General features: G+C 35.5%; 6 protein-coding genes across 6 annotated transcripts; 2 read left to right on the top strand and 4 right to left on the bottom strand.

Annotated features, from left to right (window-relative positions):
* Window positions 1-18,522: 18,522 nt before the first annotated feature.
* On the bottom strand, window positions 18,523-45,017 carry LOC123563742 (protein Tob1-like). Its single transcript, XM_053535309.1, has 2 exons — window positions 44,851-45,017; window positions 18,523-24,133 (listed from the first exon to the last, which is right to left on the bottom strand). The coding sequence occupies exon 2, from the start codon at window positions 23,777-23,779 to the stop codon at window positions 22,406-22,408; it is 1,374 nt and encodes a 457-aa protein (XP_053391284.1). The 5' UTR covers window positions 23,780-24,133; window positions 44,851-45,017; the 3' UTR covers window positions 18,523-22,405.
* A 19,988-nt stretch (window positions 45,018-65,005) lies between these two features.
* On the bottom strand, window positions 65,006-69,983 carry LOC123562672 (beta-1,3-galactosyltransferase 1-like). The gene is made up of 2 exons (XM_045355289.2): window positions 69,849-69,983; window positions 65,006-66,802 (listed from the first exon to the last, which is right to left on the bottom strand). The coding sequence occupies exon 2, from the start codon at window positions 66,750-66,752 to the stop codon at window positions 65,688-65,690; it is 1,065 nt and encodes a 354-aa protein (XP_045211224.2). The 5' UTR covers window positions 66,753-66,802; window positions 69,849-69,983; the 3' UTR covers window positions 65,006-65,687.
* Window positions 69,984-97,337: 27,354 nt separating this feature from the next.
* Window positions 97,338-156,370, bottom strand: LOC123563741 (TPR and ankyrin repeat-containing protein 1-like). The gene is made up of 31 exons (XM_053525258.1): window positions 156,070-156,370; window positions 155,236-155,432; window positions 154,701-154,821; window positions 141,101-141,239; window positions 140,787-140,920; window positions 138,381-138,656; window positions 137,993-138,136; window positions 137,618-137,734; window positions 136,883-137,035; window positions 134,389-135,374; window positions 132,936-133,137; window positions 131,585-131,759; window positions 129,269-129,440; window positions 128,896-129,100; window positions 128,614-128,742; window positions 127,134-127,540; window positions 126,672-126,818; window positions 124,125-124,256; window positions 123,363-123,687; window positions 123,030-123,175; window positions 122,443-122,689; window positions 119,029-119,156; window positions 118,422-118,527; window positions 117,325-117,546; window positions 116,989-117,155; window positions 109,490-109,657; window positions 109,142-109,306; window positions 106,414-106,502; window positions 105,866-106,008; window positions 101,626-104,615; window positions 97,338-99,996 (listed from the first exon to the last, which is right to left on the bottom strand). Exons 1-31 carry the CDS (start codon window positions 156,224-156,226, stop codon window positions 99,793-99,795), a joined length of 9,093 nt encoding a protein of 3,030 aa, XP_053381233.1. The 5' UTR covers window positions 156,227-156,370; the 3' UTR covers window positions 97,338-99,792.
* Window positions 156,371-169,720: 13,350 nt separating this feature from the next.
* On the top strand, window positions 169,721-188,324 carry LOC128548444 (uncharacterized). The gene is made up of 8 exons (XM_053523264.1): window positions 169,721-169,961; window positions 170,249-170,399; window positions 171,714-171,875; window positions 172,592-172,828; window positions 175,139-175,301; window positions 182,107-182,207; window positions 186,258-186,499; window positions 188,118-188,324. Exons 1-8 carry the CDS (start codon window positions 169,758-169,760, stop codon window positions 188,295-188,297), a joined length of 1,440 nt encoding a protein of 479 aa, XP_053379239.1. The 5' UTR covers window positions 169,721-169,757; the 3' UTR covers window positions 188,298-188,324.
* Window positions 188,325-189,509: 1,185 nt separating this feature from the next.
* LOC123563740 (TPR and ankyrin repeat-containing protein 1-like) lies at window positions 189,510-236,359 on the top strand. Its single transcript, XM_053525254.1, has 30 exons — window positions 189,510-189,581; window positions 189,705-189,963; window positions 191,114-191,295; window positions 194,916-195,036; window positions 198,733-199,023; window positions 199,225-199,365; window positions 200,229-200,348; window positions 200,621-200,773; window positions 201,294-202,333; window positions 202,597-202,798; window positions 203,013-203,187; window positions 203,866-204,037; window positions 206,343-206,547; window positions 206,641-206,748; window positions 207,447-207,805; window positions 208,761-208,901; window positions 210,119-210,250; window positions 210,653-210,977; window positions 211,320-211,465; window positions 211,954-212,200; window positions 215,115-215,242; window positions 220,890-220,995; window positions 221,729-221,950; window positions 222,155-222,321; window positions 223,485-223,652; window positions 223,837-224,001; window positions 224,711-224,799; window positions 225,524-225,666; window positions 226,093-229,133; window positions 230,967-236,359. The coding sequence occupies exons 1-30, from the start codon at window positions 189,510-189,512 to the stop codon at window positions 231,141-231,143; spliced, it is 8,997 nt and encodes a 2,998-aa protein (XP_053381229.1). The 3' UTR covers window positions 231,144-236,359.
* A 21,563-nt stretch (window positions 236,360-257,922) lies between these two features.
* LOC123562116 (neuronal acetylcholine receptor subunit alpha-6-like) lies at window positions 257,923-259,420 on the bottom strand. The gene is made up of 2 exons (XM_053525251.1): window positions 258,919-259,420; window positions 257,923-258,671 (listed from the first exon to the last, which is right to left on the bottom strand). Exons 1-2 carry the CDS (start codon window positions 259,418-259,420, stop codon window positions 257,923-257,925), a joined length of 1,251 nt encoding a protein of 416 aa, XP_053381226.1.
* Between the last annotated feature and the right edge of the window lie 21,224 nt (window positions 259,421-280,644).

Below are 280,644 nucleotides of genomic sequence, written 5' to 3'. Positions count from 1 at the left end.
AACCCATTTTTTACATTATAAGTAGCTTGTAGCATATACTACTGAAAGAAATCATAAAATATGATAAACATGCTTTTTCTGAGATACTTAGTAAAAAAATGGACATGGTGATGTTATTTGCTAAATGCATAAAAAGGTATGCTTTTCGCGGATTTAATAATGTGGCTCCTAAAGTCGCGCTATACACATTTCCTTTGCAGAATGCACGCATATTTCTCTTTACAAATGTAAAAACATATAATTATCTTGTCTTAAAGCATTTCTAGTCAGGGAATTTACACGATAGGACGAAATCCACAATAATTTACTAGCCTTTTTTGTCGTAAATAATTCGATCACACACGAATTCTACGAGCGAGGCGATCTTATTAACTATTATCATTATTATTATTATTATTATTATTATTATTATTATTATTAAAGCTGGAATACGGGTTCTTGTGTTAATAACGGACACTCGGGCGCCTGTAGTTTGTGACCGGCAAATAGCTTCAGTAAACTAAAATGTGCAGATCAATAAGCATGAATTCATGGCCATAGGCTTTAAGACATAAGCCATGCATAAATGAAATACAGAAGAGTGAGATTGTGTTAATTCCGATCAGTTATTTGACTTGATACGAAGATTAATGTACATCTTCCTTGTAAACACGGCAGTATCGGCGTCACGTCGACACATTTGGCGTCATACATGCGCTATCATATTTAATCTTTTACGAGGGGTGATCGCGAAGCTCGTATAAATTTCTCATAACTTAATTATTTTTATTCCAATACACCTGAAACTGCATTATCATAAAAAATCAATTTAATTGCAGTTAAAATATGGAGCGAAATAATATCGGCCAACCGTTATAGCATCAATTAACGGTATCCTTGGCAATGCAACAAGCCCTAGTCTGCGCACGCCAAAATGTGTATATTTTTTATCATCCATTCACCATAAATAATGCTATTTTTACACTTTTATTAACGGCGAAAATCCGCGCAAATCTTAAACGTCAACGTCATGACGTCATTTCCGTAAAATTCAACGTTGTTTACTACATCCGGTTTGAAAATAGGAACTTTTTTATTTGAACAGTCAAGGAAACCGTACAAGCGTCATGACGTCAACTGGAGACATTGAATTAAAAAGCGTCATTAAATTTTGTGTCGGAATAGGAAAGACACCAGCTGAAACGATTGACATGATGAAAATGTGCGATAATTTGAAGGAGTTTGGCCTGGCAGTCGTCTACAAATGGCACAAAATATTCAAGAACGGCAGGAAATCAGTTCGATAGTGGTTCCAAGTGTTCGAGAAAAAGTGAGGGGTATCATCCGGGAAGACAGACGAAAAACTTTGAGACATGTCACGTTAGGGGCAGAAGATGTGCCAGGCAGCCGGTTAGCTCAGTTGGTAGAGCACTCGCCCTGTAAGCGAGGGGTTCCCGGTTCGAGTCCCAGACTGACTGGACATTTTTCTTACCCTGTGACATATGGCGCCCAACGTGGGGCCGTGACATGCTTGCTTGGTCAGTCTTACGATGCATGCAATATTATGTTCCTCCGGAACTCGAGGACGAATAGAGCTCTGAATTCGGCTTCCCCTATCAAACGGCAGCATGTCAATACATGCGATCAGCTGTTTAGACGGCACAGAATCTATGACTAGAGGACGAGTTTTCAAATTGTGGGGGTGTATGTCACGGTACGGACTTGGTCACGTTAGGAGAGAAGTAGTCATAGCCTCTATGCCGTCTAAACAGCTGATCGCATGTATTGACATGCTGCCGTTTGATAGGGGTAGCCGAATTCAGAGCTCTATGTATAGATCTAGGAGAGAAGATGTGTCAGGCAGCACGGCTAGCTCAGTCGGTAGTGCATAGGAACGGTATTCCGAGGCCCCGGGTTCGGGTCCCTGTCTGGCTGCACATTTTTCTCATCGTGTCACATTTGGCGCCCAACGTGGGGCCGTGACGGAATTACACTGGTTAGTCTCCGACGCATGTAATTGCTTATATATAAAGTACCCGCTGAAATTCGCCCTAATTCGAGGATTATTCGAGGAAGGAATTATTTTATCTACCGACAATAAATAAATATTGACTTGACTTGACGAATTTCAAAATGGTGGGGAAATATGTCACGGTATAGGACTTTATAATCAAAACTGGGAAAAAGTGTGCATGCGGCCCGGCTAGCTCAGTCGGTACAGCATAGGAACGATACTCAAAAGCCCCGGATTCTTCAGAAGCCCCGGGTTCGAAACTCAGTCTGGCTGCGCATTTTTTTTTCAACGTGTGACAGACAGATTGCCAGTGCACTCGACATATCTCCTTCAACTGTGCACGAAATCCTTACGAAAGAGCTAGGTATGCAGAAAGCCAGTGTGCGCTGGGTCCCGAAGTTGCTATCAGACGAAGAAAAGCAGGCACTTGCAAGGTGTTCAGCTACATTCTTGGAACGGTACGGCGCAGAAGGTGGGGAATTCCTTGATAGAATAGTGACTACAGACGAAACTTGGCTTCATCACTATGATCCGTAGACAAAGGCCCAATCGTCGGTGTGGAAAACTCCAAGAACACCGCCACCAAAGAAAGCTCGGGTACAAAGAAGCTGCGGAAAAGAGATGTTCATCTTCTTTGTGGTTCGCTTCGGGATAATCCTTCAGCACAGAGTCAAAGACGGAAGAACGGTGAATGCTGACTATTACGCAACGGTAAATATCTATGCAACCCACGTATGCAACTAATAAATTTATTAATAAAATATAAAGATCATGAAGATATAAAATTAAAATGTTTATATACAGAAATATAGCATTTACTTAATTTTATATCAAAATACTTCCTTGTATTTGAAAATCCCTGCCAGAATTGCTGACTGAAACACTTTGATTTTAAGGTATTAAAAAGGGATCGCGTCAATGCTCTGAAGAGGAAACAGCCGGCTTTGGACCTGGATCGGGTAATCCAGCACCAGGATAGAGTTCCTGACCATAGGGCCAACTCTACACAGTAAGAGATTACTTTGCTGGAATTTGAACTCTTGGAACACCCTCCCTACAGTCCTGACTTAGCGCCCATAGATTTCAGAACGTTTCCCGAGATTAAGACTTCAAAGACGTTGCTGATTTGACATTGGCAACCCGTCGAAAAGTTTCACAACTTGACACAGACTGGTACCGGGAGACATTTACCAAGAGGATTGCGAGACATCAGAAATGTGTAGCCTTGCGCGGTGACTGCGTAGAGAAAGTGCGCCGTTCATTGGACCTGGATGACGTGTGACGTTATTTGACGTCGTTTACGTTTTTGGTGTGCGCCGAATGACACGTAGAAACTGTTTTAGGATCGATGTAACTATCAAAGTTTTTAATGTATAATACATGTATAATGTATATTTGTTTTTAATGTATAATATATGTATAATATTTATTAGGGAGTATCGTAATTCATTAAACATTATTGTTGTATATTTTTCAATTCCTTATTAGCAATAAAACACAAATCACAGTATATTTATACGAACTTCGCGATCACCTCTCGTATTTTATATAAAAGGCCTTTCAGAGTCGAAATGATATAGCTAAACAGCGTTAGATTTAATTCACACACTCTGATTATAACAGATTATTAGGTGCATATAATAACTTACTAAAGACGTTTACGCACGCCGTTGGCTATTTTTTTGTTGTTGTAAATTTTGGAGCATAGAAGAAAAAAATCGTTTTGGTGGCAGGGGAGCGGTTTCGTAGTTTGGCCCCTGTCGATTTTCTGTATAAACAGGACAGGGTAGATATAAAGGCATATCTATCTTACTGGATATTTATCATTATTAATTCTTTAATATATCTGGGGAATGAGGAACGGTTAATGATTCTACATGGCGGGTGTTTTAAAATTCCTAGCTCCGTACTTCCGGTTGAGGCTAAAACATTCACATCAGAACAAAAAGTCGGCCAGACGCTCGGCTGTTATCCATCCACTTTTTTTCAAGTGAAAATTAGGGAAATAAAGTGGTGGTTGGGAGACACATTCCACACCACCTGGGTGTGCATCTATGTTCGCACTATACATAAATGCTACGAAATTGGATTTAAAAATACAAAATGGATGAATGGCAGAGTTCAAAGTGAGGCCCGGTTAGGCTAATTTTGGTCTATAAAATTTGGGTGATTTGGCCAATTTTCACCACATCTGGCATGGAAAGCGACAGGTGCATAGGACCGGAGAGTTGTCTTTATGTAGTCTATAGTATCTGCAATAGTCCATAGTAGTTTCAAAGAGAAATAAGCAAAAACGAGATTTCTATGGATATTTCAACACTGGTACCCACACGTCAATGTGGAATTCGCAAATCTGCACTCCCCTGCCACCTTAATTTGTTTCGTGTAAACAACATTGGTGCAATAGTATTAAGGGCGATTGCAAGTGTGATCTAATGTCGTTCACAAGAAAAAAGAAAAGAAGCAAAAACCGACGTGAATCGACGCCTTAAAAACATCTAGTTTTAGCCAATTTGAGGCTGGCAAAATCGATCTTGTGTAAGTGAACTTTATTTTCTGTGAAATCTAGACGCTCTGTCAATTTGGTTTAACTTTCTTGTCATTTTTTAACCTTTTATAATTATCACACTAATTTGCAACAAGTCTACAATATCAATTCAATTTGCTTCATTAGGTTGTCTCGACAGGAAGCTTCCGCGATAGGGCAGAATGCTTTCGTTAGCAAGTCTGAATATCCTAACTCTGTCGTATTAAAGTCATCTTGTGGCAAAACATCTGCAATTTAGCTATCTTTTAAATGTATTATAACAATAAATATGTAAATTCTGCAGATTCATCAAAAAACAAAATAGTACATGATTATTTGAGAAATTGTAGGACTTTGTATATATGAGGCACTGAAGGGTCGCTTGCAAGTAAGTAAAACTGAAATGAGCCGCGCCATGAGAAAACCAACATAGTGCATTTGCGACCAGCATGGATCCAGACCAGCATGCGCATCCGCGCAGTCTGGTCAGGATTCATGCTGTTCGCTAAGTTTCTCTAATTGCAATAGGTTTTAAAAGCGAACAGCATGGATCCTGACCAGACTGCGTGGATGCTGGTCGCAAATGTACTATGTTTGTTTTCTCATGGTGCGGCTCAATCAACTCCCGTAACAGTCAAATTTATTTATGGAAAAATACTGTTCCAAAATTTGTATGTATCACCATCAGTAAAGGGAAATACCACAACTATACAAGGCAGTTATCGACTCATACTTATTAAATGCTTGTGTTCTAGACAATTAACAGAATTCAGTTCATACTGTGACATTTAGAATTGTCTTCATTATCTTGTCTGAAAGGAAACAACTCTAGTTAGGAAGTTTATACGTCAGTTCGATCGAATTTGATCCAAGCTTTATAGTATAGCATTTATTTACACAGTAATCATCATATACAGTTTGTTGCGAGACGACAGCTGATTCTTGTTAACTTCTTAATGAATCTCGAGTACGCGGGGGTCTCCAAGCTGTTTAGCAGTTTCATTAAGTTTAAATTATGAGTCAATAAACCTTACTTATATATAATACATGCACTCTAATACCCTATAATATGAATTAATGAACATCGAATGAGCATAATACTTATTTACGGTGTTCCGTTTGGACAATCGTGATTTATTTAATACTAAACCGCGATGCACGTTGGTACGATGACGAAAACGCGATGGCGCGATGGCACGATGATGAAAATACGATGGCACGATGATGAAATCGCGATGGTGCGATGGTACAATGGTGAAATGTCGATGTAATATCGCGTTTTCATCATCGTACCATCGCATTTTCACCATCGTACCATCGGTGCCATCGCGTTTTCATCATCGTACCATCGTGCCATTGCGTTTTCACCATCGTACCGTCGCGTTTTCACCATTGTGCCATTGCGTTTTCACCATCGTACCATCGCGTTTTTCACCATCGTACCATCGCGTTATCACCATCGTACCATCGCGTTTTCATCATCGTGCCATCGCCTTCCGGTTAGAAATGCGTAGTTCCGTGCACTTGTATTTATATAAACAATAGATATAGAGAATAATAGGTTAGTGCCGTAGATGAGAAAGTTTATCTGGCGAGGTGGAGGAGGTTATCGGGTGAGCCGAAGGCGAACCTGATAACGTCCGGAGCCGAGCCAGATAAACTTTCTCCATCTTAGGCACTAACCTATTATTCTATTTATCTTGTCATTACTTCATTTTCCGATATTTGGCAATTTATTTTACAAAAATAAGTGTGCGACAACCGCTTTAATGACGTCATATTCGTAATGACGTCACTATATAATGACGTGATTACCGGCAAAATCGCAATAACTTCTTCGTTTTTGAATAAAAACTCATTATTTGACCACTCATTTTCTTAGTTCTGACATTTCCAACACAAAGATGATGGTTTCGTTGCAAAAGGGGGGGGGGGGGGTCCTAGTTAGGTGTCTGCGCAAAATGTTTTTTTATTTTATTAATATTTTGTGGTAATATACCTACATGTATTAAGTTTCATTAACAAGTGTTATTGTTACCAGTTTTTACTTACTTCTATAGATATTCACATTTAAAGTGGGCGGGGTAATCTGACATGTGACCAGCCAGGAACACAATTTCTGTTATTCTTTTAAAAATAGTTCTAACTTTTTACCTGAAACTTTCATGATAAAATAACTATGCAATGGACATTCACACAACATGTTGCATTTTAAATTGTACTGAATACTTTTTTAATCACAGAGCCACAAAGTGGTCTAATGAAATTTACTGATTTTCAATGGACGAACTTCACCTAAATGCTAAAACATTTTTCATTAGTTGAGATATTAAGGTGTTATTTACAGCAGATATTGTTAACTAAATAAACATTAAAATGACAGTATATAAGTGTATTCTGATTAATATTGGAAGAGTGGTACACTCTCAAACTGGGAAAAAGTGGGTGGGGTAAATAAATATTCGAAGCAACTCTACAAAAATTGTGCAGTTGTTACGAAATGGCCTCAGATTATCTATTACTATCTTAATTGTGCCACCATGAGTGGTGGGGGCATATAGATTTGCATTTGTCCGTGCGTCCGTCCGTCAATCCGTCTGTGCATCCGTCCAAAGTTCGTGACGCGCTTAGATCAAAAAGTGTTTGATATAAATTGATGAAACCTTGCAAGAGTCTTTATCATGATATGAACTTGCACACCTTCTATTTTTTGTCTGGCCCCGCGACTATTTCTAGAGTTATGGCCCCTGAAATAGTAAAAATTGCACATTTTCACCTAGTGACACGCCTAGCTCAAAAAGTATTTGATATAGATTCATGAAACCTTGCATTAGTCTTAATCATGATATGAACTTGCGCACCTCCTATTTTTAATCTGGGTCCGCGCCCTATTTCTAGAGTTATGGTCCCTGAAATAGTCAAAAATGCACATTTTCACCTTGTGACATGCCTAGCTCAAAAAGTATTTGATATAAATTGATGAGTGTTTATCATGATATGAACTTGCGCATATACTAGTTTTATCTGGGTTTGCCCCCTATTTCCAGAGTTATGGCCCCTGAAATAGTAACTGATAAATGCAAATTTTTACCTAATTATGTGCCTTAGTCAGAAGTATTCTCGGTGCCTTACTCAGAAGTATTTAAATGTAAATTCATGAAACCTTGCTTGAGTCTTTATCATAATGTGACCTTTGCACACATGGCACTTCTTGAGAATTTTAGCATTTATTACAGAGTTATGGTCCTTGAAATAGCTAAAATAGTGGATTTTTTGTTTGTGATGCTCATAAAGTATATGGTATAGAATAATGAATTCTTTTCAAAGTTTTTTGAGGCTATACCCAATTAAGACTGCAAACATTTGAATTATTTCCCCTTATTTGTGACAAATGTACCATGCGAGGGGTAGGGGGGTGGGGAGGGGGAGGGGGAGGGGGACACACCCTGTGTCCTACAGACACATTCTAGTTTTATTAAATACAGACTTGTTTGATAAATTTTAACAATTTTTTTTTCACTTTAATAAGACTTTATACATGTGTGCCATGGAAAAATCAATGCAGAAAATTTAATGTTAATTTAAACAATAGCTTTCCTCAAAATATACTGCCTCAGGCAAAACATTTTGTTAAATACTTTGAGCTTTCAGGGTTAATTTGGTTTGTCTACATGTCATGTTCAAGGTCCATGCTTTTTCCATGACACACATGTATAAAATGGGAATTTTTTGTTAAAATTTATCAATCAATGCTGTATTTAATAAAATTAAGATAGTAATAGACAATCTGAGGCCATTTCTTAACAACTGCACAATTTTTGTAGTGTTGCTTCGAATATTTATTTACCCCACCCACTTTTTCCCAGTTTGAGAGTGTACCACTCTTCCAATATTAATCAGAATACACTGATATACTGTCATTTTAATGTTTATTTAGTTTACAATATCTGCTGAAAATAACACCTTAATATCTCAACAAATGAAAAATGTTTTAGCATTTTGGTGAAGTTCGTCCATTGAAAATCAGTAAATTTGATTAGACCACTTTGTGGCTCTGTAATGAAAAAAGTATTCAGTACAATTTAAAATGCAACATGTTGTGTGAATGTCCATTGCATAGTTATTTTATCATGAAAGTTTCAGGTAAAAAGTTAGAACCATTTTTAAAAAAATAACAAAAATTGTGTTCCTGGCTGGTCACATGTCAGATTACCCCACCCACTTTAAATGTGAATATCTATAAAAGTAAGTCAAAACTAGTAACAACAGTACTTGTTAATGAAACTTAATACATGTAGGTATATTACCACAAAGTATAAATAAAATCAAAAAACATTTTGCGCAGACACCTAACTAGGACCCCCCCTTTCTTATGACAACAATATCGACCATAAGGTCACATGATCAACTGACCGTATATCACTGGTCAAATGATCAACTGACGGTATATCAAGAAAGATATACGGCACCCTGATATCGGGTCGAAAATACTGCAAGTGACAGGATAAGAATGTATCTCAATGTATTTTGTGAGAAGAAATTGACCATTTAGATTCTGCTGTTTTGCAAAATGTTTTATAAAATGGTCAGTGCTCAGTTCATTAAAACTGTGTAAAATCTTCAAGGCCACGTCCTTTGTATTTTATGCATGCATGAAAGTAAATAAAAAGCTGGATGTAATAGTCACATGATATTATTCAAACTCAGCTTATTCTTGTTAGGATGTAGAAGGTACATATAGTGAAATGTGAAAATGAGATTGTATCAAGCCTGTATTTTACTGACACATATACTGTACCACTGCGCATGACCACCGGAAGGCGATGGTACAATGGTGAAAATGCGATGGTACGATGGTGATAACGCGATAGTACGATGGTGAAAACGCGATTACACGATGGTGAAAACGCGATGGTACGATGGTGAAAACGTGATGGTACGATGGTGATAATGCGATGGTACGATGATGAAAACGCGATGGCACGATGGTGAAAACGCGATGGTACGATGGTGAAAACGCGATAGTACGATGATACGATGGTGAAAACGCGATGGTACGATGATGAAAACGTGATATTACATCGACATTTCACCATCGTACCATCGCATCACTGCGATTTCATCATCGTGCCATCACGTTTTCACCATCGTACCATCCTTGTTTCATCATCGTGCCATCGCACCATCGCGTTTTCGTCATCGTACCATCGTACATCGCCGTTTAGGATTCAATAAAATGTCACGAATGTCCAAACGGAACACCGTTCTTATTTACATAGTTTATAGTTTGCTACTTTATTGTGGCCAATAATGAAGAGTTCATATGTTTTTCTTTATAAGCTGTATAACTTTTTAGAAATCGTGCCAGTTAATCGATTGCAATAAATACAAAACAAGACTTGTCAAAATAATTTTGTTTAATTTTCTTACGCTAAATGCACACTTGTTGTTTTAGAAGATAAAACATGTTTAGTCAGATTGGCACCGGCATCCAGACTTTAAATATCTATATAAAGCAAACTCTAGTGAAGAGAAGGGTGCAGAATTATCAGTTTGGTAGCACTGATAATAGGAATCCGTATTATAAACACTAATAATTCAGCTCACCATTTGCATCTGATATCGTATACTTTGTAGACGTCCTAAATCGTTTCGTACCACTAAACTGTCGGTCCTTATTCCTGGATCAAGCAACATTCTCGAAGTAAGTCCAGTAGGTCCTATATCTCTCAACAAGTCTCTTCATCTCCTTGAACTTTGATTAAGGGGATAGTGCTAGGACTGGTCAGCCCGGTGTCAGTATAATGTGACTGGGTGGGGTATCATGCCACGTGTCTACGGTGTGATATTCCAGTGAGGCAGCACTATAAAGTCTCTTCATCTCCTTGAACTTTGAGATATGTATCGGGTCTGCAGAATTTCTTTTGTTGATAGTATCTATAATGTTTATGATTTAATTTCTTCAGTTCAGTCGAGATCCATGGTAAACTTGGTCCTTCACTTAAGCCACTTTATAATGGATCTACTTAGTATTACAGTGGAACTTCGTTCATTCAAACGTGATGGAACCAACAAAATTTGTTCGAGTTATCGGTAGTTCGAGCCATCGAACAAAATAAATTATATAGGGATTTTGTTCGAACCCGAAGATAAGTTCGAGCGAAGAGTGTTCTAAATTTCGGTGTTCTAGCAAATGAAGTTTAACTGTATTATGCTGACGATTTAACTGAAACTTTTCCTAAACATCATTTACTGTCACAATCATGTTATACAGCTCTGTAACCTGTCTCAAGAGTTGAATCTATGTCCTCTTTCATGGAACTCCACTTAGTCTTTTATAAAATGTTACGTTTCTGTGTGGTTTCTACTTACATCTGACCAGGTTTTCGAAACACGATGAAAGTCAGTCGTTTGAAAAGTAACCGGGTTATTAGTAATAATTAAGTCCAGCACTTTTGAATTCCTTGCTGACTCAACTAGACCATTAATGTCAAGAATTCCACTAAATCTGTAATGCAAGTGGACAGACAAGGCATTCAACTTTGAAGTTTTATTTCTGCAGTCCCATCCTGGTAGATTAAATTTACCACCTACTATAACAAGCGTCTTTGAATTGGAATATAAGCAGACCAACAAGTGAGTTCAATTTTCGCCCACATTATTTCTTTCCTTCAGATTGCACTTCTGGAACTGATGAACTCAGAATGTTTGTACTAATTACAGTAAGATCTCCACCTCCTGGAGTTTCACAATCCTTACAGTAGACATTATAATCACCCGGAATATCTGAGAGTCAGTGACTGACGAGTTCATCCAGGTCTCTGTGCGTAGAACGTTGTCCGACTGCGTACTTTCAATATTGTCCTAAAGACGACACTGCTTGTTTTAATTGACTGAAAGTTCAAACTTGAGATTTTCAATGGAACCAGTTTCTTAACCTTACGTGGAGAAGTCCTATTTCTCTCTGGCGTACATGAATATATTGGTTAAAGGTTACTGTTTGAGAGAATGACGTATGGCTACACCAAAGTAATTTCTTAGTCATCGGATCCGCCCCCAACGTCCCCACGCACCCTCCCCCGCCGAAAAAGAAGCGAGCGAAATGAAAATAAAAATATTTTCCTTTAGATTTCATCTATTTTTGGAGCGGGCGAGGAGCGAATTGAAGAAAAAAATATATAAAAAACCTTGTCACAGGAATCAACAAGTACTGCCAAAACAGCAAAAAAGGCTTAAAATACGTTAAAGAACCAAAGATCCTTAAATATTGAAGGTTTAAGGTAGTTCTGCACGTTTGAAAAACCGGAAGTGATGGCGTAACGTCATTTATCCGGAAAACGTAGAATAATGCCTGGATTCGGCGTACGGAAATGAAAATCAGTGTATGAATAAATCGAAACCTGTGCGTAAATTTATTACAATGACATTGTTGCTATATTTCTAAAGTCAAAATATGATCTCAAATCATATGGTACATTAAAATATTACAAACAATGTCTTAAAATCAACGTGAAATGTCCGGTTCCCTTTAATCATGGTCAAATATCTCAAAAGTAAGCACACGGACCTATACATTTTATTTCATCAAATTATAGACCATGTGTTTTTTTACAACTGTGAGAAGTTTCATCCAAATCTACATTGTATAGAAAAAATTCTATTCGCGAAAATGTTATGAAACTTATGATTTTCCCATAGACTCCCATTATGAAATATTGCGTGAGGTCCATATTTTTCAAATCAGTGTAGCAAAAAATCAAGTACACGACCCTATCTTTTTTATTTGCTGAATTTTCTAGATATATTCTGAAGTTTTGAAAAATTGGAGTTTAATCAAATTCTACATTGTAGAAAAAGTTTCGATCCAAACGTGCAGAACTACCTTAATGACAAATTGTCCCAAAAATACATGGCAACCACTCAACACCTGACTCCAGTAGGCCTATATCTTTATGTTTACCAGGACGCGTTACATTGTAATATTTACAAGCATTGGCGGAAGGGACAGCAGGCGGATACAAGTAAATCTGGCAATTTAACCATATTTCTAGCGAATAGAGTCCCGGGTTCTTTATAATGCTTAGTGTATAGAATTTATGTGCTGGCTAAGTTTGTATCCAAGGCAAACCAGTGCCCTAGCCACACAAACAAAGGGTTTCTCCTGGGATTTTATCAGCTGTTACTCTCATGATGAAAAAGAATTCAATTTCCTCACCAGTACATTAGGTGCCCATGATATATATCATAGTGTCTGTCAACCATTAAAGCAATTTCGCCAGATGCCAAGAAATCCATCATCAATTGATGACACAGTTCACTTGGAAATTAAATGACCAATTTTGCAGTTTTTGTTGTTCTCTGATTTAGCTTTGGCAGATAAGGAAATATATACTTTTGATGCTGCAAGTCATAACAATAAATGCATTACCATGTTCAGGGTCTGTTTTGTGTCCTGTCCAGAAATCTGTCATCCAGCAAGGTATTGAAAAATTATTTGGCATATATGTTTTTTATAATCAGACAATGTGTCATGCACAAAACCCAGAAGCTTAGCTCAAAGGTCAAGGTCGCACTTAGTGTTCAAAAGTCATTAGGGTTTTTGTCCTGTCCGGTCCATAACCTGGTCATGCAAAAAAGGTTTAAATATCAATTTGCACAAATATTCCCCTTGATAAAACAAGATGTCCTGGCCAAAACCCGGACCATTAGCTCAAAGGTCAAGGTCACACATTGAGGTTAAAGGCCAATAAGGTTTTTTCCTGTCCGGTCTGTAACTCAACAATCCTCAAAGGGATTTTAATATTACTTGGCACAAATGTATCCCATATTAAGACGATATGTCATGCACAACACCCAGATCGCTAGCTCAAGGTTCAAGGTCACACTTTGAGGTCAAAGATCAATATAGATTTTTCTTGCATGGTCAATAACTCTGTCATCTATTACGGGATTTTAATATAAATTGGCACAAATGTACCCCATAATAAAACAACATCTCTTACGCAACACTATTATCTCTAACTTAAAGGTTAAGGTCATATTCGAAAGTCAAAAGTCAGTAGTTTACTTTCTTTTCTAGTCCATAACTCTGTCATCAATTTAGGGGTTTTGATATTACTTGACACAAATGTTCCCCATAATGAGACAATGTGTCTTGTGCAATACACAGACCCCTAATTTAAAGGTCATTGTCACACCTGAAGGTCAAATGTCAAAATTGATCATTTCCTGTCCAGTCTTTAAAATATCTTTATATAAGCTCATGTGTCAAATGGACCAAATTTAAAAACAATGGTGTATTTTCTTCAGAACTAATTCCCTTTAATATGATTTTTTTTACATTTTTTTCATATTGTCTCACAGACTTCAAAATGAAATGTTATCAAAGAATTAGATAATTTGTTATATTTATAGATGTAATAAGCAATCAACAACTGTAGATTTTTTGTACATGCAACTTTTAATTTAAATAGTGTGTTATAACATATTGTATATATACTACAATATTGTTTATACATCACAGACAGACAGACCAGATCATTATGTTATACTGCAGTAGGGACAGCTGAGTGCTTTCCAGTAGAGGACTTTGTATTGCATAGCAATACTTCATTCACTTGGTGCATATGGACGTTTGACGTATATGGAACATTTTCAACGTTTCCTTTTATACAGGGACTAAGGGACCTCCATGTCCGAGTGGTTAAGGTCGTTGACTTCAAATCACATGCCCGTCATCGATGTAGGTTCGAGCCCCACTCGGTGTGTTGAATTCTTCATGTGAGGAAGCTATCTAGCTGGCTTACGGAAGGTCGGTGGTTCTAACCAAGTGCCCGCTCGTGATGAAACAATGCACGGAGGGGCACCTGGGGTCTTCCTCCACCATCAAAGCTGGAAAATCGCCATATGACATATAATTGTGTTGGTGCGACGTTAAATCCAACAAAATAAATACAGGACCTACTTAACATGGAATTCTCGCTTTGTCGATTTCTTGAAATAGCAAAAATTGATTAATCAAACCTGTACTTGACACAAATTTTCCCAGAACATTTTCTCATTTGTTCATCTCTGGCGTTGATAATTACATACACTGGTAACTCAATAAGTGTGCATTATAATGGTTTCATTTCATATCATACATAAACAGCGTCATTAGCTTTTCTATTTTTTAAGCTATGACAATATTAAATAGCATAATTTTAGTCAGGGAGAATCTGGTAAATTCATCTCCCGTCAGTAAATTTTATTTTCTAAGGAAATACTGATCTCCCGTCAGTAAATTTTATTTTCTGAGGAAATACTGATCTCCCGTCAGTAAATTTTATTCTGTCAACTTGGTTGATATTTCTTGTCATTTCTTACCTATTATAATTACTATACTAAGTCGCGCTTCATCAAGTTGTCTCGACAAAAAGCTTGTATCCTTTCATTAGCAAGTCTGTATATCCTAACTTGGTCTTAAGCAATCTTGTGATCAAAATTTGCAAAACTATCTTCTTTTTTTTTATAAATATACTATAACTATAAATTTTATCGACTCCTGCAAAGAAATGTTTCGTGAAATTTGGAATTTGGAATTCTATAAAAGCATTGCAGATCATGTTTATATGAGACACGGAAAGGGTCACATTGGAGTTATTTTTACTTTCATGTATCTTACAGATTAGCAAAATTTCACTGGGGATATTTTCAAGTTTGAACATAATAAAACTGCTGTTCTTGTTACTTTTCGGGGTGTTTTAACAGGAGACATTCTAGCGTTCACGTGCTCTTAAAACACCGTTTTTTACAATGCACGTCCCATGGCAAAGCGTAATGGTATTATGGCCCCAGAATGGATAATTCAAAAGGAAATCAACGTCAATGCAGACATTCCCGCTCATTTTAAGGTCCGCCAGTTCAAAAAAGTACAGGGAACTTACTAGGAATAAGGTACGCGTAAACTAGGGTATGCGTATACTAGCCACTAGGGTATAAGGTAATGTTTATCCGTTTTGATTGGTCAGTCATGTAAACAAACCAAAGAAGCGATATTTTTTCAAAATTGAAATTTTTACAGCCTATTTTTATCTCTGTAATGTCGATGGAATGAACCATATTTCAGATTCCAAGCAAAACCCAATGCAGATAACTTAAACTTTAGCGAAAAAAGGCAATACAATGATGACAGGGTCTGAACCTGGGTATGTAAATCGACAGGGGGTGACCTTAGTAAAACTTTCCATATCTTTCTTAAACCTGAACATTTCTTGATGAAACTTTGTAAAACATTTGGTATTGGATCGTGTTTGACAATATCACTGAATGGGAAAATATGACACGAAACATTCATCTATAGGTCTGAGATCACCAATTAAAAAAGGTACAAGGAACTTACTGGGAATAAGGCATGCGTAGACCTGGGTATAAGGTAATGTTTGTCCGTTTTGATGTAAACAAGCCTAAAAAGTGATTATTTGTTTCAAAATTATTTTTTACTGCATTTACAGTATTTCAAACGGCGATACAGAGGTGACATGCACTACTCTTTTTTTTCAATTGCACTTCGCTTTTTTATGTCGTTCCCACGAGATACTAACTCGAGGGAACGACTTAGTATGTCGTGGTAACGAGTTACTAAGTCGTGGGAACGACATAAAAAAGAGAAGTGCAATTTAAAAAATGTATTGCATTGAAAAAAAAGGAGTAGCGCAATAAAAAAAAGCAGTGTAATAAAAAAAAGGAATAGTGCAATAAATAAGGAGTAGTGCATGCTAGCTATGTCGAGAGAACGACTTACTAACTCGTAGGAACGATTTAGCTATGTCGTGGGAACGACTTACTACCTCGTTCCCACGACATAGTAAATCGTTCCCACGACATAGCTAACTCGTTACCACGACATAGCTATCTCGTTCCCACGAGTTAGTCAGCCAATCAAATTGTTTGTTATATTGATTATACCTGTGATCGTTATGGACGACCGAGGAACAAACTTGGACACTGTCTGTGGTCCCAGATATGTGACCTTTAGAGTCAGTCAACCTGAACCCGACATAGTAGGGGTTGGAGTGGATTAAACCCAAGTCGGGTGGTATAAACTGTTCCGTCGGGAATGCTCTGGCATACCGACAGCAGAGGTCCAAAAGGCCCCTGACAATATATGTGAACTCGTGTGCGGCTGTTTTGTCACTTTCAGTCAATCTGCGGTTGGAGAGGGTCTGACCATTCGTCGGCCGGTGTTAGTCATTCCATCGGAAACACTCGTGATTGCCGACGGCGGAGGACAGAACGTGACCCAGACACTGTCTGTGGGTCAATTACTGGCTGCGTTTTGCCGAGTCAATCCCTCCGGACTCGAACTGGTGAGCGTTGGAGAATGTCGGATCCCTCGTCGAATGGAGTCGTTCCCTCGGGGATACTCAGGTATAGCGACGGCGGATATCCAAAAATGGACCTGGACAATATAATATAAGGTGACAACAATCAGCCGGAGATGGGCGTACATATAGGTGACATTTCAGGCCTCTTCCGTCGCCTTACCGACGGAACGACTCATACCAACTGACTGGGGGCCCAACCCACTCCAATTCACATTAGGTCTAGTACGGGTGGATTAACACCAAAGGCGACACAAACCAGCCGGAGATTGGCCTACATTTAGTGTCAGAGGGTATATGGGGCCTCTACCGTTGGCATACCAAAGCAAGCTCTTACAGAACGGCTCATACCAACCGACTATGGGTCGAACCCCCACCAGGTCAAGTTCGGGCAAATTGAATCTGAAGCCGACAAAAACCAGCCGGATATTCGCCGACATACAGTGTCCCTGGCATACCAAAAGGGCTTCTACCACTCAATAGGGAGTCCAACCCATTAGAGTTAATGCGGATTGACTCAGAAAGCGAAACTTAGCAGCCATATCTGGGACCACAGACAGTGTCCAAGTTTGTTCCTCGGTCGTCCATGATGATCACAGGTATAATAAATATAACAAACAATTTGATTGGCTGACTAACTCGTGGAAACGAGTTAGCTATGTCGTGGGAACGACTTACTATGTCGTGGGAAAGAGATAGTAAGACGTTCCCACGACATAGCTAGTAAGTCGTTCCCACGACATAGCTAACTCGTTCCCACGAGTTAGTCAGTCGTTCTGTCGACATAGCTGGCATACACTACCTTTTTTTATTGCACTATTCTTTTTTTTATTACAGTACTTTTTTATTGCGCTACTCCTTTTTTTCAATGCAATTACTTTTTTTTTTAAAATTGCACTTCTGTTTTTTATGTCGTTCCTATAACTTAGTAACGCGTTACCACGACATACTAAGTCGTTCCCTCGAGCTAGTATCTCGTGGGAACGACATCATAAAAGGTAAGTGCAATTGAAAAAAAGAGTAGTGTATGTCACCTCTGTGCCGCCGTAATTTCATTATAAATTATGACATAAATTGCTTCATTTTATGTATATTATTTTTTTTTTCAAACGAGTTTCTTCCCGCCATGCCAACGATGTAAACAGTGGGGTCATCTCATTCTCACGAAAATTACTTAAATAAAGTACTAGTAGATAAAAACAAGCAAGATCCGTTAACAATATACTTTTTATTACAAACTTAGAAATATCTCATAGTATAAACAAAAACAATTGTGTTTTATAATATGAGCCGTGCCATGGGAAAACCAACATAGTGGCTTTGCGACCAGCATGGATCCAGACCAGCCTGCGCATCCGCGCAGTCTGGTCAGGATCCATGCTGTTCGCTAACAGTTTCTCTAATTCCAATAGGCTTTAAAAGCGAACAGCATGGATCCTGACCAGACTGCGCGGATGCGCAGGCTGGTCTGGATCCATGCTGGTCGCAAACCCACTATGTTGGTTTTCTCATGGCACGGCTCATATATAGCTCTGTTAAACAACAAACCCCTCTAATGACTAATCTTACTTTAATAACTTATAATCATATTGACGCCAATACAGAGATAGCTGCAGTTATTACCATGGTATCCATTCGTGAATAATGCCTCAATTTTCACTGTAAAAGGTCAATACTATTATCACCTAACAGAACTTGTAGCTTCACTAAAACAAACCAAATCTTTCCCACTTCTACAAATATATTAATTATGCCCCAAAAATATGACCCCAAGAGATTTGAACCCACGAACTAGATGGAATGTTGACATTGTTATATTCTAATCTAAAACAGATGAAATTATTAAGGAGAAGTTTCAGTGCTTTTACTGCGGCGAGATATAAAACACATACTATCTACTGCGGAAACAACTTAAAATTCGTGTTTTTAATACAAATGTTCAAATTTGTTATTAAAAATAGTACCTACCCCCGTAATAAGATCTATATATTTGAAAAAGTAAGTAATTCTATTTTTAGCAGAAAAAAACCCAAACTTGATACTTCGTAAAATCGGGCTGAATATAAAATTAGCAAAACTGAATATGCGACAAAAGTATTTTCAACTCTTAACAAATAATCATATTTTTACAACTGTTCTTATTAAATATGTGTACTATGTTTCTTATACCTACTACATGACAGTACAAACATTATAAAATATTGAAAAATAACAAAAATAAGACAGGCTGTTTCCCCAACTCAGGCGAAGACCACTTTTTCTAGTAAGTGCCAGTTACCTCAATTAACTATTACAGACCGCTCAGTGTCAAAAAGTGGCAAATTGTGAGAGAAAATTCCGCTGTGTTCATAAGCCCTTGATGCCAAATCTTAGTTTAGACAGCTGTGAGTTTTGAGCCAGATATACATGCATGTTAAAACATCTTTATACCAAAGTCTCTAAGGATATATGGCCGACATTTAAGGCCTACACATTACAGTGACATTTCAAATGTATATTTAAGGTGGAATATTTAACATATCACGCCTACACGCGCACCTGCAATATACGTGGTAACATTACCAATGTGCCATACTATCTAAATTAATAAAGTGTGAAATGTCAAATATATTAATATTTTTTACGATCTTTTTTCATTAAATGTTTTTTTTTTTCGAATAAAGCTCTCGCGCAGTTTTACAAGCTGCTGTTGTGTCGCTGATCAATATTTCCAATTATTTGTAATTTGGGACGTAGGCGATAGAAGATGCTTAGCTAGCGAGATTTATCCCGCTAACGATTTCACATATACGTTAAATCTCGACCTGTTGCTTTCCAACAAGCACCATATGGTGTCTTTTGTTAGATGCGAAAGTCATATATCTCCTTGTAAATATATACCATGATGTTAATTGACTTCCTTTGTACAAGCACCTATCTAACCTTGGGAAGAACACCCGTTTTAAAATGCCTGCAACGGTTTTTAAAACTTTCTGACTAAATTTTTCATTTAAACACAAAATTGAAGCAATGCAAGACTATTTTTTTGTTTCGGTCTGACAGCTAAAACTCACGAAAATGCTGTCAGAAAATATGATACGTTCGACGCCTTCTACGGTGAAATAATATACGTTTGAATGGTGGTGGCAAAGGTATAGTATCAGATACGCAATGAATTAAGGTTAGCCTGTATTAAGGTGTGAAACTGTGTAGTGTAAAATTTAATTTGAAAAGTTCTACCCCTTTATTAAATATGTATTACCCAGCAAGTACCGTATGATCATATTATTTCTACACAAACCAGGCAAGTAAAGTTAAACAAACAAATATGTATATATTATCTAAATTTACTTCTGTCAAACTGGAAAGACTGAAAATCTATTGGAAAGACAAGATTAACACCACCCCAGTTGGGACACCCACACCAAAGTCCAGTTCGAGGTAGGACAACTTCGGTTAGGGCATCTACAAACTTAAAACCATGAATACCGCTCTAAATCCAATAATGCCCCCGGAAAAAGTACACAAAAGCCTGAAAACCAGATGTTTGCAACCCTGATAAGGGCAGGTCAGTCTTAAAACTAGAGCAAAAGTGTATTCTTATAAATAACTGGAAAAACAAACAGAACAGATTTTAACAATATGAAAATAAATTATCATATATACATTTAGTCGCATCATAAATAACCAATATATAAATACATGACTATTATATCTTATATAAGTACAAATATATATATAGCCTTCACCAAACATCTACACTATATAATAAAACGACTATATACACTTTATGTAAAATTCTGTTATAGCTATCTGGCAATACATGCATGTATGAAATTTAAAAATACTCCACATATGTTACACAAGCGTACAAAATGTGACATTAATGAAAAACGTTTTGGCTGATTGATACGAATTCAGAGATGACTTTAATAAAAATACATAGCCTTTTAATGAATATATATACATGACGATGTATTCTATGTTCTGATACGTAAACCACGCTCATGTGTAATAATGTAATACATGTATATGAAAATAACGTTAAAAAGGTGAAAAATAACTCGGTCCTAATTGCACGAATATATCCACGTATCTTTAATAAACAAAAGTTACGTTAATGTAAATGGTGTATGGAAAACACGATACTGGGAAGCTGACTGATAAAAAATACGCTGCACGTGATTCACGCGGTTATATTCAACGACAGATGGTAAAATATGCCTACAAAACAAGTATAATGCTGAAAACGTCACAACCTTTTAATCATTTATATAATTAGCATAACGAAATGCAAAAACATTGTACCCAAATGCAAACGAAGTACAACATGCACGAGTAACTTGTTTTACTTATTTCTTTTCTACATGCTTCGTTCTGAAAATGTAATTATTAAAATTTGTGATATATATTTTCATTATTTACTTATTTTATTGAATATTAAATGTTATCTGATTTCTCTGCCCTATAGCAAAAAAAAGTCAAGTGCGCTAACTGAAAGTATAGTTAACCTTTAGCCTGATAGCGGCAAGTAATTCTGCCTATACGACCAGTGCAGACCAAGATAAGCCTGCACATCCGTGATTGATCATGGTCTGCATTGTTGGCTGTTCAGTCAGTAAAATTTCAGTGAACACCTCTTCGAATAATAAGTGGTAATGCCCAAACTGAATGATAGACCAGTCCATTTTAGAAATTGAGCAGGCTAAAGGTTAAGTGCCAGTGACAGTGCACTGTCGTGATAACATCGACCATATTGGATCGATTTTGATATCTTACTATTGTACAGACGTACAGAATGTTAAATGTTGCACATTTTTCTCATCAAGGTGCACAGCCAAATTGTTATATATAGATACAGTTTCTGTTATATTCATCTGATATTGCGCAGTACCTATATAACTCAAGTAATTTCTATTATTATGACCCAGCCAGTATCTCTTTGGAAACCGTCCAAGGATATAATAAATGCAAATGTATTTTATAATTTATCTGACCAAAAGTAGTAATTCCATAGATTATTTACAATTAAATCTATTTAAATACAATAAATAACGTTTCTGTTAATAGTATAAAAGCTACATAATGTAATGAAAAACTTCTAACAATGTCTACATGTACTGAGCTGTTAACCCAGCAAGTTTATAAATCAAAAGGCAACAACTTAAAAAGAAATAACAAAATGATATGAATTGTAACAGAAATATATATATAAAAAACTCAATAAAAACCTAGATATATGAGAATCTACACTAATGATCTAATTCCATAATAAATATATATTGTATGATTAACAAATGTACAAATTCCACAGAAAATGTCTACAATCATTAACGTCACCACCAGGTGGCGTAGCAGGATAACGCATTCCACAATATTGTATCGAAGAGTACATAGCCACCAGTTATTGTCCAAGAAAATGTTTTTCTAACAAAAATAAAATTGGACGCAAGTTTCATGGAAAAACAAACTTTTCTTAGGCTCCCACAAACAACCAAGACAACACATACCATAGAGATCTGTCTCAAGTTCCATCTAGTCTAATTAACTGGCAAGTAAGAGATGGTGATATTGACTCGATGACGAGTAAGGTCCATTATTTAGACCCAACCCGTCAAATAATGCTTTCTGATTTTCCGGCGAAATCTGGAGGGAATTCACGGATGACTGACTTGTTACATTCATAGGTGACTGACTGGGAGACTGCTGACCATTCATACCTTGAAATAGCTGAGATTGGATGGATGGAAGCACTGACTGACTGCTAGGGGACATCTGAGACTGAACAGGGGACTGGAGTGGCGAGGGGCCAGAGAACATTTCGTGAAGCGACCCAGACACATGCTGAGTAGAACTGCCCATGTAATGGTGCTCAGATGGAATGCCCAGACGATTTTGTTGTTGCTGCTGAAACTGCTGTTGCTGCTGTTGTTGCTGCAGTTGGTAGTTGAGTTGTTGTTGATGCAACATTTGTTGTTGCTGTTGAAACTGTTGCTGAAGTTGCTGCTGATGCTGATTCTGTAAGAAACGTTGCTGCTGGTCAATGAGAAATTCTACTCTAGGGTCACGTGGTGACAAAGACCGAGAACGAGGCGGGGTCGTTAATCCGGGATACTGCAAGTTATTTGGAACGACCTTTTGCCGGAAAAAGTTCCCGAATTCTGTTGGCGAAAGCCGAGTTGGACGCTTGGCATTCGACTTCAGCTTTGTAGATCCGAATTTTGTTTGTGCAAATGTTGCCGTGGTGAACATTTGGGCACCTTGGCGCTTCGGTGTATATGCCACAGGTGGTGGAGAAGTTGCCCTACTTAACGACGGAAATGGCGCGCCACCGGAAGGAGATGTTGACTGGCTGCCACCCCACGAGGATGACGATATAGGTGAGATATCTGAAGGTGACAATCCACCCGAGTGTTGAGACAGATTAAGAGTCCCAAGGGATGCGGAAAGTCTATCAATTGGCTCAAACGACTCAGCGTCTGGATTAAATGCTTGAGCCTCGGGATTGAATCCGCGATTAGTGGCCTGCACTTCACGGTCTTCGTTCTCGTTATTCTCCTCGAATGTTTTATCACTGTACAAAATCTTTACCTGTCCTTTCTCACCTATCCTGTATGATACCTCATTTGGATCAATCCAAAGTGTCAATTCTTTTGGTAAGTAATCCTGCATTTCGTCCAGATTCAGTCCCACTGAACTGGCTGCCTGTATAATCACTGGGTCTATTTTCTCTCCATTTACTCGTACACACCGGAAACCAGATCCTTTCACTGGCTGATCCGGGTACCAGTGTCCTTCAAACTTCTTTTTAAGTCCTTTTTCAAGTTCTGTACCAAATAAATCCACTCTTCTCCTAGGTAGTTTATTGTACAAATAAGATATAACAAAATTTAATGCCACATTCACTTCCACGTGCATTTTGCTGTATTTATTTAACACTGTTTCACACACAAATCCTTTCCGACTGTCTCTGAAGCTCCCTAGCTGATATAAACCGTTTGTGAACTGTTCGTCTCTATTAAAGTAGCACAATTGAATAACACTGTTTAATGTTTTCTCGCCTACGTCTGATACTGTGTTATTCCTATTTCCTACGTACAGCACGTACTGTTGTTGTTTTCATCTCTCATATCAAGAGAAGATCAATCGATTGCCTGTCAGATACTAGAGCGATTATGCCCCTCCTCTTGCTACAGATTTATAGCTATATTTAGACCTTATGACGTATGAGCATGCCCTTCCAGTTTATAGTGTCATCTCACGGTCGTCTGCCTGGAGAATACAAGAGAATCGATCAAAGAAAAGGACAATAAAATATATAACAAAGCGAGAAAGCTTTCCTAAAACATTTCTGAAATGTCTCTCTTCTCCAAATAGATTACTTTTGTTTATTTCTCCTTTAAATACAGCTGTTACCAGGAAAGTCGATAAACCCTCGAGTTTTAATTTGAAAAAATAGAGATTTATTGTGACATGCTGTGAATATTGATATTTATGTAGTTTTCCATCAAAATTTCTTTGAAACAAAATGACTTTTAGCTTGCTCATTGGCGATGCATCCCCCGATGTTGAAGGTTGCGGACTTAAACTATTATCAGTGGTGACTTTTACGTTTACTTTGGGTCAATATTCTCCTTCTCCTTCGATGCTTCATCTTGCTTTTCATTCTCAGTCTGTTTCTCTTTATTAACCATCTGACGGGTTTCATTCTGTTTTGCAACTGTTTGTTCTACTTGTCTCATCTGAGTGTCTGGTCTGCTTTCCTCATCTTGGGCTGTTTCTGTCTGTTCAGTTGTTCTATTATCTTCTGTTTCATTTGATTTACTTTCTTTTTGTCTGAACAGAATGCTTGTGTGAAACTTGTCAGTCTTTAATACTTTGTCTTTATCTAATGGAAAAAGGCCTGCGTCTCTGAATCCATTCACAGCATTCTCAACCTTTGATGCATTTACCCATGCCTTTTTGAATATCGCAGCAAATTCAAACTTTGTCACATACTGACCTACATGATCTATCTGCCATTCACGTAAAGAAGATTTCCATGTTTCCTTTAGGGACGAAACAGTCTTAGATCACATGGCTGCATTAGATGACTAGCATGTTCCAGTAGGCAATATAATATGATCCCATTATCTTTACATACATCAGATGCTTCAATAGTCATATGTGTTTTATTTCCATCAACAAACAAAATTACTGACTTTTTCACCTGCCTTTCTTCTATATCTGGGATGAAAACGGTTTTCAGCCACATGACAAACAATTCACTATCCATCCATCCGTTTTCTGACCTCCCCAATACTGCATCATCAAACCTCTCTCACATATTTCTGGTAAATCTCTGCCCAGCAAACACTATCATCGGGCGCAGATAATGAGCAGCGGCGCTCATTCCAGCCATAACTGTTACCTGTGATCTATCTGACGCAGTTATATTATAAACCGATTTTGCACCTCTTAGACCCAGAACATGTCCCGTTTTTGGACACATACTGAACCCTGTCTCATCGGCGTTGTACAGCCGCGTTGGGTCTAGAAGTATGACTGGATCAGGGACAGTATCCTTAATGAAAGACTCGAAATCTGTGAACCACTTTTCAACATGTTCAGGTTTAATGACTGCCCTTTCTTTATCTAACTGTCTCGGCGATCTTAACGAAATTTCAAAATGCCTGTTCATAAAAATGTAGTACCAATCTTTACCTGGTCTGTCATCTTTACAACGATTTGGTCTACCATCTGCCCGGATTATTTTTTGCACAACGTCCAGTAGCTCTTGTTTACTACGTCCTTACCCTATTTTTGACATGTCTGTCAACCACTTAACGATCCGGGATTCCTCTTCCGAAGATAAAAGAGTTGGAGATCCCTGAAAGCTCTCAACGGATGATTTACCAACAACCTTATCATAGTTGTTCTTGGGACACCGTACAATTTTGATGCCTTTAAATAGCCCATCGATTTTGACTTAACAGCATGCACTGCATTTTGCAGAGCTACTTTGTCGTATTGTTTCCCTTTCAATTGCCTACTCATCCTGTCGAAATAAAAAAGATAAATGTTAGCTAGAGAATCTAGCCGTATCTTACTTTAAATTACACATGTCTATATCTACTAGATCAAAATTATAGTACGTATCTAATGTGTGCAAAAAATCACTTTTTATTATTATTATTTGTTTTGCAACAGTCAGGATGAAGATTTAATATCATTTTCAGTTTTGAAAAACAGGTATCCGGCAATATCCGAAACATATTACATTGTGTCGGGTCTCCGGATACCTACACTATTGTGCTTAAATGACCTTCAAACATTCCAGAATCTGGTGGAATCACGTGTTTACAAATAATCAATACACACTTTAAACTCTGATACACTGTAATCGTAGAAGTTGAATCAAACTGAAAAAATCAATACATGCAGTACGCTTAGCGGACGGTTTAAATTCGATGTAAAATACTACTGTAGCTGTAACACTGGACCTTTCCGTTCCTTGTTTTTAAAAACTCCCGCTCGTAAAACTTTTAAACCGGAAAAGGGAAGCTATATTCTCTGCTCATGCGCACTGCAGGTTTCAAGTATGATTAAAATTAACGGAAACGCCGATTGGTTAAAACTATCCGAGTTAAAACTATATCCGAGATTACCCGACGGCGCTCTATCTGTTTGAAAAGGCAATAACTTGAATAAAACATATCATCTCCTAAAATGTAAAATTAAACTGTACTGTCGCAAACAGTTTTATTTGCAGACAACAAATATTTACGACACAAAAATAATGGTAACAGGCAAAAATCATGAGAAAAGAGGGAACAGATATCTGTATGAATGTGATACTGATGCTATTTCATTACTAATATCGTATTTTCTATGTTATTTTACCAATCACATTTTGCCTGAATTTGTTACTAATAACAGTTTGATTGACACTCTGTAACTCTTAAATTATAAATCATTTTAAATACGAGAAAACACATTAGAACGTTTTTTTGTTTTTTTTTTCTTTTATATTTTCAATGCATACAGAATTGAGTTTAAAAGTGTTATAATATGTATAACTTGTTATTATGTTTGAAACGTATGAAACTGTATAATTATAATTTTATTCAGAGTTGCTCTATTTTCTAGCCCTTTCAATATCTCTGTTACAGTAATAGAATTCCGTTTAAGCTGGTGCTGAGAGGGGGTGGGGGGAGGGCGAGGAATGTTGCACATTACCTCTCGTAAACAATTTCAGTCCAACCGAGTCTTCTACTATTTTGCTGGGTTGCATTTAATGCTTCCAGAGGATCTTCTTACAGATTTATCAACACTCTTAACAGCAATAGTGAAGTGCCATGTGCCGGGCGTAAAAATCTCCTCGTATTTGAATTGTGTTGTTTATGGAGTCCATTGAATATCTTTGTAATAGAATTCCACTTTATTCAGTGCTAGGGGGTGGGGTGGGGGTGGGGGTGGGCGTAAGAGGTTTTGCGCAGTAGCCACTTCCCATTACTTCTCATGAACAGATTTAAACAAACCGAGTCAGCTATTATTTTGTGTGGCATCCTATGCTTCCAAAGGAGATCTTCATACAGATTTTTTTTTTCAATTTGGCTGGACATATGATATGGTTTTCAAGTCTGAAAAGGGGCCCGGGGATTATGATCCAGAAGTATGGATTTTTACCGTTTTACTCGGTTAATTGACATCATGTACTAAAGTTTATATGTTTGTCTCTGTATTGCCCCAAGTCCTTAATAGTACCTTTAGACACACACATTTTCAGTTAAATGTGCTTGTTACTGTGCTCTGAATGATCAGTATGCCGTTTCTGGAATCACAACTATGCCGAAGTTCACGTCAGCGTAAATCCGTATGCAATGTAAAATTCTTTTGGTATTTGCCGTCTTAATTCTTTCTTTCATCGTCATTGGCGCTGTACCTAAAATATTCAAACAATTTGTTTGCATCATAATTTTTCAAAAAAAGAAACAACAAAAAAAAACCCCAATATATTATGGTCAGTAAAATGGTAAAACAATATGTATTATCACTGCGCTTGGTTTTGAGATATTTGCCTATGATTAAAGAGATCGCATATTTCAAACCATTTAGACTTGTTTATTGTATGTTTCGATATCATACTTTATCTTTTAGGCTAATCAGGCTAGCCTGAAAAAGGGCCTAACCTTGAAGTACATGCAAAAGAAATGTTTCAAGTAGTTTTGACATGGGAAATATCTCTTTTTTCACCAACTAAAAGTTGCATGTCATGGCAAGTGCCCAAGTCTTGTAAAATGGTCCCCGAACACACATACCAAAATTCAAACATAAAATGCCTTGCTATACTGAATTTTATTAAATCTACAATTGTTAGCCCTGTTAACGTCATTTTTCCATATTCAAGAGCAAATGAACACTAGGATTAGCAGTAAACAACATTTCCTTCTTTGATAACCCTAATTTATTACAATATTTATATTGTTTTATTTTTAAAACAGGGGTTGAATTACCCCACCCACTTTGTTATAATGCACAGTACAGATATAAAACTCAGAGTATCAATTGCTTCTTTATTATCTAGACATCTATATATATATTTAAAACAAGAACAACTTTGAAAGACTGGAAAACAGTTTAATTCGACATATTTCATTATTTCTGTCATACACAGTTATGCAGATAGTTTTGTACAAAGTATGTACAAAGTAGTGAGTTTTTCATGTAAAATAATGTTTTATCTTGTCTAAAACAGATTTACATTCATTCAAAAGATGTAATACTTATCAGTCACAGTACAATGGATCTGAACATTATCACAGTATGTCAAGATGATGTATACTACGTCTATAAACGTTTAAAGGATAGCTAAACTGAAAGCATTGACTAGATTTAAATTCACTTAAGCCTACTAGTTAAACTTAAATAAAGTGCAAATACATGTATGAAAATAATCTCAGATTTAACATTACAAAACATTAGCACATCAATTTTAACAAACATTAAACAATATCTGCAGCATTGTCCAAATTAAGCTGATACTGCTATTCCTTTACTGTTAAACAATTTAATTTTATCAAGGGGTCTATATTGTACCCCACCCACTTAAAATACTTATGAAACAATGTCATATTTTCTCATCTAAAGAGTAAATAATACTAACTTACCATTAACATTTATTTAATCATAGCTGCATTCCATCAGCAATAATTTTAATTAAATACAAAGTGCACAACACATCAAATATTGTATATATATGTTATTTAGAAGATGATGAAAACATTTTCAGCATACTATTTGATAAATTTTAAATAAATATTTCATACTGATTCCCTCGTTTGTTTTTTACTTTAAAAAAAAGAAAAGCCTATTCATAGTCGTCTATATCAATGTCTGCTGTCAGTGCTGTTGTTTGAGAGTTAGTGCAGTTTGAACTTCCCAGTAAGAAGAGCTAAATCCCAAACTACTTCATGTATCAATCAAGAATTTAGATCCAAAATGGTGATAGAGTTGTATTCCTAGACCGACCTGCAGAGGAGCTATAATTTCTTTGGGTCTGCATGCTTGTACAATTGCTTGACCAATCGAGCGGTTTTATACGGTTAGCGTTACCACCAACTATTTTCTCCATGAAGTATTGTAAACTAACAGGAAGAAAATTAAATGACGTTTACAAATTACTTCCGGTTTATCAAACGAGCAGAACTACCTTAAATAAGTTATGTTAGCGCCTCGTATAAGCATCTGGGACCGGAGATAAGCAATTATATTTTACCTGTCGCACCATAAACTTAAGCTGTTGTGTTTTTGCCACTGACCGTTCCAAGGCGGTGCCCCACTGTGTTTCTTTGTTTGTTCGTTTTGTCCTCGTGTGTTTGCTTTGAATGTGAGTGTGTGTTGGCATTGTGCACGTCTGCGTGCTGTGAGTTTCGTTTTGGGGAGGCTGCGTTAGTGGAACGTGGCATTCCCTTTTTGATATTTATCCTTGTTTTTTACTATCCTTTTTATATATCTATGTTCGTCAATAATGTATTCAGGGTTCGTATATATAATATAAATGATTGAATCTCAAAGAACGACTACCGTTTTGTGGTCTTCATTTCTGATATTTTTTCACGGACATATCCACAAACAGCAGGTTTTTTTTTTCTTTCATTGTTACGTTTTTTACCACAATTGGTACACATGTGTTAGTTATTCCTGAGGAATACATATTATATGCAGCTTAAGTTCACCTATCCACAGATATATCACACTTGTCTACATAATGCTGACCCTCGAGTGTTTGTCTATTTTGTTGCCTGATCTGATGAACAGATGCGGAATATATCGGGTGTTTCCATTGTGATTTAAAAAACGAAGAGTAATTGTCACATAAACATAACACTTGCAAAGTAAATGAAATCCAACCCTGGATATTACTGACACAAATCTTCGCTGCTAAATACTAGATTTTGTATGGCAACTGAAGTACCATTTGTCAAATTAAAGGTTAATTAAAAGTAAATATATACCAAAACCAAACGTTGTTCGAAGAGCCGGGGAGTGCATCACAGGGAAGGCGAAATTTTAGTTTACAGATTTCTTGAAACGTTTACATCCCGTTACTAGTATCTAATCAAAGTATCACAGACCTTTGTTTGCCATAACAGAATACCCGTCAAGGTTTTGATTATTTAGAAATCCATAAAAAAGCTTTTCATGCGATATAATATGGTGTGGTTGATGGGGAAGTGTTTACTTTAAGTGCATTGTGCACGAATGTTCTCTTAAACGAAGTTTTCTTAAAAAATGCAAAGATCAGTGATAAACTAGGGGCACATGCGTGTACTTCAAGACTGTATGTCATTTTCAAATCTACGCGTTATCAATGAAATAATCGCAAGTTTACTTACCGAATCGAGATGTTCTGACACAAAAAACGCCGCCACGGGAAGTGCTGTGCGCACCTGTTGATGACATACTATACCACCCCTGGTATTTAGTGAACAGTTTTGATACCATACTTTAAAAAATATGTTTATTCTAAACCAAAAACATGCAGACCAGAGAAATAAACTTAAAGATTACAGCGTTTAGAATGAAATTTGCATATAGATGTTTGATATGTCTAGAAGAACATTTTGACAGGATCAAATATAGGCTATGTGAGGTATCTGAAGCCAAATAATGTGAAGTTTGAACACATTCGGTCTCGCTGAGAAGCCTGCCTACAGTATGTGTCTTGCTAATGGGACCGTCACCCAATGACGTTCTGGTCAGCGTTCTCTGAACATTTCAATCGTTCAATTTTTGAGCGTTCTAGAATGAGGATGACACATCTGGCGTGTGATTAACGTGTGCCTAACGCATGACTAGCGTGTGTCTAACGCACGAGAAGCGTGTAACAGCGACCAAGTAAGATACCCCTGAAAACCATTAGCGTGTGCTAACGTGCCACTGGCGCGCGACGAACGATTTGTCAACGTTAGACGAGCGTGTTGAGCGTGTGACTAACGTGTGAATAACGACAGAATAACGTTTTACTGGCGTGTGTTTTTTACGGTCGAACGGGTACAAAACGCTGGAAATTTCTTAGTGAATTCAGTTGCGGGAGCACAGTTCATAGTGGTGAGGAGAACCATGAACCTATTGGCAAGGATGCCAAAGGCATTCTCGACCACACGACATGCCCTTGACAGCCTGTAGTTGAAGATCCTCTCGTCGTCGCTCATACCACGGTGCGAATACGGCTTCATCATGTTAGACCTCAAGGCGAACGCGTCGTCACCGATTAGGTAGTACGGCACATCCTCGTTGTCGTTGGGCAGGGGTTCAGCTGGTGGGAAGCCAATGGAGCCATCATCGATGCATTCTTTCAGCTCAGACCCGTTATAGATTTGTGCGTCGGATGCTGCTCCTTTCCCTGAAAATCACAAATTACATCAACGTAAACGTACAGTACAAATAGTAACACAAACATCTGGCGTTTACCCTGATAATAATGTTCATACATGCTCCTAGTTGATAGAGCAATGGCACGAATCGGACGCATTTAGAAATACGCCAAGTTCAAGATCATGTCGTAAAAGTTTACAGGGATTGAACCATATCTGGCCTTCTCAGGTCCGTGTAGCCTACATGACGTAAATAAGATCTGCGAGGAAGTTTGAAAGTACTGAAATCAAGTACAAGAGTTGACATGGGTAATGTACACTACGAACCATATCTTGTGCTACTAGTCTGTTTCGGAATAATGCAAACTTGTACCCCGTCTGTCATATCATTTCAGTACATATTCTATTTGTGGCGTACTTACTTCGCGACGAGCGGGTCTGGATGTATTTGCTATGCTCTACGTTTCTTCGAAATCTGCCCTTAGATTTGAAATTTTGTACCAAAGCTATAAAGACTTTACTTAGATCTTGTATGTTCCACTTAATAAGGTTGAGGCTGGGAATTCATACAACAGGCCGTTCACAGGTCAAATGTAGCAGGATGTTTATTACCTTATTCGACTTTCATTCTGATTTTTCATGAAAACTCGAGCCTGTTATAACGCATTTATGATAACTGATGTTTCACAATGCTTGGCGTGAAATGAAACCAAAAATGACAGCAGAAGTAACAGAACGTTTTGGACTGTCTACAGAATTTTTGTCTAAGAATCAGAAAATCATTATGTCTATCGTATTATCTGTTAAATACTCATCCTGGCATTTTCATTAGATGTCATTATAGCATGTTTAGAATATCACTTGTTGCACGGAAAGTTCGTATTTATCTCATTATGCATTGTTTGCCGACATGGAACTACTTTTTCCAGCCATAAAAGAATGGTCAAGGGCAATGGAACAAAACAAGTCAAAAAGATTAAACATGACTTAAATTTCAATTGAACATAATAATATGTACTCTAGCTGTAGTACTGTACATTTTCCGTTTCTAGAACGCAATGGTTAACTGTGTAATAGAACAGGTATAGTAACATAATCAGGGGTTAAATAACTGTACTTTATAGGCCAAGGTTTAAAAAATCATCATTTTTCCACCTTTTACCTAATATATGAAGTGTTATTATTCAAGCCCAGTGACAATACCAAAAATAGTTTATCATTAAAATTACATTAGAAACAAAAACATAAACACTTGTTTTTATTTCAGTATACACAAGACTTTCTAACAATTTACGTTTATGGACATAAGGCTGTCGGGCATACAGGAATGTAAGTCGGCCGGACGTAAACTGCATAACTTATTTTTATATGTTCAATTCAGGTAGAATTCATCGTTCATCCTCATATTTCATCAAAATAACAATAAGATAATTAATACACAGGTATCACTGATCTACAAGCATCATATAGACAGTAAGTTGTCATTAACAGTAATAATCTAAGTTACAGTGGGACATGAAACGTTAATATTATTCCATATTGCGTTCAGATTTCATTTCGGATCAAGGGTCAGTGTTAGGTCCTCTTTTATTTTTGATATACGTTAATGATATAGCTGAAAACCTTGAAAGTTTAACGCGTCTTTTTGCTGATGACAGTTCCTTATCTGTAACTAGTTGTGACTCAAACTATATAGAATTAACTCTCAATGAAGACCTCAAACGGATATCAGAATGGGCAAAACAGTGGTTAGTTACATTTAACCCAAATAAGACAGAAGTTCTTTACTGCTCTTTTACTAATAATCCTAAACCTATTTTGTATTTCGATAATGTTCAGTTAGATTTTACTCAACACCATAAAGATCTTGGTCTTACATTAAGTGATGACGGTACTTGGCATGAACATATTTCAAATATAACTAAATCTGCCTCAAAAATATTGGGATCAATGCGATTGTTAAAATTTAAATTAAACAGGAAAACTTTAAATCAAATTTACATTTCGTATATGCGGCCTATATTAGAGTATGCCAGTGTAATTTGGGATAGTTGTACCGAATACGAAAAGGAAAATATTGAAAAATTACAGTACGAAGCTGCAAGGTTAGTTACAGGTTTAACAAAGTCCGTTTCGATCGAAAGGTTACTACAAGAAATAGGATGGGTATCATTATCAGACCGTCGGTTGATTCAAAAACTTACTATAATGTTTAAAGCAAAACACGGCGATTTACCACACTATCTTTATACTCTCTTTCCACATGAAGTTTCAGAAACTACTCCTTATAACTTAAGAAACGATAATAATTATGTTACAGTTGCAAGAAGAACAGAAATATTTCCCAATCATTTATACCATCTGCTATTTCTGCTTGGAACAATCTAGAAATTAATATTCGAGAATCGTCCACTTTAAACGCTTTTAAAACAAGTCTCAAAGAAAAATTTAAACCTCCACAAGTTCCTTTGTTTTACTTATTTGGTGTAAGGACATTGTCTGTTTATCACGCCAGAATTAGAAACAGGTGTAGTAGTTTAAATGGTGATCTTTTTAAAAATCATTTAAGAGATTCAGCTCAGTGTGAATGTGGCTATGGCATTGAAGATGCTGAGCATTTCTTTTTTAAATGCAATCGTTTCCGAGATCAAAGACACCACTTATTTACATCCACACGCCCTTCACAGATATTCAACGAAGTGCAAAAGTTTATAAAACATACAGAAAGGTTTAAATAATACATAATATTAACAACAGACCAAACAACATCTTACTAATATCTGACTAGATTAATCCACCATTGTTCAAATTATATAAACGTTTAACATCTCGTGACAGTCGCAGACAGACAGAGAGACTCATGCCATCACATCGAAAGTTTGTTTTTTTCTTTGTATTATTCTTCTGTGTTCTTTTTTCTTTTTTTTCTTTTTTCATCAGGATTAAGTGCTCTCATCTTCATTACTTTTTTCTCTTATAAACACTTGTACATCCGCCATCTGTAGTATATTATTGCTCGAGTGTAGGCTATATGTTGTTATTTTTTGTGTTCGTTTTTTTCTAACTAAAGCTTAAGGGAAGGACAGTCTCTAATGTTGTCAGAACTTGTTGTCCGACCCTTTTGCCCTTTGATTATGTATGTTTGAATTGTAATTGTAATAATATATCAAAGAGCAATAAAAATATGATTAAATCAAAAATCGGATGCGTGACGTCATTTGTGACGTCAGTTAAATGTGCGTTTTTGCGTTTAAAGATTTTTAGACACGATAGTTTCAATTTTACTCACGTTGAAGAACAAATTTGTATATTTCAATAATAATTATAAGTAGATACTCTACGCATGTAATAAAAAAAGGTAATTAGATTAGATATCGAGAAGTATGCATTCGTTCTTTTGCGGAATAATAGAAAATCTAGGGCGTAGGCCTATACTGCGCTCATAAACCTATAGATTTACATATTAGAAATTTTAATGGGCTGTATATAAACTGTCATTCATTATAATTATTTCAATTCCTTGTTATTATGCTGTTCGCCTATATAAGCAATAAAATGTAACACAAAAATTAATAACCATGGCATTTCCGCAAGCATTTACTTCCGTATAATTCTCTTCTTGTATTCTCATACAAAAGTTTATTCATGTACCGTTTCATAAAGTGCGTATTGTGCGCAAAAAACGTGCATACAATACAAATTGTAGATATAGATCTATATGAAACACGGAACTCTTTCCCAAATGAAGAAATGAGTGAGTGAGTAAGTGAGTTGGGTTTTACGGCGAACCGACACAAAATGGTCATATATCGCCGAGATGAAGAAATGAGGACATAACAAACAGTTTATACGATCAGCTTCAAAGGGAGTATGTTCTCTCGATGACCAACAACCGACGCTGTTACACGGTTGAACACGATATGATGAAATGAAACATTAAATATCTTGCATGAAGGTTAGAGGTTATAGACTTTCAGTATAAGAGATTCAGTTTATTTTCTAAAATTTAGACTGTTTGTATCAATCGTTACCTAGCACCTTATCTTGCAATGTCACTCAGTAGGCTAATGTCATCTAGCAACGTCACCCAGAAACGTCCTTATAGTACACAATATCGAAATACAGTAGTTTCCGGGTTGATATCAGATTCGTTATTGTTGGTACTAAGATTTCAGCTACATTTACACGCAAAATATACAGCTGTGAATGGCATCGTAAGGACAGCAGTGCTCGAATGAATAAATATCAGTATGACATTTCCATATAAATTAAGGTACTCTTTGACACAAAGACAGTATTATTTTAAATTCCAGGATCGACATTTCGTCCAGAAAACATTAATGATTAGAAGAGCAATAGTGTCAGAGTCAGGGAATTCAAAATTCACAGAAGGGCACATTCACGAAATCTGATCACTTGGAACCCACTAAAATCTTTCAATTACTGACGTTTCGTGTGCTGCAGAAAATGTAACCTAATGGAAAGGGGCATGATTTTGGCAGTCCATATTCCTGTCAAATACTAAATTTATTCTGTAGTTATTGCCTATTTCACGAAAATTAAGGAAGCTAAATCGTTTGCATAAGAAATAATTGCATATTATCTTTGGGCATATAAAGAATAATAAATAATATTTCATTCATAATTTTAAATAGAGTAGAAATCACACTGATTTTTTTTAACTTATTGATTAAGAAATTTGTCTTCATCATTTCTATCCTTTTATCTCATCTGTGGTGAGTTCATCAGAGAACAGGCAATAAACCGAATAGATAAAACTACGCTATTAAAGCTTTGGCAGATTTGTTAATATATGCAACACCAAGAACGCATTTGAATGAATAAAACACTGGCACTTCTCCCTTTGTGTTGATAATAACAAATACTTCATTAACGGACAATGGAAGTTTTGCAAACGTTACGGAGGGTATAGAAGTTGACTCATTGGCTCATAACTTACAGTTATAAATTAAACTACTTCATTAATGTTGGTACTGCAGTGAAGATTTGACCAAACTTCTATAAATGACAATCGATATGTCAAGTGAAGGATAATTGTTGTTAAAATCATCCATTGTGTAGGCATGTATTAATTGAGACAAGTACAGATAAAGGAGTGATAAATGTTCAAATAACCTTTACACACCGAGACCTGTACGAGACGACCTGAGAGCGAAGATATATAGTACACAATGATATAAATTCATCATTTAGCTGTAAATATAAAAACAGTAAATTACATTAAAACAGCAGTAAATAGCTGATGTGAATACCTTGTGAATTAACTGTGTACGATTATCTATTGAAATTATTTTCAAAATTTTCTCAAGAAAAGTTCAATCTTTATTGTACATAAGTTGAAGGTTATGGCAAAACAAGGCTCCCAATTATCAAAAAAAAAAAAAAAAAAAAAAAAATCATTTGAAAATTTTGTAAATTTGATTCTACATCCTCCCTCAGTATAACTTTTAATTAACGTTAATTTGTACATTAAATGTTCCAACTACCTAAGAGAGTCTGATCTAGAAAAAAAGCGCAGTCGCTGTAAGTGTTCAGTATGTTAAAACAGTATTTCGTAACTTATTGTGACTGACAAGACACATAAATTGTCATAATAAATCCAAACACTGCAACAATACCATACAGAAAATTTGCATAAAAATTCAAACACTACATTTTCGACCGAGATACTTACAAAAACAAATCTATAAAATAGCATAGTATATAGTCTTTATTTGGAAACAAGCAAGATACGTTGTTAAATGTCAGTGCACGATGAATGTCAAAAATGCAAGACATACTAGAAGACATCTGGAACAAAAATATATCGGTGAAATTTCAGTCATAGTTGTGTATTTCATTTACCCATATTTTTTGTATGTTCATGTTAGGGACCGCGTTTACACCATTGATTATTGTTCTAGTCTGGGAGGACAGACTTTTTCTTTCTGTCAGTTTATTCATGTTACATTAATTTTATTTAACGATGTTTCGTCAATTATCTCTTTTGCTTTTTATTATTTAAAATCAATGGATTTAGACTAGCGTTTAAATGTAAGCAAATGATATTCCTTACCGTAAAACATTTCATTTTCAACATGCAGTAACCTTAGAACCTGATAAGTTTCCTATACAATTGTGCATATGTCCTATACAATTGTGCATATGATAATTCGATCTCTGGAGTATATTTGTTCTGTATAGACACTGACATCAGTAATAACAAGGTACCATAAGCAAACTTAGCCCCATTATCAACTCCGTTGTTGTACGGGCACCCACTACAATTATTACGGCGTTTAGATACAGAATGTCAATACTCTATATAAACGGCCAGGTTGGACCATCATTTTAATAACTGTGTATCGAAAGAAAGCCACTGAAATCACCCTTTACCCAGTTGTAGTGTGATGTACCTGGGCCTCCATGCTTTAAATACATTTAAATATGAGGATCTTGCAATATTTCAAAGATAGGCCTACTTATTCATTTTTGTGATAGTTTCCCTGTAAACATGAAGTCATTGGGCCAACGACGGAAAACCGTCAAAGGATAATCGTTGTTGGGCCACTGTGCCCACAATGATTTAATAAGTATTGTAATCAACGTTGGGCCAACGTTGAACCAACTTAAATTTCAGTCAGATATCTTGCATTGGCCCGATATTGATTTTCAGGAAAGACTTATACGAGAAAACATCGTTGGGCCAACGTTGGGCCAAACGTTGGTCCATTAGAAGTAATAATATAATAATTGTATATTTTACAGGTCACTGTTTTATCACAAGCCCCCACAGGTATACACAGGTTGTGTAGCTGTAACATGCAATATTTAATTAATATTTAACACTTTTCTGCACCAATTCATAATCAGTTAAATTTGGGCTAATTGAACTAAAAACTTATCTGCAGCCGTAATGAATTTTGAACTATTTCAAATCAACTACCTTGAAAAAACTGTGAAAAAAGTATTGAAAAAACCCTTACTAACTCTATAACAAATATCTAATTTTAATACAATCATAAAATGTTTCAATTTAATTGTTGAATTTCCAGAGCATGAACTCTTGTTAACCCGAGTTATGTAAGAAATCCAGAAAATGTGTAATTTTACTCTCTAGGCCAGATTTCTAGCTTTTTAGACATGTGAAGTAAAGGAAACTATTATACATGTGATAGGTCTAGGTTTAACAAAAACCGGTCTTCAGTATAAACTGTAAGTAGAAGTTTTTTTTAAAAATATTTTTTGATAAAGTTATGGAATCTTATACAGAATTTCTTTTTATGTCCTGTATGCATGTTATAATCCATATGACTTGAACATATGTTAAATATAATATCTAAAGCTGGCGGATGGTATTTGTGTTGAGTATTAAATTCTGTAAATAAATAACTCATTTACTTGTTAATTCTAAACATATTTTTCTCGGTTAAATACAACAAAATAATTTCATACATTAGTTATTGTTATCAATGACGTAGATGGTTTAATCAACATTATGATTTTTGTTTTTTACAGGTTGCTGTTCAAGGGAGTAATAATGGAGTGCCTAGCACTGTGGTGCACAGGAAAGAGTAAAAATATAAAAAGCTGCAACTTCAGTGAGAAAAGAAAACAAACAAACAGAACTTGGATATATAATGAGTTAATATACAGACAGTAATTCACTTAGTAGGATTTAATTAGTGACTGCAATAAGAAAAATATTTAGATTTATAAAAGATGGAAACAATATTTACATGTTGTAGTGTTGAAATATTCTGTTTATTTCTTCAGAGAAATTTCAAACAAACTTTAAATAATGTTAGATTTCTTTTTGTTAAATGTTAACAAAATCACAACTATTTGAAATAAAACATGTATTAAACAATGCTAGTTTAGTTTTTTTTCAATTTCGTAATCGTTGGGATAGCGTGCATCCATCTTTGGCCAACAAAAGAAACAGAGTTGGCCCAACGTTTGGACCAACCGTGATAGACGAAAAAATGCTGTTGGCCAATGGAGGGCCAACGATGAGTGTAGGATATCAGTTGTTGCCCAATGAGGGCCAACGATGAGTGTAGGAATCATTGTTGGCCCAATGGGGGGCCAACGATGAGTGTAGGATACCAGTCGTTGGGCCAACGGTGTACCAACCGTTGGCCAACGTTGCGCCAATTAGCAAAATGGCGTTGGGCCAACGTCCGGAAATCTTCGTTGGCCAACGAAGAGTCTGCCGTTGGCCCAACGTTGGGCCAACGCATGTCTGCTATCTGGGTTAACCACACCATTTATCAAGTCCGTAACAGTTTCACTACTCCAGCTGCTGTATACGTGCACTACTGTCGTATGGTAACAACTAACATTTCAGGGTGTAAACGCGCAATCCAATTCCGCTGGGAATACGCTTAAATATGGTTGCGCAAACGTCCGGTGCTGGTGTTGCGCGTAAAAAAAGACGAAATTGGGTATGTGAAGTTATGATTTGCTTAGTATGAGACAAGAATAAAATTTCTCGATAAAGCAAAATGCTATTCGACACAAATATGATAATACATCATATGTGTAAAATATCTGGTTTGTTAATTTATGGTTCGGCTCTAATATCACAAAAACTCAGGCGACAAGAAGCTTGTAAAAAGTATGAAATCAACAAAAATGGAAGTTTCTGACCTCTATGCCTAATCTGAGACATCTAATGCTTTTTATGATAACTTAAGTTATAAAGTAACGAATCAAAATATTTGCTTCAAATCCTGCTTATGTGGACATAATTGACAAAAAATCATCGGGAATGGGGTTGAGCACGGGAATGGAGTTGCTTGTATACATCATAATGTATATAATGTATACGCGCAACTCCATTCCCGGGGCGCATCCCCATTCCTGATTATTTTTTGCCAATCTTTTTCCCAAAAGCAACATTTCGTTCAAGTGTATGTAATATTCATGACTGTTTTACACATGTTTGATCATTAGCAACGTCACATTTCCAGAAATATGGCACAAGAGTTAGAAAATTTGCATTTTTCATGATTCCATGCTCTTTTGACAGTTCTAGCCAGCAGAGTTTTCGTGATAACAGAGCTGATTCTTAAATTAATAAGTTGGTATTTCACATATATGATCTTTATTCATTTTTGTGTCGAATAGCATTTTGCTTTTTTTTTGAAAACACGCGTAAATGTGTCATTATTTACAAAAACAAAAACCCACCTACCTCTATTTTGTATATATTGATGCGCAACACCAGCACCGGAAGTCGCGCAACCCATTTTTAGCGTATTCCCAGTGGGAATTGGATTGCGCGTTTACCACCCGTGTATTTCATGAATTGGATAGTACCATTTTTATAGAACACTAAAACTTTACTTTCACATGAAGTAACTCACACCCACATAGCAACTTTCTGACCAAGTTTACCATATATAATGCAACTAAAGCGGTCGTACTACAATTTATGTAAAAGAATCATCAGACTTTGTCCGCTGGTATGTTTGGATCCAATCAGACAACCTACGCATTACTAATGACATTTCCGGCTTTCAGAACAAGACTTACAAATCTTACATCTTATTAATGTAGAACGGCATCTGTAATAGGCATGTTGGAAATGTCAGCAGAGATTTTCGCAATGACACAGACACTAATTACAGCTGACAAAGGGAAATTACAGAGAACTTATTACTGAAAAAATAAATACATTGAACTCACGAAGAAAATGATTTAGACAAGTGGACTAACTGCCATTGTCAACTGTCGTTTTCTGCGACGTGATAATTAAAACCAAACTTAATTATATCTTCTTTGACCAGGCCTGTCATGTCAGGGAGATATGACCGAACCTTAACATCAAGTGCGTTTCACTGACACTTGATAATGTTTAAGCCAACGGTAACTATGTTAACTATCAATTGTGTATGACTGTATTAATCAAAACAATTGAACAGTTAATGTTCAAATAATCTTATCACTGTAACTTGATGGGAGAAAGATACATCTATTGTTACCAAATAACACATATAGGTAAATAATTACATTATTAAACCACGAAAATGTCGTTTTATAGACATCATAGAAATAATAGTAGTCTTTAGTTTTAGCGAATACCTAACCCTGTCTCTCAGACCAGTGAATGTGGTAATGATAATAATAATAATATTTTTTTTCAAGTTTCAACAAAGAATTTCTAAGACTAGAGACTAGTAGCCAGTCCAGTATATCGGACCCTACACGAACAACATGTTTCTAAGTCGATCCGGTTTTTATAATTTGCAATAAGTGGTCTCTCAACCTTCAGTTCAATTAAGTGCACGTGTTAAATGATTATACCAGAATACCAGTATGGATACTTCTAATTTATCAACCCATTATTTACATTTTAACTACATTAAGCTTATGGAATCTGCATAAAAATGTAAACTATAAAGTTCTGGCTGGCTGGATACGACCGAATTGTTTCGTAACACAATTGTAAACACTGAAACATTTATCAGATAAAATTATCTCTAGGTCAGTTTTCTTCAGGTCGTCACGAAATGTTCTTAAATCAGCGGAAACTCTGGAAACCCGGAAGGTTGAAAGAGGAATGGCATGAACATAACATATTTAGAATATCAGTAAAGGGTAGGGCTAGACCGTGCCTATATATATTGTATATGAAGCCTATTATGATTTTGTGTTATGTTGTCTAGTCCTTTGGGGTCATGGAGGGGTGTTGCACTTTCCACTACCTATCATGAACAGACTCTATATTTAACCGAGTCTGCTATTATTTTGCTTGGTTGCATTCTATTCTACCAAAGGGTCTTTTTACAGATTTCATTAACTATCACAACAGCAATCTTTAAGTGCCGTGTGGTGGCCGTAAAAAGTCTCCCCGTATTTGGATTCGGTGTTGTTATATTTTCTGGTCCTTTGGGATCATGGAGTCCGCTCAATGGGTAATAGAATTCCGCTTAAGCCGGTGCTAGAGGCGTGAGGGGTGTTGCACTTTCCACTACCTATCATGAACAGATTCAATCAAACCGAGTCTGCTATTATTTTGTTTGGTTGCATTCTATGCTTCCAAAAGATCTTTTTACAGGTGCGTGTCAACAGCTTTCCAGTTATAATGGTGAAGGTCACAGGCGCCTGTTAGGTGTTTTGTTTCAGATATGGTCAGGCCCCTGGGTTTAAATCTGTAAATTTCTGGATTTCGGAAAAGGCAAAACTACGTTCTTTAAAAAGTAAACATGTATTCATTCAGTCATATCAGGGAATAATTTTCCCTGTATTGCCGAAGCCATACGATGATAATGTTGACAATAGGCCAATATCAGATTCCTTTGATAGGTTAATCAGCTTGGCAGAAAGTGCACTATCACTATTAGTTTTTGTCAATAAAACAGCTTCCATCCTGTTTTTAAGTTTGTCATCTGATTACGAATACAGATGGTAGATAATTTTGTGCGCTGTGACCAAAAGCTACGGGAACAGTGTATTAAATGTAGTAAAACTTTTTTGGCCTGGATTACATACTTCTTAAATAAAATAATAAAAACATTTGAAGATTACGCGAATAACGTTTCATTAAACTTTATATGCCACCTGGAAAGGAAATAAGGAAGTACAGCCGTTACATTCACATATGATTAAATAAACGGGTATTTCATTTACTGAATCAAGAAGAGCTTTGATCTGAAAAATTACCAGTCCCTGTGCTAATTTGGTTGCGGACGAATGCCCGATTTCATCTTTCAGATCACATATACAGGACAAGTTAATTTGTCAGGCGCATTTTGCCACTGACCAAGAATGGATCCAAGAGTGGGGGGTTGGCAACTGACGCCAATTCAACCAAACCCCTTAAAATCAAGTATACAGTTTTAATGTCCTAAAATTGAGAATCAGTCATTTCAGTCACATTTTTCGGCTTGCTTCGCTCGTAAAAATTATTGATGATGATTTTTGATAATATTTATTGCTGAGGTTGTTGGAACTGACGATAGTCAAAATAAAATAAAAGGTATGAAGTTGGGGCCTAATGGTTCTTTTTACAAATATAAAATTTAAAAGATATGTTGAGCCAAAGATTCATGGTCAGACTATAGCAAAATATACGCAAGAGGGTGTATTTCCCAAAACATTTCAGAAAGGAGGCATGGTCCTGGACCCCTCACGTCTTCCTACACTCTCATATAATCCTAGATACGCCAATGATGATTTTAAAGGTGAAATCGCCCAGTTTTAGGGTATAGGCTAGAGTTCGCTTTCAAAATGTAGTTTTTATTATAGTTATATTAGATTGTAAATAACCTATATATGAGATAGAGCTCTTCATATTGTTTTAAGGAGTGCTCCACATAAATTATCAACATCAACGTAACAAATATCTTATCTCACATTCAAAAATTGTACCTTAAATGAGGCAGTTGTTGCAAAGTTGCATTAATAAAGATAAACCATCACGTCATATATTTTATATCCTCATAATACATACACCAGCTGGTGAAATCACAATCGCAATAAACACATATGTTGCACCATAATATTTCTGTTAATGGGACGTTGACCTGTGTTCATTAATTAAAAAAAAAACTTTCTGCTTTGGCAACAAAGTGGGTTTCATTGCGAACGTTTTATTAAATATAACGTAATCTATACATTTCTATTTTAGACATATCGTTTACGACCACAGTCGCAGGAGAAAATAGTAAACATATCCTTCTCACAACATAAGATACATGTATCACTTCGCAAACTTTTACATATTACATGTGAATTATTTACTAGATCTACTTTTCAGTTTTCAAACAGGAGAAAGTTAAGGCATAGTAATTGTGTGCATGTATAGAATTTATTTTCATTTAACAGTGCAAATCTATCTCGAAATGAAATGCATAAATGAAATATATATAAATATATATGATCGACAGTTGTTCATTGAAAATAAATGCATGAAGTCCCACCCTCCCTTCCCGATAGCATGAAAAAAGAGAAATCCTCTCCATGGACGGGGATGATTCGTCTATCTTTTCGTTATTAAGAGAATAGTTTTTACTCGATCTTAATTGACATCATTAATAAATTTCAGTAATTAAAAGTACTGCAATATTGTTATTTTTTTCAAACTTATAATTCATCGATATTTAAATAATAAATTCAACTCACCAGAGTTTTATATCCGCTTAGGAAGGTACCACAGTCTAAAATAAATAAACTGATTAATTAAGACCTGATGTCACTTTGTACATCTGTTTGTAAATGTCCCTATTATTGTATGTAATCTTGGTACCGAAGTCACGGTAAGACACGACTTATCACCGAGTTAAACTGTATCATGATAAACTTCTATATGTGAATGAACAAGACTGTTTCATTTAAATTTACCTGTGAGAATTTTAACATACGACAAAACGAGGAACAGTTGTAAAGGCCACAGGGGCATATGTCATTAAATGTCATTGAAAGATATATGAAAGTTTCATATCATTGTTTGATCTTTTAAAATGCACAATACAACTACATGTATGTGTTAAATTTAGACCAAGAATTTTTGAATATTAATTCAATACTACATAACTGTAGATGTACAGTATACTGTAATAACCACGCAGTTTATACAAAAAAAAGTTCGAAAAAGTGAAAAGGGTCACGTTTTTGTCCTCAAGTGAATTGATTTTTTCGTTACTAATGAAAAACATCGGCAGGATCCTTATGCAATTCCTTATCAAGATTTTTTCTTTTCCAAATGCGTCTTTCAATATATGGATCTTGTGTACCAACAATCTCCGCCCGTGACTTCAGCTTCTTGTATTATTAACATCTAAGTAGTAAGTAATCATTATCATCCGTAAGAAAGTATTTTAATATGAGTTTTTTTTTTATAATGATGATATTTGCCAAGAGATTCGGATCAAAATTCAGCGTACACATGAAATCATTAGCCGATTCTGAAACGAAAAACAGCATTTGTTCGGTTCCGGTTCCGGTTCATTGTTTATTTGTAATGGCATTTATTCAGCTCTTCACAAAAGTTTAATCGTAGTTAAATTAAAATTTCCCTTAACATAATAATAAGATCAGAGATTCAGTAATAGTAAACATTTTCTATCAAACCCTCGTTTTCCTCCGTACAAAAGCTACTTGTAAGTTAATGTACAAACAAAAAATATATAATTAAATTACTCTCTTTAAATGATCAAAATGGAGAGTTAATTTAAATGAAAAATTGCAGTCTAGAAATATCAATGCATTTTTTTAATTATCCCTTTCTAGTGCATAAAATGCTTGGTTTAAACAATATTTATATTCAACAAATATCATGTAATTATAATAAATACACATGTCACAAAGGCAAGGGATCAAGCAGTAAGCTAATAAGCCTTTTAGAAACTCTTTCCCCATAAAATGCTTACACTTTTAAACAGAATGCAGACTGATGTTTTGGCCTCGCATACTTACTCTGCAATAAGATTGATATCAAGAGAAACAATCTAGAGGAGAGAGTGGTCCCTATATGTTCTATAGTAAAAGATATTTTTTTATCTTAAAAAAAATTGAAATACGTTCGGAAGTGTTACATGCCCCTGTGCAAATGGGAACTTCCGGTTAACACTCCCAGTACACCTTGTTTTACACCTAAACTTACCAAAAATGATATTTATTTGACGTCTACTCAGTCAATGATCGATTACTAAACACACGAACACTTTTCGACGGTGTCAAGCACTGCCTACGGCCAAATGTCTGTGTATGCCGTAAACTAATAATAGATTTGTTACATGTTTGTCATCTAATAATTGCTTTTAATTACCACGAAACAATGATATAACAGTTCATAAAGTCATCCGTCTGGATAATTAGGCATGTTCAGACTGCTAATGAAAGTCTGTTTCATGTCCGGGGACTTGTAACAAGGAAAAAGGACATACCAGTCTTAAACAAAAGTCAAGTTTTCAAAGGATGTTCATGACAAAAAAAAGTAAAATGTCTAATCCCCGACAGAAATTAGCATTCATCCAATCAAATTCAACCACTCATAACTGGCTAGATTTTCTAAAACGCTGCTTAGTCAATTAAATATGTTTGTCTAACTTTGTCATACATTGGGAAAATACTTTATACCTGCTTCAGTGAGATGGATTGTCGCGAGCAAACCCCAGATCCCTATTTGAAAGGTCAATGCCACTCTTTGCTGAGGGGGTTGGGCAAGGCTTAGGTCTGATCTTATTGAGCAGTTACTTTCGTAGAGTGCTCTCGTACAGAATTATTTTTTATCTCCTATTGTGGCTGATTTGTGCCAGTGTCCTCTATCTATCTATAAGTCATGAAAAAAGTATTGTAATTTAAAAGTTACACATCGTGTCACTGATCGACTCACTCATGGATTAAAGACGGTTTGGGGAGGGGGAGAAGAGGGGGCGGGGCAAGAGTGAGCAGTTTCCTCTGACAACACTTAATTAAGCATTAACAAATATATTATCATAACTATTAAAAATCTCACTACCTTTTATCATAATTTTTGTTAATACTATCATGTCATGTCGGAAGGCGAAAACACGACGTTCGTCTGGACAACGCTTGTCGGGGCGATGTTTGTCGAGGAGCCACAACGACGTTCGGCAGGGCGATTTCCGCCGGGGTGCCGTAACGAAATGGCACAATTCAGCCAAGATATCCCTGGCTATGTATTTAAGATATTGTGTTGGCCATTTAGATTGTCCGTTCTCATTTTTCACCCACAGAGCATTGGCCATTTTGAATATTCGACACGTGCGAATGCCCATCTCCTGACAGGAAAAACATCCTGAACGAATCAACAGCACGTCTAGTTAGTACTTGGGGCATTTGCTTATTCACGCTAGAAGAAAAGACTCTTTTATAAGCGCTAGGAAATTAAAACATCTTATCAACCGATGTTAACATGAATGTCACAACAGCAGCAATTAAGTAGAAAATAACACGTAAGTTATGTGTTGCAGTCCGGACATGAAAGTAGATACAGTTACACTTGTTACAGAAATACTTTCTTCTGTTTTATTCTGTACTTGTGTCATTTGTGTTAAATAGGAGGAAATGAATTCACACATTTTAAAAGAACCGTGAAATGCTCCACAGATAGCATTTTTCTATAGTAGATTATTTAGAAGGGTCATCATTTCAAGCCCCAAAGATAGTTTTGGGGTTTAAGTTATTTTCATTCAGATACATTTGTTCATACTATATACGGTCATTAGTTTTATGGATACACGATTGTGTATATATTTGATTTCCATTTGAGCCGTGCCATGAAAAACCAACATAGTGGGTTTGCGACCAGCATGGATCCAGACCAGCCTGCGCATCCGCGCAGTCTGGTCAGGCTCCATGCTATTCGCTTTTAAAGCCTATTGGAATTGGAGAAACTGTTAGCGAACAGCATGGATCCTGACCAGACTGCGCGGATGCGCAGGCTGGTCTGGATCCATGCTGGTCGCAAACCCACTATGTTGGTTTTCTGATGGCACGGCTCATTTAATGACGATGCGGCATAGAAATGACTTGATAAAAGCGTTTGTTTTGTTTTACGTTAACGTTTCGTTTAATGGTTTTATCAACAGATAGAAAATCCTCATCAAATCTATTTCACTTGGCTAAGTATATTACCGTTTAACGATGATGCAACATAGCAATGACTTGAACTTTCAATACCATTATGCTTCCACTAAAGTTATTTTTACATCTGGCCGAAGCTCTACTGCTGTGTATCAGCCATATTAAAGTTCCATAAGGCCTTTAATTTTTATGTTTAAATTAGACGAAACAGCTGTTTAGATGGATGTTATGCATAATTATATTGATAGAATAACATTACTTTCATTACTGCACTTGGACTTATTCTATTAGAACCATAAAGGGAGGTAATAAAAAATGAGTTCAGTAAACTTCCTTTTTTGTTAATGAAAATTCAAACCTTTAACAATTATTTGAGAAACCAATTATCGAAAACAGGATTTAACAAGAAGTCAATATATTTTATGTTCATAACATAAGATGTGGCTACCACATTATAAACAAAGGCACTATGGGCCTTTAAACATTCTACAAAATCCTGTTGCATTGAGTCCTAAACGTTTATCTATCATTGGTTTCCGACTTATATAAGTTGTTACAACTATTTCAAAAGGACTTCATTTTCGCAAAAAAACAACAAAAACATTATGAATGTGACCCTTTAAGATAACAATTACCCCCCCCCCCCCCCCCCCCCGTTAAAACTTAAATTGCTTAGTTTGCTTAAATTCGAAAGAAAACTTATTCGATCTAAAAGGACTTTTTTCATTTATAACTAAATAAGATATGTTAAAAAGACACCATGCTTTGTGCATGGTCTGAGAAAATATAGCTGTTAATAAAGAATGATTTATAGCATAAAGTCAGCCAAATACAGCAAACACACGTCTTATAATACAAATATGGAAATCTATTAATCCATTAACGTTCACTATTGAAGTTTATCAATATTTGAGATACAGAAAAGGAAAAGATAGCATTTTAACGTCACGAAGGAGATCTTCACGCAGTTTTATTGTAGCATGTGTCTCCTTTTAGAAACAAATAGACAAAGAGCCGTCTGAGAGAGACTTAATCCGCTGTTGTCACGATTAAGTGAATAGTCCATCAGACTTCAGCATTCAATGTAACACACATATCCCAGGCAAAATCTTCCAGGCGGATTCTGAAAAAAACCCTTGGCATAACTGACCATTATAGAGAGACGACATGTCGGATTTAAGGTTCATACCCTTATCTTAAAGGTCAAGGTCACACACAGAGGTAAAATAATAAAGGTATTATCCCCACGTCCGCTCTATTACCTTTTATTAATTATGGATATTCGATATAACTTGGTACAAAAATTCAACCCAATTAAAGACGACGCGTCGCATTTCAGACCCTTTAAAGTCAAGGTCACGCTGAGAGGTCCTGTCCGCTCTTATGTCTTATTATGCATGCATGGGTATACTAATAACTCTGCACAAATATCTACAATAACAAGACAAGCTGTCGCGTTCAAGGTTACAACACACTAAATAGCTGTTTCTTTATTCTATATAAAATTGACATATTTCCAATGGCTGCAGCACACATCAGGAATATTGTCAGTGCTGAATAAAAATCAAAAGAAAAGTGGGGATCATGTTGGATCAGTCGAACACATAAACTGCAAAATCAGCTAAAATATGAGACTCCACATTGTAGTCACGGGTGTTATATCATCTAAGTTTCCATGAGATATTCTGTCATGTTATTATTTCATTATGAAAATGCTACCTACATGTCAAGCATAGCTCTGTCATGTGATTTCAGTAAGATAAATGTAAAGGAAGTAAGGAAAATAGCTCTACAGAGCAAAACAACTGAGGACTATTTGAATCCGCCATTATTTTTTTCGCGCCATTTTCCTTTGTAGTGTCCGTATGCCTCAAGACCCTTACCCATACCTTTAAGTCAAGGTCACATTTAAAGGTCAACAATTTAAGGTCAATTTGATAAATGTTCACCGTAACAAGACGATATGATGTGTTGCGGTCAAGTCTCATACCATTACCTTTAATGTCGGGTTCATACTTTGGGATCAATGATTTTTGGTACGAATGGAGAGATATCCAAACACCCGTTTGGCACACACACGTTTATCATTACTATAGACAATTTGTTGCATGCAAAACCTGCAGCCCTAGTTTAAATGTGCATTTCACACTAATAGGTCATTGCTTCAATTTCATTTTTTTATGCCCCCGAAGGGAGGCATATCAGTTTTCAACTGTCCGTCGGTTCGTTCGTTCGTTCGTTAGTTCGTTAGTCACAACGTTAACTTTTTTCGCGAACCACTGCACCCAGGACATTCAAACTTCACAAGCTGATAGTACTTATTGAGTATACCACTCCTCCTGACATTGGGGTTACCAGGTCAAAGGTCAAGGTCACAGGGGCCAACGTTATCTTTTTGCATGAAGGCCTTTTACTTGCGAACCACTGCACCTAGGACCTTCAATCTTCACGAGCTGATAGTACTTATTGAGTACACCACCCCTACTGACTTTGGGGTCACCAGATCAAAGGTCAAGGTCACAGGGGCCAACGTTATCATTTTGCATGAAGGCACTTTACTCGCGAATCACTGCACCCAGGACCTTCAAACTTCACGTGCTTATAGTACTTATTGAGTACACCACTCCTACTGACTATGGGATTACCAGGTCAAAGGTCAAGGTCACAGGGGCCAACGTTAACATTTTGCACGAAGGCACTTTACTCGCGAACCACTGCACCCAGGACATTCAAACTTCACAAGCTGATAGTACTTATTGAGCATACCACTTCTCCTGACATTGGGGTTACCAGGTCAAAGGTCAAGGCCACAGGGGCCAACGTTAACTTTTTGCATGAAGGCACTTTACTCGCGAACCACTTCACCCAGGACCTTCAAACTTCACATGCTGATAGTACTTATTGAGTACACCAACCCTATTGACTTTGGGGTCACCAGGTCAAAGGTCAAGGTCACAGGGGCCAACGTTAACTGTTTGCATGAAGGCACTTTACTCGCGAACCACCTCACCCAGGACCTTCAAACTTTACATGCTGATAGTACTTTATGAGTACACCACCCCTACTGACTTTGGGGTCAACAGGTCAAAGGTCAAGGTGCTGCGGGGGCATTTGTAACCATTAGTGACAGCTCTTGTTTTTGTAATATTTTTTACAAAGGTGGATTTTCAAATAACTTGGCACAAGCATTCACCACGATACGACAGTGTGTCAAGTGTAACGCTCAAATGTCAATATCACATTTATGGTCACAAATTTTTTTTCACCTTTTTTGGCATGCCGTATTAAGCACGATTTTATGACCTCGTATGACCTTATGCCGCCTGAATAATGTACCAATCGGATTGCTTGGTAATGTATTCTTGGTATTTTCAGCCATAATGAGAGATTTTGTAAGAGTGGCGCTGATTCATCTGCTCATCCTGACATATTTCTGTTTTGTTAAGTTTTCTTGTTAAGTTATTTCTGTTTTGTTAAGTTTCCTTTCAACAATTTCTAAGCAGTGCAAATCATTACTAACCTGCAACAACATGTCCGATATTGTTAAATTTTAGACTCTAAATTTAAATTAATCTTTCCGGTGAAAACAGTACTGTACATATTCTGAATGATAATAAGCTGAAGTAGGGTAAGAGTTCATGTTGCTTCCAACAATTCTAGAAATAAAGCATAGAACGTATTTCAATATTGTTTGCTTACTGTTACCATCTTTTAAGCACCAAAGGCTCAGTGAGCTCTAGTGATTGTTTGGTGTCCGTCGTGTGTCTCTCCACAATTTCTAAACACAGTCTTCTTCTTTTGTTTTGTTTTATTCATTTTTAATTGTTTACGCTGCGCTGCGTAGTTATGACACAGTCTTCTTCAGAACAACTGTCCTCATTTATACAGAACTTCACAGAGGCCCCTTTCAACATTGCCAAAAAATTTAAAATACAGGTTTCTGCCCATATATAACTTGTGCTTCAGCTACATCACGCCGACCATCTTTTTTAAAGATATTTCTTGTTTCGTCTAACCCATACCCTTAATATACACTATAAGATTCTTTCACTGGTTATAGGTGCAGATGGGAATTTCCGGCCTCGAGGGTAACTGTTTAGGCGGTAACGAGGTTCCTACCAAGTTACCGCCTAAACAGTTACCCGAGAGCCGGATATTCCCATCTGCACCTACAACCAGTGACAGAATCTTTTTCTTGCATACCGATATCAAGATATAATGATAAAAATAAAATCAGTCGAACGGCTTTCTTTTTAGAACTATTTCTTGTAGCAGCGTATTTAAACAAAGCGCGGGAAATCAACGTCCGTAAACAGGAAAGACGTCATGACGTTTCAAAGACAAATAACAATGTTTAGTTCCGGTTTTGTTTTATCAGTTCCAGCGTAACGTTATGAATTTTTGATAAAATAACGTGTTTTGAATCGAGAAATATACTATCAAGAAGAAAGAGGAACTGTCAAGGTATTGGATTTTTATTCCGTTTTTCGAAATAAAATATAAATAACTACATTATTCTTCTACATATATGTAGTTCGTAATACGTCATTTAAAGAACGAGAGTCATCTTACACCCCGGGGTGTAAGATGGATTTTTCCAGCACCGGTAAAAATACCGGAAATCCCCGTCTGGTATGCAAGAAAGAAGGATATGATTTACACGCTGATAACGTTTTGTGTGAAACAACGTTTATTTTTAAATTATCTCGTGAATGTCTGTTTTCATGCGAAAAAAAGTTCATCGGAACTTTAAATGGTCACGAAATAATTAGTTAGTAAACTTGTAAGAATCAAGTCGCAGTTTCAGTCGACGTGTGATGTTTTATACAAGTTAAGCGACTTAAAGACGTTCCTTAATCCTGGTATAATCTTATCCTATACAATATAATGTGTTATATCACAATATGGAGAAATCTTCTTCAGCTATCAGTTTAATAAAAAAAGGGATGCCGTATTTTGGTGTGTATAGGTCGCGGTAATGTATAGTCCGCATCTAATTTTTGCTCTGGAAATGGTCGGAAAATTTAAGTTCTAGCGTATTAGCCGCAGTTAAATTTCGGATTTTTTCCCCAGCAATATTTAATATTTACCGGCAAAAAAGTTATAGCGGCGGCCATATTGATGCCGCGGACTGAATTACTATCAGAACCTGATTGGTGGAAATCGGACAGTGTTATTTTCGATCCCAACCGTTTCGTACCAACAGTAGTATCAGTAACAGACTACATCAAAGAAAAGCGGCTTTTTGACACTAATTGGCAGCAGACGATTTGCGTTTACATTCTGTAATTAGGCAAGTTTAAGTGTGAATTGTTTGCACAGCAATTATAACACCTTTCAGCATCATGTAATTAACCGCGTTCTTTTGATTCTGAGTAAAAAGATTAACAAAATATCTCTTTTTGGATTTTTTTCTTTTATTTAAAAATCAAAAGTAAAAAAGTATCTTTCAAGTTTTTTTAATACGCTAAGAATTAGTATAAACAATGTTTGGAATGGAGGACGGATCTGTCCGGATTTTATTCAACCCGGAGTACATGGCGTCCATTAAAATGAAAGTAGAAACAAACGGTAGGTTCAACATAGTACAAGAGTAAAAAGATTATATACTGGCTATAGTTAACCGTCGCACACTTATTGCAAAAGAGAACAGACTTACTGCACAGGAGTCTGTTTTGGTTTGTTTGGTATAACATCAAAACCGACTCAATCATATGTCATATGGCGGATTTCCAGCTTTTCATGGTGGTGGAAGACCCCAGGTGCCTCTCTGGATATCATTTCATCACGAGCGGGCACCTGAGTAGAACCCAGCTGGATAGCTTCCGCGCAAGAAGAGTTCTACGCCGGGAGTGAGGCTCAAACCCACAGCGGAGAGGGGCAAGTGATTTCAAGTCGACGACCTTAACCACTCGGCCATGGAGGCTCCAAGTCTGTTGGTAAAATCTCATGAAAATGTAACTGATACAAACCAGTCATTCGTTTAAACAAAATTTAAAACTTTGCGACCATTAACACGTTAAGCTAATATATATATATATATTTGTTTCGATTATATCAGGGATACAGGCTGATATAGAAAATGAATGCTTAGTCTAGATAGCACAGCTAAAACAGGTCGTGATACTTTTGTTAGGGAAGAGAGTCCCCCAAAAGAAAATGCCGGATTTATCAACTTGACACATATAGAGAACCCTGGCCTGGCATCGTATTGATTGGAACTACATTTGTAGAAGATCACCCAAGGAACGTTTGTGTGCAATCATTAAAAAACAAAAAAACCCAAAAACAACAAACAACCACCTATTTAAGCCGATGTTATTATAAAAATACACGCATAACTAAAGGTTATTTACCAAGAATGCTGGTTTTAAACCAATTAAATGAAATTATATATAACAAGAAATATCTTTAAAAATGATGGTCGGCGAATTGTAATAAAGAAAGAAGTTTATGAATTTTTCATCTAACATTCATCTTTCATCTAACATTTTTCAAATTGCAAAACTAAACACCGCACTTTAACAATTTAAATGGTTCTCTTTTAATTTTTCGCAAAGGTTTCGTAGGGTTGCAATTTTGTTTCGTTTATCCTTTGACGAATAATTACAGCAGTAGTTTGATGAAGATTCATGAAGCGGTTCATGAGAAGAGGTCATTAAACATGTTTATATTTTAGCTAAATTGGTCTCTATCCCCATTTGTAACAAAATAGCAGGAGACCTTACGATATTGTTACACATCGAGTTTGATAAAAATCCATTACATTTTAGTGGTTAATGCGAAGAAAGGCATATCTACGTTTAGCTATAGTGGTCCCTAATAGGGCCCAAGTTCCTATATAAATAAATTTGGAAGAGGACCTTATAATGATGCTCCAGACCAAGTATGTCAAAGATCCACCAAGCTGTTCATGAGACGCTGTATAAAGGCATTTCTAGTTTTAGCTCTAGCAGCCCCTAAAAGGGGTCAAATGTTCAAGCTGAACAAAGTTGGCTGCGGGCCTATTAAAGATGCTACAAATCAAGTTTAAATAGAATACATGAGAAAAAATCAATTAAAGGATTTTTTTTATTTATTATTTTTATTTATTTCTAAAATAGGCCAACTGATCCAGCTTTAACAAATGCATATTCGCTATTCATGAATCTTTGGACAATGACGTTACACCTATAAAAAAGTGAAGGTCAAGCAAAACATACAATTGTAATTATTTCAATATTTCTGTTTCATAAGCAAAGTTTGACCGTAGTCATATCACATAGATAAACTGTATGCAGCGTACCTTCATTTCAGTGTAATGAGATTCAGTCATTACATAGCATATATATAATAAAACAGATTTCAACTGAGTTCAATATTTGCATACCATACTAAAGAAAAATATTCATATATAATAAATCAGTTAAATAATTTATAACAAATATATCAAAGCAAACAAGTACTCATTTTAATATGCAATCTGAATAAGTCACAAAAGCAAGAAACCTTTTCATATACAGACGACAGTTGTAACAAGGAAAATCTTTTAAAAAGCACTTCTCTACATAAAAGACTCTTATCACACTCTTATTCATGTGATACGCAGACCGTAATCAGCTCTTTCTTTAATTTGATATATGTTGGTATTTGAACAGGTTTTTATCATATTTATTAAACTTACTTATCATTTTGAGATATATCAATATTCTTGCTAAATATACTGAGCCAAAGTTAGCTTTAAAACTGTGAACAGCGTCGTTTAGTATAAACGCTTTGTCTTCATTTCACTCAGCGTAGCACAATCAACAGAGTGAAAGAAATTGACACTCTCGTCCAATCAGGCAGAGTGTTGGATAAATCTTCCATTTTGATAAATTATCTATAATGCGTTATCAAGTAGTTTGATTTGCAAACTGAAGTCACGTGGCATAGGTAACGAAAACGAATTTAGACGGCGTTCGCCGAAAAATAGCAACCTTTAATATCATGTGAAATATAATGACAGTTAAGCTACTCAATAAGCTTAAGGTATTAGCCCTAATAGTAACGTTTAAAAAATAGTATTTGCTTGGTACATTCTTAAGCTTGAAACTTGAAACTTGAGAATTTTCTTAAACGCCTATTTCAACACACAAAGCATCTTCAATGGCGTTGTACACTCATGCATTAAAAACAGTAAAAGCAATTCATCAGTATCAAGACAAAGTCTTGATTTGCTTCAATGTAATTGCTGTAGTATGAATTTTAGAACAATGAATAGTAGTCTTTGAAGAAGTGAGTTTTCAACTGCTTTTTGAAGATTTTAACTGATTCACTTTGTCTGAGATTTAATAGCAGTTCGTTCCAAAGTTTCTGTCACTGAATGTTTTTTTCTTGTTATAAGGGACAACGTAGCATCCTACTGATGATTCTGACGAACGTAGTGTACGTTTTGTAATTTTACTAGATAAAAGTTCTATTAGATATTGAGGAGCATTACCAATAAAGCAGTTGTACATATAATTAAGGATCTTAAAATTGATTCTTGCCTTCACAGGTAGCCAGTGCAAGTCATATAATGCCTGTTTTGAACTATCACGCATCTTACGGTTGAGAACAAGTTTGGCGCACATATTCTGAATACGTTGTAATTTACCTACTTCACAATTAGCAACACCATAAAGAATAACATTACAGTAATCCAAGTGAGAAATTACTAATGACAATACCAATATTTCAGTGGCTTCTTTGGTTAGGTATTTACGGATACTTTTGATCTTGAAATAATTCAACATTGCAGTTTTACATTTCCTTTTTATATGCTCCTTGAAATTAAGTGTGTCATCTAGAAAAGCGCCTAAGTATCTAATACAACCCTGCACTTTGATTTTATCACTGCATATTTCAATGTCTGTGGTGGAACACTTATTCAACTGTTGGCGACAACCAAACATTATAAATTCTGTTTTAGATGTGTTCATTTTTAGTTTGTTACTGTTCATCCAATCATTAATAACAGTAGCACAATTTTGAAGGTCTTGAATTGCAGTCTTTTCTGCGATGATTGTTGGCTGAAAACGAACGTTTGCAGTATGGTCATCTGCAAATCCAAACACGGAAATAGATGGGGGTACAATGTCAAAGAGCGTCCCGGCATAGGTCAAATAGAACCAGGGGCCCAAACAACTTCCTTGCGGAACACTACATGTTAGATCACGCTGTGATGATGATGTTTTATCAACCCTCACACTACAGCTACGAGGTCATAGGTACGAATCCACCCATTCCAGTGCTGAACCACAAACACTATATTGATTTTTCAGTACGTCGACCAGGATGTCATGATCAACGGTATCAAATGCCGCACTAAGGTCTATAGCTATTAAAGCTGTTACCTCCTGATGTTCCATCCCATCGAGCAAATCGTTCACAACAGCACACGGTCTTACAGCTGACCGTGCTTCGCACTTTGTTGCAAACTTTTAAAAACTTTTACCGTACCGTTTTTTTATAAATTTTGTGTAATTTATGGTATTTCCTCAAGCTCAAGTAGAGACAAATTTCAAAGTGGCGGCCTTTATCTAAAACGTTTACAGAGAATTCATTATACCATTATTTTTTATGAAAGAATCATTAAACTATTGGTAAACAATTATAAAACTAAACGATAGAAGTGTCAGTATCATTTTTTCTAGGGTGCCTCAGGTAAACGGATTTAATGAGACAGATTTCTATCTCCAACATTGAAAAATTAAGGTCGAATCCTGCGGGTCTGTTTTGAATTTTGTTCACTTCATTCAAAAATAACTGTGGGGCAGAAGTAAAACCTACCTACATTTCTTCCACAATATGTTATCTAAAGAATGCAGGCAAAACAGAGAACTTTTACCGCATGTAACTCAGTATTTTTAAAAATGTCTAACTCTACCCCTTCTATTTCAGAGGTAAATTCACTTTGAACAGCAAGAAATCGCTTATAAAATGAATATTTTCCACTTCTGTACAATAAATCAATAACAAGTCTTGAAAGAAGTAAAAACTTACTAGAAAAAAAGAAAAATAAGGGAAAAAAAAATTTGGTCCCATTGGGGCTTGAACCTACGCCCCCTTGAAAATTGCAGTCAAAGTAGGTTAATGGTAGATATTGATTACTCTTTAAAAGGACATACTCTATTATGGGCCTGATACCTTAATGTGACACGAAACTTTCTTCAGTCAAGGTTATGAATGTCAATTCTTCGAAGTTATTTTCTGAATGCCAAGGTTAGTTTTTTACAGAACTGACATGTTAATTACGGTTAAAACGAGAATGATTGACATAAAGCAAGACTGCTGGCTTCTAGATTTGTTAGAGTTAAAGTAGGGATTTCACTGGAGATTGAATTCAAACAAGATAAGATGCGTTTTAAAGTTTATGTTTCTCAACAAATCTGTATTTGTTTCAGGTCATTTCCGTATTTCCGTTCTTTTGTGGTAACGGGAAAACATTAGCTCCTTTGAACTACATACAGTAACGACCGAAGAGTGCCGAATTTGAATGTGAGAATACGTATGGCATCGAGTGTCAATGGGGGGGGGGGGGGGGGGGGTGGAGGTTATATAACATAAAATTAAAAAAATATAATTTTCTTCAGTTGCATTGTCGTGAATTGGAAGAATTATTTTCAATTGATGGAACAGTGCATCCGATAGGTGGTGTTTGTGCACGAAGTATTCGTGCACGTGGTACTGTATTTAAGTGGCCATTCAGCTTTGAGCAATCGGCGGGACCTTATTAATATCTAAACCCGATGTGTGTATTTACTCTGAGAGGCAAGGTGGCAATACTTTGTGGCAATCTTTAAATTTAGGGGATTTATCAATTACCGATCAGCTGAAACTTGTTTTCGACGAACTTAGAAGTCTGACTTATGGAAACTCCAGGTATAGAGACAAGAACTGAAAGCTGTTCAACGAAAATATAAAATAATGCGTCCAAGGACTGGTCTTCACAAAAGTGCCATCGTTCAAGTTTCTGAGAGATAAAAAAAGTGCTACAATTCAATCATACCTTTTATTCACCAGATCTAAGTCCTTGTGACTTTTACCTCTTTAAGGTTTCGATGGAGGCCTTGAGAAACAAAAATCAAACAACACCAAATCATAGAAAGAAAGAGTTGTTTGACATGAAAATTGAACAGCATGTAAAACATGTATATTACTTTACGAAACAAGTGTCAGTATACTGATATAAACATTGAATTACGGAAAAGAGCTGCCTAAAGGGGCTCCACTTCCGGACAGTTAAACGCCTTTAAAAACTCACCATTTTCAAAGAACTGTTACACATGTTCGTTTTGATGCATTTGCAATAGCGTGCGAGTGGTGAAATTTCGCATAACAAGGTGGAACACAGTTTTCAGCAATTGTTTATCATTATTTCTTTACATATGGCATTCATTTTCAAAGGGAGACAACTGTTCCCGATTATTTTAAGTACAAATGGCATTCATTTTCAAAGGGAAACAACTTTTTCCGATTATTTTAAGTAATCTTTGAGAAAAAGTTGTCTCCCTTTGAAAATGAATACCATTTGTGAAGAAAAAAAGATCAACAATTGCTGAAAACTATGTTCCACCTTGTTACGTGAAATTTCACCACTCGCACTCTATTGCAAATGCATCAAACAAACATGTGTAATAGTTCTTTGAAAATGGTGAGTTTTTAAAGGCGTTTAACTGTCCGGAAGTGGAGCCCCTTTAGGCAGCCCTTTTCCGGAATTCAATATTTATATCAGTATACTGACACTTGTTTCGTAAAGTAATATACATGTTTTACATGATGTTCAATTTTCATGTCAAACAAATCTTTCTTTCTATGATTTGGTGTTGTTTGATTTTTGTTTCTCAAGGAATCCATCGAAACCTTAAAAGGCTGAAAAGATTCCATGCTGGCTGGTCGCAAATATTTATCGAAAAAAAAAAAAAAAAAACAAAACAAAAAAAAACACACACACACTTGGGAATGGTATTTTTTTCAGTTACTTTAGACGATATTTGTACTATTTAATTGAGCTGTCAAGACATGTTCCCTGCTTTCATGTTAATCTTATATAGGCTCGAACAGAATATAATGAAAACCGGGTCCATGTTTTGACAGGTCAAATAAATTGTACAATGGGAGACAGCGTTTGAAGAGATAAACTAAATTTGAAGTGCACACATACTTACACTATAATTATTGTCGTTATTTTTAAAATGACCATCTTAGTAGTGGGAAAAATGAGTTTAGATAGAACAGAAGTCATTTCAGTCATTCTTCTCTGGAAATCAGCCCCATTTTGCCAATAATGTTTCAAACTTTTATTTCGAATCGATAAGTTATAAGGGACAATAATATGTCATAGCTTTAGCCTGCTTTTTGTTATGTGTTACCTCCCTTGTAATCCGTTTAACGGGTATTTTAAAAGACGGCTTTTACTTTGTAAAAATCATGTTTCTTTATTATGAATACATAATTGCTTTTATGTAGTTACAGTAAGTAAAGAGGTAACAAGCTTAGCTTTTTTATGCTTAACATTACCGAGGACTGAAAGATCTGTAAAGTACATAATTATTATACTGGTATGCCAACATGCAACTTGCTGATCCTCAGCTTGTCAATGCAATTGCAATTAAGGCGATTTTATAGTTTAATTAAAATCGGTTAATTTTCAAAAAGTGTCGAGAACAAAACTGTTTTCTCCCTTTAAAATTAAGTAGATCTCGTTTTGTTTCGCCTTCTCTCTGATTGGCCAACAATTTTATTTAGTTTAAACCTACTGGAGATCTAGAAGTGGATATAATTTGTAGCTACTTTTGACGAAACTGAGACACAGGTGCCCCCACCCCTCCTTACTCCTGTCACTGTACATGGTTTTATGACTCAAGGGTAAATATTCATTAAGATGTTTGTAATACAAACTTTTATGTGTATTTTTCACTAAGTGAAGGACCACAACTCTAGCCTGGCCTAGCTGAGTAAAATACCAAAAAGAACACGAGGTGCAAAACTTCATAAGCTGTAATACAATCGTCCAACTGATGTTTTATGACTCTAGGTTAAGTACATTTTGACATACATGCAGCCCAAAATTTAATTTCCTGACTTAGTCAAGGGCCATAACTCTGGTATTGCAAAGTGAAAAAAACCTGATGCTGGATAATGTTCCTACATGATTTCAGGATTCTAGGAGATTGTTTAGCTGTATGCAACACAAGCGCTTTATGTGTATGTTTCACTAAGTCAAGGACAATAGCTCCAATCTGCCTGAGCGAAGTACCAAACAGAACATCAGGTGTGCAACCTCAAATGTTATATAACACTCCCCTAATTTTTATGACTCTAAGTCAAATATTTTTTGAGGTACATGCGACATAAACTTTATCCCATTTATGCATATTTTTAGGGCCATAACTCTGGTCTGACTGACAAAAGTCGGGAAAAAATCCCATGTGCACATGCTGAATAATATTCCTATGATGATTCGTGAAAATATGACATAAACTTTTTCAGATATGTGCGACACAACTTTTATGCCTTTTTACATGACTGTGGTCTGACTGAGTGATATCTCTTACAAAACCCCAGATGCACAACTTCACATGCTGAATAATATTCCTGTAATGTTTCATAATACTGGGTCAAATACTTTTTTAGATACATGCGAAAAAATTAGGCACTTTTTATGCCTAGTTTTGACTAAGTCAAGGACCATAACTCTGGTCTGTCTGTCTGAAATCCAAATTTAAAGCCCTGGTGAACTGCTTCCTACGCTGAATAACAATCCTGTGAGGTTTGATGACTCTGGGTCGAATGCTTTTTCAGATATACATATTGGGACGGACGGACGGACAAGGGTAAGTCCCCCCATTTTTTTCGAGTGGGGGCGGGGGGCGGGGGGAGGTGGTGAGCGTGCACAAAAATGTGTAACATAGTCTTTGGACGTTCATAAATAATGGCTATATTTGTAAACTGGTAAACTGTAATGAATTGCAGAAATATTAAAATATTTTCTTATAAATTTGTTCTTTCAGATCCGTCGTGATTCCACTGCCACCAGTTTCGGCTGACCAGACGGACCTACTCCCAGATACACCGAGGAAATCAGAAGTAGAAAACAGTTATAAGAAATATGAGCAAGCTTTTAAACATTGAAAAAAAAATGGGGTTTGTGCAATTCTTTGGGGAGCGGGGAGTCCCATCTTATCCGCTAAAAGCTTATCAGTGGCAATTTATCTGTCATTTTTGACCAGTCTGCTCATATACCACTGCACGCACATAACTGCTTTTTATGATATTAATTAAATTGTTTCAAGAAATTCATGGGTTAATTTCTCCAAAAGTGCCAATTTAAGAATACACGTATTGAACTTTGTTTCTAAACGATAAAGAGTTCAAGCTGATTTTGCATTGCCCGGTACATTCACCATGTCATTGACATATGTCGTGAACGTTGCAATGCCTAATTATATGCTAATTAGGTCTTTAAAACTGGACACACAGACTATTGGCGGAACAGGCTGAGTGTGTTTTTGGAAGGTATCTTTATAATGGTTGCATTCAGCAGGTTTAAAGGTATTCCTATATTAAGCTCTAAAACGGTGCCCTGATTTGAACAAGTTTGGAAGTGAACCTTACAATGATGCTTCAGACCAAGTTCGGTGAAGAAGAAGTCGTTTAAAAGTATTTCTATTTTTAAAGGGGTCAATCGCCCCCATCTGAACAAACAAGGAGCGATATTACAGACCAAGTTTAATATAAACCGTCAGTCAATTAATGAGAAGAAGTTGTTTAAATTAATTTCTGTTTTTAGCTCTATAGTAGCCTCTAAATGGGGCAAAACGATCTCATTTGAAGAGGACCGTTTAATGATGCTACAGACCAAGTTTGATGAATATCTATTGAGCTTTTCGGGAGAAGCTGTTTAAGGCATTTCTTTTTTTAGCTCTATTGGCCAATAAACGACGCCAAGAGCCTGCACTTGAACAAAGTTGATAGAAGACCTGATAATGATTCTGCAAATGAAGATTGATGAAAATCTATCAAGCGATTCAGGAAAAACTAACTTTTAACACATTTGGGAGATGAACTTACACTGATACTACAGATCAAGTTCGACGAAGATCTATCAAGCAGTTCATTTAAAAAGAATTCATTTAAATGTTTTTCTTTTTTATCTAGAAGAGGCCCAGCTGAAACAGTTGAGCAAACTTGATGAAGGACTATGTCAGGATGCTGCTGACCATGTTTGTTGCTATTCTAACCAGTAGGTTCAGAGCAGAAGTCACCTGAAGAAAAATGTGGACGGACGTACGATGAGCGATTACAGTTGCTCACCCCAAGCATTTCGTGCTCAAGTGGGCGAAAAAATAGTGAAACGGCAAATAACAAGTTAGAGATTTTAGCTATATGTATTCTCTGAGCTACAGAAATAATGAAATCAACTCATCTAATACAAGAGAGCCATTAAGGTCCAGTATCGCTCAACTGATCAATTCGTTTTCCCCAAATCAGAGTTTTTATAAGTTTTGGGGGAAAGGTGGCGGGGCCCGTAAGGAGGAAAAAATTGCGCCGTAACCACTAAAATAAGGAAAAATTGCGTCGCGATAAAAAATATTTTTTTCATAAATAAATTACAATAAAACGAAAATGATTTAAAAACACATTGTCTCATGTTTCAAACGTAACAGTTTAGATTATTATGTACATCTAGAAATGATTTTGTTTGTTGGGATATGTAAAAAAGAACTGAGGTGATTTCTTTTTCAGAAATAGGGGAAACAACATACTTTTTGGACAGGGAAATGAGGCTTAATTTCGGCCCGAAAACCGGCTAAAATAGCTGCAAAGTTATCTTAAGTTTTAAAAGACAAACATTCCAACCAAGTCTTAAATTCATGTAGAAAATGTGGCTGTTTGGGTGTTAACAAAGTTTTTTCTATGATGTGACCTACTGGATTATAATTGTCCTAAATAATTAATTAAATATAACTTGACCTAAATTTCGTAGACAAAAATTCTGATAAGGTTTTAAGAAGACCTAGCAGTTAATGTGGCCACTAGAGTGTTTACAAGATAATTTGACCTACTTATTGACAAAGTAACCAAATGTTGACTTTGGTTATATCTCATAAAGACAAATATTCAAACAAAGTGTCATGATGATCAAATATAAAATGCGGCCTAAGAGTGTTTATAAGGTCTGACCTCACGTTACCTTAACAAACAGAAGATAAGGCCTCCAGAGTGTTAACAAGTTTATTTCCTATAATTTGACCTTATGACCTAGTTTTTGATATCATGTAATTCAGTTTTGAACCTGAACTAGATTTTATAAAGACAAACATTCTGGCAAAGATTTAGAAGATCAAACAGAAAATGCAGCATCTAGAGTATTAACAATGTTTTTTTTCTATGATTTAACCTAGTAACCAAGCTGTTGACCTCTTGTCACGGTCCATTTTTGAATTTGACCTAGATTTTATAGTTACAAACACTATGACAAAGTTTTAAGATCAAGCAGAAAATGCGGCCTCTAGGGTGTCAACAAGGCTTTCTTATGATTTGACTTAGTGACTCAGTTTTGACCCGAGGTAAACCAATTTTAAACCTGTTCTAATTTTCTTTAAGAAAAACATTCGGACAAAGTTTCATAAAGATGAGGCTAATGTGCGGCTTCTAGAGTGTTAACGAGGTTTTCCTATTATTTGACATAGTTTTGGACACCAGAAGACCGATTGACGAACTCGTCTGAGATTTTATTGAAAGTAATGTTCTGATCAAGTTTCAGTTAACAGTTGAGGGTGTTTATATAATAGTTAAATTTTTGACGAGGGACGCCACACGACGACGATGCACGACAGACACGGTGTGATCATTATAGCTCACCTTAAGCAGTTGGTGCTCAGGTGAGCAAAACATATATTTTATCATGCTCTAATTGCTCTTTATATTAAATATATGTTAGTTTAGACTCTTTTACTCACATCGATTGCAGAATGCAGAAAATAAAACATTTCACAACTTATGTCAACTAAACTTGATGACTGCGCCCAGCAGACAATCGATAACACAATAATATCTAAGTACAAAAGGGGCATAATTTCATCAAAATGTCAGAAAGAGCATTGGAACCTATGCTATTCATGATGAGGTAAAGGTACGCGCAGCAATACAGGTGTGAAATTGACAACATTTGTTAACAATCATTTGTCTGAATCCGACTCCGGCAATGGCAGTATATCTTTCATTACGGCAAGGTAAAAAGATTGGTATACTGTCGAAAACAACAACAAATAAAACACACAAGCTTTCCTGAAACAATCTCAAAAATTCACAATTAATGTAAATTATTCATTGATGACTAGTCAACAGACTTAATACATTTAAAAACGAATCGATTACCGGTATTCCTAATATTGAAATACTAATTACTTGAAATGTTTCAAAATTGTAGACCATATATCTGCCATGTCAACTACACTACCCACTTGAATGACAAAGTAAGGACACTTTTCTCGTTTAATATTCAAACATTGCTTAGCTTCTAAACTGTTGTCTTGCATGTCTTCTTCTGCAAGTGTTTGATAATGGAGGCCAGGTACTTTGTGCATCACATATCCAAACAGTAGAACATCGTCAAGGTGGAAAAATGGTGTCTTGGATGCAGACAAATATAACGACGGCATTATGTCATTTGTCATACTCACAAATTTACCCTTACAAAAACTTAGGTAACTTTTTACTCCTCTAAAATGATTTTCACCGGCATACCATTTATATTTACTATCTCGAGAAATAATACCAGGTTGATAATCACAGTAAACATTCGTCGTTTGCACAGCTTTGACATGCCTTAGTCTGTATAAATAAATAAACATGTTGACTAGAATGTCATCGTCCATTTTAAGAATCATATCTGCATTACGGCACCTTTCCGTGATCCATTTGAAGCCCATTACACCTTTATGCGTAAGGTTGTAGTACGAGTCTATAAAATCGCCTTGCAAGATGTCTTTATGCTCTTTAAACTCCATCTCTATGCCAGCTTGAACAATACGATTGGTAGTTCTACCAAGCAGAAATAGCACCCTTACTGTGGCTAGATCAGAGTAGTACGAATCGTTTGTCCACGTATTTCGGATTGCCTGCCTGCGTTCAAAGTGATCTGTCGCCGTATTAAAAACAACAAGCACCGTCAGATTTTGAACAGATCTGCACAGATCTGGATTCTCTATAAGATATGGAGCGTTAATAGTAAGTGGGTACATTGGATTTGACGGATTTATAAGTCGAATTAAATTTGGCTGTACTTTAACTGGGTACTTCAAGTCAACATCTTCGTAATAAGAACGATCATCCAGGTTATAGTGGTCGTAGTAGGTTCGTAAAGTAAGCATGTTTTTATACACTGAAGCAAGTACTGCAGCAACTGTAGCCAAAATTAGGTATTTAAGAACACACTTTCTTGTCGTCTTAATGTTCAGAAACGCCATGCTATTCAGACGCCTTGCTGTCTTCCGAGTCTTGACACCGATATACAGATCTGAAAAATGAAAATATTTCAGCATTGAAAACGCATTTACAATTTAAGGTAAAAATAGATCTAAATAGGCACATTGCCCTTGGATGTCCACAATAAGGAAGTGGTGACGCGGAAAATAATTCCTCTGTTTGATGGTGAATATTGAAGTTTTGAGTAAAAGACCTGCAATAAATCTCATACTCTAGTAGAGGAGAGACGAAATAGTTGGTACACATGAACAATGTAACAGAATGAGAATGTCAGACTATGCCAGACATGACTTTTGATCGGGCTATTTGTTCCTGTTCGCGGCCATTTAGAGTGTTTTTTCATATACATGTGACATGGTTTAAGACGAATGAAAAAAGGGTCGGTCATCCCCTTATCTATTGTGGCTGGAAAATTTTCCATTTAATAGCAAGCAAAATTGCAATATTAGAACATATAGTGAAAAACTGCAATCTTAGGCCATATGGATAACACTTATTACATCTTGACCTGTATTTTATGATGTTACACCTGTGTACCAAAAATATTTGAACCTGTCAGCCATGCAAAAAATGTTTCACTGTTCTGGATCAATTTGACATTGACCGACTGACCTCATAATCGAAAGGGGTCATCTGCTGGTCATGATCAACCTCCCTCTTAAGTTTCATGATCCAAGACTCAAGCGTTCTAAAATTTTCGTCCGGAAAATGGTCTATTGTTCCGGGTCACTGTGACCTTGACGTTTGATCTACTGACCTCAAAATCAGTTGTGGTCAACCTCCCTATCCTAGGCCAAGCTTTCTCAAGTTATCATATGGAAACCGTTTAACTGTTCCGGGTCCATGTGACCTTTACCTATGACCTACTAATCTCAAAGTCTAATCTGACCTGTATTTCATGATGTTACACCTCTGTTCCAAAATTTATGACCCGTAGTATGCCCAAACATTCACAAGTTATAATTCTTTAACCGTTTAACTATTTCAGGTCATTGTGACATTGACCTGTGACCTACTGACCTCAAAGTCGAACTTGACCCGTATTTTATGATGTTACACTTGTGTACCAAAAGGTATGCAAATCAGTAAAGTCTTTCATAAGTTTTTGTTCTTAAACCATACAAACCAACGGACAGACCGACAAGCTCACTCCTATATACCCACAAACGAGTTTTGGGGTGGGTTGGGGTATAATAATGTTATAAGACATAATATTTCCCAATGTACAGACACTAAACAATGATTCAAAACCATTTCATGAATTATTTACAACTGCACATTGTATCTCCACATAATGCTTACATACGTATCACTAAATCAGCACAAGACAGACAGCATTACCAACAGATAGTTCCATGAATGTTAATATCTCAACAAATTTCAAAAATAGACCTCAACCTCACACAAGAGGATTTGAACTTGATTTTGTTTCTGATTTAGTTCGCCGGCGAGGATCCATTAAACGGTCGATATTTTCAATTTTTGTTGTGAAGGTCCCTTTGATCGAGAAGGAAGGCCCAAGGTGTCCGTCCGTGCATTATTTCATCACGGGCGGGCACCTGAATAGAACACCAACCTTTCGTAAACCAACAGGATAGCTTTCTCACATGAAAAATTCAACGCCCCGAGTGAAGCTCGAACTCACATCGGTGAATGGCAAGTGTTTAAAAGTCACAGACTTTAAGTACTTGCCCGCCACCCCCCCACCCCCCTCTCTCTCCCACGTTATAGTCTGTTATAGATACACTTAATGACACTCTAACGCAATTTTAAAGTTTTGCCTTCACTACGCTACGCTCCGTTTCGGCAAACTTAATTACATTAGAAAGTCAATAAATGATCTATAACATATTTAATATCGATTAGAATAAGTCAAATAATTACATCACACACGTCAAAAATGTGTAACCTACATCAAAAACTAATGCCGAACGTCACTTTCCATTTAATTAAAGATGCGCCACAAAAGGACTATATTACTTTGTATTTCCATGATGGTAATTATACATGATCTGTATGAAAAAAAACATTAAAAGAACTATTGGTCTTGTATGAAAACATTTCTGATTATCTTACGACACATTTGTTTGTTACTTAATTTGGTTTGACATGTGCATTGCATCCAGGTTCAAAACAATATTTCCTTATCAATGATTGGCCGTCTTTTGGGCAAAAGAATAATCTTTCAGAAAAACCTTACTTCAAAGCCCAGTTCCAAACCGTTTACGCCTCACGAGCGAGCAACGGCGTACGAAATGGTACTGTTTTCTCTGTCCGAATAAATCCCACACATACTGGTTTCCCAGTAGTTTCCGGACCGAAATCGTCATTTTTTGCGAGTAACTTTCAAACAAAACATAATAGAAACATAATTTTTTCACAGAAAAAAAGCTAGGTTGTTCGTTTACACCATGCAGAATTCGTATTACACTTGCGTTCATAACACAAATGTAGATGAGGCCTCAAACGGGGTAATTAATTCCATTAAAATCTCATTTAGTCCGAGTAGTTTTCCGGATCTTTCATTGTAACAGTTGTAACCTCTCTGTAAAAGCAAACATTTCCGATTTTGTTATATATATTCAAAATTAAAACATAATTCTAAGGCGTGATGACGATTTGAAAAGTATATTTAAAAAAATTAACAAATACTACATATATAATACGCTCATTACAGTTACGTCTAATAACGTTTGAAAAAAATATACGGACCTGGATTCCTGGAAGCAATGCACATGTCAAACTGTTCTTACCTTTCTCATGGCTCATTGTCACAGGTGCAATTTTTTTTTCAAAATGGCTTTTTGTCATTTTTTCCCCTAAGAAAACATTATAATTGTAATAAATTTAAGTGCATATGGCTCATGGATCCATACTGTATCCTAGGTACGTTACTGCCACCTGTGCTCAGTACTGGAAATTCCTAGGCTTTGAAGTTATCTACAAACGAGGACATTAATCTCAACTGTCCAAATATGATTAAAATATTTACGTCCACCCCTTATCTATACATGTGCATATAGTATGTTGATTTATAGATATAAACAAAAAGAATGAAAATTAAAGTACTTGCTTACCACAAATCCAGTCTTTAAAAATCGATCTCACCCAATGAGCAATACTTATGACGTCACTGATAAGCACGAGGATTGCGTCACATATGAAGAAAGTAATAATCTCTTTACACTGTTAGTTCCACAGCCCGCTTTCATATCTAGATCTATATTTGTTGTTTCTTTTCAACCCTTACCCTGCTATATTTTTAAAAAGGCAAAATCACATGCCGCCGGCAGGTTAAAGGTTAAGCATTAAAGTTTTGAATCAGGTTTCAGCATCTAAGACCGTTGCAGCTGCGTCAAGGTCTACAATTAAAATTAGGAACGTTCAAAGCAGGGGCGTACCTGGACCATATTGAAGAATACACCCTGAGGGAGATTGGAGGAGGGGGCGTCCCCATGCGCGGATCCAGGCAATTTTCTCAGAGGGGGTCCGACCGGCCCTCAATATGACTGACAAAAATATGTCTTTATACCGGTACATAAAATTTTTTGATGTGTATGTTGTGTGGATGCTAGCCGTCTACCAGAACAGGGTTGCCAATACATTTTGTTGAACAGGCTGAAATAGAAAAGTAGCTGACCAGCTTGGGGTGGGGGTGGATTGCCCCCCAATCCCCACCCCTGGAAAATTTTGAAATTCAGCGCTTCATTTCCTGCATTCTGGGGGCATTTTAGGACCATTCAAGAACACCTTTTCCACTTAAATTATATATACAATATTTCGCTTTTTTATGAGCTCACCTGTTAAATTTGGGGAAAATAATAAAATTAATTTTTCTTAAAGGTCAAATTCTTTGTTTCTTTAAGATAATTAACATAAAAGTGAATTACGACAAGGTCGTATGTAGCAACACTTTGAATGCGGTCCTAGGTTTGACTTTTCGAAAAACCATTTCCTGCCCTTCTTCTCTTCTTTTCCTTTTGAATTTTCAGAGGGGGTCCGGACCCCCGGACCCCCCTCTGGATCCGCGCATGGTCCCCTCCTGCCGGTGGGGATACGGGGGGGGGGGGCTCCCCCGCAAAACTTAGGCTTTTAGTGGTGCAAGGAGAGCTAATAGATCTATTAGAATCTAGTGGATTTTCTTTTGTTTTGTAAAACTAGACACTTAATAACAAAATGTAATAGAGCTAACAAAATTCGTAAAATAACGAATGGCATGATAGAATCTATATGACAAACAGAGATACTTGTCCATTCTACTTTCTCGCTAGACTTTGAACACAAATGCATGCCTGCGACTTTCTCTATTTGAAAAGCTGTCAACTAGAACTACTTCATCTGCATTGATTTCTCTCTCCTAATAAATGTTCATTAATCCGAGACCGCTCAGTCTCTAAATTCCCATAGTGCTCCTCAGATATATTTTCACTCGTCGCCGTAGACACTGGCGTAACAGTAAAAAGCATCATGCACATTCTGATGTTTGGAAATGATTCTTTCCGAGCCAGACGGAGACTAGCTGAAAGGTCCTTGAAGTGCAGTGGCCAACAGACGGCCGTCTGCAAGTGTATGGTCTGTCCACCAATTTCGCCATCTTCTTCTTCAGTTTCTTCACCGCCAAAATGGCGAACCCTAGATCACTAGGTATGGTTTAATCCACTACCGAATAAATGTAACACTGTACAGATGCAACGCCCCACACCAGAATCACCACGAAAAATATTTACATCAGTCTTTACACACTGTCTAAAATTTGTCTAAAATTCTATAAGTTAGACCGCATGCACTCAGTGGGAGATCACCTTGCACATTCCCTCACAAACGTCTCCTCGTCGACGTCTAAATTAGCCTGGCTCCGCTTTCACTAACGTTCTCAAAGTAAGACAATTCTCAGCTCAAAATTGTCTCAGAACTGTCTGAGCATTGTCTCACTATGAGAACGTTAGTGAAAGCGGGGCCAGGCTAATTTAGACGTTGAGGCAACAGGACTTTATTATTACAAAGTGGAGATTTTCTTTAAGCAGTAGGTTAGCATAGTTGGTACAGTACTAGTCCTGTAAGAGAGGGTCCCCAAGACTGAGCCCTACAGTAGACTGACTACACATTTTACTCAATCTGTTAAATTAACTAGGTGCACAACATTGGACTGCGACTGTATTATAAACTATAGAGGACGACTTTTATATAGCAGGGAAGTTGATTATGATATAGGACTTGATTACCACAAAGGGGAAATTGTATGTGTCAGCAGCTGGTTAGTTCAGTTGATAGTGCGCACACCCTGTAAACAAAGGGTCCCGGCTTTGAGCCAACGACTAACTGCTCATTTTTATCACCCCTTGATAATAACCCCCAAGTTGTGAAATGAAATTTCATAATTTAATTGCGCGCTAAGAATAAGGACTTCTAGGGACGTTACTGCACAAGTCAATATATCTCGGTACGAGCGTTTTTGGTACGAAACATAGGCACAGTAAAACGTCTACCGTACTTAATAAATGTTGTATTCAAAGTTGTATAGCATTCAAGACGAGAAAGAAACATTTTAGTGACAGTAAAAAGGTTTGAAAATGTTGTTCTGGTGGTAAATTAATTGCTGCATGTGTTTTAAAAGCGTAAACAGTGGCCCTAGCAACAACCGGCCATTTTAGTTTTACTTGGATTACTTCCCTTGAAATTAAGAAATTACCGTCTCTGACGAAGTTTGTTGTCATCCATGTCATGCTGGTGAACTCAACGTGAAAGTCGAACCGACTACGGCGGCGGCCTATATTGTATTGTCGAAAAGTCGCCATTTTGTTTCTTTGAGAAAAGCTCTGAGACAGCCCAACCCTTGACTCAAGAAATCTGAGAAAACTCTCAGCGCGTAAGTTGAGATTTTACGGAGAGATTTTTAGTGAAAGCCAATCTGAGAAAATTCTCAAGCTTAGAATCAAAGTTGAGATTTTCCTCACACTTGAGCTGAGATTTTGACTTGAGAACGTTAGTGAAAGCGGGGCCAGTACTCCTCTGAATAGTTCTCTGCAGTGGTCGACATGTAGATTTCTTCTTTGCACCTGTGAAAGCTTTGATTCAAATAAATATAAGGCATGTTATTGATTTAAAGAAATTTGATTATATTTTTAGATAAAAATCCATTAAACATATCAATAGATCGTGTAGATCTATATAGATCTAGTACATTAAATTTGTTTTGGGTTTAACACCGTTTTTCAACAGTATTTCAGTCATGTAACGGCGGGCAATTAACCTAACCAGTGTTCCTGGATTCTGTACCAGTACAAACCTGTTCTCCGCAAGTAACTGCTAACTTCCCCACAGGAAGCTAGATCTATATCTAAATATTATAAGTTTAATTCACACGCGAAATCTAGACAATTATCTTTTTATTGCATGAATGAAAGATAAAACTCTGTTGCACCTCAAATTGGTAGCAACGCATTATGGTAGTCACGATATGTCATGTCATGAGCACTTCGTAGTACCAGATGCAAGTCACCCATTGATCTACATTATCGATTTGTGTTTCGCCATTGGTGACGTCACAGCTTTATTACGTCACTACTGGCGCATTTCATTCATAGTCAGGTACTGGTACCGGATGAGCACAACGTCTCGGGTTAATTCTAAATGTAATAGTGCAGTTTTATTTGTACATTTACTACGATCTAAAGTTTAATTTCAAAATTTGAAAACAAGATATCTACTCAGATATATTCTCATGTGCTTAAGTTCCATCACGAACACCCGGAATAACCATTGGTGAACAAATCAAGTACGACTTCACACTGTGCTAAATGATGTACGTTCATGCATATATTTGATAGCTGTTTTTCTATAGTTTGTTATGCAGAACATTTCAAATAACGTTTCTGTTCACGAGATAAATGTATTACCTACAGCAAATTTAAATATTTGTTTCAGTTTTGGACGAATTATCGAAGACAATGCCGTCCAGTGGAACCACAATAATACATATACGAATTTCGGCTTAATCGGTTTTTTGATAACCACCATAGATTTCACACTCCGCCGAAAGAAAATAGTTCTCAAATGGCTGCACAAAGAACAACTGAAATTACCACGCTTCTGCGCTTTAATTGAAAGCAGGATTAGTGTAGTATAAATTCGAGCAGATGATGTGTCCGCTGACCAAAAAACTAAGCTTGCTTTATATACGAGATGTCTACAGTGTTCTTATCGCTGGAAGACGGATTTTTCATTGAAGATTTAACATCAATGGAATTCACAAATAAATTAGCTGTACTAAAAAATTCAGAATTTAGGGGAAGCAAAAGCTCGGATATTTGTTATTTTTAATCACCACAAAGAAGTGAAACAGAATAATAGAACTTTGATAGATGCTTTTAATAATCAAAAGAAGTAAAATACTTTTCCAATGATTTATGATACTTAGAAATTTATTGAGAAAGGAATATATTATATTGCCAAATACAATATTACTTAGCTCTCGGTAAATCTGTAAAAGTTATTACAATTCTAGACACGCCTGGTAAACTACAGAGCTACCTCTTTAAGAGGTATACGGTAAACTGCTCTGTCTCAACTTCCGAGGTAGTGCACGTCTCAATAAAAGAACATCAACAAAGATGAGCGTCATCATATTTTTTGCATTTTTACAAGAGGTAGCTCTGTAGTTTACCAGGCGTGCTAGAGCAAAATCAAAATATTTCATGTTCAAATGATTTGGCTATTATTATTATACCAGATTTATATAGCGCCCTTTTCATGATCAATTTCACGTTCAAAGGCGCTTTACATAGTTCAAATGCAGCCACACAGCGTATGTATGATTGTTTTGTAATTGTATGTGTCTATACATACACATCTGTGCAGTCTGATAATGATAGTCTGCATTGTTCATATTTAGTCATTAAATTCACAATGAACATAGAGATTTGGCAAGGAAATGGTTACACTGTGTTAAAAAAAAAACAACCGAAAAAGACATTTACTAGTTTAACAGTTCCAACAGAAAAGGGACAATGCTGATCTCGGACCTGACAGAATCAATACATTTCAAGACAATCCGTCCTCCAGTATTTATAATGCTTTGATTCAAACTGTGAAGGAAACTGGCAGTTTCTTATCAGAGGATGATAGCCGAGTGTAACTGTTTTCTTACTGAGAGTTGTGCAGGCCCGGAACCAGAAATATTTGATTGGGTTTGGAGGGGGAAAGGGGGGGGGGGGGGGGGGGGGGGGGGGGTGGGGGGGCAGTTAAGAACAAAGGCTTAACCGGCGAGGTGCATAGCGCCGATAGGGGGCAGATACTGGAGGGCGGTCTCTGTCCGTATTAGGGGAGGGGGAGTGTGGGTCTCCTCCCAGAAAGTTTTATACAGGTATAAAAATGGTGCCCTCTGGTGCACTTTTTGGTCTTTGAGGTACTGGGGATACTTCCCTCATTTTTGGAGAGGGGAGGGGAAGGGGATCTTCCCCTGAAAAAAATGAAATACATTTCCCTTTCTTTCACATGATATATTTTTGTTAGTTGATTTGTCATCATTTCCATGTAATAAAAATGTGCCCTGCAACTCGTCTTCAAACTGTCCAGGAAAAATAATGAAATGATGAAAAACGTTGTATCACGTGGTCCAAAAATGGGTAAAAGTAATAAATCGTAAACTGGATTGGTAGTGATGCGAGTTATCAACGCCGCTGCCAACCAACCACTCTTTGTTTTCTGGGGTAACTGTCACATGTTCAGAAATGTTATTTAGGGCGCGTGGATGCGGGAATATCTATTATGATTAAGCGTTTCGTCCTTGCATTCTACATTTCATAAACATAAATTCGTTCTTTATAAACGCTCGTTTCAGGGCTTTAAAAATTGTTAAAGTCTTAGACATGCAGGTAATTGAACAGTCTATCCATCCGCAAAATGACAAAAATGCTCGAGATATCTTCACGAAACCTAGTATGTAGATAAACGGTATTAAGGAAATTACGCAAGTCGATTTGTTTCGTTTATAGGACAAATAATGTAGTTCCTATAGCAAAGCATAATATATTAAGGGCAGTCATTTCAGCCATAGACGCTGTTGCTTAAAGGGCCGAGTTTGAATTCAAGCAGATGCACAGAGCTATTTCTCTAGTACTGACAGACTCACTACATATATAACCGTCGCTAATTTGAAGTCAGCTCATGTAATCATCAAGAGCTTATGACGAAATGTAGACAATGATATCCTCGTCACGAAATATGAGGATTAAACTGTTTGTGGTGAAAACTATCTGCAAGTCTTATAGGTTTGTATGTGTTATCATGGTAGCAAAGTTAGCATTGTAATGTTTATGCGGGCATAATCCATTTACTCTTGCTTCAAAAACATCAGCAAAACTCGAAAAAAAATTGAAACATATGTAAGGTATGTCATACGTTTTTCTTTTATATACTCCGTACAAATATTCAGCATATACCGCCTCGGTAGCTTAGTGGTAGAGCGTCCGCTTCGAGTGCGGGAGGTCGTGGGTTCGATCTCCGGTCGCGTCATACCAAAGACGTAAAAAATGGTACTAGTAGCTTCATCGCTTGGCGCTCAGCATTAAGAGGGTAGTGCTAGGACTGGTCAGCCCGGTGTCAGTATAATGTGACTGGGTAGGGTATCATGTCACGTGTCTACGGCATGATATTCCAGTGAGGCAGCACTATAAAGTTGGGTATTGTGCTCACTGCTACAAGTAGACACCGTCATTTATATGACTGAAAAATTATTGAAAAAGACGTTAAACCCGAACACAAACACACAAATATTTAGCGGATAATCAAGTATTTAGATCCTTAATGGGCTAACTTTCAAATGTAACGCATAGTATTCATTTGCGGAGTTGCGCATTTTAGGCAAGAAATTCGCGACTGAAATGATCTAGTATAATTTCCAATTGATAACCATGATTCTCATAGTATATCTAGGGATAGAATATAACATTTACAGTGATATTTTATTTCTGGTCTGGTGCCAGTCGTACTACTAACGAAAACTGCGAAGTGTCAGTAACTTGAATACTTTTGAATGTGATAAGTAAGTTTTTCGCATGATGAATGTTTCACAATCACTTGTCATCTGCCTAGTCAGCGGGAATCCCTGTTTGGTGATTTAGAAACGTCGTCTAACCAAACCCGTTCGCCTGTTCAGTCTTTCTTGGTAAAAATTCACTAATGTAGATCAGTGGAAGAATAGGAGTCTAATGCGGAAGACATTGTTACGTATGTGTGTTTAAGTTGTTTCCCTTGGGTAGAAAAAAAGGTAAATGCGGTAGAATGTTATCTCTTATTATTTCTTATTAAGAGAAGCAAATGTCAGTATACGCAACACCCAATAACTTTTGACTTTATATGGGGTGCATCTTCGTTTTGTACACATATTTTATATCCTTTTATGTCTATCGATGAAACTGTACAGATTTTGTTAGACGAGCATAAATGTTAACTTTCAATGTTTTACATCTTCTCACAGTAGATCTTACAGTAAATCTTACTGTTTTTTACTATTCTAAGGAAAGTCTTTATTTCTAAATTATAAACAATACCAAAATGATCACAGGCAGTGTCTTTTAAAATTACATTTTTTGCCAGTAAGATTAAAATTATTCAGGATGTATTTAGAATTCGAAAAGTTTTTATAACAATTCCTTGAGTAGGGGAGAACGGGGTTGAATGTGCCACGGATTGGTTGTGCCACACGTGACTACATCTTTATTGAAGAGCTGAGACGTCATTTGCAAATATTCTAAACGCGCCATTTTTCAAATATACTTCTTGGAAAGTGCAAGCATTGTAAACAAAAGGACAAAGAAACTGTGTTTGAAAATGTAAGTGAATTTTTGATGTTCTTACATATTAATGATTTGTGTTCTGACAGTACGTTTTTATGAAGATATATTGACACAAGAATTCAGCATTTTGAGATGTGTGAACACAGAAATACGAAAAGGTTAAATGCCATGTAGGTTTATAATGCTATATCATACTGTAAGGTAAGGGTGTACCCCGCACATTTGTACCCCGCATACTGTCACAACCTTCCGGTTGTGACGTTTGACAGGCCACGTTTACACTAGCAGTATTCTTAAACTAAAGACTATGGGGCCGTCTTATCAAAATCGTAACTTTACGAGAAACTTGCGAGGTCCATTTCTCGTAAGTTCCGATTTACGAGAATATTTATGATTCTCGCAAACCGTCTTATCAACGTCCTCGTAAGTCCGCATATCGCAATCCTCGTAACTTTCTCGTAACTTTCTCGTAACTGGTTAAACACAGTGACGCAGTCTACATTTTTTTAACGTCGTGTAAATAAAACGGGCACTTGCTTCTAATAGTAACAAAACAACCGGCATAATCTAAACATAAACATGTAATAAAATTTATGAGTCTTATTTAATAAGCATATTTTATAAAAGTTTTCTTCGGCGGAGAGATAAATGTTTAAAATAAATGTGTTCCAAAACAAAAACAAAAATTTTCGCACCGGAAAACTAGTTAGTTGAGATGATGTTCAAGTGTTCATATTTCGTCTGTTTGAATTCGGACTGGTAAAAAAAGCAATTTTTATGCGTACATCATATTCAGAAGATCTGACGTTGTGTAAAATGAACAAAGCACAGGGTGTAGTTCTCACCTGGGATAAACATGTCATTTTTGTTCAAAACTAGTAGGAAGTAATTGTACGGATGTGTAGCCTATATTGATCGTCGATGTGTTTTCTGATCGTCCGAGAATTGGTTTATCGTGCGCAAATGATTAAGCATGTTTCATTTTTAAATGATCTGATAATATTTAAAGTAGATATATTTTACAATGATTGATCCTACCATAGAAATTTACAAACAATTCGAAAAATCGTGATTTGTGCGAGTCTGGATTGTGCGTTGGTGTATAATCTGAAATACATTTTCATCTTAATCACAGCCATTTGTATATAATTGTGTAACCACAAGGCATTAAGTCATCTTTTTATCAAACAAACTATAATAATTTCATAGCCTTTATTTTACTAATGTCATAGCAATTCCCGGCGTCGGTTCCTTACTCTCTTTCTTATTCCGTAATATAAAAAGCCTAACATAAACATGACATAGGCCTAATACAAAATTGCACAAACAATAGCTCACGCATTGTGTAAAGAAATACAAAATACAATATCAACAATATATCTAAATATATTTTACCACAACTGAAGTGAATTAAATAATTCAAAATGATTTGAATTTGAAGTAGGCCTAATAGTATATGTAAGATTTACCATCTTACAATTAGGGGTAGAAATAAAATCTGGAAATTAGATCCCTGGAAAGTAGATCGTAGGAGTAGAAAGACTGTTCTGAGGGCCGAAGGAATTCGGCGGTGAAAATTGCAAAGGGATTTAAAAAAAACAAAACAGACCAATGTATTTCTTTCTCTCATTCATCTCTCATTCAGACACGACGATTGGACATATTAAAAAGAAAAAAAAACAAACATGACAAGTGTGCACAAAGACTGCATGGACAAACACAAGGATGAATTGCCTCTGGAACCTACGTTAATATCTGTGATATTATGTACATTACCGTGGATCCCCGATTCAATAAAATAGCAGACGATACAAACATAACCCTCGGGAACCTCCGTTAATATTCGTGATATAACGTACATTACCGAGGATCCCCGATTCAATGAAAACGAAAGAATAGGCGAGCGGATCAGGCGACGCTCAAACCACTAAAGCTTACTGGGTATCGTTTTGAAATGTTAAAATAAAGATATAAGTCATCAATTACGATATTTTTGGTTTACTCCGAGCTACAGTAAAATGCTAATGTTTGTATTGTGAATTTGGATGACGAAAACGGCCATGTATTATGAAAATTTAGAATCATCACCAAATTTCTTTCTTAATTTTTCACGGGAATGATACCTCCAGATCTTTCTAGAAAACTCACTACTCTCACTCAAAATCTTGGAGCCTTCATTACCATCACCCGCCTTATACTTCCTTTACATACGTGTATTCCCTAACTAAATCTCTAAATCCGGAAACGCGCCTTTTGTGAAAATTAACTTTCATTTCCAAGTAATAATGTTTATTTCAGACAGAACTGTTATGTGAAAATGATACAAAACAAGACATTTAAAACTGACTGCTGAACTGAGACCTATGCATGTATATCATTGAAGACTTTATATAAAATTTATATATGTGCCATGAAAGAATGTATAAAAGTATGGTTCCTTGTTACGGTCTGAGTATAGTATTCTGGATATTGATAAGTGTCACGCAGACGAATTGTTATAATTTGTGTAAGAAATAAAGAAACTATTGATGTGTATAGGCGGTCAGGAACATACCCTGAACATAACTTGAGGCAATTTTCGGACATTTGGGAAAACCATAGGACAGGCAATGGAGCTGATGTACAAACTTAAAAACAGTACGATTTTTTTTACATAACCTGAAATGATTTTGGCCCTATTAAATGCCCTATAAACTACAAAGGATACACCATTGAAAAAGATCCGATCTACCACGGCCCAATATGCAAGATTTTCAAGTCCCTCTGGGTAATACATATGAGCCGCGCCATGAGGAAACCGACATGATAGTGACTTTGCGACCAGCATGGATCCAGCCAGCCTGCACATACGCGCAGTCTAGTCAGGATCCCTGCTGTTCGCTTTCAAAGCCTATTGGAATTAGAGAAACTGTTAGCGAACAGCATGGATCTATGTTGGTTTTCTCATGGCGCGGCTCATATATGCTTAAAATAACTATGAATATGTAGAAATATACACAAGATAATGTACGGTACCATGTTTCCATGCATTGCGTTGCACCAGTTGCTTGGTAACATTAATTAATGGTGTCTCCGAGTGGCAAAGGTCGCTGACTTCGAATCACTTGCCTCGCTGTGGGTTCAAAACATCACGTGAGGATGTTGTCAGTATGGCTTACGGGAGGTCAGTATTTATAAGTGTCCACCCGTTCTTAAAAGAATGCCCGGATGGGCACCTGTGATTAATTATTGCATGTACTATTCAGAATTTTTCTGACAGACATACCTATCTTACTCTGTCGAAATACTTGAAGTTGACAGGACAGGTGTACAGAAACAGTGTGCTAGTTTCTATGATTTCAACTAGTGACGTATATTTTGCTCGCAGATGAACAGTTTGTAACTTGAATTCATCAAAACAATAAACATAAAGTAGAAAATGTGACATTAGTTGTAAACGTGTATTTTTGCGATTTGATCTACTTTTTGATCCAAATTTCAGACTTGGTCGCGATTTTACGAAAATAATCATTCCGGCCTTGTTTCGTACAGATCATGATGAAATGACACTTATGGCTGTTTCTTTCCTAACCTAGTGATAACAAAAAACTTCCCATACTTCAATACAGGTTCAAACCCCGGCTTAGTATGTAAATCATATGAATGAGCATCTTTTTCACTTTGACTTCGACTCATCAACAGCAAAAACCTCAAGTGTCATATGTTGAAAATAGAAAATATGTCTGTGAAGTTAGGTTTTTGTTGTTGTTTAATTCACACCGACAATTATAGGTCATATGGCGATTTTCCAGCTTTGATAGTGAATGAAGACTCCAGGTGCCCCTCCGTGCATCATTTCATCATAAGCGGGCACCGACCTTCCGTAAGCCAGCTGGATAGCTTCCTTACATGAAGAATTCAACACCCCGGGTGAGGCTCGAACCCACGTCGGTTAGGGGTAAGTGATTTGAAGTCAGCGATCTTAACCCCTCGGCCACGGAGGCCCCCTGTGAATTAGAGTAGGAGCAAGTGTTCTATAGTTATTAAGAAGAAACTTTTCAGTCTAAGGATCAGTGACCCTGACCTCCGACATACTGACAGGTAAAAAGTATAGGTCATTTACATTCAATTTTCCAAGGACGTTTAAAGACTGTAGGCTAAATTGGCCGGAGAACATTTTCAGTCTAGAGGTCACCATGACCTTCAAACAACTGACCCGTAATGATCATTTGATGACGACAGGATATTATATTGTAGTTCTAAATCTGTCAGCTGCAGCACTCTTCAAGTATACAGCAGACAAAGTTTTCAGTCTCAACGTCCTTGTGACAATAGAAGTCTACTTATGACAGACAATTCTATAAAGCTTAGCGTCAGTAGGCCAACGCACCAAATATTGGTCGGAAACTGTTTACAGTCTCAAAATTACTATGAACGTTATTCACCGATCCCAACAACAGTAAGGGTCATCTGCTGTCTACAGGTAATAGTCCCATGAAGTTTGACTACTGTAGGCACAAGTATTATCTAGTTATTGACCAGACAAGGCAATCTTAAAGACAGCTGTCCGCCGCCGCTGTTACAGATAGTGAACGGGCTGATGGTAATGGGTGGAAACACTGACGTTGTTAATTATATGACAACATCTATGAATTTGAAAATTCTTCAAGGGGTTTAGAAGATACATAGCAGACCAAAAATGAAGGCTCAAACCTTTGACCTTGAGTTGTGACCTTGACCTTGAGCCAAAATGGCTGGCTCATAAGTTCTTACAATTGTCTTGATGAGGTGATCAATTGACCAAAGTTTCATGAATATAATTCAAGGGGTTAAGGAGATACAGAGCAGACACGGTTGACTAATAAGTTCTGCACATTGTTTCAATGAGGTGATCATTTGACCCAAGTTTCATGAAAATCCTTGGAGGGGTTTAGGATATATACTTAGCGATAGAAATGTTACGGACGAACGTCAGGACAGAGACCATTCCTATTAAAACGACGCCGACAGACCAACAAAGAGCAAAACAATTCACCACATATTCTTCAAAGTTGGGCATAAATATGACCTTTTGACATCTCTCTATACGAGATTCAGACACAAAAGCATTTGGCTTGTGAATAATGGCCTTAGAGCTTGACCTTTCAGCTATTGACCAATCCTCCTGTTAAAGCGTTTATATTTAGTCATTTTAAACTGAACTTCACGGCATACATTTATGTCTGTAATCAACCAATTAACACTATGGTTAAGTGGTAGCTTAAAAATACAAGAAGTTGTCTGTGCTTTTCAAATTGTATTTCCATTTAGAACTTTATAATAAATTTTCAAAAATCACAGCTTGGCTTTCAGTTCTGTAAACACCATGGCCAATCTTTGATGGATACCTGAAAAAAAAAAGAAATCAGTTAAGATACACATATTCATAAGAGCTGTTTGAAGAACGTGTATGCCCCCATGACGGTTTGTTCCTCTGATCTGTATGACCTTGACCTACTAATCCCCAAAACATTTGGGATCATCTACTTCTTAAGCCTAATCATACCATGTATGGTAACTGTAAGAGCAATTGAGTACACCAGCTAATGTGACGGACGATTTAAGAAGGTCCAAGACCTTCACCATATGACAGGGAATATATTTATGACACACAGAATCATGAATAATAATATTTGTGATCAGTATAAAAGCATAAAACAGATCATGTGCCCTCATTTGAAAAAATTTGAGAGATGACCTTACAATGATGCTATAGATCAATTTTAATGAATAGTTGAGTTGTCACAGGAGTGACGAATTATACCCCCACAATATGTCCTTGTCACAGAACTAAGCCAATGTGGACAGTGAACATGCTTGAGCTTTGACCTACTGACCTAAAAATCAATAGAGGTAATTTGCTGGTCATTATCAACCTCCCTATGAAGTTTCATGATCCTCGGCCGAAGCGTTCTCAAGTTATTGTCTGGAAAAGGTTTAAATGTTTCGGGTCACTCTGCCCCTTGACCTTTGGAACTCAAAATCAATACAAATCATCTGCTGGTAACTAGAAAATGCTTTTGTAAAAAAGCGCATGTCTCCCCCAATGCAAAGTCCTATAGGCACGAAGTCAATAGGGGTCAGGAGCGAAAGTCAAAGAGACACTGATGGTTGGCTGCAATAGGGATCATCTACTTGGCATGTCCAGTCATCCCGCTAAATTTCAACACTAGTGGCCTAGTGGTTCTCAAGTCACTGTTCAGGCTCCTGTGACCTTGACCTTTGATCAAGTGACCTCAAAATAAATAGGGGTCATCTACTCTGAATGTCCAATCATCCTATGAAGTTTCAACATTGTAGGTCAAGTGGTTCTCAAGTTATTTCCAAAAAATGATTTTACATGAACAGGCCACTGTGACTTTAACCTTTATTAGACTGACCCCAAAATCAATAGGGGTCATCTACTCTGCATGTTCAATCATCCTATGAAGTTTCAACATTCTGGGTCAAGTGGTTCTCAAGTTATTGATCGGAACTGGTTATCAATGTTCAGGCCCCTGTGACCTTGACCTTTAACGGAGTGACCCCAAGAACAATAAGGGTCATTTACTCTGCATGAACAATCATGCTATGAAGTTTCAACATTCTGGGTCGAGAGGTTCTCAAGTTATTGATTGGAAATGGTTTTCCATGTTCAGGCCCCTGTGGCCTTGACCTTTAACAGAGTGACCCTAAAATCGTTAGGGGTTATCTACTCTGCATGACCAATCATCCTATGAAGTTTCATCATTCTGGGTCAAGCGGTTCTCAAGTTACTGAACGGAAATGGTTTTCAATGTTCGGGCCCCTGTGACCTTGACCTTTCACAGAGTGACCCCAAAATCATTAGGGGTCATCTACTCTTTATGACCGATTATTCTATTAAGTTTCAACATTCTGGGTCAAGTGGTTCTCAAGTTACTGACCGGAAATGGTTTTCAATGTTCAGGCCCCTGTGACCTTGACCTTTAATGGAGTGACCCCAAAATCAATAGGGGTCATCTACTTTGCATGTACAATCATCCTATGAAGTTTCAACATTCTGGGCCAAGTGGTTCTCAAGTTATTGATCAGAAATGGTTTTCAATGTTCAGGCCCCTGTGACCTTGACCTTTGACGGAGTGACCCCAAAAACAATAGGGGTCGTCTACTCTTTATGACCAATCATTCTATCAAGTTTCAACATTCTGGGTCAGGTGGTTCTCTAGTTATTGATTGGAAATGGTTTTCAATGTTCAGGCCCCTGTGACCTTGACCTTTGACAGGGTGACCCCAAAATCAATAGGGGTCATCTACTCTTCATGACCAATCATCCTATGAAGTTTCAACATTCTGAGTCAAGTGGTTCTCTAGTTATTGATCGGAAATGGTTTTCAATGTTCAGGCCCCTGTGACCTTGACCTTTGACGGAGTGACCCCAAAATCAATAGGGTTCATCTACTCTTCATGACCAATCATCCTATGAAGTTTCAACATTCTGGGTCAAGTGGTTCTCTAGTTATTGATCGGAAATGGTTTTCAATGTTCAGGCCCCTGTGACCTTGACCTTTGACGGAGTGACCCCAAAATCAATAGGGGTCATCTACTCTTCATGACCATTCATCCTATGAAGTTTCAACATTCTGAGTCAAGTGGTTCTCTAGTTATTTATCAGAAATGGTTTCAATGTTCAGGTCCCTGTGACCTTGACCTTTGATGGAGTGACCCCAAAAACAATAGGGATCGTCTACTCCAGCAGCCCTACAACCCTATGAAGTTTGAAGGTTCTAGGTCAAATGGTTCTCCAGTTATTGCTCGGAAATGAAGTGTGACGTACGGACGAACGGACGGACAGGGCAAAAACAATATGTCTCCTGGGGGAGACATAATAACCAACCTCCCTATTAAGTTTCGTGATCCTAGTCCCAAGCCTTCTGAAGTTATTGTCTGAAAACTGTTTAAATGTCCCGGGTCACTGTGACCTTGACCTGTGACCTGCTGACCTCAAAATCAGTAGGGGTCATCTGCTGGTCATAACCAACCTCCCCATAATTTTTATTAACCTCGACCCAAGTGTTCTCAAGTTTTCATCTGGAAACCGTTTAACTGTTTGTGTTATTGTGACCTTGACCTTTGACCTACTAGCGTCAAAGTCAAACTTGACCTGTATTTTATCATGTTACATGTGTGTACCAAAATTTATGATCTTAGACCCAAGCGTTCTCATGTAGTCATCCGGAAACCATTTAACTGTTCCGAGTCATTGTGACCTTGACCTATGACCTACTGACCTCAAAGTAGACTCTGACCTGTATTTCATGATGTTACACCTGTGTACCAAAATTTATGATCCTAGGCCCAAGCGTTCTCAAGTTATCATCCGGAAAGCATTTAAATGTTCCGAGTCACTGTGACCTTGACCTTTGACCTACTGAACTCAAAGTAGAACTTGACCTGTATTTCATGATGTTACACCTGTGTTACAAAATTCATGATCCTAGGCCCAAACGTGTTCTCAAGTTATCATCCGGAAACCATTTAACTGTTCCGAGTCACTGTGACCTTGATCTTTGTTCTACAGACATGAAAGTCGAAACTAACCTGCATTTTATGGTGTTACATCTGTGTACCAAAATTAATGATCCTAGGTGCAAGCATTCTCAAGTTATCATCCAGAAACTGTATAACTGTTCAGGGTCAATACGACCTTGACCTTTGACCTACTCACCCCAATTTCAAACCTGACATGTATTTTCTAATGTTACACTTGTGTACCAAAAATTATTAAAATCGGTCAAGCCTTCATGAGTTATCTTTCGGAAACCATGACCCAGTTTCAAACTTTACCTAGAAATAATCAAGACAAACATTCTGATAAAGTTCCATACAGACTGGGTCACAACTGTGGCCTCTAAAGTGTTCACAAGTATTTCCTTTGATTTGTCCAGGTGACCTAGCTTTTGACCCCACATGACCCAGCTTCAAACTTGACCTAGGCAAACATTCTGGCCAAGTTGCATAAATATTGGGTAATAACTGTGGCCTCTAGAGTGTTCACAAGCTTTTCCTTTGATCTGGCCTACTGACCTAGTTTTTGACCCACATGACCCAGTTTCAAACCTGACCTAGAGCTCATCAAGACTAACATTCTGACCAAGAATCATAAAGATTGGGTCACAAATGTGGCCTCTAGAGTGTTCACAAGGCAAATGTTGGTGCATGGTCTTAATGTACTGATGTACTGATAAACTGAAACAGCGCTCGAGAAGAAGGCAAAATATGAAAAATGACACATTCAACCCCTTTCTCCCCTACTGTGTGAGTGGTATGGCAGGAAAGCTTGCATCTGAAAAAAAAAAAACAAAAACAACAACAACACCAAACCTTGTATAAGCTACAGGTGTCAGGTGTGTTGTCAGGTTAAATGATATATCATATATTCCTTATATTCCTTAGTACTGAAAATACTGATAGTCTGGAAAAGATAGGCTTTCAGCTTTTAAAGCAGCATATTTTAAAGGCTCACATAGTTTGCGTTAAAGAAACAATGCTTCATCATCGTTTGCTTTGCAGATTTTCGAACTTTGTTTTAAAAATCAATTAAAGTAACGTTTGATAAGATTAATTTTAATTAATTTGTTTTTGAAATATTCGACAGTCAGATAGTACTTGGCGTGGCACACGGTAGATCTAACATAATTCAATAAATGAATACAGTGTACAAATACTGCTTGTGTATTCATTCTATAACTTACCAGTACTTTTCATACGGCCTTTATTTTGTTTGGTCTGGTTAAAAAAAAATTAATTTCATATATTTACTGTATTATAGTACCTAGTCCCAATCCGTGACTCTAGTTACCTCCCCTGACGGTCCGTCCACAGAGTCACAAGCAGCCACGGCGTAATTTAGGTACTTCAGTCTTTCAGACATGATTGCAAGCATAATAATGAATTAATGGGTATCGTTTTGAAATGTTAAAATAAAGATATAAGTCATCAATTACGATATTTTTGGTTGACTCCGAGCTACAGTAAAATGCTAATGTTTGTATTGTGAATTTGGATGACGATTTAATGGAGAAAAGAAAAATATAGCAAATTTATTCTTGTGCTTGTCTTGTAAAATACACGATATTATTTATGTCAGGCCATGATAGTAGTTTCTGAAGAAAGTCACCCACTGACCTACATTATCGATTTGTTTTTCGTCATTGGTGACGTTACTGGCACGCGAGTAGTCCCCGGACAGCAGTAGTCACCGGACACGTTCCCGCAACGCTCTAATTTCGCGATTCGTCTACATATTTTTGTGCCTAATCATACAGACGTTTGTTTTGGAGAAGTTTATCAAGTTTATTTTTTCACAGGTAATCATATGAATATAATAATCGTGGAAATCCTACCGCATGGTTACTTGTTTACATTTTCACTGACGGGGCTTCAGTTTTTATTGCGCATGCGCAAGAAAGGCCCGTCTGGAGGGTTTAAAAATTAAAGCTACATGTCTTTACTTCACGACTAGCAGACGATACATACACATTCAACAAAAAAAACTTATTTTCTTTGTGACAACAATACTAATATGCCAAAATATTTCATAATTTGTTCGATTAGCCAGTTATTGCCCGTGACTTAAGCATGATTATTCTATTTTTGTTGTCGCAATTTTCCGTGTGGCTGGGACAAATAAATTTGACGCAAACGTTCGATCTTTTTACATTTATATAAAATATCATTTGTCTTTTTCATAGTTCCAGCTCATATGGGCAGTTCCCAATAAATATATTCATGAAAAAATGGTGTCCGGGCATTACTATCGAGCATGTTAAAATTTGACGTTCTACAGACCCCTTTTCGGGCCTCGCTAATTCCCCGCGAACGTGACATCATTTCACAGGAAAACCCCTAAACTGGTAATACCGGAGCTAAGGTATTTATATATGTTAATCGTTTTTATTCTTGATATTGTTTAAGCTTTTGAGGACGAAATGTATGCGATTTCTGTCCGGGGACTACTCGCGTGCCAGTACAGCTTTATTACGTCACTATTGGCACCTTTCATTCATAGTCAGGTACCGGTACCGGATAAGCACAACGTCTCAGGCTAATTCTAAATGTATTAGGGCAATATTATTTGTACATTTACTACGATCTAAAGTTGTATTATAAAATTTGAAGACAAAACAAACATTGGGAGAGAACTATTCACATGTGCTTGTTCCTTCGCGAACACCCAGAATAAACTTTGGTGAACAAATCGAGTATGACTTCACACTGTGCTAAATGCTGTACGTTCATGCATATAATATATCTATTTGATAGCAGTTTTTCTATAGTTATTAATGCAGAACATGTCAAATAACATTTCTGTTTACCTACAGCAAATTAAAATATTTCTTTCGTTTTTCATACTGTGAAGCTTATCATGCCATGAATTCCAAGTCTAATACTACCCACTGGCACCATACTAGGAAGAAAATGCCACTGTACATGTTATACCCTACCCCTAGGTATGCCATAAGAACCATATACCTAGGCAGGGGGGTGGACGTATTTTGCATTTTGCTGCTTTTTAGGCTTGCAGTTCAAAAATGGCGTTATTTGTTTATTTTTTGACCTAACAGAGCACACATTTTGCAGTGGTAAGTGTGTTTATTACATACAAATTTTCAAACGATAACGCCCAGTTGGTGGCCATATAATTGATCTTCACTTGGCTTTTGGTCTTACATGTTTAACGTTGTTTGTTAAAAAGTTATTGAAGGTACAGTGCCAGTTTATAGTGACAAAAAAAATCATAGTCGTGCATGAAAATGTAATTCCTGTACAAAACGAACTCTTTACGGGATGTTTATTGATTTGTACATATACATATATTTATACTCTAATTTAAGATTTTTATCTACTACTTCTAAAACCTCCCATTGCAAAAATATTTTGGTACAAGCAACATTTTGTTGTTTGATGTTGTATACACGACAATTTTGTTGTTTGATTGTTCTACAGAGAGGTCTTCTGTAAGTTTTTCAATCCAATATAAGGATTGGCAATTAGAAATATTTAAAAGTGATATATATAATGTGATTCTCACCGATACTAGTGAAAGGAACAAAAATATTATGCATTTCTCTAGACGTTTCGTACATTTTAATTCCTCATATTGAAGATCAGTTAACTACTGTCGTCTGGGGAAGCGGACATATAAAAAGTTTTGATGACACCAATCTGCAGCCGTTGTATGTCATGTTTCTAGGTACCATATAAAAAATTAAAAAGACAATTACGTATTCCTTATTTCCATCAGAAAAGTTTGATTTCGATGAGGAACATTTAATTTAGTTGTGCCCCTTTTTAAGTTCGATTTTTTTTGTTTATATTTTATTTAAAGTGAAATAACTCTGTTACTGTGATAGTTTTTCACTTAAAACTTAAAACAGTTATTCACTATCAAAGTCTATAAAAGGAGAAACAATCCCCATAACTCTTATTTGAAATTTGACACAGTTATGCCCATTTTTAACTTCGATTTTTCGTTAAATGTTTGATAAAATCAAATATCTCTCATACTATGAAAGGTTCTGACTTGTCACTACTTAAAATAATTATTTACTACTACACCAGGAGAAACAATTCCAATTTCTCTGATTTGAATTTTGATACAGTTATGCCCCTTTTAAATATATATATTTTTGATTAATGTTTTATAACGTTTTTACTGGCAAAGATCTAATTCAGAGCCAAGCACTGAGAAAAGTCGAGCATACTGTCTTACGGACAGCTCAACAACATGACATAACTCTATACTCTTTATTTATTTAATCATCCTCCTTTATTTGATATCTGTCCATATTCGTGTCGATTCGAGCTCATGAATGAAATTTAAAACAAAACTGGCACTTATGATAAGTTTCACGTAATACTGGTTCAAGTGAAAATGTGCGTCGCACACGAACCATTACTCTACCCTACTTTTTGAGTTATGTCCCTTTAGTTAGTTTTACTGTCCAGGGCATTAAACTACAACTGATGTAGGGAATTTACGCATATAGTATACAGTGACAGAGCATATTGAGATAAAGTGCAGCGTACAAGGACAACCTTTACCACACTTTTTTTAAGGATACCTCCCCATATTAATTTCTTTTATATAGGGCATAAGTCTCTAAATATACAGACTATGTATAAGTTATATATACCTTAAAATAATTCGTTTATTTTTTATACGCCAATTTTGAAAAAAAAACGGGACGTATAATGGAATGCTATTATCCGTCCATCTGTCCGCCCTTCAACATTGTATGTAAGTAACAAAGCGTAATTGGTGTAGCTTTCAAATTTGATATTTCGACTAAACACCACTTTGGAAGGATCCTGTATGTTTTGTGTTCAGTCGTTGAAAGGTCAAGGACATATTGACCTGGAGACTAAAAAAGAATTTTCACCACATCGAGACAACGTGCAGAGTGCAAGATTTGGATAGCTGGTTTTAAGGTTAAGGTCACAATTAAAGGTCAAAGTTCATATTCATGATATGCACGAGTCCGTTAAGTACAAATGATGGAAAGAACCTAAATAAAATTGCAGATTACTTTGAGGACTAAGGTACAATGCACCATTTCTAAAGAAATGTCAAAATTGTACATCCTGCAATGGACTCACATTTGATTTCTTTAGTTACTCAAACAAAATACTTCTAAAAAAAGGAAGGAAATATATTTAATAAAAACACATTCATGGGATTGATAATTAAAAAGGAAACATTTAATGAAATTGATTTGTAATTTTGAAACTTACATCATTTTGATAATCTACAGCAAAAGTCCGTTAATTTATTATAATCCGGTCTGGTTATGAATATGTTGGTGACATAAATGCAATGAAACGTTGGTATATTTGTGACATGCTTGACTTTCAATCCAGAGGTCCAGGGTTCAAATACCAGTCAAGCACTTGACATTTATGAGATGCTCTTTAGAGTAGACCACCAAGGTATGAGGTGTGCATTGGATTCTTCCAATGAAATAGTGCTACGTGTGTACTGATGTTGTACACTAAGCACGTTTATGATTAAAAAAGAGCTAAGTTCAGTAAGCAAGAAATGTCTGTTTCTAAAAGAATGCAATGTTGCGAGTTGGCTGCATAGTAAGATCTAAAATGATTGAACGCATCAGTGTCATTTATAGGCAAATAATTGTCCCTAGGTAGGACCACAAGACGTATGTAGGTTCCGCACAAAAAAGAAAAACGCGAGTTAAACACGAAGAAAGTGTATGTTTCATTATACCGGTATGAAGATATGTTATTGATGCACGAACAATGAGTAACATTTGTGATATAATTAGAATGAAATTAAACAGCTGTTCCATCTGAAAACTTTTATAAACTGACATTTTTATGTTGTTAATTGTACATGTATTGTAGGAAAACACATATATTTCTGGTTTATATATCACTTTTAAATATTTCTAGTTCCCAATCTTTATATTGGATTGAAAACTTTAAGAGTACATCTCGGTAGAACAATCAAACAACAAAATTGTTTACTGTATAAATTTATGTATATGTACAAATCAATAAACATCCCGTAAAGAGTTCGTTTTGTACAGGAATTACATTTTCATGCACGGCTACGACTTTTTCGTCACTATAAACTGGCACTGTACCTTCAATAACTTTTTAACAAACAACGATAAACATGTAAGACTAAAGGCCGAGTGAAGATCAATTATATGGCCACCAACTGGGCGTTATTGTTTGAAAATTTGTATATAATAAACACACTTACCACTGCAAAATGTGTGCTCTGTTAGGTCAAAAAGTAAACAAATAACCCCATTTTGAATTGCAAACAGCATTTTTCTCGCCTAAAAAGCAGCAAAATGCAAAGTACGTCCACCCCCCTGCTAGGGGTAGGGTATAACATTCTTTCTGTTCTTGTGCCAGTGGTACTACCACTCTATATTTCCCGCAGTAGCGTAGGCCTACCATGACAAGTCTATATCTGCATGTAGTTCTCGTGTGGCTATCAGTGTGTAACATTATCGCATTCGCATTAACCGTTAATAAATAGGCTACAGTATTTTTTTTTTAACTATTGGCATTCAAGAAATTACTTGAAGTGTTGAAGACCCACCACGACCTAGTGACCTTTTTTTCCCTCCCACATGAACTTGGTGCAAATCATTCTGATAATACTGGTATAAATACAGCTATTCTACAAGATGACAGGTGCAAAATTTAGGCCCTCCTTGAATAAATGTGTTTTCACAATTCATATACAAACTTATTCAGTCATTCTCTTCTCAGTATAATTTTATAAACATAGAATAATAACTATCTTACACTGTAGAAACAAAGTGTGGTCTAAACTCACCTTAATACATGAAGTACCGTGCATACTACCATATTAATTTAACAATATATTTAGACATTAAACACATTGTCTTGGGCTTATATATGTCACTGTCAATTTGTAACTAGATACTTGTAATTTCTCATTTTCTCCATGCAAAGAATGTATAATTACCATCATGGAAATATAAAAGAATACAGTTATTTTGTGGTGCGTCTTTAAGGTAACTTGACAAACTGCCACTACTGACCTTGACATTTTATAGGGAAAAGTACAAGTATACATAACTCTCAAAATACACAAAGTATTTAAAATTGAACCTCAAACAAGAGCTGTCACTATTAGTGACAAATGACCCCGAAGTGTGCCCAAGAATGCTACAGTTGTCTGCGCAAAATATACCAGAATAGTTTAGATATGAATCATTTTGTGACCAGATAAAAAAATTCTCCAAAGGTAACTTTGACCTTGGAGCTAGGGGTCTTGGTCTTGAGCATGACACACCAACTCATTATAGGGAACAATTGTGACAAGTAATTTTAACATCCCTTGATGAATGGCAGAGTTATTTACCGGACAAGAAACATACAATGTTAACCTTTGACTTGACTTCTTAGTGTGACCTTGATCTTGGAGCTAGGGGTCTGGGTCTTGCGCGTGACATATTGTCTCATTATGGTAAACATTTATGCCAAGTTGTTTCAAAATCCCTTTAATGATGACAGTTATTTACCGGACACGAAAAAGATCCTATGAACCGTTGACTTCTAAGTATGACCTTAACCTCGGAGCTAGAGATCTGGGACTTGCGCATGACACATTGTCTGATTATGGTTAACAATTATGCAATGATATTTCAAAATCCTTTCATGCATGGCAGAGGTATGGATCGGACACAAAAACAGACCCTGATAACATTTGACCTCTAAGTATGACCTTGACCGTGGAGCTAGGGGTCTGGGTCTTGCACATGACACGTCGTCTCATTATGATAAACATTTATGCTAAGTAATTTCAAAATTCCTTGATGAATGGAAAAGTTACGAACCGGACACGAAACAGGCCCTATTAACGTTTGACTTCTAAGTGTGACATTGATCTTGGAGCTAGGGGTCTAAGTCTTACGCATGAAAAGTCGTCTCATTAAGGTTAATATTTATGCCAAGCTATTTCAAAATCCCTTCATGGATGGCAGAGTTACAGCCCGGACAAAAATTTACAAAGTTACGGACGGACGGACAGTGCGATTTTAATATGCCCACCTTCGGCGGCATAAAATCAAAGAATTTACTGTAGTTATTTGCTGAAACATCATTTAAAGATGTTTTTGTTTGTTTTGGGTTTAACGCCGTTTTTCAACAGTATTTCAGTTATGTAACGGCGGGCAGTTAACCTAACTAGTGTTCCTGGATTCTGTACCAGTACAAACCTGTTCTCCGCAAGTAACTGCCAACTTCCCCACATGAATCAGAGGTGGAGGACCATTTAAAGATGTAAGGGAGTTATTAATAAATAAATAAAAACCTAAAATTATCAAATGTTTGTGTTAAAACTCCAGAAATAGACATATACTTAATAACTTAATAATAACATAATATATTAAGCCGCATTAGCTCTAGTGGGTTTAATTTGTGCACTAGTCAGTAGTGTAGATGTATTTACAACTATGCTTTGCACGGAATGTCACGGGTCAGAGGGTTAGGTAGACTGGCCATACTCATCACTATAACCCGGCGCTGAGTTAAAACAAACTGTAGGGAATCTAATGTGGTAGTATATTCATGGCATGTAATTTATGTTCATATTTAATTGATACAAATTTCACAAAACTTCAAAAATACTTAGATGCGAAATTGCGCCATGTACAGTTTAATATTGAATACATAACTCCATTAGATGTAAAAATATCATTGACAAACTTGACTTATCAAAATCTACTGGTCTTGACGGTATCGGACCAAGATTGTTGAGATATTGTGGAGATCATATTACTTGCGTTAATTTCAAATACTACCAACATTGATCTATATGCCGATGACTCCACCCTACATAAATCCGCCGACAGTATTACAAAAATTCAGTCTGAACTTCAGTATAGCCTAAATAGTGTCCATAACTGGTGTAAAATAAATAACATGTCACTTCATCCTTCGAAAACAAAATGTATGGTATTGAGCACTAGAGTCAAAATAAAACATACTAAAAAACTTTAGTTAATTTTAGACGGTTCGGTCATTGAAAATGTGAAGTGTCAGAAAGTTCTAGGTGTATATATCGATGAAACTCTGTCTTGGCAATCCCACGTTAGTACCGTGGCCAATAAACTAAACTCAAAAATTGCTCTACTTAGAAGAATTGCATTTTTCTTAACAGATGAGATGATACTATTGTATTACAATGCATATATTATGTCAACCATGGAGTATTGTTGCAATGTCTGGGGACTTTGTCACAAATCGGACACTGATAAAATTACATCTTTGCAGACGCGCTATAAAAATAATTATAAAATCAAAGTGTAGCAACTTTGATGAAGAATTAAGAAATTCAAAACTTCTATCTTTTGATAACAGGTGCAAATACCGTATTTCATTATTAGTGTACAAAAGTAAAACAGGAGATTGTCCAATATACATTTCAGATTTACTACATTTTGTTCATAATGATCATTACAGTCTGCGCTCAATCGGAAACATGGATCTTTCTATTGTTAAACCTAAAACGAACTACCTGAAACAAACATTTAGCTACAAAGCTGCACACATATGGAATTCACTTCCTTCTTACATTAAACTTCATAATAATAATATAACTGCTTTCAAGCATGATTTAAAGAATTTTCTCTTGTTACAATAGTTTTTAGCAATTAATTACTTGTTATTACAAGAATTTTGTTGAATTGATGTTACTGTATTCGTTTCCAATAATAATAATATTCATATTATCTTATTATTCAAATCTGGAACTATTTATTATCTTATGGGACAGACTTTCTTATTTGTATGTATCTTAATTGTCATGTATAATCTTTGTGACGCATGGTAATTCTTTTAAAACATTGTTATTGTTATATTACGTTTATTTAAGACTTCTTTAATTTGAGACGTGTTTGTCGAGAAAATTTAAGTAATTCTGATATGTGTATTTTTGTATAAATGTTAAATTATAAACTGACTGTATGATTGTGTGTATGTGTGAATGTATATCAGTTGAAGGCCATACTGGAAATAAGTTGTAAAATATCTGTATTTGTACACTTAGTATGTCACCTTCAGAAAATAAAATAAATAAATATTTTAATCCATAATGATTACGCCTGCGTTCGGACGTGGCTGAGTTGGACGTAATATCAGACTGAAATGAATTGAAAGTGATTACGTCATGAGTTGGACTATATATTACCCTTTGACCATCTCATTCCCCGAAAGTGTGATGTCTTTTAAATCTCTTTTAGATCACATGCACAGGCTAATGTGGGTTGCCCCAAACTTTAAGTATGTATGAATGGGGGTGGGGGTGGGGTGTGGGTGTGTGTGTGTGGGGGGGCGTGATTAATTATTTTGAAGGGCGCCTCCGAGCGTTTCCTGCATCTCTTACGAAAAAGCTAGTTTTCCAGCTATAACTTAGCTGAAAATGGTCCAAATTTTCTTTTACGTTCTTAAAGATTTTCCAGTTTTGGTAGTTGTTAAATATTTAAAAAGTCGATTTAAAACCTATATCTAAACAATTAACAAAACCTCCCCGTTAGGAGCGGAGAATAGAAAGGTATAAAATGCATATCTATTTTCACATGTGGCAACGCATTCAGTCTTTAATATCTCATTCTTCGATGTACATGTATTTCCTTTTATTAATGAAACAAAAAGGATACGTGTTCCCGGCGTTTTCTTTTTCTGTATTTAGACACATTTTCATTGATGGGCGTTAATTTTTGGTATTTTTTTCTGAGGACCGTAGTCTCCTTTTCGCTAAAGAAAATTATCATTAGATATTGATTTAAAACTGAAAATCATCATCAGATATTTCAAACTTGGCTAAATATATAAACTAAGTTTACATGTAGAGTTGCATCACAAATAAACGTTATTCCGTAACAGCTCTTAGTTAAAGCTCTCCTAGCGTTTTATGACATTGCATATTTATACTGTTTTTACTTATACATTTGTAAAACTTTAGACCAAATAAACTACTGTTTATACGCAAAAACATCTCTGTGTTTACATAGATACTTATGTAAGTGTTCATGTTTTCAAATATGAACTTTGGGCATAATATATCTAAGTGTGGCTGGGAAAGTTGCTTCGCAAATGGACTAAGTGTGGTCTCAATCCAACAGCAGGAAATAAAAGTTACATATATAGTTAACCGCAGTTATATGCAAACAATTATTTTTTCCCATATTTGTTGGTAAAAAAATATAAGAAACACACGTATTTGTTTTAATACTATTTATTGCATATATACATATCAACTAATGTTTAAACAAACTATCAAGGATTACAGCATTTTCTGCAGAACAGACTGATTTCTCTTACACTGTAATTTCTTTTTTCTGTTAATAACTGCATACATATATTTTCAACAGCATTGTTATTAATTTACACTAACAAATAACAAAACCTTCCGTTGACATTTAAATTTAACAATTAAAATGTATGAGCCGCACCATGAGCAAACCAACATAGTGCATTTGCGACCAGCATGGATCAGACCAGGCTGCGCATCCGCGCAGTCTAGCCAAGGTCCATACTGTACGCTAACGGTTTCTTTAATTGCAATAAGGTTTGAAAGCGAACAGCATGGATTCTGACCAGACTGCGCGGATGCGCAGGCTCGTCTGGATCCATGCTGGTCGCAAATGCACTATGTCGGTTTTCTCATGGTGCGGCTCATATATCAGTGTAAGTTTCTTTGCAGAAAGAAAATTGAATATTGGTCAAAATTTGAAAAAAGGTGACTTGCTTAATGCTGGAGCTATGTAACTGTAGAATGAAATACCATTCCTTTTATTTATATTTGATTCTGGCACAGGGAAATAAAAGCAAATAGAAATTTCAAGGGTTATATCCGAATGACTTCATTAAAATATTAATATTTGTAAAGTCATAGGGTTTGTCGGATGAGACTTTAGAAGTCGTATTGAATTTTCTATATCCGCTAACGGAAGTTTATGAATTTTGCACGGAAATTAACGTTTATCAACGTAACAATAAAATGAAAGGAGATTACATTACATTACTTGCTCACAAAACCATACCTAGTTCAACGGTTCGAATCTGGAAACAAACTCAAAAGGCAAAGTGAATAATATCATTAACTGAAATACGTTTTTTTGCCATAACTTTTTAATTTAAGGTGAAAAGTATATATGATAGATATAAAAATACAAACACAAAGTAAAATATATACAACGTACACGCTCCATGTTTTATGTAAATCAGGCGGATCATTACCAAAGTTTTTTTTTCATCAAGTGACCTAGTTTTTCACGCAATTGACCAAATTACAAACTTATCCTAGATTTTAAACAAGCGAACATTTTGACCAAGTATCACAAAGATGAAGTAGAATATGTGGCGTCTAGAATGGTAACAAGGTATATTCTATGATTTAACCTAGTGACCTAGTGTTTGATCTTCGGCATCTCACTTGTCAGCTTGACATATTTCATAGAGACAAACATTCTGACAAAGACTTATGATGATCAAGTGGAAAATTTGTCCTTTGGAGTGTGAAAAAGTTTTTTTTTCCTACGATTTGACCTAGTGATCAAGTTGAATATCTGAAATAACCTGGTTTTCAACTTGACCTAATTTTTATAAAGTCAATTATACTGTCAAAGTTCATAAAGATCAAGTAGAAAATGTGGCCTTAAGTGCTTTAACAGTGTTTTTCTATGATTTAACCTAATGACCTAGTTTCAGAGCACAGGTAATCTAGATTTTAACTTGACCCATTTGTCATAGAGATAAACATTCTGTCAAAGGTTTATGATGATCAATGAGAAACTGTGGCCTCGACATTGCTAATAAGGGTTTTCTATTATATAAGCTAGTGATTAGTTAAGACTTCCGGTTTAGACTTGACATACATTTCATGAAGATAATCATTCTGAAAAGTTTTATGAAGGTCAAATGGAAAATGTGGCTTCTAGAGTGCTAACAAGGTTTTTCAATGATTTGACCGAGTGACCTAGTTTTTGAGATCCCAGGTAAAAAGTTTTAAACTTGACCAAAGTTTAATAAATACAAACATTCTGAAAAAGTTATATGAGGATCAAGTAGAAAATTTGGCCTCTAAAAAGTGCAAAAATGTTTTTTTTCTGACCTGACCCAGTGATCTAGTTTTTAACTTCAGGTTTTCCCATTTTAATCTATCCTAATGAAAATTAGAAAGAAAATATGGCCTCTAGCATGTCAACAATGTTTTTGATGTAGTTACCTAGATTAAGACCCAGTTTCAAACTTGACCTAGATTTGATAAAGACAAACTATCTGACGAAGTCTTATGAAGATTTGATAGAAAATGTGACCTTTAGCATGTTATCAAGGGTTCCCTATGAATTGACCTAGAGACCTAGTTTTTAATCCCAGACAACCCTGGGAAAAACTCATCCGAGACTTTGTTTTGGGTCATATTCTGGCCAAGATTCATTAAGAATTAATTATTGGTCCAATATTATGAACATGTTATGAGTCTTTAGTGTTAAAAGTCGAATTCTTGACGACGCACTCCGTACAACGGAGACGCACGATGATGGACGACTGACATAGGATGATCACTACAGCTTACCTTGAAAACTTTGTGCTCAGGTGAGCTAAAATAAAACGGATGGATACAAGTACACAGTCTTGTTTTTGATCAAATATTATTTTACAAACAACGTTTTTGCGCTCAAACGTCATATTCATGTCTGTCCTTGTTTTTATTCTTCAAACGTAACTTCCGGCTTTCTCCCCTTTCCTTTGCTGTTCTGTTTCTCCTTCTTAGTTTTCTTGGTTCAGGGACAACTTTCTCGAAGTCATTCTCTTCAGTACCCTTATCTTCATTAGAAGCTGCACTCGCTTCTATTCCGGCTGCACCTAAGCTATTTTGTATCTGCGAAAAGCAAAGTATTTAACTTATAATTATGTAATATTATATTTTAATTGCTTTCGTAAGGCAAAGAGTAACACCATCGATCTACTTCAGTAAATTCCACTTAAAATAAAAAATAAGAAGTTGTTTTAGGATGTGTCATGGATATATTGCAACTTTTGGAACTAATTTATATTACATTAATACTGTAAGTTCAGTATATTGAAATAAAGTTGAGATTTTTGAATTGGCCTTATACCCGTAAAACAAGAAATACTATTCAAAACAAAATAATTACGTGGCGAGGAACTATATTTGTAAATCAAACTTTGAAGCAAAGTGGCACTGACACTGTACAAAGTGGGTGGATGTTGGATTAATCAAATCTGCTGGTTCGACGGCTCTGTTCCTGCTTCTTGTATGTTTGTGTCTATTTATTACACCTGTGTTTTCATAACTGCATTCTGCATTTATTTGTATCTATATTTGCATGTGCTCAGTCAGTGTGTACGTGTGTACATTTACATTACCCGCTATTGACATGTAGAGTTCCGTATCTGTTAGAGTTTTGTTATTGCTTTTTAGATTAAAGAATCCTGTTTAGCGCATGTCGTGTGTCTTCTACCGTATTTAAGGTCAACGCACGATACGATACACGGCACAACGCGCGACAATACGACACGCGAAACGACACATGACAATACGACATGACGCCTGAAATATATTACGCGATACCGTGTCGAATTGCCGACCATCTAATTGTGTGTCGAGCTTCTTGTCGCATCGTCTTGCTGTGTGTCACCCGTCCATTGTTTTAGATTAACCTACGGTATGCAATACCACGCACGACAAAACGAAACAACGCGCAACACGACGCACGACAATGCGACACGACGGCCGACACACGACACGGCGGTCGACACACGATAAGACGGGCGACAATAAAACACGACATCACTTAATCAATATCGCACGTCGTGTCTCATTGTCGTGCATTGTGTCATGTCGTAATGTCGTCTGTCGTTTCGCACAAACAGAAAAATGCGACATGACGCGCGTGATTATATCTTCCGCGATGTCCTGTCGTAATATCGCCCGTCTTCGAGTCTTCAGCGTCGTGTCACATTGTTGTGCGTACTGTCGCGGGTTGTATCGCATGTCAGGCGTCAACCTAGAAGAGTAAATGGTCGACACACAACCTGATGTGGGAAAATGCCACCCGACGCAATATAAGACGAGCGACAGAACATTTCGACAGTGCTGTGCGTCGTGTCGCCTGTCGTGTCGTTTGATTGCGCGTCGTGACGTGCGTCTTGTCATGCGTCGCCATAAAACACAAAGGACGACACAGTATGAGCTAAAAAAGGATGCCGTTATACGTGGTATTTGAGCCCGTACCAGATTGATTTTAGAAATTATACAGCAAACATGTTGCATACTAATTTTCATCTTAAACTTAACTTTATGGTTAAAGGCGTGAAGGAATAAGTCAAACGATTTATTAATAGACGAATGAAGCAAAGTGGACCAAATACCCACATACTAACCTCCCTGTCCGTGGCCGGAACAGACCATAGACTTACGTTATAACTAGTGGTTATAACTTCAACAGTTCTGAAACAGTTCGCTAATTAATGCAATATTACTTACCCCGATTTTCTTTGTTTGTTCTTCCACATAAGCATTTATCAAGTCTAGGTCGTTCTTCAGCTCATCTGCTATCTGATTTACATATTTCTGCTTTTCAGGCCACTTTCTGTTATAAACTTTTTCTTTAAGCTCATTTTCTATTCTAAAATGATTTCTTTTCAGCCTCTGTATTTCGTCTTTATAGTCTTTGTAGTGCTTTGAAATGTAGGTTTCATCAAACAAGTTGTATTTCTCATTATGAAGGAAATCATAAACACGATTTATTAATGGTTTTAAATGCGTTTCATAACTGCGTTTAAAGCTTTCCAAGTGCTCAATGTTTTGGATATGCATGGGATCATTTTCATGTTCGTGCTTTGCTTTAGTTAACATTTGTTTGAAGGTATCATTTTCAATCTGGCTATCTTGTCGTTGCATAGGATCCACTGTACTATCCGAATCCTTTGATTGTCTAAATATTTGGTTCTCTCCAGTTTCAAGTTCCTTTCCTGTTGATTTGGTTACTAGTAATAAGTTACTTTCAAAGCCAAACCCACAAGCCCTACATTCGTTGTCATCAATCCAAACAAAATCGAGAATGTCATCATAGGGCGAAGCAGAGTCGATGTCTGTTGTTTGTTTCTTTAGGGTTTTACTTTCTGTAACATATAGCTGATGCTTTTCTACTAAAGTCCGTAAGACTTCTTCCTGTGTAAGGTCCGCATCTTGTGGAATGTCCTCAACTGATTCTTGCGTTTCGACCATACGTGCTGTAGATTTCTGCTTTAGGAATGCTGAAGGGAGTAAATTGATATCTAATTCTAAAACAGTACATTTTTCTTTGCAGTGCGGCGTCCATTTAACGGCATGAAGTAGTTCGCTCACATTTCGACAATTTAGGAACGTTTTCAAAAAGTTTGCAACATCTCTGATACCTTTGAACTCTTTTACTTTATCATGAACTTTCATCAGTCGTGGTGGTATGCTGGGCGAAGAGAAAGTTTTGTTAATAGAATTGACGAGACTTGTCTCACATTCTACCGGTACACTTTTCCCTACATTGCATAACATCGTCATGTTCAGTATAATGAGCCTCTCTAGTAGTACACTATTTTTGTTGTCTTCCTGGCATTTCTTTAAAATGATTTCCGGTATCTTTGCTCTTTGTGCATGTCCCGAAATGACAAATGCAAACCTTTTCACTCTGTCCAACAACACATCTTCCAGTTTCTGATGCATCTTTTTCCTTGATATTGATTCATATATTGACTGTGACCCTTTTGGAAACGTGGTCTGAATGAAGTGCAACAATGCTATATAATTGTTGGGAATAATGAAAGTAAACTCTGTGTCTACTTGTGTCTTTGCTTTGGCAATTAAGAAAAAAGCAAGGGTAGAATAAAATTCAAGCCAAAGTAGATAGTGATGAATTTCAGGATAGAAACAAGCAATTGATCTATCTTGCAGTTTTCTCTGACTTAGCTGCGTTTGAAATTTTGCAAAGGATAGAATAGCAGCATATGGGTCACCTTTTGTCAAATGTCCATATGCATCTGTAAATCTATGGGCCACACAAGTAATGAATATTCGTCTATCTGGCGTGTTTTGTGTTTCCACAAACGATAACATTAAAGTATACTTCTTTTCCTGTTTTAGAAAGTCTGTTGTATTTCTGCCATTTAATAGTTCATTATCAAGGGCATTTTCGAAAGAAATCATTTCTTGCTTTGGTGTTCTTTCGAATCTGACTTTTCCAGTTTCAAAATGAAAAAGGCGGTATGCAAATTCAAACAAAAGGAATATTTCCGTTTCAATAGCAGCTCTACATTCTATCTTTCTATTACCATGTGTACTTTCGTTCCAACAGTTCAGCAAGTAATGCTTCATATGTGCAAGTACTACGGTATTAGTACGTACAGGTTTTATAAACTGACCACTGTCCTCGGCCAGAAACCCAGGGTGTCCAGATTCTGGAAGAAAATCTTTCCATAAGAAACGACATGCCACGTATCTTTCATCTGCTTGTATACATATTTCTTCAGCTTTCATGTCTGACAGTAGATTTTTTATACCTTTGCTATGTTTACTCGTGCAACTTTTTAAAATGTCATCTGCTTTATAACAATATGCTTCGTACTCAATTAAACGCAAATCAGTTTTAATCAATTGTTTAAAAGTGGTTGCTGTGTGTTCTGCATGCATCATGTTACCAGATTCTGTATCAACATTATTACATGTGCAGTCCTTGCCTAATGCAAACGATCTGCATTTCTGTAATGAAACTCGTTGTTTAATCAATGCAGTCTTCACGAAATTTAACCATGGTTTACTTTCTCTCAGCAGATAATATACGATCGAGTTAATACTTCGTTCTGGCTCTAAGTCTGAAACCTCATGACTGCTCGACTTGAAATTGTGCTGTATCATTTTAACACATAGCGGTTTTGTTGCTGGAAATGTCACAAGACTAGTACGGCCTTGTTGAACTATTCCATAAAACTGACAGTATGACTGAAAGTTTGCCTCTAACGAAGCTCCTATATTTGAAGAGCTACTTTTCAAGACAAAAGTCTTGCAAACATTGAACAAGCAATCTGCACCTTTCAGCAAAAATTCAAGAATTTCGTGATTTTTATGGTCCATGAAACGTTTAAGTTGATTGCAGCATTCTACATAACCTGCTTCATTCGGATATGGGCGCGATTCAATAAACTCTTTCCCTGCAGACAAAACATATTTAACATCGTTATAAAGTTGAGCTTGCAAAAGCATTACTTGTCCCGACATATTTTTGTCTCCGTACTTCTTAAAGACAGACAGAGCTTGTTGCAAATCATCTTTTACGGCGGCTTGGTTTGATGGCATATCATCTTTGTTTTCGATGGTTACTCTGGAGATATCGAGCAAACTTTTCGCTATATGTTTGTCATTCCTTGACCTTTCTGCCATACATCTTGCATCTTTTAGATTGCCTGACATTATATAAAGATGTGTAGCCTCAGGAAACCGACCTAGAATAAAATTGTATGAAACAAGTGAACGAATGACGACAGAGTTATTGACCAAAAAAAAAAAAAAAAAAAAGAATCAATTGACTTTTGACCACCAACAGTGACCTTTACCTTTGAGTTAGAGATAAAGGGTTGCATCAAACAAATGTCTTTTTATGGGATGTTTTTACTCAGTAAAATTAAAATCCCTTCATGGATGACAAAGCTATTGACCATACATAAAAGCTATCCAATGGCCATCTTTGACTTAAATATTTTATCTTTAAATATTTACTTTAAATGTATAAAATCATGATAAAATTATTTTAATTTATTATTTTATACATTTGAAGAAATTAAGTTTGCATACAGAGCTACAATGACAATAACATATCGTACACTAACAGCTGATAGTAATAGATAGATGTACTTTTTATAGATATATTTACTATTTTAAACCTAATGCATAGTACTGTTAATACACATAAACTTGTAAATTTTATGTTTACATAAACTATATGAAGTAATTGAGATATGGATCGGATAGGAAAAAATCTCTGTTGTTCTTTGACTCAATGTGTGATCTTGACCTTTGCACTAGCCGTCTGGGTTTTTGTGCATGACACGTTGTCTCACTGTGGGGAAAATTTGTGCCCGGTAATATTAAAATCCCTTCATGAACGAAAACTTACTGACCGGACACGAAACACACTCTGTCAATTCCATGTTAACATTCGAATGTCAAATGAGACCTAGACCTTTGAGCTAGGGCTCTGAAAAGTGTACATGGCACATTATGGGTACATTTGTGCTAAGAAATATTAAAATTCCTTCATGTTTGACAGAGTTATGTACCGGATAGGAAAAGAAAGTCATATTGACCATTGACCTCAAAGTTTGACCTCGACCTTTGAGCTAGGGGTCCGGTTTTTTTTTTGCCCACGGCACGTCGTCCCATCATGGGGAACATTTGTGTCAAGTAATATCAAAATTCCTTGATGAATGACAGAGTTATGGATCGGAAACGAAATTGCGGACGGATGGACGGAATCCTATAGTCCCCCAAACTGGTTTTCAACCAATAGTGGTTGGTTGATGCAAGTCGCCATCGCTATACATCAAAAGGCTATGTTAAGAAGAAGTCAGTTGTCATTATTCCGTCATTTGACAAAATAATTTTACTTTCGACTACTAGACCTCCATTTCTGTAAATATATACATGCAGGATTGACCCTAAATCAGAACGTGCCGAATGACGTAAATAGTTTCACCTGCAATAGCCAACTTATTCGCAGCATCATATATATATCCAGTTCTTTTATAAAACTCAATTTTGTCATCTTCATATTGAAATCTACTGACAGCCTCATGCATGCTATTGGTGTTACCACGTCTATGGAATTCTTCTGCAGCCCTATAATATATTAAGATATCTTACATCAAGAATTATCTATGTATTTACATTGTATTAGCTAAAATCCGTGAAAGGGGGCTTCAGTAGTGATGAACAATTCATTACCCCCCATAAAACCAAGTATGCTATTATTTTACTTAGGTGTGTTGTATGCTTTCAAAAATCTGATTTTGTTTACGGTACAAGTTACAGAAACTCTTAGCTTACATGAACTTTTTTACCCAAACGTAAATCACTTGTTTGTATTTTAGTTAATGAGTCACTTGCTCTTACTGAATAAAGGCCGTTGACCTTGTACCAGTTCAAACGTTGCTGTAGTCTATTTATACAAGGCAAACGTCAGAGCACTAAAATACAACTGACTATGTTGACATCATCAAACCAGAGTACTAGTATAACTAATACCTGAGACTTATTTTCTCCTCTGTATATAATGCATCAGGTTTGTTGGCTCTAAGCTGGTCTAGCAACGGATTACCATTCTTCTCCATTTCCTACAAATTACACATTCCATTTGTATTCCATCATCAATAAATTATCCTAGACCTGTTGTTTTCTTTTAGTTATGGTAAATATCAATCTTGTTTAATGTTAATTGTAAACTAAAATAAGTCGATTTAATTACTTAAAACATTATTAAACCAGGGGCAAGTTTCTTTGGGGAGTTTTTAGTAGCGTCAATCCAGGAAATTGCATAATGAAAAGATGAAATTACTTTTTTTATAATTTAATAAAACTCCATGAAATACAGTTTAATTACATAGCAACTTTTCCTGTATTTTTTAAGATACCCGTATGTCTTGTAAATTATGATCACACCGAAAAGGACATATCATCTTTGCAAAAGAAACATGTGTTGCTGTATATGGATTTCTTCAGATGAGTTTAAAGTGTTTAATCACTTAACAATACAGAGTTTGAGATTTCAACCTTCGCCTTCCCCTTCAACGTCTCTTGCGAAGTTAACGTATGAAGTTGAAGTTCGATTAAAATTCCTTGAGATTTAAAACTTTAGAATGAACCTTACTTCTTTTAATCCGCCCATTCAATTTATCCGTAATTATGATCGTTTTTCTCGTGCATTTTGATAACAGTTGTCCGAAAGTGCAGGACTTTTACAAGAGGTTTTAGAAATGAAAATTAAATAAAAACATTTCAATAACATAATCATCGCATGGTTATCAGTGCGATCACACAAAAACAAAACATTTTATATAAAATGATGTCAGTATACAATGCACGATTGTAAATCATACATGAGAGGAAATAAAAATGATAATCATATCAACGCATTCTACTGTTGATGGTGTTCTTGAAAGATATTACAGTTAATATTTTTAAACAAGAACATGAGACATCAACTACGACAAATGCATTTCTCGATATACTTTGAAGTTAAGTTAAATATATGATATAAAGCAAACACAAAAGGCTGTAGACTAGTATTTCATAGGTTTTCTTAAAGTTTTTTTTTTACTTTGAATAGGTACTTTGTACATCGAATTCCTTAAAAGACGCGTTTTACTTGTAGACTATTCCTGTTGAAAATCTAACCTTTTAAAAGATATGTTGATAACATGAGCCAATATACACAATTTATGAATACATTTAACAAGCGATTTGAAACAGATGTAAGATACTCTCGTGATATCATACGTTTTGGCATCATGACACTCAGTTTGACTCTGTATAATTCCAAACCCTCAGACAGCACAATATAATCGTGCCAAGTCACCATGTGTCTAGCGAAACAGTCAAGAACTGTTAGGTGGAGACGAAAGAATTGTAGCACAAAATAACATGTGGGCATATACACGTATTTGTTTGAATATACTATTTCACAGCATGTGCAGATCAAGGAATTTTGGTTAGAGGGACACCAACTTTAAAAAGGGGGGTCACCCATTCAGGGGTGTGTGTGTGTGCGCGTGGTGGAGGGGGGTAGTCACACCGAGTTTCAAGACCGATTTTGTTTGTAAAATGTAAGAATCAAAGGGGGGGGGGGCGGGGGTTGACCCACAATGCCCCTCTGCCATGGAAACCTCTCGCATCATGATATCATAGATCTAAAATTGTCTGATACTTCAGAAAAATATTTCTGTCTTACTAGTACCATTTTATGTTTATAATTAAAACGCAATTGTCTTATTAAGTGTCCGACAGAAAGGGATTGGTTCTATTTGGAAATTAAAATAAAATGTTCCACCAAATGATAATCGCGCGTTATCATTCATTTTTCAAGTAAAATGACTGTCATGCCATGAGCCTCCATCCAGATTTCAGTCTTTGATGCCGAATATGTGGACAGAGTAGATGTACAAAGACTGAAGTTTTGACTTTCGTGATATCACATCTTCGGACGTTCAAAACTTCACTTCTTACGACAAAAAGGCCCATCTGGTATAATCAATACCGACTGAGGACATAAATATGCCGTAGAAGTTAAAGTTTGAACAAAATCTCAAAGTTTCTCAAAATCAGTTGATAACTTCATACATCCAGGTTCAGTTCAATGTATTTAGTTAAAATCATTAGCCAGACAAAACTTCAATATTTTTATACTTATTGATAGTGTTTCGCATAAAATTTAGTCCAATTATACATATGGATAATCGAATAACATAATAAGCAGAAATCCTGAAACTAAGCTTTTTATTTCACATAGTAATAAAGCGAAGTCTTAGGCTTACTTGAAATTACATGGAAAACTTTAGTATCAACGTCTGATATAAATAAAATACACGCATATCGGTGACGTTTTACCCCAAATATATATGAGAGACATTGAAGGGGAAGGCGATGGTTGAAATCTCAAACTCTCTACTGACCAATATTTCACATCATTTATTTGTTCTCTATTCCATCCGAGAAACATGAAAACGTAAACTGCGAAAAATGACTTCATTTAGGAGAAAACAATTGATATATATAATAATATTTTACAGAACTATTACCTTGCAATATTGAAGCTTTTTACAGTGGATGTTGACAAATACAACACAAGCAAATTTTGAAATAAAAAATCCCAATAAACATGTATGCTATCCCATTTTAATGTTTCAACTTTGGTGTACCAATGATTACAAAGTATATATGCTGCATCACCTATCTTCACAACATAATGTTTACATACCATTTCACGCATTTTATATCTTTTTACTACATCAAGGGCGAGATCGTATATTCCGTTTTCATACAAGATAGAAACGGCTTTATTGAACTTCTCCGAAAGTTCATATAATCTGCTACATTCTACAAACTGTCTGTTTTTCTTGCAAAGTTCTGCGGCCTTGTCATACTGTAACAGAAAATTTACAACGATAACATTCTCTACACCCACCAAAATAACCGTCAAACAATTGTATATGGATAAGGGTATATAATAAATCTATTTACATACTAGCAATGACCCATGTACATAAAAAATATTTGTATATAGAACAGAAATATAAAGAAATATGTACATGTTTGTATATAATACCTCTCCAAGTTTCTTGTAAAGAGCTGCAGCTAACTTCGCCTCCTTCGCATTACTAAGACATTTGGCTGCTTCAGGCAGGTGTTGACAATTCAAATACATTTCGGCGGCAAACAGGAATTCAACTCTCATGTCTTTTATTTCTTTCGTTTTATCTTTCTTTCTTGAAGCCTAAATTATGATAGAATAAAATACTAGTTTAATGTCACTATTATCATTGTAACAATTTAAAGGAATTTATAACATAATTTCTGTTTTTTTAATCACCTGGTGTTAATTTATAATTCGTTTTAGATCGTAAAATCAAATTCTATTCTGCAAGTAACTAAATTATGTGGTGGTATAAGGATGTAGAATTGTTTCTTGGAGTGTAGTGGAATGTAGCATTAACGACGCTGTTCCAAGTTCGATACCGTTTTTTAATAATGACGTTACATACAAAACATTGCAATGATGTGACATTGATGTTTACGTTACGTTAAAGCGCGCCAATTCCCGACATACTCGGGGCCACGAAATGATACTTTACACATTTCAGAACATACTTAATCACAATAAATCGCATGTATCAGAATTAATACGTCACAGTTCATAAATATTGCTTTCGCATATGAAAGTTAGTTTATATTTTTCACATTGTCAGTGATACCGTCTGTGGCGGGTACACTTTTTACTTCTAGCGGGTATAGCTTCACGATTGGTCGTTTCGTCACACCGGTAGTGGTTCTAAGTTTGACTGCTCGTGTTAATCCGTCGATTCCGGTGAGTAACTCCTCTACCACGGCTAGTTTCTATCATATTCTCGTAACGAACGCTCGTCCAAAAATCTTCTTAAGGGACACCTTCGTCAGGCCAATGAGTTTTTTCTAGAATCCTCCATACCATAGAGCTCTCTTAGGAATAATTCGCCATTCTGTACCCATTTTACTCAGTGATTTTCAAGCAGATGCAGACTGGAACAGTTTTCGGAGACTGGTAGCAGCAGACTGGTATGTCGTAGCGTTGTCTGATATCATGACGTTAGGAAGAGACTTTCTGTTGACAAACATTCTAAACGCTTGCATAAATCTTGATTCTGATAGGTCGGTGACAACTTCTAGATGTATGGCTCGTGTAGCTCCGCATGTGAAGAGACATATGTATGCCTTGTGTGCGCATCATAAACCGGTTTAAGCTCCCCAGTGGTGTTCTTGCCACTGACCGTTCCAAGGCGGTGCCCCACTGTGTTCCTTTGTTTGTTCGTTTTGTCCTCATGTGTTGGCTTTGTGTGTGTGCGCGTGTATGTGTGTTTGTGGTGTGCACGTCTGCGTGCTGTAGGTTTCGTTTTGGGGAGGCTGCGTTTTTGGTACGTGGCATTCCCTGTTTGATATTTGTCTTTGTTTTTGATGTGGTTCCTGCATTGTTCTTAGTTTGGATGGCTCCGGTAAAGTCAACACCTGTGACTGTGAATGGAGGTGCATTTTCAACTCATATCTTAGACAACGGTGGTAGATCAGGGGTACTGTATGGTCTCCCGTTGACTCGTCTACAAGTCACGCACTTATGGGTAATGGCGTTCACACACTGTCTAATAGACATTTGCGAATTAAGTCGAAGCAGACTGTGGACACTTAGGACGATCGATATTTTAAGAGGGGCATCTCAACATTTAAATAAAATTATGTGCAGACGACAATACATGTCCATAATAATGATAAGGTCTGTCTTATTGTCCCTTGCCGAAGGCGAAAGGATTTTGTTTTGTTGTTGTCCGTCGATATTTTAAGGGGGACATCTCAAAATTTAAATAATATTATGTGCAGACGAAAATACATGCCCATAATAATTATAAGGTCCATCCTATTATCCCCTGCCGAAGGCGAAGGGATTTTGTTTTGTTGTTGTCCGGCCGGATGTTCGTCCGTCCGTTTGCCTGTCCGTCCCAAATTTAAAATGCTTATGATTCAAAAAGTGTTTAAGCTAGTGTTTATGAATAAGCACACGACCCTTTGCTCATTCGTAGAATTCTCCATCTAGACTTTTTAAAAAAAATCACAAATGCAGATCACTATAGGGTAGTGGTGCACACGCAAATTTGTCAGGATTTATGCATTATCCAGAGTTATTGCCCTTTAAGTATTAAACAATCTGTAAATCCCAACATAACAAAGTAACCTACTGATGGATCTTTATGAAATTAAAAACACACTTTATATAGATTATTGTACGATGGTGATGCATGAGTATCTTTCATCAGAATCACTTCAGTAACTGCAGAATTATTGCCCTTTAATTGTTCTAAAATTCATTAATTTCTACTAAACAATGTCATCCATTGATGGATCTTCATAAAACTTATACATCACTACAAAGCAGAGTTTCCCTTGATTCTTAAAAATAAAACTTTTGTGCATAACCTGTGTGTATCTGCAAATAAAATCTAATTCAAAATACCCCCACCTCCCGTCCCCTCGTTCACAAAACAGCTTGTTTGGGATACAGATTTGGCTTTGTATCAGCAAAGAACTTTTGTTTTATACATATCACCAAAAGTTTTGTGGTCTAACAACCTTACACTTTATTAGAAATGTTCTTTAACATTACAAGCCGTGCATCTGAGACAAGGTAGTCAGGGTATACTTGTGTGATCGCCCAGTGTATCGTCCGTGGTCGTCGTCCGACGTAAAGAATTTTCGCTTTGAACACTCCGGAGATAACAATTTTCGCCAAATCGTTGGCGACTTGGTCAGAATCATTGTCTTAACAAAATGTCTGACACCACAGATTTCTATGATATATTAAAGCCCAGATAACACTATTTCAACATTTATAAAGAGAAATGTTCTGACTAATATTCATGTATAAAATATGACATCTGGAGTGTTAAGAATGGCTTTTCTATGATTCATTTTACTGTCCTACCTTTTACCGTAAGATGACCAAGTTTCAGAACTGATTTTTGTCCCGTAAAGAAATCAACCTACATTCAGACCCGGTTTCATAAGGTCCAGTAGAAAATATTGCCTCTACAGTATTTACAATGCTTTATTTTCTATGATACATCCTCGTGATTCCGTTTTTAGTCCCAGAAAATCCAATCTAAACTGTATCTAGACTTTGTAATGTCAAATATTCTAACCACATTTTATACAGATCGAAAAGAAATCATGGTCTCTAATGCATTAACGATGTTTTCTACAACTTCACCTAACTTCATCTAATGACCTAGATAATCTAGTTTCAAACGTAATGTATTTTATTAAGACATATTCTGACCAGGTGGTATATAGATCCAGTAGAAAAAAAATGGAATATAGAATGTTCAAAAGGTTTTTCTATGATCTGACCTCGTCATTGATAACCTAGTGTCAAACTCTGTCGAAATCTTCTACACAACATTCTGACTAAGTTTCATTACGATTGGACTAGAATTGCAACCACTAGAGTGTTAACAGTGAAATTGTGAACGACGAACGACGATGGACGAAAATGGACAACAAACACAGCGCTAAAAATAGCTCACTTTGTGCTCAGATGTCCTAAAGTATTGGGTGTGCAACTCTAAATATTGAATAACATCCCCACACAATTTCTTGACGGTCGTTCAATACTTTTAGTGATATGTGTATTACAAAATCTCTCTGACGTACAGACGGACGGAAGAACAGACGAAACCAAATACACATCCCCACTGCATAGTGGTGGCATAATAAGCAGGCATATCACCGTTCATTCATTTCCCTACAGCACATAGTATAATAAGTAATGCTGAGTTGGTCCCCGTAAAAAAAATATTGTCATAGATGTTCACACTCCACTTCGTCTGAGTTTGCAAAAGACAAATGGCCGGTATCAAGGTATCAAAAACTTCTGACAAATGTTGGTTTCTGTAGCGGTCGTTCCGGCATGTACGTACTTCTCATTGGCATGCTGTACAATACGGCGGGTAGGCAGGTGTTTCTTTGGCAATAGATATGGAAACGTAATTGATTCAGCAACAGGGGCATTCTGGATTCTCCCGCCGCATCGGAGTAGGCCGTTATAGTCTTGAAACGACTGTTGGACGAGCTGTGCAGGACGTAGGGACTTCAGGTAGGTAACTTCATCTAGGTAAGCGGTTTTCTGGCAATCTCGCTATAACGTATGCTCAGCAGTTTGTAGTTTTTGCGTAGACAGAACATGTAACATTCTGTGTTGAGTAGTTAGATCGTCGTACGTAAGCCGCAACACAAAGGAGCTTGCTGTATTTGCTGAATCTAGAAATATCAATCAACTGGAGTATGCTAATGTCTTGGCTAGACGTCGTCTGCTGGTTGGAGGGTATGATAGGATCATCATCTATTGTCGTCTGCATCAGTGACTGTTTAGAATCCCAAGTAGATCAAGCACTAGTATCACATAACCAGGAGGGACCGGTTCTCCATAGAGTTCTACTCAGGAACTTATCTGCAGTGATGCCTCGGGTTACTAGATCCGCTGAGTTACTATTTGTAGGACAATATCTCCAGGAAGACGCTGAGGTAAAATGACATATCTCGGACACTCGGTTGGTGGACTTCGATGACTTTAACCAGTACAGGACAATCTGGCTTTCGGACCAGTATGTGATGTCTGTGACCATGAGCGACTTTTGTAGATGGGAACCTAGTCTTTCACCATTTAATAAAATCTGGAAAGTAAATCCACCGAAAGCACCGAGAACAAGGCAAACAGTGAAAATTGCAGACTCGGTTTGATTGAGTCTGTTTATGAGCGGTAATGGAAAATGCAACTCTGCCCACGTCCCCTAGCACCGGCTTAAGCAGTATTCAATCTTCAAATCTAAATGAAAAGGCGGCCTTCAACTCCAGTTGTGGTAGTATGAGCGTCATGAGGGTTGCCACTCGATTCTTCGCCATGACAAATAGTGCGTTGGTACTATTGCAGATGTACGCTGTAGCTCCATATGATGCCATACTGTCGTCTACAAACACGTGTTACTGCTCGGGGGTCTTGTCAATGTCGGAACTAGTGGTAGGTAGTAGGAAGGTCACGGTACGTTGTGAATTCAGATCGAGGCTAAGGGTATGCCATGTGTTCTGTATGTCTTCTGGTAACGGGTAATCCCAGTCAAAACTCTTCTTTCATAGGTCTTGTAGTAGTATCTTGGTTTTGATGGTTACAGAGCTAAGCAGGCCTAGTTGATCATAAATGCGTGATGTATACTTCAAGACTGCTATCTTCGTCACTTGGTCCAGTTGGGGAATAACTCTTGGGGGAAATAACAGCATGTAACTGGCGGGATTCCAACGTAAGCCTAGGACCTTGGTAAACTCATCACTGTCGAGTACGCCGACGGTATTTGCGGTATGACGTAGACTGTCGCTGTTAGAGGTCCAGGAACGTAGGTTTATGCCGGCGTTGGACATTAGTGTTCTGGATTCCCAGTAGTTCAGGAGGTCTAATTCATATGTGAAGCTGGATACTACGTTGTCTACGTAGATGTTTCGCTCTATAACGGTAGCTGCTTTGAGGCTCGGGTTCAAACGTAGATGCTTAAGGAGGTTCGCATTCAGCATGAATGGTGAACATGTAGCGCCGAATAGTACAAGTCTGAAGCGGTAGGTAATCAAAGGACTGCAGGATTCGTTGGAGTTCTCTGGCCATAGGAATCTCGTCATATCTCTGTCAATCTTGTGCAGGCCCACGTGAAGAAAAGCCTTTTCAATGTCTGTGGTAGCTGCGTATCTGTTGTGCCGAAATCGGGTAAGTAGCGAAGTCAAATCGTTCAGGATGGGCGGGTTGATTCTAGGCAATCACTCAGGGACGGATAATCACGGGATTTTCGGCAGCTGCTATCATACACAATTCTGATGTAAGTGGTAGAGGAATCCTTCTTCATTGGGTGATTGGGTATGTAGTGCACTCTTGCTGTCTGGGAATCTTCGTCGACTTTCTCTATAAAGCTATGTCTTTCCTGCTCTGCGATGACCTCGCCACACTTTTGCAGTATCTCTGGTTCTGCGCTTAGTCGCCTGCTTAGTGTTCTCGGTCCTGCGTTTGGTAATGTGGGAGTTTGTCCGTACTATCGGTGATCCCCATGTTCTCTAGCTTCCAGAATTTCTCTAGATTATGGACTTCGTCTGCACAGGAAGTGATGACGTTCAGTGCATGCTGGGTAGAATCTCTAAAGTCGAATCAGGTGTGCGTCCGGATAAAAGGTAGCCAATCTAGGACTTCACTGCTGTGGGACCATCACCGCGTCGTACCTCATCTTCAACAATATCCCAGTAAAAATCTGCGCCGATGAGTAGGAATATGCTACAACAATTGCACTGCTCACTAGATGGGCTAGCTTCAGACCACGTAAGTATGGTAAATTAACCGTTGACTCTTTCAAGGGATTTGCTATGGTCGAAACAATAAGAGATCTTTTGCTGAGAATCGATAATCAGGTAGACGATATTGGTATCAAGGTGCTGAACTCCGTCACACCTCCCACCAAATGCCGACAAATGGATTGTCTCGGCTGTCTCCCTTGGCAGTTGTAATTCTTCCGTTAACGATTGTGTTATGCAAGTTCGTAGAGATCCTTTATCAAATAGGATGGTAGAGTCTACAGAATGGTTTTCTCTGGAACATATCGGGGAGATGGCTGTCTTCAGTAAAACTCCTGAAAGGGATTTTTGGGTAGATGATGCGTGCATCTTAACTTCTGGTCGGGGATTATACGCTTGAGCTGGTGCCTTGGGGTCCCTGGTTTGCGTCTGTATAGGTCTACTAGATGTAGGGGCGTTTTCTGGCTGGTAAATACTCGTGTGCTGCTTCTTATGACACTTCTGGCATGTACGACGTGACTTGCATCTGGAGATCATATGAGATTTAAGGCAGTTGAAACATAGATGATTCTTTTTCACGACGGCTTGTCAGGATGCGACGTTAGGATACTTGGGACAATCTTTGGAACTGTTGGATTCCTGACAGAAGGCACACTTGACTGGGTTTCTTTGTGACCGTTTAGGGAAAATCACTGGATTGGAAGAAACTGGCGCGGTTCGTTTCATATTTGTTCCAGTATAAAACAAAGCTGTCGACCCATATTTATTTATATTTTCTGGTCCTTTGGAATCATGCAGTCCATGCAACTTGTGTGTAATGGAGTTCCGCTTAAACCGATGCAAGGAGGCATGAGAAGAGTTGCACATTTCATTACCTCTCAAGAACAGACACAATCAAACAGAGTCTGCTATTACTTTCTTAGTTGCATTCTTTGCTTCCAAAGGATCTTTTTACAGCTTTTATTGATTTAGCCTGTTAATGTACCACATTGGAAATGCAAACTAACCTAGCTGCGCATACGTGTTTACATGTTATTAACTGCTGAATGAAATCTGGCGTAGCTATGACAATTTTTTTTTGTATTTAGGAGACCAATTTCATTAAACAGTTGTATTTTCCCTTAAAGGAATTAAGATACAAAACTTGCATTTTTATCGTCACAACGTTCACTTGACCTTCTAAAGATGTTAAGGCAATAAGCCTACCATTAGCGCCTTGTCGTGTGCTTCGGCCAACACTTGCTTCTTCTGATCCCCGCCTCTGCGGAAACATTTTGCTGCAACACCATACAATCGATTTTTCATAAAGTAATCTCCCCGTTGTATCCAGTCGTGATTACTAGATTCCTCCACAAATATCGTTTTTGACAAACCTTAAAACAACAAGGATTTCGGTTGATATATGTTTCACATACCTTACAAATTTAATATTCGTTTATGGAAACAAAATCAGCATATATTTCTGTTTAAATTCTTACTTTTCATATGGAAAACGTTTCTCAGAAATGTACAGATTATGTAGTGTAGTGCATTATTACTTACTTTCTTCATTTAATTCTGTTACATTAACAGGCTTCACAAGATTTCGGGCTTTGAAATATTCGAACATTGGTCCTCTTTTATCAAGATCTTCGTCGAAAATCCAAACATTAACTCTTGCCCGTGTCAAGGCCGTATATAACTGTTTCAATTCATAATTCAGAATCTTGTGTTGGTTGGGGTCAAAGTCTAATGGTCTTGGGCGACCTTTCGATGATAACACATCTGAAAGAAATTCATTGATAGGCAATTAAGTTTCGATAAAGGATTAAAGTTATTTAAAAATCATTCTTTTGGAAATACAAATTTATTAAGACATTATGCAATATTTACGTTTACATTGAAATTTTCAACTTTTATATTATAAGTTTAATAGTCATAACACACTTTTAACTTTTTCACGGCAGAAAAATTTTAAACTCAAGTACCTAGCGAGGCATCAAACGCTAATCTGGGTTTACTGCTCATTTAGAATTAATTGAGTAAGTATCTATATTTCATGCAAATTAAGTAACGTGTTTCACCAGGGATCACGGGACTGTTGATGCAAGATGAAAAATAAAGGACTGAAGGACAATCTCTTTAGACACCAACCTCAAGATGTCTTAAATTCAGTAATACAATGAACCGGGGATTGCTATAATTTACCTAGCTAATGTTTAATATAAGAAATCTCCCTATAAATTTAGGTTCATACAAGAAACTTCTACTTTACGTACTGTTCTCAGAATTAACATAACCAAAACGGAAGTTCGTGTGACCTACCTTGGGCTTATAATAATTGTGTTTAAAACCAGAAATAGGTCGTTTTTATTACAAGACAGAACAAAATCTATGAGAAGATCCTGAAGTTTCAGAAAGACAAAGTCTTTCATCAAAGTTGATAAGAACAATTAAATGGGGCACAGTTAATGTGTTACATATATACGGAAATGGAAACATTTGAATGGCATTTGTTTACTTTGATTATATTCAGAATATTTTGGCTAGGTACTAAATGGTTTGCACCTATTAAAAAGTGAAAGGTATCTTCTTACCGATTCAATTGATAATATCATTAAACATTTTGGATTTTGTAACAATATCGTAAGTTTTAGTACCCTGGTCAATTTTAACGCACATCTCAGTCTGTCGGGATGACCTAATTGTATCTTTTGACGCTAGTTCCTTAAGATGCTTTGTAACAACTCGCCATTCTTTAGAGGCCTGAATAAACGAATGAACAGTTTAGCAATACCACTGTTTTTTCGATCGCTATTTCTACTGCTTAACTTTAAATAAAACAAATTTAAACTCTCTGAAATATGAATATTTATACAAGAAATTCTATTATCACAAACACATGCACCTTGTCGTCTCCATGAGCCTGATATTGCACGGCGAGATTGCACGGACGTGAATATATTGTCAAAATTTCTCCTGTCAAAGCAGCCTTTACATTAATCAATACGCTTTATTCACAGTGAAGACCGTTCGGTCAGTTTTGTGTAAAATGTTTTACAAAAGAGACAGTATAAGCAAAGTCTTTTACGAAAGTATTGTGTTCAACCCTCGATAAGACGATGATGATCGAGGATTGTAAGGGCAATAATGTTTTCTCACAATAAAAATCCAATAAACATTGTGTTCACTTCAATATAAATGTAAATCTTTAAAAAATACAAACAATAATGACACTGAACTGTTGCCAAGTTAAAAAAATTGTACCTGAGAGTCTTTAAAGAAGTTATACAGTAACACATCGTCGAATTCAAGGCCTTTAGATTCATATATGGTCAGGACAAGTCCACAACTTAGTTCTTCTGGCAGACAATCTCTGGCCTCGTCGTTAACAACTGAAGTATAAAAGAGTATTTTACTAGAAAACATTTACTTTCTTAATAGAAAGACTTAAAAAAGTCTTCAAGATAACTAAATCACGTATGCGTTACTTTTTCCTTACGAAATACTAATGCAGATCTGTTTATTTTGTGCTCTTAGGACAAATTTCCAACAATATCTTTTATGATAAAGTTCTATGTTTTGATTTGTAGAGGACATTCGTTTTTCGTATTTTAAAATAAATCTGTAAAGTAATGTTGGTTCGTGAAGCGTAATGAAAGTCCTAGCATTTCTCAAAGAAAATGATTTTAGTTTAAATATTTCGCATTGAAAAAGAATGAAAATAAACAAGACTACTGCCCTTACCGGAAGGGGCATTTGTCTGTTGCCATAGAACAGAAAAGTGGAAGACCACAGGTCGCCCAACACGTCATACATGAAAATGTTGCAAGCTCGGTTTGACTGAGCCTGTTTATGGACGATAAAACACATTTAAAACAAGTTTTAAATTGAGTGCCAGAATGTCACAATATACACCCGTCAAAGCAAATTTCATTACACTAGCACCTGTATTTCCATATGGATTTTTTTGCCAATTATAAAAAAAGTTAAAATGTAAGTTATTTATAGTAACAACAAAGGGAAGTTAATCGTAAAAAGTATATATGATATAAGTCCACACAAAACTCCATACCAAATAGAGATAGGTCAAAAATACACTTAAAATCGGATATAACATCCATGTTGTACCGCAGAAAAGTGGTCTAGATTTTTTCCTACGGACAGTTATAAAAATGTTACAATATAAGCTATTTATAGTAAAACAAAGAGGAGTAGTTCTACAAACAAGAGGGTCATGATGACCCTGGATCGCTCACCTGAGTAATATGAGCTACATGTTTCAAATGTCAAACTGATGCTAAAATATCAAGAAAGTAGGTCAGTAGGTCACATTAATGGTAAAAATAAATTCAGTTTTAAGATCGGTGTGCAAAACTGTATTTGTCATCCAAATTTCAAGGCTCTATCTTAAAATAACAAAAAAGTAGGTCAGTAGGTCAAGATCAAAGTCATCTTACCACTAATTACTTGGGGTCATCAGGTAATTATAATTAATTATAGGTAACTGTTTTGTCTAGGAAATACGATCAGAATTTTTTTTAAGTATGTTTTCCTCTATGACACATATAACAAGTGACCCCCGGTGCAGGGCCTCTTTTCACCCCAGGGGCATAATTTGAATATTCTTGTTAGAAAACCACCAGGCAATGCCACATACCAAGTATCAAAGGCCTAGGCCTTGAGCTTTCAGACAAGTAGATTTTTTAAAAAAAGTTCTGTATAAGTCTATGTAAAACTTGGGATCTCCGGGTTGGGGCCACTTTTCAACCCAGGGTAATAATTTGAACAATTTTGGTAGAAGACCATAAGGCAATGCTACATACCAAATATCAAAGGCCTATGTCTTGTAGTTTCAGACAAGAAGATTTTTAAATGTTTTTCCTATATGTCTATGTAAAATTTGGACCCCCGGGGCGGGGCCTCTTTTCATCCCCGGGTAATAATTTGAACATTCTTAGTATAGGACCACCAGGTAATGCTACGTACCAAATATCAAAGGCATAGGTCTTGTGGTTTAAGACAAGACGTTTTTAAAGTTTTTTCCTATACGTATTTGTAAAATTTGGGACACCCGGGACGGGGCCTCGTTTTAACCCAGAGGGATAATTCGAACAATCTTGGTAGAGGACTACTAAATGATGTCACATACTAAATATCAAAACCCTAGGCCCTGTGGTTATTGACAAAAAGATTTTCAAAGTTTTTTTACTATTTAAGTCTATATAAGCCATGTTTACCCCCAGGGCGGGGCCATATTTCACCTTAGGGAAATAATTTGAACATTCTTAGTAGAGGACCATTAGATGATGCTACATACCAAATATCAAAGCCCTAGGCCATGTGGTAATGGACAAGAACATTTTAAAAATTTTTCCCTATATAAATCTATGTAAACCATGTGACCCCCCAAGGCGGGGTCATATTTGTCCCTAGGGGAATAATTTGAACAACTTGGTAGGGGACCATTAGATGATGCCACATACTAAATATCAAAGCCCTAGCTACTCTGGGTTTGGACAAGAGGATTTTTAAAGTTTTTCCTTTCGGTTGCCAGAGTTCTGTATGGAATTCATTTCTTTGACTAATTTTTAACGAAGATCATGCAAGAAACATTCCTGTGAAGTTTCATCAAAATTGAACTTGTGGTTTAGGCTGAGAGGTGTTGACGGACGATGGACGACGGACGGACGACGACGGACGCAGGGCAATCACTGACCACAAAAGCTCACACTTGAGCACTTTGTGCTCAGGTCAGCTAACAAGGTTGTCTCATGGTGGTGAACCGTTATGCCAAGTTAAAAATCCCTCCATGAATGGAGAAGAAATGCTTCAGACAAAGTCATTCTTGAATTTGACATTTGGCCTCTTAGTGTGACCTTGACCTGGTTCGTGTGCAAGACACTCCGTCACATAGTGGTGAACATTAGTGCCAAGTTACATCAAAATCCCTCTATGCACGAAGAGAAAATGCTCCGGACAATGTCATTCTTGTGTCTGACATTTGGCCTCTAAGTGTGACCTTGACCTTAGACCTAGGGACCTAGTTCTTGCGCATGGCACTTTGTCTTAAAATGGTGAACATTTGTGCCCAGTAACATCAAAATCCCTCCCTGCATGAACAAGACATGCTCCGGACACAGTTTGTCGACGCCGCCAGCCCGCCCGCCTAGGGCGCTCCCATTTTTCAGAGGGGCGTATAAAAATGACGTTTTCAACTTTATTAACTGAAAAGCACTGAAGTATCTGCAAATTCTCTAAATAACCTAAATCTGTCAGTCATGTTACTTACTTTGAAACTTTTGTGAGTGACAGACAGACAGACGGATGAATGGACGGATTTAGTGTGAAAATGAGATTATACATATATTATACATATTGCGTTCTATTTATGTCCCAGATTTCATGAAAAAAGTATTGCACTTTTTTATTTAAAGGTATGACAAAATCCACAATTTGTGACTGTGACAAAAAAAATTAAATTATATTCTCCACATAATCTTCTACATATTTACCATTTCATCACATGAAACCACTTTGTGTAACTGACGGACAAACAGATGCAGTCCATTAATCCCCTCCGGTGAGATAGAAGTAAGGGACTAAAAATCCGAGAGAAAAGAAAGTATACTATTTTACTATATTACTATATTACGTTTCAACTACATCTTATAACCTCACCTAAGATTACTTGGTGGGCACCGAACTCAATATTGGACGTTTTTCTTTTGTTTCCTCTTAACAACACAGCCAGATCACTAAAACTGCAAGATTCAAGCAGAATTGGTTCTGGACCATGGAAGAGTCCTTGGTCTGGATCTAAACGGTCAAATGATTCTGGGAAGAAATGCGACAGAATCTCTAGGATACTTGAAGCTAAATAAAGAATGCCAGAATGTGAACGGTAGTTGTAGGTGAGTTGATGTACCTGCAATGATATAAACAACAATGTATGTTGTTAAATAACGACATACAAAATGGTACAGAAAATTATGTCACTTACCGTAACCCTATTCCTAACCGAACTTAGTTTTCCAAACTTCAATGAAATACCTTGTTGTAACATAATATTTAGAAAAAAAACTAGTATCAATTGGCAGAAAGCTTAAACGCAATGATTAAAACACTATTGAAAGAAGAACATAGGTCCATTTCAAATAATGTCGTTCGAAGTACACAGCCGCCGCAAAACAATAGTGAAGACGATAGATACTTACACAAAAATACACAGACGAAGCAACAAAGACAAAACAAACACATATTCAAACCTCGTTTGGTACATGCACTGTCACAGATTTTGAAGCCTTAGAAGTTTTCTTTGCTTCTTCAGTCATTTGTTTAACGTGGTAGAAGAGAGATCTTAGGTCTTTAAACCTAAAGGAAATTCCACGCATAATACCCTGGGCGGTATCGCCTGAAAGTTGAAACACGTCATTTATCATTTATTCAATTACAGTATCGTTTCTTCAAAAATATATATTTTGTGACTATTATGTTAAGAAGGTGTACATTTTTAAGAAGAGAAGACGGAAGAACACATGTTATGAAAACCTTATCAATTCGTCTGTAAAAGAAAAACTAGAGATAAATATTTCGATCACCTGTTAAAAACATGTCATTTGGATTTTGACAAAGTCTGATTAGAAGGAACAGCTCTGCCTGTGTGAAGTCTTGTGTCTCATCTACGTAAATTTGATGTATTGCAACTGGACTTGTTTCCAACTGCGCGAGTCTCTGAAATACACTGCGAACAACGTCCGTTTCATCAAACATACGACTCTGTTTCTTCTTGTGTTCATACAAAACAAAAATATCGTAGATTTCTTCCCTCTCTCCAGAAAAATTGGGTGCTCTTTTTCTTCCTAAGTCGATATATTCGTCTTTCGATAGACAGCCATTTGGTTTGGCAAGTGATTCATATGAGCCCTGTCAAATTGAAAATATGAATACAGTCCCCAAATCTACTCTTTTTTCCATCTAGTTATTTAGGTGCCAAAGAAGGAAAAAGCTATTGCATCTCTGACAACTTTACTGTGATGTAGCATTTACTTCGAACATGCATATAAGCAAGAAAGCAAACGCAATCATGTCTGCATGTACTTTGGATAACTTCAAAAAATGATGTTCCCTTAAACATTCTGTGTAAACGTGTCAAAAGATACGTACAAAGTAACATTCGTATTAAAATGATTAAGTACTTAGTGGTAATGTTTTCTCTCATTTGGAAAAAAGAAAAAGAATTTCGAGGCAAAGAGACGGACTATTTAAAAAAAAATATACTATTCAAAGAAAAAGTACACAGGCTTTCATCAACCTCTTTTGTCTATAAAGGAAAATAAAGCTTAATCTTTATATTGCCTTACCTTGATAAATGACATTATTTCCGTCCATACTAGGGATGGGTGATAATCTGCATTTGTCTTACTTTCCAACTTCGGCCACATTTCGTTTTCAAAGATATCATACGTAACTTCCCTTCTTACATCAGTATCATCCTAAAAGATAATTAATATTTCATACAAGAAGGCCAAAATTGCCCTAGGTCACGCACCTGAGAAACACACCATAACAGTGTAAACATGTTTGACCTAATGATTTCATAGAAACAAATATTCTGACCAATTTTCATTAAGATTGGACCAAAAATCCTGAAAGTAAACAAGTATTTTCTTTGATTTGACCTAGTGACCTAGTTTTTGACCACACATGACCCAGGTTCGTGCTTGTCAAAGATTCCATAAAAACAAACATTCTGACAAAGTTTCAGGAAGAATGAAAAACGTGACCTCAAGAGTGTATACAAGCTTTTCCTTTGATTTGACCTAGTGACCTAGTTTTTGGCCCCACGCGACCCACATTCGAAATCATCCAAGACTTTAAACATCAATATAAACACTTTGACAAAATTTTATGAAGATATGGTCATAAATGTGGCCTCTAAAGTGTTTTCCAGCTTTTCCTTTGATTTGACTGGATGACCTAGTTTTTGACCCAACATGACTCAGATTCAAACCTGATCTAGAAGTCATCAAGACAAACATTGTGATCAAATTTCATAAAGATCCAGTGTAAAATGCAGTCCCTATTGCATACACAAGGTTTTTCTTTGATTTGACCTTGCGACCTAGTTTTCATATTATGCCAGTTCTTTACCTCTACAGATTACCCATATTCAAACTTGACCTAGATTCCATCAAGGCAGCTATTCTGACTAAATTTTATTAATATCCAGTGTAAAATGCAGCCCCTATTGCGTACAAAATGTTTTTCTTTGATTTGACCAGGTGACCTAGTTTTTGACCCCAGATGACCCATATTCGAACTCAACCTATATTACATCCAGACAAACATTCTGATTAAATCTCATGACGATCGGGTGTAAAATGCCGTCCCTGTTGCTTACACAAGGTTTCCTTTGATTTGAAATAGTGACCTAGTTTCTGACCCCAGATGACACATATTCAAATTTTTGAAATTGACCTAGATTTTTTCAAGGCAGTCATTCTGATTTAATTTCATGAACCTCAATTGAAAAATACAGCCTCTATCGCATACACAACGTTTTTCTTTGATTTGACCGGATGACCTTGTCTTTGATTCTAGATAACCCATATTCGACCTCGACCTAGATTTTATCAAGGCTATCATTCTGATTAAATTCTATGAATATCCAGTGTAAAATGCAGCCCCTATCGCGTACTAAAGGTGACCTAGTTTTTCGCCTCAGATGACCCATATTCGAATCTGACATAGACTGCATCCAGACAAACATTCTGGTCAAATTTCATGAAGATCCGGTGTAAAATGCAGTCCCCATTGCATACACAAACGTTTTCTTTGGTTTGATCTACTGACCTAGGTTTTGAACCCAGATAACCCATATTCAAAATTAACCTAGATTACATCAAGACTTTTACTGTGACCAAATTTCATGAAGATCATTCGAAAAGTACAGCCTATATCGCATACACAAGGTTTTTCTTCCAGTTGACCTAGTGACCTAGTTTTTGACCCCAGATAACCCATATTCTAATTTGACCGAGATTTTATCAAGGCAATCATTCGGATTAAATTTTATAAATACCCAGTGTAAAATGCAGCCCCAATTGCGTATACAAGGTTTTTATTTGATTTGACCGTGTGACCTAGTTTTTGATTCTAGATAACCCATATTCGAATCTGACGTAGATTGCATCCAGGCAAACATTATGACAAAATTTCATGAAGATCCGGTGTAAAATGCAGTCCAATTGCATACACAAAGTTTTTCTTTGATTTGACCTAGTGACCTAGGTTTTGACCCCAGATAACACATATTCTAACTTGACATAGATTTCATCCAGACAAACATTCTGATTAAAATTCTTGAAGATCAGTTGAAAAATACGACCTCTATCGCATACATAACAATTTTCTTTGATTTGACCCAGTGACCTAGTTTTTGATCCCAGATGACCCATATTCGAACTCGGCTTACATTATATCAAGGTAATCATTCTTATCAAATTTCATGAAGATCAATTGAAAAATACAGCCTCTTTCGCATACACAAGCTAAATGTTGACAGACAGACTGATGACAGGCGATAGACAGACAGACGACGGACGCCGGACATCGAGCGATGACAATAATTCACCTTAGCTAAAACATATGTCAATGTTACTTTGTATGGGCTACCAAGCATTAATCGAATATGTCGCAATACAATCGAACTGATCTAAAGTAGGCTTAAAATTTAATGTATATATTACGATTGAACGTAAGTGATACAACACGAGTGTGCTGCACACGCACGCACTTAAGAACATACATACATACATACATACATACATCCATACATATATACATATCTCTTTAAGCTAAATGTGTGTCAGGTATGTGTAGGCAAGGCGGGATTTTATATATTAAACCTTTCTACTCCTATTGACACCTATGTCATCATCGTTGTCATTAACTGTGCCATCAACTATACCGGTATCTTCATCAGCGGAATCGTAATCCAAAAAATGGAGATCGGTAATTTCTTCATCCGTATCCGCCCAACCATCAACATGATACTGAATATAAACACATATGTACTTAAACACTTGCAATATCATTCTGATCCAATTCTTACAATATCTTACAAGCGGAATGTAATGTAAAAGTACAAGAAATTGGATTATTTGTCTGCAAGAACATTTGTCATGTTTGCATACACATAAAACCAGCTATTAGAAATAATTTATTGAATACAAAAAAATTGCCTGTTGTGACAAAACAAAACATTTGAATACACACTTTAAATATGAAGACAACACTTTTTAAAAACAAATATTTCTAGTTATTCTGTTGGAAAAAATTAACAGTAGTTCAAAGTAGTTTGAAGATACCTTCAACGATCCATCATCATTTCTCTCGAAAAATGAATTGCCAACAGAAGCATCAAGTTTACACAGCAACTGTCTTGAAGTGAGAAACAACGGGTATGCGTTTTCCTGCAAATCCTGCAAACGATTTGGTAAAGCTTGGTCGATATTCTCAGATTGATGTTTTGATAAATTTTCATCGGCTTTCATAAACTCGTTAAATGTTTTCCTGACCTCAGCAGCTAGTACATGATTTTTTGTAACAAATATCTGATGAAAATGTTCATATGTCTCTGAATCCTCAACACAATTCTCTTCGTTTACATGTTTAGTATTTTCATTTTTAGTATTTCTCTCGCAAGAATGGCTTTCGTTTTCAATATTTCCCTCACAGGTAGTTTGGTTGCTTTCTTCAGCTGTTTCTTCTAATTCTGAAAGCAAAAGTGTATTGTGTATTAACTACTATGTTTATCAAATAAAATACTTGACAAGATAAGAGGTAATGGTAGATTTCCCGGAAGCACACAGCAACCAAAAAACAGTCATAGAGACATGCATCGCGAAGTAGGCCCACAACAAAAGAAGCTGTAACGGAAAGATAGTGTAGACGAGTTGCTTCAAAAATACAATAGCAAGTACATTATGAATATATGCAAAATACAAAAACAAATGGAGATTGGATGGTAAGGGGTAGATTAAAGGGTCGGTTCTTGAGGGAACATGAAGCAAGGGTGAATATTAAACAAGGAAAGTCACGTTCCTTAAACGTAGTATTCTTACAACGTCGTAGACACGTATGTGCAAAACACAAACACACATAAATATAACTAACATACACAGAGAAAAAAGAGAAAAGCATGAAAACAAAACATCACTGTGGAGCACAGCCCATGGCAAACATGCATAGATACATTTACACACACATACGCAGGAAAAAACAGCAGCCTGGCATCGCCCAAGGACGGCCGGTGTAACATTAAATATTGACCCCGTTGACAATTGACCCCACTGATCAAAATTTAATGTTGAAATGTTGGCGGGGTCAATTCTCAACGTTGAAAAAGGACCTTTTGATCAAGATTTAGTGTTGAAATGTTGACAAGGTCAATTCTCAACGTTGATAAAATTACGGTGGGCACGTTAACTTACTCGTTGTAAAATCACTGTGAGGCACCGCCCATGACAAACACCCACAAATACATATACCCACATACAGAAGCAGGAAAAACAACAGCCGGGCACCGACTAAGGATGGCCGGAGGATAAAATTACTGTGGGCACGACAACTACCTCATGTTAGAAGGAGAGAGGAAGCAAATGAAGCGTAAATGCAAGGGAAAAGGATGGGGTTGAGCGATGGAGGTAAAGAACTGGCATTATATGAATAAATACTTTTTTCTCTGGACTTTCAGCCCATGACATCGGACATACCGAAATACATAGACATAATACTGTGTTTTATGCAGAAGGCAAACATTAAAATAAAAAGTGATTCTAATTTTACCACTTGTGTCATTGTTCTCATGTACTTGTGTTCTCTCTGAACCTGGGAGTAATGGCGCATCGATTGACCTATTGTACCAGTACAATCTGAATTGGCTCCAAAGTCGATATAAACAACAAGTTGTCTTCCCTTAAAATAGAAGAAATTGATACTGAAATGAAATAGAGTAGTAACAAACTAGAATAAAATGAAAACATAATGTTTCAGTTTTTTTTTGCTGTCGGTGCTATCAAATACGTATTCAAAAAACCTTTGTTTCGAGATCTTTGTTGTAAATTATACCTGTCCCACTGCGTCCAAGTAATAAAATTGCCTCTTTTCCACTCAAATTGATGATAGCATGCTCTAAGTCAGTGACCTTAAATGGAAAGTCCACTTTCACGTTGCTGCTCTGCAAGATATGCTTAACAAGCGTCGTGTCCCAAGGATAGAACTTCAGAATATGGTATTCCGTTTCATTAGCACTGGCAGGAGGAAAATGTTGCACCTGTAAAGAACAAAAAAATCCTTTCATGTGAAAAGAACTCATAACAAAACTAAATATTGTATAAGTTGTGTAAATAAAATCATGAAACGGTAAACAGTTAATTAAAAACATGTGTTAAAAGATACTTAGAAGTCACTTGTGCAATATCATCTTGCAACAACATATTACCTCTTCTTGATGCCCTGGATCATCTTTAGGACCATTTTCGGTAAACAGCAAAGGGTATGCTATGTCGGTCGCTCTAATGCGTTGATCATTTTCCTTTTTTAAACCCTTTAGTTTTCTTCGTATGATACAACTCTCGCCACGTTGATGTGAAAGTTTAATTCTATCTACAGACCTGTGGACAATCATACATCAACAGCAATTTTTATTTTACATTATGAATAACAAAAACGAACTATACATGACATGCATATAATTGAACCTCAATTCGCGTATACATATAAAAACAAAAGTGCCATAGTGGCCATAAGCCGCTCACCTGATCTTAAATGTTTGACCATGAATATACGTACGACATGCTGACTCATGAATTGCAAAGACTGTTTTAGTATAAACTTGTGGTCCCAAAAAGGAGCCAAGTGCCATCATAAGAACAAAGCTTTTGTCAGTGCCCCCATTTGAACACATTTTAGAGAGAACCTCGTAATGGTCTTACAGACTAAGTTTTACGAAGATCGCCGAAGCGGTTAATGAGTAATTGTTTAAAAGTAGTTCTAGTTTTAGCTCCAGGGCCCCTAAAGAAGGCTGATTGCCCCCATTTGAATACAGTTGGGTGCGAACTTTACAATGACCACGTTTGATGAAGATCTATCACGTGGTTCATGAGAAGAAGTCATTTGAAAGTATTTCTAATTTCAGCTTTAGCGGTTCCTTTAAGGGGACAAATGTCCCCATCTCAATGAATTTTTGAGAGGCCCTTACAATGATGCTACAGGTGAAGTTTACTGCACATCCACCAAGCGGTTCAGGAGAATAACTTGTTTAAATATTTTTCTATCATTAGCTCTAGCAGCCCCTTAAAGGTACCAGACGCCCTAATTTGACAAAGGTACGTTATAATAATGCTACAAACCAAGGTAGATGAAGATCCATCAAGCGGTTTATGAGAAGAGGTCGTTTAAATGCATTTCTATCATTAGCTCTCGGGGCCCCTGAAAAGGGTCAAGTACCCCCATTTGAACAAAATTCGGATAGGACCTTATATTAATGCTACAGCCCATGTTTGACGAAGATCCATCTAGCGGTTCATGAGAAGAAATCGTTTAAAGGTTCTTATTTAGCTCTAGCGGCCCCTAAAAGGCGCCACGCGGAACCATTTGAACACATATACAAGTATGAGAGAGAACTTTACCAGGATGCTACTGACAAACTTTAAGGTTGGTGTAATTCTGACCAGCAGTTTTAGAGGAAAAGATGTTTATGTAAAATTTTGGACGATGGACGCCGGAAGACGGACACAGGACCATAAGCCTATACTTATAGCTTTAGCTGAACCTGAAAATAAGACCACCCGCTTAGCTCAATAGGGAGAGCGCAGATCTACGTATCGCCGGGTCGTGAGTTCGATCACAGAGCGAGCTTATGTTCTCCATGACGAATCGATAAAAAGACGTTGTGTCTGAAATCATTCGTCCTCCAGCTCTGATTCATGTTGGGAAATTGGCAGTTTTACTTGCGGAGAAAAGGTTTGCACTGGTACAGAATCCAGGAACACTGGTTACATTAAATACCCGCCGTTACATAACTGAAATACTGTTGAAAAACGGTGTTAAACCCAAAGCAAACAAACAAACAAAAATATGACAAATGCTAACATGCATTTTTCGAAACTTATTGTCTTTAGTTAACTGTAAAGATAATTTCCTAAAGTTCAAAGCTCAGAGAAATGTTATAAAATCAGCAATAGATGTACATGCGTACTGCGCATTTTTAATTCACATTTTCGAAATTCTTCAAGGTCGTATTAAAAAATGTAAAGATGAAAGATATATAAATATAGTAAATAGAGGATAATATGTTTTTTGCATGAATATAGTGTAGTTGTGCGAGTTGTGTTCAATTCGCTGTTCCCGATAATTTCGATTTATTGATGCGGTTTTATTTTCTGGCGTTTCAAACGGTCTCCCGAGTAATGTCCCTCTGTGGAAGGTTAAATATCGTGTACTCTTATATATACTGGTTAGAATGTACAATAGGCAGGTTGCGACCATTGTAATTTCTTTATTTTGAATTGAAATAGTTTGCTTTACTATCCATATTCATTTTTATCACTTCCAACGAAAGCAAAATCACTGTCCAAGAGTAATGAATAGTTCTGGGTAACCAGTGAACACATAAAAAATATGTCTCAGTGCAGTGAAAATATTGAAAATATCTGTAATTGCAGTGAAAAATAAATACAATGAAACTATGAATTATATTTCATCAATATTTCTGAATATTTCATTACAAAGTATATATCAAAACGACATATTTTACCTTTTAATTTTGTCATGATCCATAACGATATCCCATACTCTAATAAGTTCTGTGTAAATCCTGCCACCACGGACTTGTGATGCATCATCCTCGGCAGAGAACTTCAGTCGGTGATCGGCAGTGTCACTGCATCTCGACGAGAAACTTATTGCTTTTTCCCATATTATTCTTCTTCCTAAATGTATTCAGTAAATACAGAATATAAATATGTATATCTGTAATAACATATACGACAAAATATTAAAAGCTAATTAATCCTATTATCCAGCCCAGCTAAATGTTCTTGACGGCAAAACGCCAGCATCATTGTGGTCTTTTGGGATTATGAAGTCCATTCCATACATCTGAATGACACGACTTTGCTGAAGCCTGTACTAGGAATGTGATGCGCGTTGCACATTCCATTACCTCTCTTGAACAGACTCAGTTAAACTGAGTCTGTTATTTTTGTGCATGGTCGTGTTCTTTGCTTCCAAATGAGCTTCTAATGAATGTTATTTACACTAACAACATCAGTTTTCAGTATCATGTAGCGGCTGTACAAAGTATCCACGTACTTGGACTCAGTTTAGCTTTGTTGTATTTTCTGGTCCTTTAGGCTCATAGAATCCATTAAATTTTACTGTCATAGAGTTTCGCTTTATCCGCTCTTGAACAGACTCTGCCAGCCTTTTAATTTTCTTGTTTGCGTTCTATGCTTCCTAAAGATGTTCTTGTAAATTCCATTCGCATTCTCTCTGCCAGAAATCATTTCGCAGATGAAATGCTTTCGATAATGGAAACAGGCAAGCTTCTCACAGAGGTTACCTTCCCTTGCTCTCATTATAACCGCTGCATTCACAAGATACCATGTGACGATGAGAAAGTCACATGACATTGCAAAATAGCACAGACGCCAAAGAAACATTCCGGCAGCCTGTTTCATTTGTCAAACGTCCAAATAGATATTTTTGACAAATTTCACTTCAATTTGTTATTTGAACAATTATGTGCGCGAATATCACCATCTAGATGCGAATAATGCAATTAAAAAAACAAAACAAATCTGGTTAACAAGGAAGAATATAACAACTCGTGATTGCAGAGATTAATGTACCGAAAGGGAAAGTAATCGCTGTGGGGAGTTTAGGACATAGGGCTTCGACTTTTGCTTTCTACAAATTGTGGTTGAAATTCAACAGCAGAAATATGTAAGTGACCTTATGTACTTCTGTAATGAAAATTCAATATATTGCTTCTACATAGGGGGACACTATGTTGAGCTTTCTTTTTAAAAGTTGCCTATCTTTCCTACATTTTGTTAGTAGTATTCGACTGAAAAAAAAACACACCAAAAACACAACTGATTTACCTTTGCTCAATTTTGCCTCAAACAATCGTAGAGTTGGTGGTACATTTGTTAGCTCTTTACATAAATGCCTCTGCCAGTCCCCACTTGCTAGCATCCGAATGATCCGGACTATTTTGCATTTCAATTTTGACATTACTTGTTTATCTTCTAACGTTTTCCGCACTTTATCTGTATATTCAACTTCCCATGTGAGATTTTCAAACTGCAAGGAAATAGCTATATATATATAGTATTTAAAGAAAACGATACTAAAATAGAAACAATCTCATTTACCTCACATAAGGTTTTTATGCTAGGCTTCCAACCTCAATAAAATACTATAAACTCTATTATAACACGGCAAGCAAATAACCTACATACATGTAGAGCAAAATCTATCTCTGGTTATTCTGCAATAAACCACTCGCGTGCAATGACGTCATCCGATCCAGGCGCGTAGCACGGTCGTAAAAAGTAGTTACCATTTTTTCTAACACTTTTGTTACTAGTTTGTCGTGTTAGAATTGAAATAATAAGTTCCCAAGTGTGATTTATCGTAGAATAACCCGTGTTTTTCGTTCTTATGCGAAACAATATATATCACGAAGGCCTACGGCCTTCGTGATATATTCTTACGCATAAGAACTCAAAACTCGGGTTATTCTACGATAAACCACGTTTGGGAACTTATTATTTCTTAAATATACAATAGGGTTATCATAACAGTAGTTTTATCTAGGATGTTATATTCAGCTCGAGTGGATTTACCAGTCTTGGAACACCCGAGGTGCGCAAGCACCGAATGTAATATGGTCTGGTAAAATCTGCGTGAGCCATATACAACATTCCAGATCAAGCTACAGTTGTAATGAAATTCTAATCATATACTTCCATGTTCTAAAATGTGTTTAACAAAGAACAAACCCTACTGTAACGTTATGGATGATATTTTAAATTGGACTTCTTTCATTTAGCATGCCCTTGGAACGTCATAACGTCATTTTATACACGCACACTAGATTCCCGTGCTTCCTTTACATATAGAAAAAGCGTTATTGAATGTTTAAAATGAAAATGAAAAAATTAATGTCAGCAGTTTGCAATTTTATGTTAGAATAGTGAATCTATATGACTCGCTATTCATTAAAAAAGGTTTTCTGCTTAACCCAGGTCCATATTAGTAAAATAAGTGCGGGAACATGTTTAGTACGAATTTGTATTTCAAGGCAGTACAATATGGCATTTGTTTTCTGCTTGTTCGTATTTACTTGTGAAATACAAGCCGTATCATTTACAGAATTTATACAGTTTCTTTAATTGAAGTAGGTGTTGGTATTTTGTTAAAAATTGCCAGTTTATATTATTTGTGTTATGAGCCTCTTCGGTGAAAAAAGCTGCTTTAACTTGTTTTGACATAAAACCTCATTAAATCTCTAAATCCTTAATGTTAAACAGCTACTTTTGAGATAAATACCGAATTCTCAAGATCTAAGTCTTCATCTGCATCTGCTATTTCGTCTTGGTCGTCCTCCTTCTTTTCAATAATTTGGGTGTTAACCGGTAGCGAGACATTTAGTACCCTAATTTGTTGTGTACCACCATCAACAACTTCATCTGATTCGAGAGGAGGGGGTCCAGACATATCATCGTTTTCCAAATCCGGAGCTTCTGATATGGCAACAAGGTAATTTTCTTCTACATTTTTCGGCGCGAAACTCATTTTATCTGCAATATCGTCTAATGTTTTTATTCTTTCACCTTTCCTTTTTTGTACATGTTCCGTTTCTTGAAGACAAGACCTTTCATCCTTTGCGGTCTTGCTGTTTTCATTTTCTCCTCTTGCTTTATTCTTATGTTGACTTTTGTGTTTATTTTCCGTCATCCCAACCACTTTTGGTTTTGTTATAGTTTGATCTACGGAGGTTTTTCTACTAGTCAGTGTGATATCTTTATTAATTTTTTCAATCTCATGTGTGTGTCTGTCAGCACTTTTGACTACAACATTTGCTGGTAGAGATGAGATTAAAGCTTCAATATGTTTCCTGGTCGCTTCAGTTTGTTCTGTTAAGCTTTGTGGTGGATGTTTAGATTTGATTTCCTGAGCAAGTTCGGTCTCTACTTCGGAAGACTTGCTCTTTGCGTCATTTTCAAGTTCCTTGTAAATTACCTGTTCACGTGAAGGCTTTATCTTAGATGCATCTTCAAGAAATTTGAGAAGACGGGGATGTGTTTTCTTTACATAATCACTTGGGTATTTCCGCTCCTTATTGCAGTAATTTGCAGAAATAATCTTACTGCAAAGCATCTCAGTAAGCCGAAGAACAAAATCATCATAGTCTGCTTTTGCTAAGAGGTGATATATGCAGTCACCGTTTGCATCTACTTGTTCCGGATCAAGATATAAATATTTATCTTTTTCTTCTTCCTGAATATGTAGCAATTCTTGTATAAATGTCAACTCTGAAAACAAAATTGAGTTAAATTTCAAAATTGGTGTTTGCAACAGCTTGCGAATGTAACATGATAAGATACATTCAAGACAAATGTTTTCAATTTTTTGCAATTCTTACAGGGAGTGAGGGGAGCTGTACATTTCATTACCTCTCGTGAATAGATTATCAAATCGAGACTAATTCGTTGCTTTGTTGCGTTCTATGCTTCCAAGGACCTTTTCACAGATTTTATTATAAATGTTTATTATATTTATTTCATAATTTTTCTAGGCTTTTAAAGTGAATAAAGTTCAATGTTTTTGAGTTAAATAAAATTCCTGCGAGGGCAGAATCTCTATAATACTACTCCTTTGTAGTCTTGAAATAAGTTAAAAGACAAATATTTGAAATATGTAGGGATAACGCATGTTTTTTTCGTGTTATAACATCTGCAGAATCCCGAGGGATTGGTTGGTGCCCGAGCCCGTTAGGGCGAGGGTACCAACGTATCCCGAGGGATTCTGCAGATGTTATAACACGAAATGAACATGCGCTAACGCTATTCTAGCATAAAACGCGTAAAAACCAAGTAAATGAATATATTGTCTCTCAACATCAATAAATTTTCACGAAATGCGCGGGAATGTCTGAGTTGGTTTTTTACGTTGACGTCATTTCGTTTTGAATTATCCGTTATGGGGCAGAATGACGTTTACGCTTTGCCACGGAACGTGCATATAAAAAAAGGTGTTATAACAGCACGCGAGCGCGAGAATCTCTCTGTTAACACACGTTTTCTCTCCTGTTAAAACACCCCCGAACATATAATACCATAGTTTTTAAAATAAAAACATCCATCAAAAATGCAAAGAAATGCATTTTCAAGTTCATAAATGTCTCAATTTAGAAGCATTCGACTTCTCGATTTTACGAAATAGTAATTAATAAAAAGAAACATAACCCTGCTTATCATAAAAGGGACATAGAACCTTTCTACTATTGTCTATTCAACAAAAAGAACGTCACTGCATCTAGTTACTGATGCAAAATATCATGTCATTTTCCAGCCTTTATTGCAAGTCTACTATCTCTTAGCATCCTTTCAAACGATTACTATTATAGTGAAAATGAAGATCGTTCATGTTATGTATATTCCAAATGCATTCGACACTTACACGGGAATTCAAATCGCGAAATCTTCTAAAACAGTAACGACATACTAACTGTGAGGCATTAGGCATACACAAAACTTTTCAAAAGACACATCGAATGTAACTGTCTTCCCGTGATATGTCAACTAAATTTACAGGATATTTACATTTATGAAAACCGATATATTGCTTACATTAAAGCAGGTGTAGTGGCACAGATACTTTCCATAACACAGTTTCAAATCATTTTTAATTAGTTAATGCTTTCCAGAAAAATTCGATCTATTTAAAATTTCCTTACTGACTCTTTCGTCAAAATGTTACATCATTCATTAACGAAACTCATTTATGTTTACTTCTATCCTGTTCAACATGGAACACTTACGTTTCTCTTTCAAGGCAATACAAATTGCTGCATGTATCGGTGTATCACCATTGTATATAGACATCCATGAAATATCCGCTCCTCTTTTTATCAGTTCGATGACCAGTTTGAATTTTTGTAATTCAACAGCATTTTTTACTGCCATACGACCATCTGAAAAGGTTTGATTTTTTAAAACTTTTGAGACGATTTAACTATTAACAAGAATGGTTGTCTATAGGAAATTTATAAATGCTGAATACGTTATGAAAAATATAAAAAGTCACTAAAACAATTATAATAAAACAGTTGATTTGCCTTGCTTATAATACAAGCAATATTTCAATATTTCATAAAACATATAACTGCTACTAATATTTTGTGCTTAAATGATGCAAGGGGCTGCGTGGCTGGATGGTTTAGGTCGATGACATTGAAGCACGTGCTCCTAACCAATCCCGCTTGAGATGTAGATTGATATTATTCCAGCAGGGTTACGGAAGGTCGGTGGTTACCTAGGTACCCAACCGTGTCTGAAATAATACCCGGAAGTGCCCACGAGGTCTTGCTGCACTACCAAAAACTGGAAGGTCGCCATGTGACATAAACTTGTGTTTGTGAGACTTTAAACACAACAAACAAAAAAACACACACAAAAAAAAACACGATGTATTGCTTAAATTTACAGTGTATAAGGATTTTGATTCAATATACAATTTTAACTGTTTCAACAAGAAAACAATAATTTTCATTTACTGTCATCTCCTATTCGCCAGCCGCTGTCTAGTAAGCAACAAGCTACACGAAGTTCATCTTCTGAAGCCAACGATGTATCTAAGATCAACGGTTCCACAGAGAATTTTATAGCAAATGCTAAAAATTGAAAGCATATCACGTTAAAAAGTTTCAAAACAAATTAGTATCATTATTGTTTTTATAACAATTCTTGGCTAAAGATTATTTCAGTCATATATCCTAGTCAGGTATTTTTTTGTCTGTCGCAAAAATGTTGATTAACACCAATATGACCTTTTGCCTGTTTTTCCAGCTTTTGCAGGTTATCATTATATCTTTACGTTTACTTACTCAATTCAGAATATTAATATCAATGCAGATTACACAAATGCTTACCTTTAAGTTCTCTTAACGCGAACGACCTCTTCTTGTACACCTGTATAGTCAAATCCAGCAGTGCCCATCTTTTGTGGTTGACAAGGCTGTCTATGATCGTGAAGTACTTCTCTTTTCGTAAAGAATTTAGACAGATTGCTACATCTGAAAAATGAAGACTTGCTGGAGGTATTTCATTTATGTGTTAGGAATAACTGTATACATGTGTGCACTGTATGTCAAACATATGATTATAAATTATTTATTATAACTAACACACCTCATTTAACTTAAAGCTCTTTTTGCAGAAAAATGTATCTATTTAACTGATTTAACAACATGCAGAATTGCAACATTTCATAACTGTCCGGCGTTTCAATTCATACGAATGAAATCTAGTTAACTTCACCTTCTTGATTTATTTCTCCTATGTATTTTGACAAATCATCCACAGCCTTCTCAATGATGGAATGACATTTGTTTGCATGGTCCATATTTAATAAATCTACGAGTAGTTTAATTCCATCTGTTTTATCAGCTGATAGTTTTTCGACAGCGTTTAGGTAAAGCTTTTCACAATTTTCACATGTTCGTGTTCTGTGTTTTCTTTCATGCCCGACTGCATTTGTTCCACTCCTTTGATTCTTGGTTTCTCTCTGGTTATAATGTAATGCTTGTATCCCACCTGTAATAAAATGTAACACATTTCCAAAGTTTCATCCGTATACTTTTAATGACTTGTCTGAAGCCCAATTAGAGTTTGAAGAAGTCAGTGTATTTATTTACTATGAATATGCCAGAAAAAAGAAACAACAGGGCCATGATGGCCCTATATCGCTCACCACTGCTCTTAATGATAAGATCAAGTTTTGACATAGATCACATTGGCATACACATTAAATATCATCAGATCAGGATAAATATTTTCTTTTAACTGTCCCTTTTGACCTAAGGGTCACATAATAGTCAGGGCCAATCTCCATATTAGGTTTGACGGCCCTAGGCTCAAATGCTGCATTTTTGTACAAGCATGGCTATTTCGTACCCTGGAAGACTTAAATAACATTTAAAACCAGTCATTAGATGCCGCTGAGGTTTATTCATTTAAATAAAATAAAGGGAGGTAATTTGTCATAAATTCAGTCAAGTGTTACCTGCCCTGATAGTCAGAGTCAATCTGATGGCATAAATGACATTTCAAAACAGTATCTTCATTGGTTACTGAGATACACTAATTTTGATTTGAAACAAAAGGAGTTAATTTGACATAAATCAATCTATAGTTGTCTACCCTGATTGTCTCAGTCCAACTTATGACAATAATGACATTTCAAACGAGTCCTATAAATACTTACTGAGATAAATCCACTTTTATTAAAATCAGGGGAGGTAATCATGCATTGGTATAAGAATGTAGAAGATATAGAGTACAAGATTTTACAACAATATATTAGAAAAGTATTCATATCGATAAACGGTCAATCAAGAGTTATCTACCATAACTATTTCTTACCATGGAAGACATAAATAACGTTTTAAACCAATCTCTTTAGAAGCTGCTAGGTATATTCATTTACATAAAAATAAAGGGAGGTAATATGTCATAAATTCAGTCATTATGTATCTTCGCTGATCGAACAAGTCAATCGGATGGCATAAATGAAATTACAGATCAGTATCTTCATTAGTTATGAAAATATACCCACTTTAATTTGAAATAAAGGAGGTAATTTGACATAAAATCAGTCCATAGTTATCTTCCCTGATTGTCTCGGTCCAACTAATGACAATAACGAAATTTCAAATGATTACTATATGTACTTACTGATATAAATCAATTTTAATCAGAATCAGGGGAGGTAAAAGTAACTCCACAACCTATGATTGGTTCTGAGAGATTCATCATGGAATCCAAGGTTTATTGTTGTTGAAGATATTTAGCAAGTTTGTATCAAATTAAATCATAAATGAAGTCTGTATAAGGCTGCAAAAGCCAAATATCAAATTTTGGACCTTTAAGAGGCCATAACTCTGGAACCCATGACGGGTTCTTGCCAGTTTTCGAGAGGAACCGAGATATTTTGCCGATACAAGTTATGTACAAGTTTTATTATTAAAGTTGATTGCAAAATAATGTCTCTATCGTGTTCACAAGTCAAAAATAGCAAATTTTGGCCCTTTAAGGGGCAATGACTCTGGAACTCATAATGGGATCAGGTCAGTTTTCGAAAGAAACCGAGATATTACACCAATACAAGTTACGTGCAAGTTTTATTAAAGTTGATTACAAAAAGTGGTCTCTATCATGTTCACAAGCCAAAAATGGCACTTTTTGGCCTTTTAAGGGGCCATAACTCTGGAATCCATAATAGGATATGGCCAGTTTTCGAAAGGCATCAAGATATAATGCCCATACAAGTTGTGTGCAAGTTTGATTAAAATCAAAAACAGAATGTGGTCTCTATCGTGTTCACAAGGAAATTGTGGACGGACGACGGACGAAGGGCGATCACAAAAGCTCAAAACGCAATAAAATGTTTAATTTATACTACGGTATGTTATTTCATTCTCTGTTTTAATATTTTTTTAAACTAATAGTTATTCAAATCAATCAGAGAGGCCGAACGGGAATTGTGGGGAAGCCACTTACACAAGAGAATCATTTATTTTCACCAAATAGCATACTTGCATACTAGTGCATGGAGCACTCTCCACAATTAAAATACGAAAGTCGTTACTTGGCGTATGCTGTAAGCTCTTTCGGAGTAACTTAAAATCAAAAATTGAAACAAATCATACTTCAACATTTCCTTACCTTTCGTAGGCATATTATCAATAAGGGCTTTGTTTCTTTGCTCATCAGATAAGTACGAACCAGCTTGCTTCTTTTCGTTGTTCTGAACATGTCGATCCACCCCACACCCATGAAGGAATTCTGTCACATTTTTCCTTTTTACATAATGATAACAACAACATGTTATGAATTGCCTAAGGTCTCTGAAGATAATAGTCGTATGTCTTAATATATTAATTCCCAATAACCTAACACAAGAGACATTTAACAAAATGCAAACAGTCATAAAAATATTAACAATATTCGTAAATAAACTGTATAAATTCAAAGCTCACCTGACTTTTCTATTGACTTTTTTCTCCTTTTTTGCAATATGAATCAATGTGTTACCATTACTGTCAAGCTTGTTCTGGTCCAAATCTGCCTTTTTGCAATAATTTTGTACGAGGTGTTTTAGAAAGTTAGGCTTGTTTGCTGAAAAAATATTTAGATCTATTATCGTTGCAGGTCTTCATTACTGTTTAAATATTGATACAATGTTTCATTACAGTATGTTCATTTTCAGCCATTTTATATATCACATAATTGGTTTATTCTACGATCGTCAATGTATGCGTTAATTTGCTTCTGATATTTCTTTGATGTTGTCAAAATGTATTACAAAGTCTTGCTGTAACGTAGCGTGGCCATTCCATACAACATTTCATAACCTTTTAACCAGTTTTATTTAACATAATAACAGTCTTTTTATTAACTTAAACATAACATTTTTTACGTTAATATTACCAAGTAAAAGTGACCATAACTATTTAGCATTTCTCTCTCCTCTCTATTTCTAACTCTAACATCTAACTCTAACTCTAACTGATCACATTAAGATGCTTTTCAACATATATTCAAGTAGCCGTCTGGCCTCTACATTACGCAATTTGTCGTGCATTTTCCTGAAACATAATTTCTTTGACCGAGGAAATGCTGTATGCTTAACCCCTGGGCTATATGTTTAGTGACAGATTTGACAGCAAGTACAGAAAGGACATCGGACATTATGCTATGGATTTTGCCAAAATTTTAATGCCATTTCATGATTATTGTATCTGACCATTTTATATAATGGCTTCAAATACTCATAAACAAGTTACAGTCGAATACCGTTACCTCGATAACGATATCGACTATCTGGGACTACCTTGTACTTGTGTCGGACGTCTATATCCAATGCCTTTTTCAGAAGGTTTGAAAGGAGAAAGAAATAATATGTTTTATCAATGCAATGTAAATGCGGTTATAATTCTATTGACAAATAAAACATCTTAAAACATACATACATACATACATACATACATACAACTTTAAATTTTTCAAAATATACGTGTAAACATTAGCATTTTTATTCCTTCCTTAAACAAGTCTGAATGCAGCGGTAATGTTCGTAGTTGAGTAGTCATTTTGACTGTGCTTCGATAACGAAAATTTGCCAGTTAAATACACATATTGTTACTCAATCCTAAATGGCAGATGTTTACACCGTCAAACAGAAAAAAATATTTTGTCCAAAGAAGTTGTTATATTAAAAAAAACAGCTTGCCCGCTTGCACGCTGTTTTATAAGACTAGTTATTGGGGATTAAATGCAAACTTCCTGGCATTTAGATTTGATTAAAGATTAAATATCAAACAAACAAACACACAAACTAACTTTATTATCATTAATACACTGCCGGACAAGAATAGGTTGATTTTCACACCTTACAAATAACATGGATATTTTTGACATGCTGTGATATCGACGAAACCAGATGTAAAAACAGTACAGGTAAGTTGACGGGACTGAAAATCTCATCGAGCTAAACAAAATATCGAGCTAATCACATCGAGGTAATGATAAATAATTACATTAAAATATATAGGGAAAAATTGGGACCGACTAAAACACATCGTGCTAACCGGAGTATCGAGCTAACCGATATCGAGGTAACGATATTCAACTGTATATACCTATCAAACTGTCACAAAAAATACGTTTATTTCATATTCATTGCCTTGAAATTCGAACAGTTTGTGACTGAGGGTCATATTTTACGAAAAATGTAAAATGTGTATTTTTAGTGAAATAAGCATATGCATTTAAGGTTTGCCTATTATAAAGTGTTTAAACCAATAAATAAACTCTTACCATGCAGATTATCAGTTTTATTAACATTTTAAAAATAACTTAAAAGCGAAAACTTAAAGTGGGACGAAACTTTTGTTGACACAACTGTACTTTTAGTTCTTTCCACTTGAGCGCCCATGGTAACTGATGCATTGATCATAGCCTATTGTTAGTTTTCTATACATCTATTACTATACTGTATTGACGCATGCAATACACATGTACGAAAGTGACCGGGCATTATAGGGAGGGTTATATATTAAATACATGCAATGGTGAAGCTGGCCTAAAAAATGTTTAACATACATTTGAGTAGCTGGCCTTTTTCAGTTGTAGCGGAAGGGTATAGGGGACTATCTAGGCAACTGTAGGTTCAGGGGTGCCTGCGTTTTAGCATTTTATGACACATTTGGGCGCATTCTAGATGCATTGTTTGCTCTTTTCAAGGCCCCTATATATTAATTTTGGTGTGTTTGGTTCTTCAGTTTTCGAAATCATGCGTAGGCACAGTCCTGCTGTGCTAATAATAACGGCAACGCCACAGAGTCATTCACATTTAGCCTATACTTTTTAATGTCTAGCAAACATTTAAATGTACTTTCTGTTATACAATGCAAAAAAAAGAGAATAAAACAACATAAAGATACAATGTAGTAATAAAATTCCGACTGGTCCAATGGAACAGAACTTAACTAGGTAGTATCAACATCTATGTAGATATTCTTGGGGTGTTAGTTCCTTGAAGGTCGTTACTAGTATTTCGGACGGCTTCGGAATCAGTTTTAGATGTGTAGGTGAATTGGTGTTAATTCTGGTGGTGTCAGTGTTAGTTCTTGGGGCGTCAGTGTTAGTTCTGGAGTACCGGTGTTAGTTCAGAAGGCACCAGGGTCAGTTCATGAGTTGGTGTCTAGTGTAGTTCTGTTAGAGTTGATGATGTTGGATCCAGTGGTTCTTTGGTTCGAATTAAAGCAAAGGTTGTTCTTAAAAGGCATTCTAGGTGTGCCAGTATTGCGTCTTACAAAGAGTAAAAAGGCATTTGCACCACAGTGGCACTATTGTAATAGAAGTTCATCTATATCTCATTGTCATGTTTAGGCTGAAGACACATACATCTAGTTGCATATGTCTAAACACCTTGCTTGGTCCATGACTTGCAACAGACACAGTTGTCTCAATCCTGATGACACTCAATCGACGGACTTAGATTGTCAATGGCAGCAGACCAGATTGAAAAATTCATAAGATATACTTATCAGGATCAGCCTGCTTTCAAGCATGACTTTCTATGTCCATTGTTTATTTATTATAGTGTTTTCTATGTTTGAAATCTTTACAAAAACGAATAAATATGTAGATATGCAAGGTTTACAAGACTCAAGCAATAAGTGTCAAAATAGTTTATGCAAAATTAATTTGCTGACACCCTGTATGTATTTTCCCCCTGTGACTAAGTACCATTTTCGCAGCATACACATATAATAACTATTTACAAAGGCATGTGAAATATTTTATTGCGTCTCTGGAGGGAAAGATGTTAAAAACGTAAAAATGATTAATGTTCATATTTCAATAGAAATGAGAATGAGAATGAGAAATGTCCACAAAGTCGAATCGAATATATCAAGAAATGGTATTTAACTATCTGTATTATGCTATTTCAGACGTCTAGCCCTTGGTCAGTTTTTACATAACTGGATAAGCAATCTGAATAGGAAAATGTCCGAGGTCCTTTTGTACACGTTTTCTCTATTGTAAATTTTATAGGACAAGATAAAAAAAGAACGTAATATTTATTCAGATTTAAGAATTTTATATTAAGACTCTTTCAAACCTGTAACATTACATTGCGTCGGATAAATGGTTTTGTTTAATAAATATCATGAACTGAAACAATATATGACTGTTCTGCTTTTTAGTTATTCAAGAATTTAGTATAACAGTGTTTTGTATAAAGCCTGATAGGATCTCCTCAACTAAGATACCGGTACAGGTAATGAAAGTTTCCTGTGAAAAAAAAAAAAGAAAGAAAAAGATCACATTTTATTTTGTTTTTAGGTCAAATGACATAATGACATAAAATAGGTCATACGGTCCCTGCTTTTGATGATCGATGATGATCTCTGGAGCAACGTGAGATCCGATCTGGCAAAATCCACTCGAGCCGAATACTGCATCCCAGATCAAGCCACCGTTATAATAACCCTATTGTATTTATGATAAAAATCCATAATGTCATTACAAGGCCAATACACATAAAAGTCAGATGTGTCAATTTTATTTTTAGAAACGGTTGCGGTCACAAAGTAATTGACAGAATAAAATGTAAATTTCAGCATATTTTTTAACACAAAAATGTGTTTGTGCGTAGAAATGTGATCAGGCTAAGCACATGACCTTATGGATTTACATAATTTTCGGCGCTTAACGTAAAAACAGTTTAAGGACAGGATTCACAGACATTCAATTTATGCTTAAATGTACACGCGATACATCATGCATATGAATATAGTTCACGATAGTATCGCATATGGAAGTAACTAGAATAAATTTAGACTATTTCCTTCGGATGTTTACATGACTGAGCTGTCAAAAGGCCTCCCATGTGTTTATATATTTTGACAGGTCGAGTTGCTCTTGCAGGAACGACGATAAGGTAAGTTTATGAATTAATTATTTTGCAACGAGTACAAAACAATGTTGATAATCAGTCGTCTGTATTTCAAGACCTGGAAACGATCTGCCCAGTCATTTAAACGGGTGGAGAACAGAGCATACCGGTATGCTCGGTATATATATATATGCATGCAGCCTACTGTCACCAGACTTTCTAAAGATAAATCATTAGATGCAGAATTAACGCATTGACCCGTTGTTTTATACTCAAAGATAGTAAATCGATCAGAATGGGTCACTGTCATAGCAAATAAAACGTTTATGCACTTGTTGCGTTCAAATTGACAGAATTTGAACCTTAGAAAGAAGACGGCCAGAAACCCTTTGCATAAATTAATACATGTATGATTGGACGTGAAGCTGAATCATACGGTTAGCTATGACGTCTTGTGTTTGTTTCAGATGAATATCTGCAACATGGAAATATTGTAGATCTAATTTGTAAACTGTCGTGGAACCTGTGTTCGGCTCGCACATTTCCTATTCAGCAGGAATGCATGAAGGAGACCAACAGTACAGAAAGGTAATTGTCAATATTCATAGAGTCTATGTACAATATGTTTGATAATGTATGAAAAAGAAACGACGTTTGTACTGGAGTAAGCAAACGAAAGGATACCTCTGCATAGCTGAAACAGTCAAGGGCCTGAATGAAGCATGGTCATGACTTAAATATTAACAAATAGATACAAGTTGACTGATAATAACATAGATAACACCAGATTATAAGTAGAATTATAATTATTTTTCATGGCATGCATGAATTGTTCAACTACATCAACTGCGCTATAGGCCTAATTAAGGAAGTGAAGCTAGATCTACATGAGTAGTTTCAAAATACATGAATTCACACTTGTCTGTATTCCATATAATGTTAATTTCTAATATGCATGCATAAATTGTACAACTGCATTAAAAGTTTGTACATCAGCTGTTCTGTAGGCCTAATTAAAGAAGAGAAGCTACATCAGTAGTTTCAAAATACATAAATTCACACTTGTCAAGATTCCATATAATGTTAATTTCTAATAATTATTTTTCATATGGCATGCATGAATTGTACAACCACATTAAAGTTTGTACATCAACAGTGCTGTGGACCTAATTAAAGAAGTGAAGCTACATGAGTAGTTTCAAAGCACATAAATTCACACTTGTCAAGATTCCGTACAATGTTAATTTCATTATACCCATAGTTTTGTTATACTGTACTTATTTCAGATGAAGATGTAAACTGATCCAAATAAACAATGGGATAATGAATGTTATAATTTCAAAGAAGAAGATTACACTTTTATATAGGTAGGTGTCAGTGTTTTGAAAATAAATGTGGCATTTACTAAAGCATTTATTAAACTAATTATAATAATTGATTTTAGATCTATGCATTTCTCAAAATTGTTTTAATATAAAGTGCCAGCAATTGAATTTTAAAGAGAAAGTACATTTAATTGTGAAAGTAAAATTTATGTATATATAAATGTATATGTTGGTCTTTTACTGCAGTTGAAGTATGATATGGTGAATAAATACCCTCAATGCAGCCTTGTGGAGCTTTGGCTAGACCATGAACAGTAGACATCAAAAAGGTACAGGATAGTTGCTGCTTTTATTAAGTTCTTTCATGTATATACTAATTATCAGTTCATATGAAACTTGGTACACAACATCAGCACGAAGTGGACAGGGCTATCAAATTTGATTATTTGTTCCTTTAGTTAATATGCCATTTGTTTATTTTTAAATTACTATATCACAGCTACCTTGATACCTTGTGTATTAACATTCCTTCTGTAAATTCAATCAGATTCAAATGGATCATGACATACACATACTATAGTAAATTTTACACCTGGTGACCAATTTCTAAACTTACGGCCCTTTTTTGACTTTGAATTAAATACATACTACAGTATGTACTCACCTCCTCCCCCACTTTCTGTTACATACCCTTGTAACTTGTTATACATATTAACCATAAATGTCAGAGCCTTTATCTATTTCAGGGATGTAATGCTCCCCCCTTTTGAAATATAACAGTTATATTTGTATTTAATGTACTCCTCTCCTCCTACAGTTTTCATACTGTGTCACAATGGAAATGTAAGTTGAAATGAAATTATCAGCATGAAGTAGGCATGCACATATTGCCAGACTTCAATTTCAGGTTACTTTTTCTTGAGTTATGTCCTTTACTTTAATATATCACAAATACACTTGTACATTGTGTAGGCCTACTCACAGTTTCAAACAATTCAAAAGAAATAGTTAATTATCAGCATGAAGTGATCATGTGCGTATAGTGTTAGTTGAAAATGAAGGCCGGTGTATGAAGACATAATTATAGACAAATATATATATCATCTGTTAAAATTCATAGGTTTTAGTCTTCATTACTTGTATAGGGTACTATTTTATCACTTCTTATTAAAGTCATGACATTTTCTTAATATATCTGTCAGACTGATATTGTTATAATTCTAAGATATAACATTTTAGATTTTGTATTCTAAAATTTGTAGTTGTTATGAACAAATGAAACATGTAGGATTTATAGTAAGTGTAAAAATCACTACTTTTTTCTCATTTCAGATGCTCATCTAAAGGGCCGCAAGTGTTTGAAGCATTGGTCAACAACAAAAAAAAAAACTGAACTATTTGATGGATCATACAGAATGTACAATCAGATTTCCAGAATCAGAGAAATAGAAGTATCAAGTGTTAGGAAGATAGGAAAATATGCATCATGCATGAAGAACCTGCCTTAGATTAATTTGCAAAATACAGTGAAATCTCACAATTGCTTATGGAAGTTAAGAATAGTGTACTCTTCTGGAAAATATGTGTCCAGACAATACTGCAACAACAGTGTTTCTTCTTTTTTCAATTTTCTGATCATAATTCTACATAATAATTATACATAAAAATTGTAAAATGGTTACATGAATAATTTAAAACGTCTATTCATATTTCCAGACACAAATTTTGAGAATCAGAGAAGAAATATCAAGAATTAAGGAAAAAGAAATATCTGTCATGCATGAAGAACCTGCTTAATATTAATTTACAAAGTACTTTGAAGCCTCAAAACTGTTAATGACATTATACATATGGACGATTAGAAATGCGCATTTTGATAAATCATCTACTGGCACAATAATTTTTTTTCAATTCACTGAGCATAGTTCTACATAAACAATGTAACTTAATAATGTAGTTTTTGAAAAAGTATTAGGCTTTGAAGTTCCAGCGATTTTTTTCCTTCTGTATAAAGTACCCCTAAAAGGACATCTTCCCAATTGAAAAATGCAATCCTTTTTTCCCAATTATCATCCAAACTTAGTTACATTGACATTCACCATGATTTAAACATTCAAACAGTTTGTTTGATGATATTTACATGGAATTAGACTTAAGAAAGAAGCATTCTAAATGATGTTATTAATTAACTATAAAAATTCCCAATCTGAGTAAAAACCCCGCTGCTTTCCCCAATTTATCTGCTATCGAATCTTTTCCCAAAAGGGCAAAAAATATCACTGCTTTCATACTTGTTTTATAGATGTTTCATGATGTTTCAACGTAAATGTGCTATTGCTTTTTTTTGTGGTGTGGAAAGTGAGATTCAAATAATGTTTTTTGCATTGTTAGTATTTTTTCCGTGATTGGGCGGATTTTCAAATTTCTTGGCAGGGTTATTAAATGTTATATTTTGATGTGACACATGCTAGATTCAGATGATAAGTCAAGGTCACAATTAAGTAGTCAAAAACTAACCTTTTTTGTCATTAACTTTTTAGCTCACCTGAGCATGAAGTGCTCAAAGGTGAGCTTTTGTGATCCCCCTGTGTCCGTCGTTTGTCTGTCGTCAACAATTTGACTGTTAACACTCTAGAGGTAACAATTTTGGTTCAATCTTAATGAAACTTGGTCAGAATGTTACTCTCAATTCAATTATGGACGAATTTGATATTGGGTCGTCTGGAATAAAAAACTAGGTCACTAGGTCAAATCAAAGGAAAAAATTGTTAACAATCTAGAGGCCATATTTATCACTATATCTTCATGCAACTTTGTCAGAATGTTAATCTTGATGGTTATTAGGTTAATTTTGAATCTGGATTAGGTGAGATCAAAAACTAGGTCACCGGGTCAAATCAAAGGAAAAGCTTGTTAACGCTCTAAATGCCACATTTATGACTTATCTTCATGAAACTTGGTCAGAATGTTAACCATGATAATGTTTCAGTCAAGTTTAAATTGAGGTCAAGTGGAACCAGAAACTAGGTCACCAGGTCAAATCAATGGTAAGCTTGTTACACTCTTAGAGGCCACATTTATAACTATACCTTTATGAAACTTGGTCAGAATGTTAACCTTGACAATCTTTAAGCCAAAGTCAAATCTGGGTCAGGTGGGATCAAAAACTAGGCCACCAGGTCAAATCAAAGGAAAAACTTGTTAACACTCTGGAAGCCACATTTATGACTGTATCTTCATGAAACTTGGTCAGAACGTTAACCTTAATTATCTTTAGGTCAAGTTTAAATTTAGGTCAAGTAGTCAGAAACTAGGTCATCAGGTCAAATCAAGAGTAAGCTTGTTACACTTTTAGAGGCCACATTTATGACTATACCTTAATGAAACTTATTCAGAATGTTAACGGTGACGATCATTAGGTCAAGCTCAAATCTGGGTCAGGGGGTCAAAAACATGTTACCAGGTCGAATAAAAGGAAAAGGTAGTTAACACTCTAGAGGGCCACATTTATGATCATAATATAATGAAACTTGGTCAGAATGTTAATCTTGATTATCTTTAGGCCAAAGTCAAATCTGGGTCAGGTGGGGTCAAAAACTAGGTCACCAGGTCAAATCAAAGGAAAAGCTTGTTAACACCCTAGATACCACTGTATCTTCATGAAACTTGGTCAGAATGTTAATCTTGATGAACTTTAGGTCAAGTTTGAATCTGAGTCATGTGGAATGTGACCTACTGACCTACTTTATTTGTTTTAAAGGTACAGCCTTGAAATTTGGACGACATGTTCAGTTTTGCACACCGATCTTAAAACTGACTTCAGTGACCATGAATGTGACCTACTGACCTACTTTCTTCAGGTTAGTCATACAGGACTTTCAGGGCCCTCTTGTTATGAATGTGTTGCAGCTCACATAACTTGGCACATATATTTATCATAACAAGATGACATGTATGTAAAATTCATGACTCGGACTTCTAGCTCTAGGTTACTGATATATATAGAAGCTCCTTTTAAACTAGGTTAAAATGAAACCAGCTTACTACGTTATGAAAACTTTTAAAGCATACTTATTCCAAGATATATAGTAAACTCCTTTTATGTCTCCGGTGTCAAAGAACTTAACCCATACATCAAATTCATATAAAACTCTGTTTACATCATCAACATGAATGGATCGGGACTTCTATGCCTAATTATTTTTTTCTGGAGTCGTTGCCCTTTTGGACCTCGAAATAATTCCATCACATTGTAAACTTAAGTCCTACATTTTCCATCCAACTGAATTGAAACTTGGTATACATCAACGGCATGAAGTGGATATTTACATGTTGTCCTGACTTTTATGATCGATTATTTTGTCTGGAATTGTGGCCCTTCTTTGACGGCTAATGACAACTACATTGTTGTTAAGCATCATGGACATTTTGTAGACATGTGCATTTGCTTTGTGTTCAGTTGTTTTAGTTATGTCATTTTTACTTAATAACATTATTGAGCCGTCGGTATACTACATGATTAAATGATACATTTTCTGTCAACACCATTCTAGTTCCTTTTGCAACCTCCATGAAGGAATATTGTCAAACTGTACAGATAAGGGGAAGTAACACTGTTTTGGAATTCAGTTCCTTTTGTAGCACAACTTTATATGCATAATTGTGTATTGATAGTATATACTTTTATATGTGTGGACATGCATGAATTTGTTACGCTGCAAAATACTAGTAAAACTGTTGTCATAAATTACTTAACTTGTTGTCCCTTTCATTCTTTTTACCATTAATAGCACAGGCATTAACAAAAGATACTATATACTAACACTTTTTGTTTGTAAATATGTTCTACCTAATTATTAAAAAAAAGCTAATCTTGTTTCCAAGACCTTGTGTAAAAAGAATTCCTACATCCTTGTGTCTATCATCAGTCTTGTACAGAAATGCAAGGCCGTCCGCTTAGCTCAGTAGGGAGAGCGTTGGTCTACGGATCGCGAGACATGTTCTTGGTTACGGTTCAATTAAAGACATTGTCCACGTCTGATAATTTATGTAGGGAGGTTGACAGTCATTTGCGGAGAACAGGTTTGTACTGGTACAGAATCCAGGAACACTGGTTACTAGGTTAACTGCTCGCCGTTACATGACTGAAATACTGTTGAAAAAACGCCATTAAACTCAAAACAAACAAACAGAAATGCAAAGTATTACAAGTTCACAAAGAGGAACACAGCTAGGCAGTCAGGCAAAAAGTACTTTCAGTTGTCGGTAGTTTATAAATGCTGCGATTTCGTGACTTCTCGACAGTACTTGTTTATGTAGAGGAACAGCTAAACAATTAATGATATTGGTTCCCCAAACTTATTCTTTCAGTGATATGTTTTTCCACAGTGCAAACCTGTTCTGAGAAAAACCCAAAGGCCTTGAAAAATCGTCCAAAGTAATGCATATGTTTTAACAGCGGAGTGTCCTATATTCATCAAAGTTGCACCCAACTATTTTGGCAATAATATTTTCTCAAAATTTAGACCAGAGGCCACCATTACATATCTATTATTCAAACTTTTTCCGAGGAGAACACCCTGAAATCTACTCCCGATCGGAGCTATGTGTCTCGCTGGTGGCACATTCATTCTAAACTAGAGCCTAACCCCACCAAATAAAGATATTTCTAGAAATAGGCATGACTAAGGCCTTTTAAGTCGCTGTCAAGTGTCCGAATTGCTTCTTCTAACCTTAAGTGTCGAAAACGCTATTTGCAATGTAGAATATATCTCCTGTGAAGAAGCTATCCAACAGACTCGTGGAAATCGTAAGGTGCACTAAACTGTAAACAAAATGTTCAGATAGGCACTCCTTCATGTAACTCGGACGAGGGATCTAGCAAAGTTTTCAGCATTTAAGCTTATCAACGAAGTCAGCGGAGATCATAAAGTCAATCTGTTGTCAGGCTAAAGGTGCTAGCGTGCAAAAAAATGCCCTAAATGAAGACCTTTATTGACATAATTACATTTATTTGATATAACAGAGCTCCATCGGGTTTGAATAGTTTAAATGGCTGCGATATGTATTTCTGCGTACAGACTGAGGGTTTAAATGACTAGTCTGGTAGTCGAATTATTCAAAAGACCTAATGGTCTTGAAAGTAAGAAATTTTACAAAGTTTGGAACGATAACGCTTTTATTAAATTAAACAGACCGTTTGAAAAAAGTAAGATAGTTCAATGAAGCAGATGATTTAGATTTCATTTGAGGTTGTAGAATATTTTGACAAAAAAAAAATAAAAAAAACTGTTAATTATTCTTGAAATATTTTTTGACTGTACTATTTGAATAGTGTTATTGGATCTTTCACACCTGTCGAGAATGATTATCGGGATAAAGAACTCTCCCTTAAGGTAAATGTCGTGAAGAACTATCCTTTATTATATTTGGCGGGAATCGAACGCGATTTCTCCGTGCAATTTTCATATTTATAACAACTAAAAAGTAGTCCGTCATGTCAACAAAGGACGATGAAAACAATCGTTTGAAGCATTCTAAAGTGTATTTTTAAACGTAAATCGTCAGCCTTTTGAAAAAAATTGGGGTAATTTAAAGGGTGGCAGGAACTAGATACATGTCTTGTCTGTCTGTAAATACATTTTAAACGGACTCCGCATGTATTTTGAAGCAGCCCTTGATTTTGAAAAAACATGACCAGTTTTGTTATCAAATTCGTTATCGTACGACTTATGAAAGAGTCGTAGTCGTAGTTTGACTATTTGATCGTATACTCCGTTCCAAGACGAATTCATTGGTATATACTTATTATAACTTTTCTTCAGTAACAAACCCGCAAATCTAAATTATTTAGACCCACTATTTTTTCGATAGAATGAACCTTAAACATTCGGCCACAGAAACTACTCTTGAGTGTAATAGTATATACTTTCCGAAGTTAGCATACTTTATAACGACCCATAAGTGCATCAAGTTGCTGTCTGCATTTATTATTTAATTGTAAATAGCACCTTGATGCACTAATGGGTCGATAAGAAAATGATATTCTTTTTTTAAATGAAACTCTAAAGTGAAAGGCGATACCTACACACGAAAATTTCGAAGAAATATCTATGCATTACTTACGCTATTCAACGGTTTTTAACAACTTTACATTTCTCGTGAAATGATAGAAGTGGAAACTCCCAAAGTCGCTCAAAAAGACAAAAACAAAATCGAGAAAATTTATGAAATACACCTGTTTAAGCTTTTTATAATACTTCTGTCGTTTGACGTTTGACAGGCTATTCTGACCCGAAGATTGAAAAATTCATTTAAAGTTGTAGGCCTACAACTCAGTATTTTCCGTATGTTTAAGAAATGAAGTGATTTTTTTATATATGAACGACAGAATAGGATCGGCAAATCCAGAATCGCGCTAGCGATTCATGATTTATTTGCCGATCCTATTCTGCCGTTCATTTCGCATGGACACCGAAAAAAATAGTTTCATTTCTTATATTTACATTATATTTCCTTTGCATATGTAAACCATATAATATTATGATTTGCATATAATCTGTAGCATTAAGCATAAAAATCAGTTTCCCGGCCATTCTGTTCGCCTGACGGAACAACTGCGACGTCATCTAAGGAACGTTCTCCCTGGTTATACGCGGACGTCGTCAAAACAGCGGCCGGTTATCACTAAGCAGCGATGACGTAACTTTCGCGCCTTTCCTTTTGCTGTTTATACGATATGAACGTCATAATTTCCAACGGAAAAGAATAGGGCGAATTTAAATATTCAAATATGTATTCCTTTTGATAAAGTTAACATTCATAATTGTCTCAAACTATTTGCCTTACCAATCAATGATATTCTAACGACAGCATGAAGATATGTGTCACCTTCCTCAAGCGAAATAGTGTGTCTGTCTGATCCACACTGTAAAAGGTAAAGCATCATATCGGCAACCCATGGATTACTCTGTGAAATTGGAATCAGTATGTGTCAGCAGTATGGAGTAATGAAGATATATTCAGAGGTCTGTATACAACATAACTCGCAACATAACTCATGTATAAAAGTGTTCCATTACAATGTGTGCTTACGATTATAAATGTTTACATTTTGAAAAAGAAAAGACAGTGTTTATAATTACGATGTAAGATTTGATGAAAAATTAACCATAATTATTGTCAACATCGTTAAACAGTTAAAGGTATTGTGTGTATACAGAAGGGAAACGCATATTTATGAAAATCAGAACGCTACTGCACAATCAGATCAACTTTTTCTTTACATGTGTACAACTGGTTGTCCTAACACAAATGAGGTTTCATTGCGCACTTTCTTTTAGATCATTTCAAAATGTACAGAGTTCTGTTTTCAAATTCTTACCTTGATATGTTTTATACTGCAGAATGGCTTTAGACTGACATTGAGAGGCATTACAGGTGGTCCTCCACTTTTTGCAAACTGTGTGTATGCTATCTTTGCAGAATCCCATTCATTGTGTTCTGCAAGCAAATAACACGCCTCCGCCCAGTCATGTCCATGTCCCAAAATATTTTGTGTTGTGTGAGTTATCATGTCATCTACAAAAATGCTACTGCGATTTAATGAAGGTGAAACGTTACACATACAACATGATGACATTTCAAACTTTCACAAAAATTTTGTTACAATTATCTGTGGTTGTTTCTAATTAACGAAAACGTTAAAAAACGTGTCATGAAATCTAAATGGTAATATTTTCATGTACGTTAGTGGTTTTTTTACTACTTTGTTACTAATAAACTTTGATAATGTGGCAGTTGACCTCAATACAATCGACACTGTTTATTTTCTAATACAGGTAAATTCTATAATTTCTTTACAATAGATCTGTGACGGATTTTCTTTGAACACCGCTGGACTTATTGGCCTCAACTGCCACATTATCAAAGCTTATTAGTATTATTGCATACGATGTTGTTATTGTATATGCGCTTAACCGTTGTGTATGTGTATACATTTACACATATCCATATTTTCACGTGGAGTGCTGCATTCAGCTGGGTTCTTTGAAATATGCTTTTACTGTACTTTTATCCATTTTTTTTTTTGTTCTACCAAAGGTTTTGTAATAACAGTAATAGCTTCTTTCTGTTACAAGCGTTTAAAACATACATTGCGAACAAAAGCCTGGTCAAACTTGAATATAGTACTTTCATTCAGTTCAAGCATACTTACTAGACCGTTCTGAAGGTTTGGAAAAAAGTTTAGCCATTTCAGAAAATAATCCAGCAAATTTTGTTTGGTTGACAGCTACAGCACACTTGTAGGCAGTTAAAAATTCTCTGAAAGCCTGTTCGTACTCCTTTAAAGCCGTTAATGCTATGCCAGCCATTATATGAGCCTATAAATAATACGAAATCTTAATATGTGATTTAGGCTTATATAATCCATAGGAATGCTAATGTCATACTAATTACATATACGTGAAGTTATTAGTATTAGGGAAAGCAATTTGGAAATTCGGGACATTTATCTCATCATTTTAGAACATAACATTTTATTCTAGCATAAAACTGCTGTTATTGTCACTTTTAAAGGGTGTTTTAACAGGAGAGAAAACGTGTGTTTACAGAGAGATTCTCGCGCTCACGTACTGTTATAACACCTTTTTATATATGCGAGTTCCGTGGCAAAGAGTAAACGTCGTTCGGCCCCAAAACGGATAATTCAAAACGAAATGACGTCAACGAAAAAAACAACTCGGACATTCCCGCTCATTTCATGGAAATTTAAAGACGTTGATGCAGATTGTATTCATTTATTAGTTTTTTTCGCGTTTTATGCTAGAATTGCGTTAGCGCATGTTCATTTCGTGTCATAACATCTGCAGAATCCCTCGGGATACGTTGGTACCCTCGCCCTACGGACTCGGGCACCAACAAATCCCTCGGGATTCTGCAGACGTTATAAGACGAAAAAACATGCGTTATCCCTATAAAAGTTAATCGAACTATCTTGTTGATAATATCAATAAAGGCTTTGATGAAAGCGTAACGGAATTATCATACTGTAATGCTCGAGTGGTGGTCGGTAAAATGCTCATTCTAGCATAAAACTGCTGTTCTCGTCACTTTCCGGAGTAGTATAGAACGTGGCATTGGGGAATTTGCCTGGAGCTGGAGCCAATCACGTGACTATGAGGTCATCGCGTGGGGGGGCTAACGGGGGAAAAACCCATGACGTCATAATCGCGCAACAAGATGGCGGACAGGTCAATGCCTTAGAACAATGGGGAGCCGCACCCAACATTCCAAAGAACAAAAGAGAGTAGGTGACTCCTAATATTTGCACTGCACAAGATCAGAGGTATGGCCCTTGACTTTGTAAAAATTAATGACATAAAAGATTGTGTCACATGTATCTCAAAAAGTACTTGACCTGAAGTCTTGAATCCTGATAGGAATGTTGTTCAGCGCATGAAATTGTGCACCCGGGTTTTGGGACTTAACCACTTCTACTCCCATCTCTCTCTCTCTCTCCCACCCCACCAGAAAAAAAAAAAAAACAATGTATATTCTATTTTTACTCTCAAAACTGATGGCTTTATGTATACGAAGTTTTGTTGATTGAACTACAATTATTTAGCTTGACTATTCGAAGACTAATTAAAGCTATCCTACTCCCCAAACCCAGTAATGACTCATACCCCCAAATCGAAGTAATATAAAAGTTAACTTAGTCAAGATTGCATTGTCACAAGTACCATATCACGGTACAGTGACTGTGTAGAAACACGTCCTGCTCTTTACTATACGCGATCTGTATTGGTATTTGGTTTAGAAAAAAATATGCATTAATATTATTCCTGTTTGAACGCGGATACATATTACTGATATTTAGATGTACAGAATAGTACGAAATGCAATATACATTTCGAATTTTGTTAAGTATGGCATATTTTTAATTATTGATATCAATTTTATCCATCCAATCGTGAACATTCATTGGAAACACGTGACGGTAAAATATATTACTGAATTGGACGCCAAAAAACTGTATTTTTTCCTTATTTGGACGGTTCAAAAAGTCCCATGTTTAACATGCTATAAAGCCCAAAACGCTTGAAAATGTTCCGGATGTAAATCGGGAGAAGTAAACGCTCTATGCACAGAGTTAGATTATGCGTCTTGAAATGAGGACGGCAAAATACAATATTCAGTGAATTATTTTTAATCCAAACTAAAATAAAAAAAATAGAATAAAAAGATTATTTAACATTGTTCTGTACAATACGGAGATATATTTGGACGAGTACCCAGCTGAGAAAACCATATTGGACGAGCCACTATCCAGTCTTCTTTGAGATATCTATTCGATAAATTAGTATAGACTCGGTGAACTTTTCATATCTTTATAATAGACATTTGCGAATTAAGTCTACGTGGACTCCAGGACTGTGAACACCTAAGACGATCGATTTTTCAAGGGGACCGTCTCAACATGATAATTTTAATTTATGTGTGGTAGAAAAACATTCCTATAATGATGGTAAGGTCTGGCTTATTATGTCACCGCACAGAATAAGATTTTGTTTTGTCTGTCCGTCCGTCTGTTCGCCAGAGAAATGTTTTGTTATGCATATCGCAAAAAGTATTTGATCTAGCGTCATAACACTTTCCTGAAATGTTCTTCAATATTATAAGTTGCGCATCTGCGACAAAGTTGAAAAGATGAGCTAATCTGACCGCAATGTATCCGTATTCCATCGTCGTCGTCGTCCGAAATGAAAAAAATCTAAACTAGGTCAGCTGGGATCAAAATGTAGGTCAGCAGGTAAAACATCGGAAAACTGTAGAAAACGTAATATCTTCCGTCTCCATTCCTTTGTTGTTATTATACGCCCGAAGAAACGTATTTTCGGATACCCCAGGTGTTGAGCTGACCGTCTGTCTGTCTGTGTGTCCGTCTGTCCGTTAGCAATTTCGTGTCGACTCCGCTCTGTAACTCGTGAACCCCTTGAAGGATTGTAAACAAACTTGATACAAATGTTCTCCACATCAAGACAACGTGCAGAGCGCCTGTATCAGGTGGCTCGCTTTAAGGTAAAGATTACACTTAGGGGTCGAGGTCATATGACTTTGTTTCGTGTCCGCTGTGTAACTCGTGATCTGTTTGAAGGATTTTAAAGAAACATTGCACAAATGTCAATCAGAGCGCATGTTTTGGATGGCTTGCTACAAGATCAATGTCACACTTAGGGGTCAAAGGTCATATAACTTTGTTTCGGGCGCGATGTGTAACTCTTGAACTGCTTGAAGGATTTTTAAAAAAAACTTGGCACAAATGTTCACCACATTAAGACGAAGTGGCTCGCTTCAAGGTAAAGGTCACACTTAGAGGTTAAAGGTCACATGATTTTGTTTTGTGTTGATGTTGCTTTGCATTGCGGTGCTCTTGTTTTTATTTGGCAGATTCCTATTTTGTTCACTTACAATATTTTGCATTGAATTACTTCCCTTTTATGTTACTATAAATAGGTTATTTTGTAACTTTTTTATTATTGGCCGTAGGTAAAAATCGAGACCACTTTTCTTTGGTACAACATGGATGGAACCTACAAAGTTAAGGTGTATTTCGACATATCTGTACCTGGTAATGATTTTCAGTGGACTTAGAGTTGTCCGGGGAATTTCTTCCCTTTGTTGTCCTTTTATTTCCTTAGGGCTTCAACAATTAAAGTTCTTTAAATTTTGCTCTCATCCTCTGATATTTGACTTTATCAAAAACTTTAACCAAAAATTCTAAGTTAAAAAGGGACATAATTCTGTCAAAATTCAAATCAGAGTTATGGGGATTGTTTTTCCTGGTGTAGACTTCGATAGTAAATAAGTATTGTAAGTTTCAAGTCAATAGCTTTGATAGTAACAGATACATTTGACTTTATCAAAAACTTTAACCAAAAATTATAATTTAAAAGGGGGCATTATTCTGTCAAAAATTCAAATCAGAGTTATGGGGATTGTTTTTCCTGGTGTAGACTTCGATAGTAAATAACTATTTTAAGTTTCAAGTCAATAGCTTTGATAGTAACAGAGACATTTGACTTTATCAAAAACTTTAACCAAAAATTATAATTTAAAAGGGGGCATTATTCTGTCAAAAATTCAAATCAGAGTTATGGGGATTGTTTCTCCCGGTGAAGACTTTGATAGTAAAAAAGAATTTTAAGTTTCAAGTCAATAGCTTTGATAGTAACAGAGATATTTGACTTTATCAAGAACTTTAACCAAAAATTCTAAGTTAAAAAGGGGCATAATTCTGTCAAAATTCAAATCAGAGTTATAGGGATTGTTTCTCCCGGTGTAGACGTTGATAGTAAATAAGTATTGTAAGTTTCAAGTCAATAGCTTTGATAGTAACAGAGATATTTGACTTTATCAAAACCAACGGCGACGCCGACGCCGGAGCGAGTGCAATAGCTCTACTTTTTTTTCGAAAATTCGAGCTAAAAACAGGCACATCCAAATTTATATCACCTACCGTATAGTGATGATATAATAACCCAAACCCTATTACTGTTATTAACTATTTTTCCTACCGCGCATAATATAATCAAATTATGTTGAGACAATCACCTTGAAAAATCGATCGTCTTAGGTGTCCACAGTCCACGTAGACTTAATTCGCAAATGTCTATTAGCATGTCAGCGGTTAATATGTAATCGATAACAATGAACACCGAACATTTTTTTTTTGTATTAAAGAAGAAAGTTTATTTTTAAATTTTTTTCTCGAAAATTTCAGGTGACATTTCGTTATGTGTTTGTCAAAATAACAGAATCGGGTTTCGCTATTCAGGTATGTCAATTTACACAGTTTTTTATCAAACAAAGTAGTAAATTATTTAGTAGTGTTTGTTAATATCTGTGCAGTTACGTATTTTGTACGGCGTTAAGGCATATATGTAGCTCATGCGAGCACCTGGCTTTCCTTTCATACCAGAGGTCCATTACACAAGGTCTATGTGGGTGGGTACATTAACTAAATTGTGGCAGAATATAAATGAATGTTTTGTGTATTAATAAATTAAGAGACTCGACTTAATTGTTTTGATTGTAATTTGGAAATAGGAAAGTAAGAAGAAAGTTTTCTTTTGCTATCCCATTTTTTGGTGCATTTACTTGCAAAATTGATAATAATTACTTACATGAGGTATCGTTATCCATAGAGATGCAACGAACATTAAATGGCTATCGAGAAAAAATTGTCAAAAAAGTTCCCACTACTGCATTGTGATAACCTGATAACTTTAGGTCTCAGGAAAATAAAAGTTTCTACGAATGTTCAAAGTTCTCATGAAAATAAAAGGTTCGCAAAAATAAAAAAGGGTGGTGAACCTATCCTAAAATTAAACTACTAGTGTATAAAAATACACTTTCGTATGTTTTTTATGATAAGTTAACTTACTGTTTGTATCACTATAACTTCTTGTTAATGTCTGATAAGTGATCATCGGATAGTTTCTTAGCCCGTTCAGTTTGTTCATGAGAAAATGTACGGGTGCAATAACCCAAACGTTCCGAGTGACATTTCCACACAACAAATGTAGCTGCGTTCATTATTTGATCTAAAAATTTAATTGTAAAATATCAATACCGTTTTGACTGTGAAATAATGGTTAAAATAAACCAGGTTAGCTGTATATTGACGGTTCTTTTCTTAGGCTGGATGAAAAATACAAAATGTTTAGATGGCTGATTTTTTCTGAAATGTATGTTCGCTCAGTATTTGTCCTTATAGATAACCCATTATTGCTTTGAACAGGTGCCATTCAGGTGCGGTATGATTAAATTTGCTGTAATTATTTAAGGGGACGCATACTTTGAAATTAGAAAAAAGTGGGTGGGGTATTATAAAATTTACCTGCAAAAAAGTACAAGGTTTTGGTAAATGAAATGAATACTGTTTCAACTGTTATAAGTACACAAAGGATTGCTCACTAAAATAAAAATGAGAAAAACTGAAACAAGAAAGTTAATGTTGAATTACATAAGACTTCTTGTGTACATTCAAAGTCAACAATTAAGACTTTTTGGTGCGAAAATAATAGTGCTTCACTTTGTCCAAACATTTATCAATGTCCTACAGATTCTAATTTAAAGAAAGAATGTGAAATAAGTTCACTGTCTTGCTTTTCATTTCGCATATGTGAGCTAAAACACATTATTTAGTTTGTTTACAAAGTAGTGCATAAGAAAAGATACGGTGGTCAAGGAATGCCACATTCCAAAACTAAAAGAGTATATTCCCCTTAATACATTAAACATTTATTGTTACAGAAGTCTAGTGGCTTACAATAAAGGCATAGAAATGTTGCCATTATTAATTTTTAACTTGGTATTCATGAACTACAATGCACTTAAATATCAAAACACATTCAACAAACTTTTGAAAATGTATTGTCTTAAAAATCCCTAAAATAACGTATGAAATTTGGTTGAGAGGTCCAATCAATGTGTATATGTGGAAAAGCAACATTCTAATCTTGTTCACAAAAGTTACTAATACACAGCAGGAATGTCAATGATCAAAACTGGATGAATATACAGTTATCCTCACTTTAATGTCATTTATAATTTGTCCTTGAATTCTCCACCATACTTTTCATAACTCTGTTTGCACGAGTTGCACGAGAATGCTGTCATTCACGTAAAAAAACGGGGTCAAATATGTTGTAAATGCAATATCATCTAAACGTAATTAATGGATATAAATGCAGTTCAAGATAAACTTTATCTCATAACGAAACGAACATGTATAATGTTGTAACAACAACTTTACTTACACTGATTTAAGTAGCAGTCGGTTAATAAGTGACTTTATTGATTCATTTTGTGTTTTGTTATTGTTGTCAAAAAGTATAACGGAAGTGCCTCACAACTGAAGCGGAAACCAGTTTGATGCGCAAAGTAGTCCACTGTAAGTAATATTTTTTGACAGATGTCCACAGAAATGAATAATTTTCTAATATTAAAGACGAATATCTGAATAGGATTCATTATTTGATAAGAAATTATAATCATCGACATGTTTTTTTAAAAGTACACGTGCTGACACCTAAGTTGTCTCCCGTCGTTTATTAGAGTTACCTTTCGTCCGGCGCAGTAATACATTTGCAGTGAATCGCCGAGAAGTCGTGGGAAAATTAAAAACCATGTGAACAAACTAAAATTAACCACCTTTTCAAGATGAATTTCAAGTGATCGACATTATGCATTTAACCCGCCTGACCTGTGTAGCATCTTAGATATCTGTTCTAAGGTATTCATTGTGTAGAATGTCATGTTATGCCCTTGCAATGCTAATCCCACTCTGATTTTTTTGTTTACATTTTTTATCAATGAGAAATATGGCGTCCGTCCCGAGATGAACAGACGTGGCGTTAAATTTTTACATGTTTAAGCAAACCTGGTGTGTTAGAAAGAAAATCTCATCCCTTCAACATTATTTGGAACACTGTTATTGTAAAAAACCTGTATTTTCCTTATACAAAAGCTTAATATTTTGTGTTGAATGTACTTTCACAAAGACCTCTGTTTTCCTATTACATTCATAGTTCCACATCCTTATCCACAAAATACTGAATATTACAGGTGTCCATCAGTATTATATCAGTTTAGGAATATGTTTTTTATTTTCCCACCATCGATTTCTTGAATATGCACCCCTTCCGCATTGCTGTATGAACTGTGAATGTAGCAATATGCGTCCCCTTAATCTCTTGCACCATGCCCTTATACAACATTTATACACAACGGACCACATGACTGCAGATATCCGCTTTTTACACTGAGGATCAACAAATGCAATAATGAAAGAATAAGAGGTATCAATACAGTAAATTATACTATAGATTGTATAATTAGACTTCTTGTTATGTCATTCAATTCAATTCAAATTTATTCAGGCATAACATCACAAAACATTATATATAACCTATACAGTAAAGATACACGTATACAATAATCACTATATTTAAAAAATGCTTAGATTAAAATTTTATAAAAATCTTAGAATAGATATGCTGATTAATAAACGAAAGATTTATTCAAGTATATTTTATAGTTTATGACATAGAAAAATGTTGTGATTTTAACGCCTTGTATAATCCATTAAAGTAGAACTAATCAGTTATTTCCAGTTGGGGTCCCATTGATAAATAAAGGAGAGACTTAAATAAATGGGGTCGATTGCAAACATGAACCATTTTCCCGTACTGTTTATAGCTTTTGTCATCGTCCTGTGTCCGTTGTCCGTCGTCGTCAACAGTTTGACTGTTAACACTCTCTAGGTCACAATTTTGTCCCAATCTTTATGAAACTTGGTCAAAATGTTACCCTCAATAAAATCTTGGACGTGTTTGATATTGAATTATCTGGGGTCAAAAACTAGGCCGCCAGGTCAAATCAAAGGAAAAGCTTGCCAACACTCTAGTGGCCACATTTATAAAAATATCTCTATGAAACTTGATCAGAATTTTAATGTTGATGATCTTGAAGTCAAATTCAAATCTAGGGTAGGTGGGGTCAAAAACTAGGTCATCAGGTCAAACCATCAAAGGAAAAGCTTGTTAACACTCTAGAGGCCACATTTATGACTAACTTCATGAAACTTTATCAGAATGTTAATCTGGATGATCTTTAGGTCAAATTGGAATCTGGGTCATGTGGGGCCAACAACTAGTTCATCAGGTTAAATCAAAGGAAAAGCTAGTTAACACTCTAGAGGCCACATTTATGACCATATTTTAATGAAACTTAGTTAGAATGTTAATCTTAAAGATCTTTAGGTCATGTTTAAATCTGAATCAACTAGTTAACACTCTAGAGGCCTCATTTATGAACAAATCTTAATGAAGCTTGGTCAGAATGTTAACCTTGAAGAGTTTCAGGTCAAACTCAAATCTAGGATAGGTGCGGTCGAAAACTAGGTCACCGGGTCAAATCAAAGGTAACGTTTAATTTTAAGTTTGAAACTCATGAGAATTGATCAGAATGTTTGTCGTGATGACCTCTAGGGCACGTTCGAATCTGGGTTATGTGGGGTGAAAAAACTAGGTCACAAGGTCAAATCAAAGGAAAAGCTTGTTAACACTATAGAGGTCACAATTATGACTGTATCTTCATGAAACTTGGTCATAATGTTAATCTTGATAATGTTTAGGTCAAGTTGGAATCTGGGTCATGTAAGATCAAAAACTAGGTCACCAGGTAAAAAAATATCAAAGGAAAAGCTTGTTAACACTCCAGACGCCACATTTATGACTGTATCTTCATGAAACTTGGTCAGAATGTTAGCCTTGATGATCTTTAGATTAAACTCAAATCTGGGTCCAGTGGGATCAGATTCTAACTTATCACGGGTTAGAATTAGGTCAGGTGAGCGATACAGGGCCTTCAGGACCCTCTTGTTATATTTGGCTTTTTGTTTATGTTTTTGTGATCGAATTTTATTTATATGTAGACAGACATTAAGATAATAGGTCATTGGGACATAAATTTACGTTAGATTTGCTTCTGGTTTTGTTGAGTAGAAGTCAATAGGAAATGCATATATGTTTTTGCATTATCATTTTACCGAAACATTTATTAAACATTCTTTCAATGAAATGTTAAAACTTTATCTGATATTATCAAAAATGCTCTAATGCTTGCCACAATCTACAGGCAAACTGACATTTATGTCACAACCTTTTAAAACATAATGAAAGTATTCAGTGTATCTATGTTTTGTAGATGCGATTCGTCAAAGTCTTTGACTGTACTCAAAATACTGTCAATATTTGTTTGTTTACATTTCAGCATGTCACAATACCTGAAAAAGAATACTTTATTATTTTTTAGTTTTTTCTTTCTCGTGTTACAAGTAAATTATATATAATATATAAACTTTGTACAACAAAATTCAAAAATGAAAAATATCACTCGGCTGAAATTCAGGCCAATTTATACATGACGGCTGGTCTACCGTACCGACAAGGGGAAGTAACAATGTATTAGAACTTGTACGAATGCATTGACTTCAAATACAAAGCAATTATAGACATGGTGGCGTTATTTATAACTAAAAGCAAATACTTGTATATATGACGTTTCATTTATTTTGGCATGAAATCATTGATAGATAAAGTTCGCCTTAAGCTATATGTTTAAATGGCATTATACGATACAAAATTCGAAATAGTTGTAAAGAATAAACATGTTTTTCAAACAGGAAATGAATATTAATATTTTTTTCACCGTAGGAAAACAGGCGGATTGAAGGTCCGTTAGCAAAATTAGAATGGGGAATATGCAACGGGGCCTCGGATTTTTGCGTGGATTCAGTCAAGCACCGAACAATGGTATGTACCTCTAAATTGATTGATAAATAAATGATCATAGAAATGATAAATACATTATTTAAGATTTTGATAAATTGCGACATTTATATAATAAATGTAAAAATGACACAAATATGAAATGTCTCGGTTAATAGCTCACGCCTGATCGAGTGGCTTTACACACACGCTAAATGAAATATGATACCAAGTTTATGTTTATTTCCGTCTCTTCTATATATGGACAAATCATAGTACAATACATTAAAACAAAAAAAAACAACACAGTATATAGCCGCTTTTTATTTAAAGCTACAAGAGACTGAAATATGTGCACCCCAACACAATTATAAATGTACTCTTAAAACAGCATTTGTAAGTAACTGTTACATATTCTAATGTTTAAAGGGACACAACTCCAGCATCCTTATGATTATGTTCTTCATACTAGATTACTGTTACTTAATATATATATCGCATGCCTCTATGATTCAAGATTATTCTATTGTTAAGCTTACTTTAATAAACATGTATTAACATACTTGGTGTTCATCTCTTTATACCAACAAAGTATAACAGTAACTATTAATGTTTCGAACCGTAAACAATTGTCACAATAATTATGGTGCATTTATGGTGGCTTTTGTGGGACGTGAGTTGGAAAATAAATGTAATTTGTGTTCAATAAGATCCAAGTAGTAACGTTACAATCAATACAAATGACACTGGCGCATGGTGCCATAATTGACATTAGCTATAACCTATAATTAGTTTGACAAACGCTGCAAACAAACATAAAAATACAAAGAAGTATGAAATATCTAATTCTACGAATAAAATAATATTCTATTTAAACATTAAGATACATGTGTTCCTTCTAATTTCTGGTGTTTTTATGCCCCCGAAGCTGGGCATATTAAAGTCGCACTGTCCGTCTGTGTGTGTGTGTGTGTCCGGTAAATTCTTGTCCGAGCTGTAACTCAGCCATCCATAAAGGGCTTTTGAAATAACTTTGCATAAATGTTCACCATAATGTGGCAACCTGTCATGCGCAAGACCTAGCCCCTAGCTCTAAGGTCAAGGTCACACCTAGAGGTCAAAGGTTAACAGGGTCTGTTTCGTGTCCGGTCCACAACTCTGCTATCCATAAAGGAATTTTGAAATAACCTAGCATAAATGTTTACCATAATAAGATCACCTGTTATGCGCATGACCCAAACCCCTAGCTACAAGATCAATGTCACACTAAGAGGTCAAAGGTTTACAGGGCCTGTTTCGTGTCCGGTCATTAACTCTGCCATCCATGAAGATATTTTAAAATGACTTGGCCTACATGTTCACCATAATGAGACAACATGTCATGTGCAAGACCCAGGCCTGTAGCTCCAAGGTCAAGGCCACACTTAGACGCCAAAGGTTAACAGGGTCTGTTTCATGTCCCCCATAATGAGACAATGTGTCATGCGCAAGATCCAGACCCTTAGCTCTAAGATGAATGTCACACTTTGAGCTTAAAGGTTAACATGGCATGTTTCTCGTCCGGTCCATAATTCTGCCATCGATGAAGGGATTTTAAACTTACTTGGCATAAATGCTATTGTTAAAGATGGATTTTTGTTGAGCAGTACATAATTGCAACATAGCTGACTTTTCGGTAATTTTGCTAAAACTCTATACAATACGTGTTACAGGTAAACTGCAAAACCATTTATTTGGGATGCCGTTTTACTGTATATGCCACTACACATTTATGATATCCAAAAATAAAGACTAATTTCAGATATTTTAATGATATCATCGAATAGGTAAAAGCCGTACAATAACTGTGTATGGATTATTGATATTATAATAAGGCTAAGTTTATAAAGGATTCACGTAAGTTTCTGGGACCAGAAGGTCTACTTATATGTATTTGTATACATAAGTGGGTCCCAAAGAGATTCCTTCAAAAGCCGTTTCGGAATAGAATCTGGACCAGTGGCCTTGTGTTTTTGAAGGTTCTTCAAACGTTCCTCACACCAAGAGATAATACTGTGATTGAATTAAAAAGTTTATGAGCAGTATGAGGCCGATATCAGAGTTCATTCGAGCTGGTGTATCTGATATCGATATTTGGCCGACTTCCGGCGATATCAGTCACACTTAGGGTGTGCAAAAACATCCAGATTTTATACTTCCAATAACATAATTTCATAAGCTTTCTCTTCAAACGCGAAAGGACGACCAAGAAAGGTACGGTGACGTGCAAGAATCTGTAAATTTATAATAAAAGTTTGGAAGGAAATGACGTCAGCGTCATCAGACAAAGATGACGTTGAACATTCAACGCTGTACAACATATTATAATCTTTTTTTCAGTTACACATTAGAGCGGAACAAATGCAATAAAAGGGTTATAAAATAGGGCGGGTGTGCCTTAAGGCAATATTGCTAAAGCCCTCGGGCCTATACCTATATCGCTATATAGGCACACAATGCCTAAAATGTTTGTTTAGGGTAACTGCCCAGAAATCACTAGGTAGGGTAGTAGGCATTTTTTAAATATGGTATAATAATTTTATATGATATGCTAGAATTACCAGCCATACACGTAAGCACAGAGTGTTGATGTTGGTGTAATGACAAATAATAAACGAAGAAACAGCAAACTGATTTACCGGATTTAAAGACTGAACATTTTTTTTGTTCCCATACATTTCAAGGTTGGTTAGATTTGCAACAATTCAAAAATATCTACTGACTGACACTTTCCTTCATCATCCCATTTTGATCAGTCTATTGAAATTTAAGAGCGTAATGTAAACTTCAAATGTTTTTATGAAAATAATAGTCGTGTATAATAATCACTTAATCTTGCATAGGGTCATGTGTTTCACCTCTTTGCTTATGTTATGCACATAGTAATTGTATGCTTGGAAAATGGTTTTGTTGCAAGAAGATTTTAGCTGCATGTATAGTTTGGTGTTCTTAGAGCTGCCAGATGCTGAAGCCTTTTTGAAAGCTTCATGTCTGAGTAGTCTTTTTGTTGTAATATTCATCAAAGGGTTGGTATGGCTTTAGACGATGTTTTTATGGAGTCTGACGTTTCTTAGTGGTGAACATATTTACAAATTGACATTTGTCTTACTTTAGATCAGAGGTGTCACCTTTGACCCCAAGACTTATTTTACTTCTCTTTGGTTTTAGTTTTCCTTGTATGTTAGTGTATTTGTGAAGACAGAGTCGAGGTAGCCTTCTTCTGGTATAGACCGAAAGATAGATTGCTTATGAAGAGCATACTATTCTTACTTCTTGACGAAACATCAATCATGTCAAGTGCTTTATATGTGTCATATGGCGTACATAACGTCTGTCAGTGAAAACAGTACGCTATACATTAACGTATTATTTAAAACGAACAACTGAAAACAATATATAAACTCTTAGTAATAAACACTGAAGTTAAATGGAGGTTTTACAATAAAAACAAAGTATTGTTTTACTTTGCAATTTCCTAGTACAGCAGCTTCGTACAAGATTGGAAGCATTGAAGACTGAAGGAAACATGGCTGAACAAAACAAAGAATACACTAAAGCGTTGCAAATGTATGATAATGCACTTGACGTTGCTCAGCAGTCTCCAGAGCTGTACAAAGAAGCTGCTATACTGTACAGCAATAAATCCAATGTTCTTTATCAAATGAATGATTTTAAAACTGCTCTTACCAATGCTGTCGCTGCAACTAACTCTGACCCTGAATATTCTGAGGTAAGTGTACGTTTAAAATACATAGGTTAAAACAGTTAACCGTAATTTTTTTATAAATATCTTTAACAATAAGATTGTTTAAAGGCAGATAGATGTTCTAGTAAATTTGGATGATGAAAATGCGCGGACGTTTGCAACATTTGTGTTTCGTAACTATACTTCATGTAACTTGTATTCAAAATAAACATAAACATGACTTATTGTTTTTATGTTCGATCGTATATGAACTTAGCAATGAGAATTTATAGCTTTGAACTGATGAAAAAACGCAGACTTATGTTTAACAGGGGTATTATTGGTCTGGCAAGGCACTTCTAGATTTAGAATCTGCAGTGGACGCTTTTCTTATGTTTGTTGGTGGATGTTTAAAGTCAAGGAACGACGGTGATAAGGTGTTACTCCTTACAGAAGCTGCAATAATATTAAACAGTCTTTCAGGTAAGACTTCATGTAGATATTACACAGTTCGATAATACGAGGGGCGTTCAATAAATACCCGGAAAAGTGTTCTCAATTATTCATGTATCATCAAAAATAAATGAAAATGCTACAAAATGTGAACTAGGGAATACTGAGTTGATATGTCAAAATTAGATTGTCTTTGGATAAAAAATAAGTAAATGCGAGTCCCCATGGCAACGTCACGTGACGTCATCCGGCCCAATTTTGTATCTTTTTCTATTTTACATGCGCAAAAACATTACTTGCCACTTACCTATTTTTCAAGCTACCTTTTCTTAAATTGGGTGAATATTGATATGAAAAGTAAGCGTTACGCCAATAACGTCAAATTATAAATGTGACATCATTAAAATATTTGGCAGGCATATTGAGTTGGTCGTCGCTTGAAAATCAGTGTTGAACGGAGATGTGAGATAACATTTTGTGTTTTGAATCGAAAATCAAGGAAAGAGACAAATGCTATGCTGAAAAAGGTTTAAGGGACAATGCCCTGAAGAAAACAAATTTTTATTAGTGGGACGTGACGTTTAAAAGTGGTCAGGAGAGTATTGCTGACGACTTGTGTTACAGACATGAAAAATAACGTTCAGTCACATTTAATAAATTAAAGAGCTCCTTGATAGGGTATCAGTTCATCAGTATCCAATTTCTTCAATACGACAGGAACATCATATGAACAGTATTTATTTATTCTTAGGAAGGTGTAAAATGCATTTAATGGTGATAAACATTGAATCAATGGTAATCACGAGTAGTATTGATTAATTGAGTGTGATATGACAGCATGATAATGACCTTGGGCCGCTTTTGAGGTGATGGCGTTGCCTAGGAGACGACAAATAAATATTGTGCATGTTCTGAAATCTGTAATTTAGGTATTTGAATTCAGTGTGTTCATATCGTCATATTTTCAAATTTTAGCAAAATGAGATTAGAAATAAAGAAATATGAGCACTTTTCCGGGTATTTATTGAACACCCCTCGTACATGTAGGAAGTAACTATTTAGTTTATACTAGAAGAAGAGGTCTTCACAGTCGCCACAATATATACACTAACTCCAAATAAGATTGTGACAAGTCGTATTTTGATTGTTCACATTGTGAGTTTGTTTGTTTGGTTTTAGTCACATCAACACCATTTTAAGTCATATGGCGACTTTCCAGCTTTTTGGTGGCAGAAGAAGGCCTGGCTTTTAATCATATGTCAAAATAATGCAAATCAAATGATAATGTAACTTATTGCTAGAAGGACTATGATAACTAAAAATAAATTATCATCATTTGTCTAGATGTCGATTTACAAAGCTGTTATGAAAAGTTGCACCAGTTTAATACATCTGTTTGGCCGGATGTTCTGACGCGACTCAGTCAAAGAGCAGAATGGAAGTCCATAGCGTACTTGATATTGGGCTCCAGTTTGGACGTACTTAAATTTGGCGAAATAAATATAGGTATGAAATGTTTCATTTTATTAATCTGTATGCATATTTATAATGTAAATTTAAATAGCCATTGACTAAGCTAACGATAATCTCACACAAAGTTAATAAAATCTACACCAAATAACTTTTAAAATGCACAAACAATATGTAGTATCCTTCAAAATCCGTGCTGACAACAGTATTGCATGGGTGTGTAATACAGACGGTCACATATTTATAACGTTTTCATGTAAGATTTATATCAAGAATCTTAACATTCTTGATCAAAATTAAATTAAATGACGAAAATTTATATTTTTATGGATTAATTCGCATAGTATAGACTGAAATAAAACGACGCATGGATTCATGCACTGTGATAATAATAAATGATAACAACAACAACAATGCTAGTACGTTCATACAGGCACGTATCAAAACGCAAGATAAAGTTTTAATGAACTTGAAGGCAGGATAAAAAGAATATTAGGCTATTGTCTTTCTGAACTTAAGTATATCCGGAGAGTCGGAGAAAAGTATATTCACCCGAGGTTGGTTCTGTCAGATTGACACTAATACTCTTTTATCTTCTAAGATCATAACAATGAAAATTCTAAAAAAAAAAACAAACTATAAGCTGTACGTAAACGTGTTAATGTAAATTTTCATGTATGTTAATTGTTTTGATTCATTTGGTGTTTATAACTGTAAACCCCGTTATATGTCTTGATTTAAATTGTTTTAAGCTGAAAGTATAGACCAGTTCTGTACTGGAGTGGCTGGTAAGAGTCCTACAGCTGCTGTAGAAACCAGAACAGTATTCAAATACTTGGAACAGCATAATGGAAAATGTATAGCTCATTGGTTGAATGCTACCCTATTCGTAGTTTACTCACATGGGGGCGAACAGACATTGAGAAACCTGACAGTAGACGGCAGAGACTGTCCTTTACACGCTGTCACACGATTTGTCTTACAAACAGGTTACCTTTTATGTATGATTTTGATTTCGTTGTAGATTTCACTGTTAATATACGACAATAGACTATTCATGTTATAATGTTTCACATACAACGTAAACTCGGTTATTATTTTTTGTGTATAAGCTTTACGCACATTTAACTTCTGATTAGTATAAATTATATTATGTCTCTATTTTTTATTGAACCAGCTGTTATTCAAAACTACACTTTCATACACAAATTGTGTGAGTACACTATACAGTACATATAGTAAGCATACAATATACGGTACATAGTAAATGCCATTGTTTAAATTCTAATCAATACGCGTCACAAAGCTAAGAAAAGAAATGATTTTATTATTTTTGTATTATATTCTAGTTTTTAACTCTTACAATCAAAATATGTAATATTTAATTATTGAGATGTAAAATTTTAAAAACAAAAATCAAAACTCAACTGAAAATATGTGTTGGCAGTGTCTACTGTGCCGGCAACGAGAAATAACACTGTGCCGGAGTTTGTAACATGTTGACAAAGGTTTTAGTTTTGATGAATTATTTAAACATTAGACAATCACAATGTAAGGACATTCTTATATTAAAAATTATACTGATCTTATATTAAAAACATAATCTTTCTGCAAGTTTGGCTGGAAGAACTTTACTGAGATTATGCCATTTTAACTTGACTTGAGAGGATAATACCAAAGAAGGGTGAAGGATTTATTTAGCTCTCCTGGCCAGTCCTGGGCATTTTAATGTCCAAGGGAGCTTTTGTAATTCCCCTGTGATTCCCATTACTCAAGTTTGTTCAAACGGTTCTACTTGACCCCATTTAAGGACCACCAGAGCTTAAAAAATGAAAATAACTTTTGAACAGTTCTTCTCATGAACCACTGGACGGATCTTTTAAATTATCAAAATTGGTCTGTAATGTCCTTGGATGTGCCTTTCTTAAAATTTGTTCAAATGGTTCCGAGGGCCAAAAGAGCTGAAACAGACAACGACTTTTAGCGACTTCTCATGAACCACGTTATGGATCTCCGCCATATTTTGCCTATGGATGTTCATTAAAGTAAGTCAAGAGGCAGTCTTGTAATCTGTAGGTCTGTCAATCAATAACACTGGGTTATCAAGCTTTAACAGTATATTACACTAAACGCTTAACTCCCAGAAAACAGTACTTGTTATAAATATCTAAGATTTGTAACTCATAGGCATGCTTAGCAAGTAATATGCCAAACTGTAGGCAAATTAAAGAAGTAGGTCTTTACATTATTTCAGTTTTTCTTCTGTCTCACTGCACACATGTAGCCAACAATGTCTTCTCATGGCTTACTTTATCACATTTCATAAAAATATCATTGTACAAACTGTCCTCAAATTTGATCAAATGTTTCACTTAGGCCTAAGCTAACAATAGAAATATTCTCAGGAACCGCGTTATAGATTGTCACCAAATAATAATTTCCACATAGGTTGCCTCAAGCATTGTCATTCATTCCGACAGTATGAGTTGTTTTAAGCGTACAAATCAAATTCATATTTAAGCCAATGTTTCCTTAGCTTTTAGCTTTCGCCTCGTTCTGCACCGTGAAATAACAGAGACAAAAATAATATTAGTTAGTATGGTTTGAACATACTAGTAGTTGTAGCTTATAACATAGTAAATGGATCGGTTCTGCAAGTCTTCTTGCACTACATTTGAAGATTTTTGGACATATGCATGTATAGCCCAGAAAACACTGTCATTGAATTAATGAATCACAACACTATATTGACAGGCAGGTGAACAAATATACCATGAAAACATTATTCGCATTCACTATGCCCTTGTCCATAGGAACAAGGACACATTCCAGTTTTCACGCTCCAGCAAAATGAACACTTAAAATAGCACTTTACCTTTGCCATAAATTAAAATAAATCCGGTATTTGTTTTCGAAATGACACGCAATTTCTTTCCTCGATTCTCGTGTTCTTCCGATATGGCGGCCGTACCAATACTTTACAATAACTCACTTTCTGCTCAAATATTCTAAAACTAGGGAACGCAACTCTTTGTTTTGAATAATTTTCCTATACAGTTGCATAATGGTTTTATACTTTTTGTGAAATGTGTATCAAAATTTTGTCTGATGGTCGGACAAACAGACGAAGCCAAATTTATAACCCCCACCGCATAGTTGAGGCGTAATTATCCCGGCCTCATCACCGTTATGCGCATGCTAACCTATCGTACATAGTATAATTCACAAATGTCTATTTACATTGAAAGGAAACATACTCGAAACAAAAAGGATTATCTGTCATTTATTTATTGTTACAGAAAGGACTTCTCTCCTGGAAGTATTTCCTCACCAGAGTCCAAGTTGGTGTGATGTAAGCAGTGGGGGTGAATCAGTATTTCATCTACTTGCAAAACATTCTCCGCCTGTTCCAGTAGATTTCCTTGTGAAAGTGACTAAATCAATACTTGAGAAAGGTTATAGGTAGGTTTACGTTTGAAACTTTTCATATCAAATTCGATTGCAATGTTTTCATTAAACACCAGTAGTCCTTTTCACGTATGTCCATTGTTTTGTATTTTGTTCAGTCCTACGGTCAATCTTGACACAAGACATAAGGATCTTATATGCCTGGCTGTGTAAGACCGGATTTTCCCTATCCGAGGGACAGTGTGAAATGAGAGCGTTAGCGAAGTTTCTTATCCAAGCTTTGGGAAAACAGCTGTCTTACACAGGCAGACATTTTCCTTGCCTAGAGAGCGGTTACAAATAGATTTGGGTATTTACTGGCATTATTTTGATGACGTTATAATGGTGCATGTATTATGTGACGTCATCTACGTGCACCCTATTTAACACAAGATCTTTCTCTAATGCGTGCTCGGACAAATGTATATTTTACCAACTCGCCGCAAGGAAAAGGAATCTCATTTACCAGATTTGCAGTTTACCTAGTACTTTCGTTGACTGGATATTTAGTAGTTTTGTTGACTTGATACACTATCCAGCTGTTTTGTTTGAGAGATAGATTCTAATTAGAGCTACTTCTACCTATAGAACGTTGTACACCTATATGATTAGGAAAAGAGTTGTACATGTAAGGCTGTTGGCTTTTGATGTAGATGTAAATTTTAGATAAAAGTCTTTTCTGTTGTATAGAATATAGATCATCTAATATGCCATTTTAATCCAAAAAAAGAGTTTGATACCGGTCCCTGTGAATATATAAAATGATAGTAGAATCTCAGTAATAGTTTTAACTCAAAGCAAATGTTATGTCGATACGTGACACATACACACGCATTTGGTTTAACCGTCGTCTATGATGATTTGTGTCTTGTAGAAATACGATAAATATGCCAAGTGCAACTCACAGTATTGTTCGAAGTTTTGAATATGATATTTATGTCCCCTTCGAAGTAGGTAGGGTATATTGTTTTGCAGATGTCAGTCTTCGGTAGGTCGGTCGGTCAGTATGTCGGTCAGTCCGTAGACCAGTAGGTTTCCGGATGATAACTCAAGAATGCTTGGGCCTAGGATTATAAAAGTTGATAGGGCGGTTGGTCATGACCAGCAGATGACCCCTATTGATTTTGAGGTCAGTTGCTCAAAGGTCAAGGTCACAGTGACCCGGAACAGTTAAACGGTTTCCAGATGATAACTCAGGAACGCTTGGGTCTAGGATCATAAAAGTTGATAAAAGGTTGGTAGGTCAAAGGTCAAAATCACATTGACTCAGAATAGTAGAACTTTTTCACCAAATAACTGGAGAATACTTTGGTCTAAAATCACATTTGATTACTGAAGATGATAATGATGATGATTCCCTAAGTGCAATAAACGTAGCTTCGCATAGTTTCAACAAGTTTGTGAATGAGTTTGAATCGGACATAGTAGATGTCCCGAATAAGCACGCTCCTCTTAAAGAGAAGAACACCCAAAACATGGCTTCATGAAAATTTGCAACATCTATAACAACAAGCGTACATGGAGGCGTAATGGTAAAACAGATCAGTTTGAGTCGTTTAAAGCAGTAAGAAACGAATACAATTTTGAAATCAAACGTCAAAAGAGAAACACACTCAGTGAAAAGATAGAGAACGCTTAAGGTGATTCCAAGACTCTGTATTGATTTTTGATCCGCCTGCTTAACTCAGTAGGGAGAGCGTCGGTCTATGGATGGCGGGGTCGCGAGTTCGATCCTCGGGCGGGGTGTTTGTTCTCCGTGACGATTTGATAAAAGACATTGTGTCTGAAATCATTCGTCCTCCACCTCTGATAATTCATGTGGGGAAGTTGGCTGGTACCTGCGGAGAACAGGTTTGTACTGGTGCAGAATCCAGGAACACAGCTTAGGTTAACTGCCCGCCGTTACATGACTGAAATACTGTTGAAAAACGGCGTTAAACCCAAAACAAACAAGTAAACTGTATTGATTAACATATATCATGCTGGACACGACTGATTCTGCCTTTGCGACTGATGTAGATCAAGTTCAGCCTGCACATCCGACATTTAGTCAAGTTTTGGTAAGCACATCTTTTAACGGTAAATGGTACTGTCCAATTTAAAAGATGGACACGTTCATTTTAGAAATTTAGCAGGGTAAGGGTTAGTATCTGAACTAACTGGTAGTACTAAATCTGAAAACAGTCTGCCTCAAGGAGAGTCTAATAATTCATTGGCTAAAAAAATTGCTGACCTTTTCATGGCAAAAATCTCAAAAAATACAGCAGCCCCAAAGTGAATACCAAATTCTTAGAACCTCAAGTTAGGGACGTACAAGATTTAGACAGATTTACTGAATTGGCTCAAGATGAAGTAAAAAAAAACTCATCAGTGGATTGAATGCTACGTCTTCAGAGCTAGATGTTTTGCCAACATGTATTCTGAAATCATATGTAGACGAAATTCTCCCTAGTATCACTAAATTGGTAAATCTCTCATGGGAACAAGGTGTTTTCCTGTGAAATACAAGCAAGCTGTTGTTAGACCTTTGCTTAAAAAGCAGGTCTTGAACTAGAGCTTTGCAACTACTAGTATCGTCCTTTAAGTAACTTATCATTGCTGTCAAAACTTATTAAGAAAGCTGTTCTTTACAGATTAAACAAATATGTAAACCGAAACAGTCTTTTGCCTAATAACCAGTCTGCATGTAGGAAATATAACTCCTATGAATCTGCGCTGTTTCGGTTGTTTATTGGTGTTCTAAATGGTATGGAGAAACAGGAAGTCACTGCCCTTATTGCAATTCACTTAAGTGTGGCATTTGACTCTGCCGACTATTACATTCTGCTAGTTGTTCTAAAAGCACCGAATGGTGTCTGTGAAACTGCTCTTCAATGGGTAGACTCCTAGGTAAGGCCTAGTACTTGTAAGGTTAATATCAACACTGCACATTTATAACACCGCCAGCTTGAATGCCGTGAGCCCCAAGGCAGTTGCCTTGCTCCATGGCTGCATCTAAACTATGCTGGAATTTTTTTCTAATGTCATTCCCAAATCCATATCAGGCTACAGTTTTGCTGATGACCAGATTTCGTCCCACATCTACTTACGTAGAATCACAAGCGGCAGGAGCCCTCGAGCGGAGGTACAATCAATGATTGAATGAATAGAAACAAGTTGAAATGAACACCTCAAAAACTGTATTTATTATATTTGGTAGCAGAACTCAATTAAACAAATGTTTTACAAATTCGATTAACATTGCTAGTGATGATATCAAATGTGAAAGCACAATAAGATTTCTTGGTGCACTTCTTGATGAAACCTTGAACTTTGAAGATCATGTAAATCGCAAATGTCGAACTGCCAAGTTGAATTACCTACGAATTAAGAACATCCGAAAAAAATGTCAAGTAAACAATATACTTGATAACGTTGCTTTTAAGCATTACTGTAATAAGTTAAAAGAAAATAAAAATAAACATTAAAATAGTAATGTAGATATTTCAGATTAATGATCGCTTCAAGTAGTTGTAGCCCAAGGATATCTCAAATGTCTAGTAGCATCTTTGTTAATGTACTGTTTGAAAACGACATATGTTTTTGCCATTTTAGGCAATAAACTAATGCTTTGACTTGTGTTCATGTGCTAGGGGCGAAGGCACAGGATACGAATTGACGACAATCTGCCGGTTTGTCGTGTCTTCATGTGCTCGTAGTACCGCCCGCTTAGCTCAATAGTGAGAGCACAGATCCTCTGGTGGGCCGTATGTCCTCCCTGACGGTTTGATAAAAGCGCTGTGTCTGAAATCATTCGTCCTCCACCTCTGATTCATGTTGGAAAGCTGGCAGTTAATTGCGGAGAACAAGTTTGCACCAGTTCAGAATCCAGGAACACTGGTTCGGTTAACTGCCTGCCATTACATAACTGAACTACTGTTAAGAAACGGCGTTAAACACAAATAAAGCGAAGGCACGAAAAGACAAAAAACCCGATTAGTCTGTCTTCGTGTCCTCGTAAGTTCGGGGCGAAGACAGGAAGTCACGTCAAAGTGCCGTTACGACATTTTTGAATATTTTGTGTGTTCACCCGTAAACATTCATTATTTCGCTTTAAGTGTCCTCGTCTCTTCGTCCCGACAGGTGAGGATACGTAGACACGACAAATCAGCAGATTTTCAACCCTTTATACCCCAAAGACATGCAATTTAGCATGTGTATGTGTTAATTATCAAAACTAAAACTGAGATTTTACTGTCAAACATTGTACATATCCAAAGGGACCTGCTTCAAACTTTCAACTGTTGTTGGGCCAGAATGGCTATATATATTCTATACGATATATGTATCATGTATATTTGCATTTAAGGATAGTAATTGTGCCAATTTGAGTCTCGACAAAGAATAAGAATGTAACAGTTTTAATTATAATAGGAAACTATGTATGTAAGATTTATTTAAGGTGTTTAAATAATGGTCATCAAAATTACTAGAAAAACACAAATACTGCCGTAATTCGTCCTTCGTCAAATACGGTTATCACACTGGATAACGGGCTATCCTGACGCCCGCTGGAAATGTAACCCAGCTGGAAATGTAACCCAGCTGTGAATCGGTAGGTAAAGTTTTTCATTTATTTCTATTAAAATGAAGCCAATTCTTGCAAATCAACTTGACAGTTTTGTCAAGGAATGACAATGGCTTACATTTACAATTTCTGGGCCAAATACGATCGTTATGTTTTGTGATATTCGCTAACAATTTCTTCAGTATGAAAAATCGAGCAAAAATACGATTTTTTGCGCAAATTGTTTTGTTTATGAACAACTTGCGAAAAGTTTTATCATCTGATTTAACAGATGTGTCCTTTCGGAACACCTGTGTGAAGTTTCCGGGTTCTACGTTATTCCTGAAAAAGTATATTAGCCGTTAAATAGGCATGGTCGAGAAAGAGAAAAAAAAAGACTGTCGAAAACGGACGCTGTATTTGAAATAGGCAGTCGTTGAAGTCAGCTGTCGGCTATCGAGAATACAGCTGTATAAAAGTAAAAAACAAAAACTGTCTTGTAGACATGTTATATGCCCCGTAGTGTCTCTTCTTTATGTATAGTTTGTATCTGTTTAGTCTGTCTGTGTTTTTGCGATTTCTTTCGTCTTTCATTTGTGTAGAATATACTTGCAGTCAGTGAACAGTTTGTATAAACTTATGTATGGTCCTTATTGCCATGTCGAGTAATTTTGGTTGATTTCATTATCATTGTCCTTTTGGTTTAGGGTCTAAAAGTTGCTTTGTTACTTTCGTTCGTCCGCGCGCAGTGTCTTGTCCGAGCTCTGATTCTGCATGCATGGACTGATTTTTAAGTATTGATTTTTAAACTTCAAAACATGTGTTACCGATGATACAAGTATTAGTGAGGCCCATTCATTAATGACCACCTTCAATGTCAGTATAACAAAAAAAATCTTTAACACAGAGCTATAAATAAGTATTTTATGTCAGACTGGCAATTCCTACACGCATAGACAAAACTTTAAATATATTGTGTCGTATAGCAGAACTTATATTTTCATGCGATTTTATTTGATAGCTGACTTTGTAAGATCGTAAACAAGCAAAGACGAGTTGCGATCTACCTTGTTATATGTTGATTAAAGCTACATGTAGCTGCCACGTTAAGAAATAACTGATTAACAGTCATGTGAGATTTTGCAAAGTTCTGCTTATTTAGATTTGAAACAATTTCAAACGTTTTCAGTCGTTTGCCTCTATACATCAACAACTTGCACTTTTAGACCATGAATACACTGGTATTTGTTGAAAAGGTATTTATGAATAAACAAAATGGCAGATTTACATTAGGAGCAATTAAATAATTATGTATGAGCAAATAAGAATATACCTGTCAAGCACCGCACTTAGAACACTTTTCAAAACAAGAATGGGCATTTGAAATTCATTAAAGATACTGAATTCTTCAAACGAAATTCAAAGGACTGACGACCAGAATCAATCATTTGCACTTGCCAAACCCGAGGTGAAATTACTATCTGTAGTAGTCCGGATGCATCTGTAGTGGCTTTCTTCCACCATCAAAAGCTGGCAAAATGGCAATATGTACTATATGTCTATTGCTTCGGTGTAACTGCAAAAAATATATGGTTGGCTTTCGCATGGCGGAAAAATAGCAAGAACGCGTGAACTAGGTTAAAATTCAGCCAGAGGGTGAAGGAATATAGTCCTAAAGCCTCTTGAAATGAAAGTACCTTTTTTAAAGATAATTACGTTTCCGTCAAATCACTGCCAGTAATACTTTTTACATACAAAAGTATTCACGGAGTTAATGGATAGTCTATCAATGTTAACATCCGAGTTCAGCGACAGCACTAGCGTCCGTTTTCGACAGTCCTTTGTTTTTTGGACCATGCCTATTTAACGGCTAATATGTTTTTTTTTTCAGGAATATCGTAGAACCCGGAAACTTTACACAGGTGTTCCGAAAGGACACATCTGTTAAACCAGATGATAAAAGTTTTCACAGGTTGTTCATAAACAAAACAATTTGCGCAAAACTTTGGATTTTTGCTCGATTTTTTCAAACTGAAGAAATTATTAGCGAATATCTCAAAACGTAACGATCGCATTTGGCCCAGAAATTGTAAATGTAAGCCATGGTCATTCCTTGACAAAACTGTCAAGTTGATTTGCAAGAATTGGCTTCGTTTTAATAGAAATAAATGAAAAACTTGACCAATCGACTTACAGCTGGGTTACATTTCCAGCGGGCGTCAGGGTAGCCGGTTATCCAGTGTGGTTATACACAATTTCATATTTAACATTCAGAGGCATTATGATGACAGACGTGAATGGTAAACTCCCGTTTGACCTCCTTGATATCACGTACCCGATGAGTGTATGCAATGTATTTCTTCCAAACGATTTGCGTAAGTAGCTTGTATGTCCCAGAGTGGTTATTTCAAAGGCCACACTAATAATTTACAGTGTCAATTACCAATAATAACAGATAAGTAATTTAAACTTCCGAGGCTAAACAAAATCTTACATAAATATTTTTGATACGGAGTGAAAAGTATTAATGGAAGTTAACACAAGAAAAGTCCTCAAATATCATCGAGCGCTTTTGACATACTGCATCTTGGTTGCAGAAGTAATATCTTGTACCCTTTTTTTAACCTTATTTTCTGTATAAACTTCGGGGTGTCAAAATTGAGAATATTGAATTTCTATCGAAACTAATACATAAACAAAACTCATAGAACTTCATACACATTCATTTAAACTTTTCTTTTTGAAGAAAACATATGTACGTAGTTTTTAGTTAGAACACTTCTTATGTGATGATTATTGTTTCGACTTAAAATTACGATTAAAGGGTTGTTTTAAAGAATAGCTTTCACTGTGTATAACAACATCAACAAAATGACAGATCGATGCGAAAAATGTTAGCTTTGAATTTTGAGGATCAAATTACCTTTTCTGGGGTATATGCATGTGTAAACATAGTCCTGCCTCGGACGTTCGTTAGGTCAGTTACATACTGGTTACCTTTACAAACACAGGGGTAGAACTAAATAGACCTATGTAGGACCCCCGTAGTTCGAGGCACATAGTGGGACTAGTATAAACCCTAGATTTGGCATCATTAAATGTCGCACCACCGTTAGAGGTTGACGAGTTATGTCGCAATCAACGCTAAATGTCGCAAAATCACCTGCCGCTATGTATCGCATGTTTACGCTAAATGTCGCAAGAATCTGTCTACCGTTATATGTCGCAACACCAACGCTAAACGTCGCACGGCAAAAGAAGAAGAAATAGCTAAGCTAAGGTTTATAACTGAGATATTACTTTCATTTATTTTGAACCTGAGATAAGATTAGGTGAGTGTGTGCGTGCATTCGTGAGCATGCATTGTGAGGACCACGGGACTGGCCTAGAAATACTTTTATGAACTGCATATTTGTTTTTCAATGGTGCAGCGCCATACACACGTTATCGATTTGATATGTAAAGGCACTGGCCTCCAGATCGTTCGAAAACATAAAAAGGAGATTTTTGTTTAGGTTATAGAAATAATTGCTGTATTTCGTAAGAATGCCTTGAAACTTGATTTCTGACAGACTATATGTTATGGAAACATATTATAATTAGTTGTTTTTACTATTTTTTATTATGAAAATCGAAAAGCGTTTAAAACGCTTTACTCGAGGTAAATTACTCAATTATAAATATCTATATTTCATGCACATTGAACATTATCCTCAATAGTGGTATTAGTATCGACAGCGGAAAACTTCTTTTTTGCCGCGGCGGTCCGGGTTCGATTTCCGACACGGTCATTTTTTTCTTGATTTGGTTAATTTAAAATAGTTTAGAAACAAACATCATTGTATGACCAAACTTCAGTTTGAATGAAAGATGACTTTTAGCCAAAATCTGAAGGTCGGTGCCCTCAAAGGTTTCAGCCTTAAAGCAGCATGCCTCCATATTTGGCTAAAAATAATCTTTTTTTTTCGAATTGAAATTTGATCATATTATGAACATAAGAATATCAATTTTTGTTCCTAACATATTTTTAAATTTCCAAATCAAGAAAAAAAGATGACCGCGTCGGGAATCGAACCCCGGACCGCCGCGGCAATAAAGACATTTTCCCGTCGTCGTAACCAATAGCGCTTAAGCTGAAGTAGTGAATAATGACTCCAAAATATAGATATTTATAATCGAACAGTTTACCTGGAGTAAAAGCGTGACAAACGCTTTTCAATTTTCATCGTAAAAAAGTAGTAAAAACAGCAAACTCTCAAGTGTTTCCGTAACATAAAGTTTGTCAGTAATTAAGTTTTAAAGCCTTCTTAAGAAACATAGCATTTATTTCAAGATATCTAAAAAAAAATATTTTTTGTTGTCGAACGATCTGGAGGCATGCTGCTTTAATACAAAAAATATTTAGGTCTAAACTACAGAATCCAACGGAGTCCTGATAGTTATCTCGCGTGTCATGGCGGCGGTCGTTTCTTTGCAGAGCGTCGTGTCACGCATTGTCACTTTATGTAGCGCCTTTAATCAACTGTCGTGCATCGATTTAGAAGAGTCGACGGTTCACACAAAGACACACAGAGACGAAGCACAAAAATGCGACACGACCCTCGGCACACGATACGACGGAGGACAATAGAATTTTGTAACAAATGCTGGAATTCATTTTACCAAATACCGATATTTGAATCAAAATGTATGGTTTACTGAGTGATGGTATCCAGTTACTGCTTATGTTACTTTCTATCCCATTTTCTTTGCTTTCTTGGGAAATTTTCTTGGATAAAGATATGATTCAAATTTAAAACATATCACATATGTAGAATTTATAGTGTTTTGTGTTACGCTTTCGTCATATTAACTTGAATAGTTTTCAACTGACTTTCGAATGGTATTAAACGATGAAAATATTGGATTTGTAGCTTTTCTATCAAAATAAGATATCGTGCACTCATGATAAGATGTCGAGTGCCCTAGAACAGATGTCGTGTGATTGAGATAAGATTATTTTCTTAAAACAAAAGGATCACGATGATTCTAGAGTATACCCTCTGTCATAACTGTTTAAGCAAGCTCCACAGAACACATGTGAAGGATCTAGAGCCATCACAGCCCTCTTGTTTCTATATGTACCAGCAATTAGTATCAAGATGAGTATTTGTATAACATTAACATGTCACGCCTGCAGCCCTCGAAACAGTACACAAGACTTCCGTCGGGTTTAAGGCCATCACTAATATAATTTTGCTGTTGAAGATTCAAGTTTATTACATAAAATAAAATTTGGAAAGAATACACAATTTATTGTCAATATATGTCTTAGTTTTGAACAGGCAGTGCGACATTTACCATTGATGATGCGACATACATGTATAAAGATGGACAAATTTTTGCGACATTTAGCGTTAAAAGTGCAACATATAGCGGCTGATGATTTTGCGACTTTTAACGATATTTGCGACATTTAGCGTGATGCGACATTTCACGATGCCACAATCGCACACTTTCCTTTCTTTATGGGCTTTATTCAAAGTGCGAGTTATTCGGCAGTGTTAACAGATGTATGAATACAAAAAATAATTTAATCCTATAATATCCCCCAGTGAAACAATAGTGAAGCATAATTGTTTGGTATATTAGTTCAGGGTCAAGGTCGCAATATGTGGTCTATATAGACGATTTTATGTTCGCTTTTTTGCATCATTTCATTTTTTTTTTCAAATTAGTGTTCAATATGAAAAGACAATTAACACAAGGTTTATACAATTAGGTCAAAAGTCAAGCTCGTACAGTGAGATAAGACGTCCGAAAGCCTACATTTTGTGTCTGTGGCACGGTTTAGGAAGAGACGTTTTAGGACAAAGTTAGAATTAGCAGTACGGTGTTTCACGAAAATAATCTCAAGTACATTTATTTTAACTTTTCGGCTATTTTTAGAATATGAGCCGAACAAAATAAGAAATATTTCAAAAATAGATGGACGATGGAGTAATTTCACATTTTTTAAATGGTAAAATCTACATCCAATGAAATAAATATGTTTTAAAAGTCGATACTTAGGGGGAAAATTTATGATAAAACTGAGGACTTTTGTCCTAATCTGTTTACTTCCTTGATTTTTTAAATCAAATCTAGAAGAGCCACTTGATACATGGAACGCAACTTAGCAAAATGTTAGCACATACGGTTTGATTGAGTCCCTTCATGACCCGGAATGAAATAATCAACACCTCTCATGCCATCTAGCACAGGTCTTCGTAGAACTCAAGTATACAGAAACAGTCACAAAAATTTATAACACGGATTATGAAAAGAAGACTTGACACAATTGTGTGATGCGATATACAATGCCCAGGACGTATATATCAGCCATGTCATAATAATATACCATGCTATTTTGAGGACATATGTGTTTTAATTTTCGAATATTTCAGGGGAAATAAAAATGGATAAATTAAATGACAGAGGAGTTTCAAAGACTAAACACGGTGATTATTGTGGAGCAATTTTACTGTTCAGCAAGGTTATTGACTTTTACCGACAAGAAGCTGAGAGAAATAGCTATCTGTATGGAATTATACTTCAAAATAGGGCCAAAAGCTATTTACAGCAGAAAGAGTACCAAAGGGCGCTAAATGATGCTAACGAAAGTATGAATGCCTTTGAAAATCAAGAAGTACGTATAATGTAACTGTAGTTGTCAGCATCTATGTATCGCGTCATTATGATTATCGTTTCCCGTTGTGCATAAACAAATAAATGTGCATGAGGAATTGTATATATTTCGTGTTTCAGTTAAAAGAAATTAATTGAAGTGATACTGATTTATGAATATGTATATTATATATGTCGATTTATGTTTCAATATTTTTAGCTCAACTGAGCATGAAGTGCTCATGGTGAGCCTTTAGGATTGTTGGATCTCCGTTGTCTGTCCGTCATCAACGATGTTTTTAAAAAACAATTCTTTCTAAACCATTGAGCCAATTTCAACTAAAACTTCACATTAATGTACTTTCGAATTTCCACTACTTAGATTTCTTTAAATATGTCATCTTTGTAGAGTTCTGGTCGCCATGGAATTCGAAATTAAACGATTAAAACCTCTTCACCTCAGAAATCGCTGGGCCGACTTTAGAACAATTTTACAGAGATGTTTTTAGCCGTCTACCAAATTCCTTCAAATCATTCTGTTTCGCTATACTGCTATATAGAACTTCTGAAAATCTTTTCTCTGAAACTGATGGCCCGAATTCAAAATAATTTCACACCGATGTTTCTTGGATGACCCTTCACCAAATTCTTTCAAACGACTACCAACATTACCCCCAACGCATATACCATCTCACATTATTCGTAACCTTCTAGTTTCATGTCTTTCTTGATATTGTCTATCAGTACCCCTGCCTAAATTACCCACCACTCACATTAGTCACCACATTTTATCTCCCCTAATAAAAAATGAATAAAAGTTCACTGCTCATATTACCCCGACCCCTTTCATTTTCACATTACACACCCCGAAACATTTTTTCATACTATTTCTTGATAACGTGTCTTAGTATTCTATGTTATCACACCACCACCTCGTCTTCTTTCACACCTCACCCTACCGTATTTAATGAATTGAAACTTCAAAAATCTTCTTGTTAGAAAATACTGACCCATTTTAAAATAATTTTACATATATTTTCCTTGCGTGACCCTCTATCTAAACTGTTTAAGTGAGCGACCTAGGGTCATCATTACCCTCTTATTTATATTGCGATGTTTATATATATGGAAATCTCTCTGTTTAAAAAATATTATTTAAAAGTGATCGTATAAATTATTTCAGTGCATTTTGAGGAAGTGGTATTTCATATTTTTAATGCAGACCACAAATTAGTGACGTCCATTTGCTCAAGCCAGTAGGTACAGCATGAATTGTACTATGGATTGAGAGTCCGTTTTCTATCTCCAGCTTAGGCATACACTCTCCATGACAATTTTACAGTACACCACACCTGAAATAATTTATATTTATCCTACGATTCAAGTAAGGAAATCGTCGGCTGCTTGCAGGGGAAAAGTCAGTACTGGTACAAACTCCATCAACACAGGTTAAGTTGGCGTTGAATCCATATCTGACGAACAAACCTATATTTTCACAATCACTGAAATTCTATCATAACATTAAAATGTGTCAATGAAACTAATGACTTTGGAATTTAGAAGTTTTCATTGAAATGCTTTTTTGTACAATTTTACTTACAAGCATTAGATACAGTATAATATATCTTTATCATCTACAGTCTCATTGGATAGCGGGCAGAGCACTGATTTGTTTAGAGAAGTATGGACAAGCTTGTATAGAACTTTTATACGCCTACGACTGTGTTACGATATTAATCCAATCGAGGAGGGCAGATATAGTTTCTTATTTAGCAAAACTATTTTCTCTACCCGCCAAACTTCACTGTAAGTGTACTTAGATTTTGTCAAACTATTTTCAGCAGACGTGTTTTACTGCGTACATAGTTTTCACAAACAATATTCCCGTCAGAAAAAAAATGTCACTTAGCGCAATATGTGTTAGAACTACATAGCATAACTGAAACTGCAATTGCGTCGACAAACAGCAGAAATAAAAAAGCCGCTTCATGTCGTTAATTCTTTTGGTGCGTTTTATTAGTGTTATTCGGTAAGGTATGAAAAAAAGTTTATCGGGTGACAAAATTGGGTTTCTGCATACTTTTGTATTTGAAATGAAACAACCCTAGAAAATATTATTTCCACTAGATACTAAAAATGAATTAACGCACAAGTGATATATACAACGGTGAATAAATGTGTAATAGACGCAAGGTTATAACTTCTCTTCTGGGTCAACCCCCGTACATCGGCTTCTTCTTGCTACATGAGAGTGAGTTGTACATGCCATTTTCCCATTATGCTTAATTTTATCATAATTATTTCTTTTCATATTGATGACTCATGCTTAAATGATAAAGCCTGTCCTAGCTTTAAGACATCATGTATGTCATTAAACTATTTATAGACAATTGTTTCATAGAAGGGTCCATAAACAGGGTGTTTACACTTTTTAAAGTCTGGATTATTCTTTCCAAAATCTTCTTTATATTTTTTATTTTACACAAAAGTGCTAGAACCTTCCATGATGCTGGGGACGTAAATTATATATATGTACTAACACATTGAATAGAGATAGAACCTAAAATGTTTAAAGATAGAAAGACATTAAATTAAGTCTAGAAACTGATTCTAAGTCCTTCAACTTGCCAAAAATGACTCTTCAAATGTGCAATTTATGAAAGTTGTGTTTATATTACTAACGGATTTTTAATATAGAATTTAAAAATGTGACCACAAAGAGTGACAACTCTTGCCCCAGGCAAGTACTTTTGATATCTATTAGTTTACTTCCCATGCAATTATACCATCGGATGGGAAATGAAATGCGTTTTAGACAGAGTTCATAATTCTTTTATAGAATATATTCACATGTGTTTGATTTACCCGTAAAGAACTGCTACAAATATTTTATCAGTTTATCTGTGATAAAAATAACTTTTAACAAGTCGATAATAAAATGAAATATCATTTACTATTCTATAGCGAAAATAATACAGTTTTGCGTGTATCAAAATGATACAAAATCATAAAATTATCAAAACGAGTACAATATGCCGCGTATGCGAAACGAAGAAAGAGCACTTGCTATTGGAATGCTTAAAGCTGGAGTCTCGCGTTGTCAGGTAAAATGCGATTTTTCATTATCTTATGTTTTAATTGGTCATTCTTTTTCAAAACATTGAATTACCATTGAAAGAAATGTTATGCACGTTTTCTATTGATATTATTAATAATTATTATTGCAGGTTGCACGTGTGATAGGACGTCATGTAAGCACGATAAGAAACCTTCGGAACAAATTCGTCCGTACCGGAAATGTAGCGGACGAGCACCGAAAACCTCGGCCGCGGGTAACTTCACATAGGCAGGATCGATTCGTTGTGTTACAACTCCTGCGCAGTCGTTTTAAACAAGCAACAATCACTGCGTCCACAACAGTTAACCGCTATATCTCGGCTCAGACTGTGAGAAATCGTCTCCGAGAGCAAGGAATCAGAGCAAGACGTATAAAGAGGTAATCTTACAAGCTGCTCATCGACGAAACAGATTAAACTGGACAAGGAGGCACATGCGATTCAACAGACGCGGTTTGGCAAACATTTTGTTTTCCGACGAAAGCAGGTTCTCGTTTCACCGCAATGATGGTAGGATGAGGGTTTACCGCAGTCGTAACGAAAGCTACAAGGACAATTGTGTTACTGAACGTGACGGGTTTGGTGGTGATTCATCGATGATATGGACAGGCGTGTCATTAAATTTTTAAACACCAGCCATTGTAATTAATGGTAATCTCAATGTGCCTAATTACCAGAATGACGTGTTATACTCATTTGCGGTTCCCCATATGATGACGCATGGTGGTCTAACCCTCATGTATGATAGAGCTACAATTCACACAGCCGCCAGCACTTGGAACTTCTTACAAGGTTTCGACGTTAATGTGCTCGATTTGGGTGATCATTTGTGGGACGAGCTTGAAAGGGGCATTAGGAGACTTCCGGTTGTTACTCAAAATTTTCGGGAATTGGAAGAAGTCATCTGCCATAGAACAGGCGTACATTCGACCTTACATCAGGTCCATGCGCAGTCGGTGCTTTGAAGTTATTCGGTCTAACGGCGGTCATACACGTTATTAAAAACCTGTGACTTTAATTTGGTGGGTCAAGTTGTAAAAGTCTTGTTATGCGAATGGATTTCGTTTCCTGTTATTGAATAATGCATTATGTGAAAATAAATTGTTTTTCAAAATATATTATTTATTTTTGCCTACTTCTACAAATACAATACTGTCAAAAAATATAATAAAAACTAAGTGGTCTAGTTTGAACTTTTGCTCAGTATAATAAACAAACAGACAAACGTGCCAGTAAATACTACTAGAGGCAGTCATGTAATATTGGCAGAAAATGTAATCTTGTGTTTTATGTGTGCTGGCATATATGTTTTACTAATAACTCTTATTTTATTACAAAATGAAGAGAATAAACTGCTTTACGTTTTAATACAAACGATCTTTGACATCATTACCAGATAAACATATGTTACCATGTTTTACTACTTTTGTTAGATACGAAACATTTAACCACAGATTTAATGATTCAAAAGCTTAATAAATACGATATTACATCTACTTAACGCTTAACCTATGTTTTAGATAATGCCATGGTGGGTAATGGTAGACATGGACATGTATGGGCACAGGTGTGTTACTTACTTGTACGAAACAACGATTGGGAAAGTGCAAGCGGAGCATACCATCTGTTTAAAATCAATTTAAGACCCATTACACCACTGAAGCTCGATTTAAAGCCATTCTGCAGTATAAAAGATATCCGAGTAAGACTTACTATTGTTACTAATTTACTTATTGTTTTCTTTTGTACTTTTAGCATGTGTAAATGTTGATTTCTGCTCAACCTAGGGCTAGAGGGCGTTGACGGTAGCATGCATTTCCAATACCGTCCATGAACAGGCTCAATCAAACCGAGCCTGCACGTTTATGTTGTGTTGAGCGACCTGTGGAGTTTCCACTTTTTCTATTTTATTATCAAAGCAGCGTAGTTTGTGTCGTGTGGCGGCTGTAAAAATCTCCCCGCCCGTACATTCAATCAGGGCTGTTATATTTCAATCTTCTCAGATCGTTCAGCACGACTTTTATGTCGTGTTATTGGTACTGTTTAGTTTCTCAGCATGAACATTTCATAGCTTTGAGTATTGTAAAATCACCCCTTGGATATGGTACCTGCATTTTAATTTTGTCTTTTTGCAGTTTCTATGATATGCAGGCTACATAACCTCAGATCCCCTTTCTAAATTCCAGTTTGTTTAGTTCTGCCCATTGTTTTCTCGTTTAGGGCAAACCCATTATTTTAACTGGGGACCATACGCCGCTTTTCATGGAATTACATACTAGTGTAGCATTGAAGGTTCCAAGTGCACCGCGGTACGAACACATCTGTGGATGTCTCTAAATTGATGTTTGTACTTTTAGCAAAGTTGAGTTCTGCTCAGTCCGGGGCTAGAGCTCAGTCAAACCGAGCCTGCAACATTTTCGTTTTTGTTGTGTTGAGCGACCTGTGGAGTTTCCAATTTCTCTATTTTACTAAGCAGACTAGATTATTTCGTTATAAGATGATAACATTTTATATATTTTTGTATTAGGCATGTGCGTTTGTAAAAAATGATGTCAAATGTACATGTAATATGAAAATTAACCCATGTATACTTACAACACATTTATAATTGTGTTCTATTGTACTAGAACCATTGGTGTTATTTATCGCTTTATAAAAAAAATATTTAGAATCTGTGTATCGTAAAATTACAGGATAGCCCACTCGTTGCCAATATAATGCTTCATTTTTTCCACTTTTTTCTTTCCACTGGGAATCAGCGAAAATAAACATATCATTAGAAAAATGTGACGCGTAATTCCATTGCCGTTAAAATACCGTTGTTAGTCAGAGAGAATTATAGTACATCGAGGGGCCTCCGTGGCCGAGAGGTTGAGGTCGCTGACTTCAAATCACTTGCTCCTCATCGATGTGGGTTCGAGCCTCACTCGGGGCGTTGAATTCTTCATTTTGAGGAAGCCATCCAGCTGGCTTACGGATCACCAAAACTGACAAAGATATGATTGATTATCATCTATATGGTTGTCCTCTGAAAATGAATGGCTGCCATGGAAACATTGAAATCATACATAGCTCTAAAGAGTTTTTTTTTTCAAGGGAAAATTTTATTTATTTTGAAAGGGTTTGTCCTGTGAAACAATTTGTCTACGAAAAAGTCTAGAAGATGCATGGTAGACGTTTCTGATCAATGTACTATTTTTTTTTTTTTATTTTGATTTAACGTCGCACCGACACATGCTAGGTCATATGGCGACTTTCCAGCTTTAATGGTGGAGGAAGACCCCGGGTGACCATCCGTAAGCCAGCTGGATGGCTTCCTCACATGAAGAATTCAACGCCCCGAGTGAGGCTCGAACCTACATCGATGAGGGGCAAGTGATTTGAAGTCAGCGACCTTAACCACTCGGCCACGGAGGACCCCAGACCCAATAATTAATATAAACATAATATATACATAAAATACATAGTTAATGTAAAACGTAATTATTGACAACAATGAAAAAACTGTTTAGTGGAATGGTAACGTAACATGTGTAAAGTACGTTACATAGATAATTATTCTTCCTTCAGATAAGTGTTTACGATATAGTGTCATATGATGTTACTCAAATAATCACCAATTTATTTTAGTATGTTATTCAGTTTTATCAATATCTTGTTTCCAATGATGTTTGTTTTAGCATTGGTTCATTTTATGCAAATTTGCTTTAAATACCTAATGTGGAGTAAATTATTTACCTTTAGAGTAACAAAATACCATTTTAGAAAACACTGATAGGCTTTAAGACCAGAGTAAAACTGTCTGGTAAATATTTTGTAAATGATAGATGCAATATAATAAAGTTATTGAAATGGTAATGTAACATGTAAAATACTGTATGTTACATATTGATTTCTTTTTTAATTCAGTGTTTACACTTAATTTCCAAACAATATAGTTCACATACTTGTTATTTCATTGATTACAATTATTTATATTTACGTTTGCCCTATTCTGTTACATTGAAAATTATGACGTTCATTTTGTATGACAGCAGAAGGAAAGGCGCGAAAGTTACGTCATCGCAGCTTAGTGACAACCGACCGCTGTTTCAACGACGTCCGCGTATAGTCAGGAAGAACGGTCCTTATATGACGTCGCAGTTGTTCCGTCTGGTGAACAGAATGGCCGGGAAGCTAATTCTAATGTTTAATGCCACAACATATGTTCAATTTACAATGTTATCTTGTTTACAAATGGAACGGAATAATATAAATGTAAATATATTAAGAAATAAAACTATTTTCTTTTCGGTGTTCATGCGAAATAAACGACAGAATAGGATCAGCAAATCCATGAATCGCGCTAGCGGTTCATGTTTAATTTGCCAATCCTTAAATCATTTCATTTCTTAAATATCATTTTATTCAGTTTAGGTAATATCTTCTTCCTCAGACGTTTGTTATAAATGGCACTTGTTCATTTTATGCAAATTAGTTAAACATACCTAGTTTGTTTGGAGAAAAAATATACCGTCAGTGTTACAAAATACTATTTAAGAAAACACTGAGAGATTTAAGACAAGATCAAAACTTTTTAGTACATTTAAAACTTAGAAAATGTTATTTTTCAACAATATCTGGTCAAATTGTAACATTCTCATTAATATTCATGAATATGCAAATTAGTTAATTAGTATGAAGTAAAAGGCCAATGTCTAAGCTCAATATTGATAACGTTTCTATTGTTTTATCACCAAAATGGACAAAGGTATGACTGATTATCATCTAAACGGCTGTCCTTTCAAAAGATGAACGGTTGCCACGGAAACAGTGAAATCCTACATAGTTCAAAAGAGATTCAGGGGAGCATTGAAATACTGCAATTAAAAGGTCAGTGTTTGAGCTCCATTTGGATACCATTTTTGTGTTTTATCACCAAAATAAAAGTGAAAAACTACAGATTGCATAACACGATATAAATGAAAATATTGCAGGCTCGGTTTGATTGAGCCTCTTCATGGACGGTAATGGAAGTGCAAGCTACCGTCCACGCCCACTAGCCCGGGGTAAACTGACCAAGGAAATTATGATTGATTATCTTCTCCATAGAAACAGTGGAATAATAAAAATTGTTCAGAAGAGATTCCTTTTTCATAGATTAGGATTTTTTATTTATTATGAAAGCGTTGGTCCTGCCAAACAATTTGGTACCTATGAAAACAGTATTCGGGGTGGGTGGGGTTTAGGTGCATGGTACACGTTTCTTGCCACCACCTGTTTAAGAAAATCGTGCATGATAAGTAAAACAGAATTTTGTATACATCAAGTTTCACATTTCAGAGCAATCCATGGGTAGCCGATATCATGCTTTATCTTTCACACTGTGGATCGAACAAAAGGAGTATATCATTAGAAGAAGGTGACACGTATCTTCATGCTGCCGTTAAGATATCATTGGTTGGTAAGTCAAATAAGAATAGAATATAATGTATGAAAATGAAAAGCTTTTACTTCTGCGAATACAAAATCCATGCTTTCTTCTTCAATATCTGAGTCAAAATAAAATAGCTGCCAAAGATTGGTTATGTGGTTATGTTGTGCGGCATATTTCTTGCCCTTATCTGCTAAATGGTTTTAAGTAATTTTCATTTTCTTGACATTGGACATTCGAACCTAGAACGATATTGGACATTCGGACCCAGAGCGACATTGGACATGCGAATCCAAAACAACATTGGACATTCGATACCAGTACGACATTGGACATTCGAACCCAGAACGACATTGGACATTTGAATCTAAAACGACATTGGACATTCGATTTCAGAACGACATTGGACATTCAAACCTAGAACGACATTGGACGTTCGAATTCAGAACAACATTGGATATTCGAATCGAAAACGACATTGGACATTCGAACCTTGAACGACATTGGACATTCGGACCCAGAGCGACATTGGACGTTCGAATCCAAAACAACATTGGACATTCGATACCAGAACGATATTGGACATTCGAACCCAGAACGACATTGGACATTTGAATCTAAAACGATATTGGACATTCGATTTCAGAACGACATTGGACATCCGAACCTAGAACGACACTAGACATTCGAACCCAGAACAACATTGGACATTCGAATCCAAAACGACATTGGACATTCGGTACCAGAACGACATTGGACATTCGAACCCAGAACGACATTGGACATTTGAATCTAAAACGACATTGGACATTCGAACTATGAACGACATTGGACATCCGAACCTAAAACGACATTGGACATTCGAACCCAGAACGACATTGAACATTCGAATCCAAAACGACATTGGACTTTCGATTTCAGAACGACATTGGACATCTGAATCGATATCTAAAACGACATTGGACATCCGATATCAGATCGAGACTGGACACTCGAACCTAGAACGACATTGTACATTCGAACCCAGAACGACATTGGACATTCGAATTTAAAAGGACATGGGACATTCGATACCAGAACGACATTGGACATTCGAACCCAATACTGTATTGGATATTCGAACATAGAACGACATTGCACATTTGCATCCAAAACGACAATGGACACTCGATACCAGAACGACATAATTCATTCGATTTAAGAACGACATTGGACATTCAAACCTTGAACGACATTGGACTTTCAAACCCAAAACGACATTGGACATTCGAATCCAGAACGACATTGGACACACGAACCAAGAACGACATTTTACATTCGAATCCAAAACGACATTAGTAATCTCCATTTGCACCGATTCCTGAAAGTCTGTGAGTGCCCCTGAAATTGTCGCAGACCGTTTTAAATGATTTAAAAAGAAACAGGAACTACTTGGTTAGTGTTATCTCTCCTGGCACCAGTTCTTGAAAGTCTGCGAGTCCTTCTGAATGTGTCACGATTGAGAAAGAAACATAGACTATTGTGACGATGTTTTCTCCCTTGGCACCGTTTTCTGAAAGTCTGCGAGTCCTCCTGAAAGTGTCGTAGACCATTCTAAATGATTGAGAAAGAAACATGGACTATTGTGACGATGTTTTCTTCCTTGCCACCGTTTCCTGAAGGTCTGAGAGTCCTCCTGAAAGTGTCACAGACCGTTTTTAATGGGTTGAATTGATACAGAGGCTAATGGGACGGTGTTTTCTCCCATGACATCTATTCCTGAAAGTCTGCGAGTGTTCCTGAAAGTGTCGCAAACCGTTTTTATGATTAAAACAGAAACAACTACTTGGTTAGTGTTATCTCTCTTTGTACCGGTTCTTGAAAGTCTGCGAGTGCTCCTGACAATGTCACAGACCATTCTTAATGGGTTGAAATGATACTTCTTGTTTCTTTTTTAATTCAAATGTCCAATGTCGTTTTGAAATCAAATGTCCAATGTCGTTTTAGATTCAAATGTCCAATGTCGTTCTGGGATCGAATGTCCAACGTCGATCTAGGTTCGAATGTTTAATGTTGTTCATAGTTCGAATGTCCAATGTCGTTCTGAAATCGAATGTTCAATGTCGTTTTAGATTCAAATGTCAAATGCCGTTTTGGGTTCGAATGTCCAATGTCGTTTTAGGTTCGGATGTCCAATGTCGTTCATATTTCGAATGTCCAATGTCGTTCTGAAATCGAATGTTCAATGTCGTTTTAGATTCAAATGTCCAATGTCGTTTTGGGTTCGAATGTCCAATGTCGTTTTAGGTTCGGATGTCCAATGTCGTTCATATTTCGAATGTCCAATGTCGTTCTGAAATCGAATGTTCAATGCCGTTTTAGATTCAAATGTCCAATGTCGTTTTGGGTTCGAATGTCCAATGTCGTTTTAGGTCAGGATGTCCAATGTCGTTCATAGTTCGAATGTCCAATGTCGTTCTGAAATCGAATGCTTAATGTCGTTTTAGATTCAAATGTCCAAAGTCGTTCTGAAATCGAATGTCTAATGTCGTTTTAAATTCAGATGTCCAATGTCGTTCTGAAATCGAATGTCTAATGTCGTTTTGGATTCGAATGTCCAATGTAGTTATGGGTCCGAATATCCAATGTCGTTTTAGGTTCGGACGTCCAATGTCGTTCTGGGTTCGAATGTCCAGTGTCGTTCTGAAATCGAATGTCCAATGTCGAATGTTTAAATTTACGCCAACTTCACGCTTTAAATGTCCAACGTCGTTCTCTTATCCAATGTTCAATGTCGAATGTCGAACTTCTCGCCAACTTCACACACTTAATAAATTTCAAGACAAATAGGTATAATCTTCTCAAAATTTCACTTCAGTACATAGAAGCATGATTACGTAATTGACACTCGATTATGATTTACTATAAATTCCAAAACATCCAAATGTTTTTTGTTTTAATTTCAACTTTAGAGAAAAAATATCACATTCTTTATACATCACAAAGAAACCATAAAATTGTGTATATCCATGATTTTTAACTCGATATCAAGATATTTCTCGAAGTTCGTTTCAATTTTGTCAGGGTCCATAACTATGCTTTCCGCCTGTATTGCTTCATTCGTTTGGTGTTTGATTGAGAAAGATCGTCTTTTACACACGTTATTGAACAGTTAAACATGTTTAAACAAGAATAAGAATTTGACTGTAGTTATATTCATTCGTGGCTACACAACGCAAAGCTACATTTTCTTTACCTTTCCTTTAGATAGAAACCGATCGGTGCGCTTTTAAGGACTAAAATATGTTCACAACCAGTTTGTTTGAATTTACGTGTTCGATACTTTTTGTTTAACGAAAAACAGAATATATAAAGAACGGACCGGCCATTGCGCAATAGGTTTCGGAGTAACAACTGACGGAAATGTCCTTAATTTAGACAATATCGCAATATTCAAGTTTCAGTGGTCGAGTGTCTATCTGGACATTTATATAGGTACTGGCAGGCATCTGGTCAGGTGTGTTGTTGACATTTCATTTGCCAAAGTGGACAGATATGCGACTCTTACCCGAATAATAGTTAGTGCTAAATGATTCAGTCACTTTAACTTCTTGTCTGTGAAGTGCTCTTGACAATTTGTATACTGAGCATATTTATGGCGATATACATTTGATCTCTTTTTAGTTAAGAACAGTAAACTGACCTCCAATTTGATCATGATTATAAATAATATGTTCTGTTTTGCAGAAAAACAGAAAACACCTACAAACCAGGCACAAAACAGGAGTAACCTACATAAGGCAAAAACAATAAGCCAGAATATAAAAGCAAAACGAAACCAAGGAAGAGCACATACATGTGAAAAATGTGAACGCATTTATTCAAATGCTGTAGAAAAGTTAACAGCAAATATAACTGATGGACTTAAGCTGCTTGTAGAGGTATTAAATATGGATCATAGTAATCAACAGCACATCATCATTGAAAAGAAAGCTCTTGGGGATTTTTCCAAACACATAGGTGAATTAAGCCTGGAAGGTAAATTTTAGCTCATCTTTATTCGTAAAGTTCCTATTGTGAATCCCATTTGAAACGTTTATATACGGCTTAATTTAGGAAAATTATTTATTATGATGAAAACATCAATTAAATATTAATAATAAATAGAAATGCATTGACAGAACTAATGTTAATGTTCAGTAATAAATGAAATTTCTACGTCAAATCTTCATTTTGCAGATGCATCAATCTGTCTCGATTCTTTAAGAAAAGAGAAGTACTTCACAATCATTGATGTTCTTGTCTGCGATAAAAGATGGCTACTGTTAGAATTGACTATACAAAAGAGCAAGAAGTTATTCGCAGAAGGAGAGCTTAAGGGTAAACAGTTGCATGCATATCAAAACAAATATAATAACAATCATGTATCCATTTATTCCCTGAAAAGATAACTGAATCCGTTTCCACTTAGGAGGTTTTGAGTAAACAGTACCAAATAAGTATTAATAGTTAACATGTGTTGCTAAAATTGACAAACAGGTTCGCCTGAAAAGACATCGATGAGGGGCAAGTGATTTGAAGTCAGCGACCTTAATCACTCGGCCACGGAGGCCCCTTTTTGTAAATATAACATGATCAAATAATTGTTTAACCGAGCAAATGCTTGATAAGGTGAAATTAATACAGTTATGTAGATTAATTACAAAGAATAATAATTGGTTAAAACTAGTAAACAAGATATACTAATATACTAAACTAACCAGTGAAATTAAGGAATAAAACTGGAAGGGCTAACTGAATTATCTGTTCTTCAAAAAATGTACGTCTAGAAAGTCAAAATGGATGCAATTAAAAGAAAGAATATTTAGAAAGGTAGACCATGCAAAAGCTATCCTGGAACAGATGCATAGCCATATAAATCGTGTGTAGTAAAAAGAATTTATATATCACGAGTATGATCATCTTTAAACGATATAAGATATTCACAAAACAGATTAGTTGTTTGTAAGCTGTTTTGTATCGACATTGTTAGGTATTAAACTTTCTATGAAATGAAACTAGAGCATGTAATACAATTTATATTTGATGTTATAGGTCATACGTATAAAAATATTTACGAGACTCAAAACGTTTGAGAAAAAAAAGTGCTTCCAGGTGAATATCTAAAAGGTCCGCACAGAGAGGTATGGTATTAAAAAAACAAATATTATATATGTGTATTAGTATATGCTTTCGATTTTTAGAATTTGCTTCAAAATTTACCGTGGAACCTTTGGTCAGAGATACGTCGCTGGATTCAGAAGAAGAAAAGCATCGTGTAGTCTTGAACTTACTAGAGAATGGCTGGCGGATAGCAGATGACAGTAAGTAAAAACTATACTAGTGTTGATGAAACCTTTAGTATAAATCTTGTATAAAACTGTTGGAATTTCGGTGACGCATTTTTTCAGCACAAAACATAAAGACGTTGTTATTACCACATTGCACATAATGTGCTATTATGAGTTTCATGAACTGATCATCATTGGGATGTTAATTCTTAGAATCTACTTAAAGTCATTTTATAATCATCAAGAATACCAGACCTATTACTAACTGGTGTTAAAGTTAAATACAACATTATCAATACTTGTAGATGGTAAGATGGTCGTGAAAAACGCTGTTGAATTGAAAGAATTCAAAGTAGCGATTGAACTGATTAATAGAGGAGCAGATAGTTCAATGATATCTATGTACAGTGGCGATACACCCATTCATGCAGCAATTTTGATTGCTCTACAAGAAAAACGTAAGTTTTAGAGTTTTAAACCTTAAAAAGCACTTTATGGATAGGATAGAAGTAAAATAATTAGTAAATGTATTATCTTTAACTGTATATGTGCCACTCAAAATAATGCATTCAATAAAATTGCTGCCAGAACGAAAACATTTACTGCCATCTGTAACAGTTGATTTATAATACATGTAGGTCGGTCGCGAAAATGTCGATATTCACGTGAAAAAATATAAAAGACAAGGATGAATATCCAGCTGGCAAAGCCACTCTAAAAAAGCCCCCCCCCCCCCCCCCCCACCCCACCACACACACATACACACACAAACACACACGCAGACGCACACACACGCGCGTTGGACACCACCTAAGAATAGTCTGGCAAAAAAAAAAAAACAACAACACACCACTTCCGGCAGCAAGTTTATACCAAACGAGACAGTTAGACAATGACACTACAATAATTATTGTTTTTTTCAAATTTGTATATTGTTATGGAGAACACGTTTTAAACTCAAACCCTTTCCCATTTCAGATGTCCCATTTATACAAGCTTTGTTAGATAAGCAGGTAGGGGACAAAGATAAATATACATATCTTGATCCGGAACAGGTAGATGCAAATGGTGACGGTATATATCATCTTTTAGCCAAAGCAGACTTCAACGATTTTGTTCTGCGACTAACTAAAATGCTTTGCAGTAGAATGGTTTCTGCAAAATACTACAATAAGGAACTCAAATACCCAAATGATTATGTGAAGGAAAGAGACTCCTCTCTTTTCAAACTTCTTGAAGAAGCATCTAGGATAAAGCCATCGCACGAAAAGGTTGTTGACAAGAAATTAAAAAAGGACGAAAAGATCGTGTCGCCCAAAGAGATTGAAGTTTCTCTGGAAAGTAAATCTAAACATCCACCAAAAATGTTGACAGAACAAATTGAAGAAACAAAGAAACGTATTGAAACCTTAATCATAGCATTACCAAAATCTATTAAAGCCACATATGTTGAAAGACAAAATCTTGAGATTGCGGAACGTGATAAACATATAAATAATGAGAACTCCTCGTTCAGTGAAATTCCAGCAGTATTAAGTATGGTTGATATCACAGAGAATAAAGCAAATACAGATCACGAAAGTAAAGGAGATATAGAAAATAAACGAACCATGTTGCAAAAGGAAAGAATTTTTCAAAAAGAAATCGAACAAAACATATCGGAACATGAAATAATTTTAACTGAAAATGACTCTTTTAGTCGCACAGAAACACAGAAAAGAAGGGAGGGTGCAAGATCAAAAACTTTAGAAGATATTGCAGACAGTGTTTCTTTCGCGCCAAAAGATGTTGAAGAATATGACCATGTTTCGGAATCAGAACTTGCGCTTCTTGAAGACAATGATATATCTGAACTCCCTCCTCTTGAATCAGATGAAGGTATTGTTGACAAGACCCCACAAAACATGGAATCAGATGTTTCGGTGATGGTTACCCGAAGACAAGTTAACATCGATGAGAACGATCATGATAGTATTGATATAATTGATGAAGATGACGACCTGGAACTTGAAAATATGGTATTGTGTACTGATATTTATTTTAGAAAAATACATTGTTTTGATTTAGAAGGTTTCAATTGAAACCGAATTCTCTATCCTTTGTATTTCTTTTTCTTCTTCTAATTAACATAATCTTGCAGTAGACGTATAAATTGTTCAATAGGTTGGAAGTTTCTTTATGACGGCGGTGTTCCACCTTATTATGCTTTAAATAGAAAAAAATGGAACCCACAGGTCACCCTGCAGTTATGTTTGACATTCGTGATATCGTTCTCTTGCAGTTTGAAAGTCTTACATGGGAAGTTGAATACACAGATAAAGTGCGAAAGACTCTAGAAAATAAACACGTGTTGCCTGCGTTAAGGCGCAAAATAATACAGATTATTCGAAGGTTGGCAAATGGTGATTGGCAAAATAACTATTGCAGGGAACTCACAAATGTACCAAAATGTCTCAAACTGTTTGAAGCAAATTTAAGCAAAGGTATATTTTTTTGCAAGGTTATATTTTTAGGTCGACTATTGTTATTGAACCTACAATTTGCCTATTTGTGTAAAAGATGTTTAAATATAACAACTTTCTTTAAAATATTTTAAAATCAGGATGCTTGTCTTGAAATTTGCTAAATATTTGCACATGTATAGAGATACTACATTTCGCTGTTGTTTTGGAATTTGTATTTACTGTGTCCTTTTAGGTAGGAGAATAATATGGGAAAGGGCAATAAGTTTCTCATCAAGATGCAGTGACATTGCAGATCAGCGATTAAATCTCTCTACCGATGATGCTTTACCACAAGTCAACGGTGGCAAGATTTACACAGAAGTTATTAGAATATGGGATATTGTTATGGATCATAACAAAATTAATAGGTTGTTATATTTTTGAGTGTTTTTCTATTCCAGGAATGAAAAGTCCTAAAGCTTGTATTTCCTATGATTATAATTATTAAATGCAGAATTTTTAACTGTATATTGATCTTGTGTGATATGCAAATAATTTCACAAGAATTGAAAAATATCATGTCCTATTCAGTAGAAAAGATTATAATTTTTATAACGGAAGTTAATATCATTCGGTGCTCAAATACTTACATGTAGATTAACATATACGCAATCTGACGTGTTATATCATGCTGTCTACGTCTTTCGAAGTCAAGCTGTCTGTACCCGACTACTTTAAACTAATCGTGCCTGAGTTATTTAGTTTTATCTTTGTAATTGAGTATTTGCTTGTCATTATAATATTTCAAATCTCAGATATCGTTTTATTTCACACCTCAGATATATATTTAAACCTTTCCGGTTGCTTCTTATTCTGACGGCTAGAAAGACGGACATGAAAATTGTACGTTTAACTGTCATTGGTTTAAGCTGTGAGAATACGTTTTTTCTGTTTTCACTGTTGAGTAAATAATTCTTTCAGTGTATATTAACGCAGTTGTCAGTGCGTTTTAACTTTTTATTAGCTTTCGATAGTATAACCGCCATGCCAGTTTTGTCATTCATTAAGTAAAATACACGTGTTTCCTATTTCATTATTGTTCACAGATCTGTTGACAAAATTAAACATTCACGTCAACGTGGTGAGACTTGTGTCATACAAAGAAAACTAAAGGGTCTGAAAAAGGAAAACGATCAAAGACGAAAAGCAAACGACATTGAACACCCTTTACTGTTTACTGAACATGATACCCGAGATGATCTCGAATGGCCAGTACAGGTATACATAACACTTGCTGACGTTATACAGCTGATATTTCAGTTTTAATATCTTTTCAACAGCTTAATGTATTAGCTATATATTTGAAAAGTTTCGGTTAATTTGTATGATATGCTTTATTTATATGATCTGTTTTAACTCATCGGAGCTAAAGTCTCAGATCTTAGGGTACACAGTCCGGTGTCATGTGTTCAGTGACTTCCACGTATGATCTGTGCGTTGAATCATGTTTATAGCAGCATGATTACGTCAACAATTTTCACAATCCTTCCACTACATCAAGAGTCGAAAGTACAAATAGATAAATAGATCATCTTTAAGAGCCCCTACCACCCACAAACCCGTGGTCGGATTGTTAAGGTAGCTGTGTTCGAATTACTTGCTCTTCACTGATGTGGGTTCGAAACCTCTCTTAGGGTGCAGAACTCTTCTTGTATGGAATATATAAAGCTAACTTACGGAAGGCCGGTGGTTCTGTACAGATGCGTTTCCATGCTTGAAGTGCACATGAGGTCTTTCTCTGACAAAAGTTGGATAAGTCACCATATGACCTTAATTGTGTCGATATCACTCTTAACCCAACACAAAGCACTATGAAAGAACTTCTTCTCATGAACAACACAGTGATGTTTCATCAAACTGAGAACATGGTGGGAGTTTGGTGCCAACCATAAACCGGTCGTGTTTTGGCAATTGCCATTCCAAGGCTGTGTCTATTGTGTTATTTTCTTTGTTTGTTTCGTCTAATTTTTCTTGAGAGGTTGCGTTTTTGGAATAATGCTATTCCTAGAGATCTGTTTCTTTAAGGGGGAATTTATTTCACTTGATTGTTATCAAACAAGTTTAAAATTTATGATATGTGATCTACACTTTATGAAAACAAAATGCAAAAAATGTTTTCGCTGGTAAAATGTTCAACATTTCAACCAAGTTTAGCATAGACTGTATACATGACACTGAGAAATGATAAAGTGTGTGAAAAAATAAAAGAAACATTTTAAAAGTCTTGAAACGGTTTACTACCTTCTGCACAATATGTTTCGTTATTTATCAGAAAATCTTGCAAAATCTTACGTCAGTAGGTTTGTGCCACTAGTCACTTTCAGAGTACTCACGTTTTTATCAATATTTGAAAAGAAAATCACCAAAACTGTTGTGTGTATAAGTCCCTTAAATAAGGTGTTTTTATAAATATGTTCTGTGGGCGCACCTTTCATTGTATTGTTAATTTATTATATACCAGAATTGATTCTTCAGTAACTGAAGGATTGGATGGTTTAATGGTAACTTGATGATATTTCAATATATTTATCCAGATGAATGCAACATCGCACTAGCTCACACTACCACGTTCCAAAATTGAAGGACTGTGTAAATAAACGTTTTTACCGCCAGGTGAATCCTATACACATGTAATGATAGCAACAGCAAATATGTATAACACAAGCATTCTCGTGTGTATAAAATAAAATAGAAAAAGAGGAAACTCATAAGGAAAATGATGCAGGTTCTGTTTGAGCCTGTTCATGGACGATAGTGAAATTGCATGCTACCGACAATGCCCACTAAACCGAGTTAAGCAGAATTCAGCATTAATTTTACACATGTTGCAAGTACCATTTTAACTGAAAATATACTGTCGAGTGGGTTAAAAATATTAGATTAGCCCTAAAGGAGAAAACAATGGGCAGAACTAAACACACTTGAATTTAGATAAGGGATCCGATGTTATGAATGAAAACGTAAAGAACCGTATATGCATATATTCACTGCTTTTGCAAAACCCAGATCAACAAGAGAAACAAAGAGAGCAGCAGACTAGTATCAAAGTAGCTAAATCTATCATGTATCCTTCCGACGGATCCGACAGACACAACTGAAGTGGAAAGCATAGCGTCCTGCTGATCGGGGTTCTCAAAATAGTCCGGTCATAACCGCTGTTATAAAAAGTGACATAATTTTAGCAAATACAATCAAAATAAAAACCACTAGCCGAACATAGTGAACTAAAATCTACTCCTTGTGCATTTCATCAAAATATTTACATCATTTACCCAGGCATGCACACAGTGCTGATGAGTTTAAAGGTTCTGCTTCACTGCACACGAGCACTGCTGGGTATTTAAACAAAATGTCCCTTAACAATGCATTTGTTTTGGTAGATGATCGCTTAAACTAGGTCTGAAACGTCATGAAATATACTATCCTTGATTAAACTTTAGTCACCTTTATCAGGTAGACAAGTTAGAGGCAAAATGGGAGTCTAATGTTTTAATTATATGTAATATTTTCATTTATTTTACAGGTGCAACACTCACCTTCCGCCAGTCCTAATAAAACAGAGTATAATATCGTAAAATTCTACACCTGGGATAGAGCTATTGAAAGACATATCCTGCAGAATAGTAGCATTAGCGTGGAGTTTCCTTTTAAGGTTACTGAAAAAGAAGATGCTATTATCCATCTGAGTGGAAAGGGGCCAATTTTATTACTTGGTCGCAGCGGAACAGGTAAGTGTATACACTGAACACTGATACACATGCCATTATTTAACTAATTTGCATATTTTCAACTAATATCTCATTTGGATTTTTCCCTTTCAGGCAAGACAACTTGCTGTTTATATCGACTTTGGAATCAGTACAATAAAGCGTTCCATGCACGACTGATCTTACGTTCTGAAAAGACACAAGAGAATAGTCTCCTCGATGGTAAATCTTTTATCACATGTCACAACTATTTTATCAGATATATTATCAGGGTCTCCTTCGCATATTTATTTTAGGAACTAGGGTAGAACTACTCTTCAAAGCAGCTACGCAAGAAATAAAATATGATTCACTTAAGATGCCTTTAATTATACAAAGCAAAATATTAAAAATTGAACTTTTGGCGTTTCCTTTGCTGCTCTGTTATCTGCAAAGGTATTGAGTACATACTTATTTGGTTCTTAAGGTTTACTTTTTATATATATTTATACAGGAACAATTTTGGGTTTTACATGTCATGCCTTTTTGTTTCAATTACGTATGCTAGAGATTTATCCAGCGGGCATTACTTTATTTACACTGTCCCGTGTCTTTGGAACATGGTGGGGGTAAGAGTGAGGTTGGGTGTACACCACAAATCGAATTCAGCTCCCCAGTGGTGTTTTGCCACTGACCGTTCCAAGGCAGTGCCCCATTGTGTTCCTTCATTTGTTCGTTTTCCCCTTGTGTGTTTCCTTTGTATGCGAGTGTGTGTGTGCGCGCGTGTGTGTGTGTGTGCTCTTCTGCATGCTGTGAGTTTCGTTTTGGGTAGGCTGAGATTTTGCATCATGGCATTCCTTGTTTGATATTTGTCCTAATTTTTTAAATAAATATGCATTAGGCTTTCCTTTGCATAAACATAATGCTAGTTTCAATTTAAGCTGAAAACGATGAATCCAACGATAATCGACGTGAGCAAACAAATGAAATTGAGAAAGAAGGTGATGTAAAGACGTGTAAACGGGACACAAATATGTGTGGAAGTTTTCATCAGTTGTTCGTGACAAAGAATCATGTCCTTGCTGCTGAAGTGAAAAAAACATTTTGTGGTTTTTTAAACGCCGACGAATCAATATCGAGAGGTCATACTGAGCGACATAACCAAGTGTTACCAAATCGCCTTCAAGACTTGCAGGAACATGCATTCCCTTTATTCCTTACTTCAAGGCAATTACTTTGTAAACTGGATGCCTCTTTAGGTGATTCATTCTTCAGCAGAGAAGAGGATGGATCTTTAAAGGTACTATAAAGACGTCATTTTCTAAAATTTTGCATTACTATGTAAATGTTTATTTCAAGGGAAAATATGGTTAGAATATTTGCACGAGTTTCTGGTTTGTGTTCTATTTTTTCAAAATATTCGGACTGAAAGCGTCACAAATAGCAGCATAAGTCTTCATTTTTCAACATTCACTTAGTAGATATTTGAAATATTATACAGAAATTTAATAAGCGCATAATTAAATGTTCAGACAATATATTATAATTAGCGTAAGAAATGTAAGACCTGAAGGAGTTTGACATTAAAACTTAAATAAAATTTATGATGAGTATATCGATAAAACGAGAAAATATAAAGTGCAGACCCGACCACTGAAGGGACCCGTTGATTCTACATGATGTGTCCAAGTATGAGGCGGCATCTTATATAAAACCACACGTTATATTGACGGTTTAATAAATATTGTAGAAGATCCTTTAGATGAGATGGATCGCTAAAAAAATAATTGGAAGACTAGGTTTGTTCGAGTTTGTTCATAAAACATATGGAAAGGGGCAAGACCCAAACGCCCTATTGAAATGGCTCCAAAACAACATTGTTATTTATTTTCTTTCTTTTGCGTTTAAAGTCAGACCGAAACAATCTCTCGTCTAGTTTTCTAGCTTTTGATGGCTAAGCAAGACCCAAAGTGTTCCCTCCAAGTATTATTTAAAGCACGGACGGGTACCTAAATTGAGCCATCGACCTTCCGTTAGTCAGCTTGATGGCTTCTTCACATTAAAGACTATAACTAAAGCGAGGTTTCGAATTCGCAACTTTGAGAGGCATGTGATCCGAAGTCAGTGACCTTAACCACTCTGTCACGCAAACATCTCGGAACCCTATTACCACATAACATTGACTCCGTGATCCCAAAGGAGCAAAAGTAATAACGACATTAAGTCCAACATAGTATTATTGTCTTTCAATTCAGTACCCCGTAGATGGTTGGGCGGATACGGAAGAAGAATTTGACGAGCTCAATATTTTGGATTACGATTCCGCTGATGAAGATTTTGATGACATAGTTGCTGACCAACATGATGAGGATACAAGTGTCAACATAAAAAGAAAGGTTTAAGTCATGACGTGTTCCTTCGCGCCACTCAGTTGTGTCCCTATCTTCGTGGTCTTTTTTTTTTTTTAACTTAGTCTGCCTTATTTGTGTGTGCATCCAAACATAAATTACTTTCGGATTTCGTTTAAATATTCGTATTTCGGTCTTTGCACTTGTTTCAATATGAATACGAAAGACTGTATCTGACAATAAATTCTGTGACAGCATTTTGCTTAGAAATTGGCTATATGCATGTTTGCTGTAACTCACACTTTTAAACGGTACATAAATTAAAGCATGTAATAGACATAATTTGAAGTATCTTATTTCTAAACAGTTCAGAGAATCGACCAATTTCACTTCATACAATGCGTTGAATAAATAAAGGCAGGAAGGACGTTCATCCTTTTTAGCGAATGTTAAGATATGATTTCAGAGTTTATGGATTTGGAGTGTTTACATCCTTATCCTCCTTTTTTAAGTGTACGTGTAACATTTTATTGTTGACTTTTCGATTATGCTATATAATGTACCTGGTCTGAATTTAAACACTCCTTTTCCGTCCATTGATCAAGCTATCTTTTTAACAATACGTGAATTTCTTGAATGCACGAAACACATGATATTTGACTGATATTGTAAAATTAAACAGGGTTCAAATAAGCTCTATTTGGCCTACGTATACACACTTGGGAAAATTTTCAAACTGCTGATAACTGAAAAAGAAAATATACATTGTTAGCTACCAGAATGTTTATCTTTTTGTAAAGAATTAAGTTTTTTCTTAAATAGATTTATTATTTTGTTCAAATCATGTCACCATTGAATATTACTGAAATCACTGATTTTTGAAAAAGGGCCATTTTTGGCCATTTTTAAGTCACAAACAAGATTTAGACCATAGGTCAAGCTTCTTCCACAGAATAAATGGTCACTTTCTGGTTGTGGTCGACAGCTGTGCCCCATATTAAAAATGTTAGATTTGTTATAAAATTCGGTTAAGAACTTCCCATACCCGAAATGTTAAAAGTTTTTTTTTCACTAAAATCAGATTTTTTTCGATGATGCATAAATGGTGAAATATTACATGCTGTTTGATAAAATAATAACTTTATGGCCATTTTGGGACAATAGGTAACATTCTCCTATATATATATGCTAGTGTTAAGATATCAAAAGAGGTAATGCACTTAAGGCTGGTTCATATCCATTAAATATCGTAAAATATCTTTTAGAATCCTTCTGACGCTAGAAAAGAGGTTACTTATGAGGTCTTTGAAAATGAGATATGGCCCAAGTTGGAAAGTAAAACAAATGCAGTGTATCATCCTTCCTTAATTTGGACCGAAATTATGTCATTCATCAAGGTAAGACCAAATCAGTTTTTTTTAACATTTTTCATTCATTTTCTCAGAAAATGCGAAAAAATGGTCATTTAAGTTTTGTTTAGAAAGACATTAGTCTTCTTTGAATTGTTTCGAATTTTCACTTTCACGCATATACTTTGAAATTTCTGTAAATATGTGTTTGAATCCATTGTTGATTAATCATGTAAATTGGAGACTGTACAAAGTGATAAAATAGTAAGGTATGTTGATATTTCATTAACGTGACAAAGATTGCGTTTATAGAAATTGGCGAGCAAATACGCCTGCTGTTGTAAGTGATACATGCTGTCCTATTTATAAACTAAAATTTTAACAATTAGCAATTTAACAACCTACAAAATGGAAATATAGATTTATAATATTCAATTCTTTTTTAAACAGGGATCTTATGAATCACTTTTCAAAACAAACGGTTATCTATCAAAAGACGAATATGAAGAATTAGGCAGGAAAAGAGCTCCCAATTTTTCGGGAAAGAGGCAAGAAGTCTACCATATTTTCAAGTTGTATGAACATGTGAAGAGGCAACATGGCATGTTTGATGAAACAGACGTTGTTCGCAGTGTATTTCAACGACTCACACAATCGGAAACAAGTCCAGTTGCAATACATCAAATTTATGTGGATGAGACTCAAGACTTCACTCAGGCAGAACTATTTCTCCTCATTAGGCTTTGTCAGAATCCAAATAATATGTTCCTAACAGGTACCTAAAATATTTTCATCCTTTCAACCTTTATAGTGCCTTGAAACCAGCAGATCTTTTTACTATAGCAAAGGCAATGGAAAAGATACGTTATTACATTTATGGTAAATGTTGACAAAGTATATTGTAAAAAAAATACCAATCTACAAAATTAAACAAACAATTTGAAATAGTTAGTAAAAATTTAACTGTTTTTGTATCATTCTGAAACTTCTATGTTACTTTGACAATGTATATTTACATTAAATAAATAAAACGACTTGAAATACCTATCAAAGTGTGGCTATTATATCAAATGCATATAACAGATGATGTACAATATTTTCCTGCTTTTTCTTTTAGGCGATACTGCTCAGGGTATAATGCGTGGAATTTCTTTCCGTTTTGAAGATCTCAAACTTCTCTTCTATCATGTTAATCAAGAAATTAAGGAAGCAAGCTCAAAGAATAAAACGTCAAAGTATTTAACGGTCGATGTGCCGAAGAAGGTATGACAGCGGTTAAATATGTTTACTACAGGTTTTAATCAATCATTGAATGTTGTCAGTGGTTGATACAGGTATTCAGAAATTTACGCCAGCAGATTTCAAACTCTCAGAATATACACAAGTTTATCAGAAACGATTGTTTGGAGGCATTAATCAGTATATGCGATGGACTTATAAAGCGTAACTCTTGTAATGTAGAAATAGCTAAACTGCTGGTTTACTAATACATAATTCAGAAATGTCTTCCGCTGTTAATAACATTGTTATTTTGTTATGTGTTTAAACACAAATGCTATATAAATTTGATAATATGATAACAGTGTATAAGTGACGCGTTTTGTTATCATCTGGAAAAGTTAGTACTGTGTTACATCTGAATGTACGTTATAACAGTTTTTGTTATATAAATATAACCATACAAGCAAATGGTTTATTCAGTCAAAATTATCATGAATTAATTCCATATACATAAGTATCTATAATTACAGGTACATAAACTTATATACAACTACCGATCACATTCTGGTATTGTGTCATTGGCTTCAAGCATCATGGACATCTTGGGGCATTTTTTCAAAGAGTCATTTGACATTATGGACCCAGACAAAGGACTCCTGCCTGGTCCAGAGCCCATTTTGCTTGAATCATGCAGTCTTAGTGATCTTGCTGTGCTGTTAAGAGGAAACAAGAGGAAAACGCCAACTATAGAGTTTGGTGCTCACCAAGTTATCTTGGGTAAGGCTTCAAAGTTTAATTGAAAAATGCACTTATCTACACTGTGCAAAGGTTTAAATAAGAAACATAGTTATTCGCGTTGTGTCCGTAGTCTTGTTTCCTGTATGCTTTAGTACAGAAAAGCAAGTGTAAAACCAAGATACATGTGTTAGTAATCAGTTTGTCACCTCCCGGCCAGGCTCTTGCATGTATTAATGTCTTTAATACATATGTTTTGTTGCACTACTCAAGGAAGGTAGAATTACAACTCCTGTCGCTAGATTTCAATGGCTAAATAGTTTGGGGTACTCTTGTCTCAAAAATTGTGTTTGTTTGTAGCCGGAAGCAATTTGGGGTCATAAGTGAGTGTACTACAGTAAACTTGGTCTTGAACATTTAGACAGAATTTCTTGTCGGTCAGGAGCTAAAAGTAAATTTGTAATGTAGACTCTATCAAACTCATCAAATCGCCATTCTAAAAATGTGGAACAACACATACTTCGAGCCAGTTCATGAAAAAAAAATCTGCAATTTTATTAACAATAGCTAGATCCAGAAAGATCTATCTAGATCTATGTTTATGAAAAGCAGTCATAGCATTTTCACTGAGAAGAAACCCGTTACTTCGTCGAAATTGGTGCGAATCATGCTGTTTACAACGCATACTCGAACACTGTTGAAACTCGGAACTCTGGCTCCAAAGTAAATATGTGCATGTCCTGTTTTATACCTAATCTTAAGCCAATCTTTGTATTTCTGCGATAAACAACGGTTTAACGTGTAGACCAGTGACAGACCATTATGACGTCTATGATGACGTTTTATGTAGCTATTGGTTTCACGCGCACGTATTCACCGGGCGGATTATGATTAAGAATTTTCGGCCCGGGCCGATAAGTGATAATCAGTTCGTGAAAGCAATAACCTGCTGAAAACACATTCATTTTTGTTACTATATATAGTAACATATGTATTAAGTTTTAATTATAAACATAAAATGATACTAGAAAGACGGAAAATTCTTTGAAGTATCAGACAATTTCAGATCTATGATAATTATCCGTACGGGATAACTCCACTCTTTACATGCACGAACCCAGAGCCTGGCAGCGGGGCATTGTGGGTCAATCCCCCCTTTGATTCTTACATTTTACAAAGAAAATCGGGTCTTGAAACTTTAAGTGTGGTGTCCTTCTAACCAAAATTCCTGGATCTGCACAGGCTTTACTTATGAAATTGTTCAAACAAATACGTGTATATGCCCACATGTTAATTTGTGCGACAATTTTCGTCTCCACCTAACATTTCTTGACTGTTTCGCTAGACAGTTGGTGACTTGGCAAGATTATATTGTGCTGTCTGAGAGTTTGGCATCATACAGAGTCATGGAGTGTCATGATGCCAAAATGTATGATATCACGAGCGTATCTTACATTTGTTTCAATGTTAAATGTATTCATAAAGATTTTCATCAGGTACATTGTTTACAAGTAAAACGCGTCTATTAAGGAATTCGATGTACAAAGTACCAATTCAAAGTGAAAAAAAAACCTTTAAGAAAAACTATGAAGTATTAGTCAACAGCATGACAGAGGAATATGTCCTTTATATTTTATGGGAATGCCTTTTGTGTTTTCTTTATCGCATATATTCAACTTAACTCCAAAGTATATCGAGAAATGCATTTGTAATAGTTGGTGTCTCATGTTTTTGTTTAAAAAATATTAACTGTATTATCTTTCAAGAACACCATCAACAATAGAATACGTTGATATGATTATTAGCTCGACTTTTCTAAGAAAAAGTAGAGCTATTGCACTCGCCCCGGTGTTGGCGTCGGCGTCGGCATTGGTTAAAGTTTTTGATAAAGTCAAATATCTCTGTTACTATCAAAGCTATTGACTTGAAACTTAAAATGTTTATTTACTATCAAAGTCTACACCAGGAGAAACAATCTCCATAACCCTGTTTGAATTTTGACAGAATTATGCCCCTTTTTAACTTTAAAATATACATGTATATTTTTTTTTTGATAAAGTCAAATATCTCTGTTTCTATTAAAACTTTTGACTTGAACTCAAAATAGTTATTTACTATCAAAGTCTACACCAGGAGACACAATTCCCATAACTCTGATTTGAATTTTGACAGAGTTATGTCCCTTTCTAACTTGGTTTTTTTCATTGGCAAAGCTCTAATTCAGTCAAGCACTGAGAAAAATCGTGCGCGTTGTCTTACGGACAGCTCTTGTCATTTTTATTTCCTCTCATGTATGATTTACAATCGTGCATTGCATACTGACATCATTTTACATAAAACCTAAATGTTCGGAGCAACACCAACGAGTTTTTACATTGTTCACATTGTTTCGTTTTTTATCGTAATCGCACTAATATCCATGCGATGATTATATTAATTGAAATGTTTTTATCTAATTTTCTTTTTTAAAACCTCTTGTAAAAGTCCTGCCCTTTCGGACAATTGATATCAAAATGCTCGAAAAAAACGATCATAATTACGGATAAATTGAATGGGCGGATTAAAAGAAGTAAGGTTCATTCTAAAGTTTGAAATCTCAAGGAATTTTAATCGAACTTCAACTTCATACGTTAACTTCGCAAGAGACGTTGAAGGGGGAGGCGAAGGTTGAAATCTCAAACTCTCTAATGTTACCATGAAAACTTCAAAAGAACCGCACATCGTTTACATGTGTCTATAAGTGAAACTTGCAACCTTTATTTAGTAACGTAAATATATTTAGGTTTAAAAGAAAGCAATATATCATTTTTCCATACGGAAGTTCTGTAGTCATAGTTTTAAGTACAAATTATAAACATAATAATTGCTGAAATAAATGCTTCCCGACGTTCCGAGTCAAAAAGTGTACGTGTAACTGTTACTTACTGTTCTACAGTTGATTTGATTTTCTATACAGTATATGACGAGGAGGCCAGAGACAGCCTTCCAGAAGAGCTGAGTTGTGGACTTGTCCTTACCATATTTGAATCAAAAGGACTCGAATTCGACGATGTTTTGCTGTACAATTTCTTTAAAGACTCCCAGGTATAATATACGATAGTTGTCATTATTCCATAGCGTTACTGAATGTATATTTATAGCAGTTATAAAAATACTCGGTTGCCACACCTTTGACCTGAATACAGTTTTGGATATATATACCTCCAAAGGAAACAGATCCAGAAACTATAATAACTTCGTTCGATGTCGAATTTCTCAATTCGAATATTACTCACGAATTAGGACATGAGGCTATATCATACTGGCTAAACAAACGTCCTGACGAAATACAACATAGTTCAAAAAAGATTTTTTATCAGAATCAGTATCATTTATTTGGAAGAATGACACCTTTATTTTCAATAACAAACATTATAAAACAATTTAAAGGAACCGCAATGGGGACGAAATTTGCTTCAACATATGCTACATTAGTAATCGGATATTTGGAGCAAAAACTATACAATAAAGTAGAGGATGAATTTGGTAGTGAATTTTCAAAGACGATTGGAAGAGATTTCTTGACGACTGCTATATGGAAGAAAAGTGAAGAAGATCTAGACAGGTTACATAACACATTAAATAGTCTGAATGCAGCCATAAGGTTTACAATTGACAAAAGTAAAAAAAAAACTTCCTTTCATATAGTTATCAAGGAAATATGCGCTATACAGACCGACATCTTTTATAAAGCGACAGATAGTACGACATAGTTGTTATTTAGCTGCTGCCATCCAAGACATACAAAAGCCAGCCTTCCATTTTCCTTGGCAAGACGCCTAAAAGTTATAGTTTCAAACAATACTGTCTCACCAAAAAATATCTAAAACTGAAACAATTTCTTAAAACCCAGAAATATCCAGAACATCTAATTACTGCAGGGATAAAAAGGCTGAGGAACTAGACCGCGAAGTAATTCTCTCCAAAACAATTCATACAACAAAAGAGGACATGATACCATATATCAGTACATTCAATTCACTAGACCCAGAAATATTTGGACAAATCAGGACAGACATTAATGTAATGAAACGTGACAGTGTTATGAAGGAAGTTCTTTCAAAATATAAAATATAAAGTTAAAGATAGTCCCCGAACCTTATAAAAACTTCTAACAAGAACAAGGTTTGATGAATAGGACAAAACTAGGGGTAAAAAAGTGCAAACTGCCGAATTATGGTCTATGCCAGTATCTTTTGGAAGGAAGCACATACTCCTTTAATTGTGGAAAGACACTGCAAATCCACCAATCCATGACATGCGATGTGAAGAACGTCATCAATGTAATACACTGCCAGGGCTGCAAATAAGAATATATAGGAGAGGCTTCGGACCGCGTGACTCTACACAACCAACTCATACGCGATGCCATTAGAAGAGTTCTTTTTAAGCAGTCACATTGACAACTGTACAGATGTAATACCAAAATACAGGATTTTCCCATTTTTCAAAATGTTCACAAATAGTATAGTTAGCAGAAAGTAGAAGGAATTGAACTTTATAAGACAATTAAAATCTAGACTGAACAGAGACGGTGCAAATAACAACAAGAACAACATAAATTAATATATAAACAATTAATATTACATATCAGAGCATCAGAGACGACAACGCCATTTAAATTCGTCAAATATAAAGACGACGTCATTTTATTAGAGTAACCTCTCTTGCAACTTTCATCTAGGGACAACGTCGTCATTGTTAATGAACGTTACTATCCTCCTGATGATCATTTTGTTGAAACCGGTCGAAGAATATATATATATATATATATTATGTTCATGTATTCCGCCACAAAGATCATACAGTTTCTTATACAAAGTCACCTTTGTAAATCTATTCACTTTTTGAATATAGCTACAGTCACTGTATGGAAACTTCACCAGTAGCCGTGTGTTTGGATCTGTTCAATATGGCCTCTCCCGAGCAAAAAATATCAAAAACATCACGTAAAATTTGATGTTTTCTAAATTAAACACATAATCTTACAAAAAGATGTATTAGGTATTCAGTTTTCATTGTAAGGTTTATGTTTCTCGATATAAAAAGATCAGATTATTCCAGTTTTAATTACTAAGTGATAAAAGCGTACAGATTATGAGAATCAAGAAGCGAAAACGAACTTTTAAATGGTGTTATCAGAACTCTTGTAATTGTATCATCATATAAATCAGTTAAAAAGAAAGAAGAAACATTTTCTGACGTATCTTGTCACCGGTCTCTAAACTGAAAGTATAGTGTTTTTGCAAAAAATACCATCGTAAGTCAATCATATGTATCAAGTAAAGTGTGTAACGGTTTGGATACAAGTAATTGAAAAGCAGTTAACGGTTTTGATTTAGAATATGCACCGGTTTGGATAGCAACTTAATTTACATTCCTGAACGAAAAATCGGTATCAAAGTTAATAAAATCATATACAACCAGATCTAGCTCATTCATTAATTTCTGACCTTTTGTATGGGTTGCATAAAATCTATGGAAAGAAATAAATTGAAGGTCATAAAACTATAATAATAACAAAATAAGTGTATAAACGATTCGAAATTGATTTTTTACCTAGAGTAATTATTATTTGGTATTGGCGCATAAAAATGTGTTACATTGAATAACGAATTTATTTCATGGAATAGCCAGGTACGTTAAATGAGTTCTAAAAAAACAGCGTAAGAATATTTGAGTGCCAGGGTGGTTAGATATCAAAGTCGTTCGTTTTTGAAAGCCTGGGTTCCATCCACCGTCTCGAGGGTGAGTTGATTGAATTCTTTTACAATAAATGTTCATTTGCTTATCATATTTGTCAAATGCCTGTTTAGAAGAGGAATTAGTAAATGCTTAGAAAATAGGTCGAAAATAAACAAAAACGTTTGTTTGCCCTTTTATCTACCAACTTAAAAAGCAACCCCTGTGCACATTAGCAGTTTCAATATTCCAAATCTTGATTTACATCAACTTCTTGAAGAATACGAAGGGCTATTGCACGCATCCGTTCGTCGACTTCAGCATACTCTTTGCTAGTTATTTGTAATATCAGTTATTACTAGTGGGAATTTATTGAAACTAGTTTTTCAATGTGATGATCTGACATGCAATACACATGTTCCACAATTCTAGTTTTTGTGGGGTTTTTTTTGTGTTTTTTTTTTCACTAATGTATAACTCTTTTCCCGATTCACTAAACTGAATTTTGTACTTTTTGTACTTTTTGTACGTACGCAGGTATCTCATTAATCAATAGTTAGGAGGATCTAACATGCAAAGGAAGGTTGTGCAAGTCTGACTATAACTTCATTGCAGAGTTATGCCGCTTTAGTGAGCTAACACACATACTGCTATAGCTTTCGTATGTAAGCAGGTACCTCACATACCGTTTTTAAGAATGAAATGATGCTTCAAAACATCTGTTCACTCTAATTATTGGACATGCAATGCACAGGCTCAAAGATTCTCCTGCCTTTTCAAAACAAATATGTATCGCTATTTTGACTTGACTTAGCAAGTTATATGTAAGCAGGTACCTAAGTGGTATTCAGCATCAGAAGAGGAGAACCGCCTCGATAGCTTAGTGGTTGAGCGTCCGATTCGAGCGCGGGAGGTCGTGGGTTCGATTCCTGGCCGTGTCATACCAAAGACGTGTAAAATGGTACCAGTAGCTCCCTTGCTTGGCGCTTAACATTAAAAGGGAAACTGGTCTCTTCTCTCATACTCTCGTGGGTATGGATTCCATCAGGAATGATGTTTCGAGAGTGAGCAATATAAGTTGTAGAACTTCTTTCAAAATCGACCTTAAATAAATTCTGTATGAACTAAAACATAAACCTTACCAAAATTCTGTGTCCTTTTATACTTGTTTATTTCATTGATTCATTCAGTTAGCTTTATTTGTGACATGGCATTTGAATAGTTGACTATTATACTTGGTGTTTGCCCTTTTTCATCGAAATGTATATTTATATGCAGTCATGAAATTAGAACAGAAGCCAGTATATAATTAAAAAAGCTAGTGAATCATTTCCTTTCAAAAGCTCTGTTTTGAAATGCGAGATTGGGAGACAGGAAACAAAGCTTTGTAAATGTGACCTTACTATTGAACTAACAATTATGCATAATCAGCAATAGTATTCTTACACTTGCAGCCGATCTTACTTATTAATAGGCCTGTGTGTTGAATTTCCCACAAAGATTAATGGTGCTGACCATTGCTTTTCGTGGCCATTCCTCTCCCACTGGTGTTTTAGATTGAACAATTTCACTGCTACGCTTGAGAAAAGAAATTATAAAAAGGGAAACATATCCAATAGGAGTAAATCATGAAAGCCTACAGCAGTGTATGCATAGATGTGTAAATTATTAAACTCTCATAATATATAGACATACTACAACGTATATGTAACATAGAAGAAAAAACATCAGGACGTCGCAATGGGACTGTCAATAGCAAATAAAATCTATAAAAAGATCCTTTGGATATAAGGAATGCAGCCAAGAAGAATAATAGCAGACTCGGTTTGACTGAGTCTGTTCATGAGAGGTAATGAAATGTGCAACACTTCTCAAGCCTTCCAGCACCGGCCTAAGAAGAACTCTATTACACATATGTTGAATGGACTCCATGATCCAAAAATACCAGAAAATATAACACTGAATCCCCCGCTGGGGTATAGACCTGTTAGTACATACTGAAAGGTGACAAGATGTACCAGTCGTGTGTTAGCCCTGTATAACAAACACTATATTTTAAAACTGTCGCTTAACGTATGTCCGGCAGATTATAGAGTTATGTCTTCCACAGGTAAGTGCTGAAGCAAATATTACTTGTGAGGTGTACGTCAACGTGTAGCGAACTGAAACAATCTTCAGCATGCATTAACACATTTTTTCTGGTCATCAGCAAGGATATGTGTATACACATTTAAAAAGTTGTTAACAGTAACACCAGTTTGATTGAATACACTAGAAAAAGTAACATCCATATTGATCAACATACGAGTATTTTATAAGCATAAATAATTAATATAATCTAACATAAATGGTCTGTCCGAAGACATATTTGAACATGTACCATTGTAAAACATGAAATAATACTTAGAAACAAATATTATTTTAAAATTAGCTGTTACAAGTGTTAGTCTAAACCGCAAATATCCAAAGAGATTAAGTCATCAAAACCGGTGTACACTTGTTATCAAAACCGTTACATTTATGTTTTCACGACACTGTATACGTTTTGAGTTCTTTTGAAGCTTAGGTGCTGTGTACATATCACAGATTATGCATACTTACACTACTAGAGATTGTCAAATAGTACATTTGTATCCGTTTAGTCCAAATAGTTTGATTTTATAGATAATAAAAATGAACTTTGGAACATCTGGTGCGAAAATGAACAATTTCCATGAGTTTATAAGATATATTTGTGCTAAATACGATTCCGGTCGCTATGTCAGTCAGGCGATTACTTCTTTGGTCATTACCAGTGTTACTGAACAGTTTGGTAACGAACGTAGCAAGACGTATTAAATATCTGTAAGAACTTACATGACCTTCCGTTTCGTTGTTTTTTTGTTTTTTTGTTTTTTTTTTTTTGCTTTGAGTGGCCATATTGGACAAATCCAAACACACGGCTACCGTTGTAGGTACCATACAGTGACAATAGATACATAAAAAGTTCGTCTTTTGTAAACTTTTGTAGGCTTCTAAAGAATGGCGGGTGGTGACAAAGCACTTGGAAAAGTTGGCATCAGAGGCTACAAATAAGTCATTGCAACAAAACGAAACATGTGTTATGATTGATCAAGGTAGTGTCACATGACTTACTAATTTTGTTATAAATCGATTTTAAATATATATTCGTGTAGAAACCGATTTAACTTTAAAGGAGAGTAGACAGGTATTTGAAGGCGAATTTTTAAACATATGTCCGTTTATTATTCTGTGATATTTGCGCAACCACACCCTCATCCCCACCCCCAGCCTGTGCACTATCTGCCTATAGGGTAAATCCGACCGGTAGTTAATTGTTTTGATTTCTGTCTTCTGGTCTATTTGTCGGGCCCGTAAGGTTGTTTCTCTTGATGCTCTATCTTCTGCAAAATGTGCGCTTCACATTGTTAAGGTTATTTTTTATATAAATTTACAACGCATATTTTTGTGCTTTTACATGCCATACCTTCTGTTGTCATTGCCTATATAAGGGATTCACCTGGCGGGAGTTACATTTTTGATACTGTCCTTTGACTTTGAAACATGTAAGGGATTGAAAGTGTGACTTGATGAGCACTATAAACGGGTTAAGGATCCCCAGTCACGATTTTGGCACTGACCATTCTAAGGTGGTGTCCCAATATTTTCCTTCACCCGTTCGTTTTGTTCTTGTTTTTTTTTATCTGTATGCGTACGTGTTAATCATATGCATGTCCGCGTGCTTCGAGTTGCGGACTGGGGATGCTCCGGTTTTTGGAATGCGGCTTTCCCTCTTTTTTATTTGTCCTTGTTTTCTATATGTATAACTTGTAAGTCAATCATTTACAGATGTTCTGTCATCGAAAGATAGACCTAGACCCTTAGAATTTGATCCCAACCAACACAAGATACTGAATTATGAACTGAAGCAATTGTATACGGCCTTGACACGGGCACGAGTGAATGTTTGGATTTTCGACGAAGATAAAGAGAAAAGAAGTCCAATGTTCGAATATTTCAAAGCCCGGAAGCTTGTGAAGTCTGTTGAAATAACAGAATTAAACGAAGAAAGTAAGATAAAAACATAGCAGACAATAATAAGTAAGAAGCAAATATTCAATAGCTTTAAAACATACATAATATTATGATTTTTACAAACCTCTGAAACGGGAATGTTTGATAAGTAATCGTCAAGTAAACGATTTGCTCAAGTTATAAATTTAAAATTCAAAATGCTGAACAAATACCTGATCAACTAACTTTTTCTTTTCTTAGATTTGTCCAATACAATATTTGTGGAAAAATCGAGCATGCAAGATTGGATACAAAGGGGAGATTATTTTTTGAAAAAGCGATTGTATTCTGTTGCCACGAAATGTTTCCGCAAAGGCGGTGATCATAAAAAGGAAATGCTTGCACAGGCAAATGACAGAGCCTTGGTGGTAAGTCAACTGACTTGTATAAAATAATAAATCAAGCTAACCTATGCGATATTTATCGTTATTGTCGATGCTTTAATGACGTTCAAGTGTGATGAAAAAAATCAATTATATATAAGTAAAGACACTTTATACGAACGAATCAACACCACAGTATAAGACACAAATTACGACAACAAGCAAGCATGCAAATTTCACAGCAAGTCCACTAACCCAATAAAATTAATTTCGATGCTGCTTTATATACATATCCAACATTTGCATATATGCTCAAGAGATATACCAGAGAACCTATATCTGCTCTCTCTGAAAATTAAATAATTTTCGAGGATGCAATAAATCTATAGAGTCAATTTGCATTAAGAAAAATAAGCTGACTTCCCATACGTGAGATCCGCGAGGACAAAAGAGACCTGAAATTAAATATTATTAGATTTATTAAATATCTGTTTATAAATGTCCAGAATATTTCACATTGCTCCTTTTTGGGCATTGTGTTTTCTCTGGGATCCCTTGAAAAAATATCAAGTTCGTGAAGTTTGTACCAAAATCATATTTGGTCATTTGGAACCATTTACTCATTCAATGAATCTGCATAGAATTCCGCAAAAGTCCGTGCTAGGGGAATGTTGTGTCTTTTATGAACAGACTCGATTATAATGAGTCTATTTTCGTGATAAAACTCAGTCTGGTATTATTTGACCTGGTTCCGAATCACCGCAGCAATCTTTAGTGCCGTATTGTGGCTATGAAATCTGCCCAGTCTTCGATTTTGGGAGCAGGGAGTCCACTCAATATACATGTATCTGTATAACAATATTTCGCTTTTAAGCCGATGCTAGGGACTTAATGGTTGTCGCTAATGTTATTACCTCTCATGAACAGACTCAGCTGTTTTACCTGGCTATTTTTATCATTTAGCTTATGCTTACTGAAATTTCTATACTTATATAGATTTTATCATAAAATACAAGTTTCAACAATTTTTGAGAGAACATCTTTTGTAATACCTAATAAAATTTAAGTCAAGGGAGAAACGTATTATTTGATAAAATCAATACATACTTTTACCACAGTTAATCTAAATAATAAATGATATGTTATTGAAACAATGGTTGCTCCAAATACCACACTCTTGCGATATATATCTATTCAAAATGATTTAGGCTTCAAGAAGAAGATATAAGGTTAAAGAATTCAGAGAAATGAAAGCTGATTTCTTATTTGCCGCCGAAATGTATTTGAAATGTGAACACCTGTCGGAAGCCGCCAAATGCCTTGGTAATGCTAAAGAAGTGAAGTTAGCTACAGATCTTTACGAAAAGCTTGGACAGGTATCATATACATAATACTATTTACTCAAAAATATATGTTTAGTTGACCAGCATTTGACAATTCAAGTCAAGTCATGTCTTTTCTAAACTTGGTATTTTGTTAGTTCAAAAAGATTTACATATTTTGGTTGGCATGCCTTGTAAAAACATAGCATTCTGACCAACATAAATGTTTTGTTTACAGTATGACAAGGCTGTTGAGCTGTGCAAGAGAAACAGACAGTTTGTAGAATGTAGCAGTTTCTATGAACGTTCGGGAAAATTCAGTAAAGCCGTTTCCATCTTGTATGAAAATGAACGATACGGCCTCGCCCTTGACGTAGTAAACCGATACAAAATGAAAGAAATGGTATGAAAATTAATTTATTTTAGCCAGTAAGATATCTGTACGATTGCATTGTTGGGAGTTAAATGGTTGGCCTTAAAAGACATTGAAGAGGGCACATACAGCAAACATGTTTACGGTCTGTAGCATCTGTGTTGAAAATTGGCTATAAGGCTTCGAGATAAAAGTCGTTTGGAAATGCTAAAAATGTCAATGTTTTGATGCATTACTTCTCATAAAACACTGCCTTACAACATTGCTCTTTTGAATTTCAGTAAAGTCATGGCTAAAAATGAAATGGCCATTGAAAATTAAGGAAACAGCTAACCTTGTGTTGGCGTCATTGGGGTATGCAATAACTCAAGGTTATAATGAAATGTACATTGTTGATAAATTTATCTAGGTTTAAACAATATTTATTTTTCAAATATGCATTACATACAAACATATATCAATGTGATAGGATTAAGGAATAAGCTAAGTTTGTATTAAAACCTCTATCCTGATTTCATCGTAATTCACTGGTCTAGTGTTTAACTGATTAGTATTTTGTTTTAATACACCTCTCCCCAGACTAACTAACCAAGTCAATTATTTAGATAATGAACACTTACTGATTTTAAGTATGATTTTTTCTAAAGTGCTACATACTAAGGGTATATTTTATTTTTCCGCTGGAAGAAGATAACTAAATGTTATGGTAGTTAACATAATTCAAATGTATTCTTAAAAGGAAATAATGAAGAACGGCAATCGATCACCTGAGGAGCTTAGAGCCAACAGACCTGACGCCATATATACAGAAGAAAAAATATGTCAGAGGTATCGTAACATTTTTAAGCCAGACTATTGAAATTTGAAGATTTAAATAATGTATACTTATGTTCATTCTTTCGCTTTTGAGTGTAGCTCCGTGCCATTGAAACAATATTTTTTCTGTTTGGAAAAGTGAAAATAGCAATTTAATTTCACTGATAGATTTCAGTAAGCATAAGCTAAATGATAAAAATAGCAAAATTAATTATCAGGTTTGCAAAAGAACATTACATTATTATTTTAAATTGTAATTTTTAGAGGTAATAATGTCTATAATCTTTTAATATAAGTTTAATTGGTGTTTTTCTGAGAGGTAAGCAGTTCAAAGGTCAAGCTCGTATTAAGCTTTAAATTTAAAACGTTTAAAATTGTCAAATTTCACAGGACGATTGCATGTGGTCAGTATATGACCCCTATGAATTTGGAGGTCAGTAGGTTGAATGTTAGGTCACAATGAGCTTTAAACATCTAAAACGGCTTCCACTCGGCTTGACCCTACTGACATAGTCGATTTTGAGCCACATTGCATGCTCGGAGTTCAACCCTTTTACAGTTTGCTTCTAAACAGAACTCATATGATATATTTCGTCGGGCATTTTCTGACGTTTCTTTTGTTAACCTTCTGAATCTTTGTCCTTCACCTGAACGGCATCACTAAAAGCAACAACTTATCAGTTCTGTGAAAAATATTATGAATGTGCAGTGTCTTTAGAAATAATCTACATTATAGGGCAGCGGAAGAATTCCATAGACGCGGTAATACCAAGCGCATGCATGAGGCTGTCAGTAGATTTCGATATGAGGGTGACAAGATAGAGTTTTACAAAAGAAATAGATATATATCTGACGCTGCAAACAAGTTAGCTAGTACAGGTACATAACTTTTGAATATAAATAGATAATTAGTTTTGATGTTTTATTCTGTGTACATTTAGTGTTATTTGGTTACTTTTTTCATTTAAAATACGCTTTTATCAATTATGTTCATTTATACATTATACACCGCTGTATAGTTTGATTTTCAGAAGCTGCGTTCTTTGAATATAGCCTATAAGCTCCTATGATCTTGCACTGGATACTTTTACATGTTGTGCAAATGGAACTATTTTAGTTTCTAGACTTAAAGATGTTATTTAAGTTTTAAGTTTCACATTTACGGCTGAATTCGGGTCAAAAGCAGTAAAACAACTAAATTATTTAAACTTAAGTTCAGATACGTCAGGGCAACGATAAGGATGATTATATGAATCAGGGCGTGTCACTTCTGTTATTGCGAAATAATATATATATATATTCTAGGTCGAATACCGGAGGCTGTAGACCTGTACCTAAAGTATGGCAACTTAACAGATGCAAGAGACATGGCAGAAACGTCGAAAGATGACAAACAGATTGCAAAATGTTTACTTGTAATATCTAGAATTACTATAGCAGACAAGCCGCAAAATTATGACGAAGTAAAGAAAGATTTAGAAAAAGCTCTATCAATATTTAAGACATGCGGGGACAGAGACTTATCCGGACAAGTGATGCTTTTGCAAGCCAAACTGTATAACGATGTTAGATACGTAATGTCTGCAGGGAAAGAGTTTAGTGAATCCCGTCGATATATTAATGAAGCAGGGTATGTAGAATGCTGCAATGTGCTTAAAGACTTCATTGGTAACTTCATTGATAAAGATTATCGAGCGCGTATAAAATTTCTACTTAAAGGCGCTGATTGTTTGTTTAAAATGTGCAGCAATTTGCTCTTGAAAAGAAAGTCTTCATATATAGATGCTAATGTGGAGGCCCATTTCCAGGCATATTGGGAATTTTATGGAATAGTTCAGCAACTGCATGGTAGGCTGGTGACTTTTCCGAGAACGAAACCGCTATGTTCAAAAATGTTGCAAGATGTTTCCAAGTCGAACAATATTGAGTTTCCAGGCTTAGAAAATGATCGAAATATTCATATGATTGTACACTATTTGTTGAAAGAAAGTAAACCATGGTTAACCTTGGTAAAGGTTACATTATTAGAACAAAGAGACACATTACAAAGATGTAGATCGTTTCAATTAGGACGAGAATGTACTAATAATGACTGCAGAATGATACACGCAGCACACAAACCTTACACCTATAAGGATTTGATTGAAACTGATTTGCTTTTAGCCGAATATGAAACATACACCAATGAAGCAGACGGCATTTTGAGAAAATATAGGAGTTCGTATAGCCCAACTATCAAGGCTGTATTAGGTTTCATAAAATCTGCAAAAATTAATGAAAATGACAAATACAGGTCATGTCATTTCATATTGAAAGATTTGCTTCAAGAGACTGGGCATCCTTTGATTCTTGCCGAGGATAGCAGTCAATTCTTAAAACCAATTCGTACAAATAAACTTGTACTTAAACATATCAAGCATTACTTGCTCAACAGGTGGCACGACAGTATATCTGGTGGGAAGAAAATTAAAAGTAAAGCTGTATATGAAACGGAAGTATTCCTTTTGTTTGAGTTTTCTTACCATCTTTTTCATTACTATACCTGGAAATTTGGCTTCAAAAGAACACCAAAGCAAGAAATGCTTAATTTCGAAAATACTCTTAACAGTGAACTACTGAAAGACGGAAACTCAATGGCAATTGAAGAACATGAGCAAAACTACACTGTAATGATAACTTTACCAGACAAAAATTCACAAAACAAATCGCCATTTATAACTTGTGTAGCACATTGGTTTACAGATGCCTACGAACATTTGACAAGTGGTGACCCCTTTCAGGCTGTTTTGTCCTTTGGAAAATTTCAAACTCTGTTAAGTCAGCGTAAACTGCAAGATAGATCAAAAGCTGGTCTCTATCCAGATGTTCACCATTATTTGCTATGGCTTGAATTTTACACTAGCCTTGCATTCTTCCTCATCGCCAGTATGAAGTCGCAGGTAAATAGAGAGTGTACCTTCATTCTCCCAAACAATTACCTAGCATTGATGCATTTCATCGAGTCTACGTTTCCAAAAGGCTTGATGCCTATCAAAGAAGCTATATCAGGATGGGCAGCAAACAATAAGAAACCATTACCTGAAATTGATATATTTGACAGGGTGAAAGGCTTTGCATTTGTCATTTCTGGCCAAGCGCAAAAAATGAAGCTCCTGAAAATAATTCTAAAGAAATGCCAAGAGAACGACAGCAATTATGTACTACTGGAGAGATTCCTTATACTTAACATGACAATGTTATGCAATATAGGGAATAGCGTACCAGTTGTGTGTGAGGAAGGTCTCGTACATTCTGCACACCAAATATTATCTATGTCTGGCAAATCAAAACGACTGATGACTATTCTTGAAGAGGAAGAACAGTTCAAAGGAATAAAACATATTGCTGATTGTCCAGAAAAGTTTTTAAGAAGTCGAAGTTTCGGCGAAAAGCTATTGGCTATACAATGGACTCCACAGCAACAAGGAAGATATACTGTATTACCATTAGACGCTACGTCACTGCCATCAACATTTTTAAAAGAAAAGTCCGTTGAACCCGATGTCGAAATGCAAGATTTTGTTGAAGAATGTTTGCAGGATGATGAACTAACTGAAGAAGAGACCAAAAATACTGAAACTGAACGATATGAGATACATATATCCGAGGCTGAAACCCAAGAACAGTCTGCTACAAACATTGATATAGTGTCATCTAACTATACCCTTCTCGATACATACGAAAATGAAAACAAGGAAAACTATGCTTCAAGCATTCAAGTAACATCTAATGATATCTTTCTCGACTCTGTATGGATAAATGAACAAGGCTGTTATGTTTGTGGAGTTAGTTTTGAAAGTAGCTGTTCAAGTAAGGAAGAAAATGAAAATTCAGCTGAAACTAAAGGGAGCCACGCGATGAATAAACTGGAAGATTTTGTTCATACAGAAAAACATACGCAACGACAAGACAGTCAAATTGACAACGATACTTATACAGAAATGTTAGTAAAAGCAAAAATGGAACACGAAAACGATCCGCTTCATTTTGAAAACATTGTGGTCTTCAAACGCTTTAAAAACATGTATGAAATTCGTTTAAAACCACTTATCAATCTGGTTCGTGATTTTCTTGAAAATAAGGACTACAACTTGTCTGATGAAACATACATTTCAAAACACTTTGAAAAATACAAAGAAGAAATACAAAGAATGAAAATAAACCATGACAGACTAGAAACAGAGTATAGAGAAATTTGTCGAGAAAGAAAGTGGTCTGCTAAGCAGGAATGTCTTGATCAGATAGCAGAAGAACTGCAAAGCGACATGGGCTTGATCAAGCCTTACGTTGAAGAACAAACATTATTGGTAAGCTTTGTACTACTAAACAAAACACATTCGATTACATTGTTTCGAAAGTATCATTGAAATTAGAAAATGGCACAGAACCACATGAGGTTACTTTTAATTTGCCGCATTTTTTTATATTCGAGAAATATAATTTCTTGATTTCCATTTGTTTCGGCGGACATTAAGATAACTGTTAGAGATATATTTTGAATGATTTGTAGTTTTGAATAGTAGTTCTGTTATATCTTTTGATTTTAAATTTCAAATATTGGAACTTACCTGGTCTTGTTAATATCTCTAAACTTATGGGAGCATGGGGTCCTTGCAATTTATCTTCATAAAAGAGAATAACAGTATGGCGCTTAAGCCAATACTAATGACTTGACGGATGTTGCAGAGTAATTGCCTCTCAAGAAGAGTGAGTGAGTGAGTGAGTTGGGTTTTACGGCGAATCGACACAAAATTGTCATATATCGCCGAGAAGAAGTCATATTGCAAACGCCAACTACAAAGTATAAACATTGATGTAAAAATGTAAGACATATCCCAAAACATCCATGTAAAATGTAAGGAACACTATGAATAATGTAAAACATATCTAAAAACATCCATATAAAAATGTAAAGCATATTTAAAATCAGTTATGTAAAAATGTATATACATATGTGTTAAAATATCAGCTACAAACATAATAATATTGCAAGATGTAAATAATCTAGCTTAGATCTAATTCAAGCCCTATAAAGTCTTAATAAAACCTTGCTATCGGCTCCCTAATCAGTATTTGAAATTACCTTTAAAAGATTCAATGACTTCAGACATTTGGCTTTTACGTCTGCGTGCTGTAGGTTTCGTTTTGGGGAGGCTGCGATTTTGGTACGTGGCATTCCCTGTTTGATAATTGTCCATGTTTTTTTCAAGTATTTTATATGCGGCACAAAGGAAAGCTTTTTATCAAAGATAACACCAAGACATTTTGCTTCGTCAACAACGAGCATTTTTGTACCATTTAGAAAAAGCTCAGGGTCACATTGATGTTTCCGTAATTGACAAAAGTAGACACACTGAGTTTTCGATTGGGAAAATTTAAACCCATTTTCCATGGCCCAAGTTTGAACTTTATTCAAACACTGTTGTAATTGGCGTTCAATCGTATGCATATTTTTGGAACGATAACATATCAAAAAATCGTCAGCATATAATGAATAGTCTCTACCTGGTAACAAACATTTCACAGTATTATTAATTCTGATGCTAAAAAGTGTGACAAATAAAATAGAACCTTGTTGAACTGCCTGTTCTTGCTCAAAAGAGTCAGAAAGGGTATCACCAACATGTGCTTTAAAACTTCGATCAGATATAAACTGTGATATAGACATAGTCAAAATGAGCATAATATATATTTCTCGTTTTCGCGATCTTTGCCTTAAAAGGATCTGCATATAGATCTATTTTACCAGACTGAGTGTTAGTTAAAAGTTAAACCCATGTTCATGACGCGACCTGTTGATAGACAATATTAGCTAATTGAGACATTTGACAAGTTATTATATCGCATATAATGGGTTTGTTTTGAAGGCTTAATTTAGATTCATTCGGGACATATGCTTTTAAAAGTATCAGAAACAACTGATTTCAAAACGCTGCTTGTGGATACCTAGCTTAATATAAGAACCCATTAATAAAGTTAGTTTCAGAACCCATGATACCTTCAAAAAGTGATTCATTACTTTTGAAACATACTTACAGGTTTTCAAACAGATGAATGTGTGCTACATTGCAAATATAAATATGATTTCAATTTGCCTCCAACACTCAAGTCGTTATTTAAAAAATATTTGCTTTTTACAGAAACATGATAAGCAAGGTGCGGTTCAAACAAAAGAAAATGCAGCTTTTGGAGAGGAAAAAGATGTTGATGAGAATGATTTTGAGTGCGTTGTCCCCGAACCAGTAACACGAACAAAAAAGTACAAAACAAAAAAGGAAAGACGTGATATCAAAAAACAACGTGGAAAAAAAAGATGAATATGAAAACTTCGAGCGTTAATTGTAATGAAACGTTTTGTTGCTAACATATATTTGTTTCAATTACTCAAAGTGAGAAATAATACCTTATGACAATAGGTCGAACGAAATGAAAATGGATCATCCGTAGTATAGAAACAACATTTTAAGGATTTATAGTTCGCAAAAAATGTTTTGTAAAGGACCATACATTCTAAAGTAACAAACATTTATGCATATTTAATCATGTCGCTTGTAAAAATGCTTATGATGTATATATTAAATTTGTGGCTAGTTTTTGAGAAAACTGTGGTTTTATATCACATATGCACGAGTGTAAACGGCCCTATTGCACAATTGACAGGTCCGATACTGTGCTAACTGCGTTCTTCTTCATGTATGTTTTGCGTCTGTTTGTTATTTCTGTGTTTTCATTATTCCATTGAAATTTTATTTGTGTATATGTATGCTCATCTAGGAGCTTGTATATAAAACTGTACAACATGCGAAGTGATGTATAGATGACAGCGTTCTTTGAGTATTTTTCTCTTGGACCTTTAAAACTGTTGCCTACTATACTGACAAAAATTACACGCAAAAGTCGTTATTTTAGATTTTTATGTATGAAAAAATGTGATACATGTATCTAGAATTTTTTTACATTTTAATATCAAGGAGTGTGTATGTTTTTTTGGGGTATTTATATACATTCAATAGAAAGTCCAACTGTTTTAGATTAATCTCTTAAGTGATATATTTTACTAAACCACTGAAAATCAAAGAGATAAAAATCTTTGATGTGACTTGTCTGTCAAGAGTACTCATTCCTTTAATAAAACTTGTACTTTATGTTTGCACACTCTTGTATCTTAATATAACAAAAGTAACTGAAAAACAGTTGAAAACGGCATAAAATCCAAAACAACAACAACAACAACAAACAAACAAAACTAACAGTAATTTGACGGAAGAATCGTTAGATATAAAGTGTCAATATCAAATTTTTTAAGATATACAATGCAAGAAATGTTCAAATTGGCTGTGACATCTTTAATTTAAAATAACACCATTTTTGAGATGACCGGTTTAAACTTTGCGATCAGTTTCTAAGCTTTTCATGTTACAGTGTGTCAGAACTTTGTGTACATTGCACTTTGAAATATGTAAATAATTCCTTTCAGAATTCTTTATAAAAAGCAATTATCGAGATAGACAGAGTTAATTGTTCAATAACTTAGGTTATATAAGTTTCATTATAGCTTTTGATAAAGATATATCTTTTAACTTCTTCACTTTCCATGCAATTCATTCTACGTGCGCTATCGACAGTAAAATTTTGTTCAAATTTCTACAAAACAATCAGTCGTGCAAATTAACGCGTCTGCTACATTATAACTAACTAATCTATTTAAACTAGGCGGGTGTGGGGGGGGGGGGGGGGGGTCACTGACTTCAAATCATTTGCCCCTCACAGCAGTAGGTTCATAAACTGGTTTAGGTCGTAGAATCCTTTCATATGAGGAAGCCATCTTGCTTACTTGTGGACGTTCGGTGGTTCTACCAAGGCCCCGCCTGAAATGATGCTAGGACGAGCACCTGGGGTCTTTCTCCAATACGTGAAACAGGAAAGTAATATGATCCGTGTCGGTTAAATTTGTAATCGAATTTTGAGATCTAATGAAAGCATGAAGGCCGTATCCAATTAAACTGAGATATACAAAGTTATAGTATTATAAAGTAGAAAATACAAACATATATGTATGATGTATTTACATAAAACTGGGTGGCTTGTTTTAATGATTCATCAAGAGCAACACGTTATTCTTTGTTTTCAAGATTCCAGCTTCAACCCTATTCACAATTAGTTTAAAAAGCACTTTGTAGACCGAGTCTCATCTAACAGACTAGAAATTGAAACAGACAGGTGGTATAGACTTGTCCCAAGTCCTTACACTGAAAGAAAATGTCATTTAGCATTGTAATACATTAGAGGATAACTTTTATTTTGTATAAGACTATGTGCTTTATAATGATTCGATAAAAACGTATATAACGAAATATTACTGGTCAAGATCAAATAGACCACGATTAATTGAATTAATGACTTTCAACAATGTTTATATTAACAAGAACTAAGCGATGTATGTACATAAAACATTTGACGTTAGAAATCAACATTGTTGTTATTTAATTTATCATAAATCTCAAATATAATACGATACATGTATACCACTTTAAGGCTGGTCATTTTAACTTTTTGGGGTTGAACTAATTCCAATATAAACGTTTTCGTGAGGAATAAACAGTACGGAAAAAAATTGAAACACCAAAAAAAATCCCTCAAAAATATTATGGAATCTTTCTGAGATATTGCATACTAAACGTAGCCTACCGGTGCTTGATAAAAAATCTAAAAGCATTATTCTTCCTTGATATCAAAGCAAACATTTATGATATAGTAGTATGCCAATAGTCGAACACAACAGCATACATATTTCTAAACAAACTCGTCGGCATTGGAGTTAGAAAATCAAACGTCGATAACAAGAATTAACATTCATAGGGGATTCGTAAAACAAAAATGTATTCACAATGTTACTTTAGACGGGAGCGGTACTTGATTAGATCAATACTTGCTCGAAATTCATACACAGATACAGGTATTATTTGTAAACTGTTTCTTTAACTGCTTTTATGTGATCCATGCATGTGAAAAGAAATAGAGAACAACAGGTTACTATCTTTTGGGAAAGGGTTTCTCAGACGAGGTTAGATATGGTCCTGGAAGGAGCGAGCCTAAGAAATCCCTTTCTCAAAAGACAGTTACCTGTTATTCTATTTATCATGCCATTATTAATTAACACATTTTATCCTACCGTCATGCGAAATAAAGGACAAAACATAGGGGTAGAATAAAGTTTGCTGTTTTGCCGGACTTCTTTTTCTTTCATTTTTTTTTTCAAAATGGCGCCATTTTGTTTTTGAGAATAACTGCTAAACACATATTTATGCAATTATTTTTATAAACGTGCCCTTATTGGGTACATTAGACCATGAAAATAATTATGGCGTATGCCTACCATATTTGCAATCACCACAGAAAGTTTTTATAACGGGAACGCTCGTAGAAAACGGAAAATGACTCATGTATAGCGTTTGTTCAGGTTTTTAACTCTGTGCACTTACATCAAGGAATATTGATTCTGGAATTGAATGTTATTGAATAAAATTATCTAAGAAACGGTTATATCTATTTTTTTCTGCCAAGCAGCTTTATAGTGTGTGTATTTAAATCACGTCTAACGTTTGCATGGTGAGAATGGGTGTCAATCTTGCAACTGAACTTGGATAAAAATTCACTTTGCAGCAAATTGAAATTATTCATTCATGTTCAGCAGAACAGCTTTTGTTTTTCCGCTTTTATTTTATAACCGGTGGGATTTTAAAGACCTATTTCAGTGCAGTATGAGGGCGTATTAATTTTTAAAGGCAAGACAGACACAATCTGATGTCCTTGGACTTTACCATAGGTTTACACAGTGTAAAGTGTTTTCAAGTCACTGACCATAGAAAGGCTGCTTTTCTCAGACAGGCTTTATCAGACAGTTGTTATAGTAACGGCATGATAAATGATACTTAAAGGTCGTTTGATTGAATTTCTTTAAATATGTCTGCAATACATTGCGTAATCAAAATCTAAAAAAAATGTACCTAATTTTCATAGTTTGGATTAATTTCATTTTAGGAATTTTTACCTGTATTGCATAAGTAACTAGAGATTATAAATCTCTAGACTGTTAATTCCTACCATAAACCTACTTTGACTTTTCAAGAGGGTTTAAGTTCAAGCCCCACTAGGACTAAACTTTTTTCTTTACATTTCATTTTTCTTGTAAGTTAAAGGTGATTTTTTCAAAACTTATCATTGATTTATCTTACAAAAGGTGAAGTTGTTTACTTGATAAGCCATATCTTGCTGTTTAAAGTGAAATTATCTCCGGTATAGAAGTGCACAGGCTTAGACATCTTTAAAATTACTGTGTTACATGCGGTAAAATGTATTTATTTTGCCTTTACTCTTTAGTTTACATATTGTGGAAGAAATGTAAGTAGGTTTAACTTTTGCCCCATGGTTACTTTTGGATGTAAAAAGCAAATTTTAAAATAGTTTCACAGGACTCGGCCATAATTTTTCAGTATTGGAGCCCACTTTCTGTCCGATTAAATCCTTAAATCCTTCTTGAAGCTCCCTAGAAAAAAATGTTATCGACAGTTTTATTTTGTATTTAATAATTGTCTTGCAACACTTTGAGGTTTCTTTTATCAAAGTTATTGGTATGATAAATTCTCTGTAATCGTCGTACACTTTAATTTAGTTATCACTTTGAAAATTGTCTCTGTTTGAGCGTGAAGAGATATCATTATTTTACAATGTTTTAAAAAAAATGGCACGATGAAAGTTGTTTAAAAATTGCAACACAGTGCGGAAAAAAAATGTTAAATTTAAGACGGTATGGTAAAATGTATGTGGAAAAAAATTGAGTAAATTAATGGTTTTATTGTTTTATATACTAAAATGGAAATTTATTATGCATACTTGCTTATCCTTAATGTTTGTAATTTCTAATTCATTAATTATTCATCAATTAATTAATTACTTTATACAAACTTGTACAATTATAAACTTTATAATCTCCTTCATCCTAAGTGTAAGAAAAAATAACTCTAGTGCACCACGTTTATTTTGCCTGCAAACTTCCAAACTTCTGAATTCCGGAAACTTCCGAACTTTTGAATTCTGGAAACTTCCAAATACCGAACTTTTAGGCTGGTCCGGATATCGTTCAGTTTTTGTTTGTTAAACTGCACTGATATTTGAAATGTGTTCTAGAAACTGATGCTTGGTATTTGTAACTTTATTTTGTTTATATATATATTTATATTTGCATGTATGCTCAAGGGTCTATGTTCTTATGTATTAATCAATAAACCCAGATTGGCATCTGTCGTTAGTCATTAAATGTAAAGCACTTGACCATAACATCAATCCTCTCTAATACCACTTTCTGACAAAAATTACAATATCTCTTACCTCTGTCTTTATCATTGAGATGAGCCTAGAGAGAAAATGGTTTTCTGAGAAAATATCAGTGTCAATTTGAAGAAAGAAATTATTATTATTACAGATTATTTGATCTCAACATACTTTGTAAGTCTATATTAAACCTTAAACTCTACATTCTTATGTCGTCATTTTAAGCTAATAGGATATATTTATTTGTATTTCAATAATTTAACTATATGCTCAAGCGATGGTAATATTTATAAAACAAATTTGATTTAGCTAAATAATTATTAATTTTGATTGGATAATTTGTTACATACTGTCCTGTGTTAAATCTTCACAAATCTTTACAATTGATGTTTGAAAACTTTCCTTGCAACATTTTGCCAATTGGAAAAGCAGCAGTATTGATGATCGGTATATTTTGAAGGATGACGGATGGATAGCTTCTAATTTTTTCCATATATTGCATTAGTTGAAATTACAGATAAGGTTTTCTTAAAACCATAAATATCAACTATTAAATTGTCACCAAAGAGTTGATTATAAATTTACATCTACACGTGACCATCGGCTTCCACTTCGTCCGTGACTTGGAAAGAAACAATAATTGAATAGAGAATATAAATGACCAGTAACGTCACTAAACAAATTATATCAAATGTATGATCGACATCTTTCCAAGTGATGCCTTCCTCCGATATCTAGCTTTCGTCATCTTTTTTTTTATTTCCGGCACATTTGAATCAACATCCTGTTTAACGGTTACTAACGGTACAATTTCTCGTTTCCTCTTTTTACAAAGGCAGCTAAATGATTATGTCTCCACAATATGTCTTCACAATATGTCTTGTCACAATGGAAACCCTGCCTTCTTTTCCGTAGATCTGGAGCGACAAAGTGCTCGTTATCATTATGACTCCGCTGTAGGACAGTAGGAAAAGCCTGTAATAGAAGGTACGCCACAGGATCGGAACTGAACCATTAATCTTTGTCATGAAGACAACAAACGCGAGGAAAGCTGTCACCGCCACTGAAGTTCTCTCTCCTGCTGACGCTGGTATCAAGAAAACGAAACAATTCACACTAGCACCAGACCAGAAAGAATATGCCTCTGTACATGTTAAACCTTACCCTATATATTCTATAAGAACCATGGTCATGAACGGGAAAATACACTACCCAATTTCAATCGCGCATTTCAAACCTAAAACGCGCAGTTCGATAGATGTAATTTGTACCATTTTGTACCGGTCACATTTCTTCAATATTTCTTATCTTAGATAAACAACGCGTAGTTTATAGTTTTTTCAACGTTACACAAAATCTTGGTTAGATTACAAAACCATCCTGATGGGCTGATGTGATAATTTACGTCAGTCGTCGTTTTAGTACACGTGTACGCTGAAATGTGTATATGCAGCATTTTAAAATGTGCAATATGAATTAAATAAACAATACAGATGTGCATACCAATGAATGACTTCAAATTCAAAATCATATCTAAGATGAACTTCATTCATCATTTCGAGTTTTATTATAAAACTTTGAATATTTTGCATTTTGTTTTTGTTTGTTTACATTTCGCCAAACATGTGCACACTGCTGTGACCTCTAGACCGGATGTTCATAAGCGAAGTTCACGCAAGTTTTTTTCTGTAACGTGGACGAAAGCATAAAATATGTGGAGTATCTCTGCAATATGAAATATAGAGACAATGTGACTGGTGCTAGATTGAAGGTAAATTATCGCTTTTTCAGTATGCTAGGTACCCATTCACCGAACTGTGCGTTTTAGGTGAGAAATGTACTATTGTAATGGTTTAGTGCACTTTCAAGTTCACGATCATGGTTCTTATAGAATACCTAGGTGTAGGGTATAACATGTACAGACGCATATTATACCCAGTGAACCCACGAGAACAACGTGGATAATTACATAGACAATCATAAAAGTGTCCCGCCTTTCTTTATAGACGTCATATCGTAGCTCGGAATGGTTGCCTCAAGGTGAGTACAAAATCTCGTGCTTAGAAGTCTCCAACAACCTGTTACGGTGGTAGTAATCAAAGGCTATTTCTCCATCTCCTGCGCTCAAAAACCATGCTGAAAGACAAATACAAACATGTAATTAATGACATGTATCTTATGTGCAAATATGGAATTTAACAGAACTAGGACTACTGTGATTTAAATTTGCAGTAGTACATATAATAAATTAACAGATCACATAATTATTTTATGGTCACACAACAACTGGCATTATAAAATAGCGTTATTATAGTAGTAGCCATACATAATACTGTAGCATGTGTGATTTGACAAGGGTGTGACCATGCTATGACAAGAAAGAAAAAATCTTGATAAAAATTGTTATTGTATGATATTTGTATCATTATTTCTGTAACTGTTTGACGCTGTACATAATTTAAGTACAATTTGTATTTCAAACATTCATCATAGTAACTACATCGTCATTATGAGCGTACACAGTCCCTTTAAAAGTAACATCTAGTTAGAATAAGAAATATAACCCTTAAAAGTTATCATTTTAATTAAAAAAAACACACATACCATATGTTATATAACCACTATACTGTGCCTTTGATGAATATCTTACGTTAGAACATGATTAACACCCTTTCTAAATAATACAATTAGCTAAAAAGTATCTAAACATAGCCAAAGAAGTAACAAAAGTTATCATAAGAACTCTGTGACATCTTCAGAGTTATCACCTGAACTGAAAAATCGGGCATAAAATTGTTAGAAAATGGTTTATGTTTACAACTTGCACTCAGATAAGGCTGTTGCGTCTGGTGGGGATTAAGAATGTGAATGAGTAGATTAATATGTATGAATTAGCAAACAATTTAGGTATTTGACTCAAAATGTCTTGATTTCAAAGAAGTGGCGCTGATTATTAGACTAAAATGTTTTTTCCCTGACGCATAGCACAAAACAATAGGCAACCTCAATCATTTAACTTTAGTTTTACACCCCATTCTCTCTTTTTAAAGATAAATAATTACCATTTTGTCGACCGATTCCTTGTTTTGTCAAACAGATATCAGAAGACCTCTGTAAGGTTTTCCAGGACTCCGTAACAGTTATCAGAAGAAAACATGACAGGTTATCAGAAGAACTCCGTCCTTCGTGTAACACTTCCTCCTCCATGTTAAAAGACGTTAAATTTTTACAGGATGTGTTTTTAAGATTTGATTTTCCTAACCAGGTTGCAAAGCTATTTAATAAGCAAAATGAAAAAAAAACTACCTTGGTTAAGGGATGATATAAGTTGAAAGCTATTGTATAATATTTGTCGTAGATTCATATTATACATATACATTTAGTCGAATGGAAGTTTATAAAATTGCTATTATCTAACTTTATTGCACAACAAGCACAGAGTGGAGATAAATAATTCGGAATCTGCACATTATTTTAAAACTTGACTTCGATTGTTGAAATATCTAATATATATCTAATGCAAATGTAATAATATTGAAAGAAACTGAAATGTTGTTATGTCTTAAAGTATGTACAATATACAATATGTATATATATATATAGTAGAGAGAATTTATACGAACTAAATCACCACCACAATATACCAGACCAATTACGGCAAAGTGCCTAACAATACAAACGAACACACACATGCCACAGCAAGTCCACTAACCCAATAAGATTAGTTTCGACGCTGCTTTATATACGAGCCCGAATTGCACTACACATTCGTACTGGTTTAACATTTGCATATATATACTCAAATCTCTGTTTTCATGTGTCACAAATCAGCAGTGACTTTTTAGTCTTTATAACTGATTGGGACCGAGAAAGCTATATTTTCTCTCTCTGAAGTTAACTAGATCTCGAGGATACATTGAATTATATATAGATAATTTGCATTAAGGGATATAATATATTCAGAAACAGTTGACTTTCCCATAGTGAGATCCGCTAGGATACAGTTCGCATGATAAATTATTACATAGTAGAGAGAATTTATACGAACTAAATCACCACCACAATATACCAGACCAATTACGGCAAAGTGCCTAGCAGTACAAACGAACACACACATGCCACAGCAAGTCCATTAACCCAATAAGATTAGTTTCGATGCTGCTTTATATACGAGCCCGAATTGCACTACACATTCATATATTCATATATATATATATATATATATATATATATATATATATATATATATATATATAATTATATAATAGAAAATATTAAAATTACTTTGGACAAGTATATAATAAATAAAAAAGAAAAAACATTCCAATGGGTTTCCTCTATCGATTTCTGTCTACCTACGTTTCATATCATTAATCATCAGGCAGACATATAAAAAATTTGTAGTTGCTACACAACGTCACATGTGTACACATGTGCACGCAACGTTATTTTATGACGTCATCAATATTTGTTTAGTTTTGGCTTAAATATATCAAATAAGTAACGTTCCTTAGACAACCTAGCTGAAACATTATTATTATGAAATTTATAACAAGGAAAAATTAAATACTGTGGGTTCATTTTAGAGCATAGATCTAAATGTTCACTAACAGGCAATTGTCTTGTTGTGGGTCTCTTTTTGCTGATCTGAACTGTTCTTCTGTTTCTTAATTTATCACTGTTTGACCAATATAAAACTCTTTGCATCCATTGCAAATCAAAACATACAGAACATTTGAACAGTACATCCGTGTTTTCTTTTACATGAAAATTTTATTATTTAATTTAAAGTAGAACCTTTACATGTGTTTACATAACCCACAACGTGGCTCATTACATTTTTTAACTGAAGGTGGGGTGACATTTTCATTAAATTCTGATTTAACAATACGTTTAAGGTTGGGTAATTGTCTTTTGCACTTAATTAATTTGGTACTATCTATTATTTTCTTCATGGTGGAATCAGAATTTAAAATTTCCATGTTATTTTTTATAATTCCAAATAATTCTCTATTTTTAGGATTAAATGTAGAAATGTATGGCGTGATTTTTTCTTCTTTATTTTCCTTTACTGATAATAAAGTACTTTTAGGTATTTGCATAGCTTTTATGATTCCTGTTTTTATAACTTGTACTGGGTATTTATTTTTAATCAGATTAGAAGCTTCTAATATATATATATATATATATATGGTTAGGGTTAGTATATACATTCACTGCGAAAGTGATATGGATATTATTTCACTGATCAAACACAATATTTCGCCAAATATCGCCAATGGAAGCATTAATTCTTCAGTTTAAATAAATAATTTTTTATCTTTGTAAAGAAAAGAATGACGAACACTTCAGTAGGATTATGAATATTGTGCGTTTATTTTAATAATTGTTCAAAAACTATTCCTTCTTTGTTTCTATTAAAAATTTCAACCAGACAAAAAGTCGATAGCGCCCGATCTGGCGTTTTCAATGGGGATAATTTTACCGATAAGACGGCGAACTTAACCTAATGTTGTTCATGCCAAGGGTGGTCTTTTCAGACAGGTTTGATTGTAAATCGAATAAAAAGTATATGGCCTTTGACAGTCCACAAAAAAAAATAAGTAAATAAAACATGTATAACGATCCTGGAATTCAGAAGCTATAATATTTTTATATAAAGAACGCAACCAAATAGAGTTATATTAAAATTTTACAACTTATAACACATTGCCTGTTATAATAACTTGCATTTAACTACTGTTTCAAATGTACTATTTTCTTGCTTTATGTCACTAGGCACGGAATTCCAGTCCATTAATATGCGCATAAACGAACCACTGAAATCATAAACGATATCACTTTGCGTTTCCAACATTACCTTGCATATTTATTCTTCGTTTAAATATCATTACATGTTTAAAACTTGAAATCATTTCCACATGTGGCCAAAAATGAATAACAATTTTTATTAAAGTAGATCTGTTGCAAAATGTATTATTTGAATTCTTACTCTAGGTGGTGGATGGTTTCTCTTCCCTTATGGATTATAGCACGTAAAATCGTGGTTCAAACACGACGAACACATTATTCACGAGCGGAATAATTATACTACCTGTCGTATGATTTATCCAGAATGTTTACATATGTTACAATTTGGTTTTTGTATAGATTATTCGATTCTAATATGTCTTTATGTAAAAAGTGGATAAAACAGAGAAACACTATTTCTTGACGTTAACCTAATCCGGCGAAGAAGTTAAAACTCTTCCTATGGAAAAATTGAAAAATTTAGAGTGCATATACATCTAAATCCTGTCTAACCCCATTTTGACACTCAGCTTTGGGCAGATGTTGAGTAATAGAACGGGATTAAAGGACATAAAACATGTTTTTAAGAACTTAAAAAAAGACACCAAGAGAATAACAAGTATTTTTGCGACAGTCGTCAGGTTTTTCCAGTGCGACTGAATTTCATCTTCTCTACGGAAATTCTGTTTTGTTAATGTTTTACCGCCATTGCAAAAGATTCTCTATTTTAGAGATTTACGGGAAATTTCACGTGTATACACAGTCCTCGGGGACGTTTCACACTTATTTTTAACATTTAACTTTTTCTCCTTCCGTAAATACAGTTTGAAACAGAATCTACAAATAAAAGTGTTGGGAAATGCAATAAATGAAAATTAGAAAGAGACGTTTAATACTTTACAGGAAAGAGCCCTGCCATTAATTTAACTGAAATAAATTCCATTCATCTTTATTCTTTAAATCCTTCAAATTGATGTCCATTTTAATGCATTGTTTTCAAGTCAGAATTTGCAGAAGTTTCACACAGAAATGCCAATACCCGATGATTGATCCAGCTATCGATGACTGATTTATAATCAAATCCTATTTGCCGTTGTTTTCTTTATCATATATAAGTACTGCTACTTTGAAAGATTTCTTAAAGAAAGATTTTTTGTCAACGAGAAAGATTAGAGAGATTTAGAAAGTTGAAACAAGGCAATGAAACAAGCAAATGTGTAAAAATATCAAGCACTGATACGGTGTAGCAACTATACTCCAATCCAAGACAGAAGAATGTAAATACGTTATATATAATTTTGTTCCTCTGCTTTTCCACAAGTTTATACTGTATGATTGATCATTTAATAAATTTCACTTTATTTCTAGAATACAATAAATATAAAGTCAACGGACTGTTTCGTTTTTTTATTGTTTATCTGCTGTATTGCTGTTTAGTTACTCTTTCATTTTGCGTTTGCCTAATGTTATGTATAGATCATTTTCTCCTAAGGCAATTTATTATTTACTAGTTTTGTTTTAAGACATCATCTTGTATTAACAATAAATTTCTACTTTAATCCAAAATTCTATTTTGTGTTCTTTAATAATTACTGATAAACATTGTATGTCAGTTATTTTTAGAAAAGATTGTCCTTGATTTTTCCAGAATGTTCTTTCTATTCTTAGTGTTACATGAAAATTTTGGATTCTCCCATTATACATTATAATTATAGTCAGATGTTTTAAATTAAAACAGAACCTAAGAAGCTAGACTGTAGATATTGGTGAAACTTTCTTGTTGTTTTTTTTTTACTATTTTTTACCAGTTTGAAAATTTAATATTTTTGAAGGATCCGATTATTTGAAGGATTAATATTAAATATTTCTGGATTTTAAAAGTTATCTTTGAAGAGAGGAATTATAAATTTTTGATCTTACTTTCGAACTGTTTGAAACGTTACATGGAATTTATTCTGACTAAATTTAAATTTGACCTGGACATGATTTGGACTATTTTTACATATAAGATGTCCGGCTCTTTGACATTTTTAAAGGTATTTTGTATTGCTACTTACACTCATGGATAAAATTTTGTTGTTGTTAATAGTTGCTAATTTGTCTTTCTGTTACTTTTATTTACTGTAACAAGAAATTGTAACCCTCTGACGTAACACCAATCAGGCAGAGAGGTAATTAATTGACGTTGTGTAGTTATCACTCCTGGATATCAAGAATGGTCAGTTACATTTTAACTTCATTTTAGAACATTTTCAACTTTTCGAATATTTTCGTGGATATTTATTGAAGCAAGAAAACGACCCGTTTTTTTTAGAATTAGATCCCTTTTAGAAATATTGAATTGTTACAAAATTTATAATTACTCCCCACCCCCCCCCCCCCACACACACACCCCAACCCCCATCCCTTAATATGAGAGTATTCAAAAGCTTTGTATTTCTATTGCTTTCGAAGTAACATCTGTAGTTTTAAATATCCGTTCGGTAGACATCAGGATATTTCGACAACGGCACATTTTTACACAGCGGGTAACTTAAAATTCATTTCCAATTCTGTCTTGGATGTGCAATCGAAACAAGTCAATGGCGGTAATGATGTTTTGTAGTATACAGAAGTGCATTGACGACCTCCGCCATATTTCTTAGGTTTAAAACTCAATATCTTTGGAAAGACAGAAAAAAATAAAGAGTCTACAGATACTGAGCACAGACAATTTTCAAAACCCCAAAAGGAAAAACCGCATTTACAGAATTCAGTAGACCTTACCTCGCTGCATAAAACGAAAACACATATGCGTTATGCTCCTACATTGCTTAAATCAACAAACTTTCATTACATATTTTGCTTAGTATTTGATTAGTTCCTTCCTTTTCATAGTTCAAGACAGTTTGACAGTATTCAGCGTAAGTTACATGACTTTGCCACTTTATCATGTATAGGCCTAGAGCTGGAAGGTGAAGCCCTCCCCACCCCCCTCTAAGGATTTTTGTAGACCCCATTAGTTTTGAAGCCCCTTGTATGTAAATCATATTTCTGAATTCTGCCATCTAGCAATCGGGTTCTTTATGACTTACAGCCTGTTATTTACGTTACCTTAACAATTATTTAATAAATGATAAAACTGGAATGTGGTGATATATATGGCAGAAACAACCAAAATCATTAGCAAGTGGGTTTAGTAATATGCAGAATATGCTTTTGTCAATGTTCCCGCTTAGTTTTGTTCTCTCAATCGATCATTTCATTTTGTAATTTATGTTACCATATGTTTTATAAAAATTCTCATACCAGTTAATTCAATAGGTTTTATTGTCAGAAAATATCAGATATGTCTAAATTATAGTATTTTCAGATACACTTTGCATTAGTATTTAAGTATTCATCGTTCAGCCGGTTTAAGAACAAGTACAATACCATTATATACGTTACTAAAATTCACGATATAATATTTTCATTTCTCAGTCAATAAATTGTTTATGTAATCCTTATAATGAGGTTCAAACTTAAATAATGCTAGTATCTTATCAAGTTCGAACTAGTTTGATACAAAAATGCATATAGCACAGCACTGACATTGTAACCTACGTTACGATACGTTACTGAATGTTTATTTTAGTAACTGAAAAATACACGCATACAACCGCTTATTTGTTTAACCAAATAAATTCGAAAATTCTAAATTGAGAAACAATTAAGTTGTGGGGTTCAGTCACCTAAGTCATCATATTCACTATCTGTTTCGTATATGATGTCAGTTATATTGGTCATCTCTACTTCTTCATAGTCATCATCAGAGTCATTAGAGTCACATGTTGCTGATGTGTCACAGATAGTTTCAGCTTGTTCTTGAAGCACTATATTATCGGAACACCAGTCATATTCCAACAGATTTTCTGATCCAAATTTCTATCAACTTTCATCTACTTTTGGTATAATTGGGTAAATTGATATTTTACACGTGTTATATGCATTTTAAGTAACAATTGGCACAGTGGAAATAGACTCATGCCCATGCCATTATATTTGCTCGGGACATTGCCAGCACGTACTTGATACTTTGCAAGAAACCTGTCATAAGTTTGTTGGTGTTGTTGTATTCTTCAGTCCATAGATTGCACAGACAATATTTTCGATGCCGTTAAGAGGTCATCTGATCAGTGATGTGAACTACTTCTGCTTATGTTGCAACATACACCTGTTTTTTCTCTACTAATTTGAGCGGTGTTACTTTTGCTGTGCGAACAAAAGCACTGGTTGTGTCAACCCGTCAGACAGTGTACTGCAGGAAAAATTGAGCAGATTCTTTCTCCTTTGCTTATAAAGATGCTGTGAGCATTTAAATGGTGACTCTTATTGCCTGTTCCAGTGTAAAAAAAAAACAACAGTATTTTGTATTTTTGAAGATATCACCAATAACACAAACGCTTCTCTATCTGGGGATCTAACTTGGGTTTTCGCCTTTCGTGTGATGCTAGTAGTACTGGTATCCATGCAATGAATATTATTCTTGTGTCTGCTTCTTCCTTTGTATAGAAACAGTGTTACGGTATATAAGGTCGAGCTTGAACTTTTTTCTCATCTTCACTTGTGAGTAAATAACACTTTTCACCGCTGTCTTCTTCTTCATCTTTGCTGCATAGGAATCACATTTTCCTTGTTCGAAAATTAGATTGATCAACTGTGTTTTGTTTTCACTATTTGACATGGATGCTTTTCAGCCACAAGGTACTTTGGTTTTCACTCCTGACAAGTAAGAATTTTGGAGAAGATCTACGTCTTCCACGCTGATATGATCTGATCGACTGAGGACTGTAAGTGTCAGTTACAAAATCAACACGAGCTGTCTTAGGTAGTTGACTTCGGCTACGTCTTGGAATGTTGCAGGGATGGTTACTTACTAAGCTTTGCAGCAGGGCGTTACTGTCAATCAACAAAACAATGCCATCTTTTTTGGACGGCTGCAGCCTTTACATAGTGAAGTAATTTTGACTTGTCTGTTTTCATTAGCATTCCAGTCGCAGGGGCTATAACGGCGGAGGAAAAGAAAGTGTCTATTCTAGATCTATGTTGTGCTGAACAGCCAAAAGTACCAACTGTTCATACAAGTTACGTTCTGTTCTAATCTGTAGTATTTTGTTTTGAGTATTTTAACTTCAGCTGTGGCAAATGTTCTGAGTTTTCTTCTCTTAATGGGGTCTTGAAAAGGAACTGATTTTTCAGTCAATCTTCTTTTGGTAATCCATTCATTGTCTTTTCACCTATTTCATTTGCCTTAAGGTCATGAGCAACTTCTGATTTCACAGGAATACCAGACAACACACAGTAATTTTCATCTCTGTTGGTTATTTCAGCCTGGAATGGGTTCGTGAAGGATTTTATGCCATCAGAACCCTGTTAACTTCTTCTTCACTCCTGCTTATTTGAGTAGGTTATATTTCTTTGTGTTGGGACATGTCTTCTCTGTGTATTTCTGCATTCTGAAGTGTTGCTTCAACATACTGGTTCTGTAATGATGTGTCATGCACCAGTGAACATACGCAGCATAGTTTCTACTGAAACCAAGTATGCCAACCTCAGACTTTGCATATCTGTTACTTGTCTGCTCTGTAGTGATATCTACAGCATTTCTCAATGCTGGTACAGAAGACCTAGATACACTAAAACCATTACTTCGAAGCAGCTCTTTTGTACCTGGATCAATATCCATCAATGTCAACAGGTAAACGAGGAGGTAGCGGGCATCATTATTGCGATCAAATGCGAAGAACAAAGAGCACAGTTTTTACTGAGTGTTGCTTTGATGAGCAACAACATCAAGTGAATTATGTCTACATACATTAACCAAATTGAGCAGTTTTTGCCACTTTCACCCTTTCTGATTTCTGATTTGAACTGCCCATGTCTATTGAAATATTCTTCAAAGTCAGGAGAGGTATTATTTCAGACACCTTTACATTGACTTTCAGTCCGTTTCTGTAATATTACTTTCTTCTAAAATGCTTTCCTTGCGGGGTTTTGTCTCTTCAGTCTTGCATAGGAGCAAACGCTCAAGAGCTTCCTTACAGTCCTGTGTACATTTAGGGTATGGTTGTAGCATTTACCTGGTAATACTTTATCAAGAGAACAAATTATCACTAGAACAAAGTCCTGATTTTATAACAAGTTCTGTAAAACCATTGCCCTTCATTAATTTTCCTTCAGGCCCAAATATAGAGCAGATTGTGTGAAACACACTCATTCTAACAATTATGTTACCAAGTCCATCTCTAGACTGCAGAACCAAAGAATATGCCTTCTCATGATCAGCAACAGTCGAGTCATATGTCACTATAATATATTTCCGGCAAACTTCATTACTTGCATCTACTGACGTTTTTATCATATGCTGGACTGTAGTATTATCGTTGATACATATTAAGCAAGATTGAGCACTCACTCTGCAAATCATTTCACATTTTTGTAATTTATTTATTTATTTTTTTTTTTTTCTTAATCTTGATTGTAAATTCAGTTTGAAGAAAACTATATATGATTTATATAATTAGTAATTTTCGTTACATAGATTTATATTTTGTTATATATTTATATGTTTTAAAATATATAGTACACATTTATAGAATTTGTACATGTAACATATCTGTTTAAACAAAATACTTTACAATATCCCAAGTATTTTTTCAACTTTAAAAAAAAAAAATAATTATTATAAATTTGAAACTCATATTGTCAACATTATTTTATTTCATTTTCTTTACTACACATTACTTCTTTTGTAATAATTCGAAATATCTTACAACTGATATAATTATGTCAAGCTCTCATCTGTTATAACCGCAACCTCTTTTTTAACACTTTTAACATAGACACTTCAAATAAAATATGAAATCATATAGTTATATTTTCTATTTTCGTTACAATTTTTGATAACGTACATTTGATAACGTAAAGCACATGCCTATAAGTGTCAATTTTACCTGCAAAATGTAAATCTGTATATTCTGTCTTTATATATTGACATATTGTGTAGCTAGTAAACCATTTATGGCTAACTGTAGTGCCAGTCAGTATTGTCTATAAATTATTAATGGTAACGTATAAAGTAGGCTGTAACGTAAAAAGAACCCGACTGCCAGGTAGCAGAATTTCTGGAATGATAGTTCATATTATATGCTTTAAGAAAATCATAGCGTAGAAATATCCCTAGAGGTGGTGGGGGGGATGGAGGGGGATGGGGGTTATTGTCAGCTCAAGGTTTAGTATATTGTGGCTGATTTCTTCTCCCGCCGCAACGACACAACAATATTTTGCTGTTTATTCCTTGTTTCGTTCTTTGGCCTCATTGAAAAGGAAAAGTCGACATTTTGCTGTGCTTCTGTTGTTTCGTTCTGTTGACCACGTCAAAATGACAGAAACTTGACGGCCTTTACACTTCCTTACTGTTTAAAAGTGATTTTCAGTTGCATGTACAGTTTTCATTACGAAAAAGAATCATGATGGCACGGTTGCGAATTTCTGTGACTGATTCGGGGTGCTCAGATGTTCCTGCAGACAACCAGTCAACGTTGTGTACATAAACCGGAACCGGAAAACATAAATTAAATAGTCGAAATTCATACTATCCACCTTTCAATCACATGACCACGAAATCATTGCAAAACACGCCGTCATGTACATGTATCGATATAACGGGTCCCTACCAGTTTATCACACTTTCTTCTATTCTTAAGTATTTATAGTTGTCCGGACTACTTCTTGTCACTGCACAACTCTTTGTTAGAGAATACTCTTATCTGTAATAAAATAAGAATCAACTAGAGCTACTTCATCTATATCTTCTCAGACGACAACATCACAGTATGCAGAAGCGATCTCAAACCATCTTTCCTTTGTTCATCTAAACGTACGCAGAACTTTCAGAATTTGATATTTTCGCCTTTTCTGGAACATGGTTAAATCGCTCAGTTACTTCTAAAGACTTAGTGTTGCATTCATATCATAAACCCGAACGATAAGATCGTTTTGGTGATTCTCACGGAGGAGTAATTCTGTATGTTAGAGATAATATACATTACTTGCGCAGATCAGACCTTGAGATCAATCGTCTTGAATGTCTATGGATGGAAATGATTCTTCATAACAACAAACATTCTATTTAGAGTCTTCTATTGACCTCCTAGTTCTGACAACATATATAATAACCTAATTGAGGATTCTATTGGTCTTGCAATTGACACAAACATCTCGGACATAGTTATCACTGGAGATTTCAACTACAATGCTCTATGTCCAACTCTACATAGCAACATTCTTTCCATAACACAACAATTTAATCTAGAACAGCTTATCGGAGAAACAACTCATTTCACAGAACACTCAACATCCACATTAGATATCATTTTCGTCTCAAATAGAAATAACATTCTTCTTTCTGGTGTTGGGGAACACTTCCTTGAACAAGACCAACGGTTACCATATTCCTATTTTGGGGCCTCTCAAATTTAGTAAATTGAAACAAAAATGCTTTGACAGACTGGTATGGGAATACGATAGAGGAGATTATGACCGTTTACGGACTGAAATCGACAATTTCAACTGGAATAGCTGTACTGATCCAGATATAAATATATAATGCTTCCAATATAAGCAATCAAATTACAGAAATTTTAAAACATAATGTTCCTAGTAAAAATGTCACAGTTAGACCATCAGACGTCCCTTGGATGAATTGTCATATAAGGAAGAACATACGAAAGCGTAAATGTATTTACAGAAAGGCTATGAGAACAAACTCTCTCCAACAATAGCAAAAATTCCGACAAGTACGAAATGAAACTGTCTTGCTCATTCGTGACGCCAAATCACAATACTTCATCAAACTTTCAGACAAACTTAAAAACGGATCATTCTATTCCTCCACTATATAATTCTAATACTCGTCAAACAACATCTTCTGATTTTGAAAAGGCTAACCTTTGAATGATTACTTTCAAGAGCAGACATTGATGACGAAAATATAGAGATACCCAATCTTGGCCAAATGAATGCTACCACTCTTTTAAATGAAATTTATCTATCTCCAGAAGAGACTGAAGATGTCTTAAAGTATCTACCAGTTCACAAGGCCGCGGGTCCTGGCCCCGTGTTCACAAAACATTTTTCGGTCTCAGCTGAGTTTGAGTTTGAAATTTTAATATCAATTTTACTAAAACTTCAAGCTTAATTTCCAAATGAGACTGACCATCAATACTGGATAGTCATTATTAAATAGTTATTAACTTTAAATTTAGTCTTAAACATTCTATTTAGATATAAATGAGAAATAAAGTTTCATTATCAAACTCAGCTGAGACTGAAAATGTTTTGTGAACACGGGGCCTGATGGCATAAGCAACAGAATTGTACTTGACGCTTCTGATGAACAATCTTTTCCTCTTTGTGACCTTTTCAATGCTTCACTCCAACATTCTACTGTGCCAGCCACATGGAAGGAAGACTATGTTAGTGCAATCTTCAAGAAAGATGATGCCACTCTTCCGAAAAACTATCGTCCAATATCTCTCTCAAACACTATTGAAAAGGTTCTTCAAGCATGTTTTTAACCATCTTCATGATTCTCACTTTTTAACTCCTGTACAGTCTGGTTTCATTCCGGGTGACTCCACGGTAAATCAACTTGTCTTCGTATACGGTACTCTCTGTAAAGCGCTCGATAACGGTGTAGAAGTTCGCGTGATCTTTTTCGACATAAGCAAGGCCTTTGACAAAGTCTGGCACAAAGGTTTACTACGTCAACTAGAATACGCAGGAAGCACAGATTCTCTTCACACAGACGTCAACGTGTTGTACTGCCAGGAGTCAAATCTAACTGGGCATTTCTCAAAGCTGGAGCTCCATAATATGTAAATATTTCTCTTCACCATGCATTGTCCTCCCCCCCTCCCTCCTTCCTCCTTTTTTCTTTTCATCAGTAATGATTCATATTTTTTTTCTTACACATTTTAAGACTATATTCCTAGCCCCGTTACAGGTTTTAGCTCGATATGCTCTTACAGTTATTAGCTCGACTATTCGAAGAATAAGTAGAGCTATCCTACTCACCACGGCGTCGGCGTCGGTGTCGGCGTCGGCGTCACACCTTGGTTAAGTTTTTCGTACCAGTCCACATTTTGACAAAGTCTTTTGAGATAAAGCTTTGAAACTTTCAACACTTGTTTACCATCATCATGGCCAGTTATAGGCAAGAGCACATAACTCCATGAAGGATTTTGGCTGAATTATGGCCCCTTTTGACTTAGAAATCATGGTTAAATTTTTCGTACCAGTTCATATTTTGACAAAGTCTTTTAAGATAAAGCTTTGAAACTTTCAACACTTGTTTACCATCACCATGGCCAGTTATAGGCAAGAGTACATAACTCCATCAGGAATTTTGGCTGAATTATGGCCCCTTTCAACATAGAAATCTTTGTTAAGTTTTTCGTACCAGTTCATATTTAGACAAAGTCTTTTGAGATAAAGCTTTGAAACTTTCAACACTTGTTTACCATCATCATGGCCAGTTATAGGCAAGAGTACGTAACTCCATCAGGGATTTTGGCTGAATTATGGCCCCTTTCGACTTAGAAATCTTGGTTAAGTTTTTCGTACCAGTTCATATTTAGACAAAGTCTTTTGAGATAAAGCTTTGAAACTTTCAACACTTGTTTACCATCACCATGTCCAGTTATACGCAAGAGCACATAACTCCATCAAGGATTTTGGCTGAATTATGGCCCTTTTTGACTTAGAAATCTGGGTTAATATTTCGTACCAGTTCATATTTTGACAAAGTCTTTTGAGATAAAGCTTTGAAACTTTCAACACCTGTTTACCATCACCATGTTCAGTTATAGGCAAGAGTACATAACTCCATCAAAGATTTTGGCTGAATTATGACCCCTTTTGACTTAGAAATCTTGGTTAAGTTTTTCGTACCAGTTCATATTTTTTGTAAAATGTTTGACATATGGCTTTTAAACTTTAGTCACTTGTTTAGTATAATAGTCTCTATCTGTAGGAAAGAGAACATAACTCTGTAATCTATTTTGGCTGAATTATGGCCCTTTTTGGACTTTGAAATTGGTTCTGTTTTCATACAAGTCCATGTTTTGTCAAAACTATTTGACATATGGCTTTTAAACTTTGAACACTTGTTTATCATTATGATTTCCATCTGTAGGCAAGAGTACATAACTATTTTGGCTGAATTATGGCCCTTTTTGGACTTTGAAATTGGCTCATATATTGCCATTTAGTGCAAGACTTATCGAAATCAAAGTAATACAGGAACATTGTTTGTCTAATCTATTTATTTCTTTTGTCTGAATATCCGTGGAAATATTTTGACCCCATTCTTCAATCAATTCTTCGAATAGTCGAGCGCGCTGTCATCAGACAGCTCTTGTTATTATTATTATTATACCAGATTTATATAGCGCCCTTTTCATGATCAAATTCACGTTCAAAGGCGCTTTACATAGTTCAAATGCAGCCGCACAGGACGCATAATTCATCCTCTACTAGTACAGACACAGAGCGATCTGACCAGAGGGAAAGAGTGAAACAAAGCCCCCACAGAGAGATCAGAAATCAGATACAGGCTTGTTCGGCTAACTTAGCCTAGCTCGTTGCGAATAGACAGTCTGGTGTATAGCACTGATACGCGCAAGGATTGCCTGGATTCCTGATCAGTACACTTGCTTTCATCACAGTATGACATTTGTATCATTATATGCACTTCATTTTGGGAATAAATATGTTTAAACTAAACTAATAGTTGAAATTCCTTCTAGAAATGGAAGTTTTTAAAATTGCTATTATCCACCTTTTTTACGTTTCTTGACTGATCAACAGGCATAGAGCGAAAAAGTGCTAGAATGTTGACTTTCTCTAAGTTGAATGTGTGCTGTAACGGCAGGGTATACACATACATGAACACCACAAAACAAAACAAAACTGAAAATTCATAACACGCCGATTGTTCATAACTTCATTATTTTGCTTTCTATTCCTGTTGTAACGTTGCATGGCCATTTAATACCACAAAACCTTACCTTTTAATCAGTTTTATTTAACAGAGCAACAGTCTTCATTATTTTAAAAATAATATTTTTACATAAATAGTATCAAGTGAACGTGACCTTATCAATCTAGCCTTTCTGCAATCTCTGGTCTATCAAAATCTGTTTCAACATATTATATTCAAGTAGCAGTCGGGACCCTATGTAAAATTACGCTATCTCTTAAACATTAATACTTTGATTGAGGAAGTAAAATTGTATAAACGACCCGTTTTAACCCTTGAACTACATCTTTTGTGACAAATTTGGCAATTTAGCTAATTTGTTACATTACAAATCCCTGGTCAAGGCACCATAAAAGTGCGTTGTGACGTAGTGACCGGTGCACCTGAATTTTTCTTTAAAACACAACACTTGTATGACAGTTCTAACAATTATATTTCATACGAAGAAAAATATACAGATACTTATAAATGTTCAGTCTAATTTCACAGACATTATCAATGTTTAATTTAATGACCACAAAATATATTGAGTATGTATAGGATAATACAGGAAAACATTGCCGACACATTTTTCAACTTCCGTCAACTTAGTAATTTAACTTAGATAATTTACGGATGATTTACACCCCTTCTACAGTTTTGACAAATTTGAACATAGACCTTAACCTGTGGATTTGAAATGCTCTAACTTTGAAATCAGTACATACACATTTTTCGTTCAGATGTAAGGAAATTGACGATTTGAATACATTATATACGTCTTCTTTGGAGTTATGTTGATGAAGGCTGAACACCACTAAATCCAGCTGTTCTTTATTTCATATAAAATCCACTTACTTCATGACGGCTTTTCGACATTTTCTAGCATATCAGATTTTCAGAGACATATATTCCCGTAAAGAACTAGATCGCTACTTTACAAAAACAAAAACAAAAGGGGTGTTAACTTTTATATAAGAAAACTACTGTTCATTAATTACATACCGCTGAATTTACTACTTTTCGCTTCTTTCAGTTTCTCTTTTCGAGACATTAAATTCTTACGCCGCCATTTTTACCTAGCATACGATAGGAACATGCCGATTTGAATAGAATACAAAGTGATACATACTGAAACGCGGTAGGGTAAAAGTAAGTACGTTGCTGTCGAGAAAATGCACTAGGAAAGGGAAAAAAAGATTAGTACTGTTTATATTTGGACTACTTGTGAATAGACCAGCGGAGGCTTACATTCTATTTGGTAGTGATCAGCCTGAATTACGTTGGCTGTGACTAAATACAGAGTCGGTGCACCTGTGATATATTACAGACTCCGGTATATACCGGATTAACTAAATTTGAAAAAAAATATCTTATATGTATATATTTTGTAACCATGGTGATACTAACCCTAACCTCTAGTCAGTATATTATGCATTTGATACACTAAATGCGTGTGGACATGCAAAAAAATGAGTAATTTTGCCGTGCGCTCCAATGGATAATAATTCCGCGCCTGCGCAGAACGGCTGCACCAACTCTGCAATGAGAAACATTCAATTACGTTGCATATCACTTGTCTATATCGCGACGCACACCACTCATATGCGGCACCCGCTTATTATGCGACACCCGTTTAGTGTAACTAAAAGTATAATGGACCAGCACATAAATGATTTTATGAAAAATAAAATTCCATTTATGTTGAGTGGGCCATCACCAAGTGCTCATAATTATGCAGCTCGTATTAAGAAATATAACAACCACCAGTTGAGTTGAAAAATGAGTTTTTCCAAAAGCCATATAACACAAACATACACATATCAGACTTGAATTCAAAGATCAAATATGTTACATTTTAAAAAATATCTGGATGACTAAACCGCCACGCAGAGGTTTGTTCTGTTTGTGAAGTGCTGCAGTTAAAATACATACGCACGTATCTATATTTCTATATAAAGTAGAACGTTATCATGTCGTATGAAGATGAATGTACTTTATTACTCTTGTATTCATCCATTGTTTTGAATCTTTCACGCATGCGTAAAAGGAATGCAACAGAACGATGGTGAAAAATCGAAAGGTCAATGATAAATAGTAAAAAATTTGATGATGATATTTTTGATATATTGAAAAGTGCGATGAGGAAGGTATAAAACAATTCAAATTATTCATCACCGTTTGTTTTTTGTTTTTTTTTTTTTTTGTTTTTTTCATCATCATTGTGTCGAATTTTCATTCTTTTCTTGTTTTGGCTGAACACCACTAAATCCAGCTCTTCTTTATTTCATATAAAATTCACTTACTTTATAACGCTTTTTCGACATTTTCTAGCATATCAGATTTTCAGCGACTTATATTCCCATAAAGAACTAGATCGCTACTTTACAAAAAAGAAAAGAAAAAGGGATGTTAACTTTTATATAAGAAAACTAGAGTTCGGTAAATACAACCCGCTGAATTTACTACTTTTCGCTTCTTTCAATTTCTCATTTCGAGACATTAAATTCTTACGCCGCCATTTTTACCCAGCATGCGATAGGAACATGCCGATTTCAACAGAATGCAAAGTTTAACATACTGAAACACGGTAGGGTAAATGTAAGCACGTTGCTGTCGAAAAAAATGCACTAGGAAACGAAAAAAGATTAGTACTGTTTATATTTGGACTACTTGTGATAGACCAGCGTAGGCTTAAATTCTATTTGGTAGTGATCAGCCTTTTGGACTCACAATAAGTGATGATGGCCATAACAACACACCTTTAGTAACTGTTCAATACAAGCGGTGCAACGACCGGATAAAATTATTACTCAAAGAGGTTTGTTTATTCTGTAAAATCCAAATATCAGATTGACGAGCGCAGTACTATATACTGTCAGCATAGGTTCAAAATATTTGAAGAGTGTAGAGTGTGCATGTTCTCCAAAAGGCACACATATTTATCTATTCCTGCAACATACCGGTTTAAAAAAAAACATCTTGATATAGTAAAATATCATTTAAAGTCTATCATCTGAATCAAAAATAAAATAGTAAAAGACCGTCCTGAAGTGTAGAACACTCTAAAGTCTAAAATAATTATTATATTTGAAATATATATTAAGCCTTCAATATGATATAAGTTGGCTGCCGAAGACAGAAAAACTCTTCTAAAAGATATCTATCATTAAAGTTAGAAGTTGAAATTGTGGGTGTAGGCTACAAAAAATCTTTTTTCTCTCTATTTTGAAGAATTTTTCATTGTGACAATTCTAATAAAATACAAACTATTTTGCAGATGATACGTACCAATGAGGTTTATACGCAAGTTAAATATAAAAAAAAAACATTTGAGCCGCGCCATGTGAAAACCAACATAGTGACTTTGCGACCAGCATGGATCAAGACCAGACTGCGCAGATCCATATTGTTCGCTTTCAAAGCCTATTGCAATTACAGAAACTGTTAGCGAACAGCATGGATCCTGACCAGACTGTGCGGATGCGCAGGCTGGTCTGAATCAATGCTGGTCGCAAAGCCACTGTGTTGGTTTTTCTCACGGCGCGGCTCATTTTTGGTTCATATTGGGTTTTATTTAACAGCCGCTCCATGCTTGTTATAGCAGTGTTGCATGTATTTTAAACTGAACTTAAAAAAGTGCTTCTTCTAGTGAAAGGGGAAATCTATGTATAAAATTCCACCACAAAGTGCAGTATATATTACATTCAAGCCCACATTTGATATTTTCAAACAAATAAATTGCAACTTTAACTGTACTTTAGATATCATATAATCTTTATCACTAAATAATTGTAGCCGTTGGAATTTAGCAAATCTTAACTTCAAAATTTTCACTTACTTCTATATTTAAATACTGTTTATGCTGAACTTAAAGTCAAGTAACTTCAATATTGAAATCACTTTCTCATAAAAACTGATTTTTTTCAAGTCTACACGTGACCATCTGCTTCTACCTTACCGGTAACTTGGGTATAAACAACAAGTGAATAAGTAACATAGGTGACGAGTAAAATCACAAAACAGATTCTATCAAATGCCAGTCCGACATCTTTCCACGTGATTTCTTCTTCCGGATCTTCATTTCCGTCTCCATCACCAGGCTGTGCCTCTAGTACGGTTGTATCAGCACCCGGTTTTACGGTTACTAACGGTGCAATTTCACGATTCCTCTTCTTACAAAGACAGCCACAGGATAAGAATGTAACAATCTGTTTTAGTACGGACGAGACCTTGCCTTCTTTCTCGTAGATTTGGAGTGACAAGATGCTCATGATCATTATGACGCCGCTGTAGGACAGTAGGAAAAGCATGTAATAGAAGAGGTACGCTACAGGATCGGAACTCGCCGGAACTGAACCATTGATCATTGTCATGAAAACAACAAACGCGAGGAAAGCTGTCACCGCCACTGAAGTTCGCTCCCCTGCTGACGCTGGTATCAAGAAAACAAAACAATTCAGTGAACCCACGAGAACAACGGGGATGATTACATAGACAATCATAAACGTGTCTCGCCTTTTTATATAGACGTCATAGCGTAGCACAGAATGGTTGCCTCTGGGCGGGTACAGAATCTCGTGCTTCGAAATCTGCCACAACCTGTTACGGTGGTAGTAATCAAAGGCTATTTCTCCATCTCCTGCGCTCAAAACCATTTCATACTTAGAGAACGCCCATGCTACAAGAAATATACAAACATACAATTAACGAAAGGTATTTTATGGGCAAACAGATTTTAACAGATATTAAGACTGCAGTGAGTAAAATGTGCAGATTTACATATCAAATCAACAGATCCCATAGAATTCTTAGATTATAAAAGAAGTATGAAAATTCAATAGTGACTACTTAAGTACTACAGTTTATCTTTGGTGTAACGGTCATTGGAATTAAACTAGCAAAGCGATATAGCAAACATTACTCACCTGAAAAGTCAACCTTGCACTTTTGAACGTCAAATGGAAAGTAAAGAACATACACCGAACAGAGAAGATACAAAAGTTGCGCCGGTTCCCATGTCACAACACCATCCTCTTCTACACGTGCAAACTGTTTGTTTTCCACTTCAAACAAGTCGTAAGCGTTTAGAATATACACCTGTGGCTTCCATATTTTGTCTGGTGGGAACATGATGGAAGTTAGTCCACCGTAGTCAGAGCTGTTCCAGGCAAGACGGGAGTCTTTCCAACGCATTGTTATCATCGATGTCATATCCAATTCCCCATTCAACTCGTCAAACCTGTTGATGCTTACCAAAGAAAGCGAAAAGTTCACTGTCTGTATGACATTTAGATCCGCCGGCCTTATGTCTGTATTGTAATTTTGTTGTAAGTCTTCGTAGAGCTGGTTTTGTGTAGTAAGATTTAAGCCTCTGCTGTTACAAGCAGTCAGTATTATTACAAACAGTTGAAGCACCCGCTTAGTCATTTTTGGTGTCTCCGAGGCAGCACCAAATGCTCAAATCATGGTAACGAAGTTATGTACGCATTTATATATTGGCATCGGTGAAAAAGTAAATAAATGAAATTGACGTCGTTCTAACAAAAGCAGTTGTTACTTTTGTAAATATAAAACTTACAAAATGTTGCTATGAACAAAAGGAATATATTTATTTTATAAGCATCTGTACTCACATGTGACTTCGTCAAATCTATACTCCGTGTTTCATAATGTATCACGCGGTCCTACATGTGATTTAGTTTGCAGAAGAACTAGGCAGAACATTAAAGCTACTGTAAACCAACATTTTATAACTACGTCAATTTGTTTTATTTGTTCAAATACAGCAAACAAAGCAGTAATTTTCGAATGTTTAATAAAGATTAGAATAAACAAATTATATAAATCAAAATAAATAAAAGAATCAGAAGACAGATTTCCCGTGTTTTTAAACCGGAAAAGAGAATGTTTGTATCTGTTAAACTAATATATGCCTAAAGTCTACTTCCGGTCTCTCTTATCCTGTATAAATAACATAATATAGTAGTGTCGGTTATACAAATAATTTTTTGTGTGTTTTCTAGGGGTAGATAATACGTGTTAATTTAGCTCACTTTCTGAATACATTGCAAGTATCTGCACGCAACTAATTTAGCACTGTTTTGTAATTTTGATCGTCCTGATTTCGTTTTTTTTTTGCAGTTGTAATTAATTCGAATATAAATTTTCTAAAAGGATACAAAGATAAATGGGGATTATAATAATAATAATAATAATAATAATAATAATAAAGATCAGTCAAACATACAAACTGCAAAATCAGCTCAAAACCAGTCTAAATTATAGTGTTTGTGTATGATCTAAGTTTCCATGACAAACTCTGGACATCAAGCTAACATTTCATTATCAAAATGCTATCTTCATGTCAATGACTTTTTGTCCTGTGATTTCAGTAAAAGAATTGCATAGAAAGTTAGAAAAAAATCTCTACAGAGCAATGAAAAAGAACTAAGTGAATCCGCCATTGTGCGGTACAAGATCTTTGGGGCCATTTTCCTATTAAGTGTCTGTATACCTTTAATCATGGAAGACATACAGTGTTCCTTTTGGACAGTCGTGAATTTTTATTCAATACTAAACCGCGATACACGATGGTACGATGATGAAATCACGACTGCACGATGGTGAATCGCGATGATGCGATTGTACGATGTTGAAATGTCAATGTAACATCGCGTTTTCAACATCGTACCATCGCGTTTTCACCATCGTACCATCGCCTTTCCACGATCATGCCGTCAAGATATCACCATGGTACCATCGCGTTTTCACCATGGTACCATCCCTTTTTCACCATTTTGCCATCGCGTTATCACCAGCGTACTATCGCTTTCCGGTTAGAAATGCGTAGTTTCGTGCACTTGGGAATAAACAATAATCGAATAAGCATTATAAATGACAAGAAATAAATAAATAAATCTGTCAAAAAACACTCAGACATTTTCCCACGTGATTTTTTCTTCCGGTGCTTGCCTGCAGTCTGCTGCACCAAGTTGTTCAGCTACCCAAAACTGTATCGCCACATACTTTTCAACTTTTCTTAAATGCTTCTATTTTACTCGGCCACCTGTATTATTGTGGAACGATTCGGGGTAGCTGCAATAGAGAGTCCATGAAAAAAATAACTGAGCCGCGCCATGAGAAAACCAACATAGTGGCTTTGCGACCAGCATGGATCCAGACCAGCCTGCACATCCGCGCAGTCTGGTCAGGATCCATGCTGTTCGCTAATAGTTTCTCTACTTGCAATAGGCTTTGGATTCTGACCAGACTACGCTAATGCGCAGTTTGATCTTGATCCATACTGGTCGCAAAGCCACTATGTTGGTTTTCTCATGGCACGGCTCATATAACAAAATTTCAACAACAAAAAAATGCAGCTCGATTCATCTTTGATAAATATTTTGACTTTCCATTATAAGAAAGCAGTTTTAGTATATTTAAATTTGGACATGATCCTTACACTTATTTAAGATCAGAATCAAATAAATTTCTTGAAGTACCTAAACCAAACTAAGAACTGAACAGAAAATCCCCTGAATACTCAGGAACAAAAATCTGGATCTTATTACAAAGTCTTAGGAAGATCAAAAACTGATATTGGACAAACTGGAAAACGAACATCATAACATATGCTTAGATCACGCTATTGTCAATTTTGAATTTGAAATCTATTTGTAAATATTGTACATATTTTTGAGGCTCACTCGGAAGATTGAGCATGCCTAAAAGTGTTGCCTTAATAAATAAAGTCATCATCATTATTATCATTATTATTATAATTATTATACTGTCGTATAAAACATGATTACCATTATAACATAATGCTGAAGAACGGTGGGAAAAGCATGTAAAAGATGAGATATACCAGATGACTGGAACTTGTCGAAACTGAGACATTAATCACTGTCGTGAAGACAACAAACAAGAAAAGCTGTCGCCGCTACTGAAGTTATTTCCCTGCTGACGCTGGTATAGAAAAAATATAAATAAAGACCTTGAGAACAACGGAAGTTATTACACTAACTAAAATAAAATTGTACCGAATTATTATTATGACATCGAGGTTAAAAATGTTGTTTCCTGTTGGTGGGTACAAAATCCCACGCTTTGAAATTTCCCATAACCGGCTATCATGGTAGTAGTCAAAGGCTATTTCTTCAAGCTATCCATTCGAAGAGAGCGCTCAGTAAAAATATACAAACTGTTACACTGAAAAAAGTTTTATTAGAAGGTTTTCCTATTTTAGCCATCAAAAGCAAATGAAGGAAGGACAGTCAAATTTCATTGGAAACATTGCAAGTAAAACTCTAGAGATTTAACTCTTAAAATAGAGATTGTCAAATTTTATTAGAATCATTGCTTGATTTTACAAGTCAAAATAGATTTTGTCATTTAAAATATAGATTCCACTCACAAAAGAGAATGTCATTCAAAATGGAGATTGCCACGTGAAATAGTTTGCTCAATAATAACGTTTACCAATGTTACGGTAAAGCAATGAACTGCGGAAATGTTCAGTTAACTTAACAAATAAAACGGCAAACCATCTCACTGAAAAATCAATCTCGCACTTTTGAGCATTAAAGGACAAGTTGGGTTCATAACTTAGAACAGAAGAATCTCCTAGGGAAAAAGGAAAATCACATATATAGACAATCACAAACTTAGTATATTCCCTGAATAAATCAGTAAAAAAATGATAAATATTAATAGAAATGATGTATAGCAAAATAGTGTTTAACACTATTGATACACGATGGGCTTATATGTGGGACGTACTAATTTCACGAGGGCGTATTCGTCACAATTTTGATCCTAATATATCCTTTTTTCGTAAAATTGAGATCCAATAGGAACTATGCTTTGTTTATACACGCAAGGACCAGCAATAGTAAAAAGTATTGCGGAGGATTACAGTCTGGAAAAAAAGATGGCAGATTATTCTGAAAAGCTATAACGTAATTAGTGTGCATGTAAATTAATCACAAGACAGTTGTTCAATGTGACATTTTACTTTAAACATGCTTTTTAGTAAAGTATTTGATCAAATCTGAAAGCGATATATTTCTAAATGTATAAATCATATGGCACTAAATATCACGTCGACGTGATATCGTTGTGAAGATTCAAGCATTGCTAGTCAAATATATACCGATTTGTGACAGAAAGCTTGATAATGATTTCGATACCAAAAGCGGGTTTCCTATATCTTTTCAAAGATCAGAAGGATCTAAGATCTAACCTGGTTTAGATTTAAATTAAACGATGACTTTTGCAAACCGAATATTCTAAGACTTTCTTGGTTGCATTTTGTGCTTCCTAGAGTTTTAATAAACAAGAAAATATCCTCCTCTATAGACATCGGGGATTCAATCCTAATGTCTATGGAGGACTAGCCGGTTTCAATGACAAATGAATTTGAAGAGACTGCATAGAACAGTATTTATTACTTTTTAATAAATAGAAACATCTATATCGTTCTGTCCCACGTCACAATAGTACTGTCGCTACGCCATCGTACTGTCACGCTGTGCCATTGTACATTTGCATTTCGCGTTTATATGGAACTGGCGCTGGCTCTTACGGAACACCGTACTAAACCCAGTGCTTAAATTTACATTTATAGCCCTTTCCTACGGAAGAGCATAAGTGCCAAGTGTATCTTATTCATCAACTCGAAATTTCGAGTTATGCAGCCCGAAGATCATAAAATAAATGGAATCATGTTCTGAATGGCGAGCCCCTTTATGTATCTGACCAAAATACTGGTAACATGGAGGAAATCATGTACTGATAATAAATGGTGAGCTCACTGGCACCAGAACAGAAAGAAAATGTCTCTGTACATGTTATACCTTACCCCTAGGTATTCTATAAGAACCATGGTCATGAACGGGAAAATATACTAACCCGTTTCAATCGTAAATTTCTCAACTTAAACGCACAGTTCGGTGAATGAGTACCTAGTATATTGAACAAGCGATAATTTATCTTCCATCGTGCACCAGTCACATTGTCTCAATATTCCATATTGCTGAGATTATCGACATATTTTATGCTTTCGTCAACGTTACAGAAAAAACTTGCTTGACCTTCCCTAATGAACATCCGGTCTAGAGCTCACGGCAGTGTGCACATGTTTGGCGAAATGTAAACAAACAAAAACAGAATTTAAAAAAAATCACATTTTTTACAATAAAACTCGAAATGATGAATGAAATTCTTCTTGTATATATGATCTTTAATTTGAAACCGTACATTGGACTGCATCTGTTCTGTTTATTTTATTCATTTTGCACGTTTATGCTGCATTTTCACATTTTAGCGAACACGTGTTGTAAAATGACGATTGACATACATTTTCACATTGGCCAATCAGAATGGTTTTTTCAAGAACGGAACTTCACCAGGGACGTTTAAGCAAGTTTTTTGTGTAACGTTGAAATAACTATAAACTACGCGTTGTTTTTCTAAGGTAAGAAGTATTGAAGAAATATGACCGGTACACAATGGAAGATAAATCACCACTTGTTTTGATATCCATAGTACACATTTACCGAACTGCGTGTTTTAGGTATGAAATGCGCGATTGAAACGGGTTAGTTTATTCTCCCTTCATGACCATGGTTCTTATAGGGGTAAGGTATAACGTGTACAGAAGCATTTTCTTTCTGTTCTAGTGCCAGTAGGTGAGCTGCTTTATGTAGCTCAACGAATATAACATTAACGGAATCATGTACTGAATGGCTGGCCGCTTTATGTATCCAACTAGTACATAAACGGAATCATGTATTTGATAGCGAACCGCTTTATGTATCCGACGAACATGACATAAACAAAATCATGTACTGAATGGCTGGCCGCTTTATGTATCCAACTAGTACATAAACGGAATCATGTATTTGATAGCGAACCGCTTTATGTATCCGACGAACATGACATAAACAAAATCATGTACTGAATGGCGACCCACTTTATGTATCCAACTAGTACATAAACGGAATCATGTATTTGATAGCGAACCGCTTTATGTATCCGACGAACATGACATAAACAAAACCATGTACTGAATGGCGAGCCGCTTTATGTATCCAACGAACATTACATAAACGGAATCATGTACTAAATGGCGAGCCGCTTTATGTATCCAACGAACATTACATAAACGGAATCATGTACTAAATGGCGAGCCGCTTTATGTATCCAACGAACATTACATAAACGGAATCATGTACTAAATGGCGAGCCGCTTTATGTATCCAACGAACATTACATAAACGGAATCATGTACTAAATAGCGAGCCGCTTTATGTATCCGACGAACATTACATAAACAAAACCATGTACTAAATGTCGAGCCGCTTTATGTATCCAACGAACATTACATAAACAAAACCATGTACTAAATGTCGAGCCACTTTATGTATCCAGCGAACATTACATAAACGGAATCATGTACTGAATAACTCGCTCTTCAGCGGAAAAATGTTGCGCGACTAAAGTCGCGCAATTTTTCCGCTGCAGAATTCGTGCATATTTCCCAATACAAAGCTAATAACCTATAATTATAAACATATATAAGTAAGTTTAAACCAAAGAAGAAAGGCAAAGGAAGGGCAAATCGTCTTATTTATTGCAGAGAAGCGATACATGGAACAAGTCATTTCATGCTTCAGCAATGAAAATACACAAGAAATACAAACAAGCGGTACAATAAATGGTAAATGACAAAAATTAAGTAGAATTGTGGCGAATATCAACTATCCTTAAATATTACATAAAAAGCCATAGAAATGCAATGCAATAAAAATGACATTGTTACTTATAACCAAGTATTGGTTCTAAGGAAACAAATCGGTCATTACGGAGCAAATTAATGTATCACACAAATTCGGCAGTAATCTTATTTCGTTTTAGATATAAGACAATATGACTATTACGTTATGGAAGCATTTCACCGAATGGCAAGTCACCATCCGCGTTATACCTGTCCAAACAATCATGGCCACCTGGTTCTTTGCATGGCAAAAATGTATTAGTTTTATAGCGATGCTTTTGGTTCATTTTATCAACTCCAGTGTATCTCCAATGTTCAGCATGTTGATATATTTCTTTGCCGTATTTATTTCTCACGAACATTCCAGGATTTCTTGGAGCATTCACCCATTGTCCGTCAAACTGTACTTTTGTTGGAGCCAGACCGGATTTGATGAGCAAGTCGCTGTCCATTATAGGGTGACCATGAAAATCACCAGCATAACCTTCGTAAAAAATGGTATAATAAGAAATGTTTCCATCATGTTTCTCATTACAACATGACGATGCAAATGGAGCAACTTTTAATCCTGCTGTTTTTATGGCGTTGTCAAGCTGTCGGCATTTTGAACAGTTTGTCGCTAAAAACCTTACGTCAAAGTCGAACTCCCACGGGAGAGCTTTACCTAACTTAACAGCACCTAAGGCAGTACCGTCTTCCAGTTCACACACGACACCTGTCTCCTCACATGTTCGCATAATGGTTTTAACGGCGTTATTATTTATTAGTAAAGCACATGGCGATAATGCTTGCGATGCCCTACTCGCAGTTTTCTGATTTTTACAGCTTTGGGTAAATGTCTGTCCTTTCGATGTAATCATTTTGAACAAGTTCCATTCCAGAGCAAACAGACTCCAATTCGAACTTGTCTGTATAGGGTTGACATTAACATGAAACATTGAATCTGGACATACGATCGTTTCCTGTCCCACTCTGACAGTTCTTAGAAACCAGTCCTCGTATAATCGATTGTTTTCATTAAAATCTCGAAATGCATTTTGTTTTAGGTATTCAGTAGTGGTAACAAAAGGTCCCTGTATATAATCACAAAACAGACATTCGTGAAAAGACTCGTCATAACCTTCAATATATTTTAAAGTGTAATTTCGATAAACAGTTTGGAAACAGCCCTTTTTCCAATGTCCATTCAAATCACGAAACGAACCACCCGCAACGACCACATTCAAACTTTCTATTTCCCTAACCAGTCGTTCTAATCTAGAATCATTTGTCATAATACTCATATCCCTTGCAACAAAAACATACGGTGTCTTCACTTCTTTTATTATACTGTTAAGAGCTGCTCCCTCAGACTTATCATTTGACTGAATTATATCTACTTGTGGATATTTCGATTCCATATCATTTGGAACCGTTGTAGAATCTAATGCTATCAAAATTTTAATATTATTTATTGTGTTGTTTACAGAAGACACAAATTGATCAAGTTCGACAAATAAAGGTTTTACATCATTTGTTGTAGCGTTTATATATTTAATTATAGTTACAAGATTGGGGATAGAAACAGCAGTTGTACAATTTACAATCTCAAATCCTTTGTAATACAAAGGAAAACCGAATTCGCCGCCCATAAAAGTTTCTGAACATATACGTGTTGATGTCGTGCTAGACCTTTCATACAATCTTTCTGCATCAACATTTATGTCTTTGAGTATGTTATTCATTATAGATATAGCTTCTTGTAAAAAGTCCGAAGTTTTAGTCCCTCGGACATGTTTCTTTGCGCTGTGGATGACTTTTGCTAGCATAGTAATTTTTTTGGGGGTTTCTTTATTATTCATATTTCTAATCCCTATGTTATCAGAGAGCTGATGTGTACAATTTCTAGATAGAGCCGCTAGTCTTATCTGAAATGAAAAATCGAGTAATGAAAGCGACAAGAGAGCGTTAAACCAAACATTAATATAATTATTTACCTTTCATTATCTTAAAATTCAAGAAATATGCACACCGCTTTTTTAAAACAATTCTATTGCAACAGTAGTTTCATATTTATAATAAACATTTCCGTGCGAAATAGTCCGCACAAACAATGACGCAACGGTAAACGAGCTGCAGATATTGACCGTTGATAAGTGTAATGGGTATTACTGAAAAAGTTTTTGTGTGTACGAGCCCTGGGACCGTAAGAATTTTGATTTACCCAACATACAAAACTTGTTCACCTATTAAAAATACAGTGTGGCAATAAATTGAAGATTTGAATAATGTTGTAGAAGCGGTATGCGGTAACCATAGAAACGGCTAGGAAGCTGGTAACCGCAGAAACACAAAAACTTTCCTTGATCATATTTCAAAAAATATTTCCTATTTTTATTAAATTATGAATAACTATTGTTTGCAGCGATTATATTCTAAATATCTTTTTAGGTTTATTGATTGTCGTCAGCTCGTAATTTTCTTCTAATTAGCATTTGTATTCAGTTGGGAACCAAAAAGGTGTCTATTTTTAATCAGAAAATATTTGTTAGACTTAATTACAATTATTGATAATTTTTGGGTGGAAAATGTTTTACAATAAGGCTGCTATTAGCTTCTTATTTATAATGAATACTTTCATGCGAAATTGTCCATACAATGAACCAAATAGGTTTTGAATTTTGATAAATGTAATCTAAGATAATGGGTATCATTGAAAATTGTAGGAAAAAGATGTCTTTGGTAACGATTTTGCATCGATAGATTGGCAAGAAAACACTGAAATCGATTGTACAATGTAATATTATAATACGCGTGACACATATCTAAATATAAATTTGCCACTCAGGTGATAGTAACTTATATAAAGTTTTCTAAGGGTTTGGCACTGATATATTTGCAAGGTTGCAGTGAAATATATTTTACGTCCGGCAAACGTTCTTCGGTAATGGTTTGACATTCATAAATAATTATATAATGGGAAAATGTAATTTAACCCCTATTAGATGTTCTTCGATACCAGAATGGCAAAGTAATAGTGACATCTGTAGTAAAATATTGCGTTATCTGTTTCAGATGTGCTTGTGTAATGGTTCAATATGTATTGATTGGCAAAGTAGCTGAATTTCACAGTTATATGTAGATTGACCACTGACAGAAATTCTAACTCAACACGGAATAGCATTTATAATTTGGTAAAGAAACAGTTGATTTCGCAGTAACAGGTAGTTTGACCTTAGATAGCGGTTGAATTTCGCAGTAATATGTAGTTTGGCCCCGTGACAGAGGTCCTTAGCTAGCGGTTGAATTTCGCAGTAACATGTAGTTTGACCCATGAAAGAGGCTCTTAGATAGCGGTTGAATTTTGCAGTAACATGTAGTTTGACCCATGAAAGAGGCTCTTAGATAGCAGTTGAATTTCGCAGTAACATGTAGTTTGACCCGTGACAGAGGTCCTTAGATAGCGGTTGAATTTCGCAGTAACATGTAGTTTGACCCGTGAAAGAAGCTCTTAGATAGCGGTTGAATTTCGCAGTAGCATGTAGTTTGACCCGTGACAGAGGTCCTTAGATAGCGGTTGAATTTCGCAGTAACATATAGTTTGACCCATGAAAGAGGCTCTTAGATAGCGGTTGAATTTCGCAGTAACATGTAGTTTGAACCATGATAGAGGTCCTTAGATAGCTGTTGAAATTTAGCAGTAACATGTAGGTTGACCCGTGACAGAAGTCTTTAGATAGCGGTCGAAATTTCGAAGTAACATGTAGTTTGACGCGTGACAGAGGTCCTTAGATAGCGGTTGAAATTTCGCAGTAACATGTAGTTGACCCGTGACAGAAGTCCATAGATTGCGGTTGAACTTTGCGGTAACATGTAGTTTGACCCATAACAGAGGTCCTTAGATAGCGGTTGAAATTTCGCAGTAACATGTAGTTTGACCCATAACAGAGGTCCTTAGATAGCGGTTGAATTTTGCAGTAACATGTTGTTTGACCGATGAAAGAGGTCCTTAGATAGCGGTTGAATTTCGCAGTAACATGTAGTTTGACCCGCGACAGAGGTCCTTAAGCGGTTCGGCATTAATTTATTGGCAAGGTACATTGAACCGTGATGGATGTTCTTGGGCGATAACGGTTCGTTATCTATAAACTGGCATAGTAAGTACAATGTAGTTTGACCCATGATAGAGGTTCTAAATAACGGATTGGAATTTATAAACTGCAAAATTATAGTGGGATTCGCAATAAAAGGTAGTTTGCCACGTGAAAGAGGTTTTTAATGTATCTGACATTTATGAATTGGCAAAGAAACAGTGGATTTCGCAATAGAATGTAGTTCTACCTGTGACATCAGTTTCTTAGGACCGTAACGATTTAGCATTCATAGGCTGCCAAAGTAACAGTAAAAATTGAATTATTTTGTAAAGATGTTCTGGATACCGATTTTGGCAAGATAAATGTGAAATAAATAATAAAATTAGCTGCGCCATGAGAAAACCAACATAGTGGCTTTGCGACCAGCATGGATCCAGACCAGCCTGCGCATCCGCGCAGTCTTGTCAGGATCCATGCTGTTTGCTAACGGTTTCTCTAATTGCAAAAGGTTTTGAAAACGAACATCATGGATCCTGACCAGACTGCGCGGATGTCCAGGCTTGTCTGGATCCGGCCATGCTGGTCGCAAACGCAAATGGTTTTCTCATGGTGCGACTCAAATAATAGTTTACCTATGACAGAAGTTACTTACTGTAGATATCATCCTGATTATTGATTATTGTTTAGAACTTTCATGAATAGAGGCCAATATAATTGACAGGAAATGAGCGGCCTTCCCGCTCATTATAAACATTCTAATCGACTGAAGCGCCTTTTCTACATTGAAAATTTCCATTACCCTGTGTTGACTTGGAATAAATAACAGTTCTTAGAGTCTGAAAAAGAAAACAGATAAAATGCCTATACGAACGTTTTGTATGTACAGTCTGTGTGATGTCACCGCCAAAATAATGATACATGCCAGCAAAACACTAACCAATATCTTCCATCTCATGTCAGATCGAACCATTCCACAAACTGAAATCAGCATTATAAACATGATTACATTTGCTGTTTGACAACAATACGATTAAAAAAAAAAAAGGTTTTGTTTTACCTTTGTTTAACCTGTCGCATTAATTAGGTATTTTTGACTTGTCTTTAACATTTGACAATTCAAGTTATGCAGGATTCGATATTGATGTCATTTTAAAATAAAATAACAATCCAAACAACCTCATACTCTGCAAAGCCTAGAAAACGTCTTTATTCGGAGTACAAACACTTGGAGTCAGTCTCACTTCTTTCCTCCGCCCCTGCCAAATGTTAGCCAATATCTAGCCAATATCTTATAGCGTTTTTAATTGAACTGAGCGTAGGCGTAATGTTTTAAAACATTTGTTTTTCATAATCAATAGCCTGATATATGTAAGATGAGGAACTTTGAAAATGACACTTGGAACACTATCGTGTGCTGGATACCCGCTCTGCGTTGCGCATGTCCCGATACTGAAATCAACTTTAAATCGTCTAGGGAAGCAAGAAGACATTAAAATAATTTCAAAAGAAAAGCATATATAAAAAAGTTATTGTCTGTAAAATACTTAAATAGGATAATAAATACTGTAAAAGCAGAAATTTTCGCGATGGTTTAATTTTCGCTATATTCGCGAGGCTCTACATCTCGCGAATATTAATCCTCGCGTAAATATTCACCGTTAGTATGATTCAAATTCAAGAAGGATACTATTTTTACAATTTCGTGAATATTAAATCCCGCGAACATTCTCAAAATTTCAAATTCGCGAAATTTTGACCTAGCGAAAATATGTGCTTTTACAGTATTCTCTACAGATAAATAAGGTGACTACAGAGGAAAGAATAAGATATGTATCATAGGTTTTTACTTTTTTTATTCAGTAACTGTATGCCATAAACGTAGACTGATAGTGGTGTTTTTAATCGCCAAATGAAGCATTAATTTTTCATTATAAATAATTTTATATCTTTGTAAAGAGAAAAGAATGACGAACACTTCAATAGGATAATAAATAGTGTGCGTTCATTCTAGTGAAAATAATACTTGTTCAAATATTTTCCTTCTTTGTTTCTAATGGAAAATTTCAACCAGATAAAAAAATCGATATGGCCCAGTCAGGCGTTTTCAAGGGGGATAATTTTACCGATAAAACAGCGAACTTAACCTAATTATTGGTCTTGACACTTTATCTAAGACAACATTTTACATGAAAACCCTTTTAATGTAGTTCTGCAAATCGGAACTTTTTTTTTCTACAATGTAGAATTTGATTATACCCCGATTTTTTAAACTTCACAATATTGTAAGAAATTTGGGCAAATAAAAAGGATATGGTTGTGTGCCCGATTTTTTGCCAGATTGACCTGAAAAAAGAAAGGTCTTAACAGAAGTTTTCATAACGGGTGTCTATGGAAATACCCAACTTTTGATAACATTTTCGCAAATGCATTTTTTCTACAAATGAATGTTGATTTCAGTGAAATTTCTCACAGTCGTAAATAAACGTATGGTCTACAATAAAGTGGAATAAATATATAGGTCCCTACGTTTGTTTTTGAGATAATTGCCAATGATTAAAGAGATCTGCACATTATACGGCAATTTAAAGACATTATCTGGAAACGTTTTAAAATCATATTTCAACTTAAGCCGTTTTAATATATTTACTCACGGGACGTTGTCCATTTCCGTTTACAGAGTCGAGGCTTTATTCTACGTCATCCTGATCAATGACGTTATGCCATCACTTGTTCGGAGGTCAGATTAGATAATTAGAGGTTATTATACCGGGCTGGTGTGTCTTAAAGCGATATTGGCATATAAGGAGAGGTATTGGCCCGAGGACTAATACCAGTCTAGTATACCTATATCGCCTTAAGGCACACTAATCCCGTTTTATAACCTTTTTATGGCATATGTTCTCTACACTATTAAAGTGAAAACGACATTAAAATAATTAAAAAGTACTTACATGGATGTACGATTGCTCCTCAGGTTTAAGGATTTTAAGTGGTTGGCAGACATATCAGTTTAGACGTAATTAGGATGGCTATTCCATATACACAATAGATTAATGACTAACAGAATTTTCAGTTTTCAGTCTCTGGATGAAAAGATCAGAAAATGAGCGTAAAGTTCGAGTATGGACCTCTGATGATAAAATGATATTCGTTAAGAAAGGGCCGGATAATTCATTATTTTAATCATCATAAGAGCCGTGCCATGGGAAAACCAACATAGTGGCTTTGCGACCAGCATGGATCCAGACCAGCCTGCGCATCCGCGCAGTCTGGTCAGGATCCATGCTGTTCGTTAAAGGTTTCTCTAATTGCAGCAGGCTTTAAAAGCGAACAGTATGGATCCTGACAAGACTGCACGGATGCGCAGGCTGGTCTAGATCCATGCTGGTCACAAACCCACTATGTTGGTTTTCTCATGGCACGGCTCATAAAGGCCTGTACTGGTTCTTCCCAGGAAAGACGGTTTCGCGACACCAGGCACGTTAAAGAACCAGATGAGCTAGGCTAAGTTAGCCGGACAAGTCTGTATCTAAAAAGGATTTCTCTCTATCCGTTCTGGGGGCTTTAGCTCACTCTGTCCCTCTGGTCAGATCGCTCTATGTTTGTAATAGACCTTTATAACGGACACGGACAATGTAATCGTACTGTGTACTATGGTCAATATCTGGGGAATTTCTCAAAACACAAAAATTGTAACCACAGGGATTCGTTTTTTAAGATATTAATATAATAAAGGTTTTCGCGTAATTATAATTATCAAGGCACAACATATCTTTATAATTCTTGGCAGTGCTGTCCGTTAAAATTGCTGCGAATGAATCTTGCCCTCAAGGAGAACACAGACGAACACTTTATATCTACATATACATCAGATGAAAAAAATACCATGTTCAGTTTAATTAAACGTCACATACCTGTAATTTTATTTATTATCTGCCATTTGATAAAATACCATTTTTTACTTTTGAATTTTTTGAGAGTTATTTTGACAGTCTATCGGCAAGCAACGCAATTTATACAGCAAATTTGGACGGTAGCTGTTTTTTGTATAGGTGAAACAATTCTGAACTCAACTCAAATAGACCATTGCTAGGTCTTTTCACTCAAATAAGTATAGTTTATGGCAGAATATTATCTATTAATTTAGATACAGCGACTTTGATCCAAACAGCTGTAATGCAATTGCAAGTTGATGTTTTTATAACTATGTTATTTCTCATGCGTGGTGATAATATTCATTCCAAACTCTTGACCGAAAACCTTTGTTTCTATTTTCAGTAAGAAACAAGCAACTACCCCAAATATACCCAAGCCTTTCTATATTGGAAAGCTACCTATAAACAATGTTTTGTCGTAACATCTCGTTGTTACTTACTGTTATGGAGCTCAATCAATTTAAGCGAATAAGGATCTCTATAATATTTACTAACACCGGCGTCTGTGTCCGTTTTGCTCTTTGCTCTCGGGTCAAAGTTGGCCACCTTCTAAATTTTTCTAGTAACTGCCCCTATAATCATTAAACCTCATATTTTGTAAAAGTGTTGGTTCAATGTTTAAGAAAACCTTCTCAATGCCTTCTTACTACAATCACAATAATAAACAAGAGGGTCATGATGACCCTGGATCGCTCACCCGAGTAATATGAGCTACATGTTTCTAATGTCAAACTGATGATTTTTAGACATTTTTTCGAAGATTTTCCAATGTACAATCAAGTAACCCCTGGGATGGGGCCAATTTTACCCTGGGGTCATAATTTGAGCAAAGTTTGTAAAAGTCTTCTAGGCAATGTTACATATCAAATATCTAAGATCTAGGCCTTCTGGTTTATTTTTAGCAAATTTATGAAGATTTCTCTATGTACAATCAAGTAACCCCTGGGGCTGGGTCAATTTGACCCTGGGGGTCAAGATTTGAATAAATTTTGTAGAGGTCCACTAGGCAATGCTACATGTCAAATATCTAAGCTTTAGGCCTTCTGGTTTATTTAAAAAAAAAAATTGAAGATTTTTCTATGTACAATTAAGTAACCCCATGGGGCGGGGTCAATTTGATCCCGGGGGTCATGATTTGAACAAATTTTGTAGAAGTCTACTAGGCAATGCTACATATCAAATATCTAAGATCTAGGCCTTCTGGTTTATTTTTAGAAAAATTTTGAAGAATTTCCTATATAAAATCAAGTGACCCCTGGGGCGGGGTCAATTTTTCACCCCGGGGGTCATGATTTGAACAAATTTTGTAGAGGTCCACTAGGCAATGCTACATGTCAAATATCTAAGCTCTAGGCCTTCTGGTTTATTTTTTAAATTTTTTTTGAAGATTTTCCTATAGAAATCTATGTTAAATCAAGTGACCCCTGGGGCGGTGTCAATTTTGACCCCGGGGTCATGATTTGAACAACTTTAGTAGAGGTCCACTAGGCAATGCTACATGTCAAAAAACTTCATGTTTCTAAGAAGATTTTTTAAGATTTTCCTATGTAAAATCAAGTGATCCCTGGGACGGGGTCAATTTTGACCCCGGGGTCATGATTTGAATAAATCTGGTAGAGGTCCACTAGGCAATGCTTCACACCAAATATCTAAGCTCTAGGGCTTCTGCTTTTTGAGAAGAAGATTTTTAAAGTTTTTCCTTTCGGTTGCCATGGCAACCAGAATTCTGCATGGAATTCAATTCTTTGAACACTTTTTGTAGAGCTTCACCCAAGGAACATTCCTGTGAACTTTGGATGAAATTGGCCTAGCGGTTTATGAGGAGATGTCGTTTAAAGTAAAAGTTTACGGATGGACAACGGACGATGGACGACGGACGACGGACGGTGAACGATCAGAATAGCTCACCCTGAGCCTTTGGCTCTGGTGAGCTAAAAAAGCATCATTTCTTAATGACTGATCTTGTTAAAGGGTTGATATCTCATATGCTCCAACTCTTTACGCCTGTACAACTGGCAATGGCTTCATCTCGTCTCTCAAAAGTGTAAATAAACACGATAGTACAAAAAAAATTAAGCATATTATTTATTTTGTAATAAAGTAAGCCTCTCAAATAAATAGGTACTATTTCTGTGAAATACTAATGTTTTACTAACCGGAGCGGAATATATTGCAAAACTTAATTTTTGTTTTGAACAGGCTGTATATCACTACCCTCGATAGTGCTAACGTAAAACAGGTAATCTTTGAAAATCGATCTTCATAAATGTAAGTTAGTCATTTGTGATTAGAACTATATTGCACGTTTAACTGAAATAAGGCTCCAAATTGTTAAAGAGAGTAGTCTTTTTTTTTGCTACTTAGAGCCTCCTCCGAAGTATCATTATGGATTTCCTCCACTTACTTCACTAGCCAACAAAAGTATGTGAATCCAGTATTCACAGGCCGTATAGCTGATATTGTTTCTAAGTATCTATTTTCCTCCATCCCTCTGACTCTTACACCCTGACTACCAAAACATGAGACAACAAATAAATAAGTTTTATGTTCTTCTAATTTTTAAGTATCTCCCAAACACCCAGTTCCTTAAACCACTCAATTACACTCCTTCATCGACCGTCAGTTATCTTTGTAATTTCAATTCATATTCTTTTCTTTTTAAAATTCCATGTGTATCTTTTAATTGTTTAAGAACACCCAATCCTTTCCCAAACAATAACAATTACGTCAAAGATCAGTGTTTTTGTAAGCATGTACAGCATGCAACTTTACAGGATTAAACTTTACCTCTACACAATTTAAAAGACAATGCGCTGTAATTATAATTATACATATTCTCGATACACACTAAGTACAATAAGTTACCATTTTCCAATAATATGTTTGAGAAAACCCCTCAGATTTGACCGCTGTACAGAGTAAGTTTACATTTACATTTCCATGTCCGTGTCCGTGATAAAGGTCTATTAGTAGAGGATGAATTTCGCGCACTGTGTGGCTGCGTTTGCTATATGTAAAGCGCCTCTGAACGTGTTTATCATGAAAAGGTCGCTATATAAATCTGGTATAATAATGATAGATTTTTGAAAACTAACTTTCTCTGAAAATGTCATCCAATTCATGTGCACATTAGTAATGTACATCCTAGAATAATTTATGTGGGTTCTGGGAAATTGTGATTTATTGTTATCAAGATCTGTAGAAATCTGTAGAATAAGATATGAAATCGACAACAAGTTCAGGTAAGAATTATCGAAAAGAGGTTTGCCTGTTGTCTATATCATTGTTGATTGAGTCTGCATAATCATAAATATTGGTATTTAAAAATATATTTTAGTGCTGATATTTTCTGCCGCCTTTACTTCTTTAGAAGATCCGTCTTATTTACTTTATATGTAGCAGTTGGAATAGCCTAGCATTTTATCATTTTATTCAACTCGTTTAATAAATCCAATATTTAAAGACACTCATAAGATTAATGTTTGAAATCTGAATGTTTGTTCAGTTTGCTTATCACGTGTGTTATGTAAATATCTTCATTCTTTATTAAAACGATACATTTCTTGTATATGTTAACTTTATAAATATATTTTCTGTTCTGTTCTGTTCTATTTTTATAGGCTGCCTGTTTCGCCTTAAATAAGACGAACAAGTTTTTGGTGAAGCTTTAACTCAATAACTCCGAAATGACCGAAGTTTCTTGTTTCTATGATATATTATCACCTACATTTGTATCAATGGCTGCCACATTTTCCGTTATGAACATAAAATACATAAATTTCTTGTTAAATCCTATTTCTAATAATTACTTTTTTTTTTGATTTGCCAAAGATTTGAATTTCGCTGAATATACTTGAATGTTTTATTGAATCCATTTCTTTTGTTACCTCCCTTTATGGCTCTAACTATTAGTTTAATAAAGTAGTGGTTTTCTAACCAAGTAATTACGCATAACATCTATTTGGAAAGTTGTTTTATCTGTTTTAAGGTAAATACTTTAAGCATTGTTGACTTTTAAGTGTTTCTCCAACAAAGTTTATAAAGGCACAACTTACGATACTATAATAAATAGCAACGTATGAAATATAATGCCAGAACTGTAAATCTTTCAGCAAATATACCTTATCCTTCAGAAATTTAATTTGAGCATTAAAAGTTATATTGATAGCTATTCAGGATCAAATGTTAACAAAAATATATTAGGTACAAATTTTACAATTTATAGAAAGTTTATTGACAAATCAACATACCTATAATATTAAAACGAAGCTTGTTTTTAATTTCCAATACCTGTTTTAAAGAACAGACAGGCTATTTTATACAAATAGTTGAATAAGCCCTGAAGGTGTGAGAAATTGAAATTATATAATATATCACTTTTTTCAATTAATTTAATTGGCAACCAGGCATATAATTGCAAGCCTTCGGCCATTTACATAATAAAATGGAAACAGCTACCGAGATTTTGAGAATCGAAATTTACATATATTTAATAAACACATTTCTCAGCGATTAATTTAACTGTAAAATAAATCTGGTATTTTCACAGTGGACTTACATCAACATTGTATTCCAAATGCGTCCTAATGGACTTGATAGAATAACATTATAAAGTCAAAAAAATGACATAAGTAAAGAAATAGACACGGGAGTTCAGACAACTGTTTGTTTGGGTTTAACGCCGTTTTTTTCAACAGTAATTCAGTTATGTAACGGCAGGCAGTTAATATAACCAGTGTTCCTGGATTCTGAACCAGTACAAACCTGTTCTCCGTAAGTAACATGAATATCAGAGGTGGAGGACGAATGATTTCAGACAAAATGTCTTTTATCAAATTGTCACGGAGAACATACGTCCCGCCCGGGGATTGAACTCGCGACCCCGCGATCCGTAGACCAACGCTCTTCCTGTATACTGAGCTTAGCGAACGTGCTGATTCTAGACAAATGGCGCATGTGAAACACCGTTGGAGGAAAGTGCAAGATAAAGAAAATCATTTATATATCATACAAAAGATATATTAGGAAATCCATGAATTGAACTGGGGTTTGCAGATCCTTTTATATATCACAAGAAATTCACATTAAGAAATCCATGAAATGAAATGGGGTTTGCAGGCCCTTTCATTTATCACAAGAAATGCATATTAAGAAATCCATGAAATGAATGGGGATTCGCTTTTTACAAGTCCTTAAACATACCATGAGAAATACGTATAAAGAAATCCACGAAATGAATGGAGCCTCGCTTTATACATATGGCTTATATTTCTCCCGGTTCGCGCGAAATACATATCAGGAAATCCATTAGGTTAATGGGGAGTTGCTTTTTGCATGTTGCTTTATATATCACGGGAAATACACGCAAGGAAATATGAAACGAACTGCGAGTCACTTTATGCAGGTCGCTTTTTATTTTATTATGAAATCCATGAAATAAATGGTGAGTCACTTTATGCATGTCGCTTAAAATATATCACGGAAGTATACGTAAGGATCTATATAAATCGAATATGCAGGTTGCTTTTATAAAACGCAAAATGCACATTAAGCAATCAATGAAATAAATGTCGAGTCGTTATATATATATGACAGAAAATGCATATAGATGTTTTTACGATGCTATCGGTTGCTATACTATTTCCTGGATGTTTTGATTTTAATGCGCATGCGCCCTTTACGGGTGTGGCAAAAGAACGCTCAACAAAAAATAAACCTACATAAACTTTATCATTATATTACGAATTGGTTTGCCACAACAAAGATTATTTTAATCAAGTAATTTAATATACAGAATACTTTGATTTAACATATGTATGTTATTTATCATATCTTACCTGAAAAGCCGGCTTTATTCTATTTTCGTCAAAAATTGAACAAGCATTTCCAGTTTAGTTCCACACATCATACTAATATAAAACTTATTTCTTATATTTAGAAGTGTCATATTTCCTTTCAGTTGATCTAGTATTTTTTTACAACTTCAAATAGTTGTTATAGATCTATATATTTTTCTCAGACTTAAACGGCATTTATCATGAATACCTAGGGGATACTAATTTAACTTGGGTAATGTTTATATTTTACTCGGACTTTATCAAAGTTTTGTTGTTTGCAGCATCATCAAGGACATGTTCAGTGAGAAATCTTAATTTGATTTCCAGAATATTGTGATATTTATTTCTAAAGTCACTATATGTTTATTGTAAATATACTTTGTTATACCCTTTGGAAACTGGCAGGTACTCGAAAATGCAGCTCTCTGATTGGTCAGTTAGTACCCCTAATGTACTGTGATGTCATGATAAAGTTATGAATTATGTAAATGATATGATAAAACATAGGTCACCTTGGTAATCAAGACGCTTACATTATTTCGAGGATGTCATCTAATTAGAGCGGATCATAGAAGTCACTGAAGCTATAAGATGGCTTCAAATGATGTAACATACACTGTCCTTTGCTTTTTTTAATGTCTTAATATGAACGCACTCGCATTCATAATTTTTTCACGTTGCGAAGCTGTTTTGTAAATCAAAAATAAACATTTCATGCGATATCTAGAGCGCTCTAATATTTTTAATCTGCAAGAGTATACTTTGGAACTTTATGGACATTTCCTTTTAAAAGTTTAAACGATGTAAATTTAGTTTTAAGTTTAAATTCCTAAGATCTGGATCAAATCAAGGACTTTAATTACATACGGAAGGAAAATACCTAATATATATATATCTAATTTTTATCTCTTATGTTTACATGCTGGATCACTTTCATGTCAAAAAATGCATCACAAGAAAAGCAGCATTACGCGTTCCATTATACTCATGGCAAATCACAATGTAAGCATTAAAACGATCCATTATA

The sequence above is a fragment of the Mercenaria mercenaria genome, chromosome 2 (genome assembly GCF_021730395.1).
Source record: "Mercenaria mercenaria strain notata chromosome 2, MADL_Memer_1, whole genome shotgun sequence".
NCBI lineage: Eukaryota > Metazoa > Mollusca > Bivalvia > Venerida > Veneridae > Mercenaria > Mercenaria mercenaria.
Note: the sequence above shows the minus strand (reverse complement) of the source record. Positions and strands in the feature narration are given on the sequence as shown.

Coding starts and splice junctions, on each gene's coding strand:
- LOC123563742 (XM_053535309.1), bottom strand. CDS start 23,779: ATGCACGTGGAAGTGAATGTGGCATTAAATTTTGTTATATCTTATTTG.
- LOC123563740 (XM_053525254.1), top strand. CDS start 189,510: ATGCCGCGTATGCGAAACGAAGAAAGAGCACTTGCTATTGGAATGCTT. Junction 215,243..220,889: donor ATTTCTTTAAAGACTCCCAG/GTATAATATACG, acceptor AAACTTTTGTAG/GCTTCTAAAGAATGGCGGGT. Junction 229,134..230,966: donor TTGAAGAACAAACATTATTG/GTAAGCTTTGTA, acceptor TGCTTTTTACAG/AAACATGATAAGCAAGGTGC.
- LOC123563741 (XM_053525258.1), bottom strand. CDS start 156,226: ATGGCTGGCATAGCATTAACGGCTTTAAAGGAGTACGAACAGGCTTTC. Junction 131,760..132,935: donor TGAGGCAAAATTGAGCAAAG/GTAAATCAGTTG, acceptor GAATACATTTAG/GAAGAAGAATAATATGGGAA. Junction 123,688..124,124: donor AAATAATGTCATTTATCAAG/GTAAGGCAATAT, acceptor TCAATTTGACAG/GGCTCATATGAATCACTTGC.
- LOC128548444 (XM_053523264.1), top strand. CDS start 169,758: ATGGCTGAACAAAACAAAGAATACACTAAAGCGTTGCAAATGTATGAT. Junction 172,829..175,138: donor ACGATTTGTCTTACAAACAG/GTTACCTTTTAT, acceptor TTATTGTTACAG/AAAGGACTTCTCTCCTGGAA. Junction 175,302..182,106: donor ATACTTGAGAAAGGTTATAG/GTAGGTTTACGT, acceptor TTTAACATTCAG/AGGCATTATGATGACAGACG.
- LOC123562116 (XM_053525251.1), bottom strand. CDS start 259,420: ATGACTAAGCGGGTGCTTCAACTGTTTGTAATAATACTGACTGCTTGT. Junction 258,672..258,918: donor GTGCAAGGTTGACTTTTCAG/GTGAGTAATGTT, acceptor TATTTCTTGTAG/CATGGGCGTTCTCTAAGTAT.
- LOC123562672 (XM_045355289.2), bottom strand. CDS start 66,752: ATGGCGTTTCTGAACATTAAGACGACAAGAAAGTGTGTTCTTAAATAC.